The 288,358-nt window shown below is 42.4% G+C and overlaps 4 protein-coding genes and 1 long non-coding RNA gene across 18 annotated transcripts; 3 read left to right on the top strand and 2 right to left on the bottom strand.

The window, feature by feature from the left end:
* Positions 1 to 9,739: 9,739 nt before the first annotated feature.
* On the top strand, positions 9,740 to 28,780 carry facr1 (Fatty acyl-CoA reductase 1). Of its 2 annotated transcripts, none has more exons than XM_014147875.3 (12): positions 9,740 to 10,004; positions 14,170 to 14,385; positions 15,319 to 15,494; positions 15,736 to 15,915; positions 17,145 to 17,322; positions 17,429 to 17,473; positions 17,635 to 17,762; positions 17,862 to 17,929; positions 19,206 to 19,377; positions 23,267 to 23,396; positions 24,588 to 24,715; positions 26,203 to 28,780. In XM_014147875.3, the coding sequence occupies exons 2-12, from the start codon at positions 14,197 to 14,199 to the stop codon at positions 26,363 to 26,365; spliced, it is 1,557 nt and encodes a 518-aa protein (XP_014003350.1). In that variant the 5' UTR covers positions 9,740 to 10,004; positions 14,170 to 14,196; the 3' UTR covers positions 26,366 to 28,780.
* A 5,636-nt stretch (positions 28,781 to 34,416) lies between these two features.
* LOC123727789 (uncharacterized) lies at positions 34,417 to 41,394 on the top strand. 2 transcript variants are annotated; one of them, XR_014380848.1, is made up of 4 exons: positions 34,417 to 34,836; positions 34,985 to 35,075; positions 36,734 to 36,948; positions 40,517 to 41,394. It is a non-coding gene; the product is annotated as an uncharacterized LOC123727789 (long non-coding RNA). The 2 variants fall into 2 exon arrangements; XR_014380847.1 differs by having other exon boundaries at positions 36,734 to 38,596.
* A 10,949-nt stretch (positions 41,395 to 52,343) lies between these two features.
* On the top strand, positions 52,344 to 59,479 carry cyb5r2 (cytochrome b5 reductase 2). Its single transcript, XM_014148058.3, has 9 exons — positions 52,344 to 52,485; positions 52,744 to 52,893; positions 53,170 to 53,242; positions 53,429 to 53,535; positions 53,723 to 53,852; positions 54,011 to 54,094; positions 54,294 to 54,379; positions 54,649 to 54,748; positions 58,906 to 59,479. The coding sequence occupies exons 1-9, from the start codon at positions 52,474 to 52,476 to the stop codon at positions 59,076 to 59,078; spliced, it is 915 nt and encodes a 304-aa protein (XP_014003533.2). The 5' UTR covers positions 52,344 to 52,473; the 3' UTR covers positions 59,079 to 59,479.
* An 8,985-nt stretch (positions 59,480 to 68,464) lies between these two features.
* On the bottom strand, positions 68,465 to 198,399 carry LOC106573224 (liprin-beta-2). 12 transcript variants are annotated; one of them, XR_014380844.1, is made up of 29 exons: positions 198,229 to 198,397; positions 158,409 to 158,510; positions 150,021 to 150,244; positions 122,974 to 123,060; positions 119,667 to 119,780; positions 108,205 to 108,345; positions 96,082 to 96,279; positions 95,104 to 95,196; positions 87,716 to 87,827; positions 86,134 to 86,195; positions 85,976 to 86,051; positions 85,653 to 85,759; positions 85,337 to 85,404; positions 84,913 to 84,996; positions 84,511 to 84,571; positions 82,212 to 82,250; positions 81,701 to 81,839; positions 80,473 to 80,608; positions 80,168 to 80,296; positions 79,872 to 80,022; positions 79,185 to 79,296; positions 78,980 to 79,068; positions 78,460 to 78,582; positions 78,242 to 78,367; positions 75,529 to 75,717; positions 74,797 to 74,994; positions 71,649 to 71,714; positions 69,284 to 71,060; positions 68,465 to 69,068 (listed from the first exon to the last, which is right to left on the bottom strand). XR_014380844.1 is itself a non-coding variant. In XM_082962537.1 (29 exons), the coding sequence occupies exons 2-29, from the start codon at positions 158,470 to 158,472 to the stop codon at positions 69,045 to 69,047; spliced, it is 2,961 nt and encodes a 986-aa protein (XP_082818663.1). In that variant the 5' UTR covers positions 158,473 to 158,510; positions 198,229 to 198,399; the 3' UTR covers positions 68,465 to 69,044. The 12 variants fall into 12 exon arrangements, 9 of the variants coding, with proteins under 9 accessions (XP_082818663.1, XP_045552905.1, XP_082818661.1 ...); XM_082962537.1 differs by having other exon boundaries at positions 69,284 to 69,343; positions 79,983 to 80,022; positions 198,229 to 198,399; XM_045696949.2 differs by having other exon boundaries at positions 69,284 to 69,343; positions 198,229 to 198,396.
* Positions 198,400 to 237,631: 39,232 nt separating this feature from the next.
* On the bottom strand, positions 237,632 to 288,118 carry LOC106573278 (synaptotagmin-9). Its single transcript, XM_014148186.3, has 7 exons — positions 287,630 to 288,118; positions 257,105 to 257,468; positions 256,465 to 257,005; positions 246,327 to 246,447; positions 244,188 to 244,359; positions 240,349 to 240,478; positions 237,632 to 238,773 (listed from the first exon to the last, which is right to left on the bottom strand). The coding sequence occupies exons 1-7, from the start codon at positions 287,775 to 287,777 to the stop codon at positions 238,699 to 238,701; spliced, it is 1,551 nt and encodes a 516-aa protein (XP_014003661.1). The 5' UTR covers positions 287,778 to 288,118; the 3' UTR covers positions 237,632 to 238,698.
* Positions 288,119 to 288,358: the final 240 nt, after the last annotated feature.

Raw genomic sequence — 288,358 nt, 5'->3', positions numbered from 1 at the left:
CAGGAGACTGAAAAGATTTGGCATGGGCCCTTAGATCCTCAAAAAGTTCTACAGCTACACCATCGAGAGCATCCTGACTGGTTGCATCACTGCCTGGTATGGCAGTGATGCCCCACCCACCCCCTCTTTTACACTGCTGCTAGTTGTCGTGGAAAATTGCAAGATTATGTTATAATGCTTGTATTGCATAATATGTTTATGTGATATACGTGTCTATTAGAATGTATTTCTAATAGACTCTAGTGTTGGCAGTTGCATTTCTTCCCTCAGCTGGGGCTCAGTCACTTGGGGCCCAGAGAGGAGAGAGGTCAGGCTTGTCTTTCACATATCCCTGGTGCTATGCAGAATATAAGAAAGGGAAGAGGACAGGATGGAACATTGTCTTCATATGTGAATGTATCTGTTAAACCATGTGAAGGGATGGCGTGATTAATGAGGAACCAATTACTTGTCTCCACAATGTCTTGCGCAAGTCACTCCCTCCTTTGGCATTGGGGGAAGGTGTATGGCAGTGTCTGGAACCATTGTATGTCCTCTCTGATGTTGCACTTATCCTGGGATAGTGTATGACCTAGAGGCTCACTCCCCTCAGTGAGCTTGTCCAGGAGTGGGGTCAAGAGGGCGTTTACTTGAGATGGGAGTATCTAGAGTTGACAATTGATTTATGCCATTGGATGAGATGGTGTTTTTGTGCTATGAAGTACCAGGAACGGGATTAGAACCTCGTCTTAGGGACCAAACTGAACAATAATTTATACCGAATGCTATCTGGCTATGGGATACTCCTCTCTCAAGTAAAAGTCTTTCTTTGTGAACTGTTCCTAAGATCTGTGGTTCGTCATGTAGGTTGAGAGGGGTGTATCTTGGCTATAAAAGATCTTTGTACTTTTGTGTTGTCACTTTCAATGGTTCATTAGAAATGGCGCATCATTGAAAGTCAGTGCTAATGCAAAGCTCTTATTATTAAAGATGTAGTTTAAGTATAACTCTGACTGGTGTGTGAAGTTTGTAACTCTCCTCATTTGGTAATGCAGAAATTAGCCACCACATAGTGTCTGGTTATTATCTATGCATAGTCACTTTAACTCTACCTACATGTACATATTACCTCAATTACCTCGACTAACCTGTGCCCCCGCACATTGACTCTGTACCGGTACCCCCTGTATATAGCCTCCCTACTGTTATTTTACTGCTGCTCTTTCATTATTTTTTATTTTTTACTTTTCTATTTTTTACTAAACACTTATTTTTCTTAATACTACATTGTTGGTCAAGGGCTTGTAAGTAAGCATTTCACTGTAAGGTGTACTACACCTGTTGTATTCAGCGCATGTGACAAATACAATTCGATTTGAAGAGAGTATATTTCCTTCTTTGTCAAATAAATCAAGCACAAATATAATATTTCTATCAAATCACTTAGGAAAGAACAAAGACTTGTTTTTAACAACAATATCTTTGTTGTTCCACAGAAGTGCCTGGGTAATCTCATTTGTGTTTTGATGGGTAATTTTGCTGGAGAATAGTTGCACAAAAATTGAAGACCACCCAATTTCATAAAAATATGACAGGGAATGAAGTACCATATAGTTTTAGAGCTAAGCATACATCTTTTTATCCAGGTATTGTTGTAAAAAGGTATTGTTGTAAAAAGGTATTCTAGTACTTCAAGCCCGCCATCAGCTCTTTGGTTTGATATTACAGACTTCTTAAGTTTGCATTGTTTATTTTTCCATATAAAGTCTAGGAAAGTGTTGTTGATATCCTTGCTGGTTTGATCAGCTACAAATAGGGATATAGCAGGGTAGACAAAACGTGACAGACCCTCTGCTTTGGACAATAAAACCCTTCCAATAATAGAGAGGTCACGCTGGTGCCAATTATTAAAGATGGATTTTGTTTTCTTTCATCTCTGAGAGAAATTGAGATGTTGACGGACAATATGTTTTTTCGCCATGGGCACCCCTAAGTATTTCACATTATCTTTCACTGGAATATTCTCAACAGATTGGTAATTTGAGTTATGCAGGGACAATATTTCGCATTTATTTGAAATACCTTTTAATTCAGGGTTGTTTAAAATGCTAATAGATAGTAATTCTATAACTAAAAGGAATAAGAAAGCTGAAATAGGGCAACCCTGGCGTACACTACGGTGAATATTAAATATTTTAGATTACAATTAATCGTAATAGAACTATTAATATCTTTATAAAACATATTGATAACAGAGACAAAGCTAGTCCCGAAACCAAAAGTGTACAAAGAATGTATTAGGAATTTGTGTTAAATTGTATCAAATGCTTTACAAAAGTCAAGGAGTAATATAATAGCCTTGAAGTACACTGTATCAGTGTAATCAATCAAGTTGAAAACAAACATAATGTTACAGCTGGTGTGGTGACCTTTCATGAAACCAGTTTGGGTTTCATTAATAAGGTGGTTTAGGCCCATTTTAAGTATATTAGCATATGCTAAAGTTATCAATTTATAATCTGTTTAATAATGTAATAGGTCTCCAATTATCTATGAAAATTGGATCTTTATCAGGTTTTGGTATTAAGGAAATAACCCCGTGTTTCATGTTAGTAATCATCTCACCCGTAGCTAGGCATTCTTGGAACATGTTGAATACTGGTCCTTCTAAATGTTCCCAAAAGTGTAAATAAAATTCCACAGAAATACCATATGTTCCAGGTACTTTGCCCTTCTTCATAGATCTAAGACCATCTCGAATCTCTCCTATAGAAAACTCCAATCTAATTGGAACATGACCCTGTTTTTATAAAATGTTCACATTCAATCACATGAAAATTTGATTTATACAGATTTTCATAGAAAGAATACACAAAGTTAGAGAGGTGTAACGCCCTGGCCATAGAGAGCGGATTTGTTCTTTATTTTGGTTAGGCCAGGGTGTTACATTGGGTGGGCGTTCTATGTTCATTTTCTATGTTGTCTGTTTCATTGATTTTGGCCGTGTGGCTTCCAATCAGGCACAGCTGTTGTTGGTTGTTGCTGATTGGGAGTCACACATAAGTGCCTGTTTTTCCATTGGGCTTTTCTGGGTAATTGTTTCTGTTAGATTATTTCCTAACAGGACTGGTTTGCTGTCGTGTTTTTGTTCAGTTTTGTATAGTGTTCTTACTTTAATTAAAATCATGATGAACACTAACTCCCGACAGCTGTTACAAGAGGAGCTTAGGGTCTTTACACAAGGTATTGTCAATATTTAAGGCAGAAAGAGATTTTCTCTTTTAGTTTATTTTTTCAAGAGCAAAAAAATGTTTTTCTCACCCTCCTCAACCCATTGTTCTCTAGATCTAGAAAAGGCCCCTTTCTAAAAGAACACTCAATTTATTCAGAAGCTCATCTTTCAAAAATTTTTGCTTCTTTAGTTCCTTACTGCGTGCCATGTAGGTAGATCTTACTTTGAATTGAAATATTTCCCAGTTACTTCCATGCTTTGGTTCTAAATCATTTGACCTAAACGAGTCTATGATCAAGTTATTTATGCTCTTGTTAAATGACTGGCTCATTTAGGAGTGAATTATTACGTTTTCAGTATCCTCGAATGCCACTGGATTTTCCAGAACATTCTAACTTCAATAATATCATTTTATGATCAGTCAAAGGTGCATGTTTATGACTTACTTCTTGTACATACTGTAAAAGTGGGGGAGAAAAGAGAAACCGATCAATTCTGGATCCGACCATCATTGACCTATTACACCAGGTGCATTCGTTTCAGTTTGTACTAAAGAAGCGCCATGTATCGATCCCTGTCAGTTTACTTCAAAATGAGGTGATGTCACTATTCTGAGCTCTTTGAGCTATTCTAGGTGGAAATCTATCTAAAGAGTTATCAGGTGTTTCATTAAAGTCTCCAGCTATTATAAGCCATGCATTTGTATACTTGTTTGCAGCTCAGGAAGCTCATCAGCAAGATCCAAAAAGAAAGTCTTATTTGAGGTGTAAGAGTTGTACCAATACACATTGCATATAATAAAACAATCATGATCTTTTTAGGGGTGGATCAGCTTAATATTGCGGAAAGAATGTTGCTTCCATCAATGTAATTGTCAGCATCATTTCCAATCCCCCATATATTTTTTGGCTAAATATATATATCCATATACATACACGCATGCATACATATACACATATATACATACACATACCTTTATAGACATACATACTTTTTTTAGAATATACCTTTATTATTCCCTGCAAACCCTACCACCCTGTCCCCAATTGGAGTAAACTAATAAACAATAACACTTAGGCTTCTACCTTCAGTTTATATATCTTATACACATTTTACAGACACATACATATACACATATATACATACACATACCTTTATAGACATACATACTTTTTTTTAGAATATACCTTTATTATTCCCCGCAAACCCTACCACCCTGTCCCCAATTGGAGTAAACTAATAAACAATAACACTTAGGCTTCTACCTTCAGTTTATATATCTTATACACATTTTACAGACACAATCTATTTTACAATAGTTATATTTTGTTTGTTTTTAGTCCTTCCTATATTTCTGATGTCCATCCAGTTTGATTTCTATTTCACAAATGTTCTGAACCTATATACATTTTACAGATCCCATATGTTTTACATTGGTTATCTTGTTATTAGTTCCACTCTTCAGCTCCATTCAACCCCTCCCATCTATCTCTCAACATCATCCATTTTGGATTTCTATTTGCCATATATTTTTCAACTGTGCAGTGATGCTTCACAAAAGTATTGAACCTGTCTATTCTCAAAGCTTCAACAGATTTGTAAATTAAAAAAAAATCATTTTTTGCTAAAATAATTATTATATTATTGATTGATTGACTATGGCTTTTCAAATCACCCAGTATTGCTATCTGCAGCGTTAGTTCTAGGCAAATGTTGCAACTCTTCAGCCATTTCTGGACCTGTGACCAAAAACCAGCTACATATGGACAATACCAAAATAAATGATCTAATGACTCTGCCTCCTCACAGCAGAATCTGCAGAGCTGGGAAGATTGTATCCCCCATATATATAACATTCTATTGGTTGCAAGAATTTTGTATAGTAATTGAAAAATTCCAAGTTTTGAATCCGGCGTTGTTTTGCGTATCGAAAATCTCTTCCCAACTATTTAGCATTTTATATGGCACAGCTGTCAGTTTTTTGTTCCTTACATGAAATTGGTATATGTTTTTATTTATCACACTTTTCTTTAACTATCTATGTGCTTTAATTCAAAGTATTAAAGTTCCTTACTTTCCCCCCTTCTACTTGCTTCTTCCATTTCTGTGGTAATGCTGCAATTAAATGGTTGTAATTTTGGGTAGAGCAGACATTTCCATATGTCTGTGTTAGCTGCATGTGTGACATCACTCCACCAGTCCTATTTATAATATCATTCACAAAAATTATACCTATTTTAAACATTTCTTCGAAAAATACATTTTTTTAAATAAATTACTATATTTGAATTTAACCACAATATTTGTTGTATTATTTGTTGCAACCAACTTTCTAAGGCTTGTTTAAAAAATAACGACATTTTGGAGATTATTTCCTTTTCAAACAACCGAAAGTGAGCAGGTGTAATCTGAATAAAGGGAAAAAGGCCCTTCTTGAACATAGGATGAGACATTCTTACCAATTTACTAGAGAACCAGTTTGGATTTAAGTATAACTTTTGCATGACTGATGCCTTTAGTGAGAGGTCTAATGCTTTAATATTTCATCATTTCTGCCCTCCAAATTAATATTCTGTCACATCCTGACCAGAAAAGGGGTTATTTGTTATTGTAGTTTGGTCAGGACGTGGCAGGGGGTGTTTGTTTTATGTGGTTCGGGGTTTGTTGGTATATGTGTTTATGTAGAGGGGTGTTTGTTTAGAGTATTCCGAGGTTTTTGGTTATGTTCTATGTTTGTATTTCTATGCGCTATCTATGTTCTGTATTTCTTTGTGTTGGCCTGGTATGGCTCTCAATCAGGAACAGCTGTACATCGTTGTTGCTGATTGGGAGTCATACTTAGGTAGCCCTGTTTTCACCTGTCCTTTGTGGGAAGTTGTTTTTGCGCTGCTGTGTTTAGCCTGCAAGACTGTCAAGCTGTGGTGTGTTTTCTTGTTTTGTTACGTGTTCAAATAAAAGTTAAAATGAGCACTCAACCCGCTGCGCCTTGGTCTACTCAATACGACGGTCGTTACATATTCATTATATAAATAGTACCTTTTAATTTTGTTTGGCTTGCCCGGGATTTGAATACCGAGTATGTCCACATCTCCGTCAGACCATTTAATTAGTAAACTACATGGTAATGTAAAATTTGCATTTTTTTTGTGATCCAATACGTACACTTATCATAATTTGGTTTTAATCCAGAGAGGATAGCAAAAGTATCTAGATCCTCTATGAGGCCGTGGAGAGATTCTAATTGTGGTTTTAAAAGAAAACAAGAATCATCAGCGAACAATCACACCTTAGTTTTTAAGCCACGGATTTCTAATCCCTTAATATTATTGTTTGATCCAATTTTAACTGTTAACATTTCGATGGCAATTATAAATAGATATGCCGATAGTGGACAACCTTGTTTTACTCCTCAAGATAGTTTAAAACTTTCTGAGATGTAGCCATTATTTACTATTTTACACCTAGGGTTACTATACATAATTTTAACCCATTTTATAAGAGATTCCCCAAAACTAAAATATTCTAGGCATTTATATATAAACTCCAGTCGTACTTTATCAAAAGCCTTTTCAAAATCAGCTATGAAAACCAGGCCTGGTGTCCCCGATATTTCATAGTATTCTATTGTTTCCGGTACTTGTCTTATATTATCTCCAATGTATCGTCCATGTAAAAAACCTGTCTGATTAGGATGAATAATATCTGACAATACTTTTTTAAGTATATGCGCCAAGCATTTTGCTAGGATTTTTGCATCACAACACTGGAGTGTAAGAGGTCTCCAATTTTTAAATGGACTGGATCTTTATATATACCATTTGGGTCCTGTTTCAGTAATAATGATATCAGACCTTCTTGTTGCGTGTCTGATAATCTGCCATTTATATAGGAGTGGTTAAAACATGCTATCAAAAAAAGTGTTGTATACTTCCACTGGTATGACATCCAGCCCTGGAGTTTTCCCATCCTTAAAGGCCCCAATTGCATCAAGAAGTTCCTCCTCTGTAATTTGGCCTTCACACGAATCTTTCTGTACAGATGTTAATTTTACATTAATATTAGGGAAAAAATCCATACAATTAGTTTCAGTTAGTGGAGATGGAGGAGACTGAAACGAAAACATATTCTTAAAGTACTTTACTTCCTCTTTCAAAATAATTTGGTGCATTTTTCCCCATATTCCATCCAGTTCGCTTTATTTTTATAATATATTACACTGGATCTTTCTTGAATAAGTTCCTCCATTTCTTTTAGTTTTTCCTCTAACTTATTCTGTGCCTCTATGGTAGTTTCTAATGCTATCTAACTGTACTGTTAGTCCTTCATTTTCCTTTATTAATATGGAATCTTTTGATCTAAATTGCTATTGTTTTATAGATGAGTACTGAATTGCAAGGCCTCTAAAGGCACACTTAAAAGTGTCCCATACAATAAGGGGATCTGCTCTACATATGTTATGTCTGAAAAAGTCAGTTATAAATTCTTCTGTCCTAGTTATAAACAATTTGTCATCTAGTAGGCTTTGATTAAATTTCCAATATCCTCGCCCATGTGGAAATTCTGTAAGAGTAATATATACTGCTCAAAAAAATAAAGGGAACAATAAAATAACACATCCTAGATCTGAATGAATGAAATAATCTTATTAAATACTTTTTTCTTTTCATAGTTGAATGTGCTGACAACAAAATCACACAAAAATAATCAATGGAAATCCAATTTATCAACCCATGGAGGTCTGGATTTGGAGTCACACTCAAAATTAAAGTGGAAAACCACACTACAGGCTGATCCAACTTTGATGTAATGTCCTTAAAACAAGTCAAAATGAGGCTCAGTAGTGTGTGTGGCCTCCACGTGCCTATATGACCTCCCTACAACGCTTGGGCATGCTCCTGATGAGGTGGCGGATGGTCTCCTGAGGGATCTCCTCCCAGACCTGGACTAAAGCATCCGCCAACTCCTGGACAGTCTGTGGTGCAACGTGGCGTTGGTGGATGGAGCGAGACATGATATCCCAGATGTGCTCAATTGGATTCAGGTCTGGGGAACGGGCGGGCCAGTCCATAGCATCAATGCCTTCCTCTTGCAGGAACTGCTGACACACTCCAGCCACATGAGGTCTAGCATTGTCTTGCATTAGGAGGAACCCAGGGCCAACCGCACCAGCATATGGTCTCACAAGGGGTCTGAGGATCTCATCTCGGTAGCTAATGGCAGTCAGGCTACCTCTGGTGAGCACATGGAGGGCTGTGTGGCCCCCCAAAGAAATGCCACCCCACACCATGACTGACCCACCGCCAAACCGGTCATGCTGGAGGATGTTGCAGGCAGCAGAACGTTCTCCATGGCGTCTCCAGACTCTGTCACGTCTGTCACATGTGCTCAGTGTGAACCTGCTTTCATCTGTGAAGAGCACAGGGCGCCAGTGGCGAATTTGCAAATCTTGGTCTTCTCTGGCAAATGCCAAACGTCCTGCACGGTGTTGGGCTGTAAGCACAACCCCCACCTGTGGACGTCGGGCCCTCATACCACCCTCATGGAGTCTGTTTCTGACCGTTTGAGTAGACACATGCACATTTGTGGCCTGCTGTAGGTCATTTTGCAGGGCTCTGGCAGTGCTCCTCCTGCTCCTCCTTGCACAAAGGTGGAGGTAGCGGTCCTGCTGCTGGGTTGTTGCCCTCCTACGGCCTCCTCCACGTCTCCTGATGTACTGGCCTGTCTCCTGGTAGCGCCTCCATGCTCTGGACACTACGCTGACAGACACAGCAAACCTTCTTGCCACAGCTCGCATTGATGTGCCATCCTGGATGAGCTGCACTACCTGAGCCACTTGTGTGGGTTGTAGACTCCGTCTCATGCTACCACTAGAGTGAAAGCACCGCCAGCATTCAAAAGTGACCAAAACATCAGCCAGGAAGCATAGGAATTGAGAAGTGGTCTGTGGTCACCACCTGCAGAACCACTCCTTTATTGGGGGTGTCTTGCTAACTGCCTATAATTTCCACCTGTTGTCTATTCCATTTGCACAACAGCATGTGAAATGTATTGTCAATCAGTGTTGCTTCCTAAGTGGACAGTTTGATTTCACAGAAGTGTGATTGACTTGGAGTTACATTGTGTTGTTTAAGTGTTCCCTTTATTTTTTTGAGCAGTGTATGTAGCATATATTTTTTTCACTGCAACCGCCAACCACAGGAAGACTCAGGAGCCCTCTCTCAATGAGCATAGACAGCCAGCTGCTGCCATTCTGCTAATCATCAGATGGGGGGAGGAGAGGAGGTAGGGGGCTCATGTGGGTCACTGGGGGGCTGCCTTGATTGGATAATTTATTCATAAAAAAAATAAAAAATAAAACTGCATAATAAATACATGTGACTGGTCAGTTGTGTGAGTCAGGAGCTTGACCCAAGCCCATAGGGTGCCTAAGAAACAAAATATGTAAACGAACAATTACGTAATTTAAAAAAAATATTATAATTTATGCTGGGCGGGAGGGGTTGGAATTTATTTTTTAAACGAAGCCCCAGGGCCTATTAATCCGGCACTGCACACTGTAAGGAACGCCCCGAATTGCAGTGTTCTCGGTTTTCAGGCCTTTTGGGCGGGTTTTAACTTGGCGTTCAACCATACAGTGGAGCTAGAACCTTGCAAGCCAGCCCGACGGTCAGCCGTCACGTTTTCTGTGCTCACAGCCCGCAAAAATACAGTAATTGCGGAGCTGTAGCTACACTTGTATCCGGGAGATACCGCTGTTTTAACGCAAGAAAACTCAGCCTCGTCCAAATTTCAGGTATATCCATCTTTCACATGCTTTTTTTTCCTCTGGTTGCGATTATATTTAGCGCTACCAATGTTCAAAGATGACTGGGAATTGCTATCGTTTGCTAACGACGTGCGACAGCATGCCACGGAAGAGATGCGCAAAAGGGAGGGGTAACTGGCTAACGTTAGCTAGCCAGTTAGCAAAATTATTTCCAGAAAGTGTTGTAGGTTTGTGTTAGGACTCATTGAGGTCACTCTTTTTCAGAAAGTGTTTGCATTTTCTTGTTTTGGTAGTGCTGTTTTTGCTGTCAGTCATTAGCTAACTAATGCGAATTGCTCACCACCAGAGAAGTTGGCATACTAGCTAACGTTAGTTAGTTAGCTGGCTGGTTGGCTAGTTGGTGTTCTTCCTGTGTGGGGTAATACGGCCACAAGTCGCTGCCAGTGCCTTCTTCAGCAAGTTTCGCTAATTGACATGTGGGCTGTGGTGTTCAAGCTTAAAATCATTATCACTTTGTACGACAATAGCTTTCTTTCTAAATTAATATGGCGTGACACTGGACTTATTTTAGCCGTATAACTTATGCCACAACTAAGTTGTCTGAATTTAATCAGGGTCACAAGAACTCCAGCCTTTTTCCATTTATGACATTTGACATATATATTCCTTTAACTCATTGACGTGAGTGTTAGCCAAAATGATAGCCACCCCTTCTCTAATATGGTCTATACCCTGGTCTATACTAGGCCAACATCACCTGCTCTGATTTTGAATCACTGCTGAGGTGGCCTTGTCAACAGCGTTCTCTGATCTTTGCAGAGGGGGGTCTTAATTCATACATTACCTTTTGCGATTTGTTGTTTTCACATCTGTCATAAAATATTTATTACAGCATTCAAGTGCCAACTCCAGGAACATGCATGTGTTTTAATCAGTTATTCCAACAGGAGATGTGGTATCTGGGATCACTTGCTTTTACAGCAGTAGAGACTTGATCAAGGTGAATGCACTGTGTAGTTTACAGTGCTGTACGGTGAGACCCAGGTGGTGTTAGGTTATGTGTTATTCTTGGCTGGTGATTGTTTTCCCAGGTTGGCCAAAGAGGAGGATGCCAATCTCTGTCCCCCAAGGACTGCAGAGTAGAAGCTGGACCTATAGGTGTAAAGGCTGTCTTAGTCAGTTGTCCCAAGTGAATTGGAACATTCTCTCCAGGGGTCCTAAATGTTTTAATGATGCTGTAGCAGCAGCACCCTCAGTCTCCAGGGCTGTTGAATGGCATTTGGAGTGTTTTTAGTGAAGCGCCAGACTCTCCTTTGCACCGCTCTCATACCCACCTGATAAGCACGATTACCTTTTACCTCCGTTCCTCCAAAAATGGGTATCAGGTTTTTCATGGTGGTGCTTTAGTGAATACAGTTGTTGCACACCAGTCACCAGGGATTTCTTTATGGCTTTTTATGTCCTTACTCTACAGTTGTTTCTCTTTGTGACACCTGTTATCAAATAGTTTATTTGGTTTATAATAAGCACACACGCATACAGTAGGCCTATATATAATGTGAGGGCAAGATGGCACTGCATGCCACAACTGCCTTGACGCTTGGGCAGAGACACTGCCTCTGTTTGACAAGCTCACAGCTGTCACAGACTTGACACAGGCTATTATTTACTGCATATAACCAATCAGCTCTGCCGCATTGACCAGAGGGAACCTATCCTGCACGTAAAAATGGTGCTCTGAGCAGTGCTGTACAGTAACAGTATGCAAACAAATTGGTTTAAGTGTGCCGATGAACTCAAGGGATGCCTTTGGCACTGATGGTGGAACACTGTTTCTGTCTGAACTCCGACTCAAATATGCTTCCCAAAAATAACATGGTCGCTGTGGTGAAACATTTATTCAGATGTTTCTATGTAAACAGGATTATTAGGCTAATTGTTATTCTTACAAAGCATGTAAATGTTTCCATCAAACTATTATATTCATCTAACTATCCACAATAATCACATTATTGTGTGCATGTAACCGTACTTAGTCACTGTTGGACAGAAGTGTTTTAGTGTGAGGTTTGAGTGATATGTGTTTAATGATCTTGGTGGGTGATATCCGTTTTGAATAAGCTATAACATTATCTTCTGTGTCAATCATTGACCAGTTATCTGTCTGAATAGCGTGATGTATCAACAGTAGCGTGCCATCCACCCGGCCACTATCACTCACAGAGATAAGACTAGTAAAAAGAAAATGGCCGTATTTAAACTCTTGAGTTTTCAACATGCACTATGTAACTTTTTGGGCGACCTGACCAAATTTGCGTATGTGCGCGATTTCTATGCTTCCTCTTCTGAAGTTTAGGTTTTGCGTGTCTTCCTTTTGGTTTTGTACACCTGCTTCAAACAACGGAATATACAGTATTTTTGGTTATGGAAAGTATATTTCTCAGCCGTTTAGACAATACAATGATTCTCTACACAATGACTGCTTGTTTTGTCACATAAACTGAATGTAGGCAAACTACTAGAATTTTAGCAACCAGGAAACGGCAGAGCGATTTCCGTATAGTGCATCTTTAAGTCAGGTTCATATCTGGTAAACCGGATATTAGTGATGCAAATTGATGATGTGTAGAGAAGATTTCAATCTACTTTACTGGATCTTTGCCAGGAGTGCTCAACTCTGCTCTCTAGACCTTTCAGTACATTGTGTGAATGAGAAGCAACTTTCATGAGAAAATACGTTTTAACCGTAAACCAGGTGTTATAGTCAAACACGTAAATTCTGGTCTTCATTTTGACAGTTTGTTGCTAAAGTGATATATTTTGGTCTTTTTAGTAGTAAATCTAGTTGTTTGTTCAACTTTACCATTGAAATCCCGAGGCACTTTGAGAAGGTGCCTCCACGTCATCTCAAGGGAGGGGTTCAGTATGAAATACACTCCCTTATAGATGTGTTGGGTGGTACCACCTCTAGGCTTACTATAAACGCAGGTGACAGCGCACCTTATTTGGCAATGGTCTTGCTGAGTAGTGTGCAAATATATTTAGCATGATGCTTTCTTGACTAGACTACTGACGGTACACAAAATTCAAAAGGCAGTAAGGCGCATATGACCAAATGTAAACGTTTTTGCTTACAGTTTCATACACCTGTGCTTTTTTAAGAAGGGGGGGAAAAAAAACATGTAGGCAATGAGGATTATACGTTTTTATATTTGTAGCTACATTCATAACAAGAAATAAATGACCATGGTCTTCATATCAACTCATTGTATTGTTTCCCCATCTGCTATGACTGATTGGTGGCGCAGTCTGCTAAAACAGTTGGCTCATAGTTCAATGGTTGTGAGATCTGCATGTGGGATTAGAAATCTTTTTTTGCCTTACAATATTCATCCCATGCCCACACACACACACTTCTAATTCTGAAAAGTGAAGCATTACTTGTGAGAGGGGTCGCCCGGGTAGCAGTTGTAGGTATTTATACAGTACCCAAGACCAGTGAGTTAATTTGACTATTGGAAAAAGAGCTACTGTGTAAATACTGCAGTAAGAGTTGGTTAAAATTGAGCCCCTAATCATCATTATAGCAGCACCCCCCCCCCCCAACACCGCAATAAATGTGAGTCCATATTTCACTTTATTTCTTTTATTTTTATTGCTCCGTGGGGGATTCAAATTTACATCGCAATTGGCAATAATGTCAGGAACTCGGGCGCCTTACCACTTTGAGCTAACGGTGCAGAGCCATATTGGCTCGCCATTGCACAATTTTATTAGAGCGTTTCAGTGGACTTCTGGTAATTATGCTTTAGTGAGAAAGTGTTGGGATCAGGTACAACTACGTTTACCCACCCCCAAAGTGAATTCTTGTGAGCAATTCCTCCCCCCACCCACAATGTTTTTTGAAGGGGTTAGGCAAAGGCTGAAATTGGAGTTGAGAGTTACCCTTTACTTAAAGCTCTTGAGCCCGTCACCCATCTTAACGACAGTGTGGATTAGACAGGATAAGAGTTACTTACAACAGTGGCGAGGCTGAATATGATACTGGAACCAACATGCTGTATGTAATATGGGTGCATTTTGTAGATGGAAGAGGAGTTTTTGTCTCTTAACTGGGGTCGGTGTTACTGGTGAAATTCTGTCCGGTAGGTTCTTCAATAACTATGCTAACGATGATGTAATCCTTCCACAGGTTGAGGGTTGGCGCACACCTGACAAAATGGTGACCATTCCGGAATACTATGAGGGGAAGAATGTGCTTATCACGGGGGCGACAGGCTTCATGGGAAAGGTCCTGCTGGAGAAGCTGCTGCGGTCTTGCCCTGGAATCAAAGCCGCGTATGTTCTGGTCCGGCACAAAGCAGGGCACGCTCCCCAGGCCCGCATCGCTGACATGATCAACTGCAGGGTGAGCAGAGCTGGAGAAGGATAAAGGTCTAATGGGGCTAGCCAAAAGGGGATGTCTGTGGGGTGATGGCTCATACGTTCTTGACCGTTTGTTACTGGAGATCTAGTCGTTCCAGAGCCCACACTCTCCATACTCTGTTTACAATTGGGTCATGACAGACCATGATGTTTAAAGTTTTAATGTCACATGCACAAGTACAGTCAAATGCCTTTCTTGCAAACACAAAACCCAACAATGCAGTAACACTAAAAATAGAAAGTTGGAAGAAAACATATGAGAACAACACGATAAATAAGCATACTATATACAGGGTCAGTTCCAGGACCATATTTACACTGTGCAGGGATACTGGAGTGGTAGTTAGATATGTATAGGGGTAAGGTGACATCGGATATATGATAAAACAGAGTAACAGCAGTGTATATGATGATTGTATGCCAGTGGGTATGTTTGTGTAGTCAGTTTAAATGTATGTGCATATCATGTGTGTGAGAACAAATAAGTGGGTGTTTTGTGTGTGTTGAAGTATCAGTGTGAGTGCAAAAATCAGAATAAAACATAAAGGTCAACTCAATCCATGTAGCCATTTTGTTAGCTATTCAGCAGTCTTATGGAAGGGGTATAGAAGACTTGATGCGCCGGTACCGCACGCCATGCGGAGAGCGGTGTGGGTGGTTGACATCTTAAAGGATTTTCCGGGCCCTCCCTGTACCCGCCTGGATGGCAGGGAGCTTGGTCCCAGTGACGTAGTCGTAACTAAAGGGATTGCTTTCTTGGAGCACTTTCAAACCAAAACGCATCACTCCACCAACACATTGCTGTCATTAAAAAAAATTGAGTAGGTTCAATTTGATCCTCTTATTGGCAGTGAAAGTAGCATGATTTGAGTATTACATTTTTTTTTGCCAACTGTTGCAGCTGTTTGTATTTCAGCTTTTTGACAGGGTACGAGATGAGCAGCCAGACTTTGCTGAAAAGATCGTGGCTGTTAACAGTGACCTCACCCTGCCAGAGCTGGACCTGAGCACAGAGGACCAGGAAACGCTTGCTGACTGCATCAACGTAGTCTTTCACTGTGCTGCAACCATCCGATTCAACGAGCCTCTCAAGTGAGCCATTGTTTCTCTCCTAATGCTACTCCCCAGAGCTTTGCTGGACAATTCTGCAAGCTCAGATTTTTCTGCAGGGTGATCTTGTCACTTGCTTCACCTGCAGAGAAATGACTCGCTTCCTTTTAATACTTAAAGTGTAGGTTATCATTCTAGAAGTATTTCTAACCCTTCTTGTGTACCTGCCCATTGGCTTTTAATATTTTCATGTGTTGTATGTGACATTTTTCTTCCTTCTCAGAGATGCTATGCAGCTGAATGTTCTAGCCACCCAGAAGATGGTGGCTCTGGCCCACAGAATGAAGCACTTGGAGGTGTTCCTTCACGTGTCCACAGCCTATGCTAACTGTGACCGGACGCTCATTGAGGAAGTGGTTTATCCACCTCCTGTTGACTACAAGAAGCTCATCGACAGCCTGGAGTGAGTCTAAGAAATGTGACTTGTTTTTCATAACACTTCCCATTGCAGACTTGTTACCCTGAAGTTATTTGCAGATTGATAGAAACCTAAGCCATTTGGTATTTTAATTTAAAATTTTAATTTGACCTTTATTTAACTAGGCAAGTCAGTTAAGAACACATTCTTATTTTCATTGACGGTATTATTAAGATTAATGTCAGTAATACTATATACCAAGAGATTATAGTAATTTACAGATAGGCATGTTTGACTAAGAGGAAATGGCTGCATTAGTGGCTAATGCATGAGGTTGGAATTTCTCAAGGGTCTCTCAATGCCACTTCATGGACTGAAACTTCGTACCAACACAGGGAGTGTCTCTGATTTGAAACTTAATGCAGTTTGGTTACTGATTGAATGGCACTCATTTGGAAACTATTTAATAAGGACATTTGCTTTACTCAAAATGTTAGGTGGGACTTCTGACTTCTCTTGAAGGTGGCCCATTATGTAACCCATGGACAAAACGGTCACCAGTTGTGTAAAAGTTAGTGTCCTGTTCTAGTAGTGTTTCCACCCTTAAGTATTACGAAAGGCATGTCAGAATCTGTTCAGAGATTTGTGGGTGGGGCAGTTTAAAGGAAAGTTAATCTCTGAAATATGTGTTTGGTCATGGGCAGAAAATTGTAATATAACTGACCTTTTGTGTGGATTTTCCAGGTTTTTTTCCCCTTCTACATAGCTGTGTGTGTGTGAGAGAGAATAATATATATATATATATATAACTTTTTTTTTTTTTTTTTTTTGCTGTCATTTTCAGGAATTAAAAAAAAAAAAACCTTTCCAGTGTAAAATTAACTTTAAATGACTAAATCCAGATATAAAGTATGTAGAAAATATATATTTTTTTAAAATAGTCATCTTTGAGAACTAAACATCACCAAAATAAAAGCTAGACAGTCAGGGAGAAACAAAAATTCAAAACATGCATTCGGGAGAATTTTTCTCATGGCATGGAGCCTCCATAGATTTTTTTTTTATGTTTGAGTCACTCAGATAGCATAAGCCATGGCAAAATGTGTGGAACTGCAGGAAATTTGCTTTAAAACGGCAACATTTTGTCACTGTGGCCAACAGGAGGGCCTCTAAAATTGTTGTTCAGCGACTGCACCATTGGCCACACCCACCATCTAAGCTCAATTTTTATCCAGAAAAAAACCCTGTCTTCAATGTGTTTTCATGTTGGTTAGGTGGATGGATGAGAAACTGGTCTCAGCGATGACCCCAGGGCTGATTGGAAAAAGGCCCAACACGTACACTTACACCAAGGCCATGGCTGAGTACCTGGTCCAGCAGGAGTGTGGAAACCTCAACGTGGCCATCATCAGGCCCTCTATAGTAGGGGCCAGTTGGAAAGAGCCTTTCCCAGTGAGTCTTCTCATGTACTGAGCAGGCTGTCTTCTAACGGTAGCTACTGTAACTGACCGTAGTAAATAAACTCTGTATACTGGTCATAACATGTTTTCACTCTTAGGGCTGGATTGATAATTTCAATGGACCTAGTGGAATATTCATTGCCGTAAGTATTTTTTTAAAGTTAGCTAAGTTCTCTTTATGTTAAATGGTCAGAGATCGGACCGCGATCATGACCACGTCAACATTGTGGCTACTCATTATAACCTGAGAAAGCACTTTCCTATGACCTAGTAATGAACCTGACACTTCTCTGCCCTATTATAGGCAGGAAAGGGGATCCTGCGCACCATGAGAGCATCCAACAACGCAGTGGCTGACCTGGTGCCTGTGGATGTGGTCATCAATACCACACTGGCTGCCGCCTGGTACTCTGGCTCCCAGAGACACACCAGGTCAGTTGCGCACACACACACTGGAGCTGGACGAATGATATGATTATGAAATGCAAATATTCCTTCCGGTTTCTATTTTGTCCCTTTTTGTGTCTGCAGGCCTAAGAGCATATTGGTGTACAATTGCACGACGGGTGGCATCAACCCGTTCCACTGGGGCGAAGTTGGTATGAACCGCTTTCCTTATCTTACACCCGGAGTATATTTGGATATTTGTTCTCAGATGGTATAACAAAGCAGAATGCTAAATTATGATTATCAGTTATACTTCTGAGGGCACACCCACTCTTATAACTGTAGTGTGTGAGCAGGTTTTGTTTACTCACACGTTCTTTGGGGTGTTAACTCCCTGGATTTGTTTACTGTACATATTCTAGGTAAGCCCTCATTGCAAATAAGAGTTTGTTCTTAACTGACTTGCCTAGTTAAATGAAAAATAAAGAAATCCAAATGCTAGCCATCTGAGAAAGATCAACATTGTGCCAGGTTTAAAGGAAATGGGTGAAACTATATAACGTGACTCATGTGCTTGAATGAAAGTGTTCCAGTCATAAATCCAATATTTGTTTAGTGGACTAAAGATGGATGGTATCTTCATAGTGCCATTTTGTATAGTTCCCTTTTAAGATGCTAACCTGGTGCGTTTGTTGTAGTAAATGTCAAATATATTTTGTCGATTATTTGCTACTCATTTACTGTAGATTGTTATGCTGCTTAAATATTTCAGGTGAAATCACTTTGTTTTTTAACATTGCTTTTCTCCATTCATTAGGCTTACTTTGAAGTCTAGATTTGTGGTGTTATGTAATCTCCCCAGACTCCTGCAATAACTTGTACGGTTAAATAATAATAATGGTTCAAAAGCACTTCAAAGATATATTGTCTAAACCGAAGATCTGGCTTTGCTGCTGCTTTGTTGTATGCTTGCCGCTTAGCTCTTTCTTTCTACTTTGGAGAAATGAGTTGTGCCAACAATTCACTCTGTTGAACCCCCTACCTTTTCTCCTAGAGTACCATGTAATATCCACTTTCAAGAGGAACCCCCTCGAGCAGGCCTTCAGACGGCCCAATGTAAATCTCACAACCAATCACCTTATCAATCAGTACTGGATCGCTGTAAGCCACAAGGCACCAGCCTTCCTTTATGATCTCTGCCTCAGGATGACAGGAAGAGAGCCCAGGTAAATGACGCCCTGCTCGGTCACACCCATCTCCCTCCACTCCCCCCCGCGTTCTCGCTCAGTGTAGCCCAATGTGTACTGTACCTGTGACGTGATGCTTCTGTCCGGTGTCATGGGGGTAAGGGTGCATAAGCCACCCATATACCATTAGGGCTGGGTTCTGCACTCTTACCCTTCTCGGTGTTACCTCGACCATGTCCTGGCATTGAATGTCCTTGTTAAAGGGGGTCCTCCCTCCTGTGATGTCATATTCTCTCTGCAGAGTACTGTATAAACATGACCTTCAAGACCAACCCCTTAGAGCAGGCTTTCAGGCGCCCCAATGTTAACCTGCGGTCCAACCCCTTTACCAATCAGTACTGGACCACAGTGAGTCACACTCTGCCCGCCCTGCTGTATGACGTGTATCTCAGGGCCACGGGTCAGAAGCCCCGGTAAGGTCTACTACAGTGCCCGTGCCCTCTCAACCCCCTCTCCCCTCCACCACTGGGTGCTGGTTGTGTGGCATGGTGGGTGGGGAGGAAGCAACTCCTGGCTGTTTGCTCGACTTCGTGGACTCGGCTGGCTGCTGACAGGCTTCTGTGTCGACATGACAAGCATGGGTTCCTGTCCAAAGCATGCTGCAATGTTTGAGTTTTTTCTTTTATTTTGTCGCCCTTTTTGTTTGACCTTTTCTGCCTGTTACTGCATTTGTACTTTTTTTTTTATGCAGTTGGAACTATTTGGTTTTGGAAGTCATTTTTTAAAATGATTGTGGAATTACCTCCCTGTTTATTTTTGTCGCCATTTTTTGTTTTTCTGAGTCATGCCGTTAAGTCCGGTGTTTCCCAAATTAGCGGTCGTGTGAGAGACTGAAATAAAAGAAATCATGCTTGGTTTGTAGAATCTGAGCTTACTGACCGCTAGATGCGGTTGTAATAAACAGCGGTTTCTATTTTCTTCTTACAAATGTGTGTCTCTCTTGAAAGATTTAAGCTACAAAATAACGACTCCATCACTGAAAGATAAGACTCGGGAACACGTATGTGTCTTCTGTTTCCCTCCAATGCTCACAAGTCGTGCATTACTCATTAGAAGAGTGGACAAGGCACTAAATCAGACTGGGGGGGACATACAAAATTATTGCCTGATTTATCTTCTGAACTTCCCGACGCATTTCAGTCACTTCAAACCATACTTTCAACAGTACTGTCAGACCGTCATAGCCCCAATTTAAAAAAAGTTAACATTAGCCTTTGATTACATCACCTTTTATTTTTTTTTATTTTTTTTTTTTTTGACATGGTTGGGTTGCAGACTATAATTTTTTTTTTTTATATCAAAATTGGGTCACAGGCCAAAAAAAGTTTGGGAACCCCAGCATTAAGTTTTCTGAAGTGACCTGGGATTGATCGGTCCTCATTCTTGTCCTCTACTCTTCAATAATCTCTACAAATGAGAGGAACCAGTGAACTAGTTGTCCTTTATTAATTGGCCCATCAACACTTCTATTCCTGGTAGTCCTATTCCTGGGCTTCATGAAGCACATTGTGGGCAGAATGGAATGCACTGGCAGTAATTGATACGCTCAGAAGCCAATGGAAACTTGAATTAAAATGTATCAGTGAGTTGAGTAGGCCTACTCATAAACCCCACCTTTTTTTTTTTTTTATGCGTTTCATTATGCATCCAGACCACAGTTCAGTCTTATCAAGTTTTTGTTACCTGATATTGACAGTATTGGTCCTCGCAAGTTTACTGTAAAGCAGAAACATTTCAGCAATGATAAACTTTTGGTAACACATCTCAATTAGCAAAAATGTAACATTTTTGATTGTCTGAAATGCATTTGGATTAGTATTCAACACTTTCTACGGGTGAAGTAAATAGATGGGGTGTCTCACCCACCGAGAAACTAATACCTTTTTAATGTTTGACTTTCTAAATGGTCCACCATGCATGTTTTGTCACCTTCCCCTTGGAACCCGATGTATCATGGAGGGAATCTGAGCTCTGATTACAAGCATGGTTGCTTTTGATGCAATTTGGCATGGCCATTAATCCTCAAACCAGTTCGTTCATGAAACTTTCAACTACAATTAGGAAATGTTTTCCTAATGACGACAATGTAATTAGTGCAAGTTTTAAAACCTTAAGCTACTGGCAGTCAGACATGCTCAGATGCCCTCAAAGATTGGACAAGCCCTCCATTACATTGTGTTCAACATGCAGTACATTTGGTTAGTATTCAGACCCCTTGACATTTACGTTACAGCCTTATTCTAAAATAGATTAAAAAAAATATCTGTCTACACACTACCCCATAATGACAAATCAAAAACAAGTTTTTATAAAATTTTGCTAATGTATAAAAATAAAAAACTGATCACATTTACATAAGTATTCAGTACTTTGTTGAAGCCCCTTTGGCGGCGGTTACAGCCTCGATCCTTCTTGGGAATCAATCAAATGTATTTATAAAGCCCTTCTTACATCAGCTGATGTCAAAGTGCTGTACAGAAACCCAGCCTTAAACCTCAAACAGCAAGCAATGCAGGTGTAGAAGCACGGTAGGACGCTACAAACTTGGCATGCCTGTATTTGGAGAGTTTCTCCCATTCTTCTCTGCAGATCCTCTCAAGCTCTGTCAGGGTGGATGGGGTGCGTCGCTGCACAGCTATTTTCAGGTCTCTCCAGAGATGTTCGATCAGGTTCAAGTCCAGGCTCTGCTTGGGCCACTAAGAGACTTGTCCTGAAGCCATTCCTGCATTGCTTGGCTGTGTGTTTAGGGTCATTGTCCTGTTGGAAGGTGAACCTTTTCCCCAGTCTGAGGTCCTTAGCGCTCCGGAGCGCTTTCATCAAGGATTTCTGTACTTTGCTCTGTTCATCTTTCCCACGATCCTGACTAGTCTCCCAGTCCCTGCCACTGAAAAACATCCCCACAGCATGATGCTGCCGCCACAATGCTTCAGCTTAGGAATGGTGCCAGATTTCCTCCAGACCTGACGCTTGGCATTCGGACCAAAGAGTTCAATCTTGGTTTCATCAGACCAGAGAATCTTGTTTGAGAGTCCTTTAGGTGTCTTTTGGAGTGACTTCCATCTGGCCACTATCATAAAGGCCTGATTTGGTGGAATGCTGCAGAGATGGGTTGTCCTTCTGGAAGGTTCTCCCAACTCCAGAGGGTCTCTGGAGCTCTGTCAGTGACCATCAGGTTATTGGTCACCTCTCTGACCAAGGCCCTTCTCCCACAATTGCTCAGTTTGTCCGGGCAGACAGCTCTAGAAAGAATCTTGGTTGTTCCAAACTTCTTCCATTTTTAAGAATGATGGAGGCCACTGTGTTCTTGGGGACCTTCAATGCTGCAGAAAGTTATTGGTACCCTTCCCCAGATCTGTGCTTTGACACAATCCTGTCTCGGAGCTCTACAGATAATTCCTTCGACCGCATGGCTTGGTTTTTGCTCTGACATGCACTGTCAACTGTGGGACCCTACATAGACAGGTGTGCTTTTTCAAATAATGTCCAATCAATTGAATTTACCACAAGTGGACTCCAATCAAGTTGTAGAAACATCAAGGACGATCAATGAAAACAGGATGCACCTGAGCTCAATTTTGAGTCTCATAGCAAAGGATCTGAATATTTATACAATAAGGTATTTCTGTTATTTTGTATAAATTTGACAGATGTATAAAATATTGTTTTCACTTTGTCCTTATGGGGTGGTGTTGTATAGATTGAGGAACAAAAATGTATTTTATTACATTTTATAGTAAGGCTGTAACCAAAATTAGGAAAATGTCCACGGTCTGAATACTTTCCGAATGCGCTGTGTCAACCTAACAATACTCAACCCAATGGAGACTGGTATGAGTTAGTGTAAATTATCTTATAATGCTAGTATGCTTAGACTCTTACCGGTGTTCTATTTTTCTATTCTAGATTGTGCTGAATTTATACAGTTCTTTATTTTAAAGCTGTGAAGAAGTGTGCAAGGGTCAGATGATTGCAAATCTACGTTTCATCTATGGCGTTGACATACCCTAATCTTTACTTTGGTAATGAATTGGCTTAAAGAGGGCACTTTTACCCTGTACAAAAATACTTTGAATTGGTAATTCTCCGTTGTTCCACCTTGTCTGCTTAACAGACCTCAGTCCTCCTACACGTCATAATCCGAATCCAGTTGGCTGGGGTTAGTTTCCAGCAGTTGGATATTAAAGCTCAGTGCCCTTAAGGGTAAAAGATGGCACTGTGCTGTCAGCTCTGTGCCATCTCCCCTTCTACCTCCTTAATACCTGTCTCTTCCCTGTTGCCATGGTGACCACCACTCCACGGCAGGATGATGAAGACCATCACACGGCTGCACAAGGCCATGATGGTGCTGGAGTACTTCACCAGTCACTCGTGGGTGTGGAACACGGACAACGTCACCATGCTGATGAACCAGATGGGCACTGATGACAAGAGGGTATGCTTTACGCCCACCCACCAGTCACTGGCGCACACACACACACTTGTAGGATGCACACACATACTTGTAGGACCCACGCATACATACTTGGGTAGGACACACACACACACACACTTGTAGTGTGGCAGACACAGAAATGCTATTGAACGAAGGGAGTATGTTTGCATTTGTAGTCCAAGCTGAATTATTCAATTGTGCTCGGTTTTAAATGGAGTCATTGTGTTGGATAGTCAGGGCCTGGCTGAAATGTACAGTGAATGTACACTCAATGGACAGTCTGTTAGGTACACCAATCCGTTAACGAAAATGTTTAGCTCCTACAGGCGATGAGTCACGTGACTGCGGCTTACTATATAAAGCAGGTAGACGGGTATCGAGGCATTCAGTTACCGTTAGAATGGGACAAAATGAGGGACCGAAGTGACTGAGCGTGGTATGGTTCAGTATCACAAACAAGTGTCTAGGGTTTACTGAGAATGGTGTGACAAACAAAAAAACATCCAGTCTTAGGGGTGAAAACAGCTCGTTGATGAGAGCCGTCAAAGGAGAATGGCAAGAATTGTGCAAGCTAAGAGGCGCAGAGTACAACAGTGGTGTGCAGAACGGCATCTTGGGAACGCACAGCTCGTCGGTCCTTGTCACAGATGGGCTATTGCAGCAGACGACCACACCGGGTTCCACTCATATCAACTAAAACAAGAAGAAACAGCTCCAGTGGGCACGCCATCACCAACACTGGAAAATTGGAGAGTGGAAAAACTTTGCCTGGTCCGACGAATCTCAGTTCCTGTTGCGTCATGCCGAGTCAGGATTTGATGTAAACAGCATAAGTCCATGGCCCCATCTTGCCTGGTGTCAATGGTACAGGCTGGTGGTGTAATGGTGTGGCGAAGGTTTTTCCTGGGACACTTTAGGTCCCTTGATACCGATTTTGAGCAACGTTTCCATGCCCCAACAAATTCAGGCTGTTTTAAAGGTGGTGGTGTTGTGTGTGTGTGTGTGTGTGTGACCCTGGGGGTCTGACCCTGTACTGGATGGGTGTACCTAATAAACAGTCCACTGAGTATGTTAGTCCAACACACCAAGTGTAACGCTTGAAGTTGTACTTTTTGTGTCAAATCTTCCTTGGTTCAACAACTTGCTCAATGCCCATCCTTACAGTATGAATCCCCTTATTTGTTTGTCCAGATGTTCAACTTTGACGTGCGACAACTCAACTGGGCAGAGTACATGGAGAACTACTGCATGGGGACAAAGAAGTATGTCCTGAACGAGGCTGAGTCAGGCCTGCCAGCCGCACGCAAACACCTCAACAAGTAAGAGTAATGTCTCTACCTGCACATGTTACGTAACACAACTATCCTCTTATTGACAATTCCCAAGTGATCTTGAATATTTCATTGTAATGGCATTGGCTTCATGCTATTTTTCATTCTTTGATGCACACGCTTTTGTTGCCGAGTATTAGCTGTTTGTTCACCATCCCGCAAAGGGTAATAACCTATCCTAAACTGCCTGACTGTGTTAAAGACCAATACTTCATGTTGCATTTGTTTTTGTTCAGTATAGATACATGCAGGTTTTCTTCTGTCATCTGTTGCCCTTGACTAAAGACTAAATGAACCTTTGCTCACCAGGATGTCATAAATTCTAGAATGAATGCTTCAATCTAGTTGACATTGGTCAAGTTTTCTGCCATCTCTGCTTCTTTCACGGAACAAAGACTTGGACCGGGGAGAAAAGGCAATTACTATAAATATTTTCTGTGCAAAATGTTCAAATGACATCAGTTTGACCGGTTGTAAGGAAATAGAAAGCTGTGAAAACGACCCAACGTGTTTCTGATAAGATTTTAGCTCGGCTTGGATGCGTATTTTATTGTTGAAATACTATCCGTTTTTATGATGCTGATAAAGACAGCACCTCTAGAGCCGGTATCTAATTGCACATTGGCATTCTCTGAAGATGCTGAAAGAAATAATATTTCTCAACTCCTGTTCCCCAGTCAAAATGTACATTTGGTGGATCATTGTACTGCAAGAAATGCATAATTCTGCAGGAGTCAACCTCTGTCTTAACATTATAGACCTAGTGTCAGTATCCATTTTACCCATCTGAATACAGGATACAGTTCCTTTGACGTGCCGTAGACCTATTTGAAGTCCCTGTCTCGTTACTGTGGAATTTGTATATCGCCTCGCAATCATCACATGCAACATAGGCAGGCACCGCCTTCATCCTCTTTTACCACTTCACCAAATCTTTCCAAACATTACTCTTCTAGTGCCCTTCAACGTTCCATTTTGCAGCTTTTCTCTTGCTGTGTTAAACTCCGACATTGTACTTTTTGCCTCAGTGGATCGACGTTAACGTTTTCTGCCCGTTCCCAAAAGCGTTTGGCTATTTAATCGCCAAAGAATAAAAGCAAAACCTCAATGTAGCCTATAGATAAAAATAAATGGCACAGTAATTGCACATTTATGGATTATTATTATTTTTTTGTTGGTTTTCTCTTTATTCAACCTGACCGCCTTCAGCCACGGAACATTTCCTGACCCTAAAACCGTGCATTACTATCACATATCTTTCTGCTTTTCTGGATCACCAGCAAAATGTTTCCCTGGTATCCTCTGTTCTTCTAAAAGTGCTCGTTGCTCACAATATTCAAAGGGTAAAGTTCTACTTAAATGTCCTATTCCTCCCGTGAATGCCTGTTCACATGCAAGCTACCCAGGACATGTCATTGCATTTCTTCAGTTACCTCTTCATAATAAAAATAAAACTTTTTGTGTTTTTTTTTCAGGTTGAGGAACATCCGCTATACGTTCAACACGGTCCTGGTCGTGTTCATCTGGCGAGTGTTCATCGCGCGGTCCCAGATGGGCAGGAACATCTGGTACTTTGTGGTCAGCCTCTGCTTCAAGTTCCTGTCCTACTTCAGAGCGTCCAGCACCATGAAATACTGAGGCCACGTGGCGTGTTCACCCTGAACCTATCCACCCTCTCTCCCTCCTGCCCGGCCCGCCTGCGGACAGCTATGCATTGGACAGTGCTCTTCAAACCCTGGGACTATTTTCAGTCACATCAAAGGGAGCCTTCAGGATTTTGGCACTGAAGCCCTTTATCTACTTCCCTAGAGTCAGATGGACTTGTGGATACCATTTTTTTTATGTCTCTGCGTGCAGTTTGAAGGAAGTGGAAGGCTGGTAACTGCTAGCAATGCGAGTAGATGGCATAGATGTTGTCATTGCGCTAATGCTAGTTAGGGTTGGCTGGTGAAACTACCGCTTACTTCCTTCATCCTGGATGCAGAGACTTACAAATTTGTATCCATGAGTTCATCTGACTCTGGGGAAGTAGATAAAGGGCTTCATTGCAAAAAATCCCAAAGTATCTCTTTTAAAGGTCTGACATACCATTCATCCTACTGTATGTGATGTGTCCCCTTCCCTCTGCAGTGTGTTCCCTGGTGTGGGAGGTAGTACTGCATTCAACTGTGATGTAGTAAGCATGAATCTAACCAGACCCCAGGTCCTGTGATGCTCCCCTTGCACAGTGATGGTCAGACAGAATTGTCATCGATTTGTCTCGGTTGGTTGTCATGGTCATTGAGCTCTCTGCTTTGCTGACTGCCCCAGGGTGGTCAGGCGGTGGCTTTGACTAACGGTTTAGATTTTCTTGCTTGAATAGGGATGAAGGCACCCATGTGCTCTATGCTTGCTGGTGGCAATGACTAATTCCCAATGACATAATCAAGCACAAGTTAGATGGTAATGGGATGGCTTTTTTTACTGTGCCTAAAAGGTTTTGATTATCTTGCATCAGCTGTCCTTGCAGAGCTCGCTTTAAAAAAAATAAAAAAATCCTATGTTGCATTTAAGCCATTTCTGACTGGACTGTCCGCTTATGATTTCTGACCCAAATACCTCTTATCTCATGTAGCTCAGAACAGGCAACTGCTCAGAGGACTTGATGTTGGGGTAGTCTGTGGTTCTTTACACTGGTTTTACTGAGAACAGCTTTTAGGCAAAGCTGCGCTGATCTATTTAAGTGTTTCCCGATGTTGCACAATGTCATGGGCATTTTACTGCCTGGAATTGGAGCTTTGATTACGGCTTTGCATCACGTTTTGCCTGTTTTCTAGTTTGGGATACTCCATGCATGGGAGAGACCTCTCCTCTTCCAATCCTAAACTCCTTTTATCTTTGTCTTGCCAAAACTCTCAAAGGTGGTCTTTATCCAATGTTGGCCTGGGTAGGTTGTGCACTTGGGACATTTTTAAATGTTTGTACCGCTCCCTTTTTTTAATGTTTTCTTGTACATATTGTCTAAGATGTCAGACTGACAGTGCACTTTTCTGTGGTTGTACGTTGTATGTGTCCATTTGCCATATAGTTACTTATACCAACAAAACTATATTTAGGTAGACTTAAAATCTGACTTACAAAGTATTTTTATGCTATTAAAATATGTTTCATGGCTTTTTATTTACTAAAGAAAAAAGCTTGAGGAAACTAATTCAACTGAACCTACTTCAGCTGCTGTATACCATTTTACATCTGATTTTACATCTGATTTATTGCATCATGATGAAACTGTTGTCAGTTATTTTAAGTGTACAATTTTTCTGAATGTAGTAGTTAACACAGCTTGACTCATTGCACATCTTACTAAAAAGCTACCTATGATTCCTGAATCCAAATTAAAGTTAATACTGTAGTTGCTTGTATTTGAATATCGATGAACAAGTTGTCATGTCCATTGTAATAACTGTTTTGAGCAGCACATGTTGAATGGTATCCTTGCTTTTGTAGTCCATTTTTCCTTGTGGTGTTGGATTTGAAGAATTTAGTGTGTAACAGTTGTTTATTTCTGGTTTGTGGCTTTGCTATTCGTAGTGTAGTATTGTTAAACTTGTGAAGCAATGGAACAGCGAATTCAGGGTTTATGAACTTGTCGTGCCAGTGGTGGAGAAGTAAGAGTGGCGAAGACCCTCTACTACTTCATATTGCTAGGGATCCATGTTACTGGATCATTCTAATGGTCTTTATATTTTACATTCGTTCTGGTTTTACAGCATATCACAATGCCCATCTGGACTGACATGATTTAACATATTCCTCTTGCCTTTTGTCTGCCTGCCAAATCTTTGTATTTTGTTGTCCTGTTTCCTCTTATAATTTTACAATGTAGTCTTGTAGAAAGAACTGTATCCTATAACCAATTTGTTGTTTACCATGACCCTCACTGAATTCTCCCGAGGATGCGCTCTACAGTTGGAGGGTTTTAAAGTAATTGCCACTAAATGTAAAAAAATAAAAAATAATCAATGGGTGCCTTTTGTTGTAAACCAAAAAGAAGGAATAAACTGTTAAATCCTCTGTGCGGGAAGTTTTGTTCGTGAAGCGCAGTATTTTATGTTGTCGGGTTGTCTCACTCCAATGACCACCCCTTGGTAGAGAAGAGCTGGTAATACTGGTTGAGCATTCCAGTAATACCTTCAGTTTAAGTACCAGGTACAATCAGCAGGGATGGGCAACTTTGATGGGGTGGGAGTCACATCAACATCTGAACTTATCATGAGTGGCCACAATGACTCGCAGATCTTTGTACCCACATGCAGTCAGAGCTGGCCCTAAGTGAAATTTGGTTTTCTGCCCTCCTAGCAGTGGAGAGATGTTAATTCTACTAATTTCCTGCAATTCTACACATATTGCCATGGGGCGTAGAGACAATGTTGCCGTTTTTAAAGCAAGTTTGCATCAATTCTACACCTTTTGCCATAGGGTGTGGAAAGAAATGTGCAGATTTACAGCTAATTTCTTAAGATTCACATTTTGCCATGGGTGGGGAGGGGTTCAGGACTTGCCCATCCCTGAGCTAGAGAGATAAAGCTTAGCTTTATATAGCCGTCTGACCAGATTCTTTCAATTCTTAACAGATCTCCCTCACCACTTAGCATACCAGACATTTTGTCATGTTTCTCTGATTCTGTTCAGATGATCGATTTAAGGTTTAATACTGCCGACCAGGATTTGGCCCCCTAGTATCCGGTTCACCAGGACTTCTAACTGGAGCCCTATCTTCTGGCTGTGCCAATTCCTTGGTTTACCGTTGTCGCCAAGAAATTTGACCCAAGAGATTCCGCTATGATATCATTGCACAGGGGAGGGTTTGTTTTATGTGCAAAAGAGTTGATACTGCACAGGACTAGAACGGAGTCAATAATTTACTGTACTTAGCTACAGTAGCTGACTGAATTAAATACCTGCCCTAGAGCAATGTCATTTAGGGACTTACATAATTTTCTTATGGTTGGACTCGAACACATGACCCTTGCATTGCTAACACCATACTTTCACCACCTGAGCCACCAATAAGGCTGCCAATGTATTTAAGGTATTCATAGAATTTTCTTCCAGGGGATGGAAGTTCAAAGTCAATATTGCATTTGAACTTCAATTCTATTTATTGAGGCAAATGGTGCATTTCTTTGATCACAGCATCAGAATATGTAGTGTTTTATCATTGACCATTTAGCCTTTCCGAACAGTCTGCTTCAACTAAACTTTTGTCTTCTGTTTGTGGAGAAGACCCCTACTGTTTTGAACTGCATGTGGCATCTTTTCCACTTCTATAAATTGGCCTTGACAATGAATTGTGTGTAGTGAAACAATGGAAAGAAAGCGTACCCAAACGCGCTTCAGCCCAGCTAGAAACAAAATCAGGTGCTCAACGGAGGGACTTAAATTAAAAAAACATTCCTTACCTCAGGACACTTCAAAAAGAGCACTCTGTTTCTGCATAAATCATTGGATGTTTATTGACAGGACGTGAACAGGCTTACAATTAGAAACGTAAGCCTGTTCAAGTCCCGTCAATAAATATTGGTATTCCTTTTTCTTTTCCTGCGATAGTCACCTGTTAAAGTGACCTGGGGTAAGGAACGTTTTTTTTAAAAATTGAGACAATGTTGCCAACCTCTCCTAAAGAATTCATTCGTCCTAATGCCCTCTAAATCTCTTGTTTTACCCAAGAAAAGGCTGACATGAATGCAGTGGTGTTGACTTTGAGCCATAGAACAACAACAGGGAAGAAAGAATGGATCCCTATTGTAGGATGCTTTCAGATATTGACTGTTCACCCATTCTCAAAACCCATGATGGTCAAAATGCTCCAGAGCTTCTCAGAAATCTTCTGCCAGAGGCAGTTTCTAGAATCAGAGTAATAGAATTAGAAACACTGCGCTAGTTGCCACCAAGTCACTTGTGAGATTTGTGACAATTGTGAGATAAGAAGTGTAATGATGGTTGTGCATGCATTCATGTTATTTATCCAAATCAAGATGCATAAGTGTTATGTGAATTTTGTTATCAATGTTCATAAACTTCAATTAATCTACTCAGTCTGCAACCCAGAGTTTGTAAGATTCTGGTCGAATGAAACAGACGAGAGTCCCAGCTTACAATAGTCAAAATGTTTATTCACGAGGATACTCTGAGGTCCATTACACAAAGACATCCATTTTATACTTCCACACAAACAGTAGATACCCTATGCACATACATACACACGAACAGTAGGTGAGTTGTGTGCTTCTCCAGAGTTCTCACCACTGTTTATCACTACCCAACGCTGTCCGTTCCATTCCCCCGAGATTAGAGGAACCTTGAAAATGACTCCCTGTCCTATCATAAGTTTCTCAGAGTTCTAGCCAGGTCGGGTAATTGTTCTCGGTATTTTCTTAGACACACACATACACACACATTTATCTCCCTCCCAGTCCAACCTAGTTGGACTTATGTTTAATACTTTAATTATTCCTTATACATGCTACATAAAATATAATCCCCAAGGGTTTCCTTTCAGGGTAGAATTATTTAATCATTATCTTTAAACATATAAATTATTTTATCAATAAGGTAGATGGGGAAACTGTGCTGGAACAGTTGGCAACTGGCCAGCTGTAACCTGGCAACCATGGTCCGGGCTGATTCACTACTGAGCGTGCCCATTGGGAGTCAGACCCCTCGGAAGGGTTAACAGGATCCACCGTCTCAGGGGCTTAAGACAGTGGGATGCCCTCATACTTTGATGCAAGACACACATACACTTTCAGCACAGATATCCCTGTTGAGCATACTAGGAAACATACAGGAGTAGCTTAGCTGACAGTATGTAACAATGCTAGTTCAGAGCAGATACATTTGTGTTCAAACTGGGTTCATCTGAATAGATAAATAGTCTCCCTGATAAAATATTTAAGATTAATCTATGGTATCACCTAATTGCTTATTTTGTTTTCCTTATTTGACATTCTGACACTTCCCCAGAGGTTGCTTTTCCTACTGACTGATGTTGCTATCATTGAAGTTCAATTTTGTCCTGACTATCAAGCATACTACTCCACTGCTCCTGGTAAGTAAACCCCCATAGATAGTATATCACATTAGATTTAACTGAATGTAGCATAATGTGACAGTCTTTGTTTGTGTAAAAGGTATATCATTGTTTTCTATGGAAGATCATACTAATTTGAACTATTGTTTGAGTTCCCTAATGGTCAAGCAAGTCCCATGTGTTCTTGTGTTTTGGTATGCTTGAAATGTTATGACTGAAAGGGCATTGAACAAATTTAAGAGCTTCTAGAACAGGGTCGGCAACAGGCGCCCTGAGGGCCCAAAACTGTCCTGCAAGTGATTTTAGAAGACTAAAATCAGCAGGAATTCAACAATTTTTTTTATTTTAATTTTTGTTTTTAAGTTTAGGTAATCTGTTCCCAAGAGACTTTATCCTATTTCAATTTAATCAAGTTATGAAGTTATTGTTCTTTTCAAGTACAATCTCTGTTTGGGTTAATTTGCAGTGTACAAATTATTATTATTATTGTTTTCCTGTCCCCCGACCATTCCCGCTGAGAAGAATTGGCCTGTCAGATGGTCCAGCACCATCACCAGACAATTGCTTTCATTTTTGGTGTAATTCTCATTTCTGGAAAAGCTTAAAATAAAGGTAAAAATGTAGGTCATGTGACATGATATCCCAAAACACAGGGCCCTAGTCATAATCCTTAAGAGTCTATTGACGCACCCATGTGTCAATCTAAGTAACATAATAAAATAATCCCCATCAAAATCTGTCAGTTTAAACTAGAGATATCCGTTTCCTTGCATGGGCTCCGTCTCATCCACCTCATCCATCTATGTCGGCCTTCCGCATCTGCGGTGGAAGAAGCCTGAGCCATGGGAAGATGTTTCAGGGTGGGGGTGCTGTCGACAAGGACTCTAATGTAGGATCTTTTCAGTGTGCCGGACAAAGCACTTACCTAAAGTATTTGAGGATTACTAGAGTATACTGTGGGTGAAGAATTTCTGCTGATGTGCATTTTTCTCCACTCATACAGGAGTAATAAAGACTTAGTGCACTGCTATAGACTGAGTTACAGCTGTTTGTCAGACTGAGACGTTCAGAAAATCGTTCTTCTCACAAAAACTTCTGTAGCGTCTGAGCTATTATGACCACTCGATGGAAAGGAGACTCTCGTGAACACGATGAAGTCGGTACCGTTGATGTTACGTTCCCCAAGTTCTGTGTTGTTGTGGGTTTGTATGTGTGTGTATTTAAGGAAATAGCTTCCTAAAGCAGCTGATTGGTCGGCCCCATCGCTGATTGGAGCTCTGACCCCGCCCTCTCGTCAGGGGAAACAGCTGTCTCGTCAATTACAAACTTCTCCAGCTTGATAAAAGCCAGTGTTCCTCCCTCAGGGAGGAGAGCTTCTTTTTATGTCTTGTGTTGGTTAGTGAAAGTTTTGTTGATGTTATTTTGTAGCTGCTCCTTCAGAGGAATGTGTATGCCAATAGAACTTAGTGATTTTTGGTTATTGAAATTGTTCACTTAAATAATTGGTAAATTATTCTGTTTAATTTGTTCGGGGGGGGGGTGCTAAAGGTTAGGTAAGAAGTGGGAAGGTAGTAGAGGGGACTCTTTAATTTTTACTTTCTTTGCTTTGGTTCCGTCCAGCCCCTTTTCCCCACATTACCGTGTTAAGGAATAATAAATTCCCTGTAAATAGTGTTTTTCTCTGCCTCTGTTGTCCTTCCCTGCACCTACGATCACATACTTTTTCACTCCACAGGGTGTTGAGATGTAGCGGGGTGTTGCGTTCCCTCCAAGAGGCGTATGTAAAAGTTGATGTGCCAACTTCTGTCTATAGCGTCCAAACCGTTTGGGCTACATACTAATATGACCAGTCTATGGAAAGATGAGGTTCTCCATTTTGCTCTACAACCCCCACAAGTGTCACGGACTTGTCTGAAGGTAACCCGGTACCGGTTAAAAACCTTTATGGAGATAGTTTTGTGGCAACAAATAAAAGGGCTTAAATATGTGTCCAAAAAACAAATGTTTTGAGCTTTCACAACCTTATTCCTTATTAATTTTGACTGTCTATTTTGACATTTATGAATGTTATTCAATAGGCTACAGTGGTGAAGGCCAAATTCTATATTTGATCAAATAATGACAAAATAATTCATACCTACAGGGGTCCTACAATTCAAAATCTAATAGCTAAATAATCCATGGTATGACTGTCTTTAAAACAATTCTATATGTTATCTTAGTAGAACCCCACCCCAAAGACAGACTTTTAGCAGACAAGATGCACCATAAGTCCTCTATCCCCTCAACATCAAGATTCATTCAGTGTGCAGAAATGGCAAAGGAGTTCAGGAAGTCATATTAACTTCCTGTTCCATGACTCGCAAACTTAGCTTCAAATGTCATTGTGACCATGAGAGGGTATCTTGTAGAACAGACATGCCTCTGACATGTAGAATAAGGAATCATGTCGGCTCTGTATCAGGGCAAAAGTTGCCTGAAATTCATGAATACTCTTACTGTTTCAATAGCCTATATATTAATACGATTAAAATCAGCCTTTAAACTCTCTCTCAATATCTCAGTTTTTCAATCTGCTTACATTTTTCTTATCTCTATTCCTTGTGTGTCTGCGGCTCGTTCTACAGATTGGATCTGAGGTTTCTCAGCATTGTCCAGGGTGATTTATGGTTGTCTTGGTCCTCCCCTTTGGTTGATTAAAAAAAAAATAAAAAACGTATGGGGTATTCATGCCTGTATTATACTGGTAAAGCCTGCCCTTGACTTAAGACACTGGCAGAATAGTTGGAGATGGATTACAATGCTACAGATCAGTTTCAATTCAGGACCAGTTTACAAAGAAGGAAAAGAAGGCATGGTCCATTTTCCTGGCTGTTTGTCTCCCACTCTATCATATGAATGGCAGTTCACTGATGATAGTTGTTGTCAAGCTCTGAGGGGAAGTCACCCTGAGCACTGTTGTCTGAGGCAGTATGCGAGTGAAGACCGCTGGGATTCTACTCTTACTTTCTCCACACTGGCATTTCAGATCTCTTTGGTAAGTTGTCAAATGTATACTAGTAATAGGGTAGCAGGGTATACAGATTCAAATAAACATTTATTGGATTGTGGACGTTTAACTTGAATGTCCAATTATTTTCAGTGTATTTTTTGTTGAACAAGCCCTGGCTTTTTTCCACCTACAGGTCTAAAGTGTGGACTTCCACAGGTCAGGAACCTCCTTGACTGTTATTTGAGAATCGTTGGAGGCAAGATATAGATAACCACCCCGGGTTGGCAAGTTACTTCCTTTTACTGTACATGTGACACCCTCCTTTTGAGAAATATGGCTATGGGGATACAGTGCATTTGGAAAATATTCAGACCTCTTGACTTTTTCCACATTTTGTTACGTTACAGACTTATTCTAAAATGGATTAAATTGTCCCCCCCCCCCCGATATCACATTTACATAAGTATTCCGACCCTTTACTCAGTACTTTGTGGAAGCACCTTTGGCAGCAATTACAGCCGTGAGTCTTCTTGGGTATAGCTCTACAAGCTTGACACACCTGTATTTGGGGAGTTTCTCCCATTCTTCTCTGCAGATCCCCTCAAGCTCTATCAGGTTGGATGGGGACTGTCGCCGCACAGCTATTTTCAGGTCTCTCCAGAGATGTTCGATTTGGTTCAAGTCCGGGCTCTGGCTGGGCCACTTAACGACATTCAGAGACTTGTCCCGAAGTTACTCCTGCGTTGCTTGGCTGTGTGCTTAGGGTCATTGTCCTGTTGGAAGATGAACCTTCACCCCAGTTTGAGGTCCTGAGCGCTCTGAAGTAGGTTTTCATCAAGGATCTCTCTGTACTTTGCTCTGTTCATCTTTCCCTCCATCCTGACAAGTCTCCCAGCCCCTGCTGCTGAAAAACATCCCCACAGCATGATGCTGCCACCACCATGCTTCACCGTAGGGATGGTGCCAGGTTTCCTCCAGACGTGACGCTTGACATTCAGGCCAAAGAGTTTAATCTTGGTTTCATCAGTCCAGAGAATCTTGTTTCTCATGGTCTGAGAGTACTTTAGTTGCCTTTTGGCAAACTCCAAGTGGGCTTTCCTGTGCCTTTTATTGAGGTGTGGCCTCCGTCCATTTAGGAATGCTGGAGGCCACTGTCTTCTTGGGGACCTTCAATGCTGCATAATTTTTTTTGGTACCCTTCCGCAGATGTGTGCCTCGACACAATCCTGTCTCGGAGCTCTGGGACAATTCCTTCGACCTCGTGGCTTGGTTTTGCGCTGACATGCACTGTCAACTGTGGGACCTTTATAAAGACGGATATGTGCCTTTCAAAAGCATGTCTTGCCAATCAATTGAATTTACCACAGGTGGACTCCAATCAAATTGTAGGAACATTTCATTGATCATCCTTGACAAGAGGATGCACCTGAGCTCAATTTGGGGTCTCATAGCAAAGGGTCTGAATACTTATGTAAATAAGGTACTTCTGTTTTATAGTTTGTATAAATTAGCAAACATTTCTAAACCTGTTTTCGCTTTGTCATTCTGGGTTTTTTGTGTACATTGATGAATTTTTTTAATTGAATGCATTGTAGAATAAGGCTGTAATGTAACAACATTTTAAAGTCAAGGGGTCTGAATACTTTCCTAATGCACTGTATGTAATGTCTTACATAATTAAGCACTTTGATGCTAGTTTTGCTGGTTATCAGCATATGCGGGTATGCTGTTGATCAGTTTGTTAGTATGCTGGTCACCAGCATAACACAATGAAGGCTGGTCACCAGCAAAACCAGCAGTGTTATTATGCTTCAGTGGTCTCTGTCCAGTGTCTGGTGGAGGATCTCTGGTTATTTTCAGTCATAACAGTTCCTCTGTTCATAGACTTTCCGTCATTCCTTTGAGAGGTCCTTTATCAGATGTTGTATTCTCCCATCTCCAGCGGGACTCTGGGGGTCCTCTGATCTACCCCAGAGAGGATGGCCACTGGGCCATGGTGGGGGTCACCTCCTGGGGGAAAGGCTGTGGCCGGAGCCGGATCAACAAGGCCGAGTCCCCAGCCAAGATAGGATCCCCGGGGGTCTTTACTGATGTCAAGATGTTCCTGCCCTGGATCGAGACGAAACTCGGAAGGTTATCTAACACGTTTTAGTCAGTGTAAGCCATGCGGGTCTGGATTTGTTTAATTCATTGGTTTAACAGATGGTCTAACAAATGATTTTGTTTTGTTCAGCAGCAGATTCTAACCGAAACCAAAGGTCCATGTCAAGTAAAATGTGTTTCTTCTCATCAATTCCACATTGCATTTACTTGCATGCTTTGAAACTGCGCCCACATCCTCTTTGTCATCTGATTAGCAACTACATTTCTATTTACGCAATAGCTCACTTATGCAATTTGTACAATTCACCTTTACCGTATGATGTGACTGTACTCTTTGAACAGTGCATTTGATGCTGATTGTGTGTACTGTGCTGAAAGACTGTGCAGTGAGGGATAGGCCTGTGAGGGTCTCAAACCCAAACCTTAGTCTGTCTCGACAATAACGAGTGGGTGTCAGTGTACAGGCCCGTTGCACAGGGGGAGGGAGAGCTCTGCTGAATTGAATGCTCTTCTTGAATGCACTTTAATTAAGTACGCTTTTAGGCCAATTTACTCACCACTTGACAGCTGTCATGGGCAGCAGGTAGCCAAGCTGTTAGACAGGCGAGCAGGCAGCCAGCGGGTTGCTGTTATCAAATCCTAGATTCCATTGCCTCAAGTTGTGCCCTTGAGCAAGGCACTTAATGCCCCCCCCCCCCCCCCCCACACCTCTCCAAAAACCTGTATGTATGTACTGTAAGTCAAACTTTGGTTGGACCATGTGTGCAATTGACCAATAAAGTGATCTTAATCAGTTTAGTCAAAAGCTGGAATACTTGTGACAGCTTTTTCACAAAGTAATAGATTGACCCTGTAGGAACAGATGAAACTGTTCTTGGAACATCAAATGCATCCAGTCAGTTTTCCATACTGATTCTCTCTCTGTGTACAGTGGCAAGAAAAAGTGTGAACCCTTGGATTTAATAACTGGTTGACCCTCCTTTGGCAGTAATAACCTCAACCAAACGTTTTCTGTAGTTGCGGATCAGACCTGCAGAATGGTCAGGATTAATTTTGGACCATTCCTCTTTACAAAACTGTTTCAGTTCAGCAAAATTCTTGAGGTCTCGTGTGAACCGCTCTCTTGAGGTCATGCCACAGCATCTCAATCGGGTTGAGGTCAGGACTGACTGGGCCACTCCAGAAGGCATATTTTCTTCTGTTGAAGCCATTCTGTTTTACTTCTGTGTTTTGGGTTGTTGTCCTGTTGCATCACCCAACTTCTGCTGATCTTCAATTGGCGGACAGATAGCCTTACATTCTCCTGCAAAATGTCTTGATAAAATTAATGCCCAAGTTTTCCGTCAATGATGGCAAGCTCTCCAGGCACTGAGGCAGCAAAGCAGCCCCAAACCATGATGCTCCCTCCACCATACTTGACAGTTGGGATGAGGTTTTGATGTTGGTGTGCTGTGCCTTTTTTTTTCTGTCCACACATAGTGTTGTGTGTTACTTCCAAACTGTAGTTTCATCAGTCCACAGAATATTTTACCAGTAGCGCTGTGCAACATCCTGGTGCACTTTGGCAAACCTCAGACGTGCAGCACTGTTTTTTTGGACAGCAGTGACTTTCGTGGTGTCCTCCCATGAACACCATTCTTGTTTAGTGTTTTACGTATCATAGACTCGTCAACAGAGATGTTAGCACGTTCCAGAGATTTCTGTAAGTCTTTAGCTGACACTCTAGGATTTTTCTTAACCTCAGTGAGCATTCTGCGCTGTGCTCTTGCAGTTATCTTTGCTGGACGGCCACTCCTACGGAGAGTAGCAACAGTGCTGAACTTTCTCCATTTATAGACAATTTGCCTTACTGTGGACTTTTGAACATCAAGGCTTTTAGAGATACTTTTGTAACCTTTTCCAGCTTTATGCAAGTCAGCAATTCTTAATATTAGGTCTTCTGAGATCTTTTGTTCGAGGCATGGTTCACATCAGGCAATGCTTCTTGTGAATAGCAAACTACATTTTTTTTAAACAAAGAAATTATAGGGCAATTCAGCTCTGAACAACGTCGCCAATCTCTTCTCATTGATTGGATTCCAGGTTAGCTGACTCCTGACTCCAATTTGCTTTTGGAGAAGTAATTTGCCTAGGGGTTCGCATACTTTTTCCAACCTACACTGTGAATGTTTAAATGATGAATTCAATATAGACAAGAAAAATACAATTTGTGCGTTATTAGTTTAAACACACTATGTTTGTCTATTGTTGTGACTTACATTAAGATCAGATCAAATTTGATGACCAATTTATGCAGAAATCCAGGTAATTCCAAAGGGTTCACATACTTTTTCTTGCCACTGTATGTTTCTGGTCCATCAACGTTCCTTTAGAGAGGAATATTCTGCTGGAATTCCTGGAATTTGACAAAGAATGACACCCTCTGTCACAGTGACCAGCTCACAGTATTTGTGGGTCCAGACTCCGAGTAGCCTATTGGTGAGAGATGAGGTTGCATTGACCCTATGTGTGTCTCCCTAGTTTTAGCCTTCCCACCGGTTGATTTAGAGGGTTTTGGCTTTGATCTCACATTGGCTTTCTCTCAGTGGTTGAGAAGTGTGTGAATTGGGCCATTTTCCTGTCCTGATAAGCATTTGAAACGTAACGAGAACTTTTGGGTGTCAGGGAAAATGTATGGGGTAAAAACTTTAAAGTACTACTTAAGTATTTTTACACCACTGCTTTCTCTTAGGAAGGTTCTGTGGCAGCCCCTCCCCCCATCAGCCCCAGTGCTAATCGATTCCCACAAGGCCTCCACTTTGTGTCTGATGTCAGTGGAACAGGAAGCGGATTTGTTGTTAGATTCCGAGGTGTAACCGCTATGTCAGGCCATGCATGCTGGCTCAAAGGCTAACCCCACTCACCCCAGGGATAGAACAACAGAACATTAAACCAGTTACCATTGCAGAAGTGCTGTATGTCAAAACTGTGTTTTTTGATTATAAAGATGACAGACTGACACTGATGGCTGGATCCTCATAGCATTTGTTTTCTGCTAAATAATTATTTAGTTCTCTGTTTGTACTGCAAATACCTGTGTATTGTGTTCGTGACTTAATGATAGAGTACGTTGTTTGGCAGAGCTATGTGCTAGGTCTCATGTTTCATCACCCTGCCTGATGACAGGATGTGTCTAGTCCCTCAGAGTTCCTAACAATGGATAGGCTCCCTACTATCTTTCAATCCTAGCAGAGCCCTCCACCTTGTGAGCCACACACCCTCCAAGTGCTGCTAGTCAGACATGTGCAAGTATGCACACACGCATACGCACACATCCTCATGGGGCTAACTGAATTCTAATTCCAAATTCTATAGCTGACTCTCCCATAGTTACAGAGCATCCATGGGGGCACACAGTAGTCCCATGACCCGGCAATGAGGTGCAGAGGGTCTGTGATAAAACACAAACTCCTCTACTGTAACTACACCACCACGTGGGTCAGAAACAGGAGCCAAGATGGCTGGCTGACAGTTTGTGTTGTACAGAGGCACATGTATTGTCGAGGGTTAAGTGTGCGACAGGGTGCGTGTAGAGCCACAGGCAGGGCTTGTGGCTAATAATATGTCCTTTGTGTTTGTGCAGCGTCGGGATGTGGCACCGTGGCACTAGTCCAGGATCAGAGGGCCGTTCAGAGTTTCAACTACCCACAATCCTACAGCAACAACTCTGACTGCCACTGGGTCATCTATGCCCCCCAGGATCATGTTGTCAAGGTGACACATGTTGACTTTTACCTCTTAGGCAGAGGGGGCTTTAATATTTAGTGTATTGTCCTGTGCAAGGCCATTGTGACCGAAGGGATACCCCAGATCTTTGACCGCTCCCAGTGGAATCATGAATACGGTCTCTGGTGTGGATGGGATCAGTTTACCTGTACTGGAAAGAATGTGTTACTCACTTTGATGCAACAATAACAACAATAATAACAGCAACACATACTGCAATACTGTTGCTGCACATGTCACATTGTTTGCTGAAATTACAATTATTTAAAAGTTTACAGCTTAGTGCAAGGATAATGTTGTATTCCTTTGTTATTTTATTCTCTTATCTTGCAGCTTGACTTTGACTTGGAGCAGTCAGATGACTGCACTATGATTCGCTGATTTGTACTTGGAGATGTGGACGCAAATCCATTTTTATTGGTCACATACACATGGTTAGCAGATGTTAATGCGAGTGTAGCGAAATGCTTGTGCTTCTATTTCCGACAGTGCAATAATATCTAACATGTCATTTAACAATTCCCTAACAACTACATAATACACACACATCTAAAGGGATGGAATAAGAATATGTATGAGCGATGGCCGAGTAGCATAGGCAAGGTGCAGTAGATGGTATAAAATACAGTAAATACATGTGATATGAGTTATGTAAAGTGGCATTATTTAGAGTGCATTGTATAAAGTGACTAGTGATCCATTTATTAAAGTGCCCAGTGATTGGGTCTCAATGTAGGCAGCAGCCTTGGCGTTAGTGATTTGCTGCTAGGCAGTCTGATGGCCTTGAGAGAGAAGCTGTTTTTCAGTCTCTCAGTCCCAGCTTTGATGCACCTGCACTGACCTCGCCTTCTGGATGGTAGCGGTGTGCACAGGCAGGTAGTTTGCCCCCGGTGATGTGTTGTGCAGACCGCACCACCCTCTGGAGAGCCTTGCGGTTGAGGGCAGTGCAGTTGCCATACCAGGCTGTGATACAGCCCGACAGGATGCTCTTGATTGTGCATCTGTAAAGTTGTCAGGGTTTTGGGTGACAAGCTACATTTTTTCAGCCTCCTGAGGTTGAAGAGGCGCTGTTGCGCCTTCTTCACCACACTGTCTGTGTGAGTGGACCATTTCAGTTTGTCTGTGATGTGTACGCCGAGGAACTTAAAACTTTCCACCTTCTCCACTGCTGTCCCTTCGATGTGGATGGGGGGGTGCTCCCTCTGCTGATTCCTGAAGTCCACGATCATCTCTTTTTGTTGACGTTGAGTGAGAGGTTATTTTCCTGACACCACACTTCGAGTGCCCTCACCTCCTCCCTGTAGACTCTCGTCGTTGTTGGTCATCAAGCCCACTACTGTTGTCATCTGCAAACTTGATGATTGAGTTGGAGGCGTGCATGGCCACACAGTCGTGGGTGAACAGGGAGTACAGGAGGGGGCTGAGTACGCACCCTTGTGAGGCCCCAGTGTTGAGGGTCAGCGACGTGGAGATTTTGTTTCCTACCTTCACCACCTGGGGGAGGCCCGTCAAAGTCCAGGACCCAATTGTGCAGGGCGGGGTTGAGACCCAGGGCCTCCAGCTTGATGATGAGGTTGGAGGGTACTATGGTGTTGAATGCTGAGCTGTAGTCAATGAACAGCATTCTTACATAGGTATTCCTTTTGTCCAGATGGGATAGGGCAGTGGACCTGTTGGGGCGGTATGCAAACTGAAGTGGGTCTAGGGTGGCCGGTAAAGTGGATGTGATCCTTGACTAGTCTCTCAAAGCACTTCATGATGACAGAAGTGAGTGCTACAGGGCAGTAGTCATTTAGTTCAGTTCTTTGCCTTCTTGGGTACAGAAACAATGGTAGCCATCTTGAAGCATGCGGGGACAACAGACTGGGATAGGGAGTGATTGAATATGTCCGTAAACACACCAGCCAGCTGGTCTGCGCATGCTTTGAGGACGCGGCTAGGGATGCCGTATGGGCCAGCAGCCTTGCGAGGGTTAACACGTTTAAATATTTTTAGTCACGTCAGCCACGGTGAAGGGGGGGGGGGGGGGGGGGGGGGCGCAGTCCTTGTTAACGGCCCACGACGGTGGCACTGTATTATCCTCAAAGCGGGCAAAGCGGGCTTGATGACCAACAACGACGAGAGTCTACAGGGAGGAGGTGAGGGCACTTGAAGTGTGGTGTTTCTGGTTAGGGTAGGTTTTAATAGTCACAGTGGGTACAGCATCTCCAATGCACCTTATAAACGCACTCACCGAGTCAGCATATAGGTCGATGTTGTTCTCTGAGGCTGACCGGAACATATACCAGGCCACATGATCAAAACAACCTTGAAGCGTGGCTTCCGATTGGTCGGACCAGCGTTGAATGGTTCTTGTCACTGGAACATCCTGTTTGAGTTTCTGCCTATAAGACAGAAGGAGCAAGAGAGGAGATAGGATCAGGTTCTGTACCTAAGAGCAATAAGTCAAGAAGCCTATCCAAATTGATAAGACTTTTAAGCCACATGAATAATTGTAATAGACGCTGAAATATAAATGAACAAAACATTAACTTAAGCTGAAAGATCTCTCACCTACAGTACACACACACAAACGCACACATACAGTTGTAGTCGGAAGTTTACATACACTTAGGTTGGAGTCATTAAAACACATTTTTCAACCACTCCATACATTTCTTGTAAAAAAACTGTCGTTTTGGCAAGTCGGTTAGGACATCTACTTTGTTCATGACACAAGTAATTTTTCCAAAAATTGTTTACAGACAGATTATTTCACTTATAGTTCACTGTCTCACAATTCCAATGGGTCAGATGTTAACAACATACACTAAGTTGACTGCCTTTAAGAATTATAGATACAGAACTCCTTTATGCAATCGCTATGTCAGATTTTAAAATAGCTTTTCGGCGAAAGCACATTTTGCAATATTCTGAGTACATAGCTCAGCCATCATGGCTAGCTATTTTGGCACCCGCCAAGTTCGGCACACTAAACTCAGAATTAGTATTAGAAAAATTGTATTACCTTTGCTGATCTTCGTCAGAATGCACTCCCAGGACTGCAACTTCCACAAGAAATGTTTTTTTTCCCCCCCAAATAATCCATAGTTATGTCTAAATACCGCCATTTTGTTTGTGCGTTCAGGTCACTATCCAAAGGGTAACGAGCGAGCGCATTTCGAGACAAAAAAATTCAAAATGTTCCATTACCGTACTTAGAAGCATGTCAAACGCTGTTTAAAACACATTTTTATGGTATTTTTCTCGTAAAATAGCGATAATATTCCAACCGGACAATAGTGTATTCATTCAAAGAGGAAAATAAAAAAACAGCGTTGTCACGTGAATGCGCATATTCAATCTCTTTGTCACCAGGCAGACCACTGAGAAACTGAGCTTCTATACTCTGCCCAGAGACAGGAGACGCCTCAATCCGCTTTCTGAAGGCTTTAGAGAGCCAATGGAAAGTGCTACGTAACCCTACAGATACTGTAGTTTCGATAGAGAATCAAAAGAAGAACTACAAATTCTCAGACAGGCCACTTCCTGCTTGGAATTTTCTCAGGTTTTTGCCTGCCATATGAGTTCTGTTATACTCACAGACACCATTCAAACAGTTTTAGAAACTTCAGAGTGTTTTCTATCCAAATCTACTAATAATATGCAAATATTTGACTCTGGGCCCGAGAAGTAGGCAGTTTAATTTGGGTACGTTTTTCATCCGGCCGTGAAAATACTGCCCCCTATAGCGAAGAGGCTAACATCATGCTGTGTGTGACTGCTGTCTTTCCATCGGCCCTATGCAATGGTGTAGTGGTGCCTGGAGAAGTGGGTATACTCTAATTTTACCAAAAAGTTCCAAAACGGCCCGCCCAGCGAAAGAAAGACACCCTGTGTGAAAAATATTTTTTGTTTGTTTTCCTTTAGATTTGTGCTGTTTGCATCAGGGGCATAGATATGGATGGGCCTGGGTGGACAGAGGCCCACCCACTGGGAGCCAGGCCCAGACAGGCCCACCCAATCAGATTGATGTGGTTTCAGAGTTGTTGTGGACAAATATTTGATGGTGTAAATCCCTGGTAGGTTGTCATTGTAACTGACTTGCCTGGTTAAAAAAAGTAATTCTTCTGTGAGCTGCTCCATGCCAAAACCAGTTGAGAGCTGCACACTCCTGCTGCCTGCAGATGATATTCCGCTAAAATTAGGCTGCGGCACGCATGTGGCTATTTCACGTGCTTTGCGATTGTGTAGGCTTCTCTGTGCATGATTTCTCTATTGTACTACATCATTGATACGTCGTACACTACTTTGATACGCATCAGTAGGGATTAAGAAGTGAGTATAAGCAATGCCCACTGTTTTACAAAAAGTGCGCTCTCCTACATGAGTGAACTGGTATTACTGTTGCTGTCCTTTCTGAATCCCGAAACTGTCACACACTGAAGGCCTGTAGGTTCGCCACTGCGCAAACATGTCTATAAAATATATGTAAAGGCTGTTAAGATACTGTATTAATGTTTCAAGAAAGGAGTGTATATATTTGGCCTGGCTAAACTATTTTATGCGCTGAGGGAATGGAAGCTGATATTTCAGAGTTTTTTTTACTCCGCTGGTCTCTTAAAGAAATTAGGAGTCTTCACTGTCCAAGACCGAGTACAAATGTATCCGACACCGAGACACTCTGTGGTCTCCAGTAATACAACACTACTTTACACTAAACATTTGTTTGTTTATTAATTTTATAGTCCATTTGGTGTAACACCCTTCTGAATGAATGCACACCAGCTCGAGGTGGTAGGTTGGCCTTTTCCCAGTTTCTGGTTGGTCCAAACTGTGGGTGTGTCTCATCTGTCCATTCACTATTGGTGCTTCTCAACTCAGCAGTGAGAATAGACCAATTGATATATACAGATGTCGGATCATAAATGTATCATTCTTTTGTCGCAATCAGGAAATTCAAATGAGCCTCAAAATCCGTAGTTCTCTTTCTCTCAATGTGGGGGCAGTCGAACCATTAGGACCAGTACCAGCTCTCACTCGGTCTAACACTTAAAGCACCAGACAAAATATTAATAAATGTCCTACTGGTACTGTAGACCTATAGGTCCGATTACTGCAACAATCAAATGTACCAACATGTATCTGAAATGCAGCCGTACACTTCAACAACTGTGGTTTTAAATAGCTTAATAACACAAGATACAGTGCATTCAGAAAGTATTCAGACCCCTTGACTTTTTCCACAGGGGGGGAAAAATGTGGTTACGTTACAGCCTTATTCTAAATTTAATTGCATAGTTTTTTTCCCCTCGTCAATCTACACACAATACCCCATAATGACGAAGCAAAAATATGTTTTTAGAAAGTTCTAGGCATAAATATCATACCACCCCAAAAATGCTAACCTCCCTTGTTATTGGTAATGGTGAGAGGTTAGCATGTCTTGGGGGTTATGATCTTTGTGCCTCTAACTTTCTCCCTCATCATTATTCACGATTCATTCATGATTTTCCGTAATCATGGTAGAATCAACATAAGTGTTCAGAAACATATTATATTGTTATTTACAATATGTGACATTTCTAAACAGTTAAACAGATATGTATGAAAATATCCTTAAATAAAAGGGGGCATTCTGTACTGTCTCCTCATATGAAACATTTGATCTCAAATCCAAAATGCTGGAGTATAGAGCCAAGCTTTCGCTATACTGTCCAAATACATATGGAGGGGAGTTGTAACTGTGTGTGCGCCTGCGTGCATGCGTGCCTGCACGTGTGTTTGTGACCTCTCAGACTCGTGTGGAATGTCTCATGTCTGTGCGCCTCAACCCCCAGTGAGTCTCTGGAGGGAGAGGGCGTCATAGCACTCCAGGCCCTGAGAGGTGCGCCTCAGCCTGGACACAGAACATATCTGCACTGGGGACATTATCCAGCCTGTCTGGGTCATCCTAGGCCTGTGATTGTCACACCAACACATATCCTATACTTTTTCATAGGTGAAAATGTTAATAAAAACAGAACACACATCCTATAGTATTACATATTAATTTAGTGCAAAATGAATGGGCTATTTGAAGAGTTTGTAAACTTCTGCCCTATGCTTTTTCATAGATGAATATGTTATTCATAAAAACAGATCATAATAACACCAGGTAGAGACCCAATGAACCAGGTAGGAAGCATCCTCAGTCTTCCTATCCCCCACTCAGTGTGTCAATCTCCCCCCGCTCCCCCTCCCTCTCTCACACAAACACAGATACATACTGTGGCAGACCAGGGGGTTTGGTCAAAACGTTTACACAGATCAGACAGTAGGATTAGCTCGGTTTCAAGGGTGTTTAATTTGAATAACAAACCAAAAGAAAAGGTCTCCCCTATGAGACCCTCTCCATGAGACCGTCTTCTGGGCTCTGGGTCTTGCTGTATCTTGTGGGTAACAAAAACTGAACTCCCTCCTTTTACCTCTGGAACTATCCAACGAGACAGGAGTAACCTTCCTCCTCCTGTGTGCTGCCCTTCTGGCAGCTTTATGGGACCCGTCCAGCTGGTGAGCAATCAGCCCTTGATTACTCACCAACCACAAGCAGCCTCAATTAGTCCTGGCTGGAGAGCCCGTCGAGACCTGGTACGTCCAGCAGAGGGAGCCATCGTTTCGTGATGTATACTCTGTCTGTCACCAGGCCCTGACGAGTCTCCCCCTGGTGGCTGACCTGACATACATACATACATACAAACATACATACATACATACATACATACATACATACATACATACATACATACATACATACTACACAAACACACATACATGACAGGTACCTACAGTTTCGTGCCATACTGTGTTTGACCCATAACAAGACACCATGACAAAGCAAAAAGGTAACTTTAGCACGATGAGTGTTGTCCTTAAAACTTGAAGTGGACACAGGTTATGTGTATGTACCAATGTGACATTACCTCATTCAAATGTCTGCACATCAGGGAAATATTTGCTGGAAGTGTGTGTGTGTGTGTGTGTGTGTGTGTGTGTGTGTGTGTGTGTGTGTGTGTGTGTGTGTGTGTGTGTGTGTGTGTGTGTGTGTGTGTGTGTGTGTGTGTGTGTGTGTGTGTGTGTGTGTGTCCAACCTGACAGAGCTTGAGAGGATCTGCAGAGAAGAATGGGAGAAACTCCCCAAATACAGGTGTGCCAAGCTTGTAGTGTTGTACCCAAGAAGACTCGATGCTGTAATCTCTGCCAAAGATGCTTCAACAAAGGGTCTGAATACTTATGTAAATGTGATATTTAGGTTTTTTAATTTTTTATAAATATGCAAATATTTCTAAACCTTTTTTGCTTTGTCATTATGGGGTATTGTGTGTAGATTGATTGAGGGAGAAAAAACGATTTAATCAATTATAGAATAAGGGTGTAACGTAACAAAATGTGGGAAAAGTCAATGGGTCTGAATACTTTCCGAATGCACTGTATATGATGTAAATAAGGACAGTAGTCTATTTTGTATTTTTGTATATTATTAGGGATCCCCATTAGCCGCTGCCAAGGTAGCAGCTACTCTTGCTGGGGTCCAAACACATTAAAAAGAAAACAGTACATCATATCACATTACTACACCATTACATATCCACTACATAAAATGTACAGTATAGTACATTTACAGTACAGTAACCGGGTGGTTCGAGCCTTCAATATCACCATACAACAATACCACAGTATACGAGATTGACATGTATGTCATTAATGTTAGCTCTCCATGTATATTTAAGGGCCAGCTGTGCTGCTCTGTGCTGGTCCAACTGTAATTTGTCCCTCTTTGTGGCAATTGACCATATGACTGGGCAGTACCAGGTGGGACTGTAAACATAACATTGTGGGGCTCTGGTCTTGTGCTAGGACCTTGCAAAATGCTGCTTGCAGCTTTAATGGAATATTACATTTATTGAAGATTTATATATCTAAACAAAATGACAGACAGTATGACAACACAAATACCCTTGCCGCCCACCACACACATCCATGCAATTTGTGCTGATTGGATTATCCCTTTTTTAAATTGAACCTATCATGACTCTGTTAGAACTGCCGTGTCTGCTCCATTTCTGAGCGGTATCACCCTCAGCGGGTTGGTCACAACCGGATGCACCCGGTTTTCTGGGGAAATGGAGAAGAAGCCCGTGGCGTGACTTCCGCTTTTGGACGGTAACAAGGTGACCTTAACTCCTCCTCCATATTTAGCGGATTGGTTCAACACTGCAGAAGAGAACCTCCCCCGAATGTAGATTTTTTTCCATCAGGACCACGAAGAAAGAAATGCCGCTCCTTTTATTATATTAGAATTTTTGCACTGACTCTACACACACTCACCACTGGGCACAGATGTCATTGCAACGTATATAGCAGGGCTATATACAGGGGCAGGGCTATATACAGGGGCTACCGGTACAGAGTCAATGTGCGGGGGGCACCGGCGTCAAGGTAATTGGCTTAATTATGTACATGTAGGTAGAGTTATTAAAGTGGCTATGCATAAATAATAACAGAGTAGCAGCAGCGTAGGGAGGAGGGGGGCAATGCAAACAGTCTGGGTAGCCATTTGATTAGCTGTTCAGGAGTCTTATGGCTTGGGGGTAGAAGCTTTTTAGAAGCCTCTTGGACCTAGACTTGGCGCTCTGGTATCGCTTGCCGTGCGGTAGCAGAGAGAACAGTCTATGACTAGGGTAGCTGGAGTCTTTGACAATGTTTAGGGCCTTCCTCTGACACCACCTGGTATAGAGGTCCTGGGTGGCAGGAAGCTTGGGCCCAGTGATGTACTGGGCCGTACGCACAACCCTCTGTAGTGCCTTGCGGTTGTAGGCCGAGCAGTTGCCATACCAGGCAGTGATGCAACACCATGTCCATATCATTGGATTTAGGTTAAAGTTGGGTAAAAACTAAACAAATTCCCAGTTGTTTTCCATGTTTATCCATTTTCATCACATGTAATTTTTTGGTTGAAATGATGTGGAAATGTTGTCGATTCAATACGTTTTTGCCCAATCGGACACTTAATTTGCTTCACACGCACACACATTCATACTTTTCTCTACACACACACACTAACATACAATCATCATATATGCTGCTGCTACTCTGTTTATCATATACCTGATGCCTAGTCACCTTACCCCTATACAGTACAGTATCTACCCCTACCACTCCAGTATCTCTGCACATTGTAAATATGGTATTGGCGCTGACCCTGTATATAGCTTACTTACTTTTCAATGTTCTTCTCATTTCTATTTCTCGTGTGTTTTTGTTCAACACTACTTTATTTTATAGTACTAGTGATATTGATTACTGGATTGTTGGGAAAGAGCTAGCAAGAAAGGCATTTCACTGTACTTGTGCACGTGACAATAAAACTTGAACTGTAAAAATGTGAAAATAAATGAATGATTCACACAGTACTTGAGTTAACCTGGCAGAGGCTGTTGTGTTTTTGAGTCTTTCCCATCGCAGGACAAAACCAGAACTGTCTGAGTGCCACTAACCAGATGATGTGAAGGCATGAAGAACTGCTTTCAAGACAGGAGAGTTTGTGAAGCAGCGCCAAAGATCCACAAGACATCCCTCTCTTACCATGGAGTTGTTCCTGGATCCAGTCTCTGAGCATGGGGACTGAGGTGTAGACACCTGGCCTCTGGGACATCCCACAGCCTTACCTCCGACTGCTTACTCCCAGGACAAAGTAACCCGAGTCCTCTGTCTGACACACCAGGGGTCTCCCCCAGAGTCCCCCTTCTCCTGGAGGTGAACTTAATGTGTTTGGACCCCAGGAAGAGTAGCTGCTGCCTTGGCAGCGGCTAATGGGGATCCCTAATAAAATACAAATAGACTACTGTCCGTATTTACATCACATACAGTGCGTTCAGAAAGTATTCAGACCCCTTATATTTTTTCCACATTTTGTGACGTTACACCCTTATTCTATAATTTATTAAATTGTTTTTTCCCCTCATCAATCTACACACAATACCCACAGTACTCTACACACACTACCCCCCAGTTTTTTAGATTTCATTTGCAAATGTATAAAAAAAAATATGTATTACATTTACATAAGTATTCAGACCCTTTACTCAGTACTTTGTTGAAGCACCTCTGGCGTCGATTACAAACTCGAGTCTTCTTGGGTATGACACTACAAGCTTGGCACACCTGTATTTGGGAAGGTTCTCTCATTCTTCTCTGCAAATCCTCTCAAGTTCTGTCAGGTTGGATGGGGAGCGTTGCTGCACAGCTATTTTCAGGTCTCTTTCAAAGATGTTCGATCGGGCTCTGGCTGGGCCCCTCAAGGACATTCAGAGACTTGTCCCGAAACCAATCCTGCTGTGTGCTTAGGGTCTTTGTCCTGTTGGAAGGTGAACCTTCATCCCAGTCTGAGGTCCTTGGTGCTCTGGAGCAGGTGTTCATCAAGGATCTCTCTGTACTTTGCTCCGTTGATCTTTGCCTTGATCCTGACTAGTCTCACAGTCCCTGCTGCTGAAAAACATACCCACAGCATGATGCTGCCAACACCATGCTTCATCGTAGGGATGGTGCCAGGTTTCCTCCAGACGTGACTCTTGACATTCAGGCCAAAGAGTTCAATCTTGATTTCATCAGACCAGAGAATCTTGTTTCTCATGGTCTGTAAGTCTTTAGGTGCCTTTTGGCAAACTCCAGCGGGCTGTCATGCGCCTTTTACTGATGAGTGGCTTCCGTCTGGTCACTCTACCATAAAGGCCTGATTGGTGGAGTGCTGCGGAGATGGTTGTCCTTCTGGAAGGTTCTCCCATCTCCACAGAGGAACTCTAGAGCTCTGTCAGAGTGACCATCGGGTTCATGGTCACCAAACTGTGCCTCGACACAATCCTGTCTCTGAGCTCTGCGGACAATTCCTTCGACCCCATGGCTTGGCTTTTGCTACTCTGTGGGACTTTATATAGACAGGTTTGTGCCTTTCCAAATCATGTCCAATCAATTGAATTTACCACATGTGAACTCCTATCAGGTTGAAGAAACATCTCAAGGATGATCAATGGAAACTGGATGCACATGAGCTCAATTTCTAGTCTCATAGCCAAGGGTCTGAATACTTAAATAAGGTATTTCAGTTTTTTTATTTGTAATAAATTATTACAATTTCTAAAAACCTGTTTTCACGTTGTCATTATGGGGTATCGTGTGTCGATTGATGAGGGGAAAAAAATAATTTAATCAATTTTAGAATAAGGCTGTAACATAACAAAATGTGTAAAAAGTCAATACTTTCCGAATGCACTGTATACCAAATTGCATGAATCTAGTTCAACAGTTCAGAAGTTATAAGCCTAAGTGTGCTATAGTGTCATAAACTTGCTTGGAGCTATTTTCATTGATCAGACCATACACACGCACACGCACACACACACACACACACACACACACACACACACACACACACACACACACACACACACACACACACACACACACACACACACACACACACACACACACACACTTTCTAAACCAGTGTCCCAACCCCTGAGTGATCTGAGAGTGGCGTGATTTTGGACCATTCACCTCTACATGTATGGATTACTCAGCTGTGCGTCGTCATGGCTTTGTCTTCTCTCCTATTGGTCCGTCAGCCCTCTATTACCTTTCCTCCAGCTGGCTCCCCCTCCCCTAGGTGTCCTTGGTGCAAAGGTCTGACTCCAGGGCCAGAGCCTAGCTCAGCCCAAACTCACTGCCTGGATCCTGATCACACTGACCACACTGCAGAGGCAGACAGAGAGCAACACACCTGACACACACTTACCCGTCATGGAGAGTCTGGTGAGAATGAGTCTTTACTTTATTTGTCACTTCTTTCCTTTCTTCCTATTTGCCACGTACACTCAAATAAAAGGTGACATTTTGTACTGTCACCTCATTTAAAACATTTGATCTCAACTCCAAAATACTGGAGTGTAGAGCCAAATGAAATGTTTTCGCTTCACTGTCCAAATAAGTACATAGGGGAGTGAATTTGTCAGTCCACTGTGTTTTCCACCGTATTCTGTATTCATGGTTGTCCATGATTTTGATTGGCAGACAGTACCTGTTGTGGTTGGAACGTCTGTGGTGGTCCTCTCTGGGCTCTACTTCCTCCTCCGAGGTGATAAGAAGAAGAAGAAGAAGAAGCTTCCACAGACACTACAAGATTCTACAGTTAAATATCCACTGCCACTCATAGAGAAAGAGGTACGCCTAGAGTTACATGTCTTTCTATGCATGCCTGTCTCTACTTGTTTTAGAGTTAGTATGATCCTATACCTGCAAGGAAATCATTCTGATAATTCTGATTCTGACACAGGATTGTCACAAATAATTGACTGATTTAAATAATAGTTCAAGTTTAACTTTAAGCTGCTATTAACTTTGTCTGCCAATGATATTCAAATGCAGGATATTCCCACCCACAAAGATGTTTGAATGGCTGACAAGTTACAGTACTCCCATTTTGCTGTTTCTGCGCAGGATATAAGCCATGATACAAAGCGCTTTCGCTTTGGCCTTCCCTCTCCCACACATGTCCTTGGACTGCCAGTAGGTACTGAGGCTACACTACACACCCACCTCATTCATCAGGCGGTGCAACAGCACCGATATCCCATCAGGCCAGAGACCTACTTATCTGGGCATATCAGGACTAATAAATACCACAAGAGCTGACTGAGAAGATAGTACAATCCCGCTCCTGCACCTTTCACCCCATGTACCCTTTCCGCCCACCCAGGACAGCATGTGTACTTGTCAGCTAAGGTGAATGGGAGCCTGGTCATCCGGGCCTACACTCCTGTCTCCAGTGATGAGGACCAGGGCTTTGTTGACCTGGTGGTCAAGGTACTCTTATTCAACAGCCCATTCATCAGATCATTTGAGTTTGTTCAGACTTGTTACAATATAACAGCAAGGATCTGGCACCATAAAGATGGATGTGTATGAATGGTTAGAATTGCATTTCAATCAGTTGGATGACTTGTAAGACTATTCATCATTTGACATTGATCTTGTGCCCATGTTTTCCAAGGTGTACTACAAAAACACTCATCGTAACTATCCTGACGGAGGCAAGATGTCCCAGTACCTGGACGCCATGAGCATTGGGGACAAAATAGATTTCAGAGGACCCAACGGACTCCTTGTATACACAGGAAATGGTGTGTGTGTCTGTGTGTGATCTAGTCATTCTAGTCATGTATACTATGCTGTTTCGTCATGACATTATCATTTTGTGACCAACAGAGGGCAATGTATTACAATGCACCAGCCCTTTCTCAATTTACTTAATTTTAAACAGATTTCTCCTATTTTTAAGGTAAATTTGCCATTCGACCTGATAAGAAGTCTGAGGCCAAGGTCCGCAAGTTTAAACATGTGGGAATGATTGCTGGTGGAACAGGTATGGACCTCATATCTTTAAAATGTATGTGTCATGTATTTATACAGAAATTTGTGGGTAGCATAAATCTTTCGGGCTGAGATGTCTTTTTCTTCTTGACGATAACATGATTTGTGTAACTGTTTCAGCACAATTCATATGTTCTGTGAAGCAGAGCTGAAAATTGTAAATTGGCATAAATGTCCTGGTGCTTTTTCAGGGATTACCCCCATGCTGCAGCTGATTCGCAGTATTACAGGAGACCCTGCAGACAACACCAAGTGCTCGCTCATATTTGCTAACCAGGTCAGTCGCACCAGTGCACAGGGAAGTGTGGATTCCTGTCCAAATCTGAGGAAGAACCTGAGTCATATCCCACACACTATGAACCATCATGGTGGATTATCAATGAAGTGGGCACGAAGCTTGTTATGAATACAAAATCGATGACAATCATCTGATGATATACAACCAAGATCAATGTCACCTTTTAGAATGGTCTAACAAAACTCAATGACATACTGTAGCATATGTAACACCTGTAAACCCTTAATCTAATGATGATTCTCCCCCAGACTGAGAAGGATATCCTACTGCGGGATGAACTAGAGGAGGTGCTGAAGAGTCACTCTGACCAACTCAACCTGTCCTACACTCTGGACAAGCCTCCACAGGGTAAGACCATAGTGTTCCATATTGACAAAGAGAAAGCTACGGGGTTGTCATGGGCTAATGCCATTGTATTGTCCTTGTTGAACTGCAATAAATCATTTTTACCATGCCGTCTTACCATATTATAATACCCTTTGTATGGTGACAAGAACCAAAAAATCCCAAAAGGTGCACCTGCAGCAACCCTTTTGAACTGGTTTATTAAATTGTTACTGATGTACAGTAAACTGCAAGCTGAATTAATGGGAATCCTTCCCCCTTCAGCACAAAAAAAAAAAAAAAACATGTATAAAATATATGAAATTGTATGAAATGTATGCATTCACTACTGTAAGTCGCTCTGGATAAGAGCGTCTGCTAAATGACTAAAATGTAAATGTAATATCCCAACATCACTATGATCTTAATGTTCTATTTATGTTATGTTTTGCCATGTGACCCACCAGCTATACTGTAGCTTCCTGGTATGGTACAGTATGCAAATGAAGCTACAGCTAATTGTCTGTCCTGGAACTCGATAATTATTTCCACAAGAAGGAAACTCAAGGTTAACCCCAGTTCTCAGATATACAAGTGAGATTTATCACTATGGGATTTTCTCCAGGCGGATCACTACTGGAAATAACCAATCACACAATGTATTTTGGAGACAGACAGGTTGAGTGGCGAATAGGGTGAGCCCCTCCCCCTTTATTAGGTGGTACTCGCCCCTCCTCTGGTTATTCTCAAGCATGCCTCTCTTCCTTGCGCTTTTGCAAGCAGAGAAATGCGGCGATACATCTCACTCATATTATCAGAGAACCGGGGTTACGACAGTAACCCTGAGTTCTCTTTCAAATATGCGTTTCGATGTATCACTATGGAATATGGCCAACTCTCATATCACAGACACGCTCTCCAAAGCCAGGGTAGTCCCAAAAGTATCATCCCTCAGAGGCTCTGACACTGAGGACAGCATGCGTCAGCGAGGGTGAAGTGACATCCAGTACGTAAAACCTCATAAATGTCTGAGGGGTGACACAACATGCCTCATCGTAAATCTCTTTTATAGAGATGCCTTTGAACAGTGCCCAAGAGGTAGCCATACCTCTGGTGGAATGAGCCCTCAGGCCCTCCAGGGGCTGTAAACCCTTGTTATTATACTCCCAAATCCAATGGGAGAGCCGTTGACAAGAGAGGGGCCTACCCTTGCAGGGAGGCGCACAGGAAATAAAGAGCTGGTTGCTCATTCGTAATGCTCTTGTTCTATCCCAGTAAATGCGCAAAGAGCATACTGGACATAAACGGTCTTCTTCCATAGAAGTGAAGGGCGGTGGGTGGAAAGCCACAAACTCTAAGGCGAGACACTTATATTTATCACTGACCTTAGGCATAAAGGCGTGGTTAGGCAAAAAGGTTACCTTGGATAATCCCGGGGCAAGCTGTAGGTTTCGAATGGTGAATTGACAGAGCGTGCAGCTCACTCACTCGCTTTGTAGACATAAGGTCAATCAGTAATGCGGTTTTAAAGGAGAGCTATTTCCTCTCCACGCTTTCCAGCAGCTGAAAGGGCTGCTGTGAGATGGCCTCAAGCAAAATACACAGGTCCCAAGACGGGTTAAAGGCTTGGAGACTGGGCATAATTGATGCGCTCCCTTCATAAAACAACAGAGGATGTTTCCCTACTGTGTTATTGTCGAAGCCTATATGACAGAAATTAAGATCGAGGGGCTCTTCCAGTGACCGAGAGCCAAGAGACATTCTGAGATCAATGATATCTCTCGATTGATGTGACGTCGTATACACAGACATTGGGAAGATACCCAACGCTGGAAGTCTCTCATTCTCAGTAGTCCCAGTGGTACAACTGAGATGGTGGACGCCATTAACCCAAGCACTCTGAGACACATTCTGAGTGTGACCGAGCACCCACTGTGGAACAGGGAGTGGCACTGTCGGAACGACGTGATGCAGTCGTCCAATAGTGTAGCCTGATAAGAGAGAGAATTTTCCTATGTTTCTATCGGCTCTTTTTCTGGTTGATCTTGAACCCTAACTCGGTGAGGTGTGTTACATGGAAAGACGTATCTCGCACTGCTTGCTTCTGTGTTGGGGAGAAAAGCAGGTAATCGTCTATGTATGCCGAGACATAGTCCCTTGGTTCTCAGGGGTGTTAGCCCGAAAGGGACAGCAAGGTATTCGTTGGATGTGTCCCGAAGCCTCCTGTGTGCTGACAGAATACTTATGTGAAAAGAAGCGACCTGTAGGTCGACTGCAGAGAACCAGTCACCTTGACGAATAGAGCGAGACAGCGCATTGAGTGTAAGCATACGGAACGTGAACTTCCTCAGATAGCTCTTGAGGACCCTTAGGTTCAGAATGCGGCGCATCCCTCCCCCCACACACTTTTTTGGAAACCAGGAAGTACCCCTTCCATCTTTCCTGTGAGTGGACGCATAGGAATGAGGCGCTGCCCAAGGGGTAGGTTTTTAGGAGGGGGGGGGGGGGGGGGATCTGTGCTCCACCCAAAAGTGGACAGGCCAGGTGTTTGCTGCTCCTCTCTGCCACCAGGGACGTACTCCTAGGTCGGATGCTCCTTCTTCCCCCCACTGTCGGCCTCTGTTGGGAGACCCGAACTGTGGGTTTGCTGCATTTTGCGTGATGGAAAACCCTGGTTCCAGTGTGTTGCCCTCTCCCTGCTGCGAAGCCTTGGCTCGTGGAGCTGTAGAATGGGTTGCCATGGTACCCAGGTCTGCGGGGAAGGCAGAAGTTGAAGGCTTCACCTTCCTTCTTGCAAAGTTCGCACTTTTGCCACATGGCGGTGACAACCGGCCCAAACAGTTCCTTCATCTCGATAGGAGCATCAAGGAAATCTGCATTTTCTTTGTCCGGAGGCTGGACACATGCCCATCTCTAGCAGCAAATCATCCTGGTAAGCCAACAGTAGCGACGTTACGTTCAATGCCCATACTGAATGTGCCGCAGACATGTAGACCATTAAGGACATGGAAGAGCCGGGTTTTGTCAAATGTCTGGTAGTTGAGCCGTCACTGGCCAACCACCTCAATCCCAGTGCCTCGTAACTGACCGACACTACTCTCCTTGGGAAGACTACCAGAGGTTTGCCAAAGCCCAGCTCCTCCATGTCCTTAACGTCCATGTTAGCAAAGTGCCTAGTTTGGACCCTCCTGGACAAAGGCTTATCTGCAGTTGTCTAGCTTCCGTTTGTGGGCCACTCAGTATGGAACCTGGCCTCTGCCTGTTTGCAGACATCGATAAGCCCAAATGTATCATCAGGCAACAATGCTCCGCTGAGGACGGAGATTAGCCATGCCATCGTCATTTCCCTCGTCGATAACGAGGTCCCCGTCTCCTTCCCCCATTGCTATATCTTGAAACAGCTGGTGGAGGTCCTCTGGGTATCCGTTACCTCGGCCCAGGTGGGTTGGGTTTGTGGGGGTAGCCTCCTCGCTCGAAGGCTGAGGTCAGTAGTAGGAAATTCCCTACAGTGCGCGCAGGACTCAGTTTTAATCTTTCGACAAACAAAGTGTTTCTCTCAACCGTCGAGCTGTAAACCCAGGACGGTCAGTCTAGCCAACACGGCACAAGGGAACGTGGATTGAACTAAACGAGAGAGGTGAGCTAGAAATTCTACCTTTCCAGGTAGAAAAGCTAGTTTGGTGGTATAGCCGGCCTTGTGGTGAGCTAGCCAGCATAGCTAAGCCTTTCAGCGAGAACTAGCCAAGTCTCAGTAGCTAGCCGTGTGACGCTAGCTACCACAGGAGACTTAGTGAGTAGAAAAATGCAAAAGAGCTTATTTTACACGAAGCAAAAACATTCCTTTCGATCGGTTTGTTCAACACAAAAGATGAGAGCTAAGGTCCTACTTTCGGCGGCGTTAACCACAAAGGCTGGAAGACCGGGATCAAGTCGTGCTGAAGAGAGCTTCCGGAGCGTAGTGATCTTAGCAAGGAAGAGCGGCGAGAATAACCAGAGGACGGGCGAGTGGCGCCTTATAAAGGGGAATGGGCTCAACCCATAGTTATACGTCGAAAGAAGTATTTGAAAGCGAACATGTCTTCGTTAACAAGGTGTTATAATTGAATTGGCCTGCATAGCTGATCCTTATCTGTTGATTAAAAGCGTTGAAATTCAGCTTGTGTCTTTTCCTCTGATTGCAGACTGGAAGTACAGCTCTGGGTTTGTGAACGCTAATATGATGAAAGAGCACCTTCCCCCGGCATCCAACGATGTGCTTATTGTCATGTGTGGCCCACCCCCCATGATCCAGCATGCATGCCTCCCCAACCTTTCCACTCTGGGCTACAAGACAGAGAACACATTCACATACTAGTAACTCCCAGGCCCTTCAACTAGGCATAGAACCCCATATATACATTAAACTACACCAGGGCATTTGAGACCATTTGTTATATTGAATTATGTGTGTAGAACATAAAATAAAAAAATGTAATATTTGCATGTTTAACATTCAAAGAACAGTTTGAACTGTTTTGTGTGAGAAATACTGTAATATGGTTGGTTGGGTTTTGGAATGTTTGAACTGTTCCAGTAATAATTTGTCTAGATCTAAAGCTTTTGGACGTGTTATTTTTAACTCTCCTGCTGTGTTCCGGTTGAATTGGATGTTTTCTCTCTGAAAAATGTAGTTCATTTAATCTGATTGTCATAAGGTTCCATCACTTTGTCCACACAGGGCATCTGAACACACAAAATACATGTTGATGATTTTCATTACATTTTGGGTGTTTTATTTAACTTTTGTACACCAGTGGTGTTCCCGGTCAAAAGTGACCGGTCATTAGAAATGAATGGGTGAGACTACAATTAGTGTATAAAATTGAGTTCAGGCACATGCCCATTCATCAGATGGACACACTTCCTCTCCCAGACCCCCACATGCATGTGTGTTTGAGCGCACACACACACACCTCTCACTCCCCTTCTTGGCTTCCATGGCAACCCCCACGGGAACCTTTCCTCAATAGAATCTTTCCCCCACGGGAACCACACCTGTTGGCATTCTCTCAAACAATCGCAACATTGTTTCAATAATATATAGAACTTTTCTCACAGCTCTTTTCTCACAGGCCTTGCTCACAATTCATTCTGTGGCAGCACAATGACCTAACAATATGCTGTATGTGAGGCTCTTGATCATATATTTGATCATGACACTGGTGATGAGGAGAGAGTCCTTGTTAAACTTTGACACAAAGTAGTCTGTGATAAATAGCACAATACGTTTCATCTGAGTATTTGTTATAGTCAAAATAATCCATACATTATGCTTTTATTACTCAAAAATGAGTTGTATGAGCTCAGGTCAATGAGGCCTACAGGCCATAAATAGCAAATAGAGGTTCAAAACTTGTAATGTTCACAAGAACTTAAGTTGATAAAAAGATCTAACATAACATTAGGTGATAATATGTGTTATTATGGATTTATAATCAGCTATCATGAGGTGGTCATTTTGGACCGGGAACACAGAATTAATTAACAAGAAACGAACACAACAGGAGGGTTAATCATTAAATCCATCTCTAAACATAGTCTGTCTTTGTTGTATTGGGTAAAAATAGTAATATTATTCTTTGCACCTACTTATACTGTAAACAGTCACCTACAAAATGATTGGCAACCTTGATAAAGATGAGCAAAAAATACTCTATAATATAAATAATACAAATACTGAACTATACTGTATGTTCAAAACAATGGGGAAATGATATATTTTTATACTAATACAATTGATCAGAGAAAGAGTAGTAATAAAAACATTTCTCAAAAAGGTGGGTGTCAAAATGACTGGCACCCCTTAAGATTCTTTTAAATAAAATCAAACAAAATTAAAACCGCATTAACGTTGTACTTTTTTTTGTTAATCTTAGCTTAAGGAACTGCATTGTGGCCTTCAAAACTTCCTGTTTCAAAGGGGTATAAAAATGTGGTCAAATCAATTTATCATCCAGAACCATGGGGAAAGGCAAATAACTCACAGACGAAAAGAGACAAATGGTTTTTGAACTCCATAAATCAGGCAATGGGTACAAACAAATTGCAAAAACTATAAATATACCACTTACCACTATTAGGGTAATAATTCAAGTGGCACTCCAGTCTCCCTTTCACCTAATTTAACACCTGATTTACACACCTCTCAATATGTGGTCCAGGTATGTCATATTATAGTACAGGTAGGGGGTGGGCCTTTTCTCTTTTTTTCTCAATTTCTCCTCTATTGGATGCTCAACTCCTTGAAGTTTGCAGTTGTCTAAAATACACAATTTTGCTCAAAACATCTTTTTGTGTGTACTTCGCTTTTCAACAGTAAAAGTTCAAACATCTTTAAGAAGATTAAAGCCACTGGAAGTTGGTTCCATGCCAATAAGCTATTTGGAAGGGTTGCCAGAAAAAAAGTATTTATTGCGCAACCAACACATGTAAATGCCTGGGCCTCATTTATCAATCATGCTTAGGCACAAATCTGTGCGTAAACCATGCGTGGGATCATTTCCACACAAAGTGTGAGATTTATCAATATGAACGTTTTCTTGAGTGTGCTTCAATTTACGCACAGCCGTGTGTACACACAGTACCAAGTGATGGAATAAGGGAACTGCTTGTCAAGCATAGAAAGGGGGAAATATATGAACGAACATCTGTGAAATTGTGAGAGTAATAATTGAATCCTTTTTTCAATTTCATTGTATGTCCATTGTGAATTCATGCAATATATTTTGACAGGTTATATCATATAATTTGACCACATCAGTGCATTTGGTACAATAATAATCCATATAAAGTACAGTAATTGGCAAATAAGAGGCACGTCATCAGCAAAACGAACAGTAACACATACAATTTCCATACACCATCGCACAACAGGTTGAAGTTAAGAGGGGCCTCTTTGCCATGATGCCATCAATGGGTTCCTGAATACGAACGGATCAATAGACGGCTCCCACATCGCCATATAGGCACCATCCAAAAACTAGTTCAGCTATGTCACGTAAAAGGCAAAAGACGCTGCTGAATGTGGTGGCAAGGTGGCCAGGCCAGGTGGAATGCACGACTCGTTAATTCTGCAGAACAGCAATGTTGGTCTAAATGCCTACAGGGGGGAGTTGTTGAGGATGGATGGCTTACTGGTGAGTGTTGCATACTCATTTTAAGTACATTTGCCATCTCGAATGCAACTGAATTAATTTGTCCTAATGGTCCTCTCTTTGTAACTATGTTTTTATTTTTACTGGTCAAGCCCCAACCGAGTGAGCCAAATAAAAACTTTTGGTCAGTCTCGGAAAAGTTACTTTTTGTCGTCGTTTTTTCTTTGTTTTCGCCCATTGCATTTCATTGTACGGTGTTGTATATTCCCCATAGGCTTTAAAGGGAACCATATATGGTTAATTAGGAGCATTTTGAAATTAGGAGCATTTCGAAATGCAAATACCCTGAAGTTAGGATAGCCTGAACATGCCTGAACTTTGTTTGCTGTCTCTAGCTTGAATGGTTGAAGAGTTATTATTGTTGAGTTATTTTATATTATCAGACCAAAATATGCAATCAGAAGTGATTGGGTGAAATAAGAAACAAGTGAACGGAGACAGCTTCACTCTATCCAATCAGAGCAGCAGGATCAATGTACAGCCCGCCCTTCTCTTTTAAGACATGCAAACTAGCGAATGTAGTTAGCGAACGCTGTTGGCTGGGCTCCCTGCCTGTGCCATTAAACCCCTACAACTCATCCAGAACGCCGCAGCCCGTCTGGTGTTCAACCTTCCCAAGTTCTCTCACGTCACCCCGCTCCTCCGCTCTCTCCACTGGCTTCCAGTGGAGGGAACGGCACCTCCATACCTTCAGGCTCTGATCAGGCCCTACACCCAAACAAGGGCACTGCGTTCATCCACCTCTGGCCTGCTGGCCCCCCTACCTCTGAGGAAGCACAGTTCCCGCTCAACCCAGTCAAAACTGTTCGCTGCTCTGGCACCCCAATGGTGGAACAAGCTCCCTCACGACGCCAGGACAGCGGAGTCAATCACCACCTTCCGGAGACACCTGAAACCCCACCTCTTTAAGGAATACCTAGGATAGGATAAAGTAATCCTTCTAACCCCCCCCCCTAAAAGATTTAGATGCACTATTGTAAAGTGGTTGTTCCACTGGATATCATAAGGTGAATGCACCAATTTGTAAGTCGCTCTGGATAAGAGCGTCTGCTAAATGACTTAAATGTAAATGTAGTTATTTAGTACACAGGCACGATACTGAGAAGGAAGATGATGCACTGTTGCCTCGGCTACCTTCTTGAAAACTCTCCATCATTATTACAATATTGTTGTTCTAAATTCAATCACCCTCTTCACCCTCATTATTTTTGCCTGCGCTGCACCATCTGCTCCTCTGCGTGTGTGAGTATCCATAGCAACGGTTCCGTTTGGGCTGATCAATGGCGTGACAAGAGAGCTGTTAGCTGGCATTAGCTAGCTACTTTTTGTCACTCGAAACTCTGAAAACACAGCTGTAACTTTTGATTGGTAGCAGATAATTATTTTCTGATTCCAGATTTGAATAGCAGAGAAGTAGACAAAGATGTCATACCTTATAACTTTTTGTGTGACTTGTTGGGAAAGAGGGACATTTCTGTTGTTCATAAAAAGTTACAGAAAATTGTGTTGATGCGGTTACTTAAACAGCTGTAACGTTTTATCGGTACCAGATCATTCTGTTCTGCTTTAGGATTTGAATAGCAGGGCAGTAGGCCAAGATGTCATACTGTCTAACTTTTAGTCTAAGTAGTTGGGAAAGTGGTCAGAGTAGCTGGTTTCTGTGAAAAGTTGCATTGTTGTATTTACAGTGAATGGAATGTTGGAAGTCATGATGTCACAATAGAAGCTTTAGAATGTTGAAGAAATCCCATGAAAGTGGATGAAGTTTTAAAAGTATAAATAGTATCAACAAGTTGTATACAAGCACACTATTCCAGACCAGCCTGCACGTTTTAAAGTTTGAATGGTGTTTCTAGCTTAAACGGTGTATGAGTAATGGCGCTGTAAAGAATAATAATAATAACTAAGTCAGAATAAGTAGTACAATATTTAAAGTGTGGCAAATTTTTATCAAGGGTATCAAATCAAATTGAATTAGTCACATGCGCAGAATACAACAGGTGTAGACCTTACAGTGAAATGCTTACTTGGTGCTCTGGTCTCGCTTGCTGTGCGGTAGCAGAGAGAACAGTCTATGACTAGGGTAGCTGGAGTCTTTGACAATTTTTAGGGCCTTCCTCTGACACCGCCTGGTATAGTGGAGCTTTTTAGGGCCTTCCTCTGACACCGCCTGGTATAGTGGACCTGGATGGCAGGAAGCTTTGCTCTGGTGATGTACTGGGCCGTACGCACTACCCTCTGTAGTGCCTTGTGGTCGGAGGCCGAGCAGTTGCCATACCAGGCAGTGATGCAACCAATCAGGATGCTCTCGATGGTGCAGCCGTAGAACCTTTTGATGATCTGAGGACCCATGCCAAACATTTTCAGTCTCCTGAGGGGGAATAGGTTTTGTCGTGCCCTCTTCACGACTGTCTTGGTGTGCTTGGACCCTGTTAGTTTGTTGGTGATGTGGACACCAAGGAACTTGAAGCGCTCAACCTGCTCCGCTACAGCCCCGTCGATGAGAATGGGGGAGTGCTCAGGTCCTCCTTTTCCTGTAGTCCACAATCATCTCCTTTGTCTTGATCACATTGAGGGAGAGGTTGTTGTCCTGGCACCACACGGCCAGGTCTCTGACCTCCTCCCTATAGGCTGTGTCGTCGTTATCGGATCAGGCCTACAACTGTTGTGTCATCGGCAAACTTGATGGTGTTGGAGTCGTGCTTAGCCATGCAGTAATGAGTGAACAGGGAGTACAGAAGGGGACTGAGCACGCATCCCTGAGGGGCCCCTGTGTTGAGGATCAGCGTGGCAGATGTGTTGTTACCTACCCTTACCACCTGGGGGCAGCCTGTCAGGAAGTCCAGGATCCAGTTGTCGAGGGAGGTGTTTAGTCCCAGGGTCATTAGCTTAGTGATGAGCTTTGAGGGCACTATCACTTTGGAGATGACTAACTTGAGGCTGTAGGAAATGTGCATTTTTAAACACAAATCACATAATTTACAATTATGTGAGCCACATTAAACTTTATTTGTATAGCGCTTTTCAATACAAGTAACACAGCGCTTCACATCGTAAAATAATACAATTAAATAAATACTGAATGTCAGCTTTAATTTTAGGGTATTTTCATCCATATTGGGTTAACCGTTTAAAAATTACAGCAAAAACTGCTGTAATTTTTAAACGGTTAACCCAATATGGATGAAAATACCCTAAAATTAAAGCTGACATTCAGTATTTATTTAATTGTATTATTTTACGATGTGAAGCGCTGTCCACCCATTTTAGGGGACCAAACGTATTGGGACAAATTCACTTACTTTTTACTGCTTTAATACACATATACTGTATTTGGTCCTCTATTGGTTCTAAACACTTCTACATTAATGTGGATGCTACCATGAGTGAGAAAGTTACAGACACACAAATATCATACCCCCCCAAGACATGCTAATCTCTCCCTATTACAATAACAGGGGAGGTTAGCATTTTGGAGGGGGGGGGGGGGGGTATAATATTTGTCTAACTTTTTCACTCATCATTATTCAAGATTCATTCAGGATTATCTGTAATCATGGTACAGTAGCATCCACATTAATGTAGAAGTGTTTAGAAACATATTCTATAATTGTTTACAATAAAAGGGACTCCAAAATGACACAATGCATTATTTACCATTCATTTCTATTGGGCACAAAATAATCTGAAATACAACCAAAATAAACTGCAAATGCATCCAACAAGTTTGTAGTCACAAGCTTGATGTAATCATTGTGTGCTAGGAATAGGGGACCAAATACAAAAATATTGCCTACTTTATTACACATAAGAGAATTTGTCCCAATAATTTTGGTAATGGGTTAAAGTCAAAGAAGACACAATGGTTTCTGGCCGTAGGCTTTACATTGATGGACAAATCTGGGTTCTAGCAGGGTGGGGGCCAAATAAAACAACCTTAGATTTCTTATCATTGAGTTGGAATAACATTTTAGCCATCCAACATTTGATGTCAGCAAGACACTTATGGAGGGTTGTTAAACAAAATCTTTCTCTGAGCCTTTCTATTAGTATAAAATAATATATTTAATTTGGGAGATGACTGTATATGACATGAGGCTATAGCAAACCTGCATATTTAAACACAAATCGTTTATTTACTGTATGCTACTTACCACTGAGCATAATCCTCAACATTAGAGGTCAACCGATTAATCGGCTTGGCCGATTAATTAGGGCCGATTTCAAGTTTTCATAACAATCGGTAGTCGGCCTTTTTGGACGCCAATTATGGCCGATTACATTGCAATCGATGAGGAGACTGCGTGGCAGGCTGACCACCTGTTACGTGAGTGCAGCATCAAAAGGACCTTGTGGCTGCAAGGAGCCAAGGTAAGTTGCTAGCTAGCATTAAACTTATCTTATAAAAAAAACTATCAATCTTCACATAATCACTAGTTAACTACACATGTGTGATGATATTACTAGCTTAACTAGCTTGTTCTGCGTTGCATATAATCAATGCGGTGCCTGTTAATTTATCATCGAATCACAGCCTACTTCAACTTGATGATTTAACAAAAGCGCATTCGTGAAAAAACCCACAATCATTGCAATAATGTACCTAACCATAAACATCAATGCCTTTCTTAAAATCAATACACAAGTATATTTTTTTAAACCTGCATATGTAGTTAAAATAAATTCATGTTAGCAGGCAATATTAACTAGGGAAATTGTATCACTTCTCTTGCGTTCAGTGCAAGCAAAGTCAGGGTATATGCAGCAGTTTGGGCCGCCTGGCTCGTTGCGAACTGTTGAAAGGCCATTTATTCCAAACAAAGACCGTAATTCATTTGCCAGAATTTTACATAATTATGACATAACATTTAAGGTTGTGCAATGTGACAGTAATATTTAGACTTAGGGTTGCCACCCGTTCGATAAAATACGGAACGGTTCCGTATTTCACTGAAAGAATAAACGTTTTGTTTTCGAAATTATAGTTTCCGGATTTGATCATATTAATGACCAAAGGCTGGTATTTCTGTGTGTTTATTATATTATAATTAAGTATATGATTTGTTATTTGATAGAGCAGTCTGACTGAGCGGTGGTAGGCAGCAGCAGGCTCGTAAGCATTCATTCAAACAGCAGCTCTTAGCAATGTTGGGATGCACAGCGCTGTTTATGACTTCAAGCCAATCAACTCCCGAGATTAGGCTGGCAATACGAAAGTGCCTATAAGAACATCCAATAGTAAAAGGTATATGAAATACAAATGGTATAGAGAGAAATAGTCCTATAATTCCTATAATAACTACAACCTAAAACTTCTTAACTGGGAATATTGAAGACTCATGTTAAAAGGAACCACCAGCTTTCATATGTTCTCATGTTCTGAGCAAGGAACTTAAACGTTAGCTTTTTTACATGGCACATACTGCACTTTTACTTTCTTCTCCAACACTGTTTTTGCATTATTTAAACCAAATTGAACATGTTATTTATTTGAGACTAAATAGATTTTATTTATGTATTATATTAAGTTAAAATAAAAGTTTTCATTATTCATTCAGTATTGTTGTAATTGTAATTTATTACAAATATATATATAAATATCGGTATCAGTTTTTTTTTGGTCCTCCAATAATCGGTATCGGCATTGAAAAATCATAATTGGTTGACCTCTACTCAACATACATATTCCTTTTCTAGACAAGATAACTCAAGACATCCAGAAATACATATTTTATTTATTTTCCAACTCCATCCTCTTTTTTTCATTTTGGTTTTTACTACTTTTAACAAAAAATAATCCACCTTAATCAAATGAACAGTCATTGACTTAGAATCATGTTATGGGTGAAGATACCACAATGTGATCAGTCATTAAATCCATCATAAAAAATACAAAAATATTTTATGGCAAATCATATTTGCTGTATTGTAAGCTGTAGAAAGATTTTAATGTCATTTGGTAGTGATAAGCCAATTTCCACTCTGGTGCGATGCCAGTGAAGTGTTAAGCCCATTAAAATAAATACTAAACACAAGGGGTGTGAGCAGCTGTCAGCAGGCATGGGTCAGTAGTTTACACATGAGACATGGACACAGGCCAATTTCAGCACACTGGGTCCCCGAGTCCCAGGCAAGCATAAACCCACCAAGCACAACAGTCCTCCCCCCCCCCCCCCCCCCCATTTGAAACACTACAGTAGACACAGAGAAATGTAACAAATGGTTGCACGGTCATCGATCATACTGGTCAGGTAAACTTGATGAGCAGAGTTAAAGGGTCACCGTCTCTCTTGGTGACGAAAGCCTGTAGCGTTCCTGGGGGCGTATGTAAGAACCTGGACCCTTTTAAAGAAATTCTCAATGAGTGCCCGGTTGTTCTTGGTCTTCCTATAGCATTGTGACATTTGTTGCTCAGCACCCCATAGATGTTGCCGGAGTCGCCCTTGCGGCCAAATAGGAGAAAGAGGGAGTAGCAGTCATTACCGATGGAGACGCAAAAATCCAGCATCCTCTCTGACTTGTTCCTATTAGCAGACTCCGTCTTGGCCATCTTGCATGGATTCAGTATATACCTCCGGGGGGGAAGTCCTCTGCCGTCCCTCCCCCCTCTCAGTCAGGTGCAGGATCTGCACGGCGATCAAGATGCAGGGGTTCTTGGTGGGCCTATCCAGCACAGCCCACACCCAGTCAGCACCCAGAAAGATGCGCTGCTGCTTTGTCATGGCGGTGCTGTTGGAGGAGTCAGTCATGTGGAGGTGGCTGCTCTGGGTAATGTAGGTAATTAGGAAGATCTCGTTGAGGGCTGTGGGGCTGGAACATGTCCTCTGGGTCCAGGGAAACAGGAGGTACTCCTGGGTCCTGGCGGCAGCTATCCCCACACAGTATTTGGATAGAGGGACAAAATTGTTGGGCTTGTTGAGGATTCTCCACAGGGTGGAAAATACTCTGGGTATGTCTGGGGCTAGTGGCTTGCTCTCTCTCGTCCCCCACAGGGTTGAGAAATTGAAGTTCATGTTGGGAATGGTCGTGATCGAGGCTGGTGGCTTCTCCCACCAGGTTGAGATTATCTTGGGAATGTCCAGGGCTGGTTGTTTGCTCTCTATCTTCCCCATGTCTACAGGATTAGGTCAGAGGGTGGTTTCCCTTATGACCTGAACATATGATAACAACAGTATAGTTTATTGTTGTAGAAATGATAATTTACATGAAAAAAGTTACATAGGTTATACTTGTGTAATAACATGGATTGAGGGTACAGAAGGGTATTCAACCCTAATGGAACCCTCAACCCTAAAAATACTTTAATTGTACTATGTTTTCTCTAGAATGGTGAAAGAATTACAAAAATAAGTCAATTAAAGCTCACCAGTATGGGTCTGCCTTTGATGTTTGGAACAGCTACAGCCCCTCTCTCCTCTCTGAAACCCTAGTGAGATATTGTAATGTGCTGGGTTGATGCAGATTAACCTGCAATAGGATCCTCATACTGTACAGATTATACCTGGGCTTGTACACTTCACTGGGCTACCTAACTCCCAGGGAGCAGGCTTCCCTTAGTATTTCCTCTCTTAAAGAAGCGATCCTCCATTCCGGTGACTGTTAAAGGGACTTACTTAAAGGACTACATCTGCCTATGCAATTATATGCGAATTATGTGTTGAAGCATAGAAAAAACAGTTTCTTATTGGTCATATACAAATTAGCTGTGTTAAGTGTTGGTGTGTTTGTTTGCAGTATGTCTTAGTGCCTTGTTTGCATCATGGATGTGTCCAGGTAATGGGTTGTTCCACGAAATGAGTCCCTTTTGCATCCTTTTGATATTTTAAGAAGAAATTGTGCATAAATATGGAAGTTTAAAAGACTGTTATATTAAATGAAGTGCCCTTTAATATAGACCAAATTGATAATTCAATGCATCTGGTTTTAAATACGCCTATAGACTTGCTAAAGTGCCAAAATTCTGCATTTTGACATGTCCCTCTGTGATTTTAACCCACTTAACCCCAACATTTCTCCCATTTTTCACCTTCATTGAAAGCCCTAGTTATTTTGTTGCTTTGTCAAAGTAATTTCTGAATATTATTATTTAATTCATGAGATGTGTCGTTTATTTTAAGGTAAAAAGAAAAAAGAAAAATGTCCCTCATTTTAAGGTCAACCCTGTTACGTGAACTGAACTCTCGTTGTAATATGGTGAAACTATTCCTTTTGGAACATAAAAAAACATCTTATAGTCAAATCCTAGTGTAAAAGCAGGCGAGCTGGTTCTATTCTTGTAGGTTGAGCATGACACGTCAACCCTGTCACCCATAGATAGACAGGATAGAAATGTTTTAACAATTTCCTTTTTTTAAAGCTTGCATTCATTTGCACAAAACAAGCTTCCATTCCCCCTCTCACAAGAGGATTTATGGCTGATTTTAAGATGAAATCGTCAACCCTGTTACAGTTAACCCGGTTACTTTATTTGGCACTTAATAGGCAATTGCTATTGTCTTTTGTTTTTCATTTAACCTCTTGAGATAGGAAAACATGTTTTTTTATCAAGTTGAACATGTCATGACAGAATGTTAAAATTAGGTTAAATATATATATATATTTTTTTTTACCAAATTAAACTACCCAAAAGGGACTAATTTAGTGGAACAACCCTAATCTAAAAAAAACATACAAAAACTCATCAAAAAAGTTGTGAAATAGTACAAAATAATACAGTATGTGCAATCTTACAGGCTAGATTGCATAGGGGAAAAAAGCATGTCCTAAAAGCTCAAGTGGCATGTTATAGGCCTATACCTTTCACCAAAAATACAAAATACATGCTATTTACTCTAGTTTGGGGAAGAGCTACACACCAATGACGCATGTAAAATAGAATTCCTTCACCGTTCATTGTGTTCCTGTCACTAATACAGAAGTAGTATTCATTATAGTCCTGTATTATGATGAGGTAAGGGGTATGGCCAGTTGAGATTGTTGGTAAAGCCTCCTGCATTGAGGTTAGGTTGAGGTATGAGGCAGATAGAGGTTTCCCTTGGTTGATTGGCTGCGTTAATTAGTGTGGCCAGCGTAGCGTCCTCTCAGACTAGTGCTGTTTGAGCCCGTCTCATCTCCTTCAGAACTTCGTCTCGGCTTAGCAAATACTGAAAGCAAGAAGGGCCAGGGGCTGGGGTTAGCAGGAAGCATTATTCTGCAATGTTTGTCAGTTAAAGGCTTTAGAGTAATGTCCCTAACTTTAAAATCTACTTGTCGAAGCCTGTTTATTCAGTTGAAACCTTCACTGTCAGGAAATATAAGAACAACATAGCACTGTAGGATTGAGGAGAAATACAAAACATAACAGCCAGTGGCGTAGCGCAGTTTTGCAAGGCCCCACCCGCAAGGTCTGAGCCAGGTACCCCTCCCCCCTAAAAATAGGGGGGTGGGGGACAGCTAACTTCCTGAAATTCAACCACGGGGCAGGGAGAAATATTTGCAATACCTCCAGGGGGATCCCAGAGCTTGTGGGCGCTGCAGGGGTGCATCCTGCAGGGGTGCATGCAATTGTAAATGAGAACTTGTTCTCAACTTGCCTACCTGGTTAAATAAAGGTGAAATAAATAAAAATAAATAAAATCCTACACCAGTGTTAACAGCGTAACAGAAAATACTTTGTTAACTGGTTAGTTTATTAATTATTTACAGTATTGTCAAAAAGCTTGTTGAATGAGACGGATTGAGGAACTACTTACTGTGAGTTGGTTTATTCCCTCAGAAAGAGCTTCTATCTGCAGTACGGTCCCCTCTGTCACCGCCATCTGCAAAGTCAAACACAACACCTAGTTCTGGGGCTAATGTACTACTGACAGGCCAGGACATCAATGACATACAGGTAACTGCCATAATAATGGATACAAAGTATATTGAAAGCAGGTGCTTCCACACAGCTGTGGTTCCTGAGTTAATTAAGCAATTAACAATCCATCATGCTTAGGGTCATGTATTAAAAGTATTGTGTCTACCATAGCTATGCCCCCATAGGATGACAATGCCCCAATCCATAGGGCACGAGTGGTCACTAAATAGTTTGATGAGCATGAAAACGATGTAAGCCATATGCCATGGCAGTCTCAGTCAACCCAATTGAACACTTATGGGAGATTCTGGAGCGGCGCCTGAGACACCATTTTACACCACCATCAACCAAACACCAAATTATGGAATTTCTCATGGAAGAATGATGTTATATCCCTCCAATAGAGTTCCAGACACTTATATAATCTATCACAAGGTGCATTGACAAGGTGCTGTTCTGGCTCGTGGTGGTCCAATGCCGTATTAAGACACTTTATGTTGGTGTTTCCTTTATTTTGGCAGCTACCTGTAACACTTTGTTACTTCCATGCATGATGGATGGCAGGGTAGAAGGATCTACTGTAGGTGCTGAGCAAGCACCACTGTTCAAGTCATAGGTCACGTTCCAGGCCGACTACATTGCAGTCGTTGCATTGCATAAACCAATGAGTTATGGCAGGTGTCTGCAGTGAAGTCAGCCTGGAACATGGTCATTATGGATTTATGATAAAGATGTACCTGCAGATGGTTGAGCCCCTCCCCCCAGGGTGCATGATGGGATAGTCCTGTTCCAACATGCACTCCTCCATCTTGCATACAATGGGCCAATCATGATGATCAGAAGCATTGATGAGGGCTAGTTAGTGAATGATACTGGTTAATCAATTATGCATTCTGATGTCCCTGTACCGTGCAACGCAATTCATTACAGTGCATCTTTGATTCAAGTTCTTAAAACTGTAAATATTGATAATGGGCAGAGATGATTTCAACATAAAACCGAGACAAGACTACTTTCTTCTCTAATACGAGATGCAAGCTTTGTACAAAGATTGCATATATTAAATAGGTTATCAGGAAGAATTCCACTCCTTTATCACACTTATGATTTTTATTGACGGATTTGGATAGTACTATTTACAATTAATGACAACAAGAGGGCTTCCTTGATTGAAGCGTAATCTTTAACTATAACAAATATTATAACAGTCACATTTGAAAAGAACAGTGCATGATAATCACAATCTGGATTCCGTCAAAATGTACACAGCTATACAATCTCATTGTACTTTCCATTGTACTTCTTTCAATTTACCAACATAAATATATACCTCCATATGCAAATATTGCACAACTTCATTCCACAACTGTCTGACAAACAAGCAACATTGCTTTCTACTGGTTAGAAAAACATTTTAAAACAATGGATCAATACCATTAGGTGAATCTCAAATATATTTGTGTTAAAATGATCAATAAAATGATGCACAATGTTGTTTACATCAGTGGCATAATCTTAGTGCGTTAAAGGGCTGATGTGATAATATCAGAAAGCGTCATGCTCATATGGGGCACAAGGGCACATGTAAAAGGAATTACTAAACTTCATTTTTAAGGACACATTTCATCGTAATTATTTATAAAAAGATCTCTTAGCAGTATTTTGCAGAGGGGGCACACTGACTGGACCAGGCAAAGAGTACCCCCCCCCCAAGTAAGTGGTTACTTCCAAGGTGCACCCTGGAGAGCAAAGATATGCTAGGACACACATAGCGTTTGATTTTGATTTTAGATGTCGGTGATGGGCAGGACTGGCAGGAAGTAGGTTTGTAAATGAATTTGATCAAGCTACGTAGCCAATTGATTCCTTCTTAATAATGAATAAATAAAACAAAAATGTTTTGTTGTTTCTCTGTATTACTAGCCACCTTACAATTTTATGAAGTTGGTTCCCGGTCTCCCAACCTCATAACAAGCTATCAAGCCATTTCGGGCTGTCAATCAAGTTAGAGTAGCTTGTCCAACTATCGTAGATGGCATGCCTGCTGGCAAGGTTGCCAAATTTTGGAAATGCAAGCAATTACTAAATGTACTGAATAAGACTCACATTCTTTCAGTCTTTTACCCAGATTTATGCAGAGAAGCATATTTAATTTCTTTTAAAAAAAGAATCGCCAGTCAGTAGGATACTGACAGCTCATGAGGTATGCTTAGATATGCAGAAAAAGACTTGGTTTAAATGTAATCTGGCACCTTATGATAATATCATGATATTTGTGTAGTAATTAGGATGCCATGATATGTGCCTGTATTGATGATGTGTGTTATGATCCCACGTGCTGTGTTGTAATTTGGAAGTAACATCCTAGGCATGTTAGTGCAATATATTGAGATGTGGGATTTACAACAGTCAGAATGACACCTTCATTCAAATTACAATTGAACAGGTAAAGAGGTATGCTTAGATAACCGATGCAGAAAAACTGTCTTTTTCTTTTAACATTGAATTCGGCATAATGATTATGGCTCTAGATGGCAGGAAAAAGCTGTTTCAGGTGTTTGAAAATTGCAAAATTCTCCAACTTCCAGGGGGCCACCACCCGTACATCTTTACATACTTTGTGCCGTCTCTAAAATAATGGTACATGACACCCCTGGCTAATATATCACAGCTGAACACAAGGCTTGTAGATCCACAGAGAACATAGGAGGGGTTTTCACTAATAGGTATTTTGACCAATAAACCCAGCTCTGAAAAATATCTGTTGTGATTGGTCAAAAGACCAATTAGTGGAAGAAAGATCAGAATTGGGCTTCCTGTGTAAAAACAACCTAAGTATCTAGAAGCAGCTCATGCCCAACGCTAGGTTTAGTTGTTGGGTGTTAGATGATGGCACGTGACGGGTGTGGAGGTGGGTGTGCTGGGGTGGGTTTTGGGTAGCGTTGGATGGGCATAGCAGGAAGAGGTGGGGTTATTGGCTGCAAGCTGAGTAGTGATGGGTAGGTAGATACAGTAGTGTGACATCATCAGCTGTATGGCCCCACCTGCTCTCGTCTGTCTGGGTCTCTGTCCAGGATTGGGCTGAGGCCCCTGAAGCCGGAGTAGGGCCGGTGGGCCCCGTTCACCACCGCTTGGAGCTGAGCCTGGGCCTGGGCCGCCTCCAGGGGGCAGATGTAGTCAGTCGAGTCATCACATCTCTTCTTCCTCAGGTGGCCGAAGTTTGAGAAGCCCAACTTCTTTGGCTGAATGGGAGGACATGCTTTATGAACAGACTGAGATAAAGCTGTGTATAATTTCTATTCTATCCCTTTAACCATAATCAGTGAAAAGATTTCTAAACAGTGTACAAATGGACAGTGCTGTTTAAAAATAGTTCCTATAAGCCTAATTGTGCTGACTAAGTACATTATGCTATCGCTACATTTTACCTCCGCACATTTTCTGCTAGCCTTAAAAAAAATGGTGGGTGTTAGCGATACGTGGCGCTACAAAAGCCTGCTGCCCGAAAAGCTGCTTGGAGCAGCCCTGGTCTTAGAGTTTAGCCAGGTCTGAGGTGTCGCACTAAGGATTAAGGTGCCTATCTCCTGAAAGAGATGGGGGAAAGGGAGGGGGATAGGGAGAGGAAGAGAGAAAGAGGAGAGAGTGAGAGAGGCGGATGAGAGAGCAAGAAAAGGAGAGGGAGAGAGGAGGGAGAGAGAAACAACAAAAACGAGGGCTCCTAACAGGGTGGTGGTTCAGCCCTTGGCGTACTACAGTACAGTACTGTCATCTATTACCCTGACTTTGGCTGTGGTGCTGAGGGGAGTGTAGCCAGATGACTCCATGAACTCCCTCTTCTCCTGCTGAGCCTGGGAGCCCACCAGCATGTTGAAGTTGGTGGCCAGGTGGCGTCGCAGCAGGGTCTTCTGAGGGGGGATGTTCAGCAGCATGGCCAGGGTGTCTGAGTTAAAACGAGGCTCCAGAATCTGGGGGGTCATTAGAGAAGATTCAGAGGAAGATACAAGCTGGTTGACGTTTATTTTCATGAATCTTGCCCTGGAGCAGAACTGAGCGATTTTAATAGTTTGCCTAACGTCAGTTTATGTGACAAAACAATCAAGTACAATGCCTTCGGGAAAGTATTCAAACCCTTTGACTTTTTCTGCATTTTGTTAGGTTACAGCCTTATTCTAAAATTGATTAAATAGGTTTTTTCCCTCATCAATATACACCCGATACTCCATAATGACAAAGGAAAAACCTATTTTTACACAAGTATTCAGACCCTTTACTCAGTACTTTGTTGAAGCACCTTTGGCAGTGATTACAGCCTCGAGTCTTCTTGGGGGCGACGCTACAAACTTGGCACACCTGTATTTTGAGAGTTTCTTCCATTCCTCTCTGCAGATCCTCTCAAGCTCTGTCAGGTTGGATGGGGAGCATTGCTGCACAGCTATTTTCAGGTCTTTCCAGAGATGTTTGATCGGGTTCAAGTCTGGGCTCTGGCTGGGCCACTCAACGACATTCAGAGACTTGTCCCGAAGCCACTCCTGCATTGTCTTGGCTGTGTGCTTAGGGTCGTTGTCCTGTTGGAAGGTGAACCTTTGCCCCAGTCTGAGGTCCTGAGCGCTGTGGAGCAGGTTTTCATCAAGGATCTCTCTGTACTTTGCTCCGTTCATCTTTGCCTTGATCCTGACTAGTCTCCCAGTCCCTGCCGCTGAAAAACATCCTCACAGCATGATGCTGCCACCACCATGCTTCCCTGTAGGGATAGTGCCAGGTTTCCTGCAGATGTGATGCTTGGCATTCAGGCCAAAGAGTTCAATCTTGGTTTCATCAGACCAGAGAATCTTGCTTCTCATGGTCTGTGAGTCTTTAGGTGCCTTTTGGCAAACTCCAAGCTAGCTGTCATGTGCCTTTTACTGATGAGTGGTTTCCGTCTGGCCACTCTATCATAAAGGCCTGATTGGTGGAATGCTGCAGAGATGGTTGTCCTTCTGGAAGGTTCTCACATCTCAACAGCGGAACTCCAGAGCTCTGTCAGAGTGACCATCGGGTTCTTGGTCACCTCCCTGACCAAGGCCCTTCTCCCCCGATTGCTCAGTTTGGTTGGGCGGCTAGCTCTTGGAAGAGTCTTGTTGTTTCCAAAATTCTTCCATTTAAGAATGATGGCGGCCACTGTGTTCTTGGGAACCTTCAATGCTGTAGATTGTGCCTTGACACAATCCTGTCTCGATGCTCTATGGACAATTCCTTCAACCTCATGACTTGGTTTTTGCTCGGACATGCACTGTGGGACTTTATATACGTAGACAGGTGTGTGCCTTTCCACATCATGTCCAATCATTTGAATTGATCACAGGTGGACTCCAATCAAGATGTAGAAACATCTCAAGGTTGATCAATGGAAACAGGATGCACCTGAGCTCAATTTCGAGTCTCATAGCAAAGGGTCTGAATACTTAAGTAAATAAGTTATTTCTGTTTTTTATTTTTCATACATTTGCAAAAATGTCTAACAACTTTTGTCATTATGGGGTATTGTGTGTAGATTGATGAGGATTTGTATTTATTTAATGCATTTTAGAAGGATTAAAGGGGCCTGAATACTTTCCGAATGCACTGTATAGTGTAGAGCAGGGGTGTCAAACTCATTCCATGGAGGGCCTGGTGTCCGCAGCTTTTTGTTTTTTCCTTTCAATTAAGTCAGAGAAAACCAGGTGTGTGGCGTTCCTTACTAATTAGTGACCTTAATTCATCAATCAAGGACAAGGGAGAAGCGATAACCCGCAGACACTCGGCCCTCAGTGGAATGAGTTTGACATCTGTATTATGGCTGATACACAAAAATATAACTTAAGCACAGGAAGCATAGAAATAGAGGATATAGAACTGATCTACCACTTAGACTTGCTATTGATGAGAATGACAGTTCTATAACTCACATTTCTATCTGAATTTGGTCAGGTTGCCCAAAATGTTACATATTGCAGCTTTAAGGTTAGGGTTAGGCATTAGGGTTAGCAGTGTGGTTAAGGTTAGGGTTATGGTTAGGTTTAGGTTTAAAATCAGATTTGATGACTTTATGGCTGTGCCAGGTAGTGACCACTGCAGTGCTGCCTCCAGAACAAGAAATGATTAGTAAAAATGCTAACCTGCCTACATACAGGTAATTACACAGAATGTTAGGATGGAATGAATTGGAAAAATAGGCAGTGTCTACACTGGCAGCCCAATTCTGATCTTTTTTCCCACTAATTGTTCTTTTGAACAATCAGATCAGCTCTTAAAAAGAGCTGATGTGAAAATATCTGATGTGATTGGTCAAAAGACCAATTAGTGGAAATTATTAAATTAAAAATAAAAGTTTCTTTAGTCTCTTAGGAATTGTATGTAACCATACATGTCCCATTATGGACATATTTGTCACTATAACGGCCTGAGCTGAGCTGAAATGCAGTAGAAAGGTATAAGAAGGGGCTGATTCAGTCATTGGGCCCTTGTACTTACGATAAGGCCCCCGTGCACCCCGCTGCCCCTCAGGTTGGGAGCGTACTCCGCCAGGTCCACCGAGCGAAGCCACTCCATCACCCTGTGGTTAGACCACTGAACCACCTCCGAGGGAGACGTCTTGTTCTAGTAGGAAATAACACATGTCCTAGCAAACACAACTACATACGTGTGTAAATGGAAAAACTCCTACAAACATGCACATGCACGTGTCTCACCTCATCCCCAGGCCTTCTCTTCAGGCAGTTGGGGTTGAACTTGTTGACGTGAAGGACGTGGATAGCACACTTCACACTGAGGTGATGGAGCTGACTGGTCACTTTCAGGAACAAGAGGTTGTTCTGAAGGAAGTTAATCAAATATGTTGTGCAAGTTTTTGTCTTTTTTTTTGTACTGGATTTAACTACACTCCTAGGAAAAAAGGTGCTCCATAGGAGAACCCTTTGAAGAACCCTTTAAGGTTCCAGGTAGAACCCGATTGGGTTCCATGTTGAACCTTTTCTCCAGAGGGTTCTACATGGAACTCAAAATGAGTTCTACCTGGAACCAAAAAGGGTTCTCTTATGGGGACAGCTGAAGAACCCTTTTGGAACCCTTTTTTCTAAGAGTGTAGGAAGTCCCTTGAGATCTCTTTTTCGAGGGAGACCTGAAAGCCTTATTGATTATATACAGTAGCTGAGACACAACAGTGAGACAAAAACGACTAAGACTACGATGAAAACCGATGGATGTCCTTACCACTGTCAAGTACTGAAGCATTCTGCCGTCTACCCTTCCCTGGTGAAACTGATCCTTGTACTGAGGTAAACCAATGTCATCAAGCCAACCTTCGAGGATAAACCACATAACAACCAATTATACTGGATCGATTACACAGAGTATAGCACCAGGTTTGCTGAATGTTGAGTGAATATGTTGATGGCCTCTACTGTGTCCTACATACGTGTGACCCAGATGTGGTCCAGTTCAGAGGATTTCTCTGTCAGTTTGGTGCTGAACGACTTCAGGGCCAGCTGCAGCTTCTTTCTGTGCAGTGGATTCTTAATCCCCATCTCCTGATATCAAGATTAAAATGAATCCAGGTTATGAGCACACTATTTACTCCAAAGTGAGCGCTGCAAATGACAGTTTTAGTAACTGGATTTGGAGTCACTTGGCACACTATTTCACAATTGTGATCAAGATTCAAACAAATTAGTTTGCCCTGCTAGTTTGAGCACAGCCTACATATATTGATATGACGTTTGGTACAGGAACCTGTCAAATGCAAAAAAAAAAAAACATAGCTGAAACATAGCAACCAAACTAGCTCAAAACAACAACAAAGGTTGAGCAACATGATGTGAAAGACGGAACGAAATGACGTCTTGAGAACTAGACAGGTAGAACTAAATGGCGATGAGAATGCTGCAATGACTGGACAGGTAGAATGACTGGAGGGGACGAGCTAAACATTGCTTTGACAGCCATACTGATGGAGATTATACAGTGTGTTGTTAGAGGAACACTCAGCTAACACAGAACGTTCCCGGAAGGTTGTCCTTGCCTTATTTGACAAATAACTTTCCAACAGCGTTCTGGGAACCAAAATAAGTTAGCAGAGTAATTTGTGTGACTGTACAGTGAGTACCTTCTCTAAATCCTGTGGTGAGGCAGAGAGGAGAGTTTGCCCGCTGTCGGCCCAGTGTCGGGCCAGAATCACATACTGTCCCAGCCCATACTCTTCCAGCCAGCAACACACCTGCTCCGGAGTCCACTTGGAGAAGGGCGTCTTCAGATCCCTGCAGGAGAGGACAGACAATTGATTGGATCATCAAGACTGGAATCTAATTAATACATTGGCATTTTTGGTATATTCTTGGTCACATGCATGTTTAAGATAATACACTGTATTTAATGTATTTTATGATAGTGTCCGTCCCATACCGCACAGAGGTCAATGTCTCTCCGGCCCGGGCCAGGCAAGGGCCGGCGGTGGCTCTCAGTCCCCCCCTCTTAAACTCTCCAGGCTCAAGGTCCTCTCCCTGCAGGCTGCCAGACTGGGTCTTCCTTATCCTTGGGTAGAGGAGATAGAACACATCAGTACCTTTGCTAGGCCACCACCTCTACCCAGGATGACAAATATCAGATCGTCTTCCATTTGTACAACTAGTCTCTGAATAAATATCTCTAAAAAGATCTTCAGCAGTGTGCCCTTCGTGTGTGTGTGTGTCGGCTGTACAGGTACTCACTTTCCCCAGAGCTTCTTGATGCCCCGGTGGTTCTTCTTGTTCTCTGGAGAGACAGGGGACTGCTGTCCTGAGTCCACTCCAGACGACAGGGGAGACAAGTCTGACAGCGTGGACTCATCCAGTCTCTCCGACTTTCCTGTGAGAGCAGCATATGGAGTTTTAGGAAGTACTGTAATCTATTTAAAACTGTCTTCATCATTTAAGCCATTGTTCTATTAATTAAAGTAAGTCATGCAACGCTTCAAGGACACTGTATTTCTTCAATTCTTTAGGGCCTAAAGTTGAGGTATTATCCATGCAGGACCCACCCATATCAAACAGATCATGCTTTCCACAAGATCCTGCTGTGCCAAAGGTTAGCCAAGCGATAAGTGAAACAGGAAAGCATTAACATTGTTAGTGCGCTCCAGCATTTTCAGCTAAATTACACACAAAATGTAAATGTTATCTTAATTGATGCCAATTAAAATCTTTGAAGACAAATTCGTTTTTCGCATATTTAACAAACATGTTTAATACACTGAAATGAAATGATGGTCTGAGGCGAATGGGATGTCAAGTTGCATCTATATTTGTTTACAGTGTATGGTTAAGCCAGATCAGCCATGGTCTACATCTGTGCACACAACCCTCACCTCACGTGACGACGCCTAAGTAGCCCTGCTGTGGAGGTTAATGTAAGCTTTGTGCACTGCAGCACCACTCACTGATGCGAGAAAAAAGAGCCAGGCATAATCGGAGATGCCTCTCTCTGACTCACTGAGGGTCTTACTCCCTCCAACACAGGCTGGAGTTATCAACTTTTAGTCACAACTTTAATCCATAGTGAAAACAGGGGCCTGGTGCTTTGACATGCATGAGGCTTCTGTCTGTGAGTAGTAGTACGGTACCTAAAGCTGGAACACTGGCACTCCTGCAGCGGTCTTCAGCCATAATACAAGCAGAAAGCCACACAGAGCAAAAAACAGGACAGCAGAAACAGTACAACAGCAAGTGGAAGATTAGTACAGAGTGAGCGAGAATGCAGAGGATAGCCACCCCATGCAAAACAACCACATTGTGAGAGAAGAGTGGAACAGTGCAGTTGTTAAAACAAACCATAGAAGTGTCTTTATTCAATTTATAATATGCATCCACGGAAGGTTTTGTTGTTATTTGTTGTTTGAAACATTCTCAGAAGGCTGTTTGATAAAAATGACAAGCAGCAGTGTTTTAAGATGTGACTTACTTAGGTGAAACTCACTGTCCTCGCTATCGTCAGGGGACAGCTGGTCTGGTGTAGAATACTGCTCTCGATCCCCATTCATGTCAGATCGAGACAGCTTCCCTGGTAGGGTCTGATATTTGTTCATTTCCATGTGCTGATTCTGTGGGGAAGGGGGGGGGGCATGGTTACAGGCAAGTCACGAGTCTATTCAAATGGAATTAAATGGCATCTGTTAACATTAGATTTCAGTTGAAATGCTGCTAAATTACAGAACAGAATTTGAGAATCAGATTTATATTTTGTCCATGACTATATCATTGTTAATTCGATTGGACTGCCATTGGAGTCACAAGTGTTCAGGAGACAACAGACAAAAGGCCAATTTCAAAAGCCTTAGGGGCATCTAGAGTATGATCGCTAATACATTTGACAGTTTCGGCTGAACCCTTGGCTCTGTTCCGGTCAGATAGGATAAAGTTAGCTTGTGAGAGATTAAGGGTTAGTGGTGGTGAGATCATGCAGTAGGAAATACCTCTGAAACCGGTTCAACTGGTTGACCCACCACTACATGCTACAGGAGGGGGGAGCGTGCATGTAACGAAGAGAACACACACACTGTTAGTATAGTAATGTATCGACATCATCAACTCAACAACAACAGTCTTAGAATACATGCACACTACCGTTCAAAAGTTTGGAGTCACTTAGAAATGTCCTCGTTTTGGAAAGAAAAGCAAAACATTTTTGCCCATTAAAGTAACGTCAAATTGATCAGAAATACAGTGTAGACATTGTTAATGTTGTAAATGACTATTGTAGCTTGAAACGGCGGATTTTTTATGGAATATCTACGTAGGCGTACATAGGCCCATTATCGGCAACCATCACTCCTGTGTTCCAATGGCACGTTTTGTTAGCTAATCCAAGTTTATCATTTTAAAAGGCTAATTGATCATTAGAAAACCTTTTCGCAAATATGTTAGCACAGCTGAAAACTGCTGTGCTCATTAAAGAAGCAATAAAACTGGCCTTCTTTAGACTAGTTGATTATCTGGTGCATCAGCATTTGTGGGTTCAATTACAGGCTCAAAATGGCCAGAACCAAAGTCTTCTGAAACTCGTCGGTTTATTCTTGTTCTGAGAAATGAAGTGTATTCCATGTGAGAAATTGCCAAGAAACTGAAGATCTCGTACAATGCTGTGTACTACTCCCTTCACAGAACAGAAGGCCTAGAAGGCCAGCATCCCGAAGTCGCCTCTTCACTGTTGACGTTGAGACTGGTGTTTTGTGGGTTCTATTTAATGAAGCTCAAACTAGACACTCTAATGTACTTGTCCTCTTGCTCAGTTGTGCACAGGGGCCTCCCACTCCTCTTTCTATTCTGGTTAGAACCAGTTTGCACTGTTCTGTGAAGGGAGTAGTACACAGCGTTGTACGAGATCTTTAGTTTCTTGGCAATCTCGCATGGAATATTTCTGATCAATTTGATGTTATTATAATGGACAATAAATGTGATTTTCTATAAAAAACAATGACATTTCTAAGTGACCCCAAACTTTTGAACGGTAGTGTACGTGTTTAGCTGTTTTTGCTAGGATAACAGTCATCAGAAGCTAAATGGTTATGTATTTTTGTTAGTGCACGCATAACGTTTCTAATGTGTTTGGTCAATTACAAATGAAGCACATGCTGCATGTCTAAGATGGATATATTGTAATCGTAAAGTTAAATCAAAATACAGAAAAATCTACTTTTGGAAAGCGCATATTACAAGCTAGCCATTTAAAAGGATGGTCCCCTGATCTAATTGAATCTGAACAACCCTTTAACTGGAACAGCACAGGCAAAATCCTAGAGGACAACCTGGTTCAGTCTGTTTTCCAACAGACACTGGGAGATAAATTCACCTTTCAGCAGGACAATAATCTAAAACACAAGGCCAAATATACACTGGAGATGCTTACCAAGACAACATTGAATGGTCCTGGGGCCTAGTTGAAGAATTTTAAAAAGAATGATGTGCAAATATTGTACAATCCAGGTGTATAAAGCTCTTAGAGACTTACCCAGAAAGACTCACAGCTGTAATCGCTGCCAAAGGTGATTCTAACATGTATTGACTCAGGGGTGTGAATTCTTATGTAAATTAGATATTTATGTATTTCATTTTCAATACCTTTGCCAAAACTCCTAAAAACATGTTTTCACTGTCATTATGGGCTATTGTGTGTAGATGGTTAACAAAACAAATCTATTTCATGCATTTTGAATTCCGGCTGTAACACAACAAAATGTGGAATAAGTCAAGGGGTATGAATACTTTCTGAAGGCAGTGTTCAAAGCTGTTATCAAGGCAAAGGGTGGCTACTTTGAAGAATCTAAAATATTAAATATATTTTGATTTGTTTAACACTTTTTTGGTTACTACATGATTCCATATATGTTATTTCATAGGTTTGATGTCTTTACTATTATTCTACAATCTTGAAAATAGTAAAAATTAAGAAAAACCCTTGAATGAGTAGGTGTGTGAAATTTTGACTGGTACTGTATATAAATATAAATTAGCATATACACGGGGATCCCACTTTTTTGTTTTTTCTTCTCCTGTTTATATGCTTATACTGAATGTATTATTACTTAAACTGTTATGTATTTCTTACTGTTGTTTTTCTTTTGAGTGGCAGTCTACGGGTTTATGTTTTATAAAGTAATACATTTAAATAATGTACCTGTAATTTAAATAATGTACCCCCTGAACAAAAAATGACAAAACAAATAAAAACTTGGTCAAAAAAAAAATCAAATAAACACAGCAAAATCATGAAACCTTTGGTAACGATCCGCTTTTTAACTCCTCCAGGCTACTTGAAAGCATCCGTGGTTGGGACCTATTGAGAAAAACAACATTGAAACCAAACTAGCAATACAACACTATAGTATTTCAAGTTGGGTTAAGGGCTGGCCTCTCCACAGTAGATTTCTGAGTTGGCAGTGGGTGGCAGCAGCCTCTGGTCTTTGGGATGCCCTACCTCTCGGAGGGGATTGTGGGTAATGTGATGTGACAGGCTGGGCTCTACAGGAGAGGGGGGCTGTGGGGGCTGTTTGTGCCAGGCGGGGACATCACAGTGACAGGGTCACTCACAGCCACTTTAGTGGGCCCCTAATTAAAGACAACCAAAACAACGAGCGGGCCTGGCTGTCACACCCACACAGCCTCAGCTCTACTTGCCATTCTCCGTTGTAGAAGAAGCCAGCATCACTCTGAGAGACCATCACCATCGACGTCTCCAGGGAGGTCTGTATACTGCGGCAGCTAGGACACAGGGACAGGTCCAATATAACACGGTCAACCTGAGGGAGCACGGCTGGGGCACAAGGGGTGTGTGTGTGTGTGTGTGTGTGTGTGTGTGTGTGTGTGTGTGTGTGTGTGTGTGTGTGTGTGTGTGTGTGTGTGTGTGTGTGTGTGTGTGTGTGTGTGTGTGAGAGCGAGTGGGCTTGCACGTGTGTGGGTGTACAGGGGCACAAGTGCCTTTTATTCACGTTCGGTCAACCTCTCCCAAGGACATCTAATTTCAACAACAATACAAGCCCGTTGGGGACTTCTTCCTCCATGTGTGTGCAATCAGTGGTTGTCAGCTGGCTTGCTTATTTACCTGGAGTCCAGCTCTTTCTGGAAGGATGAGGGAGACACTAACAGGGGAGAGGAGCCTCTAGAAGACATCTGGGTAGGGCGATATCACACAGACACACTTTAGAGCAAGAGTTTAAACACTTTGAGTATGCACACTAAATAGTCTGCTAATACACCGGCATGGTATATGAGAGCAGAGGCATGGAGTATATTACTAGTCAGAGTGTTAGTACTATTCAATGAAAATATGATGAGTGGGTGAGTACTTGAGAAATGCAAGGTTGTAGTTGTACTGTGTTGTGTGGTCCACAGAGGAGGAGCAGACAGAGCTCTCTTACCTCTGACCGGATGATGTCTGAATGAGCTTTATGGGTGAGAGCCCTCATCTTCAGACTCCCACTCAGTTCCTCCTCACTGCTCCCAACCAGGAGCTTCTCACTGGACACTAAATACACACACACACACACACACACACACACACATTCAGAATTTATTCAACGCCTCTTCAACATTCTTGGAATTATTTATTTGAAGAATTTCAAGCTCTCAGCTTGAGTATATGAAAGCAGTGAGTGCGTATCACCTTTGAGTAAGTGTGTATAAAAGCAGTGAGTGTGGATTATCTCTGGAAGGGAGTGTTTATAAGCAGTGAGTGTATTACCTTGAGTGAGGGCCATCACCTCCTTCATCTTCCTGTACTTGCCCAGGAGGACAGTCAGCTCCTCTATGTGACGGTCCTGACACAAATAGAAAGGACTTTAATAACATACCTTCACTTTGTACAACTTCAAGAAATTAGAATATGACACATTTACTTACTTTCTCATAGTTAGTTGCTACCAAAGACTCCATCCCCATTTTCAACCTTTGCAATTCTTGGTCTGAAAATAGAAAAGAAAATGTATTTTTGTGACTCATGAGAGTAATTATGTTTAAATATCAACTGTTCATAACTCCCGGGGTTAAAGCAAAAACAAATCCCATGACTGAAACTGAAGTCGATCTCAGATCGATTGTCTGCGGGGCCAAGTTAACCTTTTATGTAAATCAGTAATGACCATCATGCTTTTAGGGAAAGCGGATCATTTTGTACATGTTTTAAACTGCGAGTTTGACCAACTCCAGTCCCATTTGTTAGGGGTTCCGGGGTACTCCCCGGGAAAGGACATTCTACTCCAAAATAAATGTTAAAAAATGAGGATGCTGATACCATCTACAATATATTTTCCACCTCCAGAAATGAGCGAAATAACATAGATAGAAATTACGTGAAAATTATTTTTACATATTGGACCATGGATATAGCATTGTTTTTTTATTTATGCCGCGTGCAATTTTAGGAGTAGAGAAATAAACGTGGTAGCAATGGAAAGCTGGTATCCCCCTCTTTTTTTTAACAAAGGCCAATACTGCTTTCAAAAGTATTTTTTTCCCGTGATTGCATTAAGAATTGTTCTGCATTGACTGCTTGTCAGAGTACGTTTCTCTCCCTATGGCTCTCGCAACTTGAATGTGCCTTCAGAGGAACATTTATCTTGCATAGAACACAGTACATCAAGCCGACTAGGTAAATAGGTCAACTACTCTACTATGAGGTGGTCTGATTTTGTTTTAATAGCAACATTACATGGCAAAAATAGTAGCACTGGAAAGTTACATCCTGATTGATAAAGTATAGGCTTTGAATTACTTTGCCAGCAGCTACAGTAGGCTTTTTGAGTGTCAGCAACAATCATGTATGTTAGCTCAGTGCACACAGCGTAACAGAGAAAATACAATATTTGGGAATACATTTCGTAGAACAGACATGCTTCTCTATTAGGCCATTTCATCTCCAATGTTCTCATGGGCGTGGGTGTGAGGATGTGTCAGAGCTTCCTTCCCCATTCCCCCCCTCTGCAGCTGCCGGGACTGATGGAATGGGTGTGACAGACATGACAGCATGCCAGTGTGGGTTAGACAGCACAATAGAGAGGCAGTGATGGCGGAGCAGCATTGTACCAGGGCCACAACTGCAGGAGCTTAGAGACTACAGACTTACATTTGTCTGTCAGCTGTCTCCTATACACCTCCTCTACTGCAGGGGGCAGCATAGAGTAAAAAGACAGCAGTGGAGGGGGCAGAGAGAGGGCATTTGATAGGTATTGTATTATCTGAATGAGGCACCACATGCAGATGACTAGCTGGATCAAATTAGCTTGGTATAATTCAACCTCTAAATATGTATCATTAGTTCGTATTATCAAATGTCAACGTTCAAAGTTTCCCCCTGCCCTGACAGTAGAATAAGCATTAGTGAATGGTATTTAGATTGAGGTGGACACCTGAAATAATGACAGTATGCGTTAAAATAGCCAGTCCCTGGTATTACTGATGATGTATGTTTGACAGGTAAAGTTACCTCTCTCTGGGTTCTCATTGGTCATTGGGCCTCTGGAGACCAGCTGGCTCTGTAGGCCCTCAATCGCAGAGTCTTTGGAAGCCAGCATCTGCTGTAGGTCTGCTATCTCTGCCTGAGAGGGTCACGGTTAATGGAGTGATACAAGTTAATACTGCATGTTTACAGCCATATTATGACATTAGGTCTCATACAGATATAGGTACAAGGTGGCAAGACAATTATGTCTTCCTCAAGGAGGAAAAGCATGAGAGGGGTGTGGTTAGGGCTGTGGCAGTCACGGAATTTCGTCAGCAGGTGAATGTCAAGAAAATAACAGTCAGTCTCACGGTAATTGACAGTTAATTAACATAAACACATTTAGAATCTCCTGGCTTCCCCACAAGCCACTGATGCAGACCTTTGGAACATCTACATTTGAAAAAGTCTAATAAATCCATGTAATATAGCCTACACCTTCACAATAAACACATTATTTATTTTAGACAGGTCTAAAGAAGTATGATATTTATAAAATGTAGTCTATTTCAGAAGAAGAGAATATCATACTCTGAGTTGTCCTTATGTTAGGTCCTGATCTGGCTATGCCAATGGCTGTGGGCTACACTAGTTCATTTAGCAGAAGATTTGCTTAGAATTCCGTGGCATTATTTTATAGTAGGAAGAATACAATTGAACAAAGTTGAATAAAATACAAAGGATATTTTCTCCAAATGATTTGAGGGAGTGCGCACATGTCGCTATTCTGTGTGGAGCGATTAACAAAGAAACATGTACTCCTATATGCTTAATTTAGAGTTATTAATGTAACTTTAGTTGTTCTACAAATGTTGGGCTATATGTTTTCATTTTTAATACATTGTAAGGCTGCATGATGAGGCTCTAATGACAATTTTAAAAACAGTTGCTTGAAAGTCATGAGCTCTGCTTTGTTCTGTACACACTACATCAGTCATGCATTCACAATCTGACAAGCACTTGATAATGCCAAGAATTTCACGGCGGCATTCCCTTTGTGTGGTCGTAATGCACCCTAAAAAAATCCATGCCTTTTGCGGCCGGCCAGTGGCCATTGTGCCCTTCGTCCTGAGTGCTGCGCGTTCCAAATCACCTCTCACTCACATGGCTCTCCATCACGGGATTGGGTCTTTCTCATATACTACAAGTGAAGACAGACACATCGGGGATGCAACTGAACTGTTCACATTTACTTTTCGTCAGCCAACAAGATGAGTAGGCCTAACGAGCAGCAAAATCACTAGCCCATGTCAATCTACTATCCGCCATAGTACAAAAGTCGACCTATTCTATTCTGTGCAAGAAATAAATATTCCAAACATAGTCTGGGACAGTTGTGGGATGCAATAGATCCCATATTAATGTGCTTAATTTTAAAAAGTTATTTGGCCACTTTAGTTCATGCCAGCCAGGTAGGCTATACTCCTGTTGTAAATATAAGCAATGTGCTTAATATTAGGAAAGTTTAGAAATAAATATAGCAGGCCTAGCCTATAGAAATAAGAAGGGAAACTCCTCTTTTTAGTAGAGGCCATCACTCTGTTTTCTCACGCAATTGCATAGCCTATAGAAATGTTGTGCAACATGAGCTCATGGGCTCTCATGAAGCATTAGATTCGATTTTCGATTACATTTGCATTGATGCCAGATTGTGTAAAGGGACAATCGTGCTGAGTACCAGGCAGTTAGCAAGTTTGGAAGGCTACTAATGATCAGCAGCAGCATCAGAGCTTGGAGAAGCCTAATTACGTGACAAAACGGTCATGTGGAATTTGACTGTCTTGATGACTCGTGACCGACAGTGTGGCGGTAATACGGTCACCGCAACAGCCCTAGGTGTGGTGCATAATTCCTGATAAAAGACACAGTCCACAATCTTAAAGACATTAAAATGTGTAACATATTGTGCAAATTGGATTCGTAACATACTGTATCATACAAATTGGATGACGTAGAACAACAAAAACGGGGAACCGTTTTGGCTCGTGAGCACCACTTTCAAAACTACTGGCTGAAATTATACAAAAGTTTTGGAGCATCGCTTTAAGTCCTTAGTGGGGTAGGGAGGACAAACAAATACTGATCAATTCAAGTCAATAAAAAGCTCTGTGTTTCAAAGACATCTATTCTAGTCGTACAAAGCACTTTAAACACAAGGGGGCCATATTTGCGATCAACCATTTTAATGTAAACAGTTTCAAAATGGGTATTGAACGATTTTAAGAAATGACATTGGTTGATGGATATAAAGTCTAAGATCTTAGGCTGATGAAGAATTTGTTGCAGGATTTAATCACTGCCACCTGGTGAAGTTAGCATCGGGCTAACTTCATGTTATCTGATGGGACCAGCTACAATTTAGCATTCTGTCACGTGTAAGTAAATCAACAATTTTTGTTGGCTGTTAAGCATTTTGAGTCGGATAAATTGTTTAAGTTTAAATCTGTGCTTAAGTTCGCAAGTATGCCCCCAAGGTAACTATCCACACATAGACCGGGGCAGCAAACCTTCTCCGGTAACACAGGTTTGAGCAATGGGGGCTGGAACTAGGTACAGTAGAAGACATAGAACTGGAGAATGAGGCCGGATAAAAGCACAACAGTACACTTCACCACTGCAGTACAAACCCAATAGACCACATGCACATTAAACAGGGAATCTCACTAAGCCAATATAGCCTATAGGGCAGCCTGAGTGGCAGCTTGGAGGTGAGCATGATGATTATCTGCCAGTCCGAACTGACTGGAGCCTGTGTGGAAGTAGTCACTAGTCAATAACTACAGAGACACCTTTAGGAGGTCATGAACTTGGTCAGTGAACTAAACAGGAGTCCTAGAGTGAACTTCTGTCTACCGTTCATGACCACACACACAAACTTGACTCGTCTCTGCTGGATGAGCACAGTGTACAGTCGTGGCCAAACGTTTTGAGGTATGACACAAATATGAATTTTCACGAAGTATGCCACCTCCGTTTGTATGATGGCAATTTGCATATACTCCAGAATGTTATGAAGAGTTATCAGATGAATTGCAATTAATTGCAAAGTCCCTCTTTGCCATGCAAATTAACTGAATCCCCCAAAAACATTTCCACTGCATTACAGCTCTGCCACAAAAGGACCAGCTGACATCATATCAGTGATTCTCTCATTAACACAGGTGTGAGTGTTGACAAGGACAGGGCTGGAGATCACTCTGTCATGCTGATTGAGTTCTAATAACAGACTGGAAGCTTCAAAAGGAGGATGGTGCATGGAATCATTGTTCTTCCTCTGTCAATCATGGTTACCTGCAAGGAAACACATGCCGTCATCATTGCTTTGCACAAGAAGGGCTTCACAGGCAAGGATATTGCTGCCAGTAAGATTGCACCTAAATAAACCATTTATCGGATCATCAAGAACTTCAAGGAGAGCGGTTCAATTGTTGTGAAGAAGGCTTCAGGGCGCCCAAGAAAGTCCAGCAAGCGCCAGGACCGTCTCCTAAAGTTGATTCAGCTGCGGGATCAGGGCACCACCAGTACAGAGCTTGCTCAGGAATGGCAGCAGGCACTGCATCTGCACGCACAGTGAAGCGAAGACTTTTGGAGGATGGCCTGGTGTCAAGAAGGGCAGCAAAGAAGCCACTTCTCTCCAGGAAAAACATCAGGGACAGACTGATATTCTGCAAAAGGTACAGGGATTGGACTGCTGAGGACTGGGGTAAAGTAATTTTCTCTGATGAATCCCCTTTCCGATTGTTTGGGGCATCTGGAAAAAAGCTTGTCCGGAGAAGACAAGGTGAGCGCTACCATCAGTCCTGAGTCATGCCAACAGTAAAGCATCCTGAGACCATTAATGAGGGGAGGTTGCTTCTCAGCCAAGGGAGTGGGCTCACTCACAATTGTGCCTAAGAACACAGCCATGAATAAAGAATGGTACCAACACATCCCACGAGAGCAACTTCTCCCAACCATCCAGGAACAGTTTGGTCATGCCTTTTCCAGCATGATGGAGCACCTTGCCATAAGGCAAAAGTAATAACTAAGTGGCTCGGGGAACAAAACATTGATATTTTGGGTCCATGGCCAGGAAACTCCCCAGACCTTAATCCCATTGAGAACTTGTGGTCAATCCTCAAGAGGCGGCTGGACAAACAAAAACCCACAAATTCTGACAAACTCCAAGCATTGATTATGCAAGAATGGGCTGCCATCAGTCAGGATGTGGCCCAGAAGTTAATTGACAGCATGCCAGGGCGGATTGCAGAGGTCTTGAAAAAGAAGGGTCAACACATTTTTACATTACATTTACATTTTTGTCATTTAGCAGACGCTCTTATCCAGAGCGACTTACAGTAGTGAATGCATACATTTCATACAATTTCATACATGGCAAATATTGACTCTTTGCATCAACTTTGCATCAACTTCATGTAATTGTCAATAAAAGCCTTTGACACTCATGAAATGCTTGTAATTATACTTCAGTATTCCATAGTAACATCTGACAAAAATATCTAAAGACACTGAAGCAGCAAACTTTGTGGAAATAAATATTTGTGTCATTCTCAAAACTTTTGGCCATGACTGTAGATATATCCTGTGCACATGGACAACCTGTCTGCAGCCTGAGACGTACGTATCGCCCCCTCTACCCCCTTCCGCTCGCTCTTGCAAAACACGTACATTGAATAACAGAATGCCATTGGAGCATGCCGAGTTTCCTGTATTATTAGTTCTTGGTAAGGGAGGACGGGGGAGTAATAGTGAGCTGTCGGACCGAGTCAATATCAAAAGCATCACTCGCTCAGTATCTCTCCTCCCTTTTCTCTATTTGTTTGTTTTTCTCTTTCATACATTTCTCTTAATTTGTTATGTTTTGAATTTCTCTCATTCTCCCAACATATATATATATATATAACACAAAGTACATGTCCTTATTTTGGAGGAATCTTTCATATCGTTCCACATTATTTAACTAAATGTATAAGGAAATAACATCTGAGCTCTAATCTAAAGTGACTTAAAACGGGTACGTCAGAGGTGTTCCTCATATGGATTCCGTACATTTAATAGTCATACAGGGGACAACATTCCTAGTAAACTCTACCCAGAGGATCTCAGTAGAACCACCTGAACCTGTATGGGATTGGGTGAATGAGATTCCACAACCATGGGGGTTAACAAGAGGAGGAGAGGAAGAGGAGGAGGAGGAGGAGGAGGAAGAGGGACAGGTGCAGACGAAGGAGGAGGTGGAGCACAACAAGAGCAGAGGGGGAGGAGAAGGAGGAGTCAGCACGAGAGGCGGTTTAGGGGTGAGGAAGAAGAAGAGGCACCTGAGCGGTCAGCCATCGCTCCTCCCAGTGCTGCTTCTCTACCTGAGTGTGCTCTACAGTGAGCTTCAGGCTAGAGAGCTTGGACAAGAGCGACTGGTAACACACATGGAGAGAGTAAGAGATAGACAGCTAGAGGGAGAGAAAGCCAGAAGGGGTGGACAGTAAGCTTGAAGATAGGAACAAAGTTTATCTCCAAAATTGGGGTTGCCAAGAGCAACAAAGTAAATAAAGAGGCAATTACACTGCATTCAAAAAGTATTCAGACCCCTTTACTTTTTCCATATTTTGTTACATTACAGCCTTATTCTAAAATGGATTAAATGGTTTTGTTTTTCATCAATCTACACACAATACCCCATAATGACAAAGCAAAAACTGTTTTTTATAAAGTTTTGCACATTTACTAAATATAAAAGACTGAAATATCACATTTACATAAGTATTCAGACGCTTTACTCAGTACTTTGTTGAAGCACCTTTGGTAGTGATTACACCCTCGATTCTTCTTGGGTATGACGCTACAAGCTTGGCACATCTGTATTTGGCAGGTAGCCTAGTGGTTAGAGCGTTGGACTAGTAACCGCAAGGTTGCAAGGCAGTTAACCCACTGTTCCTAGGCCGTCATTGAAAATAAGAATTTGTTCTTAACTGACTTGCCTAGTTAAATAAAGGTAAATAAAAAAAATGTTTTTGGGGAGTTTCTCACATTCTTCTCTGCAGATCCTCTCAAGCTCTGTCAGGTTGGATGGGGAGCGTTGCTGCACAGCTCTTTTCAGGTCTCTCCAGAGATGTTCGATTTTGTTCAAGTCTGGGCTCTGGCTGGGCAACTCAAGAACATTCAGAGGCTTGTCCCGAAGCCACTTCTGCGTTATCTTGGCTGTGTGCTTAGGGTCGTTGTCCTGGGAAAGGTGAACCTTCGCCCCAGTCTGAGGTCCTGAGGGCTCTGGAGCAGGTTTTCATCAAGGATCTCTCTGTACTTTTCTCCATTCATCTTTGCCTCAATCCTGACTAGTCTCCCAGTACCAGCCTCTGAAAAATATCCCCGCAGCATGATGCTGCCCCCACAATGCTTCACCGTAGAGATGGTGCCAGATTTCCTCCAGACACTTGGCATTCAGGCCAAAGAGTTCAATCTTGGTTTCATCAAACCAGAGAATCTTGTTTCTCATGGTCTGAGAGTCTTTAGGTTCCTTTTGGCAAACTCCAAGCAGGCTGTCATGTGCCTTTTACTGAGGAGTGGCTTCCATATGGCCACTCTGCCATAAAGGCCTGATTGGTAGAGAGCTGCAGAGATGGTTGGCCTTCTGGAAGGTTCTCCCATCTCCACAGAGGAACTCTGGAGCTTTGTCAGAGTGAACATCAGGTTCTTGGTCACCTCCCACTTCTGCCATTTAAAAATGATGGAGGTCACTGTGTTCTTGGGGACCTTCAATGCTGCAGACATTTTTCAGTACCTTTCCCCAGAGCTGTGCCTCGACACAATCCTGTCTCGGAGCTCTACGGACATTTCTTTCGACCTCATGGCTTGGTTTTTTCTCTGACATGCACTGTCAACTGTGGGACCTTATATAGACAGGTGTGGGCCTTTCAAAATCATGTCCAATCAATTGAATTTACGACAGGTGGACTCCAATCAAGTTGTAGAAACATCTCATGGATGCAATGGAAACAGGATCCACCTGACCTCAATTTCGAGATCAAAGCAAAGAGTCTGAATACTTATGTAAATAAGGTATTTCTGTTAATTTATTTTTTATAAATTAGCAACAATTTATAAAAAACTATTTTCACTTTGTCATTATGGTGTATTGTGTGTAGATTGATGAGGAAAATCATACATTTTAGAATAAGGCTGTAACGTAACAAAATGTGGGAAAAGTCAAGGGGTCTGAATACTTTCCGACTGTATTGTATGTGTTCAAAGGAAATTGGAATATTAATAAGCAAAAATAACTAAATAACTAAAGTGGGTGTCACAAAGTGCCATGTGAATAAACTAAACTGACAGATAATTAGTGAACTATAAAGAATAAAGGTTACAGAAATGATTTTTACCTTTGTGGCCTTTAGTTTTTTCTCATACTGCGATTTCTCCCCCTCCAGCTCATCCACTTTACTCTTGAGAAACCGGAGTTCTTGCAGGAAGCCCTGTGAATAACACAGAACATATTGTAATGTTTTAGTTGAAAATAACTGCCTCTTTGATGTAAAATCTCCAAACTAAAAACACCATGCTCTTCACTGTGCCTTTCACACAAAAACGCCAATTTCTCCACAGTCAAAAACCAGTGTTAGGATATAGACATTGTTCTCTCAGTTTATAAATGAACATGTTACACCAAAAAGTAGAAGGGAAGGTTTTCAAAATCCCAAGTAGTTTGTTCCCTTAACAGCCGAAAACACAGTGCAGTTAAGACAAAAAGTTAAACCTCCACTTCCCAGGAAACACAGTAGGTGACCCTTTTAATATGTGACCAGTCAATCAGTCCCCTATACTGTACTCAGTATGTATGGCTCAGACTATTTAAAATGACCAATGTTTATGGCCATTACCTGTCAGTTAGCTAGTCTGGTTGCCAGTTTGTTATAGCATCAATTAGGCACATTTTAAAAAGTTGTGTCTAGACTGAATATTGTAACAAACTGGCAACAGTTCTTTGAAAATGTCATAAAGTCATAAAAAACATGTTAACAATGAATCTCATGTTTAGAGACAGGGTAGTTAGTAGCCTAGTACTTGGAGACAGTGACCAGCAAACCTTGGCTGCATTAATAAGGTGACCCACGGATATGCAAACACACCACACCACTTACAATGAGTAACGCAGATTGAGATAACACCTGGACATGGAAGCAAACAGCACACATGAAAACCACAGGATTCCCACACAATGTAGTAGTAGAGGTAGAGACGTGGACACTGTAGGAGAAGCGGTTAGTGTTAAAGCCTGTAGAGGATTCCAGAGGGGTAAGGAGGACTGGGGTTAAGAGAGACGGGGGAGTGCGTCCATTTGGTTCAGAGAGTCTGCCTACATTCTGTCCTCCACAGCGACAGCAAAACTCCTCCACGTCAGAGCCACCCAAGCCCACGTCGGGGCACTGGTCGTAGGCCTTGCGGGCACCACTCTCCCCATGGGCCTCCATGGCCCGTTTCTCCATGATCCGGGTATGGATCTCCTCCTGAAACCTACACATCTGCTCCTGGAGCTCGCTAATCAGATTTACCACACACTGTGAGAGGGAGAAGAAAATACAAAACAGAAAACTGAGAAATAATAATAAAAACGTTTCAAAATAATATGCACTGTTGCGGGTTAAATGTTTTTATGTTTTTTTTTTTTTTATATGTGACACGTAACAGAAGTGGTTATTACTAGGAGGAGAATAAAGGGACCTCTGAGCTTCAATGCAGATCATATTTTACACATTTAAACGGTCACATGCTGCCAGACAGCATAAGAAAAGTTCCTGACCTACTTTGCAAGTTCTCAAAGTGCAAATGGGAGGAACGGCTTGTCTGACTCAAGGGCAAACGTTTTGCTTTACTTCCCATGGGAATTGGAAAGCACCAAAGATTTTGGACAGAAAGTTGATTCCTAACTAAATTCTTAGCAGTTTGGCCAACTATGATTAAACCTAAGGGCATGTGAAACGGGATGTCTCACTAACACAGTGGTATTCAAAGTGGGGGTCACGACTCATAGTGGGGTCACGGGGGAACTGCAGTGGGGTCGCCAACATTTTAAAATATGACACATTTCTATCCGGCCTGCGCAATGATTTGGTTTGTCAATTAGTTTTGGCCCGCTTCCATACCGCCCGCCATGCGCTGCACTAAAAGTCACAGCAAGCACTGCCAACGTGCTGCACGCCAAACGACAGTGCATTGCCACACACACACCGCTCCTCCCAGAGTAGTGGCGAGTCGTCATTCAGGGCTGTTATGAGCCCCACCTGTTTTGCATGTTATTTTGACATTAATACGTGTCACATATCAGTTTGCAAGCAATGTCTCCTGCTGTACCTAATTCCAGCCCCCATTGCTCAAACCTGTGTTACCGGAGAAGGTTTGCTGCCCATGTCTATGTGTGGATAGTTACCTTGGGGGCATACTTGCGAACTTAATTATTAAGCACAGATTTAAACTTAAACAATTTATCCGACTCAAAATGCTTAACAGCCAACAAAAATTGTTGATTTACTTACACGTGACAGAATGCTAAATTGTAGCTGGTCCCATCAGATAACATGAAGTTAGCCCGATGCTAACTTCACCAGGTGGCAGTGATTATATCCTGCAACAAATTCTTCATCAGCCAATTACAAATGTTGACTTAGATGGATGTGAACAAACACCAACAGATTGCAGTTTTGCAGTAACTGTTATTTTAACAAGTTTATCTTGAGTCCGAACTCAAACCCACGTTGGTGAGCAGGCACACTAGAAGAAAGTTTATCATTTTACAGTACACCTGTCAATCAACTAATCAATACATCCTAGTGCAAGCTGTAGGCCTATTAATAAAATGGTAACACATTCAGCTCTTTCAGGGTGCGTTCATTGTCATAGTGACACTGAAGATAATAATTCAGTGTAGGCTACATACAATGATAAATAATTTATTTAAATGTAGCATGTCATTGTTTGCCTCCTTGTTTAACCTGTTTGGGATAGGGGGCAGTATTTTCACAGCCGGATAAAAAACGTACCCGATTTAATCTGGTTAGTACTCCTGCCCAGAAACTAGAATATGCATATAATTAGTAGATTTGGATAGAAAACACTCGAAAGTTTCTAAAACTGTTTGAATGGTGTCTGTGAGTATAACAGAACTCATATGGCAGGCCAAAACCTGAGAAGATTCCATACAGGAAGTGCCCTGTCTGACAATTTATTGTCCTTCTGTAGCATCTCTATCGAAAATACAGCATCTGTGCTGTAAAGTGACATTTTCTAAGGCTTCCATTGGCTCTCAGAAGGCGCCAGAAAGTGTAATGGGGTGTCTGCAGTCTCTGGGCGAAGAACAGCAGGAGTATTTGTTAGTGGTCAGGCTGGGAACAGTGACACTGGAGATGCGCGTCCACGAGACTACTCCATTTTGTTCTTTCAGCCTTTGAATGAATACAACGTCGCCCGGTTGGGATATTATCACTATTTTACGAGAAAAATAGCATAAAAATTGATTTTAAACAGCGTTTGACATGCTTCGAAGTACGGTAATTGAATATTTTGAATTTCTTTGTCACGAAATGCGCTCGCGCGTCACCCTTCGGATAGTGACCTCGACGCACGAACAAACTGGAGCCATTTCAATATATATATGGATTATTTGGAACCAAAACAACATTTGTTGTTGAAGTAGAAGTCCTGGGAGTGCATTCTGACGAAGAACATCAAAGGTAATCCAATTTATCTTATAGTAATTCTGAGTTTAGTGAGCACCAAACTTGGTGGGTGTCGAATTAGCTAGCCTGTGATGGCCGAGCTATCTACTCAGAATATTGCAAAATGTGCTTTCGCCGAAAAGCTATTTTAAAATCTGACACCGCGATTGCATAGAGGAGTTCTGTATCTATAATTCTTAAAATAATTGTTATGTTTTTTGTGAACGTTTATCATGAGTAATTAATAAATCCACCAGAAGTTTGCGGTGGGTATGCTAGTTCTGAACATCACATGCTAATGTAAAAAGCTGTTTTTTTATATAAATATGAACTTGATTGAACAAAACATGCATGTATTGTATAACATAATGTCTAGGAGTGTCATCTGATGAAGATCATCAAAGGTTAGTGCTGCATTTAGCTGTGGTTTGGGTTTTTGTGACATATATACTTGCTTTGAAAATGGCTGTGTGATTATTTTTGGCAGGGTACTCTCCTGACATAATCTAATGTTTTGCTTTCGCTGTAAAGCCTTTTTGAAATCGGACAGTGTGGTTAGATTAACGAGAGTCTTGTCTTTAAAATGGTGTAAAATAGTCATATGTTTGAGAAATTGAAGTTATAGCATTTTTTAGGTATTTGTATTTCGCGCCACGCTCTACCATTGGATATTGGTGAAAAGGTTAAAAGGTTAAGTGTTTTTTTTGGGGGGGGGGGGGGTTGTCTGTTTTGCATGTTATTTTGACATTAATACGTGTCACATATCAGTTTGCATACAATGTAAAAAATAATCTACAAATCAGTTAATAAAGCTTCATACAAACTCGGTCTTTTTGCTTTCTTGAGTATGGCAGCTCCAAAATGCAGGTGTTTCTACCTAGCTCAGTGCTTTCTGTGGTGGTGGGGCAGCCAGCGAAAAATACGGAGCGTAGATGTTGGTAATGTTCTCTAGTTGCGCCATGATTGGGTAATGTTCACTTGTTGCACTGTGATTGTCTCAGTGTTCTGTCACTCATGGGGACACTATGTCGCTGCCAAATCTAAGGGAAAAGCTCAAAAATTCAAGCCCCTTTGGTGCTGCCATAGAGTTACATTTGAAGTGCCCATCCAAGAAGGCTCAAGGCCATTGGCGACATATAAAATTATGTCAAATCACGTTATATCTACAGTAGCTTTGATTGGACTGATCATGTCAACATCATACATTAAAATTCTTATCTAGCAAGCTAGCAGTCATCATCGTGAATCAAGTTGACAATCTACTGGCAAATGGTTTTTAATCCTTGTCATTTGAAGAAAAATAATGAAGAGAAATTATAGATAAAATGTATCGGTGCTAATCTGCCATTGGACATAAACATTACACAACAAGTTGGAAATCGCAAATTCAACAATGAGTGGTTTGGAAGGAATTAGTGGCTAACTGCAAGCATTGAAAAGCAATCACTAGCCTGCTATTCAGTGGAGTGGGTTTGTGATTCCAAGTCTGGGTTTAAGGGTCTCTTTTCCAAGCTTAAAATGATAAACATTCAACATTGGCCATGCTGTCAATCCAGCATGACTTCTTCCACGCTCAAAACAACTGGAAACTCAGAACTGAGAAATATGACTTCAGTGAGTTCAAAACAACTGGAAACTCAGACCTGAGAAATCTGACTTCTGTGAGTTCAAGACAACTGTGAACTCTGAAAAAATTTGCTCTGACTGGGAAAATACGTTTTGAACGGTCATCCAACTCGGAATTTCAAGTCGGGAACTCGGGCCTCTTTCTAGAGCTCAGACCTGAAGATCACTGACGTCATGATTCAATCTTGTTTTTTTCCAAGTTCCCACTTGTCTTGAAAGGACCATAACTCCAGAGAATGCCAGACTTTGATGACAAAGGACCACCGCGCCACCTTCCTGTTCAAGTGAGCACAGCACAACAAGTTGAGTCCAAAAATGTCTTGTATGCTGCTGCATAAATTATGTAATATGCCATGGAGATATGTATAGCCTGTTTTAGAGAAATGTAATCATTGAATATTGTAAGAGAATTCATTGTCTGCTTATATGCCCTCTTTATTTATCCTACAGTTCTGACTTGGTGTACAGGGAGAATATTGTAAGAACAGCCCATGTTCTGAATTCTGTCGTACATTTCAAAAGTGCTGAACAAATAGTTATATCAACTATGTCCATCCTAGCTCGCTCATTAACATCTTAATCGAAATTACGGATTGCCTCTTATCCGCTTGTCATCCCCTTATGCCATAGTTTGTACATCTCAATTGTCAGTAGAAACCACATTTGTTTAAGCAAGTCAGCCATATCAGCTATGTTTTATTTACAAGGCAGTAAATAAGGCTGAATAAACTGTTCGGCTGACAGACAAGGCTCAGCTGAGCCAAGTAGCAGTGATAAGATGTTGGGACTGCTGTTTGGACAGCTTTAGGTATGCCCCCCAAACAGTTTGTGGGCACCGTTTGTCCCCATTATAGTGCAATTAATTAATTATTTAGTGTTGTGTAGTTTTGTGTTTTTATTTTGTTTGCCCCACCAAGATTTACATGCTAAAATCACCAGTGTCCCTGACCCACACATACACCTACCTACACACGAGCTAGCCAGTGCACTGTATCATTTCATCACTAACGGCACTGACGGAATATTCTACCAGACCAAAAGTTTAAATGTGTTGTAGGCTAAATGTCCATGCCATGTTTCTGTTCCAAAGGGTCCTTGCTGTAGCCAACAGAAAATGCCATCTTGGTTATCAAAAAGTTATAAGATAAAGGATTTACACACGGGTTTAAATTACTACTAAAGGACAATAGGACACACAAGCGAGTATAAATGTGACAACAGCTTTTGTGTGTCCCGTTTACAGCTCACAGGGGAGGGAAAGTAGCTCGGCTGCTAAAGGGTTGCAGTCTGGCTTCAGTTTTTAAAGCTTGACAATCAATAACCAAAAAGCAAAACCTGCAACAAAACACCATGCAAAGGAGAAACATGTAGGCCTATTACAGCAACATTTGAGCAGAAGCCTGGCTACTCAACTACAAGACATTCTGAGTGCACCATACAGCAATGCTGCAAACAACTGCACTGGTGATCCATGCAGTGCAAAAAAATGAAGTTAAGTTAAAATGTTACAATAACCTACAGCTAAGTTGTTGTTATTTGGAGTTATTAAATACTTTTTGATTAGGGTCACAGCATATTATGCACCTGCTTTATGCCTCTCTCTAATGTCAATATGCCTTGTCTACTGCTGTCTTGGCTAGTTCTTACTGTTTTATTTCACTGTAGAGCCTTCAGTCCCGCTCAAAATGCATTAGATAGTTCTTTCGTCGCACCCTACACACATGCAAAGACCTCACCTGGCTTAACTTGTGCCGCCAGAGACGAAACCTCTCTCATCGTTACTCCACGCCTAGGTTTACCTCCACTGTACTCACATCCTGCCATACCCTTGTCAGTACATTATGCCTTGAATCTATTCTACCATGCCCAGAAATCTGCTCCTTTTATTCTCTATCCCCAACGCACTAGACGACCAGTTCTTATAGCCTTTAGCCGTACCCTCATCCTACTCCTCCTCTGTTCCTCTAGTGATGTAGAGGTTAACCCAGGCCCTGTAGCCCCCAGTTCCACTCCTATTCCTCAGGAGCTATCATTTGTTGACTTCTCTAACCGTAAAAGCCTTGGTTTCATGCATATTCACATCAGAAGCCTCCTCCCTAAGTTTGTTTTATTCACTGCTTTAGCACACTCCACCAACCCTGATGTCCTAGCCTTGTCTGAATCCTGGTTTCGGAAGGACACCAAAAATTCAGAGATTTCCATCCCCAACTACAACATTTTCCGCCAAGATAGAACTGCCAAAAGGGGTGGAGTTGCAATCTACTGCAGAGATAGCCTGCAGAGTTCTGTCATGCTGTCCAGGTCTGTGCCCAAACAGTTCGAGCTTCTACTTTTAAAAAGCCACCTTTACAGAAATAAGTCTCTCACTGTTGCCACTTGTTATAGACCCCCTCAGCCCCCAGCTGTGCCCTGGACACCATATGTGAATTTATTGTCCCCCATTTATCTTCAGAGTTTGTACTGTTAGGTGACCTAAACTGGGATATGCTTAACACCCCGGCCGTCCTACAATCTAAGCTAAATGCCCTCAATCTCACACAAATTATTATGGAACCTACCAGGTACAACCCTAAATCCATAAACATGGGCACCCTCATAGATATCATCCTGACTAACCTGCCCTCTAAATACACCTCTGCTGTCTTCAACCAGGATCTCAGCGATCACTGCCTCATTGCCTGCGGTCAAACGACGACCCCTCATCACTGTCAAACTGTCAAACACTCCCTAAAACACTTCATTGAGAAGTCCTTTCTAATCGACCTGGCCCGGGTATCCTGGAAGGATATTGACCTCATTCCGTCAGTAGAGGATGCCTGGTTATTCTTTAAAAGTGCTTTACATTTAGATTTTAGTCATTTAGCAGACGCTCTTATCCAGAGCGACTTACAGTAGTGAATACATACATTTCATTTCATGCATTTTTTAATATTTTTTATTTTTGTACTGGGCCCCCGTGGGAATCAAACCCACAACCCTGGCGTTGCACACACCATGCTGGCGTTGCAAACACCATGCTCTACCAACTGAGCCACAGGGGAGCTTTCCTCACCTGATTGAGTTTGACACCCCTGGTGTAGATGAACGGTAGGAGACCGGTAAAAAGAAGGATTTTTCCAGAAATGGGGTCCCAGCTGAAAAAGTTGAAATACCACTGCACTAACGTGCTGAGTAGTAGTGCACAACTCCATATCCTGAATAGTAGTCAGGGGCGGTGTTTAATGTCCTAATCTTGGATACACTGACAGAAATGCCAGGCCTGTGGACAGAGGAAGTTTCATTTGATAGTGCCAGATGATGTTACACTTACAGTACGGCTGATAAGACACACGCTCCCTCTCTATATATAGCTGTACGCTCTGAGCTTGGTGGTCGAGGGGAGGTCTCCGCGGTGAAAGTGTTTGCACTTGTGGAATGTTCCAAGTGAATTTCTGCCATTCCCCCTTAGTGCATGGGGCCCAGCAGCTGTCACTTCCAGGGACAAGTGTTTGTGGATGAAACAAATGCACGCTGGTTTCATGTTACCACGGCAACACGACCTGCGTTGAGTCCAGCTCTGCCCGGATATCATTGATTTATGGGACGGGGGCAGAGAGGCGTGACCTGACAGGCTGTGTACATTACATGTTCCCCCCTCAGTCAGTATAACTTACTCTGTCCCCAAGACATCTCTGCATAATGTCACAGTCAGATTGCTCTCGGTTATTGCAATGCTTCATTAGAAATACAACCGAGATTTGACTTCCCACAGATGTCACTATTGTATCCGATCTGCTGTGCAAATGTCTTTAGCGTTATGCTCAGTTGATGATTGCTCATCAGAATTTCTTGAATACAGCCGGCGTTTCTGCTCCGTGCCATTTCTCATCTGCCCGCTTGTCTGTCAGAAGATCTTGTTTAGGCCCCGTCGTGTTTTCACATCTCAGCCAATTTCCGTCCCTGTTTATCAGTCTCTATATTGCCTTTTGGGGCAGCGAGGGCGTTTGGGTGCCCTGGACCTCAGTGTTTGTCCACAACACTAAATCATGTTTATTTAACACAAGGCCAGATCCTCTATGACACAGACAGACTGGGGGTTGTGACAGGGCTGAGGCTCTGATGATTCCCACACAGACAGACTGGGGGTTGTGACAGGGCTGAGGCTCTGATGATTCCCACACAGACAGACTGGGGGTTGTGACAGGGCTAAGGCTCTGGTGATACCCACACAGACAGACTGGGGGTTGTGACAGGGCTGAGGCTCTGATGATTCCCACACAGACAGACTGGGGGTTGTGACAGGGCTGAGGCTCTGATGATTCCCACACAGACAGACTGGGGTTGTGACAGGGCTGAGGCTCTGATGATTCCCACACAGACAGACTGGGGGTTGTGACATGGCTGAGGCTCTGATGATTCCCACACAGACAGACTGGGGGTTGTGACAGGGCTGAGGCTCTGATGATTCCCACACAGCCAACGCCACATGAAAAGTTGACCTCTTTCCTCCTCAAATCCCCTCTTCTCCAAGGTCTCACACTCACATGCTGCAGTGCCATTTGAGAGCATCTGTGATACACTGAACAAAGCAGCACTAATGGCTCATCAAGGAGGCGAGGCGGAAGTGCTGTTGCAGTTGAAATGGACCGGGGTCTTTTTTTGGATTTGTTTGTCAGGCTGCTGGTGTTGAGCTGACTGTGGCCGAGTCTTTCTCTTCCCCAGAGGGATGCAACAGGGTAAATACGTAACGAGGGGAAATCCACTGAGTCAGGCGGGGTCTGACTTAGCTCCGGATACAGTCGGAGGAACTAATTTAAACTAATATCAGCAATCTAACAGCCGTATAAGCTCTTAGAAGGACAATCGTAACTGTGTTCATAGTAATTGGAAGACTTAGCCCATTACACTGGAGCAAAAAGAGACTCTGGTGGTCTGGTCATTTTTCCAAGGTAATGTACAGAACGTCAGCGTTTATCTCTTACTTTTACCATAGTTGCCAAAGAAAACAATCCTAACGCACACATTTACCGGTAGAAATACATTATTTTTTTATATTTTCATTTTTATAAGAGAATTTATACTTTCTGATCTTTTGGTTGCAAGAGACGCGATCCAGTCGTTTGTTTCGATTAGTTTGATATTTATGGACGCAACTCAGTTGTTCGTTCTATATGTTCCGTTGCCATGCTCAATGGCAATGTTCTTGTCCCTTGCTTGCTAGCTAGCCAACTAGCTATGGCTAACACAGTCACAACCTCTGCAGCCAGAATAACAGCAAAGTAGATGCATTTGCGTTTGTTTAAGCTGTTTTCTATTGACATTCATTTTGGTACATCCATAACAATGAGCTGATGATGCCCGATTTTCCCTGGTATCGCTAGAAAAGTTTGCCTTCTCGTCAGGACAGTCGACACTGTTCATTACGAGGAGATCACATTGCATATCAAACACTAGGCTAGCTAAATAGTTTGATGGGTAACACTTTACTTGACACCCATAACCATGTCATAATATGCCATAACAGCTGACCTAACTTGTCATAACCTGTCAAAATATGGTCATACCACCGTCATGACACATACATTTAGACCTGTTGTGACATATTTAGCATTATTTTATGGCTGGTTATGACACTTACATAAGAGTGTCAAAACACCTTAACCTACCATGCTAGTTATTTTATGGCTGGTTATGACACTTACATAAGAGTGTCAAAACACCCTAACCTACCATGCTAGTTATTTTATGGCTGGTTATGACACCTACATAAGAGGGTTAAAACCCACAAAACCTACCACACAAGGGGCGGCAGGTAGCCTAGTGGTTAGAGAGTTGGGCCAGTAACTGAAAGGTTGCTGGATCAAATCCCCGAGCTGACAAGGTACAAATCTGTGGTTCTGCCTCTGAACCCACTGTTCCCCGGTAGGCCGTCATTGTAAATAAGAATTTGTTGTTAACTGACTTGCATAGTTAAAGGTTAAATAAAAAAAGAAGGTGAAGCATTCCATTACACCATAGCCTATTTGTCAACAGTATGTTATATAAAAAAAATTGAAATTGATAATATTAAATTATAATTGTAATTGCGCACAAATTAATGCCGGACATGCACCTACTACCCCAATGCTCTGTTGCTGATGACTGGGACAAAGGCAGGAGAAGGTTTCAGGAGCAGGACAAGACACCCTCCTTTTGACTGATGACTGACATACGGGCATGTACGTGATAGGCCTATCTGGCTTATATGAGTCTGATGGTCATAATGCTTCTTGACAGTGTCATAAAGTGCATTTTCTTAGTCCAAGTAAAGTCACACCGGATGGTCAAAGTGCTTCATGACAGTGTTATAAAGTGTATTTTCAGCAAGTTGTTGAAAATATGATGAGAAAAAAAACATGACTGTGAAGAATTAATTACAACAACAAAGGACCGAAGAAACAAACTTTCAAACGAAAGGAAACTTCATGGCAGGGAAAAAATACATTGAATTAAATCGTATGTAGGTGTCATAACCAGCCATAAAATAATGTAATATACACTATATATACAAAAGTATGTGGACACCCCTTAAAATGTGTGTATAAAATCGAGCACACCGCCATGCAATCTCCATAGACAAACATTGGCAGTAGAATGGCCTTACTGAAGAGCTCAGTGACTTTCAACGTGGCATCGGCATAGGATGCCACCAAGCCAACAAGTCAGTTCGTCAAATTTCTGCCCTGCTAGAGCTGCGTCGGGTCAACTGTAAGTGCTGTTATTGTGAAGTGGAAACGTCTAGGAGCAACAACGGCTCTGCCATGAAGTGATAGGCCACACAAGCTCACAGAACGTGACCACAGAGTGCTGAAGCGCGTAAAAATCATCTGTGCTCAGTTGCAACACTCGCAAACCAAGTTCCCAACTGCCTCTTGAACCAACGTCAGCACAAAAACTGTTCGTCGAGAGCTTTATGAAATGGGTTTCCATGGCCGAGCAGCCTAACACAAGCCTAAGATCACAATGTGCAATGCCAAGCGTCGGCTGGAGTGGTGTAAAGCTCGCCACCATTGGACTCTAGAGCAGTGGAAACGCGTTCTCTGGAGTGATGAATCACTTCACCATCTGGCAATCCAATGGACGAATCTGGTTTTGGCGGATGCCAGGAGAACACTTCCTGCCCCAATGCATAGTGCCAACTGTAAAGTTTGGTGGAGGAGGAATAATGTTCTAGGCTGTTTTTTATGGTTTGGGATAGGCCCCTTAGTTCCAGTGAAGGGGAATCTTAACGCTACAGCATACAATGATATTCTAGACAATTCTGTGCTTCCAACTTTGTGGCAACAGTTTGGGGAAGGCCCATTCCTGTTTCAGCATGACAATGCCCCTGTGCACAAAGCGAAGTACATACACAAATGGTTTGTCGAAATCGGTATGGAAGATCATGACAGGCCTGCACAGAGCCCTGACCTCAACCCCATCGAACACCTTTGGGATGAATTGGAATGCCGACTGCGAGCCAGGCCTAATCGCCCAACATCAGAGCCCGACTTCACTAATGCTGTTGTGGCTGAATGGAAGCAAGTCCTCGCAGCAATGTTACAACATCAGGTGGAAAGCCAAGAGTCGTGGCTGTTAAAGCAGCAAAGGGGGGACCAACTCCATATTAATGGCCATGATTTTGGAATGAGATGTCCAACGAGCAGGTCTCCACATACTTTTGGTCATGTGGTGTATGTCACTACAGGTGTAAATATAGGGTCATGACAGGGTTATGACCATATTATGACAGGTTATGACAAGTTATGTCAGCTGTTATGATGCTGGGTGTTAAGTATAGTGTTACCGTTTGTTACTACACTTTGGTGCTAGAGTGGTAAAGGCACAGAGAGACCTCACTGAGACAAAACTCCTTAGTGATGGAATGATGTTTTTCACTTGGCATTCCATCCTGCTCTAACGAGCAAATACACAAAGTTGGCTTACTTCATAGGGCTTTGTGGGAATCTTACTAACAGCTGAGGGTAAATGGTGCCACCATACAAAGCCCTGAGTGGAGAAAACAGTGCTATTCATTTTCAGAACAGGCTGAGTTTAAGTCAAGTTATATGGTAAACCAGCCCAGAGTCTGAGATTCTTACACACCCATCCTCTCCCCTCCTCCCAGCCTGTACTACAGTACCGTACCTCAGCTTTGTTCTGCTGATCCTCGCTGCTGTCGTTGTGGTTCTGTTCCTCGTCCATGTTGACCAGCTTCAGTTTCAGGTAGGAAACCTCATCCATCAGATCCAGTTTCTGGGTCTCCAATGAGGTCCGGCTCAGCAGCTCCTATACCGCACACATAGCCGCAGAGACACACACATTAACACTCCCCTAAACACACACACACACCAGAACTCTATCCACTGACCAGGGCGACCAGCGTGAAGTATAAAGTCAGTGTGCCGCTCTACTGGGCATAAAGCTCCCCCAAACCAACAGTTCAGCCTGGGAGCCCGGGCCCTGCTCTGCTATATATACACAATGCAATGTGGCTCTATTTTTACTTCCTCTGTCTGACTCAGACATGTGAGAGAGAAATAGAGAGAGGGAGAGGGAGAGAGGGAGCGAGGGAGAGAAAGACAGAAAGAAAGAAAGAAAGAAAGAAAGAAAGAGAGAGAGAGAGAGAAAGAGAGAACACTAAGTTAGAGACAGAACACTAAGTTAGAGACAGACTCTAAAATGTTCAAAAGACCTGGGACAGGAGCAGTGTGTGTGTGTGTGTGTGTGTGTGTGTGTATATATATATGTGTGTGTGTGTGTGTGTGTGTGTGTGTGTGTGTGTGTGTGTGTGTATATAGAGCAGGTGGGTGTGTGAGCTTTGACTCTAGGTTTCACACACAGTAAACACACTTCCCTTACGCCCTATGAATTTCCCAACACCCCTCATCACTGGAGGCTGATTTCGGTTCCTGTTCCAGAGAATACTACTCTCTCCTTAAAATAACTTGCCATCATACTTTTGAATTAGGTGTCCCTTACCAAGACAGCAATACATAGACCTCGGCCTAAATGCATGATCTGCAATAAGCTATCCTAAATACCCAGACCAATACCCTTTTGTAGCTAAATTGTTCAGAGATAGCGCAACTTTACTACGAGCCACTTAGTAACATCACATGAAAAATAACAACTCCCTACCAACAGGCAGACACATACACTCTTAGAAAAAAGGGTTCCAAAAAGGTTCTTCAAATCAAATCAAAGTTTATTTGTCACGTGCACCGAATACAACCGGTTTAGACCTTACAGTGAAATGCTTACTTACAGGCTCTACCCAATAGCGCAAAAAAGGTATTAGGTGTACAATAAGTAAGATAAGAAATAAAAACAACAGTAAAAAGACGTGAAAAATAACAGTAGCAGCACAATTGGTTGGGCGCCCGTAAAACGGCTGCCATTTCTTCCGGCGCCATTTTCATTTATCAGCTGTCATTTTTCATTCATTTATCAGCTGTCCCCATAGAATAACCTTTTCTCATTCCAGATAGAACCCTTTTGGTGTCACGTCCTGACCAGTAAAGGGGTTATTTGTTATTGTAGTTTGATCAGGACGTGGCAGGGGGTGTTTGTTTTATGTGGTTCGGGGTTTGTTGGGCTATGTACTTATGTAAGAGGGGTGTTTGTTTAGAGTGTTCCGGGGTTTTTGGTCTATGTTCTAGGTTAGTGTTTTTCTATGTTCAGTCTAGTTTTCTACTTCTATGTTCCTCGTTGCCTCTGATTGAAGGTCATATGTATAGGGGTGTTTGTGCTATGGGGGTTTGTGGGTAGTTGTTCCTGTTTTGTGTCTGTGCACCTGACAGGACTGTTTAGTGTCGTTCGTTGTTTTGTATACGTGATTTGTTTGTTTTTCCTTCTTTTGATTTAATAAAGAAGATGAGTATACACGTTCCCGCTGCACCTTGGTCCAATCCTTACGACGCCCATTACAGAACTACCCACCACCAACGGACCAAGCAGCGGGGTAAGGAGCTGGAGAGGAGCTATCGGGAGTCGTGGACCTGGGAGTAGATCTTAGCCGGAGAGCGACCATGGAGGAAGGCTGGAGAGGATCGTGAGTGTTTTGCTGAACACGGTTGGCATGGAAACCTGAGAGGCAGCCCCCCAAAAAATGTTTGGGGGGGGCACACGGGTAGTTTGGCTGGGCCAGTGTTGAGCCCTAAGCCAACTCCCCGTGCTTACTAGAGGCAGCGTGGTACTAGTCAGGCCCCGTGCTACGGGGTGATGCGCACAGCGTCGAGGCCAAGCATCCACAGGCCAGTATACTCGGTGCCAGCGTCCTGCATTTGCCGGTGGGAAGCGGGCACCCTGCCAGTAAGGGTGGTGCCAATCCTGCGCTCGAGACCACCAGTGCGCCTTCACGGCCCAGTGTATCCTGTTCCCGCTCTCCGCACTAGCCCTGAGGTGCGTGTCTCCAGTCTGGCGTCTCCAAAGCCAGTCACCACGCACCAGGCCTCCAGTACGTCAGCCCAGTCCAGGATGTCCTCTTCCCGCTCCTCGCACTAGCCTTGGGGTGCGTGTCTCCAGTCTGGTACCTCCACTACCAGCCCCATGCACCAGGCCTCCAGTGCGTCAGCCCAGTCCAGCTCGTCCTACTCCTGCTCCTCGCACTAGCCCTGTGGTGCGTGTCCTTAGTCTGGCACGTCCTAAGCCAGCTCCACGCATCAGGTCTTCAGTGCGCGGTCCCCATCCAGAGCTTCCGGCAACAGTGTCTCGTCCAGAGTGTCTGGCGACAGTGCCTCGTCCAAAGTGTCCGGCGACAGTGCCTCGTCCAGAGTGTCCGGCGACATTGCCTCGTCCAGAGTGTCCGGCGACAGTGCCTCGTCCAGAGTGTCCGGCGACAGTGCCCCATCCAGAGTGTCCGGCGACAGTGCCCCGTCCAGAGCTTCTGGCGACAGTGCCCCGTAGAGAGACGGCCCACAGTCCAGAACCGAGAAAGACGGCCCACAGTCCGGAGCCGAGAGAGACGGCCCACAGTCTGGAACCGAGAGAGACGGCCTACAGTCCGGAGCCGAGAGAGACGGCCCACAGTCTGGAACCGAGAGAGTCGCCCTACAGTCCGGAATCGGCGCAGCGAGAGTCGCCCTACAGTCCGGAATCGGAGCAGTCAGAGTTGCCCTACAGCAGCCAGAGTTGCCCTTCAGCCCGAGGTCTCCAGCGACGCGCATCAGCCCGAGGTCTCCAGCAACGCACATCAGCCCGAGGTCTTCAGCGATGCGCCATAGCCCAGAGACTTCGGGAGGGGTAAAGTTTAATGAGTATTTAGCGGGGGTGGACAGGGTAGGTTGGGGAGTAAGGCCGGAGCCTGAGCCACCTCCGTAGTAGGGGGAGGGGGGGTGAAGCACAAGAACCGTCGGTGACGGTGGCCACCCTCCCTTCCCTCCCTTTAGTTGGGGATTATTTTTTGTTTGTGTTTAGAGTTTTTGGATTAAGTTTTGTTTTGTTGTTTTAGGTGCATCCGGGGTCTGCACCTTTGGGGGGGGGGGGGGGGGGTACTGTCACGTCCTGACCAGTAAAGGGGTTATTTGTTATTGTAGTTTGGTCAGGACGTGGCAGGGGGTGTTTGTTTTATGTGGTTCGGGGTTTGTTGGGCTATGTACTTATGTAAGAGGGTTGTTTGTTTAGAGTGTTCCGGGGTTTTTGGTCTATGTTCTAGGTTAGTGTTTTTCTATGTTCAGTCTAGTTTTCTACTTCTATGTTTAGGGTTTGTTGATTGACCTTCAATTGGAGGCAGCTGTTCCTCGTTGCCTCTGATTGAAGGTCCTATGTATAGGGGTGTTTGTGCTATGGGGGTTTGTGGGTAGTTGTTTCCTGTTTTGTGTCTGTGCACCTGACAGGACTGTTTAGTGTCGTTCGTTGTTTTGTATACGTGATTTGTTTGTTTTTCCTTCTTTTGATTTAATAAAGAAGATGAGTATACACGTTCCCGCTGCACCTTGGTCCAATCCTTACGACGCCCGTTACATTTGGGTTCCAGGTAGAATCATTTTGGGTTCTATGTAAAACCCTCTGTAGAAAGGGTTCTACTTGGAACCCAAAAGGGTTCTAGCTGGAACCAAAAAGGGTTATTCAAAGGGTTCTCCTATGGGGACAGCCGAAGAACCCTATGCAGTCTGTGTAGACGGACTGTAAACCCCTGTAATCACCACAGCTCAAGGGAAATACATTGAAAATAAAATCTGTTAAATAAGTTGTGGCACCCTGTGACATTTGCAACCCAACACCGGCATTACTTTGAGCGGGATCAGCTGAGCATTTAGAAGCAATTTGAAGGTATTTTCTGTAAAAGCCCAACAGCTGACACTGTAGCTAGCTGGCTAAGCCTGATGAAATCCTTCCTTTGAACTAAGAAGTGAAACACATGCAGGATTATCAGCCCTTCCTAACTAGCTCTGCAGGCTGTGGCGTTCTGATATCCAACTATCCGTTTATCTAGGCTTGATTGGACTGTGTTGAACTGCTATGTGGCTGACTAGCCTGACTAGGTCAACATGCCACTCAGGCTTTCAGAGTCAGACACAGTGATCAGACCAATGACGATATTCAGAGACAGTGATCAGAGTCAGGGGCCAAGCTCCTCTTTGTCCCTCTGAAACAGGACCTCTTCCTTTCCCTGGGCCAGGGACCAGAGCCAGAGGTGTGTCAGTCTGTCAGACCTCTCAGGAGACCCAAGGTGCCACTAGCCTGGTCGCAGATCTGTTGGTGCTGTATAACCAACTCCTAAGACATACTGTATGTTTGGCATACAACACCCATAGTTGGCTAAACAGCCAAAACAGATCTGGAACCACTAGACCGGCTAAGGTGCCATCAAACCTGCAATCCTGGACTGGACTGGCCCTCTAACAGCAAATATTCCTTCTTAGCCTTTTACTGCAGTGGGCTAAAACAGGGTCTCACAGGGTATTTCTTGGTAGTCTTAAACAAATCTACTTTGAAACAAAAGTATACACCTCACACACTTAGTTATGGGCTTAAAAAAAGAAGACACCTGTGACATCTCAGATATAGAGTTGAAATGTGTTACATTTTTTGTTTGCATCCCAATATTGCACTTTATATACATCAGAAGACTGAAGCATCTAAAAAACGTTTGACATAGGAACACCGGACTTTCGACGTAAAAAAAATAAAATAATGTTGATTAATTCCACCCATGAGGCCACTTTGTTATTTGACTGCAGGAAAGGGGTTGGCTAGGCTGGTTAATACTTTGTCTATCAACATGTCTGTAGATAATTACAATGTCTTTAGACCGTCACTGGGACTGTCGGTTTCCTTGTCGCAGACTGATGAAAAAAGTTCAACTTTGACCCTGTCACTGCATCCATTGTCATGGTTACCTGACTGAGACAGCGATGAGAGTGTACTTTCTAAAATTATATTCACTGTAATTAGCTTGCCATTAACTTGTTAATAAGGAATCTTGTTGTGAGTTTATTTTCCTGTAATAATTAATAAAACATTTCTAAAGTTAAGACATTGTCAGCTATGATATGGTCATTACTTGAAGTGGCTTGCCAGATAACAAGCTAGAAACTAACCAGCCTTTAGTGTGTGTGTGTTTGTTGTCATGGTTGCTTTGAATAATTCCTTTCTCAGAATGACGATGTCACTATGACATTCTGGTTGTTGGAATCACAGAATTAAATAGAACACATAGCATTATAAAAGGGGTTGTTTGGACCCTGGATGCTAATTGGTTGATATGCGGGAGTTGTTTATGCGGGAGTTGTGGGACAACAACTCCAGCAAAATACAATGGCATGGTAATGTCATAATCCACTCTCACGCAGCCCAGGCAGGAAACTCAACTTCATCTCCCTTGGGAAAAAAGCCTATACACTTCATTTTCCCAGCGCAAAATTTTACTTGGCGTCATTACGTCATGTACCCACGTTATATAGGTATGCACGTCAGCTTTGACATCGGTTTTGCACATCGGCGTTAAACTAGACATCGGGCCGATACCGATGTTGCCATTTTTAGCTAATATCAGCCGATTCCGATATGTTCGATATTGTGCATCCGTAGTTAAAATAATGTTTTACAAAAAAAATGCATTCAAATTTGTATAAATATGTTGGCAACTGTTTTAGAGAAGCAATAATGCCCTCAAACCCAATCCTGGAGTTATCGTGTGACAACTCCCTCCAAGGGCTGTATGCTGGGCCTTGTCGGGAGTTGTCACACGATAATTCCAGGTTCTCTGGCATTTTTGCTTTAATACAGTGGCGTCGGAAAGTATTCAAACCCCTTGACTTTTTCCACATTTTGTTAGGTTACAGCCTTATTCTAAAATGTATTAAATCGTTTTTCCCCCCTAATCAATCGACACACAATACCCAATAATGACAAAGCAAAATCATATTTTTTTATTTTAAAACTGAAATACCACATTAACATTCATTACCAGTCAAAAGTTTGGACACACCTACTCATTTCTTTATTTGGACTATTTTCTAATGTAGAATAATAGTGAAGACATCAAAACGATGAAATAACACATATGGAATCATGTAGTAACCAAACAAGTGTTAAACAAATCAAACTATATGTTATAGTTGAGATTCTTCAAAGTAGCCACCCTTCGCCTTGATGACAGCTTCGCACACTCGCTCTGAGTAAGTATAGGTCTGATGAGTCTATTGATGAAATAATCTGCCCAACACACTCATCCATTACCTTTTACTGGAACTGGCAGCAGATACTGATAAGCATTCTCTTGAGACTCAGAAAAGAGCTATCTCCATTTCAGGCTCAGAACAGCAGTGACAAAGATCAACCTTGCCATTGACCTTCCCTAATCACACCACACACATTGTTTAAACAGATCTCATTAAAAACTTCAATGGAGCCAAACACTGTGAAGATAGACAGTGTCTGGTTATCAATAGAGGTCAAACACAAGGGACCTGCTAAGAGATACCAGTCACACCACAGAGCACTGTAGACAGTAGACACCAGTGGCTGCTATATAAACAGAAATAAGCATTTATTGTATATTCTGTATGACCACGTGAGGGGGAAAAAAAGGTTTTCCCCTAGACCTGTGCTTATGTACAAAGGCAAACAAATAAAAAAATAAAAAATCTGCTTGGCATTTGAGGTCAATTAAACTGATAAACAACAAATGCACTTTTTACCATTGCCATTTATGGGGAGCAAACCGGCTGGATGAGACAAAATCACAGATTAGACAAAGGAGCAGTTGAAAAGCCCAAACAGAGGGCTTTTTGATTCCTAAATTGGGTAGCTTTGTGTGGCAATGTTTGGCATGCACACACAGCCTAATAAGAGGCATCAGCAGACACTGCTCAATGGCTCCTCTCCGCTCACACCCCCTCACCCCTGTCTCTGACAGTAAGAACACAAACTGGACAACTCTCACCCTGTCCCCCTCCCTACCTCCACAACAAACATGGCTTACTTATTTACGTCCTACTGGCACATAAGGCAGCGACAAGACCTCTCCACTTTTGACAATCCAAAGCCTGTTTGGCACTGTGTCCTGGTACACACAGCTACAGTTGAAGTCGGAAGTTTACATACACCTTAGCCAAATACATTTAAACTCAGTTTTTCACAATTCCTGACATTTAATCCGAGTAAAAGTTCCCTGTCTTAGGTCAGTTAGGATCACCACTTTATTTTAAGAATGTCAAATGTCAGAATAATAGTAGAGAGAATTATATCTTTCAGCTTTTATTTCTTTCATCACATTCACAGTAGGTCAGAAGTTTACATACACTCAATTAGTATTTGGTAGCATTGCCTTTAAATTGTTTAACTTGGGTCAAACGTTTTGGGTAGACTTCCACAAGCTTCCCACAATAAGTTGGGTGAATTTTGGCCCATTCCTCCTGACAGAGTCAGGTTTGTAGGCCTCCTTGCTAGCACATGTTTTTTCAGTTCTACCCACACATTTTCTATAGGATTGAGGTCAGGGCTTTGTGATGGCCACTCTAATACCTTGACTTTGTTGTCGTTAAGCCATTTTGCCACAACTTTGGAAGTATGCTTGGGGTCATTGTCCATTTGGAAGACCCATTTGCGACAAAGCTTTAACCTCCTGACTAATGTCTTGAGATGTTGCTTCAATATAGCCACATAATTTTCCTACCTCATGATGCCATCTATTTTGTGAAGTGCACCAGTCCCTCCTGCAGCAAAGCACCCCCACAACATGATGATGCTACCCCCCGTGCTTCACGGTTGGGATGTTGTTCTTCGGCTTGCAAGCCTCCCCCTTTTTCCTCCAAACATAACGATGGTCATTATGGCCAAACAGTTCTATTTTTGTTTCATCAGACCAGAGGACATTTCTCCAAAAAGTACGATCTTTGTCCCCATGTGCAGTTGCAAACCGTAGTCTGGCTTTTTTATGGCGGTTTTAGAGCAGTGGCTTCTTCCTTGCTGAGCGGCCTTTCAGGTTATGTCAATATAGGGCTCGTTTTACTGTCGATATAGATACTTTTGTACCTGTTTCCTCCAGCATCTTCACAAGGTCCTTTGCTGTTGTTCTGGGATTGATTTGCACTTTTCACACCAAAATACGTTCATCTCTAGGAGACAGAACGCGTCTCCTTCCTGAGCTATATGACGGCTGTATGGTCCCATGGTGTTTATACTTGTGTACTATTGTTTGTACAGATGAACATGTTACCTTCAGGCATTTGGAAATTGCTCCCAAGGATGAACCAGACTTGTGGAGGTCTATAATTTTTTTCTGAGGTCTTGGCTGATTTCTTTTGAGCGGACATTTTCAGAGCTACATTTTTTCCCAACATTTTTATGTGCTGTTTTAAATTCAGAAAGACTACGCTGTCTGTTTTTAGTAGAGCCCACTCCCAGAAATATCTCTGCTCTTATAACACAATGGAGTCAGTAAGCCATAGGAAGTCACCTTGTAAGACCGAAAGGAAGTGAACTTTGTTTCCCTCCATCTTCTGAGTGACAAACTTGGTGCAATCGAGGTGAGTTACTCCAGGATTACATGCTTGAAGGTGCATTTTAAATCCATGGGTCTCACGAGTAGTAATGTTTTAAAACAAGATTGGTCCTACTACTGTTTAAATGTACAAACATTTATCTGAAATGTACCTGTGCACATCAACAACCATCTTATATAATAGCACAAAGATATGAGCCATACAAGTGTATCGGAAATGCAGCCGTCGCTGCCATAGGCCTACACATGCTTTGCACATACCAACACGAACATGCCAGTTCGACAGGATGAGCACCACTAGGCTATCAAAGATTCATAGCTTAAACTTCAATAATTATAACTATAGGCTACAATGCTGTCGAATGTGTGACACTATGCAATGAGCATAACTAAGCCACCACTTCTCCAGGTGCGCAATATTTTCTGTGTGATCCATGGCACAAAGCCTCCAGTGATAATCCATGGCCCGGAGCCTCCAGTGATGATCCATGGCACAAAGCCTCCAGTGATGATCCATGGCGCGGAACCAGTAGTGATGATCCATGGCACGGAGCCTGCAGCGAAGGTCCCCAGTTCGGAACCTACAGAGACGCTCCCCAGTCCGGAGCCTCCAGCGACGCTCCCCAGTCCGGAGCCTCCAGCGACGCTCCTCAGTCCGGAGCCTCCAGTGATGCCCCTCAGCCCGGAGACTCCAGCGATGCCCCTCAGCCCGGAGCTTCCAGCAACGCCCCTCAGCCAGGAGCCTCCAGCGACGCCCCTCAGACCGGAGCCTCCAGCGACGCCCCTCAGCCCGGAGCCTCCAGCGACGCTCCTCAGCCGGAGTCTTCAGTGACGGTCCGCAGCCCCGAGTCTTCAGCGACGGTCCGCAGCCCCGAGTCTTCAGCGACGGTCCGCAGCCACGAGTCTTCAGCGACGGTCCATAGCCCCGAGTCTTCAGCGACGGTCTGCAGCCCAGAGTCTTCAGCGGCGGCCTGCAGCCCAGAGTCTTCAGCGGCGGTCTGCAGCCCAGAGTCTTCAGCGGCGGCCTGCAGCCCAGAGTCTTCAGCGGCGGCCTGCAGCCCAGAGTCTTCAGCGGCAGTCGGCAGTTCAGAGCCTCCGGCGCTGATCCACGGTCTGGTTCCTCCGGCGACACAGAAGCGGGGGGATCAGCGGGCGGTGGGGCTACACCCCGAAACAGAGCCGCCACCATGAGTAGATGCCCACCAAGACCCTCCCCTATAGGTTCAGGTTTGCGGCCCTGGAGTCCGCACCTTTGGGGGGGGGGGGGGGGGGTACTGTCACGCCCTGACCTGAGAGAGTAATTTTTCTCTGTTTGGTTAGGTCAGGGTGTGACATGGGGTGGGCATTCTATGTGTTGTATGTCTATGTTGTTTTTGTATTTCTTTGTTGGGCCAAGTATGGTTCCTAATCAGAGGCAGCTGTCTATCGTTGTCTCTGATTAGGAATCATACTTAGGCAGCCTGTTCCCCACCTGTTTTTGTGGGTTATTGTTATTTCTGTGTGTGTACGGCACAGTGCGTTACGTTTCTTGCTGCGTACCTGTTCATTGTTTTTGGTTTCGGTTTCCCTCAATAAAGATGTGGAATTACCGGCACGCTGTGCCTTGGCTCCTTTATGACAGGGAATTTGAAGATTCAGAACGTGACAGTTTCGGTTACATTCAACAGGTCGTCAGGTCTAGTGGCTGGGGTAACGGAGGTGCAGGTGCTTGTTGTGATGTTGCCCTCTTGCTGCTGGCGCTAGGCCCTGGCTCTTCTCGATCTTGTTGGTCAGCAGGTGGTGTGGGGGATGGGCGTGTATTAAATTTGCTGCTAGGCTCCTCAACCTCGGTGGTCGGTCCTGCAGGCTGTTCGTTGAGCTTGGCATGGCTTTCTACATGGTGGTCCTCAATTATTTTGCTCTTGGCAGTGCCCAGACAGTTTCGGATATCCATGCTGATCAAAGCTTAGCCAACTAGCTACAATTATTCAGTGCGCTGCTACCAAAACATAACAAAGCTACTAGCTACTAGCTAGTCTATTATTAACTGTAGCTGTCTGCAAAAGTGAGAGAAAAAAATCCCTGTCTGTGAGCTTCCTAAACAATTTAAGGAAGGTGGTACCTTATGATATTGCATGGCTAGGTGCTCAATCAGAATGCATTTTTGGATTTTAAGTATAAAATATTACATCCCCCCTCACTCACCCCCATCAGATAAAGAGTTAACACTGCAAATAGCCTCTGTCCAAGTCAGCGCAACTGGCAGTTCAATATTAGCAAAACCTGGCAGGGTAATTCATATACAATTTGGTGGGGGCACAAATTCTATCTGGGGTGTCCATGCCTGGCTTTGCCACCCCTTAGACCCAGCCCTGGTCACTCACAAGCAACAGTATTTTATGTTAGTAGGATGTTTATGAATGAAAACCACATTTCCTGTTACTAATTTACCACACACTTACTTCTCACTAAAAGAAACAGAAAAAGAACAGGCTGTTCATTCTATTTGTTACTGAGCAACCTTGTAATCTTTAACCTTGCACATTTACAAAATACAGTCAATTGATCTAGGACTAAAACAAGACTATATTTATGTAGAAAACAAGTTGAGGTTAACAACAGCAGTTAGCTCTCTAAGCTGAGCAGTGATAGAGTAGTGATAATGTAGTATGTCTCTTACCTGCTGTAGCATTTCCTCAGTGGAGTTGAGTTTGTGGTAGTGCTCCTCCAGAGAGCTCTCCAGGTCTCGGATCTTCTCTCCCTGGGCCTCCACTTGGTCTGTGAGCACGCTCACCTATAGCACACAAAGCCAACCCACACACAGGACACCTTACTCAGTCACGCACGTTGACAAATACCTCCTCTCTCCTGGTCAGGACTGGAGCAACCCCTATGCTAATGCTGTTAATTCCTCTGACAACACACAGGTAGATTCACTTCATTCCTCATTGGAACTCTACGTCAACAGCCAATGTGAAATATCATAAAAGGTAACCAACGCTTGCCATGGTTCACTGAACTGCAAAAACGAAGCTGAGTAAACTGAGCCCACAACTCTGGCCAGCCCACAATGAAGCAGGTGAAAGGGAAAGCAAGCACCTCCCTTTTACCTGCTCCACCCAATAATGTTTCCAGTCAACAGGCACAAGCCCGTTGGCCAATCAGCAGCGTTTGTCAGAGGGGCTTGAGGAATGTGCTGGCATGTGCGAAAGAAAGTGCTACTGTGGCACAAGGCTGAGATAAAGCTAGTTTTAAGCAGCACACGTTGAGCTAGATAAGACATGACAGAGGCCGAGGAGGAAGAGGAGGAAGAGGGGAAAATATAAATATGCAATGTGTAGACTTGATTACAGATGTATAAACTGCCAATTACACAGATGTAAAAAAGCATGGAGCGTCCTGACAAATCACTTGAGACTGAGCTTCTCTGCTACACACAACCAGCCCCCAGCCCCGCTAGCCTGCCCTGGACATTCTAACATCTCTGTGATATACTGCCATTCCTCTCTCAATTTAACAGCAAAGCCGTGAGGTCACTTGGGCCTGTGGACAGAGGTGTCACATGTCTCTGTCCCCCTAATGCCTTTACACTCACCTGATGTGACCCTGGTGACCCCTGAGGAGGGGCTCTCTCAATTAAATTAAATTAAATTCAAAGGGCTTTATTGGCATGGGAAACATATGTATACATTGCCAAAGCAAGTGAAATAGATAATAAACAAAAGTGAAATAAACAATAAAAAAATGTATTGTAAACATTACTCTCACAAAAGTTTCAAAGGAATAGAGACATTTCAAAAATCATAGTATGGCTATGTACAGTGTTATAACAACGTGCAAATAGTTAAAGTACAAAAGGGAAAATAAATAAACATAAATATAGGTTGTATTTAAATAATTTTTTGTTCTTCACTGTGTCTCTAATATGGACATACATTTGGCAGGAGGTTAGGAAGTGCAGCTCAGCTTCCACGTAATTTAGTGGGCAGTGTGTTAACCAGGTCTGCTTATGGCGGCCTCTCTCAATAGCAAGGCTATGCTCACTGAGTCTGTACATAGTCAAAGCTTTCCTTCATTTTGGGTCAGTCACAGTGGTCAGGTATTCTGCCACTGTGTACTCTCTGTTTAGGGCCAAATAGCATCCAGTTTGCTCTGTTTTTTTTGGTTAATTCTTTTCAATGTGTCAAATAATTATATTTTTGTTTTCTCGTGATTTGGTTGGGTCTAATTATGTTCCTGTTGCTGTCCTGGGGCTCTGTGGGGTTTGGTTGTGTTTGTGAACAGAGCCCCAGGAACAGCTTGCTTAGGGGACTCTTCTCTAGGTTAATCTATCTGTAGCTGTTGGCTTTGTCATTGAAGGTTTGGAAATCGCTTCCTTTTATGGGGTTGTAGAATTTAACGTCTCTTTTCTGGATTTTGACCATTAGCGGGTATCGGCCGAATTCTGATATGCATGCATTATTTGGTGTCTGGGTTGGTGCCCCACCTTGGGCTGTGCCGTGGCGGAGATCTTTGTGGGCTACACTCGGCCTTGTCCCGGGATGGTATGTTGGTGGTTGGAGATATCCCTCCAGTGGTGTGGAGGCTGTGCTTTGGTAAAGTGGGTGGGGTAATATCCTACCTGTTTGGCCCTGTCCGGGGGTTTCATCGGATGGGGCCACAGTGTCTCCTGACCCCTCCTGTCTCAGCCTCCAGTATTTATGCTGCAGTAGTTTATGTGTCGGGGGGCTAGGGTCAGTCTGTCACATCTGGAATATTTCTCTTGTCTTTTCCGGTGTCCTGTGTGAATTTAAATATGCTCTCTCTAATTCTCTCTTTCTCTTTCTTTCTCTCTCTCGGAGGACCTGAGCCCTAGAACCATGCCTCAGGACTACCTGGCTTGATGACTCCTTGCTGTCCCCAGTTCACCTGGCCGTGCTGCTGCTCCAGTTCCAACTGTTCTGCCTGCAGCTATGGAACCCTGACCTGTTCACCGGACGTGCTACCTGTCCCAGACCTGCTGGAACCCTGACCTATTCACCGGACGTGCTACCTGTCCCAGACCTGCTGTTTTCAACTCTCTAGAGACAGCAGGAGCGGTAGAGATACTCTCAAAGATCGGCTATGAAAAAGCCAACTGACACTTACTCTTGTGTTACTGACTTGTTGCACCCTCGACAACTACTATGATTATTATTATTTGACAATGCTGGTCATTTATGAACATTTGAACATCTAGGCCATGTGCTGTTATAATCTCCACCCGGCACAGCCAGAAGAGGACTGGCCACCCCTCATAGCCTGGTTCCTCTCTAGGTTTCTTCCTAGGTTTTGGCCTTTCTAGGGAGTTTTTCCTAGCCACCGTGCTTCTACACCTGCATTGCTTGCTGTTTGGGGTTTTAGGCTGGGTTTCTGTACAGCACTTTGAGATATTAGCTGATGTAAGAAGGGCTATATAAATACATTTGATTTGATTTGATTTTACGTTGTACAAGGAGGATGTTTTTGCAGAATTCTGCATGCAGAGTCTCAATTTCGTGTTTGTCCCATTTTGTGAATTCTTAGTTGGTGAGCGGACCCCAGACCTTACAACCATGAAGGGCAATGGGTTCTATAACAGATTCAAGTATTTTTAACCAGATCCTAATTGGGATGTCGAATTATATGTTCCTTTTGATGGTGTAGAAGGCGCTTCTTGCCTTGTCTCTCAGATCGATCACAGCTTTGTGAAAGTTACCTGTGGCGCTGATGTTTAAGCCGAGGTAGGTATAGTTTTTTGTGTGCTCTAGGGCAACGGTGTCTAGATGGAATTCATATTTGTGGTCCTGGAAACTGGAACTTAGTTGGAACACCATTATTTTTGTCTCACTGAGATTTACTGTCAGGGCCTCTCTCTCTCTCTCTCTCTCTGTTTTGCTCTGTGCTCCCCCTTCATTCTATCTCTCTAAAAGCTCAACTATAATCCTGCAAGGATGATGGTGGGGCGACAGATGACAGGAGCACCTTACCTGGAGCACCAGAGACTCTTTGTCCCCCTCTAAGCGAACCAGCCGCTCCTGATAGCTCTCATTGTTCACCGGGGAGCAGAGGTTAACCTGCAACACACATGGCAAAGAGGAGTCAGAGAGGTGGAGAGGGGGAAGGAGAGGAGGAGAAAGGTTGAAGACTGTCACTGAACAGGCTAAACAATTTACTATCAACCATTCAATGATTCATCCGCACTGACCCAATAAAGGAGAAGAAATAAGACAAGTATTGTGTTTAGCAACATCTTCCCATATGGTCTAGCGGTTAGGATTCCTGGTTTTCACTCAGGCGTCCCAGGTTCGACTCCCGGTATGGGTACATACTGTTCCTACTGCACTGTTGTCTAATCTGCATTCAGTGTCAGATACAGTATTGAAGGCTGCAGCCAAAGGCCTGGCCAACAGCACGCTGGAGGACTGCTCCATTTCAAACAAAGTTTCTGATATGAGCTAGCTGGTTGAAGAAAAGAATAGGAGACCTGTGTTGACAGCCAAATTTAAGCTCGGCTGAGAATCTTAACACGTTCAACATCACAACAATGTTGAAATGTGACCATGTGGCATTAACATACAAAAACACACCCGTTGACCCTAACATCAGAAACAAGGATATAATAATAGTGTTTTCACTGATTTGCATAAAAGAAGACACCTAATTTATACTAACTAGATATTGTGTGTTGCGTGAAACCTCAGACCTTTAAGACCAGTGAGATCCCCCTCTACAGAGGAATGCAGTTTTTCCTCTCTCCCTGGCCTCAGTCAGCTGACGTGGAGCATTAGGACGCTTTGTCAACCAACCACTACATCGGCGCAAAGACCCTTGACTTCATACTAGGGCTAACATCATGCTCTTGACTTAAGCCTGCGAGCTGAGCTTCTCTCTCTCTCTCTCTCTCTCTCTCTCTCTCTGAAAACCCACAGCACCATGTGATCATCTTGGGGACCTGTCATAAGGTCTGTCACAGCGGGAAAAAGTAACATGCTGTGACTTGTGAGCAGCGCTGAGCTGGGTTTTGTCTCACTGCACGGCTTCAGATAATCCTGTCTTAAATAGCTGGTATAGGGGCCACTGCTTCAGATCGCACTGACAGCACACATATATATGGAGCAGTTTCTCCGAGGTCATCTGAAAGGGCAGTCCACTCAGAAGGCAGTTTCACAACTGACTTTCTAGGAGGTACAGTGTTTCCATACTCACTCACTGTCCATTATCACATGACCTCTCTGAGACTCAAATGTAGACAGTTTAGAACAAATTCTTATTTACAATGACGGCCTACCCCGGCCAAACCCTAACCCGGACGACGTTGGGCCAATTGTGCGCCACCCTATGGGACTCCCAATCACGGCCGGTTGTGATACAGCCTGGAATCGAACCAGGGTCTGTAATGACGCCTCCAGCACTGAGATGCAGTGCCTTAGACCGCTGCACCACTTAGGAGCTAGTGGGTGTTGCACCCTCTATAACCACTGTGGTTATTATTTGAGCCTGCTGGTCATCTATGAACATCTTGAAGAACAACCTGGTCTAAATGGCCGTACTCTTATAATATCCACCCACCACAGCCAGAAGAGGACTGGCCACCCCTCGAAGCCTGATTCCTCTCTAGGTTTCTTCCTATGTTCCTGTCTTTCTATGGAGTTTTTCCTAGCCACTGTGCTTCTACATCTGCATTGCTTGCTCTTTGGGTGTTAAAAAGGGCTTTATAAAATAAATATGATTGATTGATTGAATTTGATTGAGAGGAGAGGTGTGTGTATGTGAGTGCACTTAACTTAATGCTTCTTAATACTTAATATTTCTTTACATCTTAACTTAATACTTACTTTGTCAGGTACCCCATGATTGATGTTGAACATGGTTACATAAAACAATGCACCAAAGCAAAAGCTATACCCAGGTTCCTGCTGTGCTGCTAGATGTCCACGAGATCAAAGGGCTTGGTTACATCACTTCCTGAATCCTGACAAAGTCCATATGGAGTTCTTAAGCAGTGATTAGTCATGATACTGACTGTAAACACAAGCCAAAGCAGAGGAGAGCCAGCCCGTTGTCTGCTACACAGACAAATGACCACTTCCTCTCCTCTTAGGGAATGTGACGCATGTTACAGAGAAAAGGGTTGTGTACAATACCCACTGGGCACAGGCGTCAATTCAATGTCTATTCCATGTTGGTTCAACCAGTGTGTGCCCAGTGGGTAGGCACCAAACAAAAGAAAATAAACTGAAACAGGGAGGGGCTACTTGAACTTGTCCAATAAGAAACACTCATTTTTGCGTTTTGTTGGAAAGCCTTTTACTACAATGTGCACTGATGAATATAACCCAGCTCTCTTTAAACAGAGCACCTAGAGCTGTAGTGCATTATACAGAGAGCGAGCTCAAAACATTTGCTATGGAAACTATAGAGGCATCTTTCTCAGGCTAGGCCAAGCCACAATGGAATTTCCCTTAACCCCTCTCTTATGCCATGAGCTACATGGCTGTTTGATGCCTCTTGAAGACATATTGTAGGCGGAAGAGTGAAGGACAAATCCAAAGTGAGCAAAATATTATCCCACTGTCTGAGAATGCATGACGACTGTGTACAGTACAATTAGCAAGAGGGGCCCCGCCTGCTTTTAATGGCCTTAACAAATCTTTCTGTTGCACTTGAGTTTTACGGTGGACAGTCAGCACAGTTATTGTAGGTACTACTCCTTTCTTTCTATAAAATAATGTTATGAGTGGTTTATTTTGGCTGCATGATGCCCACTTAGGCTGCGGTCAAGTGGTTCCACCTCTTGACGTGCTCTGCATTCTTGACACAACTCCTAGTCACCATTCCACTACCTAATAACTCACAACAACCATGACCTGTCTTGTACAAGCCACTAAATGAACTCTCCTGTTGACTGTCACACCAAGCCTGCGAAAACATATCCTACCTTTACATTTAATTTCAAACCCTGGTATGTCTACTTGGGGAAAACCCACCTAACAAAACCCACCTTCTCAAGTCTTACGTCAATGGCAATTTCATGGCATTTTTGATTACACAGCAGAGTGCTGTGATATCATATAATCACAAGATAGCATCATGGAGACAGAGGAACAACAGTGCCAAGGCTCTGTTTGCAAAACACACATCAGCTGGTTTGTGCTGTAATGCCTCTCATCTGATAACACGTTTCCAGCGAACACAACACATGAGCTCACCAGGATACGCAACTAGACTCACATTCAAACTAGTAGAAATGCATCAGGAAAAACTATTACCAGACAGGACAGCAACATCTCATGGAAATACTGATCTCATGAGGATATGGTCCATTCTCATGTTAGGGGCAGTTCATTCTTACAGTTTGCAAAAACCTAGGCACTGAGAAAACCTTCTCAAGAAACATACCTCTCAAGTCAGAGAAAAACAGCCAACATACGAGGCACATGCACTCACCTTTTTAAGCCAAGTGAAATGCTTATAAAAGTCAATATCACTTTCCATGTTGTTGGCCCATTGCTGCCTGAGATTCTTTTGGGTTCTTGAGTGGCTTATCCTGGCACTGGAGTGACTTGTGCTGTGGTGCTCTAGAGAGCTGCAGCCTGGAGAGGAGAGGCTCTAGCTGGCCCTCTATGTGCTGCTCGGTGCTCCGCTGCGTTGTGATAGGTTTTATTACCCAGATCCAGCTTCCTGAGTCAGGCTGCAGACTGCAGCCTCACAGCTCCCCTCCTCACTCCCCTCCTTGACGTGGTGAGACAACCGTCCAAATCTTCCCGCCGAGAGAGAGCGAGAGAGAAATAGAAATAGAGAGTGAGAAAGAGAGAGAGCGGGAGAGAGATGTCTGCTTCAGCAGCCAGTCACCTCAGCATCTGCTGTGACTGAGACTGAGGACCCAGACAGCCCAAAGAGAGCAACAGGCTCTGTCAGCCGAGACACAGACCATGCCAACTCTCAACTCTCTTTCTCTCTATTTTCCCCTCGCTCTCTTATTCCCTTGCTCTCCTCAACGGTATCGCCCTTTCTCTCTTTTCCTCTCTTGCTCGCTCTTTCCTCGATGGTCTCTCCTAAACGGTCACTCCCTCCCTTTTTCTCTCTTATTAACTTAAAGTCACAACGCAAGCCTGAACTGAACAAGACTGTGGCTTAAGATGAGAGGGAGCACCATTAAAGACATACACACCTCTATCTCTCTCTCTCTTTCTCTTCTCTCTCCTTATTTCTTTAGACTAATCAATGCAGCAACAGCCCTCCTACCATTAGCCTTACGTCCGACTGGAACTCATTATCTGGACCCCCCCCCCCCATTTCCTGTGTATGGGATCCTTCTCTAAAACAAACTCATCCCCCTCCTCACTGAACCATTTGGCTGCCTCTGACAGTTTTCATGTACACACTTCAAAGAGCACAGTCAGAGACAGAAAAACACAGGGGGGGGACATGTATGTAGGGAATGCTGCAACTTGTCTCTTCTTCGCAGAGCGTAGTTAATCATGGGTTACACCCAGGCTCAGACTCAGACTGTTTGTAAACTCAGTGTCAGACAGATGGTGCTCCTTGCAGAGCTTGACTGAGTAAAGTAAGTACAGAAGTGAATTAGACTTAGAGCACAGTGTGATTGTGATATGTCTTAACACCCTACAGTTTTATTACCATTGTCCAGATCACTCCTTCTCTCCTCTCTTTTCTCCCTTAGTCACAGGGATGGATGGGGCATCAGAGACATTTGCACATGGGTCATTCCACTATGTAGGTGCCTTTTGAATAGTGTAACTTTTTATTTAATCTTATTTTGATATTCTGTCTATGGAAGCCCTAAAGCCCAAGGCAAAAAATAAATAAAAAGTAGATTGTTGGAATGATCTTTTACGAATGACTTACTGTCTCATTTGAGCAACTTAGTAAAAAAAGAAAACATTTATACTATAATTTAAAAAAAACGTTTACTTAGTCGTTCAAACGAGATACTAACTCATTCAAACAGGATACTAAGTCTTTTGAACAGCTCATTATTAGGGATGTAACAATTCACCGATACGCATCAGTCCCCGATTCAAATGTTAAAGATACAAGTGCATTGGGCCACGGACCCCAAACCAATCCAATTGTAGTAGGTCCAAAAAATCTATTCAAACGTTACGAATCGCCAGTTCACAAAAATGTTTTGCTCATATTACATTATTTCTACTTTCCGAAAATACCTAATCTTTTGTGACAACTGATGCGTCCTCTGCTTCATTGAACTGCATATAACTGTGTTGACAGTCATCGATCTACAAGTCATTTTGCATGCCGAACAACCCCAGGCAATATCAGTAGCCTAGTCAAACTGCACATTGCGGCCAGCTTTGCGCACTGTGCTCAGCTTCGTGCGCTGACCAACGCGAGGTAGGCAGCCTGTTCCTGATCTTGCACATCTGGCACCTTTAGCATTCAAATGCTAAAATGGCTTGCGTAATATTAGGCTTTATTAGTTGAGTGACAACATATGTCATTTGCTAGATTATTGTTATCTATGCGCTGTTGAAAATGGTGTTTTACGGGAATAAAATTAAGCTACCATAGACAGAACTCTCATCTGGCTATAGCTGCTGAACGGGGCTTACAATATATTTTATTTAGATTTTTCATGGTTCAGCATCAGCAATAGTTTTGGTAGTTTTGCTTTAAACAATCAGTGTACAGTATATGGTAATTGTTAGATACACAGGGTAAAGTTGATAATGTCTTAACGAGGACAGGAATCACTTTTGCGAAGTAAACTGCATGGCCGTAGGGAGAGGAGAAGATCACTTCGTAAAAACTTCTTAACGGTAAAAACCATTTGACTTTTGAGATGGGGGTAAAATCCAAAGTTGTGCTATGTATTCATTGGCTATGTCATATCTCATTTGTAAATGATAAATATTGATATATTACAAGCTCAAACACATCCTCTGCAAAAATTACAGTGCAAAAATTACAGTGGGAATTCAGTGGGTGATGGTGATTTTAGAACCAAAGTGGGGGATCAAAAATCATAGGCTACATTGCAAGCTTTTCAAACTAAAATGTATCGTACCTGTATTGTGTCAGAGCCCATGTATCTAGATACTGTACGCAATGAATCGTCTTGAAAGGGAAAGATGCACATCCCTAATTATCTTGTTCAAACGACACATTTTTTATTTTGTCTAATTAGGCCTCATTTGTTGGAGCACCAGTTGTGCTTGTCAGGCTAGGCATGCTAGGCTAATATGAGGTGAGGATCAGCTAGACGAGCCGGACAAACTACTCTCTTCGATGAAAGTCCAAGCACTCTCCCAGTGTTTCCCCAGTTTAAGAATCGAGACATTTGCGCATCTCCAGTCAGAACCGAACCTGCCCAAACGTTTTCCCCTGGTGCATTTTCCAGCTGGCATTTGCATTGCCTTCATTGTTGTTTTCCTTACTAATTATTACTTTGGACATGTGTTTGTTACTATCAAAGTACAGTACCAGTCAAAAGTTTGGACACACCTACTCATTCAAGGGTTTTTCAAAATGTTTACTATTTTCTACATTGTAAAATAATAGTGAAGACATCAAAACTATGAAATAACACACATGGCATCATGAAGTGACCAAAAAAGTGTCAAAAATCAAAATATGAGGTAGTCACCTGTAATGCATTTCAATTAACAGGTGTGCCTTGTTAAAAGTTAATTTGTGCAATTTCTTACGCGTTTGAGCCAATCAGTTGTGTTGTGACAAGGTAGGGGTGGTATACAGAAGATAGCACTATTTGGTAAAAGACCAAGTCCATATTATGGCAAGAACAGCTCAAATAAGCAAATAGAAACGACAGTCTAGCATTACTTTAAGACAGTCAATACGGAAAATTTGAAAGTTTCTTCAAGTGCAGTCACAAAACCATCAAGCGCTATGATGAAACTGGCTCTCATGAGGACCACCACAGGATCCAGAGTTACCTCTGCTGCAGAGGATAAGTTCAATAGTTCCCAGCCTCCGAAATTGCAGCCCAAATAAATGCTTCACAGAGTTCAAGTAACACACACATCTCAACATCAACTGTTCAGAGGTAACTGCGTGAATCAGGCCTTCATGGTCGAATTGCCGCAAAGAAACCACTACTAAAGTACACCAATAAGAAGAAAAGACTTGCCTGGGCCAAGAAACACGAGCAATGGACATTAGACCGGTGGAATATTTTGGTTTTTCTATTCCAAAAACGAAAATGCATTTCTTACTGTAGCCGATGTACTATAGGCCTAAGGGTTTCCGTTAGGAAGATATGGCACTGTACAACGTGTTTCTATTCCAAGAAAACGAAAATGCATCTGTTACTGTAGCTGTTTTAGCATAACTTACTTATTGGCATAAAGGCCTACAGTGGTTCATCCTTTAAAAGTTGCAGCGTACTTATGCGCAGCATAAATGGTGCCGCAGAATTCTATGGCACGTTATTTAAGTGTGAGCCACTGGTACCAGTAATGCTAGTTTGACCACCAAAGGGCATCTTTGAGAAGTATTTGATAGCCTTCAATAGTGGCTGTACTAGAGAATTGAAAACCTTTTTTTGTAAGAGCATAGTATATGGGGACTGATTTTAATACATTTTGCTAACTGAAAATATGGCACTGTACAATGTGACGGTCGGCAGTAGGTTACAGTACTTGGCTATTTATCTAAAGAATCCCCGTGTTGTACGGGCATGCGGGAGACCGGGGTTCAATTCCCCGACGGGGAGGAAGGAGCAGCCTGTCCTTGTAAATAAGAATTTGTTCTTAACTGACTTGCCTAGTCAAATAAAGATTACACTAAGAGCATAATATTTCTACACCATAATTGTAGTCTAACCAATACCCAAACGGAGATTCAGTCAAAATTAAAATCTCATTGATTTTACATGCTTGTCTCAGAGCAGCGCAAAATGGTGCTAAAAAAGTTGTAGTTTATTGCTTCAAATCCTATTGCTTCTAACTTCAACATGCTCTTTAAATAAACAAGATCTACACCACTTTTAACAGCACATTACTCAACACTAGTGAGACTCATGTCGCCTATGGTAGGCCTACAGTATATCAAAAACTATGATGTGACTCTCCGCCAATAATTACATATAGAGAAATGGAGGATTCTAAATTAAAACCAAAAGCCGCCTCATGGGTCTCCTGGTGGCGGCCGGCATGGGTATCTGTAGCAACGCATTTTGCATTGTGATGCGGTGACTTAGACAGCTGCGCCACTGAGGAGGCCCCATCCACAAAGTATCAAAATACAGAGAGGTGTTGGTAAAGGTATATTGTCCTGCTAATAGCCCATAATGGGCTATTATAATACTGTACATAGTGTCCAGGTCAGGATAACCAAAACATTTCTTTATTAAAGACTATCAGAAAGAATGTTGGTACTTATTTATTTTGATCCAAATCCATGAATGAGTGAGTCACTCAGCTTTATGTAGGTGCAGGCTATATGACTGTGCCATCAACTTGATTATATATAACAATATTTTGGAGGTTATTTCATTAAAAAAGTGAGCGATTGTAATCTGAATATAGGTCAAAATAATATTTGTAAAGTCCAAAACATTTATTTCTGTTTTTAGAGGGAGAGAAATGCTGGGCCAATTGTGCGCCGCCCTATGGAACTCCCAATCACGGTCGGATGTGATAGAAAATAATACTTTTTGTGGTATTATTTGTTTTGTCTTTTCTGGTGGATTAAACTGAAATTGCAACCAATCACGGACCGTTGTGATACAGCCAACCTAACTTAGAAATATATTTGACGATAGAATTCTCCCCCTACCCTCCTTCTAGGCAAGTCAACTGTCCAGCTACCTGCTAATAGCTATAATGGCGCTGTACAACATGACCGTGTGTGTTTGAAAGAGTCTTTTCCAGTAAGCAACATTTTGTTTACCTTCATTAGACAACTTTGTTCCAATATTTCTGTAATTCAGTGATTTTTATTCCCATAGTAATTCGTTATGGATCCATAACTAAATAAACATCAGCATTTTGAAAGAGTCTTTTTATCATAATTTTATTAACGAAAGCATAAAGATGCCATTATTAGTAACATTGTTTTAATTTGAACGTGCAGACTGGCACTAAGAACAGCGGGAACGTTTCCCTAGTCAGTGACATTATTAGTGCAATGCCCCTTAAAGTGATGCTCTGTGCTACCCCGTGTGGCAGGGTGGGGGTCCACCCCCCGTCCCCCATGGGCTAGGTCCGTCTTCTGTGCGGCCCATCCCGTGCCCCCTGCCCTTGTGCCTTGAACCTTGCGCTCTTTCAGTGGATACAGCTGGAGAACTGCGAGGTAATCCCATTGTGCGCCACTCGGGAGCCATGACCAATATGACCAATATATATTGTCTTGCTAATAACAGGGTTGATAATATATCTGTGAGATATCCAAAATATTGTTATTTTTTTAACCTGTTAGGGCTAGGGGGCAGCATTTGCACGTCTGGATAAAAAAAATGTACCCGATTTAATCTGGTTACTAATCCTACCCAGTAACTAGAATATGCATATACTTATTATATATGGATAGAAAACACTCTAAAGTTTCTAAAACTGTTTGAATGGTGTCTGTGAGTATAACAGAACTCATTTGGCAGGCAAAACCCTGAGACATTTTCTGACAGGAAGTGGATACCTGATGTGTTGTATTGACTTTAAACCTATCCCATTGAAAAACACAGGGGCTGAGGAATATTTTGGCACTTCCTATTGCTTCCACTAGATGTCACCAGCCTTTACAAAGTGTTTTGAGTCTTCTGGAGGGAGATCTGACCGAACAAGAGCCATGGAACGATGATGTCCCATTAGACACCTGGCGCGCGAGTTCATGTTGGGTACCCTCGTTCCAATACGTTATAAAAGAGTATGCATTCGTCCACCTTGAATATTATTCATGTTCTGGTTAAAAAAGGCCCTAATGATTTATGCTATACAACGTTTGACATGTTTGAACGAACGTAAATATATTTTTTCCCCTCGTTCATGACGAGAAGTCCGGCTGGCTTAGATCATGTGCTAACAAGACGGAGATTTTTGGACATAAATGATGAGCTTTTTTGAACAAAACTACATTCGTTATGGACCTGTGATACCTGGAAGTGACATCTGATGAAGAGAATCAAAGGTAATGGATTATTTACATAGTATTTTCGATTTTAGATCTCCCCAACATGACGTCTAGTCTGTATCGCAACGCGTATTTTTCTGGGCGCAGTGCTCAGATTATTGCAAAGTGTGATTTCCCAGTAAGGTTATTTTTAAATCTGGCAAGTTGATTGCGTTCAAGAGATGTAAATCTATAATTCTTTAAATGACAATATAATATTTTACCAATGTTTTCTAATTTTAATTATTTAATTTGTGACGCTGACTTGACTGCCGGTTATTGGAGGGAAACGATTTCCTCAACATCAATGCCATAGTAAAACGCTGTTTTTGGATATAAATATGAACTTGATAGAACTAAAAATGCATGCATTGTCTAACATAATGTCCTAGGAGTGTCATCTGATGGAGATTGTAAAAGGTTAGTGCATCATTTTAGCTGGTTTTATGGTTTTGGTGACCCTGTCTTTGACTTGACAAAACATTACACACAACTCTTGTAAATGTACTGTCCTAACATACTCTAAATTTATGCTTTCGCCGTAAAACCTTTTTGAAATCGTAAAACGTGGTTAGATTAAGGAGATGTTTATCTTTCAAATGGTGTAAAATAGTTGTCATTTTGAAAAATTTGAATTTTGACATTTATTTGGATTCAAATTTGCCGCTCTTGAAATGCACCTGCTGTTGATGGAGTGCACCACGGGTGGCACGCTAGCGTCCCACCTAGCCCATAGAGGTTAAACAAAGCGATTATTATTATTATTAATTTAGAATTATTGAAAAGCCCCTTGGATATCCTGTAGTACTGTAGCCAACTTCCGACCAGTCACGTTGTACAGCACCTGAGCGGTGCAACGGTCTAAGACACTGCAAACTGTGTTGCTACAGATGCTGGTTTGATACCCGTGCCAGCCTCGACTGGGAGACCTATGAGATGACTGTAGCTATTTGGTTTCTCAACATATCTTCTGACGAAGAGGATCGTGACAGAACTACCCACCTTAAAAGGACCAAGCAGCGGCGGAAATCTGGTGAGGACCGGGGAACACGGCTGGTAAGGGAGCCCGAGAGGCAGTCCCAATATTTTCTTTTTGGGGTGGGCACAAGGGTAGTTTGGCTGGGCGAGGATGGAGCCCCAGGCCAGCTCCCCGTACCCTTTTTGGGCAGAGACCTACTGGACAGGTCCCGTGCTTTGGGGTGATGGGTGCTGTGGTGAGGCCGGGTATTTTCAGGCCGGTACGCGCAGTACCAGCGCCCCGCATGTGCCAGGGGAAAGTGGGCATCCAGCCAGTAGGGGTGATGCCAGTCCTGCGCTCGAGACCGCCAGTGCGCCTCTACGGTCCAGTGTTTCCCGCTACACGCACTAGCCTTGAGGTGCGTGTCTCCAGGCTAGCATGTCCAGTACAAGCCCCACACATCAGGCTTCTAGTGCGTAAGCCCAGCCTCGCCAGTCTGGAGCTGCCAGAGCCGCCCGCCAGTCTGGAGCCGCCAGAGCCGCCTGCCAGTCTGGAGCCGCCCGCCAGTCTGGAGCCGCCAGAGCCGCCCACCAGTCTGGAGCCGCCAGAGCCGCCCGCCAGTCTGAAGCCGCCAGAGCCGCCCGCCAGTCTGGAGCCGCCAAAGCCGCCCGCCAGTCTGGAGCCGCCAGAGCCGCCCGCCAGTCTGGAGCCGCCAGAGCCGCCCGCCAGTCTGGAGCCGCCAGAGCCGCCCGCCAGTCTGGAGCCACCCGCCAGTCTGGAGCCGCCGGCCAGTCTGGAGCCGCCAGAGCCGCGCGCCAGTCTGGAGCCGCCAGAGCCGCCCGCCAGTCTGGAGCAGCCAGGGTCGCCCGCCAGCCGGGCGCAGTCAGGGTCGCCTACCAGTCCTCCGACGCGGCCAGGGGCGCCACCTAAGTGGGCGACGCCGAGGGTGGAGCGGAGTCCACGTCCCGCACCTGAGCCGCCTCCAATATAGATGGGTTGGGGAGGGGGGGTGTAGCACAGGTGCCGTCGTTGACGGCAGCCACCCTCCCTTCCCTCCCTTTAGTTTAGGGGGATTTTCTGTTTGTTTTGGGGGATTACTGGGTTTTGTGTAAGGTGCATCCGGGGTCTGCACCTTTGTGGTGGGGGGGGGGGGGGGTACTGTCACGTCCTGACCAGTATAGAGGATTATTTGTTATTGTAGTTTGGTCAGGACGTGGCAGAGGGTAGTTAGTTTATGTATTCCGGTGTTTTGGGTTTCTTTTCTATGTTTGTGTTTCTATGAGTTTTCTATCTGTTCTGTTTCTATGTTAGTTAATTGGGGTATGGACTCTCAATTGAAGGCAGGTGTTTTCTAGTAGCCTTTGATTGGGAGTCCTATATATTAGGGTATGTTTGGTCTTGTTGTTTGTGGGTAGTTGTGTTAACACTGCTATGATTTTGTAAGTAGCCTGTTAGCCTGTCTGGAGTCGTTCGTGTTTATTGTTTTCTGTGTATACTTTGCTCTAAAATATTAAAAAGATGAGTATCCACATTCCTGCTGCAGTTTGGTCAATTCAACACGGCAAAAATTACGACAATTCTTGAATATGGGGTGAGACATTCTTACTAATTTGTAAATAAAGCCAGTTTGTTATTTAGAATTATTTATTTCTGTTTTTAGAGGCTGAGAAATTAAAAGCACACCGTGCCTATTTTTGGAAAATCGTCAGTCCATATGTGAAGTGTAATTCCCCCATCGTATTTACCCAAGTTCTCACTTAACTCCAGGACCACCAACAGTTTTTTTTTGTTGTTGCTTGATGTAGGACTCTAGTGCCAGAGAAGAGAGGCTCAGACTGAAAACACCTCCATTCATTTACTAAAAGATAGTCAATTTGTGCCACAGTTTAGACTACCGATAGATCAGCGTTCTAACTCCCCCTTGTGATAGTGTGGTGCAATGACAGAATGCCACCATCTACCACTAACGGCCGCAAAATAAGCTCAAAACTTTTAAAGGAACAACTGCTGTACATGATTCCATGTGTTATTTCATAGTTTACATGTCTTCACTATTATTCTACAATGTAGAAAATAGTACAAATAAAGAAAAACCCTTGAATGAGTAGGTGTGTCCAAACTTTTGACTGGTACTGTAAGTGGCTTATTACGTTATTGTTATAGTTTCTGTATATTGTGTTATGTTGTTTCTACTGTAGCACACTATGTACAGTATGTATGGAGCATAATGTATTCTGTGTGTTTTACTTTATAATTGCGGACACATGAGATACTACTTTCATGTATGTTGTTATACTCAATTGTGCTTATGCAGCTACATTCTTCAATTGGCTCTGTAAAACAATACTAATGGAGTCAGATAAGTACTACCTTGTGTGGTATCCTTTGAAGCTGCCCTGCTCCCTTGTAGAGTAGTAGTAGTTTTATTAGCGGGAACAAAAATTGCAATTTCATTATAAATATGCATAACCCATACAGTGCCTTCAGAAAGTATTCACACCCCTTGACTTTTTCCACATTTCATTGTGTTACAGACGGGATTTAAAATTGATAAAATTGAGATTTGTTTGTCATTGGCCTAAACACAATACCCCATAATGTCAAAGCAGAATTATGTTTTCAGAAATGTTTACAAATTAATTGAAAATGAAAAGCTAAAATGTCTTGAGTCAATAAGTATTCAGCCCCTTTGTTATTGCAAGCCTAAATAATTTCACGAGTAAAAATGTGCTTAAAGAAAAAACCAATCATTCCTTTAATTTACAGTGTTAAATAGCACTAATATGTGAGAACAATATTTTTTATGAAAAAACAAACATTTTATGGATATATTTATGGTTGGTAGCAACATGGAAATTGTTGTGGAAATCTGTTGCAGCTCAAGTCAACAAAAAATCCACAATGCAATGTTCTCACTATGGGCTGGCTGGCCAGCTAGCTAGCAAACGTAGCTACACACAATAACAAAGACAATATCAGCATGTAAAGCAGCTAATTAGTTGTAAAATCGCCTAAACAAACTGCACTATCAATTTAGGAGTCTACAATCTCACCATGTTCAACCAGCAGATCGATGTGCCTAACATTTGCAATGACTACTGGAAATGTTTCACAATGATGTCATTAGGCAGAGCAGGCAACAGATGGCACCCAGACAGCAGAGTTGGGGACAGATATGCAGGGACAGACTGGCAGAGACAGGGAGTCTCAGGTAAGTTTGTTGAGTCTTTGTTTGGCAACATTATGAAAGGTTCTCAATTTTTTTGACTTGTAAAATAGGAACATAATTGGAAAATGCCATGGATACCCCCACTCTCAACTTAAACTGGTGACTGAACTAAGATTTGTTAAAGGCAATGGTATTGCTGTTGTGATTAGTTGTGTAGTTTTGGGTACCGGTAGTTAGGAGTACGGCAAACACCTTATTTCTTTGATTCCTCAATATACATTTACCATATTACAACGTAGGCTATGTGTTACAGCACTACTTTTGGTGTCCCCCTCAGGAATTGCTCTTGAGAAAATGTCATGTAATTGTCCCCTCCAAAGTTGATATCAGATTTTCGCCCCTGCATACGAAGTAGCTATGTTGAGCGTAAAAGTGATTTTGAAGCAGATCCTATGCGCTAGATTTAGAGTTATTTGCCAACTTTAGTTGTGAATGATACAAACCTTCCAATTTCTTAGAAATCAAAACAAGTATGAGCTGCATGATGCAACTATTGGCTATTGATGATTTGAAAAAGTTGCAAAAAAAGCTTGTGCTCTTTTCCTTGCCTCAGGCTGCACAGCTGTTCTCTCATCAAGTGATCATATCTTCACCCATCACACTATTCTCAATTGAATCTTTACTAATATGTCAAATTAGTTTGGATTTAGAATGGCCCATTATCAATGGGCAGGAACAGTGGGCAGGAACAGGAGCAGGGGAAAAATACATGTAATCTGTATGCACTCAAATAGCGAATGGAGGCCGGTCCATGATGCCCGAAAGGCTACTTCGATTTTATAGCTGAGCTGTGCTTAATACGAGCAGCGTCGAAATAAATATAAGAACACTTATTTCACTCCATGCATCAACCACTGTTTGAGGAGATTGCGCTCGCTGTGCGACAGGTGATATTCCACCCAAACTCTGTATACCATGGCCTCTCCAACCCTAACCCTGGAGCTACCCAGTGCTTAATTTGGGAAACCAAGTGAAATCTGTTCGGGAACATCGTTAGTAACTTGTTTCCATAACAAAATACATTTCACTAAACAGTTGACAGCCCTTCTGCACTCTCGAGAAAGGAATAAAGGGGAGAGAGATGGAAATGCATGGTGGTGAGAAATTCTGTATAGCTAAAGGTAATGTGCCACCCAATTAATTATGAAAATATATTTAAAAAAATCCCTATTACTAGGCTACTCAAAATCTAATACAAATTCACTATATTTATCGGCTACCTGTAAGCCGGCCTGCACAATCAATGAACCATCAGCATCGCCTAGGACTCTCCCCGAATCAGGGATAGACATTTTGCATAAGGTAACCAGTCCACCCAGTATACATAATAATACAGTCCACACTCAAAGGCGATTACTAAAATGTGTTTAATTTTGGATGATGCACCGAAGACATTTTAAATCAGTTTTGTTTTATGTTTTTCTGCTATGGGTAATATGCAGTAGGCTATGTTTTGGATAACTGCACAATCAGAATTTTAAATCGGGGGGGGTGGGGGGGTTCGGTCTTGGGCTCAGTTTCAACCTGCTCTTGAACTTCTTTCTTCAAATTGATCATCAATGTGAGGTGAGTTTTTAAAGGACCATACTATTCTGATGATAAGTATTAAATGTGATTTTCTATTGAATTTGCATTGATGTCAGAGTGGTTAGAGGGACGATAGAGCCCTGAGTAACAGACCATTAGCGGCCTGATGATCGTTAGCAAGTTGGGTACTACTGTAACGCCCTGGCCATAGAGAGGGGTTTTTTGTTCTTTATTTTGGTTAGGCCAGGGTGTTACATTGGGTGGGCGTTCTATGTTCTGTGTCTATGTGTTTGTATTTCTTTGTTTTGGGCCGTGTGTGGCTCCCAAATCAGGCACAGCTGATGTTCGTTGCTGTTGATTGGGAGTCACACATAAGTGCATGTCTTTCCGTTGGGGTTTTGTGGGTAATTGTTTCTGTTCAGTGTGTTAGCTGTCAGTACTGTTTAGCTGTCGGTTGTTTCTTGTTTTGTAGTTATATAGTGTTCTTTCTGAATTAAATTATGAACACTAACTCCGCTGCACCTTGGTCTTCTTCCGACGACAGGCGTTACAACTACCAAAGCATGTCCAGAGCGCATAACAGGAGATTACCGTGACTCATGACTGCCGGTGAAGCGGTAATATGGTCAGCCCTACATGCAACTCAATATTAGGAAGGTGTTCCTAATGTTTTGTACACTCAGTGTATATATAAAATACAGGAAAATCACATTGACTGCACTGGCTCTTTAGAACTTTTCTAGTTCATCTATAGATGGTTGAAAAGATCGACGTGTTATGCTCGATCCGCTCAGTTTCCCACCACAAAACAACAGAAAATGGCCCATATGAGTAGAACCAGCTCACCTGTTTTTACACTATGATTTGACTATTAGATGTTCAATGTTTCTTAAAAAAATATATATATATGAAAAAAAGGAAGGCTTCACCCTATTAAAACAAGAGTTCAGTTACCGTAACAGGGTTGACCTTAAAATGAGGAACAGGTTGTTTGTTTTTTTACCTTAAAAATGAATCACTAATCACAGGAAATAAATACTTACCTTCAGAAATGACTTTGTCAAAGCTACAAAATAACTAGGGCTTTACAACAGGGATCAAAACTGTGACCAAAACACTCACATTTGCGACCCTTTGACTTGGCAGTGCAATTTTGATTTATGATTTATTCAAATTGTATTGTGCAATTGACCAAAAATGTACCATATGAAAGTATCTGTCTGTCCCTGTTTCACTGTCGGCTGCTGTGTGAGCAAGCCACTCTCTCGCCCTACTGTGCGCATGGAGGAGTGGGCATTCTAATAAGCACAACCAAATGACCGTTGCTCAAAATACAATTGCGGGAAAAATACAGATTTAAAAAAAACTACTGTTGTTCTAGTTACAGAGAGGAGAGTCACAGCTTTCTGGGAGTATATCATTTATTTCTCTCAATACTGAGTTCATGGCACCACTTTACCACCGGAGTAGTCGTTTCTATGTGGTCTATATTAAAAGGCATTTCATTTACTATAATATGCTTATACAATTCAATATTTGTGCCCAATTTCTACTTGCAGCAGTTTTTTTTATCTCAATGTCAAATCATTCTGTGTAACAATTTAATATGATTGTTTTCAATCAAAATGGTCAAAAAGAAACAGAAAAAGCTTCTTAGCAAGAGCAATTTCTCAAGCAAGAATTTTGCTTGGACTGTCTGGGAGTGGTCTGAGTGGGGAAAACGTAAAACTAGCTGTTATTGGCAGAGGTTTGGAACGGTCTTTCTTATTGGTCTATTCACTAATTTACCACCTAGCGATGTCACCAGGCAGGCCAAAACTCCATCCCACCAAAACAGGCTGAAGTTTCAAGTTTCACATTAAAAGAGCATTATCATAATTTTCACAATTTCACAGTATTATTTCAACCTCATATTTTGGAATTATATATAAAACACAGGAAAATCATGTTTTTGATTGTACTGGGCCTTTTAAATATCAAAGGGACGCAAAAGGCACTCATTTCGTGGAATGACCCACATGATATGTCCTCTCCTGAACCACAGGTATGGCTCAAAGACAGCCAATGCATATATATATTTTTGATATTTTTGATATTTTTTGGAGCTTACGGCACCTGGTATTCCCAGGCGGTCTATCGTCCCGGTACTAACCAGGCCCGACCTTGAAGTGGCGTGTTCAGGGTGGTATGGCTCATCTCTGCAACTCCTCAATTGGCTCGGGAGAGGCAAAGGTCGAGTCACGCGTCCTCCGAAACATGACCCGCCTGGCCGCCTACGTCTTATCACACTGCTCGCTTAACCCGGATGTCAGCCGCACCAATGTGTCAGAGGAAACACTGTTCGACTAACGACCGGAGTCAGCTTGCAGGCTCCCGGCTCAGTTGCAAGGAGTCACTGGAGCACGATGAGCCAAGGAAAGCCCCACCGGCCTAACCCTCCCCTACCCCAGACGGCCAATTGTGCACTGTCCTATGGAACTCGCTGTCACGGCCAGATGTGACACAGCTTGGGATCGAACCCTAGACTGTAGTGGTGCCTCAGCACTGCAGTGCAGTTCTTTTGACCTCTGCGCCACCCAGGAGCACAAGAATGCATACATATCATGAGGGATGCAAATCATGCAAACGTCGTCAGGCTCAACAAGAAAACAGATTTGGTAATCCATCTTGAGTGCATGTGCTCTGATCATATTCCCAGCCCTGCTTAGGAACTGGAACAAGAAAGCAGAGCGCTCCAGTGACTCCATTGCTACAGAGCTACACTCACTGCTTTCAGGGCTTGAAGGGGCTGACTGTGCACTCTGTCCTGCACCTGGCTATGTTGACTGCTGAGTTGGACAATCACCAGGATAACTCTCTTTCTTTCTTTCTCTCTCCCTCCCTCTCCCCCTCCATCTCTCTTTCAAACAATCCCTCCTTGTATAAATCAAGGCAACAACTTTCCCTTTAAGGCAAAATCTCCAGCCTCGTGCTTCTTCTGCGCCAGACTTGACCCCTGTCTTACTGTCTGACATTCTCCGATCGACAGTCAATAGTTTCAGGTCAGCGATAGCGAGCATCATAAGGTCTCTCTTCTTCCTGCCAATAACATACGGAGGGAGCTTTATCCTATTTCCTCTGTGGAGGAGCTCAGTTCCTCAGAGAGCAGTGAGTGGGGTTTAATTGAGGAGTGTGTGTGTTTTAATCCTGCTCTGGGCCAGTAGAGGGGGGGGTCTCAGTAGAGAGACTGTATAGCATGAGACCCCTGCTGAATAGAAAGAGCATTAGCCTCTCCGACTCCGAGAGAGGGAAAAAAAAGAGCCTTTCATTGGCCCCTTAGCCCCGCCAACAGGTTGTTTACTGCAGCCTCGGCCAATGACAAGACATTGTATTCCATAACAACGTCAAACGTTCACGTCAACATTCGGCCACAATGAACAAAGCCTTGGCTCACAGTAGCAGTATCATCATGTGCTTGTCATTTCCTAAATATGATCCAAATATGTAAAGTGCCTGCATACCCTCGTAAACCTGGTCATGATATTCACAGACAGCCAACAATAAAAACAAAAAACGAAGAAACAAGCGTGACATTCACAGAAAAATCTATAGGCTAAGAGCTCGATGTGCTGCTCCAGCTGAACAGTGAACACATGAAGAATTGATTCAGACTTACCCCCAACACCCCAGAGTACTTCAGCTGTGCTTGAGGTGACCAGACAGACAACATACAGAGCTAACACAGGGAAAGTGGAGTGTGTAGAGAGAGGGAAAAAGTTAGTGTGGAGAGTAGGAGGAAAATAAGAGAGGGGTGATTAGAAAGAGGGAGAGTGGAGAAGTTGTGAGTAATGCAGAAAGAGGGGACAAGGCAGGAAGTTGAGTTCAGCCCTATTAGGAGTCTCTGAGGAACACGTTGTCTTTTAAACATGGTCAGCCTTAGTCCCAGACACAGCCATGCTAAGACCTAACAGCACCCAGGAATAGTTGTAGGTCTGTCTAAAACTCATACACAGCAGCTGCTGCTGCAATGAATCAACCCTCTCTCCTTCAATGTTATACAAAGAGAGAGAAAAAAAATTGAATTGAGAACCTGCCTCAATTGGAAGTAAATAAGAAGTTGAAATGTTCCACATAATATTATTCATCCTACTGACCCAAGATGGCCTGTAAACATCTGTGATAACATTCTGAGCAAATAATGAATGACGCTCATCTATATTATCTGTTTATAGCCTATATATACTGCTCAAAAAAATAAAGGGAACACTAAAATAACACTTCCTAGATCTGAATGAATGAAATAATGTTATTAAATACTTTTTTCTTTACATAGTTGAATGTGCTGACAACAAAATGTGGAAGGACCACCAGAGGGCAGGCTGGGCTCATAGATAGTAGCCCAACAAGGCATGTGAGACAAGGTAACCAGAGTCAATTAAGCACAGCTGACGGTACTAATGAGATATTCTCTTTCCCCTACAAGAGAGAGGATGGAACCAGCAAAAAGGGAGAATGGCTACGGAGAGAGAGGTGCTATCCAAGAAGATTCATTAAGACGGTGACGAATATGTGATTGTTGTTATAATTTGAAGATAACCGTAATGTGATCCTGTGTCATCTAAAGAAGACGTATGTTGTTCCTTTGGAGATTCTCATTGACTGTGTTGGAGTGTTTGTAGTGTCAGAAATCCCTCAATAGAGAACTGTGTTGAATCAAGAAAACCTACTCTGGACTCGTTTATTCCACCTTTCCACTTTAGAGTGACACCAAATGACTTGGTCCGCTCGCATTGGTGGAGAATGTGGGCAACTAGGTGGACAAGTGACACAAGGATAAGTGAGTAAATCAAGATTCTTCCAGTAGACAGAGGAACCATTCAAGAACGATGGACAACGCTCTACTACAACAGTTGATCACGGCACAGCAGACAACCATAGAACTCCTGCAACGACAGCTGAGTGGGCGAGAAGAACCTAGAGTGAAGCCAAGAGCGGCTGCTCACGCCATCTTACCTCGTCTCTCCAAGGACGATGATATCGAGGCCTTCCTCATGACCTTCGAAAGGACGGCCACCTTGGAAGAGTGGCCGCCCACAGAATGGGCGAGCGCATTAGCACCTCTTTTGACCAGGGTGGCCCAGGAAGCCTATTTTGACCTGGATTCCCACGAAGCTGCGGACTATGGGCGACTAAAAACCGAGATCCTGTCCCGGTACCAGCTGACTGCCAGAGATAGAGCTGTAAAGTTCCATCAGTGGACCTATATGACTGACCAACCCGTCCGTGCCCAGATCTTCGCTCTAATACGACTGATGAAACAGTGGCTGGAACCCGGAAAGGGAGTAGGACATGTAATTGAGACCCTCGTTGTGGACAAGATATTGAGGGAATTACCCAGTGACTTAAAAAGGGTTGTGGGTCAAACCAACCCGTTGTCAGCCGACGACATAGCCCAGGCGGTGGAAACATACCGATCTACAGGGGAGTTGTTAAAAGGGGACAAGAAGGAACGGAAGGATTCTGCAAATCCCGTACCACGACTCGCCCCGGCACGTCCGCCACCGAAACCTCCAAACCCCCTCCGGAGGTGGGAGAAGTCATCCCCCACACAGCAGGGTCGGTGTTTTAAATGTCAGTCTCCAGATCATTATGCCTCACAATGTCCTAGCAAGGACGAGTCCATGGTCACGGAGTCATCGATGCCCATCCCCACGCATCCCGGTTCGAGAGGGCATGATCAACACTGTTGGTTAACAGAAATAGCCCCAGCCCCAGAGATTCCGGTTCGAGTAGAAGGACAAGATGTGGTTGCCATTCTCGACTCGGGAAGTATGGTTACGTTAGTAGAGGAGCAGATGGTGACCTCAGCAACACTGCTACCAGACAAAGTAGCCGTGTCCTGTATCCATGGAGACACCCACTATTACCCCACCGTGAATCTGTCTATTCTCACTCCGAAAGGAAGGTGTACAGTCAGGGCAGGAAAAGTACCCCAGCTGAAGGTGCCATTATTGATAGGGAGAGACTGTCCTCTATATAAAGAGCTGCGGCAGATGACGTTATGCATGGGAAGAAGGGGGACAGGAAAGAAAAAATAAATAAAATCCAAGCCCGAGGTAGTAGTCCTACAAGGAGACGTAGCCTCGTCCTTGTCCTCTGGAGCAGAGGAAGAAATAGAGACCCAACGTTTACGACAGATATTCCAGGAAACCACCGATGAAGACACCTGCGAAGGGTTATACACGACGCAGGAAGGAAGGAGCAACCAGGCGCTAAGAGATATATTTGAAGCCCCATCCGAGGAGGGAACCTGGAAGGGATTCTCCTCGGTCACCCCTGGAGGGGATGGGGAACAACCTCCACACCCCTCTACCGAGGTTGACCTGCCCCAGGAATTAAAGGGACAGTTCGGCACCTCGCAGCATAGAGACCCAGACCTAAGGGAGGCCATGAGGAAGGTGAAGGTGATCGACGGGAGGAACGTCGACGGATCAGGTGAGCCCCCTCTTCCTTACTATGCAATCAGGCGGGGTCTCTTATATTGGTCGTGCAACGAAGGGGGGAAATCCAGGAATTACTAATGGTGCCTAGACCATACAGGGATACAGTCCTACAGTTAGCCCATTCCCACGTCCTAGGAGGACACCTGGCACGGGACAAGACTATCGACAGAATCATGCAGAGATTCTATTGGCCCTGTGTCACCCGTGATGTGGCCAGGTATTGTAGGACGTGTGATCAATGTCAGCGTACAGCTCCACGGCCACACCTACGTAACCCTTTGATTCCTCTCCCCATCATAGAGACTCCCTTTGAACGCATAGCTATGGACCTCGTGGGACCCCTCCCAAAATCTGCCAGAGGACACGAGTACATCCTAGTGGTCGTAGATTACGCTACCAAGTTCCCAGAGGCCATACCCCTGCGTAACATGTCGTCCAAGGGAATTGCCAAGGAATTGTTCATGATGTTCTCTCGGGTAGGCCTTCCCAAGACGATCCTAACCGATCAGGGAACCCCGTTCATGTCCCGGTTGATGAAGGACTTGTGTCGGTTATATCAGGTTCAACAGATACGTACAAGCATATTCCACCCTCAAACAGATGGGTTGTGCGAACGCTTGAACAAAACGATTAAAAGCATGTTGAGAAGAGTGGTGTCCAGAGACGGGAAAAACTGGGACATGCTTCTCCCACACTTAATGTTTGCCCTGCGAGAAGTACCCCAGGCGTCCACTGGATTCTCCCCGTTTGAATTGCTCTACGGCAGACCCTGTCGAGGGATCCTCGACTTAGCCAAGGAGACCTGGGAGACCCAACCATGTCCCTTCCGATCCACAATAGAACATGTTACCCTGATGAGAGACCGCCTGTCGGCAGTGTGGCCCATAGTAAAGGAGCATATGGAGAAGGCGCAAAGGACCCAAGGCTGGGCCTACGATAAGTCCGCGACATCCCGTGAGTTCTCCGTGGGAGAGAAAGTGATGGTGCTCGTGCCCACAGTTGAACACCGCTTGCTGGCACAGTGGAGGGGGCCCTACGAGGTAATGAAAAGGGTCTCACCGGTCAATTACCTCATCAAACAACCTGACAGGAGGAAGAAGGTCCAACTCTATCACATAAACCTGTTGAAGAAGTACCATGGAAGAGAGGAGGAGGTGGCTTTGATGGCCATGGAGGGCCAAGGAAAAGAGGAGGTTCTACCACAGGTGCGCCATGGCCAAACTCTCTTGCCGGAACAGTCGAGACAGCTAGACAAGCTGATTATTCACTTCGGCCGGGTATTCTCTCCGTTCCCAGGACAAACAGATGTCTTGTTCCACCATATCCACACTGAACCCGGCAAGAAGGTGCATATCCGTCCTTACAGGATTCCTGAGGCCCGCCGAGTCATCGCCAAGAACGAGGTAAGGGAGATGCTGAGGATGGGTGTGATCGAGCCATCGACGAGTGAGTGGTCCAGTCCCATAGTCCTGGTCCCCAAACCCGATGGTAGTATGAGACTCTGCAACGACTTTAGGAGCGTGAATGCAATCTCTACATTCGACGCATATCCCATGCCCCGCGTGGATGAACTCTTGGAGCGCTTAGGAAAGGCCAAGTTCATCACCACCCTGGATTTGACGAAGGGATATTGGCAAGTGCCGGTGGCTCCAGAGGACCGCCCAAAGACCGCCTTCGCCACACCGGAGGGGCTTTTTCAGTATGTGAGGATGCCCTTCGGACTGCATGGTGCTGCTGCAACTTTCCAACGCCTCATGGATGCCATTCTACGGCCCCATCAAGAGTACGCAGCGGCGTACATAGACGATGTGGTCATCCACAGCGAGGACTGGGATAGTCACCTCCTACGACTACGGGCGGTGCTCATGAGTCTGGAAGCCACAGGGTTGACGGCCAATCCAAAAAAATGCTGCCTGGGTCTGTCCGAAGCGGAATACCTGGGGTACACCGTGGGGAATGGGAAAATACGCCCACAGGCAGAGAAGACCAGGGCAATTCGGGACTGGCCTCGACCCCAGACCAAGCGGGACGTTCGGGCCTTCTTAGGGATAACGGGATATTATCGCCGTTTTATCCCTGGATATGCAACCATTGCCAACCCCCTCACAAACCTCATCAAGAAAAACTTGCCAAACCGGGTAGAGTGGAAAGATGAGGCGGAGGAGGCCTTTCAATTGCTAAAAGAGGGCCTGTGTTCTGATCCCGTCCTACAGGCTCCGGACTTCTCACAAGAGTTCATTGTACAGGTAGACGCCTCGGATACGGGGCTCGGGGCCGTACTAGCTCAGGGTGAAGGCGAAGCAGAGAGGCCGATTCTCTTTATAAGTAGAAAGCTCAGCGATCGGGAACAGAGATATGCTACCGTAGAGAAAGAGGCCCTAGCCATTAAGTGGGCCCTCGATTATCTCCGGTACTACCTACTGGGTCGGAGGTTTGCATTAGTTACGGACCATGCGCCCCTCACGTGGATGGCTGGTAAGAGAAACAATAACAACCGAATAGCCAGATGGTTTCTTGCTTTACAACCGTTCTCTTTCCATGTCATCCACAGGGCCGGATCGAGGAACGGGAATGCAGACGCGCTGTCCCGACGCGACCAAGACGGTGCGTCTGGCGTCCCGACCCTCCGGTCCGGTCCTGAGGGGGGAGGTATGTGGAAGGACCACCAGAGGGCAGGCTGGGCTCATAGATAGTAGCCCAACAAGGCATGTGAGACAAGGTAACCAGAGTCAATTAAGCACAGCTGACGGTACTAATGAGATATTCTCTTTCCCCTACAAGAGAGAGGATGGAACCAGCAAAAAGGGAGAATGGCTACGGAGAGAGAGGTGCTATCCAAGAAGATTCATTAAGACGGTGACGAATATGTGATTGTTGTTATAATTTGAAGATAACCGTAATGTGATCCTGTGTCATCTAAAGAAGACGTATGTTGTTCCTTTGGAGATTCTCATTGACTGTGTTGGAGTGTTTGTAGTGTCAGAAATCCCTCAATAGAGAACTGTGTTGAATCAAGAAAACCTACTCTGGACTCGTTTATTCCACCTTTCCACTTTAGAGTGACACCAAATGACTTGGTCCGCTCGCAAAAATCACACAAAAATAATCAATGGAAATCCAATTTATCAACCCATGGAGGTCTGGATTTGGAGTCACACTCAAAATTAAAGTGGAAAACCACACTACAGGCTGATCCAACTTTGATGTAATGTCCTTAAAACAAGTCAAAATGAGGCTCAGTAGTGTGTGTGGCCTCCACGTGCCTGTATGACCTCCCTACAACGCCTGGGCATGCTCCTGATGAGGTGGCGGATGGTCTCCTGAGGGATCTCCTCCCAGACCTGGACTAAAGCATCCGCCAACTCCTGGACAGTCTGTGGTGCAACGTGGCGTTGGTGGATGGAGCGAGACATGATGTCCCAGATGTGCTCAATTGGATTCAGGTCTGGGGAACGGGCGGGCCATAGCATCAATGCCTTCCTCTTGCAGGAACTGCTGACACACTCCAGCCATATGAGGTCTAGCATTGTCTTGCATTAGGAGGAACCCAGGGCCAACCGCACCAGCATATGGTCTCACAAGGGGTCTGAGGATCTCATCTCGGTACCTAATGGCAGTCAGGCTACCTCTGGCGAGCACATGGAGGGCTGTGCGGCCCCCCAAAGTAATGCCACCCCACACCCTTTACTGACCCACCGCCAAACCGGTCATGCTGGAGGATGTTGCAGGCAGCAGAACGTTCTCCATGGCTTCTCCAGACTCTGTCACGTCTGTCACATGTGCTCAGTGTGAACCTGCTTTCATCTGTGAAGAGCACAGGGCGCCAGTGGCGAATTTGCCAATCTTGGTGTTCTCTGGCAAATGCCAAACGTCCTGCACGGTGTTGGGCTGTAAGCACAACCCCCACCTGTGGACGTCGGGCCCTCATACCACCCTCATGGAGTCTGTTTCTGACCGTTTGAGCAGACACATGCACATTTGTGGCCTGCTGGAGGTCATTTTGCAGGGCTCTGGCAGTGCTCCTCCTGCTCCCCCTTGCACAAAGGCGGAGGTAGTGGTCCTGCTGCTGGGTTGTTGCCCTCCTACGGCCTCCTCCACGTCTCCTGATGTACTGGCCTGTCTCCTGGTAGCGCCTCCATGCTCTGGACACTACGCTGACAGACACAGCAAACCTTCTTGCCACAGCTCGCATTGATGTGCCATCCTGGATGAGCTGCACTACCTGAGCCACTTGTGTGGGTTGTAGACTTCATCTCATGCTACCACTAGAGTGAAAGCACCGCCAGCATTCAAAAGTGACCAAAACATCAGCCAGGAAGCATAGGAACTGAGAAGTGGTCTGTGGTCACCACCTGCAGAACCACTCCTTTATAGGGGGTGTCTTGCTAATTGCCTATAATTTCCACCTGTTGTCTATTCCATTTGCACAACAGCATGTGAAATGTATTGTCAATCAGTGTTGCTTCCTAAGTAGACAGTTTGATTTCACAGAAGTGTGATTGACTTGGAGTTACATTGTGTTGTTTAAGTGTTCCCTTTATTTTTTTGAGCAGTATATAAATATATGTTGTTAGACAAAGGAAGATGACGATGGTTGCTAAAGATGGTTGGCGACGGTAATGGTTGTTTTATATGGTTGGCATAAATAACGACTACTTGAGATGGTTGGCAAAATTAATGGCAAAATACAGCATTTCCATAGACCCAGGTGTACTTCCTGCCACTCACCGAGACCCTTTCTGAGCACCTGTCCATGTCCAGCCAGTCCATGAGCATGTGAGCGGTGCTGCTGGGGACCTGGGCCCTCAGGGTGTCCCTCTCCTCCTCTCTGGGCTGCAGCTCCAGGGCCAGCCTCAGGTCCTCAACCAGCTGCAGCACCTGCAGGGGTCCCGCGCTGCCCGGGGAGCCCAGCTCAAACAGGCCGTTGGTGTACTCGGCTGCAGCCTTGGAGCCTGCCAGGGACAAAGGACAAAGAGTCATTATAGTGGACAAGTTAGTACATATCAGCACATATACATATCGCAGTATCAGACCTACTTAGCTCCCTACAACACGTCCAACCTACAGGAGGGTAGCTCTCCAGGAACAGGGTCTGAGAGCCCTAGGTAAGAGCAACAAGTGTACAGTGTGGAGCCTGAAAGAAGAGATTTTACGTTTGGTAGCTAATCCCAGATTACGGAGAGAGGATCAGAGCAGCAGTGTATTATCATGACATCTTAATGCTCCAATACGCTTCCTTTTTCCCTATTAGCCTACTTTACACTAGCATCAGATCGAGGCAGAACATGCAAATGCATTTCCTTTGTTTTGCCATTATGGAACTAGAGATGATGTGACCTACAGGACAGGTCAGGACAGAGGACATTTTACATTTACATTGGTAAGGCCACGGTGAAGCACTACAGCTGGTTAAGACCAGGGAATGCCTATGTGCCCTAGAGGTCTGTGGGTATCTAAAACAATACGAAAATGGCCTCACCCCTCCTATGATACTGGGGTGGGCCATGAGGTCACATGGGCCTGTGGATAGAGTTGTCACATGTTGCTGTCCCTCTAATGCCTTCACACTCAACTGGCTGACGTATCATGATATCATAATGATGTTTCTTCCTATTGTTATGTTAGCAGAAAAGTGAAGTAAAGTAAAAAAAAAATAAACATTCAAAAAATCTCGTGGCCTTGGCAGTACTAACCTGATCCCAGATCTGTTATTGTTGTCTTGCCCACTCCTATGGTCAATGTCATGACATGTAGCACAAACAGATCTGGGACTAGTCCATATCTATGTGTACAAACAGCCGTACTTTCGCTGATGAAAAAACATACAGCGAAACTATGGTACATTGAGTGCATGCTTTGGTTGGCTTGACGTTTGAGGACGATGTAGAAAAGAAAACCCTAGATTTCCCGTAAATATGCCTGTGCCTGCTTGAGGGTCAGTGGGGATACAAACAGAGAGGAACGGATTCTTTTACATCTTTTACAAATATCATAACTACGGGTATCTACAGCCAAATAGCCCTGTTTATTGTTCAACTCATATCTAGTATACTCAGCTTTATTCAGATCACAAGCCTGTTACAAAACAGTTGGTGCAATAAAACGCCTTAAACAAGTTAACAAGCCAGCTCAGTTAAACAGTAGTTGCAGTTTAGTACGTTCTTCTCTTTGTCTGAGCATAGTTTGAAGTTGGTTGAGGTTTCCAAATACTATTCAAATAACTAATTCATATCATCCTAGTATCGACTGACAATAAGTGAAAAAACATCAAGAAACAAATTATTCAACTCAAGATGATAATATTACTGTATCGCTCATCTCATTCAGATGTCCCATCAATAACCAGTAGGAGGCATATTTTCAAGCCCACCACCACTGCAGCAACTCACTACCTGAATATTATACCTTAATGTCAAGTGCCTTTCAGAGATGTTTCCCACGTATACTGTAAACGAAAAGTATTTCCTAAGTATGTTCTAATACTGAAATATAATCAGACCAGTATCTCAAAATATGATTACATTTTGATTATATTCTATTTGTAGTTCGTGACACACCAAGGCTGTATAGTAAAGTAATACACTTTACTTCTAATTGACCATATCTTACTGTGGTAATTGCAATGCGTAGTTTGTGAACGTATTGTTTTCACCTTGACAACTTGGTCAGTCAAGCATATTCACTTGACTGTTGAACCTGATTTCTTGTCATGGTGGATTGAGAGGAAAGGGGAGGACCAGTGGCATGATACTCAAATATTAGACAAGATGTATTTAGATTTACACAATAACACACACTGCTGTGATATTCCCGAACACACAGTAAGTGACTCCATGATGAATCCTGTGGTTGTCAGTGTTGCATGCTTTTCTCTCTCCACAGAGTCTGATTGTAGCGAGTTGTCTTGCTGATCCTTTCGGCAACAAACTGGCATGTTGATCTCCACACTCTAATTTGTTGACTGACTGCATTAAACATTTATCCTCTATTAGTTAAATCATGTTGGCAATAGCTGAGCTTGCTGCAGGGAATGTGACCCCGAGCCACACTCCCTACAAAGTATTGTCCCTAATTTAACAGCCACGCACACACACGCACACACACAGACACACACAGACACTCACACACACACACACACACACACACACACACACACACACACACACACACACACACACACACACACACACACACACACACACACACACACACACACACACACACACACACACACACACACACACACACACACACACACACACACACACACACACACACACACACGGGTACACAGGCAGTGGCTTTCCAAAGCTTGGCAGTCGGTTAAGTAGCCGATAACAGACTCATTTTAAGCCGGCTACTTTTTCTACTTCATATATTAACCAGACTTCTTTTTATTTCAAAGTTTACATTCGCTAGTCAGAAAAGTCTATATATACAGTGGGGGAAAAAGTATTTGATCCCCTGCTGATTTTGTACGTTTGCCCACTGACAAAGAAAGGATCCGTCTATAATTTTAATGGTAGGTTTATTTGAACAGTGAGAGACAGAATAACAACAAAAATATCCAGAAAAATGCATGTCAAAAATGTTATAAATTGAGCTAAGCATTTTGAGGCCCTTCTCTTGGTAACAGAGACATCATTTGTTTCCTGCAATACTACACATTTTGTCATGGGGCTGAGAGATGCCTAGACAATATCCAAAACAACTAACAACACACTGAATTCATACAATTCCCATATTTTCAGTAATCATGTCTTTCTACTCAATACCACAACTCATTTTACCAATTTGGGAGGTAAAGTCATTTAAGTATTCAATAATTTAACTGTTTATTTCAGTTGGAAGCAAGGCAATAGAATGTACCAGAAGCCACCAAAATAGAGCTAGTCCCGGAACCCCCCAACCCGGAATTCCATGGCTGGCTACTTTTTATATCTGGCTGCTTATTCCATGTACTTACAGGAAACACTGCACACACACACACGCACACAAACACACACAAACTGTTACTGCATAGACCCTTTAAACAGGATTCATACTGTACATGCAAGAAAAAGTACGATGCCATTAAAACACACTCCTATCTTGGGAGCACATCATAGCAGAACAGACTTATCTGATTTCCACTGTAAACGAGCTAAACATCCAATCATGCTCCTTCCTTATCCTGGAGGATCTCCAACAAAGCCCTCTGAAATAACATTAAGGTCTGACATACTGTAAGCCAGTGTGGGTTCTTCATTTGAATGCTATCTCTTTCATTCATCTTCATCTTTGCAACATCAGCTGTATTTGGCAGGTTGATGTTTACTGGGATGAATCTTGTCCAGGAGACAGAGCTGAGCGATTTGCACTAGATTGGCTAACTGCAAAGTCAAAATTGGCTATATATTGTAAAAATTCATGAAAACAAAAATGTGTCTTTTGGTCTTAATTTAAGGTTAGGGCAGCAGTGGGGTTACAGTTAGGGTTAGGTTTAAAATCTTACATTGTGGCTGTGCCAGCTAGTAGCTACAGAGCTGCCTCTGTGTTTTCAGCGTGTTGGAATGAAATGCATTAGCTGGAGATTTCCATCCACACTATGAATACTGTTTTTATATGTCATTCAGGCCATCACTGCCTGCTGGGCATCTTCAGCATGAGTAGACAGGCCCTGTCCTCCATGTCTCTAAACATGAGTTATGGCGTCAAAGATTATATAAACACATCATGGTCCTCTCTGGCTCAGTTGGTAGAGCACGGCACTTGAACTACACAATTGTAGATTCGATTCCCACTGGGACCACCTATACGAAAATGTATGCACGCATGACTGAGTCGCTTTGGAGAAAAGCACCTACTAAATGGCATGTATTGTTATATTACTATTATAGTATCACGGTATGTATCATGTCAACGTTTTTTCAGACCCTGCGACTTGACCAGAAAATACTCCTGTGGGTTAGTATTCTGTTCATTGGGACTTTTGAATATATAATTGCTTTTGTTATCCCACAGAAAATACCCAGTGTAAGGGCCGTCGTCGGTGAAAGTAGGAGACCAAGGTGCAGCGGAGGATGTGTATTCATATTAAATATTTAATTAATAGAAACACTATAAACAAACACGAAAAAAGAACGACAGCCTACAGTTCTGCAAGGTACAAAAACTACACAGAAAGCACTAGACAGAAACAATCACCCACAAAAACCCAAAGGAAAAACAGGCCATGTGACTCCCAATCAGCAACAACAAACTACATCTGTGCCTGATTGGAAGCCACACGGCCAAAATCAACGAAACAAACCAACCTAGAAAAAAGAACATAGAACGCCCACCAATGTAACACCCTGGCCTAACCAAAATAACGACCAAAAAAAACCTTTCTATGGCCAGGGCGTTACACCCAGCTAGCACATAACGTTCTGATAACCTGGTGAGAGCGTGGTTTTCCTATGGTTATTTTGCATAGAACCTTCACATAACTTTCTGGGAATGTTGCAAGATAGTTCCTTGGCTTTGGAACATTCTCAGCACATTTAAGGAACTTCACAAAAAAACATTATTTTCTTGGTATTTCATTCCTTTAACAGAATGTTCCTAAACATTCAAACATGGTTACATTTAATAAAACATGTGGTAACATTCTAGGAACATTCTCCAACCGGTTTAACATTGAGAATGTTCTCAAATAGTTCAGAGAACGTTAACATTCTTCTGTGGGAATTTCAGTACTTCCGCATTATGTTTCCTACAGGTTTTCTAATGGTTCTATTTAAAGTAATATTCTCAAATTGTTCCAAGAATTTTAAGAAACAACGTTCTTCTGTGGGAATTTCAGTACTTCAACATAACGTTTTCTGCAGGTTTACTCATGGTTCTATTTAAAGTAATATTCTCAGAACGTTCAGAGAATGTTAAGAAAGGCCAACCCACTTGGAAGCCGGCCCCACCCACTGGGGAGCCAGGCGCAGCCAATAAGAATGAGTTTTTCCCCACAAAAGGGCTTTATTACAGACAGAAATACTCCTCAGCAACCCCACTCTGCCCTCTCAGACGATCCCGCAGGTGAAGAAGCCGGATGTGGAGGTCCTGGGCTGGCGTGGTTCCACGTGGTTCTTTGCTGTTGTGAGGCCGGTTAGACGTACTTCCAAATTCTCGAAAACAACGTTGGAGGCAGCTTATGATAGTGACATTAACATTAAATTCTCTGGCAACAGCTCTGGTGGACATTCCTGCAGCCAGCATGCCAATTGCACATTCCCTAAAAACTTGAGACATCTGTTGCATTTTGTTGTGTGATAAAACTGCACATTTTAGAGTGGCCTTTTATTGTCCCCAGCACAAGGTGCACATGTGTAAGGATCATGCTGTTGAATATGCTTCTTGATATGCCACACCTGTCAGGTGGATGGATTATGTTGGCATAGGAGAAATCTTCATTAACAGGGATGTAAACAAATTTGTGCACAACATTTGAGAGAAATAAGCTTTTTGTATGTAGGAAGATCTTTTATTACAGCTCATGAAACACGGGACCAACGCTTTACATGTTGTGTTATATTTCTGTTCAGTGTAGTACATTCCGTTCTCAGCGTCAACAAAATGTTATCCTCTATCTTGTTAATGAGTGCTTCTTTCCTTTGAAATGGGGTCTGTTTGAATAGACTAAAATGAGTAGCTTTGTATGAGTTATAAAAACATAAAACATGGCATATGAATGGCGCAGTGTACTAATTGCATGGATAAAGAACAGAAGATCATACTGTCAGGTCCATAAATATTTGGACATTGACCAAGTTATTAATATTTTAGCTGTCTACCACAGCATATTGGAGTTGAAATTAAGTCATGAATATGAGCTGAAAGTGCAGACTTTCAGCTTCAATTTGAGGGTATTAACATCCAAATCGAGTGAACGGTGTAGGAATTACAGAACTTTTTATATGTGCCCCCCCCCCCCTTTTTAAGGGACCAAAAGTAATTGGACAATTGGCTTCTCAGTAGTTCCATGGCCAGGTTTGTGTTATTCCCTCATTAGTTAATTTACAAGTAAGCAGATAAAAGGTCTAGAGTGGATTTCAAGTGTAGCGTTTGCATTTGGAATCTGTTGCTTTTAACCCTCAATATGAAGTCCAAAGAGCTGTCACTGCTATTGAAGCAAGCCATCAGTAGGCTGAAAAATCAAAGCAAACCCATCAGAGAGAAAACATTAAGTGTGGTCAAATCAACTATTTGGTACATTCTTAAAAAGAAAGAATGCACTGGTGAGCTCAGGAACACCAAAAGGCCCAGAAGACCACGGAAAAAAACTGTGGTGGATGACAGAAGAATTCTTTCCCTGGTGAAGAAAAACCCCTTCACAACAGTTAGCCAGATCAAGAACAGGAGGTAGTCATATCTGTGTCAAAGTCAACAGTCAAGAGAAGACTTCACCAGAGTAAATACAGAGGGTTTACAACAAGATGTAAACTGTCGGTAAGCCTAAAAAACAGGAAGACCAGATTAGAGTTAGCCAAACAACATCTAAAAAAGCATGTACAGTTCTGGAACAGCATCCTATGGACAGATGAGACAAAGATCAACTTGTACCAGAATGATGGGAAGAGAAGAGTATGGAGAAGGGAAGGAACTGCTCATGATCCGAAGCATACCACCTCATCTGTGGAAGTAGTGTTATGGCGTGGGCATGTATGGCTGCCAATGGAACTGGTTCCCTTGTATTTATTGATGACGTGACTGCTGACAAAAGCAGCAGGATGAATTCTGAAGTGTTTAGGGCTATATTATCTGCTCAGATTCAGCAAAATGTTTAAAAACTCATTGGACGGCGCTTCACAGTGTAGATGGACAATGGCCCGAAGCATACTGCGAAAGCAACCCAATACTTTTTTAAGTCAAAGAAGTGGAATGTTACGCAATGGCCAAGTCAATCACCTGACCTGAATCCAATTGAGCATGCATTTCACTTGCTGAAGGCAAAACTGAAGGTAAAACGCCCCAAGAACAAGCAGGAACTGAAGACCGCTGCAGTAAAGGCCTGGCAGAGCATCACCAGGGAAGAAACACAGTATCTGGTGATGTCTATGGGTTCTAGACTTCAGGCAGTCATTGACTGCAAAGGATTTGCAACCAAGTATTAAAACTCACAATTTAATTTATGATTATGTTTGTTTGTCCAATTACTTTTGAGCCCCTAAAATTGGGGGGCTAAATGGTTGTAATTCCTACAAGGTTCATACAATAATTTTGACAAAACTCTTAAATTAAAGATGAAAGTCTGCACTTAAAGCACATCTTGATTGTTTCCTTTCAAATCCATTGTAGTGGTGTACAGAGACAAAATTTGGCAAATTGTGTCACTGTCCAAATACTTATGAACCTGACTGTACATCTGAATCTCACTGATGCCGATCCACAAGAAAACATTTGTGTTTGCATGGTTAATGCCTAAGGAAATTAATTTACATGTGTCCCATCTGTGCTTGGAGTTCAAAACAGTTAACCCAAATTAAGCTAGCATAATAGAAGAGTTATTAAAAGTCCTCTTGAAACATTCAGTGAAAGTTTTAAGGAAGTAATTCAAAAACCTCAAAAACCTTTACATTTCGTTCAAAACATACACAACATTTAGAGAATGTTCTCAGAACGTTATATAATACCTTAAACTATCATTTCCGTTCTCAGAGTGTTATAAAACATTCTCAGAACCTGCCTGCAACCTAAAAACGAACATTCCCAGAACAGGCAAAATGTTCAATTTGTTCTCAGAACGTTTAAAAAATTGTTCTGTTTTACCAGTCAGTAAACGTATGGCTTCAGTACCAGAACCAATAAGAAACTAAAAACATACATTCCCACAACTTCCAAGAAACTAAATGTACTAGCTGGACAGTAACTGTGTACAAAGAAGGTATAATGCTGTAATGAGCTATTTTCAAAATAAATTAACGAGTTGATCCTGTTTGTTGTGTATTCCAAATTTATCTCTCAGCTTTGTTTAAATTTACAAATCTTTTCAATGGTGAATCAAAAAACATAATAAGAACTGTGGCGAGTGGATTATATGTATTAGGGAAAGAATTAAGTGCCAAAATACTGGAATATGATAATGAGTTCAATCACTCTTACCTGCAATGATGTCATCCATTTGCTCCAAGGCCGCCTCCAACATGTGACTTGCATCTGAGGCCATGGCGGCAGACTACTGCATCGGCCTCTATGCTTGATGTCCTAGGAAAGAAAGACCATTGTTAAATTCTAAGAATTAGGAATTCTAGATGAGTTAAAATCTAATATATGCTAGCTTTGTTAGCTTTGTACACATTGAACAGTAAACAACATAGAAAAAAAGGGTAAAAAAAAAGAGGTTAAAGATGCGCTGTGAAATATATTTTCCATAACCCCAAATATTGTATTTTCAGCTGTTTGAAGCTGGTGTACAAAACTGAAAGTAAAAGACGCAAAAACAAAACTTAACAGCACACATAGAACCGATCTACCGCTTCTTAGACTTGCTTTCAATGACAAAGACAGATCTATAACTCATATTTCTATGTGAATTTGGTTGGGTCGCCCAAAAAGTTACATATTGCAGCTTTAAGAAATGTCATATGGTATGATTACCCACATTGACATACCTAAACGGTGTACTGAGGATCAATTGTACTGCTGTGATATATTCTCCATTGAAATGTTTTCAGATATTGTATGTCTTCTTCCTAGGCATACATTTCAGTGTGATACCATTGGCTTGGCCTGGTATAGTGAGTACTGGTATTTTCCCTGGATCATCACCGTCAGTAAGACAGGGCATGGCTTAGGGGCTGGTTCCCCCCCACCCCTCTGATGACTGTACAGCACAGGACCCCTGTTCTAATGAGGCCTCCGAGCCACCCAGCAGGATCTCCACCCTCTGTCATTCTGCTTTACAGCCGTCAGCATCTACCCTCTTAAACAGAGAGAACAGCACGTCCCCTGAGTAACCCCCCAGGTTACGGGATTTAAACACACTGTGAATGTCTTCGTTCTTTCAGCTGTTGACAGAGCTGATGGTTGGTGAGCTTGGGGCAAAACTTCCCCTATACTAATTTCGCAGATAAAGTCTTGCCACTGCTGCAAACAATCTGATATTTCTGATATAAAAAAATATATATTTACAGTTGAAGTTGTAGGTTTACATACACCTTAGCCAAATACATTTAAACTCAGTTTTTCACAATTCCTGACATTTAATCTGAGTAAAAAATCCCTGTCTTAGGTCAGTTAGGATCACCACTTTATTTTAAGAATGTGAAATGTCAGAATAATAGTAGAGAGAATGATTGATTTCAGCTTTTATTTATTTCGTCACATTCCCAGTAGGTCAGAAGTTTACATACACTCAATTAGTATTTGGTAGCATTGCATTCAAATTGTTTAACTTGGGTCAAACGTTTCAGGTAGCCTTCGACAAGATTCCCACAATAAATTGTGTGAATTTTGGCCCATTCCTCCTGACAGAGCTGGTGTAGCTGAGTTGGGTTTGTGGGCCTCCTTGCTCGCACACGCTTTTTCAGTTCTGCCCACAAATTTTCGATAGGATTGAGGTCAGGGCTTTGTGATGGCCGCTCCAATACCTTGACTCTGTTGTCCTTAAGCCATTTTGCCACAACTTTGGAAGTATGCTTGTGGTCATTGTGCATTTGGAAGACCCATTTGCAACCAAGCTTTAACTTCCTGACTGATGTCTTGAGATGTTGCTTCAATATATCCACATCATTTTCCTTCCTCGTGATGCCATCTATTTTGTGAAGTGCACCAGTCCCTCCTGCAGCAAAGCACCCCCACAACATGATGCTGCCACCCCCGTGCTTCACGGTTGGGATGGTGTTCTTCGGCTAGTAAGCCTCCCCCTTTTTCCTCCAAACATAACGATGGTCATTATGGCCAAACAGTTATTTTTGTTTAATCAAACCAGAGGACATTTCTCCAAAAAGTAAGATCTTTGTCCCCATGTGCAGTTGCAAACCGTAGACTGGCTTTTTTATGGCGGTTTTGGAGCAGTGGCTTCTTCACTCCTGAGCGGCCTTTCAGGTTATGTCAATATAGGACTTGTTTTACTGTGGATATAGATACTTTTGTACCTGTTTCCTCCAGTATCTTCACAAGGTCCTTTGCTGTTGTTCTGGGATTGATATGAACTTTTCGCACCAAAGTATGTTCATCTCTAGGAGACAGAACACATCTCCTTCCTGAGCGGTATGACGGCTGCATAATCCCATGGTGTTTATACTTGCGTACTATTGTTTGTACAGATGAACGTGGTATCTTCAGGCGTTTGGAAATTGCTCCCAAGGATGAACCAGACTTGTGGAGGTCTAAAAAAAATTCTGAGTTCCTGGTTAATTTCTTTTGATTTTCCCATGATGTCAAGCAAAGAGGCACTGAGTTTGAAGGTAGGCCTTGAAATATATCCACATGTACACCTAAAATGTACTCAAATGATGTCAATTAACCTATCAGAAGCTTCTAAAGCCATGACATCATTTTCTGTAACTTTCCAAGCTGTTTAAAGGCACAGTCAATTTAGTGTATGTAAACTTCTTACCCACTGGAATTGTGATATAGTGAATGATAAGTGAAATAATCTGTCAGCAAACAATTGTTGGAAAATCAAATAAAATCGTAGTTTATTTGTCATGTGCATCGAATACAACAGGTGTAGACCTTACAGTGAAATGCTTACTTACAGGCTCTAACCAATAGTGCAAAAAAGTTGGGTGAACAATAAAGGTAAAGAAATAAAACAACAGTAAAAAGACAGGCTTTCACAGTAGCGAGGCTATAAGAGTACGGAGGCTACATACAGACACCAGTTAGTCAGGGTGATTGAGGTAGTATGTACATGAAGATATGGTTAAAGTGACTTAGCATATATGATGAACAGAGAGTACCAGTAGCGTAAAAGAGGGGTTGGCGGGTGGTGGGTGGGACACAATGCAGATAGCCCGGTTAGCCAATGTGCGGGAGCACTGGTTGGTCGGCCCAATTGAGGTAGTATGTACATCAATGTATAGTTAAAATGACAATGCATATACACTGCTCAAAAAAATAAAGGGAACACTACAATACTCTTTACATAGTTGAATGTGCTGACAACAAAATGACACAAAAATAATCAATGGAAATCCAATTTATCAACCCATGGAGGTCTGGATTTGGAGTCACACTCAAAATTAAAGTGGAAAACCACACTACAGGCTGATCCAACTTTGATGTAATATCCTTAAAACAAGTCAAAGGCTCAGTAGTGTGTGTGGCCTCCACGTGCCTGTATGACCTCCCTACAACGCCAATTGGATTCAGGTCTGGGGAACGGGCGGGCCGGTCCATAGCATCAATGCCTTCCTCTTGCAGGAACTGCTGACACACTCCAGCCACATGAGGTTTAGCATTGTCTTGCATTAGGAGGAACCCAGGGCCAACCGCACCAGCATATGGTCTCACAAGGGTTCTGAGGATCTCATCTCGGTACCCAATTGCAGTCAGGCTACCTCTGGCGAGCACATGGAGGGCTGTGCGGCCCCCCAAAGAAATGCCACCCCACACCATGACTGACCCACCGCCAAACCGGTCATGCTGGAGGATTTTGCAGGCAGCAGAACGTTCTCCACGGCGTCTCCAGACTCTGTCACGTCTGTCACATGTGCTCAGTGTGAACCTGCTTTCATCTGTGAAGAGCACAGGGCGCCAGTGGCGAATTTGCCAATCTTGGTGTTCTCTGGCAAATGCCAAACGTCCTGCACGGTGTTGGGCTGTAAGCACAACCCCCACCTGTGGACGTCGGGCCCTCATACCACCCTCATGGAGTCTGTTTCTGACCGTTTGAGCAGACACATGCACATTTGTGGCCTGCTGGAGGTCATTTTGCAGGGCTCTGGCAGTGCTCCTCCTGCTCCTCCTTGCAAAAAGGTGGAGGTAGCAGTCCTGCTGCTGGGTTGTTGCCCTCCTACGGCCTCCTCCACATCTCCTGATGTACTGGCCTGTCTCCTGGTAGCGCCTCCATGCTCTGGACACTACGCTGACAGACACAGCAAACCTTCTTGCCACAGCTCGCATTGATGTGCCATCCTGGATGAGCTGCACTACCTGAGCCACTTGTGTGGGTTGTAGACTCCGTCTCATGCTACCACTAGAGTGAAAGCACCGCCAGCATTCAAAAGTGACCAAAACATCAGCCAGGAAGCATAGGAACTGAGAAGTGGTCTGTGGTCACCACCTGCAGAACCACTCCTTTATTGGGGGTGTCTTGCTAATTGCCTATAATTTCCACCTGTTGTCTATTCCATTTGCACAACAGCATGTGACATTTATTGTCAATCAGTGTTGCTTCCTAAGTGGACAGTTTGATTTCACAGAAGTGTGATTGACTTGGAGTTACATTGTGTTGTTTAAGTGTTCCCTTTATTTTTTTGAGCAGTGTATGATAAACAGAGAGTAGCGGCAGCATAAAAAGAGGGGTTGGGGGGGCACAATGCAAATAGTCCGGGTTGCCATTTGATTACCTGTTCAGGAGTCTTATGGCTTGGGGGTAAAAACTGTTGAGAAGCCTTTTTGTCCTAGACTTGGCACTCCGGTACCGCTTGCCATGCGGTAGTAGAGAGAACAGTCTATGACTGGGGTGGCTGGGGTCTTTGAGAATTTCTACCGAGACACGTTTTTAAATGAATAATCGTTGGCTCAATGACTGGAAGTCTATGGGAACAGCTAGCATATCATTGCGCTAACTCTGTTAGCAATGCAACCCCTCCACCCCCACCCTTGCCTCCACTGCTGAAGAGTACCAGGTTTGTTTTCAATACAGTTCAAAAGGGATCCGAGTAAAGCGTGACTGATAATTTGATTGTTGTGCCAAGAAATACATCTGTCTCACACATCAACCTATGATGAGTTCCAATTATCAAAGTCAATAGAAATATCTTGAACAGGGCTTTAAATACTTAAGTATTTCATTCCCACAAACTATCTCCATACTATCATATGACAGAATGGAAACATATCTATTATTATTCAAGTAATCTTCTCTGGAAAAATGATAGATGTGACCATTGACTGTGAGGCGTTGGCGAAACACAGGCATAGGCCTCTGAGACAAAAGGCAACTGTAGACGTCGGACAGGCAGGCAGGGAGAAGCAGGCAGCTCGTTGAAAGGAGCCAGGCGTCAACAGTGTTAATTATGTGGCTGTTCAGATTTAGCTGGACACGGCTGAGGGTGATGGCTCCATTTATTCAGAGCCTCTGTAGTGACAGCTCCTCTGTGTAACAGCAGCACAGTGGGCAGCAGACAGTAGTATTCTAATAACTGGCCTGATTATACAAACCCAATTAAAGCCTGCAGTTAAAGGCCATGAGGACATCAGGGCTCCCTGGTACTGCAAACCACTAATGGACAGGCCAGAGAGAATAATGCAGTCTACTGCCCCTATATTCAACTGGCACAGTGGGCAGCAGACACAGGGTCAATTGGGTCCGCGGGTCCCGAAACCTTTTTTCAAATAAACATATATATATGTTTATTTGAAATACACACACAGTATCAGTCAAAAGTTTGGACACACCTACTCATTCAAGGGTTTTCTTTATTTTTTTACTATTTTCTACATTGTAGAAAATAGTGAAGACATCAAAACTATGAAATAACACATATGGAATCATGTAGTAACCAAAAAAGTGTTAAAAAAATCTAAATATATTTTAGATACTTCAAAGTAGCCACCCTTTGCCTTGATGACACTCTTGGCATTCTCTCAACCAGCTTCACCTGGAATGCTTTTCCAACAGTCTTGAAGAAGTTCCCACATATGCTGAGTACTTGTTGGCTGCTTTACCATCAATCTGCGGTCCAACTCATCCCAAAACCATCTCAATTGGGTTGAGGTCGGGTAATTGTGGAGGCTAGGTCATCTGATGCAGCACTCCATCACTCTCCTTCTTGGTCAAATAGCCCTTACACAGCCTGGAGGTGTGTTGGGTCATTGTTCTGTTGAAAAACAAGTCATAGTCCCACTAAGCGAACACCAGATGGAATGGCGTATCGCTGCAGAATGCTGTGGTAGCCATGCTGGTTAAGTATGCCTTGAATTCTAAATAAATCACAGACAGTGTCACCAGAAAAGCACCCCCACACCACCACACCCCCTTCTCCATGCTTCACCGTTGGAAACCACACATTCAGAGATAATCCGTTCACCTACTCTGCATCTCACAAAGAAACCAAAATAACAGATTTCCACCGGTCTAATGTCCATTGTTCGTGTTTTTTGGCCCAAGCAAGTCTCTTCTTCTTATTTCTGTCCTTTAGTAGTGGTTTCCTTTCAGCAATTTCACCATGCAGGCCTGATTCACACAGTCTCCTCTGAACAGTTGATGTTGAGATGTGTCTGTTACTTGAGCTCTGTGAGGTGCAATCTGAGGTGCAGTTAATTGCCGATTTCTGAGGCTGGTAACTCTAATGCACTTATACTCTGCAGCAGAGGCAACTCTGGGTCTTGCTTTCCTGCGGCGGTCCTCATGAGAGCCAGTTTCATCATAGCGCTTGATGGTTTTTGTGACTGCACTTGAAGAAACTATCAAAATTCTAGAAATTGTCCGGATTGACTGACCTTCATGTCTTAAAGTAATCATGGCCTGTTGTTTTTGCTCAGTCGGGCTTTGACCCCTGGTATTGTATAAACGTGCATAAGACATGGAAAAATGCATAGAATTGCAGAAAATGAGCTTTAAAATAGCAAGAAAAAACTCTGCCCCATGCAAAAGTTGTAAAACTGCAAAATGTTCTCTCCGCCAACAAGAGGGGTGTGAACAGTTTGGGGTTGCATGGGTTGCGAGTTGGGGGTTTGTTACTACGCCGATAAAAAACATTATCCATCGGACCTCTGCCACCTAGGAAATTTGTGTTACCGAACTTTCTCAAAAAGTACTTGAGTACCCCCGGTCTACTGTCTGCTACTGTACAATCTAATGTATGTCTTGAAGACATGGCCTTGGTAGAGCTTAAATTAAATCAAATTGCATTTTATTTGTCACATGCTTCATAAACAACAGGTGTAGATTAAAGGCCAAGACAAACGAAACGCGAACGAGCGAACAAGCGTGTACTTGCTGGAAATAGAATACACAGCCTTCGTCAGAGCTTTTGTGAGTTTTTTAAATTAGCACCCTCTAGGTCTACATAAGGGTGGATATGGGAGAACCTTCCAGAAGGACAACCATCTCTGTAGCACTCCACCAATCAAGCCTTTATGGTAGAGTGGCCAGTCGGAAGCCACTCCTCAGTAAAAGGTACATGACAGCCTGCTTGGAGTTTGCCAAAAGGCACCTAAATACTCTCAGACCATGAGTAACAAGATCTGATGAAACCAAGATTAAACTCTTTGGCCTGAATGACAAGCGTCTCGACTGGAGGAAACCTGGCACCATCCCTACGGTGAAGCATGGTGGTGGCATCATCATGCTGTGGGGATGGTTTTCAGCGGCAGGGACTGGGAGACTGGTCAGGGTCAAGGGAAATATGAACGGCGCAAAGTACAGAGAGATCCTTGATAAAAACCTGCTCCAGAGCGCTCAGAACCTCCGACTGGGGGCGAAGGTTCACCTTCCAACAGGACATCGACCATAAGCACACAGCCAAGACAACGCAGGAGTGGCTTCGGGACAAGTCTCTGAATGTCCTTGAGTGGCTCAGCCAGAGCCCGGACTTGAACCCGATCGAACATCTCTGGAGAGACCTGAAAATAGCTGTGCAGCAACGCTCCCAATCCAACCTGACAGAGCTTGAGAGAATCTGCAGAGAAGAATGGGAGAAACTCCCCAAATACAGTTGTGACAAGCTTGTACCCAAGAAGACTTGAGGCTATAATCGCTGCCAAAGGTGCTTCAACAAAGTACTGAGTAAAGCGTCTGAATAATTATTATAAATTTGCAAAAATGTCTAAAAACCTGTTTTTGCTTTGTTGTTATGGGGTATTGTGTATAGATTTTTGAGGGGGAAAATGATTTATTCAATTTTAGAACAAGGCTGTAACCTAACAAAATGTGGAAAACGTCAAGGTGTCTGAAAGCTTTGAAGTTAGGATAACGTAAACATATGACATCACGTTTGGTGTCTCTAGTTTGAACAGTTCAAGAGTTATTGGTGGTGTTTTTATTATGCTAATCTATGCAAATGCTTATATTTATAGATTATTGAAGTTAGGATAGCATGAAGGTTTTAAATTGGTCTTGTAGCTTAATTGGCCAAGAAGCTAGACCATTTTGAATAGCTACCTCTGTTTCTACAGTGAATAGAATGCTGAGGAAATCCCATGAAAGTGGATGGAGGACAAAAAAAAGGACAAAAAGTTTAAAAGTATAAAACAAATCAAAATGTTGTATGCAAACCACCTAATCCAGATCATTCTACATATGGGGCAGCAAGTAGCCTAGTGGTTAGAGTGTTATACTAGTAACCGAAAGGTTGCAAGATGGAATCCCCGAGCTGACAAGGTAAAAATCTGTCATTCTGCCCCTGAACAAGGCAGTTAACCCACTGTTCCTAGGCCGTCATTGAAAATAAGAATGTATTCTTAACTGACTCGCCTAGTTAAATAAAGGTAAATAAAACATATGTCAATGTTTCAATTCAATTCTAGCTTAAATGGTGTAAGTGCCATAGCGCTCCAAATAATAATAACAAGTCAGAAATAATTATTACAAGTACCAGTACCAAGTCGATCAGTGGAAGCTCCTCAGAGGAGGGAGGGGAGGACCATCCTCCTCAGTGAATATTATTATTTTTTTAATTGTAAAACATTTAAAAAGATAATTTTGGGATAAAACTATACTAAATATATTCACGTCACCAAATAATTTATTGAAATACACAGCTCTTGCAGCATTAACTAACATGTTGTCCCTCCAATCAAACGATCCGAGAATGAATCTAGTAGTGAAAATATAAGCTACAGCTAGCTAACACTGCAGTGCGTAAAATGTGGTGAGTAGTTGACTCAAAGAGAGAGAAAGACAATAGCTGAACAGTTTTGAACAAATTCATTTATTCCAAAATGAAGGAGAAGAAAGAGAGCAATAGAGAGAAATTTCTACATTTTCTTTCACTTTCAAATTCACTTGCTTAGCTAGCAAATGCCGCTAGCTAGTTTAGCCTACTCAAACACCCTGCTCAAACAGAGGGATGCTATGTTAACTAGCTGGCTATGACTATCCAACAAAACACTAGAACTCTTCCAAGTCAAGGTAAGCTTTTGGTTTTACTAATTTATGTGCAAAACTGCTTACTGCCTGTACAATGTAACATTACTGCATGATTGTAGCGGGTTTACTAATGTGTTAGATTCTATGTTGACTATGACGTTACTTTAGCTAATATGGTGAGAACGATGTAGGCTGTGTGTAGCGGTTATGATGTAGTTTGGCTTAGAAAGGCTTTTTTGCCTGATCACATAATCCTGATGTGTTGTGCATTGAAGTTCACAAGCGAAGGGAAAAGGTAAGAGGAGAGCGCATAGATGCAAGAAGGAATACAACGTGGCTGCCATGAAAGTTAACTGTGTTTACGCGTGATCAGGGGTGTATTCATGATGCTGATTTTGGATAAAATCGTTTCTAAACGGAAGCAAACGGAACGAAACGGGGATAAACATTCCTGAATTTGTCCAACAGAAACTATCATTTGCAAATATTGGACTAATGATTACACCCTAGATAAGAAAGATGCAGACAAGAGTGTGCAAGGCGGTATTGAATGTGTCACTATCTGTCACCTCAAATTATTCTCTCAACCTGTGTGTACCTACGTTGTAAACTTGAATTCATAGGTTATGTTGTAGCAACCTCATGATGGGTATAGGGAAAATTAGAGTATCATGAGGTTGCCTAAACCACTCGCTGTGACATTGAACTGGGTGAATGGAATATGAATGAGTCATCCAATATGCTGTAAATGAAATAATTCCATGCTTATGGAGAAAATAAAATTGTCCTCCCTCATCTTAAAATGGCACGACCGCCACTGGAGTCGATATGCAGGGGAACAAGGTCATTTAGGTAGCTATATACAGTTGAAGTCGGAAGTTTTCATACACTGAGGTTGGAGTCATTAAAACTCATTTTTCAACCACTCCACAAATATCTTGTTAACAAACTATAGTTTTGGCAAGTCGGTTAGGACATCTACTTCGTGCATGACAAGTAATTTTTCCAACAACTATTTACAGACAGATTATTTCACTTATAATTCAAAGTATGTCAATTTCAGTGGGTAAGAAGTTTACATACACTAAGTTGACTGTGCCTTTAAACAGCTTGAAAATTCCAGAAAATGATGTCATGGCTTTAGATGCTTCTGATAGGCTAATTGACATAATTTGAGTCAATTGGAGGTGTACCTGTGGATGTATTTCAAAGGTCTACCTTCAAACTCAGTGCCTCTTTGCTTGACATCATGGGAAAATCAAAAGAAATCAGCCAAGACCTCAGAAAAAAATTGGAGACCTCCACAAGTCTAGTTCATCATTGGGAGCAATTTCCAAACGCCTGAAGGTACCACGTTCATCTGTACAAACAATAGTACACAAGTATAAACACCATGGGACCACGCAGCCGTCATACCGCTCAGGAAGGAGACGCGTTCTATCTCCTAGAGAAGAATGTACTTTGGTGTGAAAAGTGCAAATCAATCCCAGAACAACAGCAAAAGACCTTGTGAAGATACTGGAGGAAACAGGTACAAAAGTATCTATAGCCATAGTAAAACGAGTCCTATATCGACATAACCTGAAAGGCCGCTCAGCAAGGAAGAAGCCACTGCTCCAAAACCGCCATAAAAAAGCCAGACTACTGTTTGCAACTGCACATGGGGACAAAGATCTTAGTTTTTGGAGAAATGTCCTCTGGTCTAATTAAACAAAAATAGAACTGTTTGGCCATAATGACCATCGTTATGTTTGGAGGAAAAAGGGGGACGCTTGCAAGCCGAAGAACACCATCCCAACCGTGAAGCACAGGGGTGGCAGCATCATGTTGTGGGGGTGCTTTGCTGCAGGAGGGACTGGTGCACTTCACAAAATAGATGGCATCATGAGGAAGGAAAATGATGTGGATATATTGACGCAACATCTCAAGACATCAGTCAGGAGGTTAAAGCTTGGATGCAAATGGGTCTCCAAATGGACAATGACCCCAAGCATACTTCCAAAGTTGTGGCAAATTGGCTTAAGGACAACAGAGTCAAGGTATTGGAGTGGCCATCAAAAAGCCCTGACCTCAATCCCATAGAAAATTTGTGAGCAGAACTAAAAAAGCGTGTGCGAGCAAGGAGTCCGACAAACCTGACTCAGTTACACCAGCTCTGTCAGGAGGAATGGGCCAAAATTCACCCAACTTATTGTGGGAAGCTTGTGGAAGGCTACCAAAATGTTTGACCCAAGTTGAACAATTTATAGGCAATTCTACCAAATACTAATTGAGTGTATGTAAACTTCTGACCCACTGGAAATGTGATGAAAGAAATAAAAGCTGAAATAAATCATTCTCTCTACTATTATTCTGACATTTCACATTCTTAAAATAAAGTAGTGATCTTAACTAACTGACCTAAGACTGGGAATTTTTACTAGGATTAAATGTCAGGAATTGTGAAAAACAGTTTAAATGTATTTGGCTAAGGTGTATGTAAACTTCTGATTTCAACTGTAGGTAGGGGTGAAGTGACTAAGCAACAGGATAGATAATATACAGTAGCAGCAGCATATGTGGTGAGTCTGAAAGTGTGTGTGTGTGTGTGTGTGTGTGTGTGTGTGTGTGTGTGTGTGTGTGTGTGTGTGTGTGTGTGTGTGTGTGTGTGTGTGTGTGTGTGTGTGTGTGTGTGTGTGTGTGTGTGTGTGTGTGTGTGTGTGTGTGTGGAGTCAGTATGCATGTGTGCACCTATGTGTGTGTGGGTGTATTTAGTGTGTGCGTGTGTATGTGTGTGTTGGGGTGTCAGTGTAAGTATGTGAGTGTGTGGGTAGAGTCCAGGGTGTGTGGATAGAGTCAGTCCTTGAGAGTTAGTGCAAAACAGGGACAATGCAGGTAGTCTGGGTAGCCATATGATTAGCTATTGAGCCGTCTTGTTCAGCAGCTTTATGGCTTGGGGGTAGAAGCTGTTCGGGGTCCTGTTGGTTCCAGACTTGGCGCACTGGTACTGCTTGCCGTGAGGTAGCAGAGAGAACAGTCTTTGGCAGGGATCGTCAACTAGATTCAGCCGCGGGCCAATTCTTTCTTGAGTGGATGGTCGGGGGGCCAGAACATAATTACAAATAATTTGTACATTACAAATTGACAGCAATAAGCCCAAACAGATACAGTGGCAAGAAAAAGTATGTGAACCCTTTCGAATTACATTTTTACATTTTAGTCATTTAGCAGACGCTCTTATCCAGAGCAACTTACAGTAGTGAATGCATACATTTCATTTCATGCATTTTTTTTTGTACTGGCCCCCCGTGGGAATCAAACCCACAACCCTGGTGTTGCACACACCATGCTGGCATTGCAAACACCAAGCTCTACCAACTGAGCCACAGTATTTCTGCATAAATTAGTCATAAAATTTGATCTGATCTTCATCTAAGTCACAACAATAGACAAGCACAGTCTGCTTAAACTAATAACACACAAACAATTATACTTTTTCATGTCTTTGTTGAACACACTGTGTAAACATTCACAGTGCAGGGTGGGAAAAGTATGTGAACCCTTGGATTTAATGACTGGTTGACCCTGTTTTTTGCAGCAATAACCTCAACCAAACATTTTCTGTGGTTACGGATCAGACCTGCACAACGATCAGGAGGAATTTTGGACCATTCCTCTTTACAAAACTGTATCAGTTCAGCAATATTCTTGGGATGTCTGGTGTGAACCGCTCTTGAGGTCATGCCACAGCATCTCAATCAGGTTGAGGTCAGGACTCTGACTGGGCCACTCCAGAAGGCGTATTTTCTTCTGTTGAAGCCATTTTGTTGTTGATTTACTTCTGTGTTTTTTGTCGTTGTCTTGTTGCATCACCTAACTTCTGTTGAGCTTCAATTGGCGGACAGATAGCCTTACATTCTCCTGCAAAATGTCTTGATAAACTTGGGAATTAATTTTTTCGGCGATGATAGCAAGCTTTACAGGCCCTGAGGCAGCAAAGCTGCCCCAAACCATGATGCTCCCTCCACCATACTTTACAGTGGGGATGAGGTTTTGATGTTAGTATGCTGTACCTTTTTTTCTCCACGCATAGTGTTGTGTGTTCCTTCCATACAACTCAACTTTAGTTTCATCTGTCCATAGAATATTTTGCCAGTTGCGCTTTGGAACATCCAGGTGCTCTTTTGTGAACCTCAGACGTGCAGCAATGTTTTTTTTGGACAGCAGTGGCTTCTTCAGTGGTGTCCTCCCATGAACACCATTCTTGTTTAGTGTTTTACGTATCGTAGACTTGTTAACAGAGATGTTAGCATGTTCCAGAGATTTCTGTAAGTCTTTAGCTGACACTCTAGGATTCTTCTTAACCTCATTGAGCATTCTGCGCTGTTCTCTTGCAGTCATCTTTGCAGAACGGCCACTCCTAGCAAGAGTAGCAACAGTGCTGAACTTTCTCCATTTATAGACAATTTGTCTTACTGTGGACTGATGAACATCAAAGCTTTTAGAGGTACTTTTGTAAATATTTCCAGCTTTATGCAAGTAAACAATTCTTAATCTTAGGTATTTTAAGATCTCTTTTGTTCAAGACATGGTTCACATCAGGCAATGATTCTTGTGAATAGCAAACTCAAAATTTTGTGAGTGTTTTTTATAGGACAGGGCAGCTCTAACCGACATTCTTAATCTCGTCTCATTGATTGGACTCAAGGTTAGCTGACTCCTGACTCCAATTAGCTTTTGGAGAAGTCATTAGCCTAGGGGTTCACATACTTTTTCCAACCTACACTGGGAAAGTTTAAATGATGTATTCAATATAGTCAAATACAATAATTTGTGTGTCATTAGTGTTTGTCTATTGTTGTGACTTAGATGAAGATCAGATCACATCTTATGAAGAAATCCAGGTAATTCCAAAGGGTTCACCTACTTTTTCTTGCCACTGTATGTTTGGCTAAAACAATAATTTCTAATCTTGCTTACATATGTATATGATCACGCCTCTCTATTATGCGTGGGAATACTTGGGAACAGATCTTTTTTATTAAAATCACTTAGAGCTGATTTTTTTGCAGTCTTACGTCCAACAATGAAATGTAAAATAATTATACATTCAAAACAAAATTGCTCAGAAAGCTTGGGGGGCAAAATAAAACCACCCGCGGTCCAAATTCATCCTGCGGGCCGCCAGTTGGGGAACCCTGGTCTATGGTTTGGGTGGCTGGAATCTGATAATTTTTGGGGCCTTCCTCTGACACCGCCTGGTATAGAGGCCCTGATTGGCAGGGAGCTTGGCCACAGTGATGTACTAGCACCATGCGGTCGGGTGCCTTGCAGTTGCCATATCAAGTGGTGATGCAGCCAGTCAAGATGCTCTCAATGGTGCAGCTGTATAACTTTGAGGATCTGAGGGCCCAAGCTATTGCCCTACATTAGGATACCATTGTTGAAGTGTATCAAGTCCATTAGAACTTACTGTAACAAATTAACAGTAAAGTGGCCAACAAATCAAATCAAAGTTTATTGGTCGTGTACAAAGTTTAGCAATGTTATAGCGGATGTAGTGAAATGCTTACGTTACTAGCTGCTAACAATGTAGTACACTAGGGGTGTCAAACTCATTCCATGGAGGGCCTAGTGTCTGATGGTTTTTCCTTTCAATTAAGACCTAAACAACCAGGTGTGGCTGCTCACTAATTAGTAACCTTATTCAAGCACAAGGGAGGTGTAACGGAGACGCTGAGTGTCGAGAAGCAGGTGCAGGTGAAATGTTTTATTAAACAAACATGGAACAAGACAACATAACAGTAGCACCTACGCATAAACACAGGAACAATACTGACAGGGGAAAGAACCTAAGGGAGTGCCAGATATAGGGGAGGTAATGGAGTCCGAGTTCTGTGCTCAGTCTGTCCATGATAGGAATCGAGCCCACTCTCCCTGCCAGTCCTGACAGTAACTTCTCAGAAACCTCCCCAGCTCCTTGTTCATTCTCTCCACCTGCCCATTGGACTGAGGCCTATACCAAAAAAGTGAGGCTGACCGTGACCCCGAGCTTCTCCATAAAGGCTCTCCATACCCATGATGTGAATTGGGGGCCACGGTCAGAGACGATGTCCTCTGGAAGGCCATAATGCCTGCTGAAAGACCTGCTGGAATATTGCCTCAGCGACCTGGAGAGCAGTAGGGAGACCAGAAAGAAGGATTAAAATGACAGGATTTTGAAAATCTAACCACAACCACCAAAATGGTGGTGAAACCCGGCAGAGGGGAGATCAGTAACAAAATCAATGGATAGATGGGACCAGGGACGCTGAGGCACGGGAAGGAAAAGGAGTTTCCCTGCTGGAGGGTTTCTGGGGTGATTTGGTTTGGGCACATACGGAACAGGAGTTGACGTAGCGAGTGACGTCCTGCGCCAAGGTGGGCCACCAGTACCTCTCAAAGATGGCTTGGGTAGTGTGAGAAATACCTGGATGTTCAGCAACGACAGCTGTGTGTGCCCATGTCAGCAGCCGATCCCTTATCCCTGTGGGAACGTAGAGGACAGTAAGTGGGTGCAGGCTCCCTCTCCAGAGCCTGGCGAATGTCCACATCTACGTCCCAGACCACAGAAGATACGACTCGGGAGGATTGGATTATAGGTGCATTCTGGACAGGACCATCTCCCTAATCGTAGAGATGGGGCATCGGCCTTGGCGTTTTTTAACCTGGGCGATAGGTTAGCGTGAAGTCGAACCTTGCAAAGAAAGGGGCCCACCTTGCTTGCCGCGGATTCAGCCTCCTCGCTGTCCGTATGTACTCCGTTAGCGGATTCCGTGCAGATGAAATATTGGAGCGCCTCTTGGATGTAATCCTCCATGGCCTGGGTCTCAGCCACCGACAGAGGGTCGATGGCACAGTCCCAGGGGTGATGAGGTGGAAGACAGGTGGTGCGGGTCTTGGAGAATTCCTCCCGCAGGTCTTGGTATACCTCCGGGATGTTGGGCTGAAGGGCAACCACAGGACTCAACCGACGTGGAACCACAGGGGATGGGAAGCAGGTCCTCCGGCATTTGGGTGACCAGTCTGAATCTCATCCTCGACCATGAGATGGTGGGGTTATGGCGTTGGAGCCAAGGGAGGCCAAGGATGATCTTGTGAACTGGTGAAGAAGGGGATGTTCTCCTGATGAATGGACTCCACTGTGAGTGGTTGGGTGATGCGTGTGATGGTTAAGGATCCTAGTGCCCGATTATCGAGGGCTTGAACCGGGAAAGGAAAGGAGAGCGGGTATGAGATGATGTTAACTTCTCTAGGGCCAGTGGGACGATTTCGTCCCACCTACGTAACAGCCAGTGGAATCCCGTGGCGCGTTATTCAAATACCTTAGAAATGCTATTACTTCAATTTCTCAAACATATGACTATTTTACACCATTTTAAAGACAAGACTCTCGTTAATCTAACCACACTGTCCGATTTCAAAAAGGCTTTACAACGAAAGCAAAACATTAGATTATGTCAGCAGAGTACCCAGCCAGAAATAATCAGACACCCATTTTTCAAGCTAGCATATAATGGCACATAAACCCAAATCACAGCTAAATGCAGCACTAACCTTTGATGATCTTCATCAGATGACAATCTTAGGACATTATGTTATACAATACATGCATGTTTTGTTCAATCAAATTCATATTTATATCAAAAACCAGCTTTTTACATTAGCATGTGACGTTCAGAACTAGCATACCCCCCGCAAACTTCCGGTGAATTTACTAAATTACTCACGATAAACGTTCACAAAAAACATAACAATTATTTTAAGAATTATAGATACAGAACTCCTCTATGCACTCGCTATGTCCGATTTTAAAATAGCTTTTCGGTGAAAGCACATTTTGCAATATTCTAAGTAGATAGCCCGGCATCACAGGGCTAGCTATTTAGACACCCAGCAAGTTTAGCCCTCACCAAAGTCAGATTTACTATAAGAAAAATTGTATTACCTTTGCTGTTCTTCGTCAGAATGCACTCCCAGGACTTCTACTTCAATAACAAATGTTGGTTTGGTTCAAAATAATCCATAGTCGCCCCGTGCACGCGCCTCAGTCTGATGGTCCTCTGATAGACCACTTACCAAAGGCGCTAAAGTTTTTCAGCCAGCGGCTGGAATTACATCATTCAGCTTTTTCCCGGGTTCTGAGAGCCTATGGGAGCCGTAGGAAGTGTCACGTTACAGCAAAGATCCTAAATTTTCAATAAACAGAGCCAAGAAGCCCAAGGAATGGTCAGAGAGGGTACTTCCTGTACAGAATCTTCTCAGGTTTTTGCCTGCCATATGAGTTCTTTATACTCACAGACACCATTCAAACAGTTTTAGAAACTTTAGGGTGTTTTCTATCCAAAGCCAATAATTATATGCATATTCTAGTTTCTGGGCAGTAGTAATAACCAGATTAAATCGGGTACTTTTTTTATCCGGCCATGTAAATACTGCCCCCTAGCCCTAACAGGTTAAGAGAGGAGGCAAGGGTCTGGTTAATAAAGTTCCCCACAGCACCGGAATCCACTAACGCTGTAGACACAGTACATGAGGGACAGTCAACTAGTGTGATGGACACCAAAAAGAGTTTTGCAGAAAGTGAAGATGGAATACTCACTCCTGTCCCAGGAGGTGGAAGATCACGTGACCGTCCCTCTGCTCTTTTGGATCCCGGATTAGGAAGTTCCGGACACCGCTGGAGCTGGTGCCCTCCTTGACCACAATACAGACAGAGCCCCAGCTGTCTCCATCTGTGTCGCTCTGCCGCGGGGAGGCGTGTGACCCCTGCCCCTCAGGCTCTGATCCAGAGTGTTCACTGAGGGAGGGAGAAAAGCGATGAGAGTACCAACGCTCCCGAAGTATGTTATCCAGACGGATAGCCATCGCAATGAGTGCTTCCAAGGAGAGGCTGTCATCTCGACAAGCCAGTTCCGTCTGGACCTACTCGTGCAGACCTCTTCTGAATAGTGTACGAAGCACCGACTTGTTCCATCTGCTGAATGCTGCTACTGTCCGGAAGGTGAGTGCTTACTTGGCAGCCGTCTGGTCCCCCTACTGTAATTGGAGTAGGCGCTCACCCCCGTCTCTGCAATCCAGGGGATAATCAAAGAGGCATTTGAACAGAGCCATGAACCCCTCATATGTATCTAGCTCCTCCTCTCCTCTTTCCCAGACAGCCGTGGCACATTTCAACGCTCGCCCAGTCAGCAGAGAAATAACCGTGTCAACCTTTGACCTCTCGGTGGTGGGAGCGCCCATCTGGTGCACATAAAGTAGAGGGAGCACTGAAGTAGGAATCCACGGCATTTAGATGGGGTGCCATCATATTTATCCGGGAGGGACAAACGGGCATCACTGACCTGAGCAGGTTGCTGAATGTGCGGTTGTGCTGGCTCGCTGGGTCGACTGGTTGTAGAGTATCCTCCGCTAGTTGACGGCAACACCTCCTGGGTATGTTCGAGACGTTGCACACTGCAAAGAACCTCTTCCATAGCCGTCTCCAGTTGTGCCAGCTGGTCATGGTGTTGACGTAGAAGGTATCCCTGCTCGTCGACCGAGATTTTCTGTTTTCCTGCTGCTTCCATTGTTGGAGTCAGTATTCTGTAACAGAGACGCTGAGAGTCAAGAAGCAAGTGCAACGTTTAATAAAACAACAAACATGGAACGAGACAACATAGCGTCTACGCATAAACACCAGAACAATACTCACTGGGAAAAGAACCTAAGGGAGAGCCAGATATAGGGGAGGTAATAAGTGAGGTAATGGAGTCCAGGTGTGCCTCATGATGACGTGCAGGTGCACGTAATGATGCCAGGTGTGCGTAATGATGGATCCCAGGAACGTTGGTTAGTATACCGGCGACGTCAACCGTCGGAGGGGAGGAGCAGGAGTAGACGTGACAGGAGGAGCAAAAACCCGCAGACACTCGCCCTGCACATTTGACACGTGCAGTACACAAATAATCAACAAAAAGATCATGAAATGTCGGAAGAAATACAATTAAGAAACCAAATAGCACTATAAGAGTAATCCAAATGCAATCTATATGTATATACAGAGGATGCATTTATATAAGATACACGACAAACCATTTCTGTATGGACCTCGCTTTGTGCATGGGGGCATTGTCATGCTGACACAGGAAAGGGCCTTTCCCAAAATGTTGCCACAAAGTTGGAAGCACAGAATCGTCTAGAATGCCATTGTATGCTGTAGAGTTCACTGGAACTAAGAGGCCGAGCCCGAACCATGAAAAACAGCCTCAGACCATTATTCCTCCTCCACCAAACGTTACAGTTGGCACTATGCATTCGGGCAAGTAGCGTTCTCCTACCTTTCGCTCTTGTAATTTCCTTGGCCCAGTCAAGGGCTGCTTGAATGCAGAGGAGAGACAATGTTGTGTTGTTGTTTGTGTTTCTGTCTTTCTCCGGTATACTGGGGTGATATCGGTGTAAATGTGTCGACATATTTTAGGTGTTGGCAGCTGCATAGGCTATTCTCATTGAGCGTGGAAACTTATTGTTAACGTTTTATTCACAACTCTCTGTCCATTGGTGTTGTATTATACTGGAGATTTAAATGATGATGCAGGATCCTCCAATTCTGGTTTATCGACCCCACTACTCACCATTGTACAAAAGGACAGTTTGAAATGTGCCAATTAAGATTAGAATTTTATTTACAATGTGCTGATCTAGTTTCTTTTACGGAAAGGCCTGAAATGTTTTTTCAGCTCAGATTTACTCAAGAGGCATATAACACAGCGTATAACATAGTCTATATAGTCTATAGGTCTAGTGTTTTTATTTTGTAAATATAAAATGTTTCTGTATTAATTTGGGTTCACAGTGTGGACAGAACCGAGTACATGTACTGTTAAACCCAGCCCCTTCGCACCACCACCAGCTACTGCGCCAATAATTCCGGTTGTGAAAATAGCAAAAATATTTCTGACACACCCCCAAACGTCTGTAATAATAAACCTACAATTTCCTGGTATTCAGAATCATAGTAAAACTATCTACTACTTATTTCTCAACATTAGTCTACTCATATTTTATGTAGAAACTGCCAGCAAAACAAGTTTGACAACAGTTTGTTTCCTCCTATTACGCCCTGTCATGACACCAGTTATTTATAAGAATTACATTTTCTGCCAGGTTTTACAATTATTTCTTGCTGTGAAAAGCATTGAGGTTGTACTTACCAGAAACAAATATTAGTAATATACACTCACAAATATTACTAATATACACTCAAATTACTAATATACACTAACATACACACAGTTTATTAGGTACACCTATCTAGTACCAGGTCGGAGCCCCCTTTGCCTCCAGAACAGCCTGAATTATTCGGGGCATGGAATTGCTACTCAATTGGTATCAAGGGACCTAACATGTGCCAGGAAAACATTCCCCACACCATAACACCACCACCACCAGCCGGTACCGTTGACACCTGGCAGGATGGGGCCATGGACTCATGCTGCTTATTTCAAAACCTGACTCTGCCATCAGCATGACTCAACAGGAACTGGGATTCGTCAGACCATGCAATGTTTTTCCACTCCTCAATTGTCCAGTGTTGGTGATCGCGTGCCCACTAGAGCCGCTTCTTCTTGTTTTTAGCTGATAGGAGTGAAACCCGGTGTGGTCGTCTGCTGCAATAGCCCATCCGTGAAACCACTGTTGTACTTTTCCATTATTTGCCTATTTGTGACCTGCATGTTAGTTTGCACGATTCTTGCCATTCTCCTTTGACCTCTCATCAACGAGCTGTTTTCGCCAACAAGACTGCCGCTGACTGGAGGTTATTTGTTTGTCACACCATTATCGGTAAACCCTAGACACTGTCGTGTGTGGAAACCCCAGGAGAACAGCCATTTCTAAGATACTGCAACCAGCTCGCCTTACACCGACGAACATACAGTAGGTCACTCGTTTCGCCCATTCTAACATTCAATCAAACAGTAACGGAATGCCTCGATGCCTGTCACCCTGCTTTATATAACAAGCCACGACCACATGACTCACTATCTGTAGGATCTAACCCTTTTCGTGAACTGCATGGTGTAACTAATAAACTGGCCACTGAGTGTATAACACAGCAATAAGACCTATCAATAACCTGAGAGCACCTAGACCCAAAGCCTTCTATTTAGCCCGTCTCACCAGTCGGCTATCACAGGCATTCTTCCCACAGAGAAGAGGAGTACGCTGAGACTGTTTGAAGAGGATAACATTAGCCAGCAGTTTCGGACAGTGCAGCCTTGCAGTCTCTCATATTGTTCCATGGGTCAGCACCGTTCTCTGCCACGAGGTGTATTCTCCATTCAAACACCTGCACATGCTGCTCACTGGATAAGCCATTGACTCGACAAAGAGTGAGATCCAGCCCAGTGCCATCAAAGCACATTTATGTAAAAAATCAAACATTTCAGCAGTGGCTAAATTTCAAAATGCAGAAAAGAGCAGGTTCAGAACAATGTTTAGCTGTCTGGGGAAGGTATAAAGGACTTTCAACTACTCCAAAGAACACATCAAACGCTGCATAACCTTGAGGTTCCGTGCTGAGCCAAACTGAGCTGCTGGTGCATTTTTGTGGTGTGCACAAAAACTCTGAAGGTTAAAACGACAAACCTCCCCTATCCTGAAGCGCATCATCCCCCTAAACAAACTGAATCAGAGCTGGTTTGGATAAACATACCATTATCCTACCATACACAACCCCTTGTAACTTCTCTGAGGTCAAGTTACATCTGTAGCCTAATCGGTTGTATGCTGTTGAAAATTATTACATCTGGGCTAAACAAAAAACACTTATCAAGAATACGATATAAAGATTGTATCATCTCTTGCCGCTGTTTTCAAAAATGTGTGAACTGTAACACTATAACTTCCTAAAATATATCTTAAGAGGTTCTTGGCATGGACGAACAAATATACAAATCCATTACACCTGTGCATAGTCCGTACAGCCCCAACTGCTGTTTCTCCTAGGTTTATTCTGTCCTGCTGCTCGGTCAGTGACTTGCATAAGTGCATTTCTGAGCCACCCACAGTTTGGAGAGTCACCAAGCAGCTGAGTGCTTCTGCTGCTATCAGTAAAATTAGTAGTGACATCAGAAAACATCACATGCTGAACAGTGTCCTAAGTACATTACAGACATCCAAATCTGTATCTGGTTTCTGCACATCATCCATTTGGAGAACTCTGATAAGCACTGTATGGGACATGCTTAAAAAAGCTGAAAACTTTCCTCTAAGGGGTAAAAATCAACATTCCTACAATGGAGAAGGGCTGAACCTCTAAGTAGTTCTTTGCATTTTCCATGACTTTGCCTAATACAAAGAAATAAAAAATGGTCAGATTATTTTCTGTTGATATTCCCTCCAGTCCTATCGAAGCACTATAAAAAGCAGCATATTTGAGCTCCCAGTTTGAAAAAAGAAAGTAGGGTTTAATGCTGTTCAGATCCTCATGGCCCTCTCTCTGTCCCCTGCCTGGTACGGTTTGCTGTTGTAATTAAAGTGTTGTCCTGAGGCGGTTCTTCACGCTGGCCAAGAAATACTGTAGTCTTGTGAGTATGTTTAGAGTCCTGTTCGCAACAAGGCACTAAAGTGATATTGCCCCCCCCCCCCCCCCAAAAAAAAAATGTACATGAACTTTCTTGTCACGGGCGTGGTATGAATTGGACCAAAACTCAGCGGGAATGTGAATACTCATCTTCTTTAATGAAGGAAAACGTAAACACTTAACAAAACAACAAACATCGACGAGAAACAGTCCTGTCAGGTGCAACAAACACGAAACAGGAAACAACTACCCACAAAAACCCCATGAAAAACACCCCTACTAAATAGGACCTTCAATTAGAGACAACGAGGAACAGCTGCCTCCAATTGAAGGCCAAAACAATAAACTAGACATAGAAATAGAAAAAATAGAAAATAGAACATATAAATACAAAACATAGAACACTACCCAAAAACCCCGACAACACAAAACAAACACACCCCTGCCACGCCCTGACCAAACTACAATAACAAATAACCCCTTATACTGGTCAGGACGTGACAGTCCCCCCCCCCCCCCCCAAAGGTGCAGACCCCGGAGGCACCTCACAAAAAAATAAACACAAAAAAAAATAAACCCCAAAACAAAAAATAATCCTGACTAAAGGGAGGGGAGGGAGGGTGGCCACCGTCACCGACTGTTCTTGTGCTACACCTCACCCTCCCCAACCTCCTACTATGGAGGTGGCTCATGCTCCGGCCTTACTCCCCAACCTAACCTGTCCACCCCTGCTAAATGCTTAGTATATTTTACCCCTCCCGAAGTCTCTGGGCTATGGCGCATCGCTGAAGACCTTGGGCTGATGCGCGTCGCTGGAGACCTCGGGCTGATGCGTGTCGCTGGAGACCTCGGGCTGATGTGCGTCGCTGGAGAGCGACTCTGGGAGCTCCGGACTGGAGGGCGACTCTGGGAGCTCCGGACTGGAGGGCGACTCTGGGAGCTCCGGACTGGAGGGCGAGACTCTGGGAGCTCCGGACTGGAGGGCGACTCTGGGAGCTCCGGACTGTAGGGCGACTCTGGGAGCTCCGGACTGTAGGGCGACTCCGGCTGCGCCGGTTCCGGACTGTAGGGCGACTCCGGCTGCGCCGGTTCCGGACTGTGGGCCGTCTCTGTCGGTTCCGGACTGTGGGCCGTCTCTGTCGGTTCCGGACTGTGGGCCGTCTCTGTCGGTTCCGGACTGTGGGCCGTCTCTGTCGGCTCCGGACTGTGGGCCGTCTCTGTCGGTTCCGGACTGTGGGCCGTCTCTGTCGGCTCCGGACTGTGGGCCGTCTCTGTCAGTTCCGGACTGTGGGCCGTCTCTGTCGGCTCCGGACTGTGGGCCGTCTCTGTCGGCTCCGGACTGTGGGCCGTCTCTGTCGGCTCCGGACTGTGGGCCGTCTCTGTCGGCTCCGGACTGTGGGCCGTCTCTGTCGGCTCCGGACTGTGGGCCGTCTCTGCCGGCTCCGGACTGTGGGCCGTCTCTGCCGGCTCCGGACTGTGGGCCGTCTCTGCCGGCTCCGGACTGTGGGCCGTCTCTGCCGGCTCCGGACTGTGGGCCGTCTCTGCAGGCTCCGAACTGTGGGCCATCTCTAGACGGGGCACTATCGCCAGAAGCTCTGGACGGGACACTGTTGCCGGACACTCTGGACGGGGCACTGTTGCCGGACACTCTGGACGGGCACTGTTTCCGGACACTCTGGACGGGGCACTGTTGCCCCGTCCAGAGTATATTTTAATCGGCTTGCAAATCTATGGCAAGACCTAAAAATGGCTGTCTAGCAATGATGAACAATCAACTTGACAGAGCTTGAAGAATTGAAGAATAATGGGCAAAAAAATGTGTTTCTACAATGTATTGACTCAAGGGTGGAACTACTTATGTAAATTAGATATTTCTGTATTTAATTTTCAATAAATGTGCAAAAATGTCTAAAAACATTTTTCACTTTTTAATTATGGGGTATTTTGTGTAGATGCGTGAGAAAAATATATATTTAATCCATTTTGAATTCAGGCTATAACACAACAAAATGTGGAATAAGTCAAGGCGTATGAAAAACTTCTGAAGGCACTGTATAAGGGCTTGTTTTTAATCAAACGAAACTGGAAAACAAGAAATTGTTAAAGGAAAATAACTTCAATGTTTCTAAATACGAGTGTCACCAGACCATCTTATCTCTCGTTCCATGATGGGCATATAGCCTACATGGTAGGGTTTTTATGCACACCCAAAATAATAACTTGAGCTGGTTAAAATAATGTACAATAGCCTACCTAAAAAGGGGATGCTCCCAAATATTATTAGGATTTATTTCAAAGAAGTGTCATGAACCAAATCCTTTATGATAGATTTGACTACCTGGTGAATGCATTGGGCAGGACAAAACAAAAAAACAGCCTTCATTGAGAGGAGGTATTGCTATGCTTGGTTTTAAATCAAATCAAATGAAATTTAATGTAACTTTTTTTATGTTTCTAAATACGATGTTTATAGGCACAAAAAGCACATCTCTCCTTCCATGTGCATTTGGCACTGTACGTCACGGCTGGATAGGCTGCGCTTCCGTTGTCAAAATCCATGCCACAACCAACCGTGTTACCGCTAAAACCAGCTTTTAGTTGGTCTTAAACATCCCCACCAGCTCTGCCTGAAATTGGCACTTTGGCGCACATTTTTAAGGACACACCTCAGATATTGCCACCCCTCTCACCTCAGCGCAAGTGAGTAAATTGCCAATCCTGGTGTTTGGGTTTGAAAACGGAAGAGCGCCGGCTTTAACAGGTCGAAATTGCAAAAAAGCGTGCATTTGACAATTGCGCTGGCTTCACGCCAGCCCCTTGTCTTTATCACTAGTTACCACAGTAATAAAACATTGCACCTTTATCTGTAGGAGGAACGCTCAGATCTTATGACACTAATGGCTGGGCATAAGAAGTGGTCCTTCTGCTTTGAACAATTAGTCTGGTGGGAAATGTGAGCAGAAATGTCTGAGCAACCTGCACTTTTGTGAAGTCGGTTGAATATTGATTTTACTGTTTTCCCTCATTGACTCTGGCTGGTTTGGATTAATAGAGCCAGCTGCTGCTGAAGCAGAGAGAGAAAGAGAGAAAACCCTGGAGGCCTGGCTGTCACAAACACAAATATAAGAGGCTGAGCAGGAAACAGGAAGAAGCAGGAAGAATTTAGACCACAAAGGCAGATGAACATAAGTAGACCGCACTGCCAAATTTTATGGATGGGGATTCATTATATATGTTACAGTGTTCTTGAAATAAGATTTATATTGGAAAAACATCCCGCTCCTTAAAGGTATGCCTTGGAGAACATTAAATCCACTATTGGACGTCAAGATATCCTCTCGCCAGTTGCGAGACACTTCATAGAACAAAATAATTATATTAATGAATTGTGTCGCATCGGGATTGAAAAAGATCATCCACCACGTAGAGGAGGTGATTACGACAACAAATTACTCCACAGAGAAGCCATGTGGATATATACATTTAATTCTGTATCTCCACATGGTTTAAACGAAGATTTAGATTTCACCTCCTTCCTATAAGCCACATTTAGACTGTTATACAAAAACACTGTCCATGTCAGATTTTGCATATCCGTTGTTCTTTACAATTGCTGTTTTGAATTCAAATAAAATTGTAGCTACACAATGAAGAAGGCTTTAAAGCCGAAACGTTTGTGTACGCTATCCCTGATGCAGTGAAAATAATTTTGGGAAAAAATGGAATAATGAAGTAAGCTTTATGCAACATTTTTTGGAGTACGAGCCCATTACACCTTTTTGTTTGAGGATTTTCCCTTGTCTGACCTTTACCAACATTTCTTCACATGCTAAATCATGCTCACAGAAAAGTAGGTCATCTTCACCCTTTAAAATGTGTAAATATCAAATCTAGAATATTAGTTTACAGTCAATTACATGGAAAAAGAAATGTCCTCACACATTTGGCAATGCCTACAATTCACACATCACAGCTCTTAAGAAGACAGAAAAGAGTCCTATGTGGTACAGAAGCATGCATCCTCAGCAGATGTATTACAAACCAGAAGGCATGAATATTCAATGATCAAATCTCTAACAGCATCCTACAGAAACTCTCCCTATAGGTGATGATTGAAACATTCATTAACTAATAACTAACCAACTAAATAACTAAGCTCTCGGTTAACTGATATGTTTTCAAAACGTGGGAAACCCTGCTGTAACCTTGGGTTTTCTTTACTCAGTCAGCCTTATATTTAGCCCCTCCATCTCTCCCCTCGCCGACGAAGCTTCATTAGCTCTCTAAAATGTCAACATCAGGCGGCCCGAGTGTAATCGTCCTGGCAGTGGATGTTACGTGGCCCTGTCATACTCATATCAGCAATCAAGCACAATCATGACAGAGGATGTCAAGCAAACATGAGATCTCAGCCACCTCACAACTGCATTGCTCCTTTCAGTGGCAGATAAAGCTACCTCCAACACTATAAAATAAAGTCAAGAAAACTCAGTAGCCATAAACACTACCTCATTGGTACCATACATGTAAGAGAACCCGGGAGAGTATGTGTGGACCAGGTTTTTCAGGTTTTACTAGCTCAGGAAAGTAGGAAAAAATTTTAATCACATGGTTTGCATAGTACAATAGTTTAAAAATATATATTTAAAGATGCACTATGCAGAAATCGCTTCACCATCTTCCTGGTTCTGCCGTTCTAATGGATTGCCTAAGTTCAGTTTATGTGACAAAACAAACAAGTATAGTGTAGAGAATCATTGTACCATCTAAACCGCTGTGAAATATATTTTCCATAACCAGAAATATTGTATTTTAAGCTGTTTGAAGCTGGTGTACAAAAAAATGTAAAAGACCCAAAAACAAAACTTAAGAACAGGAAGCATAGAAATAGCGCACAAAGAACAGATCTACCACTTCTTTGACTTGCTTATAATGAAAATTATTGGTTGGGCTGTACAACATGCAAAAAGGTAGGGAGTTTGGGTCTAGAAACGACTGGAGGGATTAAACTAGCAAAAGAGTGGGTGGGATGTACAGTAAATTAACATCCTATGCCTCAAACGTGAAAAAAACAACAACAGAAAAAAGGTTTTTGAACATACCCGAACTTAGGCGCATACTTGGTTTTACCTGGATTTAAGTACCAATTTCAGTTCAACAAAGGCTTTCTGCAAAGCAATGAAGGCAGATTGAAGCTCCGAAAAAGCCTGGTCAACCGTGGGGGCAATAGTATACACAGCAGTGTCATCTGCATACAGGTGTATGTCGCAATTTTTGCAGATAGACGAACATTGTTTATAAAGACAGCAAAAAGTACAGGCCCTAAAATTGTTCCTTGTTGGACACCTTTCATAATATCAAGGAAACCTGAATTAACACCATCAGAAAAAACACATTGTGTCCTCTCTGTCAAGTCATTTTCGAACCAATAAAATGACGCCTGATTGCCTGCGGAAAAAGTTGACACCATAAAAAAATAATATGATCACACTAAACATTCTCTATTTCCAAACACAAAATATTTATCATGCGTTTAAAACTTTGCGCGTTTCAAATCTCTCTCGTCAACCTTCTGCCAACACAGCTTAATATATAAGCAACAAAGCCCTGACCTTAGAGATCCTTTTTATTCTCTATTTGGTTAGGTCAGGGTGTGACTAGGGTGGGCAATCTATGTTTTCTATTTCTTTGTTGGCTAGGTATGGTTCCCAATCAGAGGCAGCTGTCTATCGTTGTCTCTGGTTGGGGATCATACTTAGGCAGCTTTTTCCCACCTGTAGTTTGTGGGATCTTGTTTTGGTACTGTGCTGTTTAGCCCTACTATATGTTACGTTTCGTTTGTATTTTTTTTTTTCGGTGTTCATTTAATAAAGTAAGATGTACGCCTACCACGCTGCACCTTGGTCCACTCATTCAAACAACGATCATAACAGCCAGAGGCCCGCTGACAGCTCCAACATCCTATCAGGGCCTCATTCTGCCACTTACATGTGTTTATGTGTAGTTGACAAGATGACACGTCGGAGGGGGGCTAGCTGCCTGCAGGCCTTTAGTTTAAACAGCCTTCCATTTCAGCTGGGAGCTTGAGAGGTAGTCAACAAATCAGTAGTGGGAATCGACTCTTGTATGTGGCACTGAGCACCTGCGTGATCTCTTGCATCATAGACAAGGCGTCATTGTTACAGTGCTGGCAGAGGGCCCAACACATAGCATTGAATCTTTTTGGAACAACAACAAAAAAATCGACAGCAGCTCATTCAAAATGGCTGATAGACAAGACTCCTATATACAGTACATGAACTCCTGATGCACAGAACACAGTAAAGTTACATGGATTCAAGATCTTAACCTACAAGTCAGCTCAACCAGGACAAACCCAGTTCAAAAGACAGGATAATATTACACACTGTGCAAAGTGCGTCTTATAACCAGTGAGCAACATGGGCTCAGATGAAATCAGCATATCCAATGTGGGGCCATTGTTGGAGTGAGATACTTTGCTTTCAAATTCATACTGCATGTGCATGGCATGCAAACTGTATGGATGGGGAAATCAAAACACAAAACAAAAGTCTATACCAAAAGTATATCATGAAAGACAAGTATGAAGTCATGACAGTAGCTGCAGGCTGTTATTACTCATCCTCACTGAGCCTTCCTGACCGGGGCTCTGGAGTTGGGTGAGGACAGGTGACCTGGACCGGGTTGACTTTTTGCCAGCTCACTGGACCACTCATCGTTCTGCTCACCTGGCAGCTGTGATGCGGGGAAGTGCAGGTTGAAGGAGAGGAGAAATGTCAACCACAAGCAGGTGCAATCTAGTGTGCCGAAAACATCAGACAAAAGGCTAGGAGGCAACTCAACTCAACTCTGGAAAGTCTAGCCAGACTCACATCACAGGCCACAACATGACCTTCCTCTCTCTTTTCTCAGTTGGCTCTCCATATCGATCATACTTTGTTCTTTAAAAATCAACCAATCCTATAACCAGGTTCTGTAGGTTTACATATTACAACACAGTAGTGTCTGTCATCGTGCTGAAACACAAAGGAAATATTTCACAATGGTTCAGGCTGTAGAAAGAGCGTAGTTACAGTTTAGTGGCATCCTTTAATTTCTGTTAAATAATCAGATAGTGAGAGAGACTCGAAATTCTTGACATAGATAAATGGGCCAAGTCAAACACAGAACTTAGTGCAGTGTTTTCAAATCCACATTTTGTTAGAGATCATCCATCAGGCAGGATACCATAGATTACTAAGAACTAGGCTGGGAGTGGAGCAGTGGTTGCTTTAGGGATCGTATTCGTGGAGAACACCGGGATACCTGATTAGCTCAGGAACTCAAACTGTTGACGGATCACCACCTCAAGCTGAACCTCGGCAAGACGGAGCTGCTCTTCCTCCCGGGGAAGGACTGCCCGTTCCATGATCTCGCCATCACGGTTGACAACTCCATTGTGTCCTCCTCCCAGAGTGCTAAGAGCCTTGGCGTGACCCTGGACAACACCCTGTCGTTCTCCACCAACATCAAGGCGGTGACCCGATCCTGTAGGTTCATGCTCTACAACATTCGCAGAGTACGACCCTGCCTCACACAGGAAGCGGCGCAGGTCCTAATCCAGGCACTTGTCATCTCCCGTCTGGATTACTGCAACTCGCTGTTGGCTGGGCTCCCTGCCTGTGCCATTAAACCCCTACAACTCATCCAGAACGCCGCAGCCCGTCTGGTGTTCAACCTTCCCAAGTTCTCTCACGTCACCCCGCTCCTCCGCTCTCTCCACTGGCTTCCAGTCGAAGCTCGCATCCGCTACAAGACCATGGTGCTTGCCTACGGAGCTGTTAGGGGAACGGCACCTCCGTACCTTCAGGCTCTGATCAGGCCCTACACCCAAACAAGGGCACTCCGTTCATCCACCTCTGGCCTGCTCGCCTCCCTACCTCTGAGGAAGCACAGTTCCCGCTCAGCCCAGTCAAAACTGTTCGCTGCTCTGGCACCCCAATGGTGGAACAAGCTCCCTCACGACGCCAGGACAGCGGAGTCAATCACCACCTTCCGGAGACACCTGAAACCCCACCTCTTCAAGGAATACCTGGGTTAGGATAAGGTAATCCTTCTAACCCCCCCCCCCCTTAAAAGATTTAGATGCACTATTGTAAAGTGGTTGTTCCACTGGATATTATAGGTGAATGCACCAATTTGTAAGTCGCTCTGGATAAGAGCGTCTGCTAAATGACTAAAATGTAAAAAAATGTAATGTAACTGGAAAACAACCAACCTGCATGAAAAAAAAACCATCAAACTGTCCCACAGCCTTTCCCTCCCCCAATAACTCCCCACTCAACTCTTCCCTGCTCTGCTGAAGGCTTTGGCTTGATTGGCCTTGACAGGCACTGGTCATATAACTCTGTCAGATTAAAACAATGCTCACTTCAACCTCTCCATTTGGCTTCCGGCTGACTCTGGGCTGCCTCTTTACCATGGAGCAATTATACGGTAACGGACTCAGAATTTTCTACTTAAAAATGTATGCTTAAAGAAAAAAACACTGAAATCAAAGTTTAACAAACCATACAACTCTATGCACAATGACTAATTTTAACAATTTACAGATAACATTTGACAAAAAAACACATTTACTGGAAGAACTGTGCAGAAGCAAAGTTTGATACCAGAATTTCGGTAAAATCTCCCTTCATTTTTTTATGTGACCACGTTTTCTAAAAACTCTTAACTAAAATTCAACAATGTCTGCAGAAAGAGTGGGGTGTCAGCTATGACATGACATCTTGAAAAAAAAATTGGGTGATTAAACTACAGTAAGTGACGTGGATTACCACTCAGTAACAGAATTCTTGTAACGGAATTTCATCGTGGGTCCCTGATCTGTACTACACATAAATGCATGATTATGGATAAGAATGTCATTCTCTACATGATGATGTATCCTAAATAGTACACAAAGGTGGAAATATGCAATATCCTCGGCATATGTGGGTATTATTCGACACACACAAGTGTGTAGAATAATATGGTTGGTCCGGACCAGACCAAATCTGAAACAATCAGACGTCTATGTTTCACGAGTTTGGACATTACAGTACAGCACAGTAGAGCTCAGTAGAGTACAGTACAGTACAGCACAGGACAGTAGAGTTCAGTACAGTACAGTATAGTTGTCACGTCCTGACTAGCAGAGGGTGTTGTTGTGTAGTTTTGGTCAGGACGTGGCAGAGTATGTCTGTATGTGTGTTCTGGGTGTTGTATTTCTATGTGGGTCTGTGTGGCTCCCGATCAGGGACAGCTGGTGATCGTTGTTCCTGATTGGGAGTCATATAATTAGGAGTATGTTTGTCACTTGGTTTTGTGGGTGGTTGAGCTAGCACTGCTATTATTTTGTATGTATAGCCTGTTAGCCTGTCGTGAGTCGTTATTGTTTATTATTTTTCCGTGTTTGCTTCATTCTTTACATTGAAAAGATGAGTATCCACATCCCGCTTGCAGTTTGGTCCACACAACACGGCTACAACTGTGACAATAGTGCAGTACAATACAGTAAAGCATAGTTCAGTACAGTACAGTAGAGTACAGTTCAGTACAGTATAACACAGTACATTGTAGTGTACTCAACCCTAGTGTGCTCTACTGTGTACTGTACTGAACTGTACTCTACTCTATTCTACTCTACTGTACAGTAAAGTACAGGAATGTACTGCCCTGAACTATACTCAGCTCAACTTTTTTTAACTTTACTGTACTGTAGTCCCTCCTATAGTCCCTCAACGTGAGACATCTGTAGCTTTGTGTTGTGACAAAACTGCACATTTTAGTGGCCTTTTATTCTCCCTAGCACAAGGTTCACCTGTGTAATTCACCTGTGCTCTCTACACTTGTGATAGACGTCATGGAAATCTCTGTTGGACAAATCACAGCTGGTCCAGACCGGACCAAAACGACGTCTGTGGACAGTGAAATCAAGGACAGGGCGGACTGACCAAATTTCAATTGCAGTAATTCCGTTACACATTTTTCTGAAATCCTGTTACCAATTACATAACAGAATTTTGAGTTTTAATCACTTAATAATTCATAAACAAAATAGATATTTTTACATGCTACTTCTGTGATCTTTCATTATTCTCCCTCCTCATGAGGGAGAGAAATGTTAAAATATCTTAAAGATACAGTGCATTTGGAAAGTATTCAGACCCCTTAACTTTTTCCAAATTTTGTTACTATAGAGCAGTATTCTAAAATGGATTGTATTACATTTTTCCCTCAATCTACACACAATAGCCCATAATGACGAAGCGAAAAAAAACAGGTTTTTAGCGATGCTAGCAAATTTATAAAACATAAAATAGAAATTCTTTATTTACATAAGTATTCAGACCCTTTGCTATGAGGCTTGAAATTGAGCTCAAGTGCATCCTGTTTCCATTGATCAACCTTGAGATGTTTTTACAACGTCATTGGAGTCCAACTGTGGTAAATGCAATTGATTGCACATGATTTGGAAAGGCACACACCTGTTTACAGTATAAGGTCCCACAGTTGACAGTGCATGTTGACAGCAAAAACCAAGCCATGAGGTCGAAGGAATTGTCCGTAGGGTCGTGGTCTGGGAGGTTACTCTGACAGAGCTCCAGAGTTCCTCTGTGGAGATGGGAGAACCTTCCAGGAGTGGAGTGGTTTCGGGACAAGTCTCTGAATGTCCTTGAGTGGCCCAAACAGAGCCCGGACTTGAACACGATCAAACATCTCTGGAGAGACCTGAAAATAGCTGAGCAGTGACGCTCCCCATCCAACCTGACAGAGCTTGAGAGCATCTGCAGAGAAGAATGGGAGAAACTACCCAAATACAGGTGTGCCAAGCTTGTAGCGTCATACCCAAGAAGACTCAAGACCATAATAGCAGCCAAAGGTGCTTCAACAAAGTACTGAGTAAAGGGTCTGAATACTTATGTAAATGTAATATGTTTGTTTTTTTATACATTTTATCAAAAAAAGCTGTTTTTGTTTTTCATTATGGGGTATTTGTGTAGATTGATGAGAAAAAAAATCTAATGTAATACATTTTAGAATAAGGCTGTAACTTAACAAAATGTGGAAAAAGTCAAGGGGTCTGAATACTTTCCGAATGCACTGTATGTGGGTTTTTGGTAATGGAATTTAAAGGCACAGGGCAATGTTTCTTAAACTTACACAATGCAAATCATAATAATAAGTATTGATATTAGTTGGCAGGGGTCTTTAGTCCAACAATATTGTGTTTTGATATATTTTTCATTCCTTTTAAGACTTTTTCTGGTAGATGTTTTCTAAGACCCCTTCTCCATATCTTTGACCAGAAATTAAATCCTTTGCTTATTCCTTATCTTCAGTATAGAAAATGGTAAAAAATGTATATATGCCTTAATTTCTCCAAAATATACACTCTAACTTTCATTTGAAACCAGATTTGACATGCCCCTATGAGCTTCACATGTTGGTGCTCATGGGTCCTTTTAGATGGAAATGACCCATTTTACTTTCCATAGTTTTGTATATTTTTCAAAGAGTATGCAACACCAATAGAAACTCTCTGCTCTCTCGATCGGTATATACATTCAGTCTTAATCTGCCTCCTAATCAGCGATTGGATCATCTCTAACAAGTCTAACCAATCAATGTTGGCATTCTAGAAATCGTAGACTCATCATGGAGAAGAAACGTCAGTTTTGCCAGAGCGATGTGGATGGGTAGCTAGGCATCCTGTTACATGAAAATGACCCATGGAGCTATAAACCTTTTGTCAAGCAGGTAAAGAGTTAATGGCCTGGTGGAGGTGGCTCACCTATGTCTCCTGAATTATCATTACAGTTAAAGGGGTAGCACACAGGTTGAAGAATGTCACTGGTGGAACCCAGGATCAATAACTTAAGTAATATGTTTTTTTAATTTACAAAATGAGTCATTTCAACAAAGCATGGATGTTCAATTGTTTCCTATACAGAACATATACAGGTATAGCAGTCCAAATACCATGCAAACATAAAATCCTGCTTATTTAAAAAAAATAATAATAATAATCCAGTCATCCTGTGGGGGAAGTTGCTAAACAATCGCAATATCTGTTGCATTTGGCCTGCGTCCTGGGATAGAATGTCATCTCAAAGGCATACAATCGCATACTGTTTCCTATGGGCTGGGGAGCGGGACAAAGCAGAGCTGAGGACAAATAATGTGCTGTATCCATTTTGTCAGAGCACATGATCCTCGGAGCACAACCCCGCTGTCTGCCGCCCAACACACTCATTACCGAGGGAAATTTACACCCTGGAGCTGTGGGATCACTAATGTGTTGTCTTGACTTTTTCCAGATATATGAGTTTAGATGAGATAAGTGAGTTTTATTTATATGTAATAACACAGCAGATCCCCATCACAGGCTTTTCTTTATCTTAGGTATCTTCACCACCTCAAAACAGAGGTGTCCAGCACCATCCATAGCCAACCCAGGGGTCTGTCCATGAGTATTATTCACTGAGTGAACTCTGGTAGAACATTCCTTAAAGGCCCAGTGCAGTCAATGTATTTCCACACTATTAGGTTGAAATAATACAGTGAAATTTTAGCCTGTTTTAGTGGGATTGAGTTGTGGCCTTCCATGGTGACATCACCACGTGGTAAATTAGTTAATAGACCAATAACAAAGTGATTTACAAAATAGCCAAGATCCTGCAACCATGGAGAGGTAAATACCTGTCTATTTATGGAAAAATTGCCCTGATTAACTCCTTAGTCATATCTCAGTTTACTGATGATTCGTTTTTCAAATCATATAAGCAAAACATATTTCACTTAATCTGGGAAGCTAAACCAGACAAGGTAAATCATGCCTATCTATTTAATGAATATGAATTGGGTGGGTTGAGATTATTAAAAGCACTAAACCTCTCTCTAAAAGCTTCACTTATTCAAAAGTTTTACTTGAACCCTAAATGGTTCTCAAGTAGATGACTAAGAAAAGCTCATCCATTGTTTAAAAATTGCCTTTTTGCCTTTGTGCAGATTCCCATGTCTCATTTGCGATTAATTCAAAGTATCCCTCTTTTTCAAACAAGCATAGCTACAATTTCAATTTCACCCCCCTGAAAAGATAGAACAAATATTATGGCTGAACTCAAATGTGCTGGTTGATAAAAGACCTGTATTTAAGGGAAAGATGTTTGAAAAGGGTATTTTGTTTTTAAATGATATTGTAAATTGGAATGGTAGAGTTATGTCTTTCATGAAGTTATCAGAATTGTATGGGAAGGTCTGCTCAATCCATGATTACAACCAATTGATTACAGCATTACCCCAAACATGGAGGAGGCAGGTCTGTCTGCCCAATATAAAGGATCAAAACTGTCAGAGGAATAAAAATAGCATAAATAGGTGTACCAGTAAATAAAGTATACCAGTTTCATTTGAGGACCAGGATGTTGACAGCTGTGCCATACAGATTGCAAAATAGTTGGTACAGGGTGTATGAGTTGATATATAAAACAACGCAAGATTCAAGACTTTGTGCTTTTCAGCTAAAATTATTATATAGAATTCTTGCCACCAACAAAATGTGGAATATTTGGGGCATACAATCATCGCAGCTCTGCAGATTTTGTTGTGTCGATGCAGAAGCAATTGACCATTTATTTTGGTATTGCCCTCAGGTAGCCTGTTTCTGGTCTCAGGTTCAGGAATGGCTGAAAATGCATAACATTGATCTAAAATGTACCCTAGAAATAGTACTGTTGGGAGATCTGGAGAGACCGGATAAGTCAATTACCAGTACACTAATACTCTTAGTAAAAGTATTTATCTTCAACTCGCAATCTGTGGATTCTATTCGATTAGATAGATTCAAATTGTATGTTAAACATCACGGCACAGTTGAAAGATAGATGGTGCGTAGAAATCCGAAGAGGGTGGAGAGCAGAGATAGGTGGTATGGGCTGAGGGAAGCTGAGAGTTGGAATGTGGAATTGGAGACAAGCGGGAGTGGAGTTGCTGGGCGGGGGATAGAATGACGGTCAAAGATAAAAGTTTTAAAAAATTACAAAAATAAAGTCAATATAAAACATAACAAAAAGTTACAGCTAATGCCTGTTTGCCTGAGGTTGATGTCGTGCAGGTGTTTGTACACATGCATATACACACACTCTCATTCAAATGCACACATGTGCAGATACTGTACATGGCACACACACACACATGTAAATAGTGCCATACATGCACTCAAACATTTTCAGTTGGCCTTGCTGTTATGATTTTTGTTGTCCTTGATGTCTTGTGTTTTTTTTGCATTGTTGTTTTCTGTTTTTACTTTGTCCTTCTATTTTTTTTCTCTTTGTTCATTTTGTTGGTTGTTGGTGCATTGGGGACGGGGGCTTGAGGGGGGTCTTAGGGGTGGGGGGGTCTTAGATGGTTGAAGGGCAGCTCTTGGGGAACTGTGGGGGGGGGGGGGGGGGGGGGGGGGGATCTTGGAGGGCTAGTGGCCTGGCGGTTGGGAGCTTGAGCCGGTGGATGATGGATCGCTGGTTCGGGTCCCCGTTTTTTTGACCTTGTGAGAGATCTGTCGACGTGCCCTTGAGCAGGGCGTTGACCCTGGTTCCTTCTGTGTGTCACTCCGGATGGGAGTCGGTTAGATGACTAATGTGATGTAGTTGTTGAGTGGCTTCACTGCAAGTATATTGTATGTTTTAAATATTCAATAATAAAAAATACTTACAAACCGCTCTGCCAATAATGGCTAATTTTCAGTTTTCCCCTCCCCACTCAGACCACTCCCAGACAGTCCTAGCAGAATTCATGCCTGAGAAATGTCCCTTTGCTAAGAACCTATTTTTGTTTCTTTAATTGACAACAATCGCTGTAAGGTACTTAATCGTTAAACAGAAATAATTTGATATTGACATTTGAAAAAAAGTCTTGGTTGAACCTTTAAAGGAGACATAAACAGAGCAGCAATAACCGCTTTTCTCTGCTAGAAGTATGAAAATAATATATAATAACTTGATTATGTGGTGCTAAATCAACACGAAAGAAGTAAAGAAATGTCATTCCCTCGGATTTGTCAAGTCCTCCTGGAGTAGTAAGCTCTCTCCTCTCTCTGACATCCAGTATCTGACTGAAGATTATCTCCTATAGACGACTGACATAGCCATAGCTGTGTGAGTTGACATAATAATTATCCAAACCTAAGGTTGGAAGGAGGACTACTCCCATTCGTATTAAACACTCTTTGATCATCAGAATATAATGCCCTGATCTGCTGCTATGGTTATGGGCAATTCCACAATAACTGAACAAAAAACACATTTATTTGAAGAACAGTGCAGATGCAAAGTTTGGTAAGAGAATGACGGCACAAACAGCATCATTTTGTTACTAAGCTTTGCATCTGCACTATTCTTCAAGCAAACATGTTTTTTTTTAAAAGGTTTTCAGTGTAAATGATTAAAAGAAGTCTTGTGCATAGAGTTGTATCATTTGTTTAACTTTGCAATCATTGTTTTTTGTTTGACATACATTTTAAACTGTCTCAGTGTCACTCTGTTCACCATGGAATTTCCCTTAGGTATCATCTTCCTCATTCTATGACTTAGTGCAGGACATAAGCTTATACTGCACATGCGAACTCTCTTTTGCACACTGTTCGTATGAGGGAAGAATTTGTTTTTCTTCATTTGAAATTTCATTCCAAATTGATAATACAATCCGAGACAGACCATGGTTTCACCATGCATCAAATTAGTTCTTGATCAATCAAGGGTATCTTCAACAGAATGTAACAGGCAATCTCTGTGATAACAACAGCATTGTGAATTATTTTGGAGGCCAAAGGACCACTGGTGTTTTGGGGAATTCTAGTCAAATTCATGCGACCTGTGCCACTTCAGATGAGCATGGCAACAAAATACATTGTATCCTGGGTGCAAGACCCCTCCAACTCTTTGTCCATATTCAAGACAATCAAGTATTTTCTGGTCTATGAATCATCTTTGTTGTTTGATGACAAACACACACAGCTGGGTGTAATGCAGCCTTGATATTCAGAAATGACCATATCATTCACAGCAAGAAATATTTAGCTGCTTGTCATGTAGTCCATCATGGATAGTCTGCATTTAAACTCTGGTGAGTGGGGCTGCAATATCATTTAACACAACATAGGCTTCTATAGCATACTGAAAACAACAAAATTGCATTTCATCAACAGAAGCCACACCAAACAAACCAATGTAAATGGAGGAATTGCTTTTGTGTGGATCAAACGTATTTGCTCCTCATAATTCTTACACCTTAAACATTAAAAAGCAACAGCAACTTAAAGTGGAAATCACGGGTTGAAACAATAACAAAGTGTGCTCCCTGCTTCTGTTCTGGTAAAACGCTGAGCAATGGGGTTGAAGACATGTAACCACTCTCAAATGCAGAGACAGAGCTATGGATGCAAGGACTGACCCTCCATGATATTAACGTTATAGTTTTAAGCATGTTTTGAGGCTATATAGTGCTTGTTACATTTACTTTGTTTACAAACATTGGAGTAAAACAAGCTTATATTTTGGGTTCTGATAGGGTATAACAGTTGAACTAAGCTCATGGGGCATTTCTAAGTTATATTCTTAAATAATCATTGGGTACATATCATTAATGTATAAGTCCAACAATATATGTAGCAACAGCAGATTACCATTTTAAACAAAGTGAGGAAAATATAACTACTTATTTATTTGAATAACGCTACAGTACATGAAAGTGCTATTCGATGCTACAGTAGCCTATGGAATGCTGAGAAATAGTGGTGAAACCTACAGGACAGTACTTGTCATGTTCAGACAGGTTTTATTCTCTAGTCTGTGTGACCTTCCCAGCGCTCATCCACAGGTGGACATCCACAGGTATGTTCCGTATGTAAATCGGTATATTGAACATATACTGAAAAAAATCTGTATAGAACTGGCAAAATAGGGTTTATTGGCAAAGTCGACGTACATTAGGCAATATGTAGACTTTGAATCGATCTACTTCTGTTTATGACTACCTGCGAATGGGACAGACATTTTAAACGATATGAAAACAAGTGTTTCTCTGGCATTACTTACTATATGCTGGACTTCGGAGAGTTGCTCTCCAACGCGAATTCTTCCCCTGCACCCTTTGAAAATACTATTTGAACCACTTTGGATTAAAAATGTCCTTGACACGGACAGTGGTATCCTTTCGGATAGGATGCTCCGCGCCTTGCCCGACGGAGCGCTCCGGGTGCCATTAGTGCGTTCATCGTAAAGCCGCTCCACCAATCATCTGTCATGGTATTCCAGGGGCGTGCCATCCCGTCAAACCACACAGTCCACGTGCTCTAGCCTAAGGTTTACTCCGAGTCGATTATCATGTAATAATAAGGAAATACCCTTGACCATACACGAAAATTGGGGGGGGGGGGGGGGGATCAACATTCGTTCATATTGCAACCAATTGTAAGAGCCAACTTCGTTGCCGATTTTGTTGTTTTACAGAAATAACAAATCATGCCGAAAAGCTGCTGCGTTGTCCAATGTGCATGTAACCAGGTCAGAAATCCAGACCATCGGTTCGCAACGCTCCCACATACATAGAGCCTGCGAGAAGTGCTGTGGCTTCAGGATTTCCGTTCTCCTAGTAGCAGAATAGGTAGCACAATCGCGATAATTTAAATAAAATAAGAGTCCCACTGCAAAGACATGTTAAACTTTGTGAATATCGATTATTTTTGCACTCCAGTGCAGTAAAACAGTTTTTCACAGTATTGCAACCACATTTGGAAAAATATATCGATAATATGACCTATTTTATTTTTTATATTGTATAATTTATACCAGCATTTCGTTTGAAAGTTTACACAAATACTGGTATGTTGAAAGCTATGGTTTAGGTAGACTATATTTGAAAAAATACAAATATGTGTTTGGAATTACTCAATAGAGTCTGCAAAACTTAAATGGGTCTCTTGCGCTGGGCAGTGGGTTTAATACAGAATATTGGTGATTCCTTACTCCACCCACTCCATTCACTGCAGTGCAATACACAGTATATGGGATACTCATTGACAGAGAGTCAGCTACCATCCTCAGTAGCTTTCCATTTAAGTTGTCAATGCAAGGTTTGTCCTTACTGATCGATAACAATCATTTTTCCACCTCTACCACACTAACTTGACAAAATTCAAACTTACAGTGCTTTTCTATCATTATTTGTTTTTAATATGCATGAATACGATGGCTCACTGTTTGTTGTTGGCCTAAGTTTGCCTAAATTTGCCCACTTTGTCAATTAAGTAATCATTAAAATAATTGGCAACATGAAATGGTTTTGTGATGTATAAGCCATCTGATTCGATGAAAGATTGAGTTGAATTTGTCTTTCTGCCCTTAATTCTGTTTAAAGTACTCCATTTAAAGTGGATGTATAATACAGTTTCTTCTTCTTTTTGATGAGTTTAGTCACATACTTTCTCAATTTGCAGTAAGTAAGCCAGTCAGATGTGCAGCCAGACTTATTAGCCACTCCTTTTGCACCATCTTTTTTCAACCATACAGTTTTCCAATTCCTCATCAATCCAAGGAGCCTTAACAGTCCGTTTCTTAAAAGGTACATGTTCATAAATATTTGTAAGAAGCAATTTCATAAAGTCATCAAGTGCAGTGTCTGGATGATCCTTATTAATCACATCAGACAAACAAATATTTTTAACATCAGCCACAGAAGTCACAGCTAAATCTTTTGTATGATCTCTTTTACATTATTTTAGGCCCAGATTTTGGAACTTTGGCTTTCCTGGATATAGCTACTATATTGTGATCATGGCATCCTATGGGTATGGATACAGCTTTAGAACAAAGTTCTACAGTATTAGTAAAAATGTGATCAATATATGTGGATAATCTTGTTCCTGTAGTGTTTTTAAGCACCCTCATAGGTTGATTAATAACCTGAACCAGAATACAGGCAATGGTTACAGTGAAGAGCTTTCTCTTAAGCGGACAGCTTGATGAAAACCAGTCAATGTTCTGGTCCCCAAGAAAGTAGACCTCTCTGTTTACATCACATACACTATCAAGCATTTCACACACAATTTTGGGATTGTAGAGAGAACTTTTCTACATGTCTACTAACCAAATATGGTTCGTTTTGGAGGGGAACTGTGTTGCACGGCCTGCTGCTGGCTTCTTACTCCGCCCCCTCTATAACGCCCAATGCAATACACTGTAATAGACTGTACATGGGATACATATTGACTTGTAGAGAAAAAAATGTTCTACCTGTCTCCACTCAAAGGGGGTGGAAAAATACTCAGTAGGTTCTCTACTAACCAAATATGTGTAGTTTTGGTGGGGGACTGTGTTGTACATATCCAGCAACAAAACTTTAAATGGCCCGGAACTATCCACGACCCTGAAATCAATACACACTTAACAACAACAAAAAATAAACACAAAAGCTTTTTTTTTATCAAAAAGAAATCAAATTTATTTACAAGATAAATGTAAGGAATATTAACCAGGCTATAAGGACACAGTTTAATCACACTTTCTGAACAGCAACAGAGGAAATGATTTTGATGTTGTAGGACGATATGTGCTTCTTATCTACAAAGGTTTGCAGTAAAAGGCAGTAAAAGGCCCAGTAAAGGCCCATTACCTGTTAAAAAAAAAATATAATAACAGAGACAAGATTATTTACAAGCTATATTGTCATGATTATCGATCAAGGTCAGCAAAGGCACTTTTTGTAGAGTTTAAGATGTATTACAAGAGACAACGAGGCTACAAGGCTAGCAGTACACAGTGTAATCAAGCTTTCAGAACAACAATGGAGAACATTATTTACAAGTTATAGGCCTCTTCTTATCTTCCAAGGTTAGCAGTATGCTGTAAAGTCCTTTTAATCAGTTTTCAAAACCAATAACAGAGACGAGATTAAAAAGTAATACATAATACAGACACATGTTGATTATAATGAAAGGCATTTTCTGTAGAGTTTAAAATGTATTATGAACTGGGTGGTTCGAGCCCTGAATGCTGATTGGCTGACAGACCGTATACCATGGGTATGACAAAACATTTATTTTTACTGATTTAATTTTGTTGATAACCAGTTAATAATAGAAATAAGGCACCTCGGGGGTTTGTGGTATATGGCCAATATACCACGGCTAAGGGCTGTGTCCAGGCACTCCGCGTTGCATCGTGCTAAGAACAGCCCTTGGCTGTGGTATATTAGCCAATATACCACACCTCCTCTGGCCTTATTGCTTAATTATACAACAGGTGGGTCTAATCCTGAATGTTGTTTGGTTAAAACCACATTCCATCCGGTGTCTGTTCTACAAATTACCACAGGCTAAATCTAGTACGTTAAAATGCCTATTTACTCTGTTCCATCTGACTGCGCAATCCACTGTGTTATCGGTCCAGCCAAGCAATTTATGAACTTGATCTCCCCTATAAAAAGCATCTAGACATTATCTCACATTTCTTTTGGACTAACGTTTCATTTTCAAAAGCGGAGATTTGCATAAACTTTGGTGTCTGTCTCTACAACATTTGCAACATTGTTTCAATTGATTAAACAGCATGATCATTACATAGGTGCACCTTGTGCTGTGGACAATAAAAGGCCACTCTAAAATGTGCAGTTTTGTCACACAACACAATGCCACAGATGTCTCAAGTTTTGAGGGAGCGTGCAATTAACATGCTGACTGTAGGAATGTCCAACAGAGCTGTTGCCAGAGACTTGAATGTTCTTTCCTCTACCATAAGTCGACCTCCAATGTCGTTTTAGAGATTTTGGCCGTACATCCAACCAGCCTTTACAACCGCAGACCACGTGTAACCATGCCAGCCAGGACCTCCACATCTGGCTTCTTCACCTGCAGGATCATCTGAAGAGGGGGAGGGGGGGGAGGGGGGTGCTGAGGAGTATTTCTGTCTGTAATAAAGCCCTTTTGTGGGGAAAAACCCATTCCGGCTGGCTGGGCCTGGCTTCCCAGTGGGTGGGCCTCTATGCCCTCCTAGGCCCACCCATGGCCATGGCTGCGCCCCTGCCCAGCCCAGGCTGTGTGAAATCCATAGATTAGGGCCTAATGAGTTTATTTAAATTGACTGATTTCCTTACATGAACTGTAACTCAGTAAAATCTTTGAAATTGTTGCATGTTACGTTTATATTTTTGTTCAGTATATATGTTGCGTATATATGGCTATAACTGTCCAATGTGACTTTAAGTTCACAGGCACAATGACATGCTCAAAACGCCACCAGTTGTGCACCGTTCCAGGCACATTTGACAAAACCTCTTTGCTGTCACAAAACACTCTGTAATTCCTTCAGATGTGACTTCAAAAGACAATTGTACCCGTCAATTATTTGGTAATTGAACCACTTGTCATTGCTTAATATTTTATAATCATCTTCAGTAACTGGAGATGGAAGAGTTTTGGTTGTCTTTGGAATTAGATGTTTAGACACAGACGAGTCATTCTTTGTGCATTTGTCAGAGCACAGATGACTTTTGTATTTCTGAAGAAAACGTTGTGTGCTTCTTTTTGTATGATACCAGATAGAACACAGCTTGCTTCATGAATTCTTGTACCTGTTCTAAGGTAAAGACCGCACTTGATTTTGATACTTAAGTGCAGTCAATATACCAGAGCTTGCCATGGAGTGTGTACGATTTCACAAATGGGTAAATAATAGATAATTCAAAGAGGTGTATGTTATACTGTTGAATATGCAGGATATATTCAAGCTCTTGGGTAACCAGCTCTTTTCTGGCCTTTCTACCTTCATTAGTAATGTCTTTGGAGCATAGATTACTTTAAAGTTTGACCGCTGAAAGTTGTTAGCAGTATTACACGTTTTATCAGATCTTGTTTTCTTGGGATGCTTGAAGTGACAGGAATTCTTAAATGCCTCTTTCTGAAATATGACTTGCTTCAGCTTTTCTTTTTTTTAATCCTGGCTACACATGGCTTTTGCACTGACTGCAATTTTGAGAGCATCAACTGTGAATGTGGAGGAGATCATTGGCTAAGAAATGTGCAGGTAGCATTTCCTACACAAAAGATTCTATAATGTCACACATATCGCTGTTTTGTAGCCTCTGTTGAAGCAATGGTTATGTAGTCTATCCTGTTTTCACTCCATCCAACCGTGAAATGACTTTGCTGAATTGTTGATTTGGACTCATTCTGTTTGCTTTAAGTAATCTCTATACAGAACATCTTAATATTGAAACGAGTCAAATATAAACTTTGCCCAGTAGAGCCCTATTTGGCATTTTTCCCTGAATGACAGATTAATGAGCTCAACATGTAGGTCAACCTCCCATTGCCAACTGATGGAAGATCAATAAAGTGAGATGGGGATACAGGGTTTCACATTACAGTGGTGACTTTTGACCTTAGACAAAAAACATAAAGTACAAGAATATCATGAGTGCGTTTCCAAATTGTTTCTCTAGTGAGTACTGCTGCACATTTAATGCATGTGCGCGTTGCTTCTCCCTTTGTAAATATTAGCTTGAAAAGAATGTCAAGCACACCTTTTATGTTTGGAAGTGGAATGCTAAACATTGATGTTTCTAATAAGACAAAGGCCAAGTAATAATCACTTGCATTTTCTCACAAATTACAATTTAGACAGCTGGGCTATGATCCATAAAATCAGTCCAAGAGGCGAACCTTTGGATTAACTGCGACCAATGTGGGTTTAAGACAATCGTTGGGGTGACATAAACCTATAGCAACATGATTTTACTAGGATACTACCTCAAAAATATTTTATTTGTCAGACCAAGTATTTTTGAGCTGAATTAAATGTGTAAAGGTGCAGCCATTACCATCATCATTAGGTAAATCTAGGTTGTTAACAGGTATGTCAGTCAATCATTGTTTACATTGTGTGTTTGTCTTTATTTACATTTTATTTCACACTGGAAGCAAACAGGGTAAGAAAGTGTTAAAGTGTTTGGTCTTTACAACTAATATTTAACACAACAGTACATGCATTTATTGTTTTGGAATTAATATAACACGCAGGACTAAATGCATATGTCTATAACACAGTGCCCCTTCAAAACGAAACATATTTGGTTGGTAGAGACCCTACTGAGTATTTACCATCCCACTTTAGCTGAGAAGTAGAACAGTTTTCTCTCTACAAGCCAGTATGTTACCCACGTACGGTCTGTTACAATGTATTGCATTGGAGGCTTTGGAGGGGGTGGATAACAAAGAACAAAGTCCTGCTGGGTATGTACAACACAGACCCCTCCAAAACTAACCATATTTGGTAAGTGGAGACTCTAATGATTATTTTCCACCACACTTTAGCTGAGACAGGTAGAAAAGTTCTGATTGTACAAGTCAATATGTATCCCATGTACAGTCTTATCACAGTGTATTAAACCAGGGGCTATGGAGGGGGCGGAGTGAAAAGCCAGCAGCAGGCTCTATCCGCTGAAGTTCTTGACAACAGTGTCATCTGGTGGTTATTAGTGAGACAAGCATAGTTACATCAGAAACTCATCAAAAATATACTGCTCAAAAAAATAAAGGGAACACTTAAACAACACAATGTAACTCCAAGTCAATCACACTTCTGTGAAATCAAACTGTCCACTTAGGAAGCAACACTGATTGACAATAAATTTCACATGCTGTTGTGCAAATGGAATAGACAACAGGTGGAAATTATAGGCAATAAGCAAGACACCTCCAATAAAGGAGTGGTTCTGCAGGTGGAGACCACAGACCACTTCTCAGTACCTATGCTTCCTGGCTGATGTTTTGGTAACTTTTGAATGCTGGCGGTGCTTTCACTCTAGTGGTAGCATGAGACGGAGTCTCCAACCCACACAAGTGGCTCAGGTAGTGCAGCTCATCCAGGATGGCACATCAATGCGAGCTGGGGCAAGAAGGTTTGCTGTGTCTGTCAGCGTAGTGTCCAGAGCATGGAGGCGCTACCAGGAGACAGGCCAGTACATCAGGAGACGTGGAGGAGGCCGTAGGAGGGCAACAACCCAGGAGCAGGACGGCTACCTCCGCCTTTGTGCAAGGAGGAGCAGGAGGAACACTGCCAGAGCCCTGCAAAATGACCTCCAGCAGGCCACAAATGTGCATGTGTCTGCTCAAACGGTCAGAAACAGACTCCATGAGGGTGGTATGAGGGCCCGATGTCCACAGGTGGGGGTTGTGCTTACAGCCCAACACCGTGCAGGACATTTGGCATTTGCCAGAGAACACCAAGATTGGCAAATTCGCCACTGGCGCCCTGTGCTCTTCACAGATGAAAGCAGGTTCACACTGAGCACGTGACAGAGTCTGGAGACGCCGTGGAGAACGTTCTGCTGCCTGCAACATCCTCCAGCATGACCGGTTTGGCGGTGGGTCAGTCATGGTGTGGGGTGGCATTTCTTTGGGGGGCCGCACAGCCCTCTATGTGCTCGCCAGAGGTAGCCTGACTGCCATTAGGTACCGAGATGAGATCCTCAGACCCCTTGTGAGACCATATGCTGGTGCGGTTGGCCCTGGGTTCCTCCTAATGCAAGACAATGCTAGACCTCATGTGGCTGGAGTGTGTCAGCAGTTCCTGCAAGAGGAAGGCATTGATGCTATGGACTGGCCCACCCGTTCCCCAGACCTGAATCCAATTGAGCACATCTGGGACATCATGTCTCGCTCCATCCACCAATGCCACGTTGCACCACAGACTGTCTAGCAGTTGGCGGATGCTTTAGTCCAGGTCTGGGAGGAGATCCCTCAGGAGACCATCCGCCACCTCATCAGGAGCATGCCCAGGTGTTGTAGGGAGGTCATACAGGCACGTGAAGGCCACACACACTACTGAGCCTCATTTTGACTTGTTTTAATGACATTACATGAAAGTTGGATCAGCCTGTAGTGTGGTTTTCCACTTTAATTTTGAGTGTGACTCCAAATCCAGACCTCCATGGGTTGATAAATTGGATTTCCATTGATTATTTTTGTGTGATTTTGTTGTCAGCACATTCAACTATGTAAAGAAAAAAGTATTTAATAAGATTATTTCTTTCATTCAGATCTATAATGTGTTGTTTAAGTGTTCCCTTTATTTTTTTGAGCAGTGTATATTGGGTTACATTAAGGGCTAGTGTCTTCCTAATCCCTTTCACCGACACTTCTGCCCATGCGCAATTAGCCTGGTGAGGAGGTTACTAGCTATCATATATAATAACATGTCACGTGCTGCCTATCAAAGGGCTCCTGAGTGGCGCAGTCTAAGGCACTGCATCTCACTGCAAGACGTGACACTACAGTCCCTGGTTTGAATCCAGGCTGAATCACATTAGGCTGTAATTGGGAGTCCCATAGGGCGACACGCAATTGGCCCGGCACCGTTTGGCTGGGGTAGGCAGTCATTGTAAATAAGAATTTGTTCTTAACTTACTTGCCTCGTTCAATAAAGGTAAAAAAATGAAAAGTTACCACAAAACCAGAAGCTCATATTTTCTCAAATGAACATTATTATAGGAACATGAATAGGACTATATAAGGTTTGTCTGTTTATAAACTAAAGTGCCATACGCTTGTAGAAATATCAGATTTAGTTTGCCATTAGTTTACAGGCACATTTTATCTTTACAGAGCTCTGATGTATGTTTTTCATTAGGGTCATCATAAAGGTTGTTCCATAAACATGTTCATTGCTATGCTAAAAGCTACTGTTTTGAAAGAGAGTGTGTGCCACCCTCTCACCTCGTTCAGTCCAACTTACAGTGCCATGTTGGCAAAAGGTTTTTCCAGTACCTCCAGGAAGCATCTGACTACATTGCTCTCAGAAAGACAACTTTTTAAATTGCAGTTTATGATAATCTTACAGAAAGTCACACATATGTGCCTGCAGCAAACTTTAAGTGTTACCTCAATTTAAATGGATATATTGTTGGCTATACTTTTTTATTATGATAACAGATTATGCACATTTATAAGTTGTTATCTTTTTAATTGAATAGACCTGTGGTTCTATGACTGACCATTTTTTTTTAAACCACCTGTGGTAAATTCAATTGATTTGGAAAGGCACACACGTGTCTATATAAGGTCCCACAGTTGACAGTGCATGTCAGAGCAGAAACCAAGCCATGAGGTCGAAGGAATTGTCCGTAGCGCCCCGAGACAGGATTGTGTCGAAGCACAGATCTGGGGAAGGATACCAAAACATTTCTACAGCATTGAAGGTCCCCAAGAACACAGTGGACTCCATCATTCTTAAATGGAAGAAGTTTGGATCCACCAGGACTCTTCCTAGTGCTGGCTGCCCAGCCAAATTGAGCAATCTGGGGAGAAGGGTCTTGGTCAGGGAGGTGTCCAAGAACCTGATGGTCACTCTGACAGAACACCAGAGTTCCTCTGTGGAGATGGGAGAACCTTCCAGAAGGGCAACCATCTCTGCAGCACTCCCCCAATCAGGCCTTTATCGATCCTTGATGAAAATCTGCTCCAGAGCACTCTGGACGTCAGACTTGGGCGAAGGTTCACCTTCCAACAGGACAACGACCCTAAACACACAGCCAAGACAATGCAGGAGTGGCTTCAGGACAAGTCTCTGAATGTCCTTGAGTGGCCCAGCCAGAGCCTGGACCTGATCGAACATCTCTGGAGAGACCTGAAAATAGCTGTGCAGCGACACTCCCCATCCAACCTGACAGAGCTTGAGAGGATCTGCAGAGAAGAATGGGAGAAACTCCCAAAATACAGGTGTGCCAAGCTTGTAGCGTCATACGCAAGACTTGAGGCTGTAATTGCTGTCAAAGGTGGTTCAACAAAGTACTGAGTAAAGGGTCTGAATAATTATCTAAGTGTGATAGATCAGTTTTGTATTTTTAAGAAATTTTCTAAAATATTAAAAAACCTGTTTTGCATTGTCATTATGGGGTATTGTGTGTAGATTGATGAGGAAAAAACAAACAATTTAATCCATTTTAGAATAAGACTGTAATGTAACAAAATCTGGAAAAAGTCAAATGGTCTGAATACTTTCCGAATGCACTGTATGACGCTGTACTTACCATACTTACCATGCAATTAATTACATTGAACATTACACAGGGCTGTGAATAGTGTAGCTTGTCCTTGAGCTGGCAGACGAATGGTTCTTGCCTCTCTGCCTGCAGGTGGTACTGCATGCTGGTTCCAACCTTAAAAGTAACAGCAAAGAAAGTTAGCTGGTCAGTTAGAAAATGCCATTTTTACACCCTCTGGAAAAGGGAATTTCTGTGCTGTGCCAGAAATACTCTAAATGGGGAGATGAGGAATTTTATTCATATTATTCTATTCCTCTTTCGTTTACAAATCTCATGACGTGACTATGAAACATGGCTGTATCTAGGGGGATTATTATTTAGCTGACCCTGTTAGCTAGCTACATTTCATTAGCTAGCTAGCAATTGCTGTGAAGTCACCAAACTTATTTGAAATAACGATTGAGGTAGCTATGTGATATAACTCAACACTTAACTACTACAAATGTAATTTAAATTACAATAAATGAAGGTTAACTTACTGTTTTTTTGCTGTCCACCGGCACCACAAGAGAGCATTTGATCTGCGAACTCATCACATATGCACTTATTGGACTACAGAAACATCACTATCCAAACAACAGTGCAGTGCATGCACACAGAATTAAAGGGCAATTACACTCAAAAATCGAAGTTTATTTTCCCAGAGCTCAAAAGTCATCCCCTGATGTGGTTTAAGCATTGTTGTGAACACAGAAAATACAGAAGAAATAAAAAATAAAAAACCTGGCAAAAAGGAACCAGATAAAAATAATTGAGTGTGTGTCATCCTGCAGCACAGCATTTTGGGGAAAGTTAAGGTTCGGTCCAATATTGGCTATGCACCCAATAGGGAAAGAGGTTGGGCAATCCTAGAAATGTTTTATAGTAATATAATACAATATATACAATTTAGCAGACACTTTCATCCATTTACATTTTACGTATGGGTAGTCCCGGCAATAGAACCCACTATCCTGGCATTGCAATGCTCTACCTAGATGCATGACAAGGTTCTAAATGCTTTGTGAAGCCTCAATTTAATATGATTTATAAAGCCTTTATTAAGCAGTGCTCATGCCACCCTTTATTATGCACAGGTTTATGTCATATTTGACATAGTGGGTTATGTCATATTTAATAGTGGTGGTTATGTCACACAGTTATGCAACATTTATCAACCCTTTACGGAGCATGACATAGTTCTAGATGATTTGTGGCACATTTATGTAGTGTTTATGAAGTACGACTGAAACTAGTCTTTTGGGGTATCTATACTTTACTTTATTATTTATATTTTGGACAACTTTTGCTTTTACGCCACTGGATTCCCTAAGAAAATATAGATTTTTTTATTCCCATACATTTTCCCTGGCACCCAAAAGTACTTATTACATTTCGAATGCTCCGGCAAGACAGCAATATGGTCCAATTCACACATCTATCAATATAACAAGTTGTCATCCCTACTGCCTATGATCTGGCAAACTCACTAAACACAAATACTGCATTTGTGTTGGAATGTATTGGAATGTGCCCCTGTCGGTCGGGGGGAAAAAATACATAAGGAATTTGATGTATAGCATTTACTTTTACTCAAGTATAACAATTGAGTACTTTTTCCACCACTGTACTTAAGTACATTTAAAACCAAATACTTTTAGACTTTAAGTATTTTACTGGATGACTTTCACCTTTACTTGAGTCATTTTCTATAAAGGTATCTTTACTTTTACTCAAGTATGACTGTTGAGTACTTTTTCCACCACTGCTCCTACGAAGGTTCTAATGATTAACTTAATTCTCCCTGATTGATTGTGAGTGGAACTTGAGTTCCAGAGGCATCTGGCTGTGTGTTTGTTGTTCTGTAAGAGATGGTTCTAGGAGGTTCTGGATGAAATAGGCTCTGGGTCCTTCTTCTGAGAGAGAGTTTCGCTCAGGCTGCTGTGACTTTAGTTCTAGTATTATACAGATGGGCCTTTGACACATCCCCAGTCCTGCAAAAAAGATACACCTATGCATGATCAAAAAGTCTAATGAGTTTTATAGTGCACTCATGCAGGCATTGATCTATTATATTCTGTAGTATAGTTTTTTTCCCATGATATAAAGATTTCCCAAAATGTAAAGGCCTGCTGTCTATTTTGGATATTGTAATAATATAATGTATTCATTAAATAATTGTCAAGTGTCAGTGTGCCGGGTAGGACGGAGTCAGGCGCAGGACCCAGAACTGAGTAAAAACGTACTTTACTCGAATAAATCACAAACTAATTCCATACAGGGAAAACAATCCAGCACAAAAGAGCAACCACTTAACAAAGAACAAACACACACAAAACCATGTGGGAACCAGAGGGTTAAATAGGGAATAAATTATAACGTAATGGAAACCAGGTGTGTACAATCAAGACAAAATAAATGGACAAAGAAATGTAGATTGGTAGCGGCTAGAAAGCCGGTGACGTCGACCGCCGAACGCCGCCCAAACAAGGAGAGGCACCAACTTCGGCGGAAGTTGTGACAATAATGTAGGTTTTGGCTGTTATTTCATTGTTATAGATCTTGAAGCGTTAGTCAGGTAACTGATGAAAAGGCACAGGCTCGGAATAGATTTCTTCATCTTTATTTATAGTTTTAGAATATCCCTTTTGGCCCCATGAAGCTAGACCTCTTCCAATAGGGTTGACTTCAGTGATTCCAACAGATAGTGACCTTGTTCCTACCAGCAGGTGGTGCCACATTATCCGGAGAAGACTGATGTTTACATTTCCTCCTGAGGACCTGCATTCTAGCTGTATCCAGTCCAGTAAATCCATGTGATTTTGTTAGATCGATAGAGTTTGTGTACTTTCTGCAATCACCACTTCCTGTAATATGATATGTATCATTGCCATTTTTTTTGCCACTTTAATAGTTTGTTATTGAGAATTTGATATAGGCTACAATTGTTAGCAAAATCTTCATCCTGGTACATTTTTCATCGCACCGCTGATCAGTCCCACTTATCAGTTAATGTAGTGATACAGTGTGCATTATGAATGCAAAAGGCATAATTGCATTTCAAATCCTAATGATCAATTATGTATGCTGTTGTATAATGTAATTGGTCAGATGTGGGTTTTAACGTGAATAGTAATAACTAGACATGGTTTCTACATTAACCTCCATGTAAGGCGGAAGCACTTTATGTCTGGAGTGGAGATCAGGTTGCATCTGTTTGAATGTGTGTTTGCCCCTGTGCCTGTCTGTCTGTTGTGAATGAGAAACGGTATCATCTGTTTGTCTGTGTGTGATATGGTAAACAACCCCTCAAAAGCTGAATTGCATAGGACTTGTTTTGTGAGGTGTTATACAACTGGTAGGTCTAATCCTGAATGCTGATTGGTTAAAACCGCGTTCCAGCCCGTGTCTATTCCATCATTTACCACCGGCTAAATCTATGACATAAATGCCTATTTACTCTGTTCCATCTGTCTGCACAATCCACTGTCTCATCAGCCCAGCCAGCCACTTTATAAACTTGATCTCCACTACAAAAAGCATCTAGACATTATCTCACATTTCTTTCAGACTAACATTTTGTTTTCAACAATGGAGATTTGTATAAACCTTGCAGTCTGTCTCTATGACACTTGCAACATTGTTTCAATATTAAAAGTCGATCTCCAGCTGCTCCATAGTAATGAACGTGTCGGGACGAGACAGACAGACAGGATGCGTTTCTCAGCCAGTCGAAATCATGAATCAGCTGGCATCATTTTTATGAATTTAAACAAATTAATGTAAAGTGCAGCTAATTTGCAGTCTTTACAGCTTCCGTTTGAAGTGATTGTGTTAGCTGTGTTGATGGCTAACTCCTCTGAACAACAGTGTCCTGACGAGAGAGCACATTTTCTATGCCAGGTTAAATCGCTAAGGATGCATACAAATAAATGTCATTAGAAAACAGCTTAAACAAATGCTAATGCAGCTACTTCGCTGTTATTCTGGCTGCACTTTTTGATGTGACTAAGTTAGCCGGAGTTGGCTAACTAACAAGCAAGGGATAAGAACGTTGCCAGCAAGTATGGCAATGGAACATTTAGACTGAACGACTGAGTCGCGTCCATAGATACAGAAAAAAAAGACTGAACAACCGGGTCGCGTCTTTGGCAACCGAACCTATAGAATGAATGATCAGCGGGCTTGTGTAGCAATCCTAGATTTGTGTCGGGACAATATCTTGTGGAAGGATGAAATAGGATGAATAAATTCATAAAAATAAAGTTTAATGAAAATATGTAAATCATTATAGGAATATGTTGATAACCCATTGTATAAAAGTGATAATGCCCTCGAAGCTGGAGTTTGGATGATTTATTGCCACGGTTTGGCAGCACTCAACTTTGTCTCGGGCCTAACAACACCCGAGTGTAGGGAAATGCTTCTAGATCTGACAGTAGAGCAGTATCTAACAGGTAATACAGTGAGGGGGAAAAGTATTTGATCCCCTGCTGATTTTGTACGTTTGCCCACTGACAAAGAAATGATCAGTCTATAATTTTAATGGTAGGTTTATTTGAACAGTGAGAGACAGAATAACAACAAAAAAATCCAGAAAAACGCATGTCAAAAATGTTATAAATTGATTATTTTACTGAGTGACTTTTACTTGAGTCATTTTCTATTCAGGTATCTTTACATTTACTCAAGTATGACAATCGGGTACTTTTTCCACCATTGGTAAAGGTTACAGTCAATACATAATATTAAACCTTAATCAAAGACAGTGCTGCTTGGTAATGTTTAGCCTTGTACTGACATGTCATTTCTCAAGAAGTCATGTTCAGCTTTCCCACATTGGATTTACTGTAGGCTTAGATATTAGAAGTCTTACCGGGTCCTTTTCAAAGCTTGTTGTTACCTAATTGACCATGATGTATCCAACTATAGATTGCATTGACCTGTCTGTTCCATTGTTATTTATAGATATACTCTAGTGACTCTTTTGCTGTTACACTGTTGATCATGTGATCGTGTAGGTAGTTAAACAGCAGAGGGACAAATCGCCCTCAAGTGTTGTGAAATTGGCTGCAACAGTGACGGCGAGCGAGCAAGGTGTCCTTCCGCTACCAAGTGAAGGCACTAGCAATTCCCCACTAAGTCCTCTGAACCAGCACAACCCTCTCTCCATTTCCATAATTCCCTCACATCTTTGTTTTTCACACTTCCACCACTATCTCCCATCAGTGTGGATTGAAATACAAAATTATGACATTTTCTGGAACTTTAAAGGACATTATCCCAAATTCCCTATGGAGAGATGCCCCTTTGCTCAGTACTTTGTTAGACAAACTTTGAGTGGGAGAGTCGGGCATGTAACAGCGTGGATAGTGAGAGGACACAGTGTGTGTGTGTGTGTGTATATATATATATATTTCCTGTGTATTGCAGGAAATACGTTTTAAAACTATAGAATTTTCTCTCCACCAACAAGAGGGGTGTGAATAGTTTGTCATGGACAGTGCTTGTGCCTAAAGAAATACACCTGCATATGCAGCCTATATTCTCCCATTTGTCTATATACACAATCTACAATAGAACATGGCAACTCAATTAGAACTCTGAAAAATGTGATTAGTTAATTTGATGCAGTGTTATCTGATGTATTTCTGCAGTCCTAAATTATGTAGGCTACCTGTTTTATTTTCTTTATTTAACTAGGCAAGTCAGTTAAGAACAAATTCTTATTTTCAATGAAAGCCTTTTTACTTTGTGAGCTCAGGGATTCGATCTTGCATCCTTTTGGTTACTAGTCCAACACTAACCACTAGCCTACCTGCCACCCTATACTCTACATGTACTCAACATGTCCTCTACATACCCCTGAACAGGCTGACCCCATTGTGCCTGTTAATGTCTTGCAAATGATTGCTGGTCTCATGGTAATTTACCACAAATTAACATAAACATGTTTTGCATCTCCAGGCCTCCACGCTACAAGCCGCTGGTGCACGCCTTTGAAACATCTAGGCCCCTACATTTTAAAAAGTCTAAATCTATTTAACATACAGCATCGCAATAAATCATGTTTTTTTTTACAAGCAGGTTTAAAGAAACATTATGATATAAAGAAAATGTATTTCGGAATAACCAAATATGAGTCGGCCTACTGTATGTTATCTGGCTATGAACCATGCCATAGGCTGTAGGCTTGTTCATTTCGCAGACAATATATGCTTAATAGTCCTGTGCCAATATTTTAGATTATTCATCTTACTATAAAATGATATATAATTAAACTTAACTGAATAAAATAGAAATGACAAGTGCGCATATGGAGTGGCTATGTTGAATCTAAAAGTGATCATTTGAAACTGGCCCTATGCGCTAGATTTAGAGTTATTTGGCAAATTTTGTTGTGAATGATACAAACCTTAGAATGTCTTAGCATGATGTGACTATAGGCCATTGACTATTTGAAAAAGTTGCAAAAAAGCTTCCGCTCTGTTCCTTGCCTCAGGCTGCACACTGTCACGGTTGTCATAGGATGAAGCGGACCAAAGTGCAGCGTGATTATCGTTCCACATATTTTATTATTAAACTGTGAAACTATGCAATACATACAAATAAACGAAAGCACAAAAACAACAAACCGTGACGCAGCGGTGAAACATACACTAACTCAAAAACAGTCTCCCACAAACCCAGGTGGGAAAAACACCTACTTAAGTATGATCTCCAATTAGAGACAACGATGACCAGCTGTCTCTAATTGGAGATCATCCCAAACAAAACCCAACATAGAAATACAAAACTAGAACATAACAACATAGAAAAACTAGACTAGAAAACCACCCTGTCATGCCCTGACCTACTCTACCATAGAAAATAACAGCTTTCTATGGTCAGGATGTGACACACACACTCTTCTCTCATCAAGTGATCATACTCAACTTAATTTAGTTTTTGCTATTATGTAAAATTAATTTAGATTTAGAATGGCCCATTATCAAATGGGCAGGAACAGGGGCAGGGGAAAAATACATGTCCTCCGTATGCATTCGAATAGCAAACGGAGGCCGCTTTCCCTCAGTTAGATTTTCAAACATGTTGCTTAATTTCTCCGGTTTTATGGCGGAGCATTTGCTTAATATTAGCAGCTGAGAAGTAAATATAGAAGCAGCTGGGATACTCCTCTTTTTAGTGGCAACCATCAACTGCTTTCACATGAGATTGCATATAGAAATGTCTGGGCTTATACTGTACATAGCTGTGGGAAGTAGTGGTGCTGAGGGTGCTGCAGCACCCCCTGAAAAATCATAAAAAAATATATGAATACAAAAATATATTCACAAAAGTAGTACACTGGGCCTTTACTAGTCCTGTATTAGCAGACCGATATAACCGTCTGTAGCACAGCCCCCCCCCCCCCCCTCCAAAAAAGAAAATCAGCTCCTACCCCAATGCTCTGTTGCTGATGAATGCAGGAGCAGATTTCAGGAGCAGGACAGGATACCCTCTTTATGACTGATGGCTGACATAAGGGCATACACGTAATAGGTCTATCTGGCTTATATGATTATAAAGGTCATAACGCTTCTTGACAGTGTCATAATGTGTATTTTCTTAGTCCAAGTAAAGTGACACAGGATGGTCATAATTCTTCTTGACAGTGTCAAATTGTATTTTCATAGTCCAAGTAAAGTGACACAGGAGGGTCATAATGCTTCATGACAGTGTCATAAATTGTATTTTCTACAAGTTATTTAAAATTTGATGAAAAAAACATAACTGTAAAGAATGAATTATAACAACAACCAAGGATTTCAGAAAAAAACCTTCAAACAAAAGGAAACTTCTTGGCTGGGAAAAAAAGAATTTGAATAAATGTGGGGTTTGACACTTATGTACTGTAGGTGTCATAACAAGCCATAAAATAACACAATATATGTCACAACAGGTGTAAATACAGTGCATTCGGAAAGTAGTCAGACCTTATGAGTTTTTCGACATTTTATTACGTTATAGCCTTATTCTAAAGTAGATTAAATCAGATTTGTTCCTCATCAATCTACACACAATACCCCATAATGACAAAGCCAAAACAGGTTTTTGCACATGCATTAAAAATAAAAAACAGAAATACCTTATTTACACAAGTATTCAGACCCTTTGCTATGACTCTCGAAATTGAGCTCAGGTGCATCTTCTTTCTATTGATCATCCTTGAGCTGTTTCTACAACTTGATTGGAATCCACCTGTGGTAAATTCAATTGATTGGAAATGATTTGGAAAGGCATACACCTGTCTATATAAGGTCCCACAGTTGACCGTGCATGTCAGAGCAAAATCCAAGCCATGCGGTCGAAGGAAGAGCTCCGATACAGGATTGTGTCGAGGCTCACATCTGGGGAAGGTTACCCATAAAATATCTGCAGCATTAAAGGTCCCCAAGAACACAGTGGCCTCCATCATTCTTAAATAGAAGTTTGGAACTACCAAGACTCTTCCTAGAGCTGACCGCCCGGCTAAACTGAGCAATCGGGGGAGAAGGGCCTTGGTCCGGGAGGTGACCATTGAACCCGATCACTCTGACAGAGCTCCAGAGTTCCTCTGTCGAGATGGGAGAACCTTCCAGAAGGACACCCATCTCTGCAGCACTCCACCAATCAGGCCTTTATTGTAGAGTGGCCAGACAGAAGCCACTCCTTATAGTTCCACTCCTCAGTAAAAGGCACATGACACGTTTCTCTATTCTGATGAAACCAAGAACTGTTTGGCCTAAATATTTTATTTTATTTATTTTTTATTTCACCTTTATTTAACCAGGTAGGCAAGTTGAGAACAAGTTCTCATTTACAATTGCGACCTGGCCAAGATAAAGCAAAGCAGTTCGACAACATACAAAAACACAGAGTTACACATGGAGTAAAACAACATACAATCAATGATACAGTAGACAAAAATAAGACTATATACAATGTGAGCAAATGATGTGAGATAAGGGAGGTAAAGGCAAAAAAGGCCATGGTGGCAAAGTAAATAAAGTATAGCATGTAAAACACAGGAATGGTAGATTTATAATTTGAAGAAAATTCAATGTTAAAATATAAATAATATGGTGCAAAGGAGCAAAATAATAAATAAAATAAATAAATACAGTAGGGGTAGTAGTTTGGGCTAAATTATAGATGGGCTATGTACAGGTGCAGTGATCTGGGAGCTGCTCTGATAGCTGGTGCTTAAAGCTAGTGAGGGAGATAAGTGTTTCCAGTTTCAGGGATTTTTGTAGTTCGTTCCAGTCATTGGCAGCAGAGAACTGGAAGGAGAGACGACCAAAGGAGGAGTTGGCTTTAGGGGTGACCAGAGAGATATACCTGCTGGAGCACGTGCTACAGGTGGGTGCTGCTATGCTGACCAGTGAGCGGAGATAAGGGGGGACTTTACCTAGCAGGGTCTTGTAGATGACCTGGAGCCAATGTGTTTGGCGACGATTATGAAGCGAAGGCCAGCCAACGAGAGCGTACAGGTCGCAGTGGTGGGTAGTATATGGGGCTTTGGTGACAAAACGGATGGCACTGTGATAGACTGCATCCAGCTTGTTGAGTAGGGTATTGGAGGCTATTTTGTAAATGACATCGCCGAAGTCGAGGATCGGTAGGATGATCAGTTTTACGAGGGTATGTTTGGCAGCATGAGTGAAGGATGCTTTGTTGCGAAATAGGAAGCCAATTCTAGATTTAACTTTGGATTGGAGATGATTGATGTGAGTCTGGAAGGAGAGTTTACAGTCTAACCAGACACCTAGGTATTTGTAGTTGTCCACAAATTCTAAGTCAGAACCGTCCAGAGAAGTGATGCTGGACAGGCGGGCAGGTGCAGGCAGCGATCGGTTGAAGAGCATGCATTTAGTTTTACTTGTATTTAGGAGCAGTTGGAGACCACGGAAGGAGAGTTGTATGGCATTGAAGCTCGTCTGGAGGGTTGTTAACACAGTGTCCAAAGAAGGGCCAGAAGTATACAGAATGGTGTCGTCTGCGTAGAGGTGGATCAGAGATTCACCAGCAGCAAGAGCGACATCATTGATGTATACAGAGAAAAGAGTTGGCCCAAGAATTGAACCCCGTGGTACCCCCATAGAGACTGCCAGAGGTCCGGACAGCAGGCCCTCTGATTTGACACACTGAACTCTATCAGAGAAGTAGTTGGTGAACCAGGCGACGCAATCGTTTGAGAAACCAAGGCTACTGAGTCTGCCGATGAGGATGTGGTGATTAACAGAGTCAAAAGCTTTGGCCAGGTCAATGAATACGGCAGCACAGTATTGTTTCTTATCGATGGCGGTTACGATGTCGTTTAGGACCTTGAGCGTGGCTGAGGTGCACCCATGACCAGCTCTGAAACCAGATTGCATAGCGGAGAGGGTGCGGTGGGATTCGAAATGGTAGGTAATCTGTTTGTTGACTTGGCTTTCGAAGACCTTAGAAAGGCAGGGTAGGATGGATATAGGTCTGTAGCAATTTGGGTCAAGAGTGTCACCTCCTTTGAAGAGGGGGATGACAGCAGCTGCTTTCCAATCTATGGGAATCTCAGATGACACGAAAGAGAGGTTGAACAGGCTAGTAATAGGGGTTGCAATAATTTCGGCAGATCATTTTAGAAAGAAAGGGTCCAGATTGTCAAGCCCAGCTGATTTGTAGGGGTCCAGATTTTGCAGCTCTTTCAGAACATCAGCTGAATGGATTTGGGAGAAGGAGAAATGGGGGAGGCTTGGGCGAGTAGCTGTGGGGGGTGCAGTGCTGTTGAATGCAGTAGGGTAGTTAGGTGGAAAGCATGGCCAGCCGTAGAAAAATGCTTATTGAAATTCTCAATTATAGTGGGCTTATCGGTGGTGACAGAGTTTCCTATCCTCAGTGCAGTGGGCAGTTGGGAGGAGGTGTTCTTATTCTCCATGGACTTTACAGTGTCCCAAAACTTTTTAGAGTTTGAGTTGCAGGAAGCAAATTTCTGTTTGAAAAAGCTAGCCTTGGCGTTTCTAATTGCCTGTATGTATTGGTTTCTAACTTCTCTGAAAAGTTGCATATCGCGGGGGCAGTTCGATGCTAATGCAGAACGCCACAGGATATTTTTGTGTTGGTTAAGGGCAGTCAGGTCTGGGGAGAACCAAGGGCTATATCTGTTCCTGGTTCTACATTTCTTGAAAGGGGCATGCTTATTTAAGATGGTGAGGAAGGCATTTAAAAAAATAACCAGGCATCCTCTACTGACGGGATGAGGTCAATATCCTTCCAGGATACCAGGGCCAGGTCGATTAGAAAGGCTTGCTCGTTGAAATGTTTCAGGGAGCGTTTGACAGTAATGAGTGGAGGTCGTTTGACCGCTGAACCATTACGGGTGCAGGCAATGAGGCAGTGATCGCTGAGATCTTGGTTGAAAACAGCAGAGGTGTATTTAGAGGGCACGTTGGTTAGGATGATATCTATGAGGGTGCCAGTGTTTGCGGCTTTGGGGTTGTACCTGGTGGGTTCATTAATAATTTGTGTGAGATTGAGGGCATCAAGCTTAGATTGTAGGATGGCTGGGGTGTTAAGCATGTCCCAGTTTAGGTCACCTAGTAGCACTAGCTCTGAAGATAGATGGGGGGCAATCAGTTCACATATGGTGTCCAGAGCACAGCTAGGGGCCGAGGGGTGTCTATAGCAGGTGGTGACGGTGACTTGTTTTTGGAGAGGTGGATTTTTAAAAGTAGAAGTTCAAATTGTTTGGGTACAGACCTGGATAGCAGGACAGAGCTCTGCAGGCTATCTCTGCAGTAGATTGCAACACCGCCCCCTTTGGTCGTTCTATCTTGTCTGAAAACGTTGTAGTTAGGGATGAAGATTTCAGAGTTTTTGGTGGACTTCCTAAGCCAAGATTCAGACACAGCTAGGACATCCGGGTTGGCAGAGTGTGCTAAAGCAGTGAATAAAACAAACTTAGGGAGGAGGCTTCTAATGTTAACATGCATGAAACCAAGGTTATTACGGTTACAGAAGTCATCAAAAGAGAGCGCCTGGGGAGTAGGAGTGGAGCCAGGCACTGCAGGGCCAGGATTCACCTCTACATCCCCAGAGGAGCAGAGAAGAATGAGTATGAGGGTACGGCTAAAAGCTATAAGAATTGGTCGTCTGTGACGTCCAGAATAGAGAGAAAAAGGAGCAGGTTTCTGGGGGCGATAAAATAGCTTCAAGGTATAATGTACAGACAAAGGTATGGTGGGATGTGAATACAGAGGAGGTAAACCTAGGCATTTAGTGATGATGAGAGAGATATTGTCTCTAGAAACATCATTGAAACCAGAAGATGTCATAGCATGTGTGGGTGGAGGAACTGAGAGGTTGGATAAGATAGAATGAGCAGGGCTAGAGGCTCTACAGTGAAATAAGCCAATAAACACTAACCAGAACAGCAATGGACATTGCATATTGACATTGAGGAGAGGCATGCTTAGCCGAGTCATCAAAGGGTCCAGTGAGATTCAGACAGCTAGCCGGGCCATAGGTAGCAAGCTGGTGGAAGATGGAGGGAGGTCTGTTTTTAGCCACCTCGTGCGTTTCCGTCTGTGGGTTAGTGGGGTTCCGTGTGGAAGGGGGGACAAGTCCAAGTTGGCAAAATAGTTGGTTATAGTGGCCCAAGAAAAGTGTCCGATAGACCTATTCAGATCGCAGCCGATAAGACAGCTAACGATTAACGATTAGTGGGCCGCAGATGGGCGATCAGGTTACGTCGCGATGGAGGGGCCAGTTGGATAACTCCTTCGGGCAGATAACGTCGGTGGTCCAGTCGTGAAGGCCTGATGGGGCTCCGCATCGGCAGTAAAACGGGTCAGGATAGGTGATTGTAGCCCAGGAGACACTTCAGCTGGCTAGCTCAGGAAAAGCCCACGAGTGGCTGATGGAACTCTTCAGCCGGCTAGCTCCGGAATAATGTGTGTTAATTCCGGGACCGACGGTAGCAGCTAGTCACTCAGGTAGCAGCTCGTTAGCTGCAAGATCCAGGTGTAAATGTCCAGAGCCTGCGGTAGAAATCGTGGAAAGGAGAGAGAATAGGTCCGGTGTGCTCTGGTCTGAGTCGCGCTGTACAAAAACTGGCGATAGCTTTTCGAGCTAACGGATAGCTGAGGACAGCTAACCGTGGCTAGCTGAACTCCAACGTTAGCCAGTGAAAATGGCTAACCTCTGGCTAGCTTCTGTTGTGGATTTCGGATTTGAGGTAAATAATACTTTATTTTTTAAATTGGTGAGGCGGGTTGCAGGAGAGTGCTTTGAGGTTGAGTTTTAGAAGAAAAAATGTAAAAAGATAATGCGAAGAAAAATATGTAAATATATATATACACGGGACACGACAAGAGGAGGGTAAAGGACGTCTGAACTGCTACGCCATCTTGGAATCATATTATTATTATTAAATGCCAAGTGTCACGTCTGGAGAAAACCTGGCACCATCCCTATGTTGAAGCATGGTGGTGGTAGCATCATGTTGTGGGGTGATTTTAAGCGGCAGGGACTGGGAGACTAGTCAGGGTTGAGGGAAAGATGAATTGAGCAAAGTAAAAAAGATCCTTGATAAAAACCTGCTCCAGAGTGCTCAGAACCTCAGACTGGGGCGAAGGTTCACCTTCCAACAGGACAACAATCCTAAGCACACAGTCAAGATAACGCAGAAGGGGCTTCAAGACAAATCTCTGAATGTCCTTGAGTGGGCCAGCCAGAGCCCAGGCTTGAACCCGATCGAACATCTCTGGAGAGACCTGAAAATAGCTGTACAGCGACACTCCCCATCCAACCTGACAGAGCTTGAGGGGATCTGTAGAGAAGAATGAGAGAAACTCCCCAAATACGGGTGTGCCAAGCTTGTAGTGTAATACCCAAGAAGAATCAAGGCTGTAATTGCTGCCAAAGGTGCTTCAACAAAGTACTGAGTAAAGGGTTAGAACGTTTATGTAAATGTCATATTTCAGTTTTTTATAATTTATGCATTTGCCAACATTAATAAATACCTGTTTTTGCTTTGTCGTTATGGAGTATCGTGTGTAGATTGATGAGGGGAAAAAACAACAATTGAATCCATTTTAGAATAAGGCTGTAACGTAACAAAATGTGAACAAAGTCAAGAGGTCTGAATACTTTCTGAATGCACTGTAAATGTCAAAAAACATTATTCTATATGTGTACCCCTTCACCACGCTTGGCTAGTACATGGGCTTGATTATCTAATTTCTTATACCCAATTAACTTGAAAGTAGTCGAGGCGATCTGAGTCCAGAAACGTCTTACTTAGTTACACAATTTAATTGCGGTATTAATTCATAAAATGATGAAGTGACAGTCAAAATAGAACTCTACAATATGGATCAAGCAATAGACTACAAAATAAACCAATCAGTATGATGTCATGCTCAAGCAATAGACTTCAAAAATACATAGCAACAACTTAGTGTCATTCACCATCAAATAAAAAAGGTACACATTCAATAGCAGTCAATAACCGGCTGCAACCTTATATAAAGGTAGGCATATAGTGGTACAGAGAGGGGTCAGATATTCATTCTCAATTCACTTAGATGCACCAAAATCATATTTACGCCCATCACTGTCAGAAATAATGTTCAGGCATATTGTTTTCCAATCTATTGTGTACAGCTTTTCCTGGTGGATATGACAGACGGCAACATGGTTCAATCTGCTTTGTGTCATTGTTGAACGCAGCCAGGTCTTCACCTGTTGTTTACGAAGCATGTGACAAATACATTTTGATTTGATTTGTCTTCAACCTCCATGACAACAGAATTAAATCAGAATGCAGGGATCAACATTTATTATATGACTTGGGCGACAGTCAGCAAAGAGGAGGAGTTTAACTTATTGTTCCAATCGGTGTGCGATGTAAATTGCTGTGCAACGGGCTTTACTAGACTACTTTATGACTCAAATTTGAAATTCTCACCTGGTGATCTGTCCCTGTGCCTCTACATGGGCGGCGCTCTTCTTGTCTCTACTGACTGTCTCTGACCCCTGCCATGACAGCCAAATTAAATCAGAATACAGGCAATCTCTTACAAAAAAAGATGGCAGTTTTGAAACTGCAGTGAAGGTGCAGTAACTGCAGTCGACTGTGGAATTTTGGATGCAGTAATTGCAGAATAACTGCAGTGTACTGCAGTTGAACTGCAGTTATATTACACTGTAACTGTAGTTACACTGCAAAATTACTGTAGGAAAAAAAACAGTGTTATTTTGTATGCAGTATTTGCAGCATACTGCAGATAGACTGCACTTTAACTGCAGTTATACTGCATTTTACTGCAGTTAAACTGCACTCTGACTGCAATCTTTTTTTGTATGGGAACAACTATATTGTTATAGCACTTGGGCTACAGTCAGCAAAGATGAGGAGTTTAACTGATATTGCCTTATAACTCAAATTCTCATCTGATGACCTGTTCTTCCTCTCGCTGTCTCAACATGGGCCGTGTTCTCTCTCTCTCTCTCTCTATTGCCCATCTTTGAACCCTGGCAAAATCATATGACCAAATAGCATTAACATATGACAAAAATGGCTGGCCTTAACAATGATGGGGTTAGCTTATTAACATGAATTAGATTCTGCTTTTTATTAGATAAATTATTTATTTACTGTCTGGCAATAGGTATTGCTAGCTAGCTGAATAGATAGTACCAGTCTATTATGAATGGTACAGTGTACTTAGCTTGCTGGCTAAGTATCCATTTATTCATTTACTTACAGCCCTCTGTACTCCCCCCCCAAAATCTCATGTACTGCACTCTTCTCCTCTTTGGCATTCGCACCATTAGGGCACTTGCTACTTTTCACTAGGGTGAACACTGACTCACTGTGTGCTGCTCATCTGAAACTGCAGTTGGAAAAGGGGAAGATCCAGATATTGTGCTAGTTTTGGTGCTAGCTTAGCTAGCTATCTAGCTAGCTAACATTAGCCTAGCTAAAATAGCCAACCTAGCATTGCATCACTCTGTATAGAACAATTTTTACACAATATTATCTCATCACTAATAGTTCGCTAGTTACACAACAACATAAGATTACAGTAGTGAAATGTTCATGAACTTTTACTCATTTTAAACTTTCAGAACATTTATACATTGCACCGCTCGTGAACATAGCTACCCAGGGCTTGAGACTATCGTCCCGAAGTGCAATTTCAATTGTCCCTAATTAAAATAATGTGTTTATTTTTATGTTTTGCCAACATGGGTCTACTTTAGGACCTAGGTCATTCACTGTGATTTAAAAGGCTACTTGGGGCTCCCAAGTGGCACAGCAGTCTAAGGTACTGCATCTCAGTGCAAGAGGCATCACTACAGACACCCTGGTTCAAATCCAGGCTGTATCACAACTGGCCGTGATTGGGAGTCCCATAGGGTGGTCAGTGTAGGCCGTCATTGTAAATAAGAATTTGTTCTCAACTGACTTGCCTAGTTAAAATAAAATAAATAATAAGACTAGGCCTATTACTGAAATAGATAAGTGGGGCTGTCAACTGAGCCAAAAATGTGCCTCTAAAAAGGCCAACATTGGAATAATGTTAAAATCTATTTTACATAAATGTACAGGTAGCTGACAAAATAAATTAAACACTTGAGTAAATGAGGGATACAACGTTTATTGAAAGCAGGTGCTTCTGCACAGATATGGTTCCTGAGTTAATTAAGCAATTAACATCCCATAATGCATGTATAAAAATTCCCAGTTGCACATTATTTTGGCTACCATGGCTAGAAGAAGAGATCTCAGTGTCTTTGAAAGAGGGGTCTCAAAGGAGCATAGGGGGTTTAAAGGGTTTGTGTGTGTGTGGGGGTGTGCGTGCGTGCGTGTGTGTCTCAGTCATCAGATCTCAACCCAATAGAATAATGTCAAAGTGGAATTATGTTTGTAGATATTATTAAATTCAATTAAAATCTGAACTGTCTTGAGTTCAATAAGTATTCAACCCCTTGGTTATTGAAATTCTAAATAAGTCCAGGAGTAAAAATGTGCTTAATAATAGTAGTTAGCATTATTTTTCAATGACTACCCCCCTCTGTACCCCACACATTCAATTATCTGTAATGCCCCTCAATCGAGTACTGAATTTCAAGCACAGATTCAACTACAAAGACCAGGGAGGTTTTTCAATGCCTTGCAAAGAAGAGCAGCAATTGATAGATGTGTAAAACATTTTAAAAAGTAGACACTGAATATCCCTTTGAGCATGGTGAAGTTATTAATTAGGCTTTGGATGGTGTATCAATACACTCAGTCACTACAAAGATACAGTCGTCCTTACTAAATCAGTTGCCAGAGAGGAAGGAAACTGCTCAGGCATTTCACCATGAGGCCAATGGTGATTTTAAAACAGTTACAGAGTTTATTGGCTGTCAAGGAAGAAAACTGAGGATGGATAAACAACATTGTAGTTACACAACAATACTAGCCTAAATGACAGAGTGAAAAGAAGAAAAAATGTATATATATTCCAAAACATACATCCTGTTTGCAACAAGGCACTGAAGTAATACTACAACAACAAAGAATCTGTCCTGAATACATGAATTACATCGACTAACCGGGGCCCCCGCACATTGACTCTGTACTGGTGCCCTCTGTATATAGCCTCGCTATTGTCATTTTACTGCTGCTTTTATTTTCTATTTTTTACTTAACACAAATTTTTCTTGAAACTTCTTAAAGCATTGTTGGTTAAGGGCTTGTAGTAAGCATTTCACTAAAGTCTACACCTGTTGTATTCGGCGCATGTGACAAATAAAATTTGATTTGATTTTACATGTTTGGGGCCAATCTAATACAGCACATCACTGAGTACCACTCTTCATATTTTCAAGCATGGTGGTGGCTGTATCATGTTATGGATATGCTTTTTTGGGGGTATAAAAAGAAACGGAATAGAGCTACGGTATAAGCACAGGCAAAATCCTAGAGGAAAAATCTATGGTATGATTTGAAAAAGTCTCTCTAGCAATGATCAACAATCAACTTGACATAGCTTGAAGAATTTAAAAAAGAATAATGGACAAATATTGTACAATCCAGGTGTGCAATGCTCTTAGAGACTTACCCAAAAAGACTCACAGCTGTAATTGCCCGCCAAAGGTGCTTCTACAAAGTATTGACTCAGGGGTGTGAATGCTTATATACATTAGATATTATCTGTATTTAATTTTCAATAAATCAGCAAACATTTATAAAAACATGTTTTCACTTTGTCATTATGGGGTATTGTGTGTAGATTAATATTTAATCCATTTTGAATTCAGACTGTAACACAACAAAATGTGGAATAAGTCAAGTGGTATGAATACTTTCTGGAGTCTCAGTATGGGAGATTGTGGAGTGGCGCCTGAGACATTTTCCACCACCATCAACAAAACACCAAATTATGTAATTTCTTAAGTAAGAATGGTATCACATCCCTCCAATAGAGTTCTGGACACTTGCAGAATCTATGCCTAGGCGCATTGAAGCTGTTCTGTCGGCCCAATGCCCTATTAATACACTTTATGTTGGTGTTTCCAGTATTTTGGCAGTTACTTGTACATAAATAATTAGCACATCTCAAAGTGTAGCCAAGGTAATACAGTATGTCTATACCGATTCTGAAATGAGGAATGTGCAAGAAAATGTAGACACACTTTAATAAAACTTCAATTACATGAATATAGAACAAACGCCCGTCATGTTTGACAAATATAATGTATGATAATTAACATTAAAATCTAAAGGCTTGATTCTGTTGTCATACTCAAGGTACTATAAAGGCACAAGGCGAGACCCAGATGCAGACACGGGAGGCAGATGGATTGAGTCTTTGATAATTATTAATAATCCAAAAGGGGTAGGCAAGAGAATGGTCGTGGACAGGCTAAAGGTCAAAACCAGTTCAGAGCCCAGGAGGTACTGTGTGGCAGGCAGGCTTGAGGTCAGGGCAGGTAGAATGGTCAGGTAGGTGGGTACAGAGTCCAGAAAACAGGCAAGGGTCAAAACCGGGAGGACTAGCAAACAAGAATAGAAAAGGCAGGCGCACGGGAAAACCATGCTGGTTGACTTGGAACATACAGGACGAACTAACACAGACAGACAGAAAACGCAGGTTTAAATACCCACGGGATAATGGGGAAGATGGGTGACACCTGGAGGGGGTGGAGACAAGCACAAGGACAGGTGAAACAGATCAGGGTGTGACAGGTAGGGTTTGTTCAGATCAAATGGTCACAAGAGCAGAGAGAAAGGCCAGTGCCTATTGCCCACTGGATATCACCCACCTTTCATTCTGAGTGGAGGCAGTCAGCATTTTTTAACTATTTAACCATAAACTTAATTTTTTAAACCTGGAGGTTTTATGTCATTTTCTGATCCATGTCTTACCTTGTTTCAAAGTAGCCTAGCCAAAATCAGCCCATAGAAATGTTGATTTAATTATTTTATAAACACTTCCTATGCGTTTTAAAACCAGCATTTCTCTAATGTTCTGTTGTTTTTTAAATTAACTTTCTGTCATTGTCCAGTAGCCAAAGACACAGTCCTAGTCATATGAGCAACCCATGCTAGTTGTTGCATCTTTAGAACTCCCTTCTAAATTTCTAAGGATATTTTCATTTCTGTCACATAAAACCACTTGCATGTGCTGTGCCCTTTTTAGAACTGTGTTCCTACTAATTGCATTCTGGAAGATTTGCGCGTAGCCTACTGTCATGTGCGCTTTTCTGCGCTTACCAAGCAAAATGAAAAAAATATACGCTACCGGTCAAAAGTTTTAGAACACCTACTTATTCCAGGGTTTTTCTTTATTTTGACTATTTTCTACATTGTAGAATAATAGTGAAGACATCAAAACTATGAAATAACACATATGGAATCATGTAGTAACCAAAAAAGTGTTAAACGAATCAAAATCGACAAATAATGGAGAGATTTTCAGGATAAAAAGAAACAGGATGGAGCTAAGCACAGTCAAAATCCTAGAGGATAACCTGCTTCAGTCTGCTTTACAACAGACACTGGGAGAGGAATTCACCTTTCAGCAGGACAATAACCTACAACACAAGGCCAAATCTATGCTGGAGTTGCTTACCAAGAAGACAGTGAATGTTCCTGAGTGGCGAAGTTACAGTTTTGACTTAAATCTGCGTGAAAAGCTATGGCAAGACTTGAAAATTGCTGTCAAGCCATGATCTCCAACTTCTTGACAGCTCTTGAAGAATTATAAAAATAATAAAGGGCTAATATTGCACAATCCAGGTGTGTAAAGATCTGAGAGACTTACCCAAGAAAACTCACCGCCGTAATCGCTGCAAAAGGTGTTTCTAACATGTATTGACTCAGAGAACTGAATACTTATGCGATAACTATATTTTAGTTATTTCATTTCTATCAATCGTAAAAATATATAATTTTCTTGCACTTTGACATTATAATCTACACATACTTTTGTTGACATTTATTTATTTTTTAATCCATTTTAATCCCACTTTGTAACAATAAAATGTGTAGAAATCCAAGGGGTATGAACACATTTGCAAGGCAAATAGTTTAAGTGCCAATAATTCATTTTTAAGTACTTTCTGAATTCCTGTTCAGAAGAGTGCAGAGAAGGTTGACAATGATAATGATTGTTTATTCCACATAAGGAAACATGCACAGCCGATGAACATGCTTCCTTAGAGTATACTTTTTCTTATATCAAGAAAATATGCTTAAGTATACTTTCAAAAACGTATATTTAACTTAAATGTCCACAAAATCATTTTTGTATATTATCTATCATCCTTTTTGATTTATAATTAGATATTGTTCCTCATATTTAGCTTATTCAAATGTTTTGATGTTCATTTTCAAACTTAATAATGTTGTACTTTTAATTACACATTACATATTACACATTTTATTTAAATGTTCATTTATCCCTGTAATGTGAACAACTAAAGTGTGAAATGCCACTGGTGCACAGTTATCAAAAGCATTACTTATAAATTGCTGGTCCAGCCACAACTGCTTTGTAAATATCATGTTACTGTAACTAACATTGGCTGAGAAGATGCCTTGATCAATCAAGGTAACCCTTACATGGCTAATTACAACAGCTAATGTCATTAATGAGTAGAGTGTATTTGTAAAAGTATAGTTGAAACACATTATAAATACACTTTATTGTAAAGAAAATACAGGAATTCTCATTCAAATTCCATTTGAGTATATTTCTAATTTATGATAAATATATATAAAATATACTTAAAGTGAATTCAAAGTATATTTGTTTTGCTCTTTATCTAACATACAAAGAATATACTTAAGTACAAAAAAAGTACAAATTTAGATCTCTTTAAATGTATTTATTATGCTTAAATGTTAATAAAATATAAATAGAATTGATATTAAATGCATATAATATTTAAGTGTGTTTATCACAGATATACTTAAATATATACAAATATATTAATGAAGTATGATTTAAGTAAATACAAATAAATATAATCCTCCTTGGGTTACGTATCGGCCTAATAAGCTCAGGCCTGATGAAGGCCTGAGCTTATTAAAGATCAGTGATACTATCAAGAGCAGTGTGCGGTTTCCTTTTTCATTCATCTTGTTCAACTGTTACCATGCACCTGCAAAAAAGATAGCTCAGATGTGCGATTGGCTTTTGAATTTTGGTTTACGTACATAAACATCTGAAATGCTCTGAGACCAGGTTGATAAAAGGCTCTCTTCTTGTTATTGAGCACATTGGGCCAGGAAAAGGACTCATAGCAGTGCATTTTTGTCTTTCAGAGGGACACCTTCAGGGGATCAAGAGATTGAAACAGGTCAATTGGACCTCCTCAATAATATACATAAATCCGAAATACTCCATTTAGTTTGATATGCTATGTTTCATATGGTACATAAGACAGATGTTTACTTAGGGCAAAAATGAACGTAGGGTGATTGGGTGGGCATATAACCCGAACATCTAGTGATCCAAAGAATAGTAATTCGTAACATATCATACGAAAGGGTGATGGACATCCACAAATTAATACATACCATACGAAACGTAACATATCACACTAAATGTAGTGTTAGGGAATTACGTACATAATAAAACAAAATGTTTCTGAGACCAGGTTGCTTTTATGTGGGGAAATTGCCTTGAAAGGCTATGGTATCTCTTTGCTGGAAAAAGTATTATGATTATACTTAAATGAGATGTCTCTATTTGTTCATATTGTTTTGTTTTTTTCGAATCACATTTCTTCTGTTTGATATCTAGTGACTAAAAAAGGAGAGATTAACTGCAGGGAGTGATAAGTCGTTTTGTGATCCAAAATAAAGAGAAGAGAGCCATCCTGTGAGCTGAGCTTAGCGTGGGTGTGTCCCTTTAATAGAGATGGATGGGGTAAACACTGGCAGACTGACTTTAAAGTGCTATCCGTTTCTTATTGGGATGCTGCTGTCTGTTCCCTGTTTGTCAGCCCCCACAGTCGTCTTGGTCAAAGCACATGGCTGGATAATCCTGTTTGTATCTGATTCCATAGTCTGTCTGGTCAACATCTGGGCTGTATGTCGATGATGCATCAAGACCAGTTTCAGAATTAACTCTTGACTCTTATAGACTGACGCCTGTAGAGGAGACCATACTCACAGCATGTGTAGCTGGTTCTATTTACCAATAGAGAACCTACTCTAAGATCAAAAGTTTTTAAGCACTGTTTGATAAATTGATGAAAGAGTTTCTGTCACCAAGAAGAACAATAGCCATGTTGCAGCTTCTCGACATGAATGAAGGATAAATTCATTTCTATTGGCATTTAGAAAAACATTGTTTTTATCAGCAATGCTAAGAACCAGCTTCAACCAGCCTCATCTCCCTGAATGTTAGCTGAGTACCACAGTGGTACCAGTGTGCCCTATGCATCCCAGAGTGGTATTCATGGTGTAGTGAACAGGGGTCCCAGGGGAAGGCCAGTGTTTCTGTAGCTGTCCTCGCCCACTGGACCGAGCTCTCTGTCAGTCCCTGGACTCCGGAGTAGCTCTGAGGCCCTCCAAGTGCCTCACTGAGGATCCAGCGCTCTGATCCCTGAATAATATGAATAATGCAACTACTTCACCTCGACTCATTTACCTAACACATTTTAGTGGACGCCCCATTTGAACACCTATTATGACATTTATCAGAAAAATACACTCCTTTTTGCTCTTTAGCGTGATCAACCTCTTTGCCTCATTCAAATTTCTTGGTGGGCAATCTATCTCAACCTATCAATGTTTTTGTTTTCGTTCTCAACCCCAGTAGATCACCTATAATTCTATGAGCAACGGGTCAGACGATAGCAAGCCATTCTTGTGCTGTGAAATAGGCAGGACAATTATCTGCTAATAGTCAATGTGTGCAATCTCTTGATGATATCGTAGTGTTTGCAGGCTAAGTGACCTCTTTGCTGCTCTTTCAATTAAGTGCTGCTCGCTGGTGGAATAATCTAAATTCTACCCCTGATCCAGGCTGGCTGTAATTTACAGTGCTGTAGATAGCAGGAGCTTCATACGGCCACTCCTCTGATTGCCGTCCATTTAGATGAGAGCATGAAAGTGGGCCACACTTTCCTTCCTGCCGTAATGAGCTGAGAGTCAAACTGGCTGATGAGGAACCATTATGATCAGAGCATGCCATTGAGTAAAGCAAGCCTAATGGGCATGTTTACTACTGGAGAATGCAATGTGTACGTGCATGCGTGCATGCGTGCATGCATGCGTTTGTGTATAGAGGTGAAAGCGCTGTCTGCAATTTAAGTAATTTATTTATTATTTCAATAATCAGTTTATCTAAATTTACTTTATGTAATATTCTGAAGTTATAAGTTATTCAAGCAAATAGTGGCCAACTTGCACTACATGTCCAAAAGTATGTAGACACCTGCTTGTCGAACATTAAAAAATCATGGGCATTAATATGGAGTTGGTCCCCCCTTTGCTGCTATAACAGCCTCCACTCTTCTGGGAAGGCTTTCCACTAGATGTTGGAACATTGCTGCGGGGACTTACTTCTATTCAGCACAAGAGCATTAGTGAGGTCGGGCACTGATGTTAGGTGATTAGGCCTTGCTCGCAGTCATCGTTCTAATTCATCCCAAAGCTGTTCGATGGGGTTGAGGTCAGGGCTCTGTGCAGGCCAGTCAAGTTCTTCCACACCAATCTCGACAAACCATTTCTGTATGGACCTCGCTTTGTGCACGGGGGCATTGTCATGCTGAAACAGGAAAGGGCTTTCCCCAAAATGTTGCCACAAAGTTGGAAGCACAGAATCGTCTAGAATGTAATTGTATTCGGTAGTGTTAAGATTTCCCTTCACTGGAAGTAAGGGGCCTAGCCCGACCAATGAAAAACAGCCCCAGACCATTATTCCTCCTCCACCAAAACTTTACAGTTGGCACTATGCATTTGGGAAGGTATCGTTCTCCTGGCATCCGCCAAAGCCAGATTCGTCCGTCCGACTGCCAGATGGTGAAGCGTGATTCATCACTCCCGAGAATGCGTTTCCACTGCTCTGGAGTCCAATGGCGGCGAGCTTTACACCATTCCAGCCGGCGCTTGGCATTGCGCATGGTGATCTTAGACTTGTGTGCGTCTGCTCAACCATGGAAACCCATTTCATGAAGCTCCCGATGAACACTTATTGTGCTGATGTTGCTTCCAGAGACAGTTTGGAACTTGGTAGTGAGTTTTGCAACCAAGGACAGACGATTTTTACGTGCTACGTGATTCGGCAGTCGGTGGTCCCGTTCTGTCTTCACTTCGTGGCTGACTTGTTGGAAAGGTGGCATCCCATGACAGTACCACGTTGAAAGTCACTGAGCTCTTCAGTAAGCCCATTCTACTGCCATTGCTTGTCTATGGAGATTGCATGGCTGTGCGCTCGATTTTATATACCTGTCAGCAATGGGTGTGGCTGAAATAGCCGAATCCACAAATTTGAAGGGGTGTCCACATACTTTAGTATATATAGTGTATTTCATGAAAGAGTCTGTAACACAATTCATCCTTTCCAATCTGAAATGGGTTTCCCCCACAGTCCTGGTGTGTGGAGCCAGTTGTTATGGTTATCTTACAAATTGAATGAAGTGAGAGAAATCACAGAAAACAGTGTGATTCCTGAGTCTCTAAAAGGAAAAGGCCCTTGTTAAACAGCCCTATCGTGTCAGGGTTTCATTTAATTTGAGGGCAGAAGGGGAGAAAAATGGAAGTAATTAACGAGAACACCCTGGGAGTCTAGACTAGTCTACCGGAACATTATGAGTCTGCACGTCTGGGGACCCTAGATAATTACATTTTAGTCCAAGGAAGGGGCTTGAGTTTGATAATTGAGTCCATCGTTCTTTTGAAATTGAACCTTTGTAGCCAAGTAGCTATCAATTGCAACAGTTTCTCTACCAATAGGTAACAGTTTCTCTGTAAAGAGACACACGTGTAGTGTGTTAGTAGTTGAAGTACCACTGACATACGCAGAGGAAAAGTAGTGGAGGTCAACTAGGTGCAGCCTCCTGTTTGAAAGGACCCAGCTAAGAAGCACGTGCACAGATATGCATGGGGAATGTTTTGAAATAGACTATAGATTTAGCGGTGTCGGAAATGGAAGTAGTCATTTAGGTCAGGCTCTACCAAGGGGATGGCGTATGTGACGCACATCAGATGACCACATCTGAACATACAGTACGGTGGGCAGCAGCTCACCTGTGCAATGTGTGAGATGCATTCATGTGTGTGTGAATGTGTGTGTGCATGCTTAGGTGTGGCTCTGTGTGCGTACTTGTGTGTGTGTGTGTGTGTGTGCGTATACGGGTAACTGCCAAAATAATGGAAACACTTGAGTAAATGAGGGATACAATGTTTATTGAAAGCAGGTGGTTCTCACACAGGTGTGGTTCGTTAAGCAATTAACATCCCTTCATGCTCATGGTAGTGTATATAAATGCTGGGTAGGCCATTATTTTGGCTACCACGACTATGGCCCCATAGGATGATAATGCCCCCATCCACAGAGCATGAGTGGTCACTGAATGGTTTGATTAGCATGAAAACTATATAAACCATATGCCAAGGCTGTTTCAGTCAACATATCTCAACCCAATTGAACACTTATGGGAGATTCTGGAGCGGCGCCTGAGACAGCGTTTTCCACCACCATCAACAAAACACCAAATGATGGAATTTCTCATGGATGAATGGTGTCGCATCCCTCCAATAGAGTTCCAGACACCTGAAGAATCCATGCCAAGGTGCATTGAAGGTGTTCTGGTGGCTCGTGGTGGCCCAACGCCCTATTAAGACACTTTACGTTGGTGTTTCCTTGATTTTGGCCAGGTCCATAATTAAGGGCTCCCTTGATATAGACAATATAAAATAAATACTACAAATACTGAGATATATTGTTTGCAAAAGTATATTATTTTATATTAATACAATTGCTCAGACAAAGAGATTTTATTTAACAATTAATATGGGGTTCTTTTTGATGCAAAACCTACCACTGGTGTGCGTGGACAAAGAACTCTATTTTCATGTCATCTGACCATTGCACCGGTTTCAATCCAAGTGACAATGCTGTTTAGCAAACTCCAGGTATTTACATTTGTTGGATTACATTAAAATAGAGCTATTTGGTTGGTCTTTGATGTTATGGGGCTATTTTGCTTACACTGGTCCTGGGGCCCTTGTTAAGGACAACGGTATCATGAACTTTACCCTGTACTGGGCCATTTTAGCCAAAAACCTGGATGCTTCTTCCAGGAGGCTGAAACTGGGCCGCAAGTGGATCTACCAGCAAGACAATAACGCCAAGCACACATCAAAATCAACAAAGAGATGGTTCATTGACCACAAAATCAGTCTCCAGGACTTGAACCCCATTGAAAACCTGTGGTTTGAATTGAAGAGGGCAGTCCATAAGAGCAAACGAAGAATATCAAGGATCTGGAAGGATTCTGCATGGAGGAATGGTCTAACATCCCTCCCAATGTGTTCTCCTCATAAAACAGTTAGAAAAAGGCTCAGTGCCGTTATCCTCGCAAGGTATTGAACAATATAGATACAGGGGTGCCAATCATTTTGACCCCTATCTTTTTGAAAGATTTTTTGTTTTACTTGTTCTCTGAGCAACTGCATTCGTATAAACAAATATAACTTTCCCTTTTTTGCATACAATATATGTCAGTATTTGTGTTATACATTTTATACAGTGTTTTCTGCTCATCTTTATCACGGGTGCCAAAAATGTTGGACCTGACTGTGTGTGAAGAGGCTGGGTTAGAATGTCAAGGGTGAAGTAAGAGGTCACATTAGTCGTGAGCACGATACAATTTACGGGTGTTCAAAAGGTAACACACAAGTCAGATGTCTTGCAGATGCTGTCTTTGAGCACAGAATAAAAAGCGCAGAATTTGTTAAGGTCAATTGTATTTTTATATTGTACTTATATAGGTGTGTAGGAGGAGGAAAATGTTGAATAGACTCCCACACACTGTCACTAAGGATACCAGATTTTCAGTTTTCAGCTGTAAAGAGTAATTTGCCTTGGACATGGACTGGGCTGTATGGTAATACTGGTGGTAATACTCTAGTGTGTCTGTTGAGTGTGAGCTTCTGTTCTGTTGAAACTGAAAACCAACATTTTCTACTCATTGTGTTATTGCAGTAAGGTCTCATCTGTCAAATCCTCATTATGGATGGCTTTTTATACATGCTTGTTTGTCGTAGGAACCTTATGTGATCTTCCTATCTTGTTCATCAATTGTTTTCCTGGGAGATCTACTTGGGGCATTTTGTCCCCTGACAGGCCACATGTTTTCAATTAGCACCTGACTTTGAGCAAACTGCAGCCTGGGAGCATCTCAGGTCTCCCAACATATCACATGGCTCTGCCTGTCTGCCGGGGGATTCTTATTCACACTCTCTCTGTTCCTCTGACACACACCATTAGGCAAACCACGACTGAAGACCAGCGGATAGATTCAATTAAATTTTCATTAAACAAGAGGTTTCATTAAAGTAAGATTAGACTGAAGGGTAAAGAGTGGAATGAAGATATGAATTCAAACAAGGATAAATTACTTTGTCCATATTCCCGCTTTACCCCCAAGTTCCTTTTCAAAGAGTGGGTCGGTCACCTCTGCTCTCTAATGGTGGCTGTGTTGTTAAGAAGTAGTCATGAAGAGAACACCCAGTTTGGCACTGCTTTGCACTTCAGAGAGATCCTGCTGTTAAATTATTTATTTTCCAAACAGTAATTACTGGAACAGAGGGGCTTGGATGCTGAAATACGTGATTAGTGAGAGCGCATGCGCACCACGGAACCCAACCCCCGTCGGCCCTACCATCTATCCCATCCCTTTGTCCTGATTACAGTAGTACACAGCACCTCAACCAGATGCTCCTGGGCCTCCCTCTCCTGTAGTAGTATTACTACTACCGTCATAACATGCTTGTTCACTGACTCTATTTACCGGAAGAACATGCCAGAAGTGTCAGTGGAAAATGTCCCAAATGGGGCCCTTTGCAATGAGTCGAGAATGCTCACAAAATCAGTTGTCTAAGCTGCATTCTGACTACCTCATGTTTTCTGCTGTCTAACTGTTGGTCTTCATCGCGAAAAGCAATTCCAGTTATGTATAAAACAAAGACAGACAGAAAAAAACAAGTGCCTTCCGTCGTATGTTTAAGTACAGAAATATATTGCCATTTGCCTCTATTGACGCCGTTTGGATTTCATGTCAACATTAATATTGACGTGTGTTTAATTCTGTGATTGATGTTGAGATGTGTGTTTGAGGTATTTTTTTACTTTTTTTATCTGACCCTGCGTAGTAGTAATCAGTGGTCTTGTGGTCTTGTCATTAATGTCATTAATTGAGATCTCCATGTGGCTGCTGGTGGGGCCCCATCTTCGTCATCGGAAGTCACCTGTTGACTACCTGCAGACTGCACAGTGCTGGGTGTGATTTCACTGTGGGAGGGGACTGATTCTAAACTTGGCTCCAACACTGCAGATGGATCTGTCTCTGTTCCTGTGTTGTGTTACCATCAGCAGCCCTGTGTGCAGCTCAGACGCACTCTGACTGGAGCACTCCCCACTGTCTGTCAATCACATCTCATAAGTTTTGATATTTTATCACCCTGATGCAACCTCGTTGCTGTTTGTTTGGCCGTCAACTGGTTTGGCGCAGGGCTCGGCATCTGTCGTGGGTCTGTGGCCTGTTGGGGACTTGTCACTGCAGGTGTGAAGAGAGCGTCTTTGTGGAGAAAGGTGTCGAAGACAGGCTCTAAGGCCTGTCTCTTCTTCCTGACACAGAAATTCACTCTTGAGATCATAAAATCACCCATCTGTCTTTGTGTGGTAAATGTATAATATAAATATTTATTCAGTAACATCTGAATGGACAATTTACATACTAGGTCTTAGTTTCATGGTACATTTTATGTTTACAGTATGTTAGTATCTCACAAAGTAATCAACCAAAGAGCAATATTACGCACAAAGAACCATGCACTGTACCCAAATATCAAAGATCAATTAATTGTAACAATGTGTTAGTAAACAAGACATAAACAAGACTATACTATTACCTCCCAACTGAAACTTTAACACTTTTTAGATTTCTGTAGTTTTTTAAACAAATAGTACTAATGAATGGCCACTGGACATGCAGTTGACTAAACATATATTCTTGGTACCATTTGAAAGGAAACACTTTTTGTGGAAATGTGAAAGGAATGTAGGAGAATATAACACATTAGATCTGGTAAAACATAATACAAAGAAAAAAACTAATGTTTTTTAGAATTGTTTTGTACTATCATCTTTGAAATGCAAGAGAAAGGCCATAATGTATTATTCCAGCCCAGGTGCAATTTCAATTTTGGCCACTAGATGGCAGCAGTGTATGTGCAAAGTTTCAGACTGATCCAATGAACCATTGCATTTCTGTTCAAAATGTTGTACCAGACTGCCCAAATGTGCCTAATTGTTTATTAATAACTTTTCATGTTCAAAACTGTGCACTCTCCTCAAACAATAGCATGGTATTCTTTCACTGTAATAGCTACTGTAAATTGGACAGTGCAGTTAGATTAACAAGAATTTAAGCTTTCTGCCAATATCAGATATGTCTATGTCCTGGGAAATGTTCTTGTTACTTACAACCTCATGCTAATCACATTAGCCTACGTTAGTGCAACTGTCCCGCAGGGGACCCACCAATCCTGAAGAAGTTTTAAGCCTGTCCTGGATCAGTAAGCACTTTCAAATTGAGATTCTATTGAGCATGCTTTTTAGTTCAGCACTAAGCTTAATCTATGTCGGGGAAACCAAGTGTAACATCTACCATTACTAGCATACTGATCTCCTCCTCTCTTGATGCTTGGGGTCTCTGCTGTTCCTCTCCTTCACCACCCTGTGTTCTCCTTATGGTGAGGGAGGAGTCTTCAGAGAGTTGGTGGAACCGCCCTGGCTTTCACCTGCAGTCCCCTGACCCATCCACTAGAGAACACACCGAGAGGAAACACAGTCAGAGAGATGAGCATAACCAGGTTATATCAGGAAAGGGAATACAATTTGACAGCTGAATTGCACAAAGAGGGAAAGAGTCGGAGGTGAAATCTAATTTCGGTAAATAGAGACTGTGAGGCTGAAGTCACAATGCACTCTGTAGTTTTAATTCATTTTACAAAAAAAATGGCCTCGGTGTGTGTAGACCCCCTGTGGGTTCTGTCGTGCCTCTGTCTGAAAATCAATTGTCACCGAACTGTGTCTCTGAAATTCCTTCTCCGTTTAATAGGAAACATACTCTAAATAAATTGTCTTACTTTCAAGAAACACAAAATCAGTAGCAAATAGCAAACATTTTTATTTTTTGCCCTTTTTTCTTTTCCTCCTAGATGGAATTTAACAGCCCAAAAAAGCAGCCCAGGGGAAGAGAGAGAGCGAAAGAGAGATGTAAGCACAGTTTAAATGGCTGTTTTAGCAGCTCTGTGTAGAGGGAGCACAACCTTGGCTCAAGTGGCCTGGGATGTGAATTATTGATGAGAACTGTCTGTGGCCTTGAGGGTCAGCGAGTCTTGCACTAAGATTTCAAAACACCAATCCATGAAAAGATGCGAGCGAAAATAATGAAAAGTCAAGTGTGTGTGTGTAATTATAATAATTAGGTGGGTGCTTATTTTTGTCCGAGTGTGTGTATGTGTGTGTGTGTGTGTGTGTGTGGTTTATGGGTTATTAAGCCTTATATTCAAAGAGCATCTTTCCATTCTTGAACACAAATAAGCTATAATCCCGAGTTGGAGTCCTCTCCTATGTCTTCTTCAGCTTAATAGGAGGAACAGGGTAGTATTCATTAGACGAAGACCGTGGCAAACAGTTGCAAAACATTTTGCAATGGCAACCGTTTACTCCCAAAAAGTTTATATTGGACAAATTCAGGAAGGTCCCTCCCCATATCATTTTGTTTGATTCTGTTTGCTTTTGTTTGGCTCTGTTTGGTTCCAAGTGAATACACCCCAGGGCTCATGACTGTGCAGCTACAATGATATCCAATGACAAGCACTTCAGTTATGTCATTGTGTAGGCAACATTACTGTTCCAATTTCTGCTTTTAACCTCTCAGATGAATATGAAAGGATTTTGTGTCAACAACTCCAAATAAATGTTGATCTATTTCTGGGGTCCATTAATGACGGTCGAGGAGTAGTGTTTTTAAATAGCAATGAAGCCGCCTTCTCCCCTCCTCTCCCACTGCAGGAATGGATTGTTCTGATGATGGCACAAAAACAAGTCAAGCAGACATTTGTTGTATGTAATCCTGCTTGTGTTTTATTGTCCCTATTCAAGCTAGAGAAGTGGCGCTCTACCGCTTGCTGTCTACTTACACCTTGCTGTCTACTTACACTTGAGATGTGTGGTCATAACGTCAAGGATAAACCTTTGACAGTCTTTCTTCTTCCATCACTTTATGTGTTGACTCACATAGAAAGACGGAGGGAGGGAGGGACACACAGACGGATGGATGAATGGATGGATGGACGGCACACACACACACATACACACACACACACATACCTCTACCAGGGGGTGCCAGTGGGCAATGGGCTTGCGGGGGTATGACAGCATCTCGTTCCAGTGGTCTCGGCCCAGGCTCTCCGCCTCATTGCCCACCCTACACACTCCAATGACCTCATTGTGACCTACACTGTGAGAGGGGGGAACAAACATATCGTCATTTTAAAAGCTTTTGTTGCCATAAATGCACTCCCAGTCATGTTTTTGATTTAAAACCATGTTGATTTGTGCACCTCTACACGTTTTCATTTAATAGGTAGTCCATTTGTCTTACAGATAGATTTAGAAGCCCTGTAGTTGTGCATATCCTAGTGTATTTTCTGTCCAACATCGTGTTCCTTCGTGTAATTATGATACTGATGTTCGGCAGACAATATTTAACTCCTCAAATATTTACTCTGAACAGCATAAGGAGGAAAAGAGTCTGTACTCTGTACTCTGTGCTTGTTCGTCAGTATTTTTGTTTTGTAATGTTGTTTCCTCCTCTCTTGAATGCCAGCTGCTTTCCAGGCCAATGATCAACTAAAACATGTTACACTTAGGGAGTCTCAGCTATGTGCTTGTATAGGGGAGGAAACAGGATAATAAAGGTGACGAGCTCAGGGCAAGGATTTATTTCCAGAGAGACATCAGGAATTGTAACATACTCTGTTTCACGGAAACATGGCTCTCTCGGGATATACTGTTTGAATCCATCCAGCCAGTTGTGTTCTCAGTTCATCGCACAGAAAGGAATAAATATCTCTCCGGGAAGAAGGGTGGTGGTGTATGTTTCATCATTAACGACTGTTGGTGTGATTGTGATAACATACAGGAACTCAAGTCTTTTTGTTCAGCCGACCTAGAATACCTCACAATCAAATGCCGACCGTATTATCTCCCAAGAGAATGCTCTTCGGTTATAGTCACAGCCGTGTATATCCCCCCTCAAGCCGATACCACGATGGCCCTCAAAGAACTTAACTGGACTTTATGCAAACTGGAAACCACATATCCTGAGGCCACATTTATTGTAGCTGAGGATTTTAGGAAAGCAAATTTGAGGAAAAGGCTGCCGAAGTTCTATCAACACATTGACTGTAATACTCACGTTGCTAAAACACTCAACCACTGCTACTCCTACTTCCTGGATGCCTACAAGGCCCTCCCCCGCCCTCCTTTCAGCAGATCTGATCATGACTCCATTTTGCTCCTTCCTTCCTAAAGGCAGAAACTCAAACAGGAAGTACCTGTGCTAAGGACTATTCAAAGCTGGTCTGACCAATCGGAATCCACACTTCAAGATTGTTTTGATCACGCGGACTGGGATATGTTCCGGGTAGCCTCCGAGAATATCATCGACGTATACACTGATACGGTGACTGAGTTTATCAGGAAGTGTATAGGAGATGTTGTACCCACTGTGACTATTAAAACCTACCCTAACCAGAAACCGTGGATAGATAGCAGCATTCACGCAAAACTGAAAGCGGGAACCATCGCATTTAACCATAGCAAGGTGACTGGGAATACAGCCGAATACAAACAGTGTAGTTATTCCCTCCATAAGGCAATCAAACAGGCAAAACGTCAGCATAGAGAAAAGGTGGAGTCGCAATTCAACAGCTCAGACACGAGACCTATGTGGCAGGGTCTACAGACAATCACGGACTACAAAGGGAAAACCTGCCAAGTCGCGGACACCGACGTGTTTCTTCCAGACAAGCTAAATACCTTCTTCGCCCGCTTTGAGGATAACACAGTGCCACCAAAGCGGCCTGCTACCAAGGACTGGGAGCTCACCTTCTCTGTGGCCGATGTGAGTAAGACGTTTAAGCATGTTAACCCTCGCAAGGCTGCCGGCCAGATGGCATCCCTAGCCGCGTCCTCAGAGCATGCGCAGACCAGCTGGCTGGAGTGTTTACGGACATATTCAATCTCTTCCTATCCCAGTCTACTGTCCCCACATGCTTCAAGATGTCCACCATTGTTCATGTACCCAAGAAAGCAAAGGTAACTGAACTAAATGACTATCGCCCCATAGCACTCACTTCTGTCATCATGAAGTGCTTTGAGAGACTAGTCAAGGATCATATCATCTCTATCTTACCTGACACCCTAGACACACTTCAATTTGCTTACCGCCCCAATAGATCCACAGATGATGCAAATGCCATCGCACTGCACACTGCCCTATCCCATCTGGACAAGAGGAATACCTATGTAAGAATGCTGTTCATTGACCACAGCTCAGCATTCAACACCATAGTACCCTCCAAGCTCATCATTATCTTGAGGCTCGGTCTGAACCCCACCCTTTGCAACTGGGTCCTGGACTTTCTGACGGGCCACCCACAGGTGGTGAAGGTAGGAAAAAACACCTCCACTTCGCTGATACTCAACACTGGGGCCCCACAAGGATGCGTGCTCAGCCCCCTCCTGTACTCCCTGTTCACCCATGACTGAATGGCCACGCATGCCTCCAACTCAATCATCAAGTTCGCAGACGACACAACACTAGTAGGCCTGATTATCAACAATGATGAGACAAGGAGGAGGTGAGGGCCCTGGGAGTGTGGTGCAAGGAAAATAACCTCTCAACCAATGTCAACAAAACAAAGGAGCTAATTGTGGACTTCAGGAAACAGCAGAGGGAGCATCCCCCTATCCACATCGATGGGACGAAGGTGGAAAGCTTCAAGTTCCTTGGCGTACATATCACTTACAAACTGAAATGGTCCACCCACACAGACAGTGTTGTGAAGAAGGTGCAACAGCGCATCTTCAACCTCAGGAGGCTGAAGAAATTTGTCTTGGCACCTAAATCCCTCACAAACTTTTACAGATGCACAATTGAGAGCATCCTGTCGGGCTGTATCACTGCCTAATACGGCAACTGCACCTCCTGCAAACGCAGGTCTCTCCAGAGGGTCTGCCCAACACATCACCGGGGGCAAACTACCTGCCCTCCAGGACACCTACAGCACCGAATGTCACAGGAATGCCAAAAATATTATCAAGGACAACAACCACCCGAGCCACTGCCTGTTCACCCTGCTATCATCCATAAGGCGAGGTCAGTACAGGTGCATCAAAGCTGGGACCGAGAGACTGAAAAAAAGCTTCTGGTCCCGTGTGGCTCAGTTGGTAGAGTGTGGTGTTTGCAACGGCAGGGTTGTGGGTTCGATTCCCACGGGGGACCAGTACGGGAAAAAAATGTATGAAATATATGCATTCACTGCTGTAAATCGTTCTGGATGAGAGCGTCTGCTAAATGACTAAAATGTAAAATCTGAAGGCCATCATACTGTTAAATTCTGTTAAATAGCCATCCTTGCACATTAGAGGCTCCTGCCCTATAGACTTGGAATCACTGGCCACTTTAATAGTGGAACACTATTCACTTTAATAATGTTTACATATTTTGCATTACTCATCTCATATGTATATACTGTATTCTATCCTATTTTACTGTATCTAGTCTATGCCACTCTGACATCGCTTGCCCAAATATTTATTCTTAATTCCATTCCTTTACTTTAGATTTGTGTGTATTGTTGTGAAATTGTTAGATACTACTGCACTGTTAGATATTACTGCACTGTTAGAGCTGGAAACACAAGCATTTCGCTACACCCGCAATAACATCTGCTAAACACGCGTATGTGACAAATAATATGTTATTTGATTTGTATACAGCAAAGATACTGTCCACTCAAAAGCGTAGTTTCGGAGTCCTTTTCAGTGCATCATAGTCACCACAACCTTGCAGGCTATTTGCAGAATAAAAAACCTAAACTGCTGTCATAATGATAGGAAGTTCAGTTCATAAAAAGCGTTGCAAAACAAAATGTATTTACCGATCGTAGTCCATCACTGCTATTAGGAGACTGATCTGATCAATGTTCTCAGGAGGGACATCAAATACTATGGCTTCGTTGTAGACTGGATTCAGAGTGTTTCGCTTGGTGGATGTTTTCCTCTTCTTCAATCTCCGTCCCTCACACATCAAAGACACCTTCACATAGGGATCTAGAGAGAGTTGGGACACAGTGGAAAGGGTAAACCCACGGAGTAACACATGGGATGCATCCACACAGGCCTCTGGTCAAAAGTAGAGCAGTATACAGTTGAAGTCGGAAGTTTAGACGCACCTTAGCCAAATACATTTAAACTCAGTTTTTCACAATTCCTGACATTTAATCCTAGTAAAAATTCCCTGTCTTAGGTCAGTTAGGATCACCACTATTTTGAGAATGTGAAATGTCAGAATAATTGTAGAGAGAATTATTTATTTCAGCTTTTATTTCTTTCATCACATTCTCAGTGGGTCAGAAGATTACATACACTCAATTAGTATTTGGTAGCATTGCCTTTAAATTGTTTAACTTGGGTCAAACGTTTCGGGTAGCCTTCCACAAGGTTCCCACAATAAGATGGGTGAATTCCGGCCCATTCCTCCTGCTAGAGATAGTGTAACTGGGTCAGGTTTGAAGGCCTCATTGCTCGCACACGCTTCTTCAGTTCTGCCCACAAATGTTCTATGGGATTGAGGTCAGGGCTTTGTGATGGCGACTCCGACACCTTGACTTTGTTGTCCTTAAGCCATTTTAACACAACTTTGGAAGTATGCTTGGGGTCATTGTCCATTTGGAAGAACCATTTGCAACCAAGCTTCAACTTCCTGACTGATGTCTTGAGATGTTGCTTCAATATATCCACATATTTTTCCATCCTCGTGATGCCATCTATTTTGTGAAGTGCACCAGTCCCTCCTGCAGGAAAGCACCCTCACAACATGATGCTGCCACCCCCGTGCTTCACGGTTGGGATGGTGTTCTTCGGCTTGCAAGCCTCCCCCTTTTTCCTCCAAACATAACGATGGTCATTATGGCCAAACAGTTCTATTTTTGTTTCATCAGACCAGAGGACATTTCTCCAAAAAGTACGATCTTTGTCCCCATGTGCAGTTGCAAACCGTAGTCTGGCTTTTTTATGGTGGTTTTGGAGCAGTGGCTTCTTCCTTGCTGAGCAGCCTTTCAAGTTATGTCGATATAGGACTCGTTTTACTGTGGATATAGATGCTTTTGTACCTGTTTCCTCCAGCATCTTCACAAGGTCATTTGCTGTTGTTCTGGGATTGATTTGCACTTTTCGCACCAAAGTACGTTCATCTCTAGGAGACAGAACGAGTCTCCTTCCTGAGCGGTATGACGGCTGTGTGGTCCCATGGTGTTTATACTTGCGTACTATTGTTTGTACACATGAACGTGGTATCTTCAGTCGTTTGGAAATTGCTCCCAAGGATGAACCAGACTTGTGGAGGTCTACAATAATTTTTCTGAGGTCTTGGCTGATTTCTTTTGATTTTCCCATGATGTCAAGCAAAGAGGCACTGAATGTGTAGGTAGGCCTTGAAATACATCCACAGTTACACCTTCACTTGACTCAAATGATGTCAATTACCCTATCAGAAGTTTCTAAAGCCATGACATCATTTTCTGGAATTTTCCAAGCTGTTTAAAGGCACAATCAAGTTAGTGTTTGTAAACTTCTGACCCACTGGAATTGTGATACAGTGAAATAATAAGTGAAATAATCTGTTTGTTAACAATTGTTGGAAAATGTACTCGTGTCATGCACAAAGTAGATGTCCTAACCGACATGCCAAAACTATAGTATGTTAACAAGAAAATTGTGGAGTGGTTGAAAAATGAGTTTTCATGACTCCAACCTAAGTGTATATAAACTTCCGACTTCAACTGTATAGGGAATAGGGTGCCATTTCGGATGCACACATGGCCTCCTCAATAGTTATGCTCCATTGATATGTTTCGTCATGGCTTCTACTCACTGGGCCATATTATTAAAAGACTGGGAGACAGAAATGACCATTCCATTCGATATACTAGTCTTTCATATAATTTATCCATCCAGTGATGACTAAGCAGAATCCACATCACATTTGTATCCCAGTCCCCACAGGAAGGACCCCCTACCTGAGGCTCCAGTGATGTCCATGGCTTTGAGGTTCCTAGCCTTGATCATTGTGATGGTCAGCCTTCCAGCCGTTGGTAGGTAACACAGGGAGAACATGAGATCCCCCAAGTCCACATTGTCCTACAAAGCAACGAAAACATCAGTGAAATGTTTTGTAACTGAATGTCTCATGATGTCACCTTGTTGCTCTGGCTTCGCTGTTAGAGATTCTGCTGGTTTACAGTGGACTATGTGAACAGTCGGGGTCTCAACTTACTGTTGAGAGGTAGAATAATAGAATGCACAACGTGCAATTTCTAAGGTTGGTTGTGCATCAGCAGTTTTCATCTTGTTATATGTCACTCATTGACAATCACTCAATTTACCCATGTCAGTAAAAAAAAAAAAAATGTATTGGGACTGCTTAGTGTACTTAGACTAGCCAGCTATCTGAACTTGCTGAATTACTGACCGGGCACGCAGCGCACGTGACCAGAGGCCCTGACCTCCAAGGGGCCCCGATTGATTTTATTAGTTTCTCTCATTCAGATATCATATTAACATGGCATAAGACATGGCAAAATGTGTAGAATTTCAGGGAATTAGCTGTAAAATTGCAACAACAAAAATAACAGTTCTGTAAAGCCAACAGATTTGTTTACCTTTTGTTAATAAAAATATTTTTTTCTGCTAACAGATCCCTCTGTACTTATTAAATTATAGTTTTTAATCCCGATGCTAAGTTTATGTGAGTAAATGTGTAGCGGCTAATTATATAACTACTTTAATAGGCTGTGTGTTTGTAGATCGACTGAGGAAATTGAAGTTACAGCAACCAATGTGATAATCACTGGGGTAATTGTCGCTGGTTTTTGCTGGCTACAGCCCTGCGTATGTAAGTGAACAGGAAGAGAAGCGCTCCAATTATCACCTCTGAAAATAGCATGTCTGTGAGAGAGTGGTGTTCGTTAGACACAAGCATCACTCACAAGGTTAGTTACCGGCATGGACTATGAAGGCCACGAGTCTCACCTCCAGTTGAGGCATGCATCTCACGTTGTAATGTAACCCTGACAAACCTGTTACCCCTGTAAGTTTCTCTCAGCTTGAGGTAGGAGCGGGAAACACCCAACATAGTTAAGATGCAGACTACTGGACCATAAACTTGGTCAGAGCCCCTGGTTTTAGAAACAGGGAGCCTACTGTAAATAAGCAGCATCTCCAGGCTTGGCTGACACTAGCCTGACATCTGAATTAGTCTTTGTGTGCGTGTGCATGCCCGTGTGTGTGATCCTCAGCCCTGAGCTGTACGGGCCTGTTATAACAGATCATTCTCCCTGTGTGAAAGTTCCCATTGGCAGGCCCCTGGGCTCAGTGGGAAGCCCCAGTATTCTGCATCAGCAGGAAAGGTCAGTCCAGCTCTCCACAGAGAATCACTCATTATCAGGTCTGGCTTGGTCACCAGCCTGGTCAGTGGTCAGTCCCAGTCTCACACAGACACAGCCTCCCCGAAAAGCTATCTAGCTCACACCCTGCTGAAGCTTGTTTGCCAGGGCTATCAGGTTCTGCCTAGCTGCCATGGGTTTGACAAGCCCATTGTCAATAGTGGCAACAGGTTTTAGTTCTCCAAATAGCAGAGGTGTACCAGAGTTGTCCCCCCCCAGCTTATGACGTGTTCATATCCTGGGTTGGGGGCCCCACAGTGACTGTGCTCTCTGTGGGTTGGGTTTTACTAGGGGGATATGTTCAATGATGAAGTTATTAATGAAGATTGAATACAGTGCCTTCGTAAAGTATTCAGATCCCTTGACTTTATTCACATTTTGCTTCGTTACAGCCTTATTCTAAATTGATTAAATAAATACAAATCCTCACCAATCTACACACAATACCCCATAATGACAAAGCGAAAACAGGTTTTGAGAAATGTTTGCAAATGTATAAAATGGGTGCTCAGGTGCATCCTGTTTCCATTCTACAACTTGATTGGAGTCCACCTGAGGTAAATTCAATTGATTGGACATGATTTGGAAAAGCACACACCTGTTTATATAAGGTCCCACAGTTGACAGTGCATGTCAGAGCAAAACCAAGCCATGAGGTCGAAGGAATTTTCCGTGGAGCTCCGAGACAGGATTGTGTCGAGGCTCAGAACTCGGGAAGGGTACCAACAAATTGCTGCAGCATTGAAGGTCCACAAGAACACAGTGGCCTCCATCATTCTTAAATGGAAGAAGTTTGGAAGCACTAAGACTCTTCCTAGAGCTGGCCGCGCGGCTAAACTGAGCAATCAGGGGGAAAGGGCCTTGGTCAGGGAGGTGACCAAGAACCCGATGGTCACACTGACAGAGCTCTAGAGTTTCTCTGTGGAGATGGGAGAACCTTCCAGAAGGGCAACAAACTTGGCAGCACTCCACCAATCAGGCCTTTATGGTAGAGTGGCCAGACAGAATCCACTCCTCACTAAAAGACACGACAGCCCGTTTGGAGTTTGCCAAAAGGCACCTAAAGACTCTCAGACCGTGAGAAACAAGATTCTCAGGTCTGGTGAAACCAAGATGCAACTATTTGACCTGAATGCCAAGCCTCACATCTGGAAGAAACCTGTCACCATCCATTCAGTTAAGTATGGTGGTGGCAGCAACATGTTGTTGAGGGTGTTTTTTAATGGCAGAGAGATCCTTGATGAAAACCTACTCCAGAGCGCTCAGGACCTCAGACTGGGGCAAACGTTTTCCTTCCAACAGGACAACGACCCTAAGCACACAGCCAAGACAATGCAGGAGTGGCTTCGGGACAATTCTCTGAATGTCTTTAACCTGTCTGGGCTAGGGGGCAGTATTTTCACGGCCGGATAAAACATTTACCCGATTTAAACTGGTTACTACTCTTGCCCAGAAACGAGAATATGCATATTATAGTAGATTTGGATAGAAAACACTCTGAAGTTTCTAAAACTGTTTGAATGGTGTCTGTGAGTATAACAGAACTCATATGGCAGGCAAAAACCTGAGAAAATTCCAAGCAGGAAGTGGCCTGTCTGAGAATTTGTAGTTCTTCTTTTGATTCTCTATCGAAACTACAGTATCTGTGGGGTTACGTAGCACTTTCTAAGACTTCCATTGGCTCTCTAAAGCCTTCAGAAAGCGGATTGAGGCGTCTCCTGTCTCTGGACAGAGTATAGTAGCTCAGTTTCTCAGTGGTCTGCCTGGTGACAAAGAGATTGGATATGCGCATTCACACGACCACACAGTTTTTTCTTTTCCTCTTTGAATGAATACACTATTGTCCGGTTGGAATATTATCGCTATTTTGTACAAGAAAAATACCATAAAAATTGATTTTAAACAGCGTTTGACATGCTTCCAAGTATGGTAATGGAACATTTTGAATTTTTTTGTCTCGAAATGCGCTCCCGCATTACCCTTTGGATAGTGACCTGAACGCACTAACAAAACGGAGGTATTTGGACATAACTATGGATTATTTCGAACAAAAACAAAATTTATTGTGGAAGTAGCAGTCCTGGGAGTGCATTCTGACGAAGATCAGCAAAGGTAATACAATTTTTCTAATACTAATTCTGAGTTTAGTGTGCCACGAACTTGGCGGGTGTCTGAATAGCTCACCGTGATGGCTGAGCTGTGTACTCAGAATATTGCAAAATGTGCTTTCGCCGAAAAGCTATTTTAAAATCTGACATAGCGATTGCATAAAGGAGTTCTGTATCTATAATTCTTAAAATAATTGTTATGTATTTTGTCAACGTTTATGATGAGTAATTTAGTAAATTCACTGGCAGTTTTCGGTGGGAATACATTTTCTGAACATGACACGCCAATGTAAAAAGCTGTTTTTTGATATAAATATGAACTTGATTGAACAAAACATGCATGTATTGTATAACATAATGTCCTAGGAGTGTCATCTGATGAAGATCATCAAAGGTTAGTGCTTCATTTAGCTGTGTTTTGGGTTTTTGTGACATATATGTTTGCTTGGAAAATGGCTGTGTGATTATTTTTGGCTATGTACTCTCCTAACATAATCTAATGTTTTGCTTTCGCTGTAAAGCCTTTTTGAAATCGGACAATGTGGTTAGATTAACGAGAGTCTTATCTTTAAAATGGTGTAAAATAGTCGTATGTTTGAAAAATTTTAATGATTGCATTTTTGAGGTTTTTGTATTTCGCGTCACGCTGTTCCACTGGCTGTTGAATAGAGTGGGACAGTCACGTCCCACCTAGCCCATAGAGGTTAAGTGGCCGAACCAGAGCCCGGACTTGGACCCGACCGAACATCTCTGGAGAGACCTGAAAATAGCTGTGCAGCATCAGTCCCCATCCAACCTGACAGAGCTTGAGAGGATCTGCAGAGAAGAATGGGAGAAACTCCCCAAATAAATATCTGCCTAGCTTGTAGCATCATACCCAAGAAGACTCGAGGCTGTAATTGCTGGCAAAGGTACTTCACCAAAGTACTGAAAAAAGGGTCTGAATGCTTATGTAAATGTGATATTACTGGGGGTTTTTCTTCAGACATTTGCAAATATTTCTAAACCTGTTTTCGCTTTGACATGATGGTGTATCGTGTATAGATTGATGAGATAATTTTTTTAAATCCATTTTAGAATAAGGCTATAACCTAACAAAATGTGGATAAAGTCAAGGGGTCTGAATACTTTCCGAAGGCAGTGTATATTGAAATGCAATCACAGCTACATTTGTGCTCACTGCTCACTCTCAACGACCATGAACCTGAATTGGAAAATGTTTTTTCTGTATGACTAGAGCCCAAATAGACTCCAAAGTTAATACCAACGTTTAAGAATAACAACACATGCTGTCATTGTTCTGATGTTTTGTACATGAAAATGCTGGTTACTATAAATGGCTCAATTCACACAGTTAGCTAATTACATTGATATTCCATTTAAAAGCGTCTGTGTAAAACACTTCACATCATATCCAACAGAGATCAGTGGACATGGTTGCTAAAGACTTGAATAATGGGTGCTACTTGTTCTGCTATTCTTTGTGCATTATAATTCATGTCATGTCCTGCAAGGAATGTTGGATATTTGTTTTTTAGACAACGACATTGATTGGGAGTGTAATAGTGGAAAATGTAGAATTAGCACATCCATTCAAGCATCAATAAGTCCTCTATGTGGATGATTGAAATGACAGATCTAATGCGATCTATCACTGCTCTCTGGCCTGTGTCCAAAATCACTGTAAATGTAATCAAACAAAGGAGTTGATTTATCAAGGCTGTCAACATAGGGCAAGACACCACAGTGACCTCTAACCTACAGTACATCATCATCGGTCCGCACTTTGCTACACTGACCTGGTCACTCAGAAGGCGCGGCAGGAGGTCTCCGTCGTAAAGTGGTACAAATCACGCACGCATGCACACAGACACACACACACACACGCACACACACGAGCATGTGCGTACACACACACGTAACCTCCCCACACATACTCACAAAGAGATTAGGGGTGGACCATGCAGCCCATCCCTCTCAGGCTAAATAATCCAATTACCCACTTCCATTTGCAGACTATAGGATAACAGTCTCCTCCATTCATTGAAGTACTTAAATCAAGTCAGTGGTGGAATTATCGTCACTTGTGCTCTTTCAATGAAATTAAACTGGAGCTCTAAAGGCCCCCAATATGGCTGAGAGAGAAGGCTGACAGTCTATCTTGTGTAATTATCCATCTTGCACATTCCCCCCTAGGATCGCTCTCTCTTTTAAGGGCCTCTTAACATACAGGGTGTGTTACTACCATGTTTGTAGAGAGAAACAGAGGGAGACAAAGAGGGAGGGAGATAGAGAGGGAGGTGAAAATGGTTTTGCAATAGCCAGCACGTGTAAGACCATGTCTTGGCATGTCATCCTATTACGTCAGCAGACAGTAAGTCAGCAGCTGTGGAACGACATGTTTCAGCACTTTAGATGTGTTTCACTGGGCTTCTAAATGAACACAGACACAATCAGGGTAAACTAACACATTTCAATCACTCATAAATGTAGTACTCATGTAATAATAATGGACTGTGGAATGATTCTGTTGTCATCTTGAAAAATAAAATATTCTTAAGACTCAATGGACATTTCAACCAAAACTTGATAGCTCCCCTCTCAGCAGTTGGCCGTTGTTAAGGCATATTGTTGTAAACCCATTTTAACTTTCCTCCCTTCTTCATCAGTCATTCCTCAAGTTTTATTTTCAGCCCATGTCTGTTTCCACAATGCAGATCAATAAGACATAACGTAAGGAGATGTGATGTGCTCATCACTTAGACCGCTGCACCACTGGAGGCTCCCGAGTGGTGCAGTGGTCTAAGGCACTGCATCACAGTGCTAGAGGCATCACTACAGACCCTGGTGCGATCCCGGGCTGTATCCCAACCGGCCGTGATCAGGAGTCCCATAGGGCGACGCACAATTGGCCCAGTGTCGTCCAGGTTAGGGGAGGGTTTGGCCATCATTGTAAATAACAATTTGTTCTTAACTGACTTGCCTAGTTAAATAAAGGTTAAATAAATGAAATGATGCTGCAGTGGTGGTTGTTGTGGAGCTAGGTAGTAAACCTGCTGCATTGGATCAAGCCACACACTCATCCCATTAATCAAAGACCTAATTCTTTTTTTTACATGTACTTTTTAGTCATTTAGCAGGAGCTCTTATCCAGAGCTCCTTACACAAGCAATTATGGCTAAGTGCCTTGCTCAAGGGCACATCAACAGATTATACACCTAGTCAGCTCAGGGATTCAAACCAGCACTTTTCAGTTACTGGCCCAATGTTTTTAACCGCTAGGCTACCTGTCGCCCAAGTTGGCTCACATTAATACTATCAACTGCCGTTGCAGGGACACAGATTACAGTGCTCTTGAAATCTTTGTTTTAACAGCCTGACAATTAATGTGAACCTGAAGAGGCTATTGGTCTTCTATTGAGTTCTAGAATAGATAACTTAAGCTGTGTCTAATTAAAGAAAGTATACCACAGGAACAGGTAATCCATCCATACAGGTCCTTTATCTCCCTGACAGGATATTTGATTGAATCTGTCATAATGGTGGGTGTAGCTGGTGTATGCAGACAGGCGCAGGAGAGCAGAGAATTGGGAGCAACGTAACTTTACTTCGTAAATTAAAGGTGCAAGGTAAAACACTACACTTGTCCAAACACAAACACACGAACATCAACTTTTACGCATGGGCAAAAAACATCACCCGTCGAAATAACCAGTCACCAACATTACCGAACATGACACAAAACAATCCCGCACAACTCCATGGGGGAAACAGAGGGTTAAATACCTGAACAATAATTAGGGGAATGAAAAACAGGTGTGTAGAAACAAAGACAAAACAAATGGAAAATGAAAAGTGGATCGGCGATGGCTAGTAGACCGGCGACGCCGGCCGCCGAGCGCCGCCCGAACAAGGAGAGGAACCGACTTCGGCTGAAGTCGTGACAGAACCCTTATTTTACCAGGTAAGTTGACTCATTTACAGCAATGGCCTGGGGAGTAGTTACCGGGGAGAGGAATGAGCCAATTGGAAGCTGAGGATGACTAGGTGGCCATGATGGTATGAGGGCCAGATTGGGAATTTAGCCAGGACACTGGGGTTAACACCCTACTCTTACGATAAGTGCCATAGTATTTTTTGTGACCACAGAGAGTCAGGACACCTGTTTAATGACACAGGGTAATGATCCCAATCACTGCCCTGGGGCATTGGGATCTTTTTTTTAGACAAGACGAAAGAATGCTTCCTACTGGCCCTCCAACTCCACTTCCAGCAGGATCTGGTCTTCCAGCCAGAGACCAACCAGGGCCAACCCTGTGTAGCTTCAATGGCAAGCCAGCAGTGGGATGCAGGGTGGTATGCCGCTGGCCAAAACCACCAGTGATTCTGTTGTCTAACAGTTTTATTCAACCCTCATAGAGGTGGATTTGAGACCTGCTTGTAGAAGCTTACATAGATCATGTAAAAGATTTAGAGCTGGTCACTTGTATGGGTATTTGTATACCTCTCTGTCCCTGGAAGGTGTCCGGTATTTTAGAGATATGATAACAACATGTAATAAACACGCTACATGACTTGTAATTGATGTTATCTAAGAAGTAGATGGTGGGTTATTCTTGAGCCCGTTCATATGGTCCTACAGTTCAGTTATGGAGATGTAGCACTTCAATGTCAGACTTGATGCCGGTTTACAGTTTGTATGTTACATATGGGATGTTTGAAACCCAACTTAGCGCTGAGGTATGATTTATGCATGGACTAGTGGTTGGACTTGTGATGTCACATGCTCTGTGTCCCAGAAGGGCTGGCCCAGTTCTGGGATGGAGTGTGGCTGTGTGTGTGTGTGTGTGGCTATGTGTGAGTGTGTCTGTGTGTGCATGTGATGCTTGTGTTTCCTAGATGCTCTGGGTTGCATCCCCAGATACTTTGAAGCTTCCCAGTTAGCTCACCCATGTCACACAGGTAGATCTAGGACTCTGTCCAAGCCCCTCCCCCTTGGGCGCAAGTTTTTGCCCTAACACTACACAGCTGATTCAAACAACCAACTCATCATCAAGCTTTGATTATTTGTTTCAGCCGTGGAGTGCTAGGGCAAAAACTAAAACTCGTACCTGGGTGGGCCCCAGGACCGAGTTTGGAAAGCCTGACCTATGAAGTCGTCAAGTTTGACAGCCTTGATACAAAATACTAGCTTCAGACCTATTCATTGTCTGAGCCTAATCTGTAATGCCCAACACAAGAGATGAGAAGCAGGTACAGGGAGTGAACCATTTAATATAGACGGACATGTAACGGAACAAGAACAGCGTCTGGACATAAACACGACAAACAATGCTACTACAGGGAACAACATAGCGGAGCAGACATATATGCAGGGGCAATCAACAAAGTGAGGGAGTCCAGGTGAGTCCAATGAGCGCAGCTGCGCATAATGATGGTAACAGGTGCGTATGATGACAGGAGCATGGCACCCTCAGGGGGAGCAGGCATGACATAATCAGGGAAAGGGGGGATAGCTAGTCAGTTGTACAACTGAATACCTTCAACTGAAATGTGTCTTCCACATTTAATCAGAGAGGTGCGGGGGCTGCCTTAAAAAAACATCCATGTCTTTGGCACCTGGGGAACAGTGGGTTAACTGCCTTGCTCAGGGGCAGAACAACATATTTTTACCTTGTCATCTCGAGGATTTGATCCAGCAACCTTTGAGTTACTGGCCCGACGCGCTAACCACTAGGCTAATCACACACGTTTGATGAACTCAAACCCTACATGTTGACGGGAAGTGAAAATGAACCCGTCTAAAAAAGGAGTGGCCCTCAAGAGAGACAGTATAGAGATATATCACTGAGACATCACTCAGACTACAGTCCTCCCTTCAGACTGCAGACAACCTACACTCCTTCAATGACACCATAAGTCCTTATTTCCACAGTGAGACTCCAATGAGACTGACTTCTATTGAGACCGCACTTTGACCAATTGAGACTTCAGAGCCTTTCTGACACCAGTGAGAGTCCAGTGAGATTCAATCAGACAGGTGAAACCTTCAGTATGTCATACCTCACAGTGATTAATGGGATCCATGTGAATAATGGAGAGAGGAGCTCTAACTTTGTATCCTCATGTCAAAGCAGCCACTGCTGCCAACTCAGATGTACATCTCCACCCCATGTGTTTCCTGGTGTGGTCATGTATTATTCATTCCATCTAAGTATCATTTTATGTTAGTCTTCTTTTTTTATTAAACCAGGGTGGGGGGGGTTCTGTGGGGACAGACATACTTACACTTTGGTATTTTCCTCCCTGCCTTGCTGTTACATGGCCTTTACACATTTTTTTTATTGTTTGGACAGTTTTTGGTAGCCCTGAGTGGAGGGCAGAGCTGGTTCCGATATGCTTCTAAGTGTTGAACTCTTTCCAGTCCCACTCCTAAACTGACATAGTTGAATGATCAGGGACCAGAACTGAAGTGACTCTCTCAGATAATGTACCCTTATTCACTACCTCATTTGAAGTCACAATGTTGCATTTATTGTTGCATGTCCACATACCCAAGCAGATATTATGATACTGTAATAAGACTGATATAGAGGTTAGCTCACCGAGGTGACGTACTGGATGTCCCTACAGAGTTTAGTCTCTCTGGGGAAGTCTGCAAGGTCCAGGAAGTTATCCACCTGCACCTGGCCAATGATGTCGTGGCGGGAGAAGCGGTCAAAGTCGTAGACGCTGAAGTGCAGTTTACGTGTGGGCAGGTCAGTGTAGGCCACAGGGAACAGGAAGACCTCATCGAACACGGGGTTGAGGGTCTTGCGGTGCACCTTGGTCTGGTGCTTGGTCTTACGGTCGGGGAGCAGGTAGATTTTGACGTAAGGGTCAGAGGTTCCTGAGAAATCCTTGGCCGGTAAATCCTGGGCCTTGTGGATCTTGATGATGAGCTGCTCCAGGTCACAGTCGAACTTGAGGATGAAATGTATGCGGCCGCAGCTGTCCGTCTTCCTGCCGTCGTCCGTGTCCACAGAGCGTTGCTTATAGAGCTCGGGTTTGATCCGGCCCAGAGTGGCCAGGGACTCCTGTCTCTGGAACTGGCCAATATTGAAGTCTGGGTTGGATAGGTTCATTTGGCGGCGGATGGAGTTGTGCCTACAGAGGGTAGAGAAACCAGTTATCATTAGCTATAGACACAATGCAACATGGTTAGTTGAATTGACTTGTTAATTTTTTCTGTGTTGTGGGACTGACCGGACAGAGGAGGTGGGCTCAGTGATCTGGCGCTGCACGCGGGTGATGTGGCGGACATGGTTCTCCTTGAGCTTGGATTGGGCCTCCAGGGGGATGTCTGGGGATGTGTGGCTGATCTTCATGATTGCCTCGGGGACTAACAGGCCTGAAGGCTCCTTGACACAGTCTTCACTGTACTCATTCTCCACCCCATCCACCTCCATCATGACTGGCTGTTGGTCCCCCTGGCCATCCTTCAGGCTGTCGGGGAGGCCACGGTCGCGCCATGGCACCCAGCACAGCTTCCACGAGACGAAAAGTGAGACCCCGAAAAGGGCTAGGCCACAGGTGGTCACCACCAGAGACAGCAGGCTCACCGACACATCTGCATAGACAGACCCAGGGAGAGAAACAAGTTAGCAGGGAACTGTGGGACGATATATTTTGTATTGATAGCAAGATAATATAATATGCTATCAACTTTTCTTTCAATCTCTCCCAATGTGCTGCTGAAATTGATATTGTACAAACATTAGTACTAGTATGACAGACGTGACAATTGTTTCCATTAGCAAAGGAAGAGAAACTCATCAGATAGGTAGCGTTGTTCAGTTCAATCAACATGAACTCATCAGTAAGTGCTCTCATCTCAAATATCCACTCACAGATAGTAAAAGGGAAGTGGTTGGTGTCTGGAATAGCCTGGTGTGTTCCACCGGAATATGTTATGTTTCTCAGAAAGAGCATCTCACTATCTGATGAATGAGCTCGCTCTGTCTCCATGTCTCCTCTCCAATCCCCAGTCATTACGAATCAGGCCATGCAGACACAGAGAGGGCTTTTAGTCCACAGTGAATAAGCCCTTGTCAGAGTGTCCTGCCACTAGCTTCCCATCAGATCTACTGTCTACATTTTCTGTACCTGGACCATGTGTCCTCTCGACCGTACTTCCCTGTCATTATCTAGACCAGTGGAGGGAAATGGAGCCTCATGTGATGTTGAGTTATTCCTCCCACCAATCCATCCTGGTTGGGCTTTACCCATGAGAAGATGTGGGATCCACAGGCTCATTGGGCTGGCCCACATACTGCACTGGAAACCAGCTGGGTCTTTTGCATTAACCCACAGAGATAAATGGCATGCCCAGACATTGTGGCACTTCATTTTAGTGGTGACACATTTTTTGAGGATTCACTCATCTAGTTATCTGCTATTTTGACAACCGTTGGTACTTCTCAATGTGGCTGTTCTAAAAAGCAAAAATAAATTCAAGATAAAATATCAAAGACACTATATGAGTTTGGAAGCAGAATATCTCTTGCCCATGTTCATTGAATGCATGGAATGATAAACATTGTGACTATGTGTGTTGTCCCACCAAACTCCCAGCCCTGCTGGGACAACTGCACTTCCTATCCTAAAACTGACAAAGTGCCATCAACACAATGAGCTCTAAACACCACTCACTTTAATTGATTCTGCAGCTCAATCAATTACTAACAGGACAGATGTCTAAAGTTTCAACTTTCTCAAAGCCACACTGTCTGACCCATCAATTGTGGGTCGGGACCCACTTGTGGGTCTTGGCAGGGATCCAGGTAGGTCGCAAGGATGACATTGGCATCATTTTCAAACTAGCTACACACAGCCTGGTCCAGGCCAATTGATGCAAGCCTCTGAATAAGTAATGAATGATCCACATTATCGAAGGCTTTAGACAGGTCAATAAAAAGGGCCGCACAGTGTTTCTTCTTATTCAAAAAATTAAGAAGATCATTAAAACCAAAGAGGTAGCAGAGATGGTGCTATGACCTGGTCTGGAACCAAACTGGTGTATAGTTGAAAAGGATCTAAGTTAAGTACTGAATCTACCAAGGATTCTTGGATTTTTGAAAGGCAACAGAGTTTGGAAATGGGGTGATATTTATTTCAATCACACAGGTCCCCACCTTTAAAAACATATATATTTTTTTGTTATTCTTTGGTATGTGTATGTTTTTTTAACCGTTATGTTGGGTCGCGACTCAAAACACACCTCAAGTTGGTAGGTCACAAAACAAAAAAGGCTGTCCAAGCATGCATGAAAAATACATTTGTTGTACTGTAGCTGCTAAACTATCTAAATAGTTTTAGACTTTTTATGGAATCACACATGTTCCAATACAATACAATATTTTATAAATTATGTGTGCAGAAAACACAGTCAAATGTAAAGGCGCCAACTGTCTTGGGAAATAACAGCAGCATAGCATATGTTTTTTTAACAATGCAAATGTTTAAATAGATCTCTTAGCAAGGATGTTATGTCACTTTTGAAGTGAACCAAACTGCTCAATTTAATTTGACTGTGCCTAACTCTCTCTTTAATGAATCAATTGTACGAAACATGACAAATGAAGGTTGCTGTTGGTCAAAGTTGTCTGATGATCAAGCTAGGGGTCTGAAAGCTTAAACATTTAATTAAATTGGGATCGTTAACGTTTAGAAAAAACCTCTAACCTCCCAAAAATTGTTCTGTTTGTTTTCCCCATACAACATTTAAATCACAGTGCAGTTATCACACAACTCCCACCAACAGGTCCGGATCATCATCATCATCATCATCATCATCATCAAGGGAAAAAATGTATTTAACCTAATGCAACAGTGATGTAACGTAAGTAGGTGGAGATACTGTATGTATCTTTCAAATTATTTGCCACGGATATAAAATGCTCTGCACATCATTGTCGTTAACAGTTGGAAAAATGGCAGAGAGTGAGACAGGGAAGCGAGAGCAGCGAAGTCTTGTATGGCAAAACTTTGAGAAATTAAATGAGTAGGTAGTGAAATGCAAACTTTGCGAGGTCGAATTGAGCTCAAATGACAGTACAGGTGCAATGCTTAACAATCTGAAAGGGCGGCACCATGAGACCCAAACCCGTTGCTGGCAGCAGCACAGGCCCCCAACAACAGATATTAGACAGGCTCTTCAAATAAAATGTATATGCCACATGCTTCCTAAACAACAGGTGTAGACTAACAGTGCAATGCTTACGGGCCCTTCCCAACAATGCAGAGAAACAAAATAAAATAATAGAAAAATAATAACACAATGAGCAACGATAACTTGGCTATATACACGGGGTACCAGTACCGAGTCAATGTGCAGGGGTACGAGGTAATTGAGGTAGATACTGTATGTACATATAGTTAGGGGTATAGTGACTAGGCAACAGGATAGATAATAAACAGTAGCAGGAGTGTAAGTGATCAGTCAAAATAGTTTGTGCAAAAAGGGTCAATGCAGATACTGTAGTTCACACGAAAGAAGTGCGATAAGGGAGTGAGAAAATCAAAGCACTGATTACAGAAGTTATTGCAGTTGATATGCAGCCATTGTCAATGGTAAAGGATGTTGGCTTCAATGCCTTAATGGCATATCTAGAACCAGACTACAAGATGCCAGGTCTAAAAACTGATATGGCCGAATGGAAAAATTGTACAATGATTGCTCTGCAAGTACAAAGCACGAGCTCTCAAACACCCCATACGTGAAGTTAACAACAGATTGTTTGACGTCTATGAACACGCTGTCATACATCACTGCAACGAGCCATCACATTGACGAGAAGTGGGACATGAAGTCCCATGTACTGACCTCTGAGAACATGGAGGAGAGGCACACAGCAGAGAACCTAAAAATGGCATTAACTACCATCATTGCTGAGTGGGTGGGGGACAGCAGTAAGGTGAGCGCGGTATGGTAGCCAGGACTGCGGTAGATTGAACTGCATCACCCCCTAGCGGTCATATGCAGGACCATATGTGCATTGTGAATTCCCATGTCATTTTATGATTTTTTTCTTATAGTTTAAACGACAAAAAATTGCTGTTTAAACGTTTAGAACATTTTTACATTTGTCACATCCCTAGATCAAACAAATATTTCACAGGAACGATTGGTGTTGATCTTCAAAAAGAGAGCAAAAAGTTGAAGGATGGATTAAAGATGAAAAGGCATCGGAAGAGCTGTCTAGCTCACTTAAAAGCTATGTGCAGTTGCACACGCGGTAGAAGAGCACAATAGCTACTGCATTTTTTTTTTACCATGCTGTGCGACGCTCCTCTGATCAGCTCGGCGGCAAAAACAATAACAAAGGTGGTGGGGCGGCCAGTACTGCGGATTCCATCTTTAAATCTAAAGATGTGATACGCATGATAATACAGTCACATACAGTACTGACATATCAAACAGGTGTCATCTTCATCCTTTCTTTCATAATGATTTCTCCTGTCAGGCACGAACACAACCGTGTTCCAAATGCATGCATGATGTATGACGACTTATTGACGGTGTGTGTGTGTGTGTGTGTCTGTGTGTTGAGGTGGCCTCCTGCGAAACCAAATGGATCTCAGACGTGTCTCCACAGCAGGACACCACTCAGTGTGGGGAATACACATAATTGTGACCTGTAGCATACGTGCTGCTGCTGATTGCAAAATGATTTGGTGTTTGCCCCTTCACATGCATGCTGAATCAAACCCATTCACCTATTGTATTCAGTGGTTACCAAAGGAGCAATCAAGCTGGCAAACCTCTGATTTAATCTTGAAATTTTGTTAAGGATATGTTGGATAGACGCTATGGACATGAAGTAGAGTGAAAACCAATGTGCAGGTTCACGTGGGACATACAGTACTAAAGCAGATGTGCTCTTATGTATTTTGTGTACACTGTATTGTGATGTTCTGTTTTGTGGCGTAGACGATGGCGTTGCAGTGGATATCTGCCGTTTTACGGGCTCCTGAGCAACTCTTCTATTTTGTGTTTTTTTTAGTTTTTTTGTGGGATTTAACTTTTTTTGTACACCATATTTTTGCCAACATTTCCTATGACACCAGAACAGCGATCATGAACCTCGATATGGATGAAGATTTGTAAACTCCCTGACGAGACTACGTCAGCGACAAAATAAACCGCCCACATTAGCGCTTTTCCCAGGACAAGGAAAATAAATTGTTGGACAAAAGGATAATATAGACTAAGCTTGTCTGATTGGACAAGCAACAAAAAAAATGACCCAAAAATATTACTTCCTAACAATTAATCCGATCCATTGGATCAAAGTGTCCTAAGGATGCTTTTTGACACCTCACACCCGGTCGTACGTTTTTTATGCAGCAGAGAACTCTCTGTATCAACCAAAGGAATGTCTTAGTCTCCAGAAGACTTTTGCCGCCCAAAGAATCTAACGTCCAAAAAGTGAACACTGGAACAATATTCCTAACATCAGAATGTGGGAAATGGTCAGTTGGGACCTAAAGAATAATCATGTCATATTGTTTTCATTTTGTAATGTCATTAGTAAGGTTATAAAGGGAATACTGTAACTTGAAATGTATTTACACTACAGGTACAGTGGTTCCTCCTTTAAAAGTTGTGTCATACTGCGGCACACCTTGCGGGCTGCTGCAGCATTCTGTGGCACGTTATTTATTTTTTCTGTTAATGCAAGTTATTGCTAGTTTGACCACCAGAGGGCATCTTTGAGAAGCATTTGAAAGTCTTCCGTATTGTCATTACCAGAGAATTTAAAACCTTTTTTGTAATAACATAGTATATGGGATTGATTTTAAGAAATTTGTCTTAATGAATTTGATTAATATTATGGTGTTTCTATTCCGAGAAAAACGAAGAACGAAACAGAAGGGTTTCTGTTAGGATGGAATGGAAAATATGTCGCTGTACAATGTGACGTAGGCTACAGAAATATTGGAACAGAAAATATATTTACAGAAATTTTGGAACAATGTTGTCTAATGAAGGCAAACAATTTAGAATCCTCCAATCTTCACCAAAATGTCTGTAAATCAGTGATATTTATTCCCATAGTAATTCGTTATGGATCCATAACTAAATCAACATCTGCATTTTGAAAGAGTTTTCTTTATTATTATTTAATTAAGGAAAGAATAAAGAGGCTGATGAAGAAATACAGTACTGTACAGTATATACTTTTACATTTGGATAATAAAGTATTTAAGCATCGAATACATTGCAAGTTGAGGGATTTTCACGACAGTAGCCGGGCTATAAAAAGTCTATTGTCCTGCTAATAGGACACTTTTGCATGATGGGCTACACCTGCTACAGTTGTGAAGACACAGCATCTTGTTTACAGAACATCTTTTTTACATTCTTTCTTGTAATCACAATGTCACACATAATTTGTATCTACCTTTCCAATTACTTTAAGAGTTTGGGATTTACAAATGTGCGCTTTTCATTATTAGCTACATTGTTTTAGGTTTAACGTGCAGACTTTTTTTCTTTAAATGATTGTTTTATGTAGGATGTTACATTTTTGACCAGTTGCAATTGTAAGTAGGCCTAATAAAGAAAATCCTACTTCTATTAGGCTGTTAAGCCTCATATCCTACCTCAGCCAGTTAAATTATTTTTTATAGGTTTAGGCTTCGAAGAAATAGACTCCAATAAAGACCTCCTGTTGTTTGTAAAGTCAAATTAAAATTAAGATTACTGTTGAAATGAATTGCTCGACTGGTGTAGGTTTTCTCCATCTGTTGGTGTGCAACACTTGCATAACAAATTTGTTTAACAAATTCTTATTTACAACGACGGCCTACCCCGGCCAAACCCGGATGATGCTGGGCCAATTGTGTGCCGCCCTATGGCACTCCCAATCACGGTCGGATGTGAAACAGCCTGAATTCAAACCAGGGACTGTAGTGAAGCTGCTTGCACCGAGATGCAGTGCCTTAGACCGCAGAACGACTCGGGAGCCATGACCGATACACTGTATATATACAGTTGAAGTCGGAAGTTTACATACACCTTATCCAAACACATTTAAACTCAGTTTTTCACAATTACTGACATTTAATCAAAGTAAAAACTCCCTGTCTTAGGTCAGTTAGGATCACCACTTTATTTTAAGACTGTGAAATGTCAGAATAATAGTGGAGAGAATGATTTATTTCAGCTTCTATTTCTTTCATTACATTCCCAGTGGGTCTTCCACAAGCTTCTCACAATAAGTTGGGTGAATTTTTGCCCATTCCTCCTGACAGAGCTGGTGTAACTGAGTCAGGTTTGTAGGCCTCCTTGCTCGCACACACTTTTTCAGTTCTGCCCACAAATTGTCGACAGGACTGAGGTCAGGGCTTTGTGACGGCCACTCCAATATCTTGACTTTGTTGTCTTTAAGACATTTTGCCACAACTTTGGAAGTATGCTTGGGGTCATTGTCCATTTGGAAGACCCATTTGCGACCAAGCTTTAACTTCCTGACTGATGTCTTGAGATGTTGCTTCAATATATCCACATAATTTTCCCCCTCATGATGCCATCTATTTTGTGAAGTGCACCAGTCCCTCCTGCAGCAAAGCACCCCCATAACATGATGCTGCCACCCCCGTGCTTCACGGTTGGGATGGTGTTCTTTGGCTTGCAAGCCTCCCCCTTTTTCCTCCAAACATAACGATGGTCATTATGGCCAGTTATATTTTTGTTTCATCAACCATGTGCAGTTGCAAACCATAGTCTGGCTTTTTTATGGCGGCTTTGGAGCAGTGGCTTCTTCCTTGCCAAGCGGCCTTTCAGGTTATGTCGATATAGGACGCGTTTTACTGTGGATATAGATACTTTTGCTGTTGTTCTGGGATTAATTTGCACTTTTCGCACCAAAGTACGGTCATCTCTAGGAGACAGAACGCTTCTCCTTCCTGAGCGGTATGACGGCAGCGTGGTCCCATGGTGTTTATACTTGCGTACTATTGTTTGTACAGATGAACGTGGTACCTTCAGGCATTTGGAAATTGCTCCCAAGGATGAACCAGACTTGTGGAAGCCCACCATTTTTCTTCTGAGGTCTTGGCTGATTTCTTTTGATTTTCCCAAGATGTCAAGAAAGAGGTACTGAGTTTGAAGGTAGGCCTTGAAATACATCCACAGGTACACCTCCAATTACCTCAAATGATGTCAATTAGCCTGTCAGAAGCTTCTAAAGCCATGACATCATTTTCTGGAATTTTCCAAGCTGTTTAAAGGAACAGTCAACTTAGTGTATGTAAGCTTCTGACTCATTGGAATTGTGATACAGTGAATTATAAGTGAAATAATCTGTCTGTAAACAAATGTTGGAAAAATGACTTGTGTCATGCACAAAGTAATGTCCTAACCGACTTGCCAAAACAATAGTTTGTTAACAAGAAATTTGTGGAGTTGTTGAAAAACAAGTTTTAAGGACTCTTTTCCCCACCCGCTTCTCTATCCCTGTGTAACAAGCCGTCATATCTTGTCAGTCCACTAGGGACCTTTGTCTCATGTAAGTGTGTATGTGTATTCTGTGTTATTATTTAGTTAGCTAGTAAATAAATAATTAAACCAATTTGTGTAGTACTGAATAATGCTCAAGGCTGTGGTTTTTGCAGATCCAAGAAGGTTGCGACCGTTAAGTTATGAGACTGATATGGAGTAATGATTAATAAGTTACTGTTAGTTGATAAATAACTTATACAGTACCGTTCAAAAGTTTGGGGTCACTTAGACATTTCCTTGTTTTTGAAAGAAAAGCACATTTTTTGTCCATTAAAGTAACGTCAAATTGATCAGAAATACAGTGTAGACATTGTTAATGTTGTAAATGACTATTGTAGCTGGAAACGGCAGATTTTTTATGGAATATCTACATAGGCGTACAGAGGCCTATTATCAGCAACCATCACTCCTGTTTTCCAATGGCACGTTGTGTTAGCTATTCCAAGTTTAAAAGGCTAATTGATCATTACAAAAACCCTTTTGCAATTAAGGTATGTTAGCACAGCTAAAAACTGTTGTCCTGATTAAAGGAGCAATAACATTCTTTAGACTAGTTGAGTATCTGGAGCATCAGCATTTGTGGGTTCGATTACAGGCTTAAAATGGCTAGAACTCACAAATGCTAATGCTCCAGATACTCAACTAGTCTAAAGAAGGCCAGTTGTATTGCTTCTTTAATCAGAACAACAGTTTTCAGCTGTGCTAACATAATTGCAAAACGGTTTTCTAATGATAAATTTGCCTTTAAAATGCTAAACTTGGATTAGCTAACACAACGTGCCATTGGAACACATGGCTGATGGTTGCTGATAATGGGCCTCTTTACGCCTATGTAGATATTGCATAAAAAAATATGACGTTTCATGTTACAATAGTAATTTTCAACATTATTAATGTCTACACTGTATTTCTGATCAATTTGATGTTATTTTAATGGACAAAAAAATTGCTTTTCTTTCAAAAACAAGGACATTTCTTAGTGACCCCAAACTTTTGAACAGTAGTGTATATCTTCCAGAGTTTAATTTGGGAGATGGTAACTCGTTAAAGAACTTATTTCATGGTGCCCCTAATCCTAATGAGTTAATTCTGACATGATTAATTTAATCGAGTAACAATTAAACATAGTTAGTGGATTATATAAATAACAGTCATCAAATTAATTAAAGTAAAGTCACGACAGTGTGAACGTGGTTTCTCAACAATGAAGAGGATCAAAACAGATTAGCCATCCAGTCTGAATTCCCCACAACTGCAAAGGCTCATGTTCCTGTGGTGGAGGGTCCTCCTATGGAAGATTTTACAGCTTCCCAAAGATGGTGGTCTTCAAGTCTGAGAAAACATAGACCAGGGTTCAACCCCTGGTTGTCCAGACAACAGCGAAGGAGGGGAGACGAGTTAGAGGAGAATGAAGAAGGAGATGAGCTGGAGGAGGACTGATCACACACACCCACACGTGTCTATGTAACTCCGTCTATGTCTGCCTGCCTGCTAGGATGATATACAGGAAAGTGATCCTCATTTAAAGCAGTAAGTAGGTATATACCATGTCTGACTTCCTTAGTAAGTCTTATAAGTACTGTACATACAGTACATACTGTATAGTCATACATAATTCACGAGTAAAGTATATTTAATACAATTTTACTTGGTGGGTATTTGTGTGTTATTCATCAACATGTGGACTTGAACTTCATTGTGTGAGTCATTGTGTTCTGTGACATTTTGATCTCTGCGTTTTATAGATGCATCTCTTTATCTATGTATGTTGCTATTGTGAGGTTAACAGACATCAAGCAGCTTTAATTAGCCTGCCATAGGTTGTCATATATGGTAATTAATCAATTCTACCCCTCAAGGGAAAATGTAAATTAATTCACTGATTAACTGATGCACTTTATTGTATGCAGATTCAGTTTGTTATAGTTTCCATATTGTTGGAGTGTCAGAAAATGTCCACTGTTATTAAAATAACAATAATGATCAAATCGCATCTGTCAATAATATTTTTTTTCCTACAACAGAATTTTCAGTTTTGGCCAAGTATTTTTAGCTATTGAACAAGTAAAAAATAAGTCCCACACAGCGATCTGCTCCCCACGTCTGGTGCAGGTACCTCCGGCACACTCCCCTCTCTCCCTAGCCTTTGCTCGCCTCCAGCACACACGCACATACATTCACACACCGCAGACTTTGCACTGATCTGAATTTTATGTAGGCTAATTAACTTGTGAAGCTTAATATGTGAGCTCACTCAGAAACACTTTAATTAACTAGCATAGACCTAGTATTTGTTTATTTTATCTCAGACTTTTATAGTCTACTGGACTCATTGAGAGCTACTCTCTTATGTTGTGGGGCGAGTGACTCTTTGAACTTACAATGCCTAGCCCCAAGTTGTTTTTTTTCTTGTGCTTTGTGCTATTTGCTCCATGACTCCTGCACGCTTTGGTGACTATAAACTTTCTCGTTTACCCAACCGTGGGACAGACAATGTTTGTTCCCACACTTGCGACTCAGACTATCTATCTGTTACACGGTCTCTTGACCACCCATACTATTTTAACCCCCTCTAGCTGGATTTGCATTCATGTTAACTGATGAAAGTGCTGTACAATTTGATCTTGTTGCCATCTGATGCACATTCTAATGTCATAAATAATCAACATCGCAAAGCTCTCCTTGTCCTCTGCCGTGCCCTGATTGTATTACTGCTGATGATATCTGGAAATGTACACCTTGGCCCGTCTACTGTTGCAAGCCCCAATTCTGTCTTGCGCTCGGATGATTTCTGCTTCACTGATTTCTTCTCTCGTAAAAGCCGTTAACACTAGAAGATTATTATCTAAAATGTAGCAATTGAAAGTGTGGGTTCACAGCTCCAATCCAGATGTGTTTTATCATTACTGAGACATGGTTAAGAAAGACTGTTCTGAACACTGATGTTAACCTTTCTGGTTATATCCTTTGACAGCAAGACAGATCTTCCTAAGGTGGTGGAGTGGCAATCTTTACCAATGAACACCTTCAGTGCTCGGTTGTCTCCATCAAGTCTGTCCCAAAACTATTTGATTTGCTGGTTTTAAGCATTAAGCTTTCAAATAGCTCTTTGTTGACTGTTGCTGGGTGTTATCAAACTCCATCAGCACTGGCCTGTACCCTACCAGTCCTAAGCTCTCTCCCCTTATACTAAATCTGAATTTATCCTGCTATGTGAACTAAACTGTGACATGTTTAAACCACCCGACCAAGTCTTAAAACAATGGGACTTCCTAAATCTCTCTCAGATTATTATCAATTCCACAAGATATGACTGCAAATACCCAGGAAAGGCTACTCTCCTTGATGTTATCCTCACAAATAATCCTGAAAGGTATCAGTCTGGTGTTTTCTGTAATGCTCTTAGTGATCAATGTTTTACGTCCTGTGTTCGTAATGGCTGCTCAGTGAAACGACCTGTCCTGATTTGTCATAAAGCGTTTGCTGAAAAACTTTAATGAGCAAGCCTTCCTTCATCACCTGGCCTCTGTAAATTGGGATAGATTCAGTTTGATCCCCTCTGTTGAAGATGCTTGGGGCTTCTTTTTAAAATATTTTCAGTGGTATTGTTAACAAGCACGCTCTCATAAAGAAAATGTAAATTAAAAATAGTTTCAGTACCTGATTTGACGGTGATCTGGTGGAGTTACTCCACCTCAATAACACCATTTGGCAAAATGCTCGGCACAAAATACTCAGGCTGACTGGCTGTCGTTCAGACAAATGAGAAGTAAGTGCACTCAGGCTATCCCGAAGGCCAGCATTAGTTACTTTCAGGAGCAGTTCTCTCTCTGTGGGTCTAACACCAAGAAGTTCTGGAAAACGATGATAGACCTGGAGAATAAACCCTGTTCACAGCTGCCCATGTCCCTTAAGGTTGATGATGTGGTTGTTACTAACAAGGAGCGTATGGCTGAGCTCTTTAATCACCACTTCATTAAGTCAGGATTCCTATCTGACTCAGCCATCACTCCTTGCCTGTCCAACACTTCCTCATCTCCCAGCCTTTATAATGCTCCTCCCTCTTTTTTCACTGCCCTGCTACACAGCTTCTCCCTGCAGGCAGCGGTCACTGAGTCTGAGGTGCTAAAGGAGTTCCTTAAACTTGACCCCCAAAAAAACATCTGGGTGAGATGGTTTAGATCCTTTCTTCTTTTAAGGTTGCAGCCCCTATCATCACTGAGCAGCCCCTATCACCCCTATCATCATCACTCACCTTGTTAGCCTGTCTCTCCTCTCTGGGGAGGTTCCCATTGATTGGAAGGAAGCCACGCTAAGTCCTTTATTTAAATGGGAGATCAAGCTGATCCTAATTGTTATAGGCCAAAGTCTTGCCCTATTTATCAAAAGTGTTGGAAAAACTTGCCAATATTCAACTGACTGGCTGTCACATTCTTCTTCGTCAGAAGATAAAGAGAAATCATTGTCGGACCAATACGCAGCGAGATCGTATGTACTCATCTTCTTTATTACGGAAAAGAAGGGAAACCAAAATAAACACGTACACAAAACACAATGCCGAATAACAGTCTGGTAAGGCACAAGGCTATACACAGAACAATCTCCCACAAACTCCAAACACAAACACATACCTAATTATAGGACTCTCTATCAGAGGCAACTAGAAAACACCTGCCTCCAATTGAGAGTCCAACACCCAATACCTAAACATAGAAATACTAAACTAAAAAGAACATAGAAATACAAAAACATAGAACATAACCCAAAACCCGGAAATAATAAATCAAACACCCTTCTAAACAAACCACCACCCCGAACCACATAAAACAAATACCCTCTGCCACGTCCTGACCAAACTACAATAACAAATAACCCCTATTACTGGTCAGGACGTGACACTGGCTGACTTGATGTCTATAGTATTCTCACTGGAATGCAATCTGAATTCCACTCAGGTTACAGATGTGTAACTTGAGTTTGAGTTTATTTTATTTTTACAGCGACAGTAAAAATACTGTAACCTTACATGTTCTAAATTATGTCACCACTGCCCTTGATTCTAAGCAATGTTGTTTTGCTATTTTTATTTACTTTTTAAAGCCAAAGCTTTGATACGGTAGACTTGAATGTGTAAAGTCAGAACATATGATGTCTCAGCTACCAAGGGAGTACCCAAGGCTCAATCATAGGCCCCAAGCTCTTCTCAATTCACATCAATAACATAGCTCAGGCAGTAGGAAGCTCTCTCATCCATTTATATGCAGATTATACCGTTTTATACTCAGCTCCCCCTCCCCGGATGTTGTGTTAAATGCTCTACAACAACGCTTTCTTAGTGTGCAATAAGGTTTCTATGCCCTTAACCTTCTTTTGAACTCACCAGTGTTATTACAACCTCTGAGGATGTGGAGCTTGAGGTACTTGGGAGTATGGCTAGAGAGTACACTGTCCTTCTTTCAGCACATACAGTATCCAAGCTGCAGGCTAAGGTTAAATCTAGACGTGATTTCCTCAATTGTAATCGCTCCACTTTCACCCCAGCTGCCAAACTAACCCTGATTCAGATGACCATCCTACCCAGAGATGTAATCCTACAGAGATGTAATTTATAGATCGGCAGGAAAAGGGTGCTCTCGAGTGGCTAGACGTTCTTTACCATTTGACCATCAGATTTTCCACCAATGCTCCTTATAGGACACATCCCTGCACTCTATACTCCTCTGTAAACTGGCCATCTCTGTATACCCAGCGCAAGACCCACTGGTTGATGCTTATTTAAAAAACCCTCTTAGGCCTCACTCCCCCCTATCTGAGCTACCTACTGCAACACTCATCCTCCACATACAACACATCGACAGGGCAGTAGTGGAGCGGGTTGAGAGATTCAAGTTCCTCGGTGTCCACATCACTAAAGAATTATCATGGTCCACGTACACCAACACAGCTGTGAAGAAGGCGCGACAATGCCTCTCCCCCATCATGAGTCTTAAAGGATTCGGCATGGGCCCTCAGATCCTCAAAACGTTATACAGCTGCACCATTGAGAGCATCTTCACTGGCTGCATCACCGCTTGGTATGGTAACTGTTTGGCATCTGACCGCAAGGCACTGCAGAGGGTAGTGCGTAAGGTTCAGTACATCACTGTGGCCGAGCTCCCTGCCATTCAGGCCCCAAAAATGGTCAAAGACTCCAGCCACCCAAGTCACAGACTGTTCTCTCTGCTACCGCACGGCAAGCGGTACCGATGCACCAAGTCTGGAACCAACAGGACCCTGAACAGCTTTTACCCCCAAGCCATAAGATGGCTAAATAGTTCACCAATAGCTACCCGGACTATCTGCATTGACCCTTTTTGCACTAACAATTATTTTTATCACGTATGCTGCTGTTACTGTCTATCTATCTTGTTGTCTAGTCACTTTACCCCTACCTACAGTATACTGCTGTTACTGTTTATTATCTATCCTGTTGCCAAGTCACTTTACCCCTACCTACAGTATATGTACATATCTACCTCAATTACCTCGTACCCCTGCACATCGACTCTACCAGTATCCCGTGTATATAGCCAAGTTATTGATACACATTGTGCATTTACTCTTTGTGTTGTTATTTTTCTATTTTTCAAATGTTTTCTCTCTGCATTGTTGGGAAGGGCCCGTAAGCATTTCACTGTTAGTCTACAGCTGTTGTTTACGAAGCATGTGACAAATAAAATGTGATTTGAATTGATTATTTGAATGCTGAAAAGAGCGATATCAACCACAGGGAATATAAGAGCACTAGAAGGTTAGTAGATTAACAAAGGGAAGAACTCATCGAACCAGAGGGCAACAGCACAGTTCGACCGCCCACATTTTTCCCAGCTTGAGTGGAAAGCAATGAATATGTTATAATTTCTCAAGGAGCCCCTCCGGTCTGACCTGTGTTTTCTCCTACACTGGGCTGCTGGCTCCTGGCCTATCCACCAGGGGCTACACTCTGCCTGCTGGGGGTGACCTTGATTTGGGAGAAAGAAGCTCCTTCAAGTGCCTCATTCTGATGAGATGAGGGAAATCCCCATAGTTCTATAATGTTTGATCATATATTAATCGTCTTCACAGATCCATACACATCCACAACCCTCAGTAGGTTTAGATCTACAAAAGTTTATATTTTCATGAAGGTGAAATTATTTGGCGAATTACAGAAGACTCCTAATATACAAGCCTGAGTCATATAGGCCCTTCCATTATACCCATTGTGTTGTTTATATTGGTCTGCTACTCATCCATAGAGAGGGCAAGCCAGGTTGTGACAAACAGCAGCACAGCCAACAATATGTCAATAAGGGACAATTGCAAAGGTGAGAGGTCATTTTAATATGGGGGATTGAGAGACTGGAGTTAACACCCAGGCACCTCTGATGGATCTTTAGAATAGATGTATTGCTCCCCTAGAAGGGCTATGATAACAGACTTTTTGATCCACGAAGAAAACTACTTGTAACTGACAATACTTGCTCCACTGGATGCTGTTGCAGTGGACCAACTGGCCCAGAGGCTTTGTTTAGCAAGAGAAAATTGTGTGAACAACACGGACAAAAAGGTTTTCTTAACCTCTTCATCTGGAAAGCGACAATCTCTGTCGTTTGATTCTAGCTACTTTGCCAAGCAACCTTTATTGCATAATCAGAGGACATGATATAGACTTTTCTCAACTGTCCAATTATTACAACTGCTGTTTGTATATTCTTGTAAGTAAGCCCATTGCCCTTTGGCATTTAATGCCAGCAGTTTATGTAGCTTTATGGCCAGTTAGTTTCCTACTAGAAATTCCATTTGTGACTGTCCAGACCAGAGTGGGCATGACCAAAACCAAGGCATCAAGTTTCATTGTGGTCCTCTATTATTCAGACATGGATGGCAGTATGGGAGGGTCAAAAATAGTTTCCACACTTCCCGTGGTGTTCTTATCATTTTGCATCTATAGAACCTTGCTTATGTGGAGCAATGTGCAATAAATAGTTCACAGAGTCTTTCAGGAAAATATCTGTTAGCAGAAGTTCCGTAGGATCATGCATGTTTAATGGAATTTGTAACATGTTTAAACGCATCAGTCAAGCCCAGCATCTAATATCGAGCCTACTGTAACAAAATGACTCAAACGACTCTGGTCTGTGACTTGATAGTATATGGTGGTTAGACTGGGGTACCAGCTCAATTTCCATTTGCTCAATAATCACTATTTGTCACTTACAGCTAGAATCCTTAACTGAAACAATTACAAAGCGGACACCCCATTTCTGTTTAGGTAAAAAGCTGGGACTAGAGAAATGTAACCACTCTCAAATCCATAGACAGAGCTATGGATGCAAGGACTGGCCATCCATTATATCAAAATGATAGTTTTAACCACTCAAAAAAATGTATGTAGCAACTACCCAGCTAACAACAAATGTTCCCACAACTTTAGAGAACGTTCCCTTAAGAGTCTCATTAGGTCATTAAATAAGGTTTTCATAGGAATGTTCCCGTGATGTGCAAGGAATGTTTCCAAAGACCATTCCCTTAATGTGAAATAGACCTTACCCAGAACGTGGTTACGATGTTCTCAGAATTTAAGATATTAATGTTCTAGACACATCTCATGGGAACGTTGCAAGAACATTCATGTGCCCAGGTTTCTGAGGGTTAGGAGAATATTCCATCAACGTCCCACGAAACATACACAGAACAGGGTTGCCATGCTCTCAGAATATAAGATACAATTGTTGTAGACACGTTTCATGGTAACGTTGCAGGAACATTTCTGTGTATCAGTTGTCAGAATGTCGCCTGATGGTCCCAAAGAAACGTTCTCCAAAAGAAAGTTACATTACACATCACACCTTGATTGGTGAACTGTGAACCACTGACCCATTCATAGCTCTTTGTCTGTTGGCAATGTTAGGGATATGACGTACACACAGATAATGCTTTTAACATACATACTTAAATATTTGACACACTTTAACATAGATGACTACATTGTGCTTGTTCAGCTGTACTGTAATTATTATTCAACATGTCCTAACCTGGGATTTGGACAGTAGCTGTGTGTGGGTAAAATCACCGGGGAAGCCGAGCCAGGAAAAACTTGCCATATTACAACCTATGTGTTGTGATGATTGCGTTGTTTGCTCTATAACCTGCTTGTTCAAATGCCTTGCCACTGGGATGTATATAGGCCAAAGGCAGAGAAAATAAGACGACACAGTGGCAGAATAAATTCAACCACACCGGTGTTTCATCAAAAACCGGAGAGTAACATCTGTCCGGTGAAGGAGGCTGGTGGCACCTTAATTGGGGAGGACAGGCTCATGGTAATGGCTGGTGCGGAATCTGTCGAATGGTATCAAATATATCAAACACATGGTTTCCATGTGTTTGATGCCATTCCATTTACTCCGGTCCAGCCATTATTATCAACCATCCTCCCCTCAGCAGCCTCCGATGTGGTAAAGTCCACAAAGCATATTGCATGTAGGCTGACAGTGTCACCAGCAAAGCACCCCCACACCATAGCACCTCCTCTTCCATGCTTTACGATGGGAAATACACATGCGGAGATCATCCGTTCACCTACACCGCGTCTCACAAAGACATGGCGGTAGGAACCAAAAGTCTTCAATTTGGACTCATCAGACCAAAGGACAAATTTCCACAGGTCTAATGTCCATTGCTTATGTTTCTTGGCCCAAGCAAGTCTCTTCTTATTATTGATGTCCTTTAGTGGTGGTTTCTTTGCAGCAATTCGTCCCCACGCTCTTCTCAATTCACATCAACAACATAGCACAGGAAGTAGGAAGCTCTCTCGTCCATTTATATGCAGATGATACAGTCTTACACTCAGCTGGCCCCTCCCCGGATTTTGTGTTAAACGCTCTACAACAAAGCTTTCTTAGTGTCCAACAAGCTTTCTCTACCCTTAACCTTGTTCTGAACACCTCCAAAACAAAGGTCATGTGGTTTGGTAAGAAGAATGCTCCTCTCCCCACAGGTGTTATTACTACCTTTGAGGGTTTAGAACTTGAGGTAGTCACCTCATACAAGTACTTGGGAGTATGGCGAGACTGTCCTTCTCTCAGCACATATCAAAGCTACAGGCTAAAGTTAAATCTAGACTTGGTTTCCTCTATCGTAATCACTCCTCTTTCACCGCTGCTGCCAAACTAACCCTGATTCAGATGACCATCCTACCCATGCTAGATTACGGAGATGTAATTTATAGATCGGCAGGTAACGGTGCTCTCGAGCGGCTAGGTGTTCTTTACCATTCAGATTTGCCACCACTACTCCTTATAGGACACATCACTGCACTCCTCTGTAAACTGGACATCTCTGTATAACCATCACAAGACCCACTGGTTGATGCTTATTTATAAAACCCTCTTAAACCTCACTCCCCCCTATCTGAGATATCTACTGCAGCCCTCATGCACCACCCATTCTGCTAAAGGTCCCCAAAGCACATAGATCCCTGGGTCGCTCGTCTTTTCAGTTCACTGCAGCAACAAACAGTGAAACTGGACAGTTTTATCTCAATCTCTTCATTCAATGATGGACACTCTTACTGTCAATTGTGGCTACTTTGCATGATGTATTGTTGTCTCTACCTTCTTGCCCAATAATGTTTGTACCGCTACCATGTTGTTGCCTTAGGTCTCTCTTGTCATCACACACACACACACTTCATTGTAATTAAGAATTTGTAGTCCATGAAGCATTTATGGCTGCAATTTATTTTATCTGTATTTAACTAGGCAAGTCAGTTAAGAACACTTTCTTATTTTCAATGACTGTGGGTTAACTGTCTTGGGGCAGAACAACAGATTTTTACCTTGTCAGCTCAGGGATTTGATCTTGCAACCTTCCAGTTCCAAATCCAATGCTCTAACCACTAGGCTACCTGCTACCCCACTTGTAGGTACCCGTTGTATGTACTAAGACACTTGTATGTCCCCGTAATGAACGTATCTTCTGCAGCAGAGGTAACTCTAGATTTTCCATTCCTGTAGCGGTCATCATGAGAGCCAGTTCCATCATAGCGCTTGACAGTTTTTGCGACTGCACTTGAAGAAACTTTAAAAGTTCTTGAAATGTTCCGTATTGACTGAACTTCATATCTAAACTTCTTCAGGCTAGGGTCCTTTTTTCTGAATTTCCGCCTGACTGACATGCCCAAAGTAATGTTGTTACTCAGGCCCAGAAGCCAGGATATGCATATAATTGGTACCATTGGATAGAAAACACTTTGACGTTTGTAGAAATGTTAAAATAATGTATGAGACTATAACACAATAGATATGGTAGGAAAAAAGAGAGCCCATGCTCTTACAATGAAAAGCATAGGGGCAGCTCCCAGATTGCAATTCCTATGGCTTCCACAAGGTGTCCACTAGGCGCCCCACTAGCCTGAGAGGTTTTTAAGTAATGATGGATTGTCATTTCTCTTTTCTTATTTGAGATGTTATTGCCATAATATGGACTTGGTCTTTTACCAAATAGGGCTATCTTCTGTATACCACCCCTACCTTGTCACAACACAACTGATTGGTTCAAACGCTTTAAGAAGGAAAGACATTCCACAAATTAACTGATGGCACACCTGTTAATTGAAATACATTCCAGGTGACTATCTGGCTCCCAAGTGGGTGGGCTTATGCCCACCCATCGGTGCGCCCCTGCCCAGTCGTGAAATCCATAGATTAGGGCCTAATGAATGTATTTCAATTGACTGATTTCCTTCTATGAACTGTAACTCAGAAAAGTCTTTTAAATTGTTACGTATTGCGTTTATATTTTTGTTCAGTACATTACATTTCAGACATGGAATGTGCTTCACAAAAAAACTAAAAACAATTCAAATTAAAACTGAAATATTTACTACACAACAAACATAACAGGATAAAAAAACAAAAGAATAACAAAATCTGAATGACTAAAAAGCCACCTAAGGAAAAGCAAATCTAAAAAGGTGTGTTTTAAGATCTCTTTTAAATGTCCACAGTTTCGGCCAACCTCAGGTTTTTCTGGCAGGCTATTCCAGAGGCTGGGGGAATAATGACTAAAGGCTGCCTCTCCATGCCTCTTGGTCCTAGGCTATGGGATAGTTAAAAGGCTAGTGCCAGAGGACCTGAGAGACCTACTGGGTACATAACTCAAAAGCATGTCTGACATGCATTTGGGTGCACAATCATGGATTGATTTAAAAGCCAACAGAATAATCTTAAAATGATTTCTAAAACTCACAGGCAGCCAGTGCAGAGACCTTGAAATTGGTGTAATGTGTGCTCTCTGTCTGGTCTTGCTAAGTACCCTTGCTGTAGCATTCTGTATGTTTTGCAGTTGACCAATGGCTTTCTTGGGTAGACCAGACAGGAGAGTATTAAAGTAGTCAAGCCTGCTTGTTATAAAAACATGGATGAGTCTCTCTGCATCAGCCTGAGAGAGAAACAGCCTCACCTTGGCAATGTTCTTCAGTTGGTAAAAAGCTATTTTTGTCACATTCCTAATGACTGATTAGAAATTGAGTTCAGAATCTTAAATAACACCTACGTTTTTTACCTGGTGTTTAATTTTTATTGCCATGAATTAAAATGTGCGGCCATGATCTCTCTGTGCTTTAGCTCCCAAAGAAATGAACTAAAATAAAATAAAATAAAAAATAAATAAATAAATAAAAAAAATGCATGAAATGAAATGTATGCACTCACTACTGTAAGTCGCTCTGGATAAGAGCGTATGCTAAATGACTAAAATGTAAATGTGAAAATGTAAAATCTCTCTGTGATTTGGGCTCCTGAGTGGTGCAGTGGTCTAAGGCACTGCATCTCAATGTCACTACAGCCACCCTGGTTTGATTCCAGGCTGTATCATAACTGTCTGTGATTGGGAGTCCCATAGGGTGGTGCACAATTGGCCCAGCATCGTCCAGATTTGGCTGGTGTACTCTGTCATAGTAAATACAAATTTCTTCTAAACTGACTTTCTAGTTAAATAAGTACCTTGTTCTTGGCACTTATATAGGGATTAGGGTTTCTTCAGGACAGGGCCTAACTATACTGGCCCAATAAGCGTATGCCCTAGAGAAATCCCTTATTGGGACAGTGGTTATGGTGTTTGACATTGGTGCTGGTCACCCTCTCAAATTCTTAGCAATATACAGTACCAGTCAAAGGTTTGGAAACACCTACTCATTCAAGGGTTTTTCTTTATTTTTTTTTAAAGATTTTACATTTTAGAAAAGTAGTGAAGACATCAAAACTATCATGTAGTAACCAAAAAAGTTTTAAACAAATCAAAATATATTTTATATTTCAGATTCTTCAAAGAAGCCACCATTTGCCTTGATGACAGCTTTGCACACTCTTGGCATTCTCTCAACCAGCTTCACGATGTAATCACCTGGAATGCATTTCAATTAACAGGTGGGCCTTGATAAAAGTTAATTTGTGGAATTTCTTTCCTTCTTAATGCGTTTGAGCCAATCAGTTGTGTTGTGACAAGGTTGGGGGGTATACAGAAGATAGCCCTATTTGATAAAAGACCAAGTCCATATTATGGCAAGAACATCTCAAATAAGCAATGAGAAACGACAGTCCATCATTACTTTAAGACATGAAGGTCGGTCAATCAGGAAAATGTCTAGAACTTTTAAAATGTATTCAAGTGCAGTTGCAAAAACCATCAAGTGCTATGATGAAACTAGCTTTCATGAGGACTGCCACAGGAAAGGAAGACCCAGAGTTACCTCTACTGAAGAGGATAATTAGAGTTCTTTAGAGTTACCAGCCTCAGAAATTGCAGCCCAAATAAATGCTTCACAGAGTTCAAGTCAAAGACACATCTCAACATCAACTCACAGAGGAGACTGCATGAATCAGGCCTTCAGAATCGAATTGCTGCAAAGAAACTATTACTATTAAAGGACACCAATAATAAGAAGAGACTTGCTTGGGCCAAGAAACACAAAAAAGTTACATTAGACCGTTGGAAATCTGTCCTTTGGTCTGATGAGTCCAAATTTGAGATTTTTGGTTCCAACCGCTGTGTCTTTGTGAGACGCAGAGTAAGTGAATGGATGATCTCCGCATGTGTGGTTCCCTCCGTGAAGCATGGAGGAGGAGGTGTGGGGGTGCTTTGCTGGTGACACTGTTGGTGATTTATTTAGAATTCAAAGGCACACTTAACCAGCATGGCTACCACAGCATTCTGCAGTGATTATCCACCCCATCTGGTTCGCGCTTAGTGGGACTATCATTTGTTTTTCAACAGGACAATGACCCAAAACACACCTCCAGGCTGTGTAAGGAATATTTGACCGAGGAGAGTGATGGAGTGCTGCATCAGATGACCTGGCCTCCACAATTACCCGACCTCAACCCAATTGAGATGGTTTGGGATGAGTTGGACCGCAGAGTGAAGGGAAAAGGCAGTTGGGCCTCAGTGGGAAGTTGAGTTGGAGAGAATGCCAAGAAGGTATAAAGCTGTCAAGGCAAACGGTGGCTACTTTGAAGAATCTAAAATCAAAAATATATTTTGATTTGTTTAACATTTTCTTACTAGATGATTCCATATGTGTTATTTCATAGTTTTTACAATGTAGAAAATAGTAAAGATAATGAAAAGCCCTTGAATGAGTAGGTGTGTCCAAACTTTTGACTGGTACTGTATGTTAATGTCATTATAAGGCAACAGTTACAACACACCTATCTGATCTAATTAGAATGAGTTTGTCATTTGGCAGATTGCTATAGACCCAGGTATTTTCGAAAATAGCAATGCGGCAAAAATAATCATTGCGACGGGTAACAGATATAGGAAAAAATGTCTAAAGAGCGGTGACACCGTTACAGTATGCAACCAACTGTGACATGTTTTGCTATGGCCCTGGGTTATTTTGAGTTTGTTCCTGCTAGTTAGTATACTGTTATAGTCAGACATGAGTTTTCCATTACCACCATAACTGCAACCATTATATATTCGTGCCCTAGACATGGGTTGCACCTCGGAGGCTAATGTGACTGTTTCGTCTAAATTATACTAAGAGTGGCATGGAAATACGATGATGTTAATTTAAGCAGGCAAATAATTAGTAGGAAACAACTCTTCCATATTATGATGTTGTCAAATTTACTTTAGAGAGATGGCAATGTTGCCAATATTGTTACTAGCCAAGTTCGTCAAAAATATCTTGCAATGCTAATGTTAGCTAGCTAAAATATAGTGGTCCCCTCAATCTTAGTTAGATGGCTAAAGTTATCCTGTATCTAAAGACAATCTGGCAACATCACAATCATGACAAAAGGTTACGAACAAAACACGATAATGACTAAGTGAAAACATGTTTTTCGAAATGTTAGCCAATTTAATGAAAATTAAATGCAGAAATATCTAATTTACATAAGTATTCACATCCCAATACATGTTAGAATCACCTTTGGCAGCGATTACAGTCTTTCTGGGTATGTCTCTAAGAGCTTTCAGACATGGATTGTACAATATTTGCCCATTATTCTTTTAAAAATTCTTCAAGCTCTGTCCAATTGATTACTGATCATTGCTAGACAACCATTTTCAAATCTTGCCATAGATTTTCAAGCAGATTTAAGTCAAAACTGTAACTGGGCCACTCAGGCACATTCACTGTCTTCTTGGTAAGAAACTCCAGTGTAGATTTGGCCTTGTGTTTTAGGTTATTGTCCTGCTTGAAGGTGAATTTTTCACCCAGTGTCTGGTGGAAAGCAGACTGAATCAGGTTTTCCTCTAGGATTTTGCCTGTGCTTAGCTACATTCCACTTATTTTTTATCCTGAAAAACTTCCCAGTCCTTAACGATTAAAATCATACCCATAACATGAGGCAGCCACAACTATGCTTCAAAATATGGAGAGTGGTACTCAGTAAAGTGTTCTATTGGATTTGCCCCAAACATAACACTTTGTATTCAGGACGAAAAGTTGCTTTGCCAATTTTTTTGCAGTATTACTCTAGTGCATGTTGCAAACAGGATGCATATTATGGAATATTTTGATTCTGTACAGGCTTCCTTCTTTTCACCCTGTCAACTAGGTTAGTATTGTGGAGTAACTACAATGTTGTTGATCCATCCTCAGTTTTCTCCTACCACAGACAATAAACTGTTTTAAAGTCACCAGTGGCCTCATGGTGAAATCCCTGACTGGTTTCCTTCCTCTCCTGCAAGTTAGGAAGGACGCCTGTATCTTTGTAGTGACTGGGTGTATTGATCCAAAGTGTAACACCATCCAAAGTGTAATTAATAACTTTACCATGCTCAAAGGGATATTCAATGTCAGCTTTTTTTTCTTTTTTTTAACACATCTATCAATAGGTGCCCTTCTTTGCGAGGCATTGGAAAACCTCCCTGGTCTTTGTGGTTGAATCTGTATGTGTGGTGTACAGAAATTAAGTAGTCATTCAAAAATAATGTTAAACACTATTAATGCACACTAGTCCATGCAACTTATAGGACTTGTTAAGCAAATATTTTACTTATTTAGACTTGCCATAACAAATGGGTTGAATGCTTATTGACTCAAGACATTTCAGTTTTTTTTTATTTTTAATACATTAATAAAAATGTAATTCCACTTTGACGTTATGGGGTATTGTGTTTAGGCCAGTGACAAACAAATCTAATTTGAATACATTTTACATTCAGGCTGCAACAAAGCAAAATGTGGAAAAAGTAAAGTGGTGTGAATAGTTTCTGAATGCACTGTAAGACAGAAAGTTACTTAAGCCAAAAACGAAAGTAGGGTGGTTGGTCTGGGTGGATGGGTCGGCGTATAATGCAAACGTCTAGCACGGGTGTTTCGAATCTTATCACGGACAACTTTAGCATTTTAGATAATTAGCAACTTTGCAACTGCTTATTTTTTTGTTGTTGTTACTTTGCAACTAGCCTACTTAGCATGTCAGCTAACTCCTAACCCTAACCTTAACACCTAACCCTTAGCCTAGCTAACGTTAGCTACCTAGCCACCTAGCTAGGAATTAGAATTCGTAACATATCATACATTTTGCAAATTCATAACATATTGTATGAATTGCAATTCGTAGCATGCTGTACCAATTGAAATGTGTAACATAACTTGTAATTCATAACATATCATACAAAATGGATGATGGACATCCACAAATTCAAATCAAATCAAAGTTATTTGTCACGTGCGCCGAATACATTTACACCTGGATCTTGCAGCTAACTAGCTGCTACCTGAGTGACTATTGGCAACGTCGGTCACGGAATTAACACACATTATTACGGAGCTAGCCAGCTGAAGAGTTCCGTCAGCCACTCCTGGGCTATTCCTGAGCTAGCCAGCTGAAGTGTCTCCTGGGCTACAACTCACCTATCCTGACCCGTTTTACTGCCGATGCGGAGCCCCATCGGGTCTTCACGACTGGACCACCGACGTTATCTGCCCGAGGGAGTTATCCAACTGGCCCCTCCGTCGCGACGTAACCTGATCGCCCATCTGCGGCCCGCTAATCGTTAGCTGTCTTTTCGGCTGCGATCTGAATAGGTCTATCGGACACTTTTCTTGGGCCACTATAACTAACTATTTTGCCAACTTGGACTGGTCCCCCCTTCCACACGGAACCCCACTAACCCACAGACGGAAACGCACGAGGTGGCTAAAAACAGACCTCCCTCCCATCTTCCACCAGCTTGCTACCTATGGCCCGGCTAGCTGTCTGAATCTCACTGGACCCTTTGATCACTCGGCTAAGCATGCCTCTCCTTAATGTCAATATGCCTTCTCCATTGCTGTTCTGGTTAGTGTTTATTGGCTTATTTCACTGTAGAGCCTCTAGCCCTACTCATTATACCTTATTCAACCTCTCAGTTCCTCCACACACACATGCTATGACATCTTCTGGTTTCAATGATGGTTCTAGAGACAATATCTCTCTCATAATCACTAAATGCCTAGGTTTACCTCCTCTGTACTCACATCCCTCCATACCTTTGTCTGTACATTATACCTTGAAGCTATTTTATCGCCCCCAGAAACCTGCTCCTTTTTCTCTCTATTCTGGACGTCACAGACGACCAATTCTTATAGCTTTTAGCCGTACCCTCATACTTATTCTTCTCTGCTCCTCTGGGGATGTAGAGGTGAATCCAGGCCCTGCAGTGCCTGGCTCCATTCCTACTCCCCAGGCGCTCTCTTTTGATGACTTCTGTAACCGTAATAACCTTGGTTTCATGCATGTTAACATTAGAAGCCTCCTCCCTAAGTTTGTTTTATTCACTGCTTTAGCACACTCTGCCAACCCGGATGTCCTAGCTGTGTCTGAATCTTGGCTTAGTAAAGTCCACCAAAAACTCTGAAATCTTCATCCCTAACTACAACGTTTTCAGACAAGATAGAACGACCAAAGGGGGCAGTGTTGCAATCTACTGCAGAGATAGCCTGCAGAGTTCTGTCCTGCTATCCAGGTCTGTACCCAAACAATTTGAACTTCTACTTTTAAAAATCCACCTCTCCAAAAACAAGTCTCTCACCGTTGCCGCCTGCTATAGACCCCCCTCGGCCCCTAGTTGTGCTCTGGACACCATATGTGAACTGATTGCCCCCCATCTATCTTCAGAGCTCGTGCTACTAGGTGACCTAAACTGGGACATGCTTAACACCCCAGCCATCCTACAATCCAAGCTTGATGCCCTCAATCTCACACAAATTATTAATGAACCCACCAGGTACAACCCCAAAGCCGCAAACACTGGCACCCTCATAGATATCATCCTAACCAACGTGCCCTCTAAATACACCTCTGCTGTTTTCAACCAAGATCTCAGCGATCACTGCCTCATTGCCTGCACCCGTAATGGGTCAGCGGTCAAACGACCTCCACTCATCACTGTCAAACGCTCCCTGAAACATTTCAACGAGCAAGCCTTTCTAATCGACCTGGCCCTGGTATCCTGGAAGGATATTGACCTCATCCCGTCAGTAGAGGATGCCTGGTTATTTTTTAAAAATGCCTTCCTCTCCATCTTAAATAAGCATGCCCCTTTCAAGAAATTTAGAACCAGGAACAGATATAGCCCTTGGTTCTCCCCAGACCTGACTGCCCTTAACCAACACAAAAATATCCTGTGGCGTTCTGCATTAGCATCGAACTGCCCCCGCGATATGCAACTTTTTAGGGAAGTTAGAAACCAATACACACAGGCAGTTAGAAACGCCAAGGCTAGCTTTTTCAAACAGAAATTCGCTTCGTGCAACTCCAACTCTAAAAAGTTCTGGGACATTGTAAAGTCCATGGAGAATAAGAACACCTCCTCCCAACTGCCCACTGCACTGAGGATAGGAAACTCTGTCACCACCGATAAGCCCACTATAATTGAGAATTTCAACAAGCATTTTTCTACGGCTGGCCATGCTTTCCACCTAACTACCCCTACTGCATTCAACAGCACTGCACCCCCCACAGCTACTCGCCCAAGCCTCCCCCATTTCTCCTTCTCCCAAATCCATTCAGCTGATGTTCTGAAAGAGCTGCAAAATCTGGACCCCTACAAATCAGCTGGGCTTGACAATCTGGACCCTTTCTTTCTAAAATTATCTGCTGAAATTATTGCAACCCCTATTACTAGCCTGTTCAACCTCTCTTTTGTGTCGTCTGAGATTCCCATAGATTGGAAAGCAGCTGCTGTCATCCCCCTCTTCAAAGGAGGTGACACTCTTGACCCAAATTGCTACAGACCTATATCCATCCTACCCTGCCTTTCTAAGGTCTTCGAAAGCCAAGTTAACAAACAGATTACCGACCATTTCGAATCCCACCGCACCCTCTCCGCTATGCAATCTGGTTTCAGAGCTGGTCATGGGTGCACCTCAGCCACGCTCAAGGTCCTAAACGACATCGTAACCGCCATCGATAAGAAACAATACTGTGCTGCCGTATTCATTGACCTGGCCAAAGCTTTTGACTCTGTTAATCACCACATCCTCATCGGCAGACTCAGTAGCCTTGGTTTCTCAAACGATTGCGTCGCCTGGTTCACCAACTACTTCTCTGACAGAGTTCAGTGTGTCAAATCGGAGGGCCTACTGTCTGGACCTCTGGCAGTCTCTATGGGGGTACCACAGGGTTCAATTCTTGGGCCAACTCTTTTCTCTGTATACATAAATGATGTCGCTCTTGCTGCTGGTGAATCTCTGATCCACCTCTACGCAGACGACACCATTCTGTACAATTCTGGCCCTTCTTTGGACACTGTGTTAACAACCCTCCAGACGAGCTTCAATGCCATCAACTCTCCTTCCGTGGTCTCCAACTGCTCCTAAACACAAGTAAAACTAAATGCATGCTCTTCAACCGATCGCTGCCTGCACCTGCCCGCCTGTCCAGCATCACTTCTCTGGACGGTTCTAACTTAGAATTTGTGGACAACTACAAATACCTAGGTGTCTGGTTAGACTGTAAACTCTCCTTCCAGACTCACATCAATCATCTCCAATCCAAAGTGAAATCTCGAACTGGCTTCCTATTTCGCAACAAAGCATCCTTCACTCATGCTGCCAAACATACCCTCGTAAAACTGACCATCCTACCAATCCTCGACTTCGGCGATGTCATTTACAAAATAGCTTCCAATACCCTACTCAACAAGCTGGATGCATTCTATCACAGTGCCATCCGTTTTGTCACCAAAGCCCCATATACTACCCACCACTGCGACCTGTACGCTCTCGTTGGCTGGCCTTCGCTTCATAATCGTCGCCAAACACATTGGCTCCAGGTCATCTACAAGACCCTGCTAGGTAAAGTCCCCCCTTATCTCCGCTCACTGGTCACCATAGCAGCACCCACCTGTAGCACGCGCTCCAGCAGGTATATCTCTCTGGTCACCCCTAAAGCCAACTCCTCCTTTGGTCGTCTCTCCTTCCAGTTCTCTGCTGCCAATGACTGGAACGAACTACAAAAATCTCTGAAACTGGAAACACTTATCTCCCTCACTAGCTTTATGCACCAGCTGTCAGAGCAGCTCACAGATCACTGCACCTGTACATAGCCCATCTATAATTTAGCCCAAACTACTACCTCTTCCCCTACTGTATTTATTTATTTTATTTATTTTGCTCCTTTGCACCATATTATTTATATTTTATCTCTGAACTTTCTTCAAACTACAAATCTACCATTCCAGTGTTTTTCTTGCTATACTTTATTTACTTTGCCACCATGGCATTTTTTTGCCTTTACCTCCCTTATCTCACATAATTTGCTCACATTGTATATAATATTTTTTTTTTCTTTTTTTTTTTTCTACTGCATCATTGATTGTATGTTGTTTTACTCCATGTGTAACTCTGTGTTTTTGTATGTTGTCGAACTGCTTTGCTTTATCTTGGCCAGGTCGCAATTGTAAATGAGAACTTGTTCTCAACTTGCCTACCTGGTTAAATAAAGGTGAAATAAATAAAATAAAATAAAAATACAACCTGTGTAGACCTTAGAGTGAAATGCTTACTTAAAGGCTCTAACCAATAGTGCAAAAAAGGTATTAGGTGAATGTTAATATAAATGAATACATAAATAAACATATAACATATCAAACTAATTGGTGTGTTCCGGATTTATGTATATATGTTACATCTACCCCTGAATCCAGGTTAATACCACATAGGCCCTTTTCAAAGGGATTAGTTAGTTCTTAGGGGCAGTTGCTCTTTAAAGGTAGTTTTGTTATCAAAGTCAATATACAGCAATATAAATCATAAATAAACAGCCAAATGAACATTTAGAATACAAAACATTTAGAATAATTTAGAATGATACTGCCACTGGAATATTGTGTCATGCAATCTTCAAAGCATTATGTTATCTGGGCTATGGAGAATGGGTGGGGCTCATATCCCCTCCACAAGCAAGCTCATGTAGGTCGTTTAAATTGAAATACACAATGCACTGTTATCCCGTTTTAATTGATATAAAGCATATGCAACAAGTTCCTAAAGCTCCTAATCAATGGAAAAGTGTCTTAAAAACAGTTTTAAAAAACACTGAAATCGTTGCAATTTTCTGTCTATTTTCCAAGATATAGTTTACATTAACTTCTGAAATTGAGTTGGTATAAGTTTCAAATCTCACAATGCAAAAGAAAATCTATTTAAATGCATCTCATGATTTTTATATTAGTTACAGCATTCCACAACATACCTGAGTCTGAGTATCTTGGTCTGGCAAGATCTCGAAAATAGTATATAAAATCCACACAGTTGTCGTTTTGCACTTCGCCCCTAGAACAGAGATCCGACAGCAGTTCCAGAGCCTTTCGAAAAATCTCGTCCTCTCTGTCTCCAGGCATTTCCCACCAGCATCCTTCTTAATAATGAAGGGGCTCTCCGGCAGCTCCACAACACTCCTAACGCCTACAGTATCTAGACCCCGATTCCAGGCGCCGGGCGCATTCAGTCATCCCAAATAGCACTTTTGCCTACACCAGCATTACGCAAGCGAAGAGTGGCTAAACTCTTTATCCAACGAAGTTTTCCTCTGAAAGATGACTTTAGTTAAGCCTATGTCAAAACTTTATATTCTATCTTGAATATATTTTAAGTATTAGAATTGTACCACTGGTTGAATCCATCCACTGGAATTTGCTGTCCTCCGTTGCGTTGTGTGTTGTGCGGTGTCCACTAGACTGTGGTGCTGAATTACTGAGCTGTGCTCCTCAAGGTCTTGAATGAATGGCTTTGACTGCGTGCAATTATTTTACAATGCACTCACAGGAATCTCCGTTCTGCCTACCCACCATACCCTGCACTATCGTTCCCAGCAGAGCCAGGGATGGGACGGGCAATAAAAACACAGACATTGTGGTGAATCAATCTTTCAAGGTTTGTTATTAATTGATGAATTGTGGATTTTTATTGTGACAGAAGGCTA

This window comes from Salmo salar, chromosome 16, assembly GCF_965601325.2.
Source record: "Salmo salar chromosome 16, fSalSal1, whole genome shotgun sequence".
In the NCBI taxonomy this organism is placed as follows: domain Eukaryota; kingdom Metazoa; phylum Chordata; class Actinopteri; order Salmoniformes; family Salmonidae; genus Salmo; species Salmo salar.
The sequence above is the reverse complement of the archived record's forward strand: the minus strand, read 5'-3'. Positions and strand labels throughout refer to the sequence as shown.

What these genes read in the sequence shown, in the direction of transcription:
- LOC106573224 (XM_045696949.2), bottom strand. Translation starts at nt 158,472, where the DNA reads ATGGCCTCAGATGCAAGTCACATGTTGGAGGCGGCCTTGGAGCAAATG. An exon ending in GGTGATGGCCCTCACTCAAG is followed by an intron (nt 85,760 to 85,975) that starts GTAATACACTCA and finishes GTGTGTATTTAG; the next exon opens with TGTCCAGTGAGAAGCTCCTG. An exon ending in CAGACATCATCCGGTCAGAG is followed by an intron (nt 85,405 to 85,652) that starts GTAAGAGAGCTC and finishes CGCCCTACCCAG; the next exon opens with ATGTCTTCTAGAGGCTCCTC.
- LOC106573278 (XM_014148186.3), bottom strand. Translation starts at nt 287,777, where the DNA reads ATGCCTGGAGACAGAGAGGACGAGATTTTTCGAAAGGCTCTGGAACTG. An exon ending in ACCAAGATACTCAGACTCAG is followed by an intron (nt 257,469 to 287,629) that starts GTATGTTGTGGA and finishes CTGTCTATGCAG; the next exon opens with ATGTGTCGGTGAGCCTGCTG. An exon ending in ACATCCAGTACGTCACCTCG is followed by an intron (nt 246,448 to 256,464) that starts GTGAGCTAACCT and finishes GTTGCTTTGTAG; the next exon opens with GACAATGTGGACTTGGGGGA.
- facr1 (XM_014147875.3), top strand. Translation starts at nt 14,197, where the DNA reads ATGGTGACCATTCCGGAATACTATGAGGGGAAGAATGTGCTTATCACG. An exon ending in CTGACATGATCAACTGCAGG is followed by an intron (nt 14,386 to 15,318) that starts GTGAGCAGAGCT and finishes TTTGTATTTCAG; the next exon opens with CTTTTTGACAGGGTACGAGA. An exon ending in CGATTCAACGAGCCTCTCAA is followed by an intron (nt 15,495 to 15,735) that starts GTGAGCCATTGT and finishes CTTCCTTCTCAG; the next exon opens with AGATGCTATGCAGCTGAATG.
- cyb5r2 (XM_014148058.3), top strand. An exon ending in TTGTTGACCTGGTGGTCAAG is followed by an intron (nt 53,536 to 53,722) that starts GTACTCTTATTC and finishes ATGTTTTCCAAG; the next exon opens with GTGTACTACAAAAACACTCA. An exon ending in TCTGGACAAGCCTCCACAGG is followed by an intron (nt 54,749 to 58,905) that starts GTAAGACCATAG and finishes CTCTGATTGCAG; the next exon opens with ACTGGAAGTACAGCTCTGGG.